The 252801-nt window shown below is 45.4% G+C and overlaps 3 protein-coding genes and 1 long non-coding RNA gene across 19 annotated transcripts; 2 read left to right on the forward strand and 2 right to left on the reverse strand.

The window, feature by feature from the left end:
* Positions 1–14321: 14321 nt before the first annotated feature.
* WDR59 (WD repeat domain 59) lies at positions 14322–120988 on the reverse strand. Of its 10 annotated transcripts, XR_009730677.1 has the most exons (28): positions 120809–120986; positions 109101–109150; positions 102927–103062; positions 99427–99512; positions 98255–98335; positions 96008–96045; positions 91945–92033; positions 87892–88008; positions 84605–84682; positions 81998–82154; positions 78524–78603; positions 77385–77517; positions 77127–77251; positions 75070–75234; positions 72052–72147; positions 71740–71896; positions 71013–71082; positions 65350–65503; positions 61245–61301; positions 55812–55945; positions 54481–54562; positions 50971–51083; positions 49299–49449; positions 49131–49203; positions 47767–47893; positions 47241–47383; positions 39379–39504; positions 14322–14337 (listed from the first exon to the last, which is right to left on the reverse strand). XR_009730677.1 is itself a non-coding variant. In XM_061386733.1 (27 exons), the coding sequence occupies exons 1-27, from the start codon at positions 120860–120862 to the stop codon at positions 39494–39496; spliced, it is 2757 nt and encodes a 918-aa protein (XP_061242717.1). In that variant the 5' UTR covers positions 120863–120986; the 3' UTR covers positions 38996–39493. The 10 variants fall into 10 exon arrangements, 9 of the variants coding, with proteins under 9 accessions (XP_061242717.1, XP_061242711.1, XP_061242712.1 ...); XM_061386733.1 differs by lacking the exon at positions 14322–14337 and having other exon boundaries at positions 38996–39504; XM_061386727.1 differs by lacking the exons at positions 14322–14337; positions 39379–39504 and adding an exon at positions 40523–41315.
* Positions 68274–74414, forward strand: LOC133229955 (uncharacterized). The gene is made up of 2 exons (XR_009730678.1): positions 68274–68401; positions 73227–74414. It is a non-coding gene; the product is annotated as an uncharacterized LOC133229955 (long non-coding RNA).
* Positions 120989–143528: 22540 nt separating the features above from the next.
* Positions 143529–231269, forward strand: ZNRF1 (zinc and ring finger 1). Of its 4 annotated transcripts, none has more exons than XM_061386745.1 (5): positions 143529–144465; positions 220498–220593; positions 227615–227720; positions 229046–229137; positions 230588–231269. In XM_061386745.1, the coding sequence occupies exons 1-4, from the start codon at positions 144042–144044 to the stop codon at positions 229101–229103; spliced, it is 684 nt and encodes a 227-aa protein (XP_061242729.1). In that variant the 5' UTR covers positions 143529–144041; the 3' UTR covers positions 229104–229137; positions 230588–231269. The 4 variants fall into 4 exon arrangements, with proteins under 4 accessions (XP_061242729.1, XP_061242728.1, XP_061242730.1 ...); XM_061386744.1 differs by lacking the exon at positions 230588–231269 and adding an exon at positions 229968–230242; XM_061386746.1 differs by lacking the exon at positions 230588–231269 and adding an exon at positions 230027–230242.
* Positions 231270–233236: 1967 nt separating this feature from the next.
* LDHD (lactate dehydrogenase D) lies at positions 233237–238892 on the reverse strand. Of its 4 annotated transcripts, XR_009730679.1 has the most exons (13): positions 238788–238892; positions 238199–238311; positions 237842–237983; positions 237494–237635; positions 237228–237387; positions 236580–236779; positions 236369–236497; positions 236161–236288; positions 235585–235675; positions 235395–235506; positions 235151–235307; positions 234300–234553; positions 233237–233608 (listed from the first exon to the last, which is right to left on the reverse strand). XR_009730679.1 is itself a non-coding variant. In XM_061386739.1 (12 exons), the coding sequence occupies exons 1-12, from the start codon at positions 238857–238859 to the stop codon at positions 234470–234472; spliced, it is 1530 nt and encodes a 509-aa protein (XP_061242723.1). In that variant the 5' UTR covers positions 238860–238892; the 3' UTR covers positions 233651–234469. The 4 variants fall into 4 exon arrangements, 3 of the variants coding, with proteins under 3 accessions (XP_061242723.1, XP_061242726.1, XP_061242725.1); XM_061386739.1 differs by lacking the exon at positions 233237–233608 and having other exon boundaries at positions 233651–234553; XM_061386741.1 differs by lacking the exons at positions 233237–233608; positions 234300–234553 and having other exon boundaries at positions 234946–235307.
* Between the last annotated feature and the right edge of the window lie 13909 nt (positions 238893–252801).

Below are 252801 nucleotides of genomic sequence, written 5' to 3' on the forward strand. Positions count from 1 at the left end.
AGGACTTATTTATCTTATAATTTGAAATTTGAACCTTTTGACCACCCTTACCTACATCACACTCTCCCCCACTCCTATTGGTTGTCTCTGCAACCACTCAATTGTTCTCTGTATCTATGAGTTTCTTTTGGTTTGTTTTAGATTCCACATATAAATGAGGTCATACAATATTTGTCTTTCTATGTCTTTTTCACTTAGCACAATGCCTTCTAGGTCCATCCATATGGTCACAAATGATAAGATTTCCTTCCTTTTATGACTGAATAATATTCCATTATTATTATGTATTATATATAATAATATCTGTTGTAATGTATTTATATTATAGTGTAATATATTATACATATTAATATGTATGTATATAATATATATATATTTCATCCATTTGCCATGATGGACACTAGGTTGTTTCTGTATCTGTACTTTTCTTTTTCTACTTAACAATATAGCTTAGATGACTCCGTATCAATTCATAGAGATATTCCTTATTTTCTTATACAGCTTCATAGGGTTCCACTGTGGGGATATAACATAGGTTACTGGATCAGTATCCTTCCTGTTTAGATTATTTCCTATAATCCTTCCTATTTAGAGTATTATCAGTATTTTGCAATTAGAAATTGTTTCATAATGTTCTCAGGCAGACATTTTTTCGAAGGCAGGGAGAGGAGGTATATTGAGGTCATCCTATGACATGGCCTTATGCTGCTAGAAGCCTTGCTCAAGCTTGGGCAAAGCCCTATGTGCCGAGAGTCCTGCAGTTCTCAACACCCACATCGTGTATACCCACCCGTCACCCCACACACTCATTCTCATTCAGTGCCTTAGTCTACCCTAGTTCCATCAGATCCATATTCAAACTCTTCTTCTCCTTTGGAAATCTTGTGGGTAAGTCTTGAATGGGGCAATGTGTAGCCCTGAGGGCCAAATCCTGGCACAAAACCCAGGGCAGGGGCCTGCTAAGGAGGATATTGGCCACATGGTGAACTTGTGGGAATGAGGCCCAGCAAAGCCCCTCTTGTCTGTGACCACACCCTTCTTTGTAGTTTCCCAGGCCAACGACACATCTAGGAACACACCAAGTGGCTTCCCAGTGTCAGCCCACAAGACAGACTTGAGGTCTAAATGGGGTAAAAGAGAAGCCCTGCAAACTGTTCATCTGTAAATAACCCATCCCGCCAGCACCACGAGCATTCACCCTGGATCTGTACTGCAGAGCTCTCTCCAGGTGCTGACATGCCACCAGCCGCTGTGTCTTGCCTCTCTCCACGTTCCCCAAAAGGGGGGATGATCTTCCCATAATAATACTGAATGCCACGTAAGAAAATCATCCCCTTGTCAATTTTTCCTCCAGTCCTTCTGGTTATGTCAAAGAGAACACTTCTGTTTGATGCTGCTGTTGCTGCTAAGTCGCTTCAGTCGTGTCCGACTCTTAGCGACCTAGACATACACGGCAGCCCACCAGGCTCCCCGTCCCTGGGATTCTCCAGGCAAGAACACTGGAGTGGGTTGCCATTTCCTTCTCCAATGCAGGAAAGTGAAAAGGGAAAGGGAAGTCGCTCAGTCGTGTCTGACTCTTCACGACCCCAAGGACTGCAGCCCACCAGGCTCCCCCATCCCTGGGATTCTCCAGGCAAGAACACTGGAGCGGGTTGCCATTTCCTTCTCCAATGCAGGAAAGTGAAAAGGGAAAGTGAAGTCGCTCAGTCGCGTCCGACTCTTCGCGACCCCATAGATGGAAGCCCACCAGGCTCCGCCATCCCTGGGATTCTCCAGGCAAGAACACTGGAGTGGGTTGCCATTTCCTTCTCCAATGCAGGAAAGTGAAAAGGGAAAGTGACGTCACTCAGTCGTGTCCGACTCTTCACGACCCCATGGACTGCAGCCTACCAGGCTCCTCCGTCCATGGGAGTTTCCAGGCAAGAGTACTGGAGTGGGGTGCCATTGCCTTCTCCTTGTTTGATGCTATTAAATACTAACAACTTGCTGAAGCTTAGAGTCTTTGGATCAACCAAAGCCTGGCTAGTATTTATTAACAATCATGTCATTCATTTGCTTTTGTTGTGTTTGTCTTTATAGTTACCTTATATTTTTGGCAAGGTATATTGCCTTTTCCATTTGTGACAGTGGTATAAAGCTTTCTTTTTATATGTATTTATTTCAGTAAAAAAAAAAAAAAGTGAGTCCTTTAATGGCTATATATCACAGCAAGAGGAAGCAAAAAGAAAAATAAAGGAACAGAGTGAACCGGTGAATACATCTCACAGAACAGCCTTTGCCTTCTCTCCAGCTATGGAGCCAAGGAAGCAACTTCTGCTTCCAACATTGCAAAGAATTTTCATATATTCTTTGCTCAGATTCACCAATTATTATTTGTTTCATTATTTTCTTTCTCTCTTTTTATATGTATGCACAATTGTATTATATATGGAATACAAAAATGCACATATCTGTATCTATGTCCATGTATACACACATACTTTTGCAAAACCATATGAAAGTATATTAGACACATTATATTCCTTTATCCCTAAACACTTCAGTGTTTCTTTCCTAAAAGGAAGGACATCTTATATAGTACCACTATCAGGATCAAGAAATTTAACACTAATATAACTCTATTGTTTGGATATTCAATTCCATAGCCAGCCATTCAAATCCATATTCAAATTTCACCTATTTCTAATAAAGTCCTATAAAGCAAATTTTTTTTCCTGGCCCAGGATCCAAGCCAGCTCATCACATTGCATTTAAGTTTCTATGTCATCTCTCCTTCCATCTGCAGCTATCTTTCATGACCTTGACATTTTTGAAGAATTCATACCATTTATTTTGAGACTATCCCTGGATTTGGGTTTTGATTTCCAACATTGTTGACCCTCTCGTGGAGAATGACATCAACTGCAAATCCCACAAATGGACCTAAACTTATAAGTTCAGAAAAGAAGTAGATGGGAATTCGCTGGTGGTCCAGTGGTTAGGACTCCAAGCTTCCACTGTAGGGGGCATGGGTTCAATCCCTGGTTGGGGAACTAAGATCTCACAAGCCCCTCAGCACAGACAGAATAAAAAAGTGGAGGAAAGGAGGAAGTCCTGTGGGGATGCAGAAGAGGAAGAATACGATGAGAAGCGCCCCCCAAGCATGGGAAAGCGAGCCCTGCAGCTCTGTGCTGGGAGACTTGCACTTTACGGCTAAGCTCTTATGGCTTTGGGCTGCTGCTTTGGGCCTGTGAGAAATGGTTGCACAAGGCAAAGATTTTGACAGGAGGAAACATTCTGGCTGGGGGTCAGGCCCTAGGTCCATTCCCAGGGGTTCCCCTCAACCAGGTCTGTAGAAAAGGGGGAAGCTGGTCCTCTTCCAGCAGCACCGCAGGCTGAGCAGTCACACATCTGCAGGTGGAGTACCTGGGCTCAGACCTCCAGGAGTCTGACCATCGCCACTGGTCCCGGGGAGTGGCACTGCCTAGGTCAGGGGACCCGTGGGAAGATGCTGTCTCATTCCTTTTCTATTTCTCGGGGTCACCTTGGTGAATGGAAGGTAACTTTGAAGATCCATTAATATTTGGGGCTCCCGTAGGGCACTTGATCACTGCGCCTCTGTGTCCAGGGTCCTTTGCCGCAGGTGGACACAGTGGTGCTGGTTCGCTGGCTCTGTACCCCGCCCTGCAGAATGCACCTACTCTAGGAATGCCAGGGTGGCCACATCCTCACCCGCCCAGCTTGCCCACCTGGGCTCCCCAACCCCTCCCCTGCCAGCCCCAGAGCTTTCACCTGAGCTCTGAAGCAGCTCTGGGCTTCCCCCGAGGGCCTGGAGCTGACGGTACAGGGGATCGTCATCAACTCGTTTAGGGGAGGCAGAGCCATGAGGGACAATGGCCATTGTCTGGCACTCTCCTGGAGGACGGCTGGACAAGGGCTAAGTATTAAAAACTGGCAACTCTTCCTTGATCTGGATGCCTTCCCCCGCTCAAGCTGACTCTGCATCCTCTTGCCCTCTCTGCCGGCTGGAGCCACATCAGCAGCAGCACCCCCATCACACCACCCCGAGAAGACCAAATGGTCCTGCTCCCCTGCTTACCTAGGTGTGAGCTCCCAGCTCCCCCAGCTCCTGCGCTGCTCCTAAAGGGAACTGTGGGGCACTGAGAACTTTTCCACCTCCCCATCCGCTCCTTCACAAACCAAGGAAGTCCGTGTTTGGGGCTGAAAGTGCATTTCCCTGAGAAACCTCTTCTACTCTATATACACAGGCACACAGGTGAGAACCATTTGTCCTGATGGTGTAGTCTAGCAACTTCCAGATGAAATTTTCCCTCCATCTGATAAGTCCTCTTTATCTCAGAGATGGTGACGGTGCAGAATAGGGACAGCTGGGCGAACAATGGCAGGTGCTCCAAAGAGCAGCCTGATTCTTGTACGGCTGTGCAAGACACCACAGGCAGGACTGTGCAGCCTAGGGTTTCTCCCAAAGTGTGACTGTGGCAGAATTGTCGGAGTCCAGCCCAGATCCCCGAGCTGGGGTGTGCACTTGTCCTCCAGCCTTAGGGTGTTGGCTATTGAATGCTCACCCCTACATCCTTCTCCTGGCCTTGGGCAGCCACTATTGCTTTATCTGGAGATGCCTGGAAGGGTTGGCACCAGCCCCAGAGGCCGTCCGCGGCCAATGACTGCTCAGCTCTGTGGGAGTGTAACAGCCTGGCTCCCTTGTGTCTGGGTGCGTGTGGGAGGACACCTCTGTGACACATTTCACAGTCTAGAGCTCCCCTGGGCCCAGGCTGAGGCGATGCTCCATCAGAGCCTGTGTCTCTCCTTGGCTAACCCCCTGCCCTAGCCGCCATCCCTCATCACCTTATGAATTTCTTCTGAGACCTTTCTCTGCGTAAATCTCCTGCACAACAATCACCCTTTCAAATCCTGCTTCTGGAAAGCTTATCCAATAATACTGTCCTGCCCCATACCAGTCTTAGAGACAGATATGTAAGAAATAAGTTCCACAGTCAAATAAGTGGAAGTAACCCTGCAAATTCTGTTCCCTTTCTAAAGGACTAAAATGCATATTAAAGGTTCAGAGAGATCTTGCAATAAAGAAACCTGCTTAATTCTGTTAGTACTTACTTTCGCACATCCAAGCCAGTCAGATTAAGACTAAGTAGATTGGGAGTGAGAAGGGGATATTAGGAAGAATCATTTGATCAAGAATATTCTAAGACTAAGTCTATTCTGAGGCTGGCTTTGGGGTTTGGGTTCAGTTCAGTTGGAGATTAGAGGGAGGATTTGTTCTGTGTAACCATGGGGAAGCTCCCAGAGCAGTAGTCACCCAAGCCCAAGCTTAGACACAAATGATAAGACTAGGGCCAGCTCGAATCCCAGGGCCTGGGTGTAGAAGCGTCATCCCTCTTGCCCGGCTGGCTTGACTGCTGACTCCGAGCCGTGACTCCCGTCCCTTGCTCTATACAAGGACCGCTTGGGATGACCACCTCCCCTCCTTTCACTGCCAACTGGGAAGAGTACTGTTTGACGAAGGAGAACGTCTGGCTTTTTATCTTAACTGAAGATGTTCCAAAGCCAAATTGTGTCTAGGAGATTGGTTTGCCAGAGTTCATCTTTTCTCTTCTCCAAGAGGGTGTGAGGGAAATTATTCTCTATCAACAACAACGTGTTGGCAGGTCCACAGTGATGGGGAAAACATGAGATCAACGTGAGCACGGCAGAACTGGAAGATCAGACGATCACAAAAGGCACGGGGGAGGCCAGATGGAACCGGTCTCCTCTCCACTGACTGTCCCTGTTCCTGCCTCAGGCAATGCCAGGATGTGCTGCAGCCAGTGCGTGATCCTGAGCCGTCACAGTCCCCTTTCAAGGCCCTTCGTGTCCTTTCCACTCTGGATGCTTCCATCTGATTGGACGAAGTGTACTGCCTGGAGAATGTAGGGTCCAGCTGGGTGAGTGGTGAACCCAAGTGCCAAAGGCCCTCCTTCCAAGGGGTTCAAGGCTTCCCAGAGCGTCTGAGTGAGGTAGCTGGCTTTTCCGCCCAACCTCTAAGGCTACCATGAAAACGTCTAACCACTGAACCTCCAAATTGCTAACAAAAAGCCAAAGCACATTGAAAAGAGGAATCTGAAATGCCCGATTATCTGAGTATATAATTCCACTTAAGATGACAAAGTCAAAGATGAAACCTGCTTGAACAAGCCAGTTTAAATTTAACCAATAGTTGAAATGTCTCCAGATATTAAAAAGCCACAGAAACCAGTGGCTTGGATATAGGTCTGGAAAGAAATAAAATAGGGATTTCCATGGTTGTTCAGTGTCTAAGACTCCACTTTCCAATGCAGGGGACTTGGGTTTGATCCCTGGTTGGGGAACTAAGATCTCATATGCCTACTGAGCCCACACATTCTGGAGCCTGTGTGCCACAACTAGAGAGCCCATGCACTGCAACAAAGACCCAGCGTAGCCAAAATTAAAAAAAAAAAAAAAAGAAAGAAAGAAAATAGAAATAAACTTGATTGGAATACCAGCCTGTGGTGACTGGTGTACTAGCATAGCGAGCTTGAGTAGAACCAGAGCCTGAGTTTTGTAGATACTGAGTGATTAACTGCCTACAGTAGTCCTTGCAAAAGCCTAAGACCAAGAAGGTGGGAGTATGGGAGGAAGCCTGTGGTGTGTTCGTGGAAGGCTGTGTGCTTCTGAGTGGACTCGCGGTACAGACACAAGGCTGTGTGCACTTGAGGGGACTAAGGTGTGACCAGAGTGCCGCAGCGAAGACCTGATGCAACCAAATAAATAAAGCCATGTGAGCGCGAAGGCACATCCAGTGTGGCCCCCGAGTCTGTGCAGGTGTCTGAGGAAAGCGGTGATGTGGACAAGGAAGGCTCCAAGAGGACTTGTGTGGTGCATACGAGGGTGTGTGTGCTCAAGACAACAGGTGGCATGGAAGCAGAAAGCCGTTTGTTACGAGGACTTCCCTGGCGGTCTAATCTTTGACTCTGCACTTCAACTGCAGGGGGCATGGGAGTTCAATCTTTGGCTGGGAAACCAAGATCCCACATGCCTGGAGGTACAAAGAAAGCTGTTTGTTCCCAAGACGATATGTGGTGTAGACAGAGATGTGCCAACATGCGTCCCTGTGTGATGTGGGCATAAAAGTCCCTGAGGAGACTTTCTGTGTGGAGACTTGTGATGTGGACACAGAGGCTGTGTGTGTCTGAGGAAACTTGTAGTGAGACAAGAAAAAGGCTGTGTGTATGAGAGTACTAGCGATGCAGACACAGTAGAACACAGAAGGTGGTGTGCACCCAGCTGGAATTGCAGCGTGCGTACAGGAGACTCTGAGTGCCTGAGGAGACCTCTGGTGTGGTCACAGAAAGCTGTTTGCATCCAGCAGACTTTAGGTTTGGGCAAAGAAGCCTGGCATACCGCATTCCATAGGGTTGCAAAGAGTCAGACACAACTGAGCAACTGAAATGAACTGAAAGTAGGCTGTGTGTAACCCAGAAGACATGTAATGGAGACACAGAAGACTTGTGTACCTCAGAATTGCATGAACACAGCAAGCTGTCTGTACCCAAAACAATTTCTGCGTTGGACAAGAAGGCTGTGTGTATAGGAGGCAAGGAGGTAGAGTTTCTAAGCATCTGAGGTGACTTGTGGGGTCAACAAAGAAGGTTCTGGATACCTGAGACTGTGATATCCAGGCTGTGTAACACAGTAAGCTGTGTTACCCCCAGGGGACTCACACGCCAGGCAAGGCTGTGTGTGCCCAAAGGGGACAAGCGGTGAGGAGGCCAGAGCCGTGAGGGGCTTGTGGTGCTGACGCAGCAGGCTGTGTATGCCCAGGGGTCTAGTGGTATGGATTCAGGTCTAACAAAAGTAATACAGATAATAACAAACGTTGGTGAGAAGGTGAAGACCCATCATCTGCTGGCAGGAAAGTAAACCAGTATAGCCACTTTGGAAAACAGTCTGACAGTTCTTCACAATGTTAAACATGAAGTCACCAGATGACTCACATACTCAGGGAAAATGAAAATATATGTCCACAGAAAAACATCCACCTAAAGGAGATCAGTCCTGAATACTCACTGGAAGGACTGATGCTGAAGCTGAAGCTCCAATACTTTGGCCACCTGATGAGAAGAACTGACTCACTGGAAAAGACCCTGATGCTGGGAAAGACTGAAGGCAGGAGCAGAAGGGTCAACAGAGGATGAGATGGTTGGATGGCATCACCGACTCAGTGGACATGAGTTTGAGCAAGCTCCAGGAGTTGGTGATGGACAGGGAAGCCTGGCGTGCTGCAGTCCATGGGGTCGTAAAGAGTCAGACACGACTGAGTGACTAAACTGAAATGAAATATTCACAGAAGCATCATTCATAATAACCCCAAAGTAGAAACAACCCAATGTCCATCAGCTGATGAATGGATGAATGAAATGTGGTGCACCCATATTTGAAACATTATTCAGCCATAAAAAGAAATGGGATTCAGATATGTCCTACAAGAGATAAACCTTGAAAATGTCACGTTAAGTGAAAGAAGCCAATCACAAAAGACCACATGGAGCCTATTATACAGAGTGAAGTAAGTCAGAAAGGGAAACACCAATACAGTATATTAACGCATATATATGGAATTTAGAAAGACAGTAACAACAACCCTATATGCAAGACAGTAAAAGAGACACAGATGTAAAGAACAGACTTTTGGACTCTGTGGGAGAAACTGAGGGTGGGGTGACTTGAGATAATAGCATTGAAGCATGTATATTACCATATGTAAAATAGATGATCAGTGCAAGTTTGATGCATGAAGCAGGGCACTCAAAACCAGTGCTGTGGGACAACCCAGAGGGATGGGGTGGGGAGGGAGGTGGGAAGGGGGTTCAGGATGGGGGGAACACAGTTATACCCCTGGCTGATTCATGTGCATGTATGGCAAAACCCACAACAGTGAAGTAATTAGCCTCCAAGTAAAATTAATTTAGGAAAAAAAAAAACCCACGACTACATGAAATATATATGAAATGCTCACAATGGGTTAATCTATAAAGACAGAAGGGCTTCACTGATACTTCAGCTGGTAAAGAATCCACCTGCAGTGTGGGAGACCTGGGTTTGATCCCTGGGTTGGGAAGATCCCCTGGAGAAGAGAAATGCTACCCATCCCAGTATTCTAGCCTGGAGAATTCCATAAACTATACAGTCCATGGGGTCACAAAGACTTGGACATGACTGAGTGACTTTCACTTACCTACTTAACTTATAAAGACAGAGAGTAAACTGGTGGTTACCAGAAGCGGGGGAAACTGGGGGGTATCTGGAGTCTATTTGTTTCCGAGGGCTGCCATGATAATTACCGCAAACCTGAAGGCTTAAAACAACAGAAATGTACTTTCTTCCGGTTCAGGAGGCCAGAAGTCCAAAACCAAGTGTCGGCAAGTTCAGTCCCCTGTGGGGACTCTGAAGGAAAATCCTTCCACGCTGCTCTCCTGGCTTCTGGCCGCTGCTGGTGGCACAGGCGCTCCCGGCTGGCGGGGCTCTGTGCCTCAGCCCCACCCCCAGCTTCACACTGCGGCCTCTCTGTGTCTCTGCGTGGTCCTTTCCTCTCTCTTTTTTTTGTTTGTTTGTTTGTTAATTTAATTTTATTTTTAAACTTTACAATATTGTATTGGTTTTGCCAAATATTGAAATGAATCCGCCACAGGTATACACGTGTTCCCCATCCTGAACCCTCCTCCCTCCTCCCTCCCCATACCATCCCTCTGGGTCGTCCCACTGCACCAGCCCCAAGCATCCAGTGTCGTGCATCGAACCTGCACTGGCAACTTGTTCCATATATGATATTATACGTGTTTCAATGCCATTCTCCCAAATCATCCCACCCTCTCCCTCTCCCACAGAGTCCAAAAGACTGTTCTATACATCAGTGTTTCTTTTGCTGTCTCGTATACAGGGTTATTGTTACCATCTTTCTAAATTCCATATATATGCATTAGTATACTGTATTGGGGTTTTTCTTTCTGGCTTACTTCATTCTGTATGATAGGCTCCAGTTTCATCCACCTCATTAGAACTGCTTCAAATGTATTCTTTTTAATGGCTGAGTAATACTCCATTGTGTATATGTACCACTGCTTTCTTATCCATTCATCTGCTGATGGACATCTAGGTTGCTAACCCTAACCCAATGTTCATAGCAGCACTGTTTATAATAGCCTTTCCTCTCTCTTATAAAGACTCATCATTGGCTTTAAAAACCCTCATCCAGAATGATCGTATCTCATAATCCTTACTTTAATGACATCCACAAAGACCCTCATTCCAAATAAAGTCACTTTTAGAGATGCTTAATGGACATATCTTTATGGGCCACAATTCAACCCACACCTCGGGTGCTGGCAATGGGGTACAGGGTTCCTTTGGGACATAATAAAAACTAAATGTATGGATGTGACAGTTGGACTATAAAGAAAGCTGAGTGCTAAAAAATTGATGCTTTTGAACTGTGGTGTTGGAGAGGACTCTTGAGAGTCCCTTGGACTGCAAGGAGATCAAACCAGTTAGTCCTAAAGGAGATCAGTCCCGAATATTCACTGGAAGGACTGATACTCAAACTGAAGCTCCAATACTTTGGCCCCAATTTGAAGAACTGACTCACTGGAAAAGACCCTGATGCTGGGAAAGACTGAAGGCACGAGGAGAAGGGGACGACAGAGGATGAGATAGTTGGATGGCATCACCGACTCGATGGACTGGGAAAACTGGCATGCTGCAATCCATGAGGTCACAAAGAGACACAACTGAACGACTGAACTAAAAATCTAAATTCTAAAATTGATTGTGGTGATGGCTGCACGACTTTATGAATATACTGTAAGCCACTGTATACTTTAAATGGGTGAACTGTATGGTGTGTGACTTCTATCTCAGTAAAGTTATTATTTTGAAAAAAGAGTCGCAGGAAACTCCCAAGTGGTTGGGACTCTGCGCTTTCACTGCCAAGGGCCTGAGTTCAACCCCTGGTCAGGGAACTAAGGGCCCACAGTCCTTGCAGAGCAACCAAAAAGAGAGTCAGAGTGTGATAACACACCTGCTATTACTCAACTGTAAGAAATCTGTTTCTTCATAGATCCATGAATGATTCAAACAAATGAAGCATTGCCTCACTCCACACCTGTCTAGCACAGTAAGGCTCCTGAAAAACAGAGCTGAATATCCCACTCAAAAAGGGTTTTTGAAAGAGAAAATTGGTTGGTTAGCAATGTCATTTCAAAGTCCCCTGGAACTCAAAGATTATCACAGTAGCAGCTGAGTATGATTTCCCAAACCAAACTGAGTATTAAATCAGTGTAAATTTGTACTGTATTTTTAGAAAACATTGTTTAGATGTCCTTGAAAGGAGAACAACTTTTCCAGAATGTTTATCTACGACTCACTACATGACATAAATACTACGTACATCAGGCCAGATACTGAGATTAAGGTTCAGATATCAGAATATCCCTTACCTTGATTCAACCCTTTTCTGGAAAGCCAGGACTCGTGTGGCTGTCGGGTTTTCATAGAGCAGAGGTATATGATACTGTCTTCCATGCTTTCAGACTGGAGACGAAAGTTCTGAAGAGAGGAAAGCTCACAGTGAGTCTGTACCCTGGAAGCCCTTGCTGATGTCTGAAGAAACTGAGTACCACCTCAGACGCCACTCCTCCTTGAAAGCCTCCCTGACGCCTTGGGCACAGCTCTCCTCCCAGTGTACTCCAGTGATACCTGATACATTCCTCTCTGCATGGCCTGGTTCAGGATAATCATCAATGAATTGCTTAAGTATAAACCTAATAAAGTATGTTTTACAGAAAATTATGTGGAGGCCACCAAAGAAAACTTAAATTGTATAGTAGTCATACTGAAAAGATAAGGAGAAACAGGTGAAATTAATTTCAACAATATATTTTATTTAACCTAATATGCTTATGAACTGTGGTGTTGGAGAAGACTCTTGAGAGTCCCTTGGACAGCAAGGAGATCAAAGAGTCCATCCTAAAGGAAATCAGTCCTGAATATTCATTGGAAGGACTGTTCCTGAAGCTCCAATACTTTGGCCACCTGATGCAAAGAGCTGACTCATTAGAAAAGACCCTGATGCTGGGAAAGATTGAGGGCAGGAGGAGAAGGGGACGACAGAGGATGAGATGGTTGGATGGCATTACTGATACAATGGACATGAGTATGAGCAGGCTCTGGGAGATGGTGAAGGACAGGGAAGCCTGGTGTGCTACAGTCCATGGGGTTGCAGAGTCGGACACAACTGAGTGACTGAATAACAGCAACAACAGTATATCCCAAATATTATCAAGACAATATGCCATCACCATAGAAAACTTTAATGAGGTTTTCTGTTTGTTTTTTTTTTGGCTAGGCCATTCGGTATGCAGGATTTTAATTCCCTGACCAGGGAGGGGTTGAACCTGCACCTCCCGCAGTGAAACTGCAGAGTCTTTAACCACCTGACTGCCAGGGAGTTCCCCACAACAGCTATTTAACACAAACAAAGGCTGTAAGAAAGGTGTGTTTGAGGAAGAGTTCACCAGACGCAGAAGTTTGGGAAAGAGAACTGTGCAGTGTGAGAAGATAAAATCAGAGATGTGGGTGGGATCCTCGTAATCATGCGAGTCCAATAAATCAGGGCAGGGAGTTTGGAGTCTGTCCAAAGGGCAAAAGCACAGTGGGTTCTGTGACTCTGTCTCTCCCTCTGGCTTTCTTTGTCTCTCTGAAATAGAGAAAGTGAGTAGCACGTAGAGTCCTGAGGGGGCCTCTTGTCTCTTGGGGACCCCTGACTGGCACAGTATAAACAGAGTATAGAAGACAATCCAGCTAGGTTTGGGTTATCAAATAATTAATCAAGGAAAGAACAACTTCTTTGAACGCATACGTTCAGTTCAGTTCAGTTCAGTCTCTCAGTCACGTCCGACTCTTTTTGACCCCATGAACCATAGCACACCAGGCTTCCCTGTCCATCACCAAATCCCAGAGTCCACCCAAACCCATGCCCATTGAGTTGGTGATGCCATCTAACCGTCTCATCCTCTGTCTTCCCCTTCTCCTGCCTTCAATCTTTCCCAGCATCAGGGTCTTTTCAAATGACTCAGCTCTTCACATCATGTGACCAAAGTATTGGAGTTTCATAAGAGTAATATACAATTAACTGTTTTGATGTGCTGCTATAAAGGTGAACGTTTATACAAAATTTCAACAATTTTCCTGCACTCCAGCTTACACAGCTCATTTATCCAATTGCATTTCATGTGAAGTCTAAAGTCTACTTCGATGCCTTCTGGAGTATTATGGTGCTGATTAATGAGACTTAATTTTATAAAATACCTCTTGATGACAGCCTGAACTAAATCCTTTCAAGTGCTTTCCTAGTGTCTCTTGGCCTCTCATGAAAGGTGAAGAAGCCACACTAATCCTTGCTCTCAGTCGAAGTTGCAGGAAACAGGGACAGGATAATTTCCTGCAAGCGTGTCACCATGTGAGCTGAGTAACTGGTGACCTGGAGGGGCTCAGGGTTACTGTGCTTGAAAAGCAGTTGTTGAAGAGAAGCTTCAGAGGAGGCTGCAGACCTGCACCGCAGATTTAAGCAGAGGAATTTTCTTTTCTGATTATACTTTTAAGAATTTTTAAAATATTTTTTCAATTAAAATTTTTTTAGTTTTCTTTAAAAAATTCAGAATGACAATTAAAATTTAATTTTCAATAATGACAGTTATCCCATGCCTTGTCTTTGTCAGAGATTCCACTTTACAGCAAGTACATCTGGCAAGTTACAAGAAGAATTTAAGTGGAAAACTATTCCGTCCCACCTCCCTTTCTGTGATTCTTATCCTCATTCTTATCCTACTTCCCACTTTTAGTCCATCCTTCTTAAGATATGTTGACAGCTTATGGGATTTCATTTATTCACTCAACAAACAGTTAGTAAAGCACTACCCTTATCTTTGGCTATACAAAGCTGTCTGTGTTAGTCATGATTCTTGGGTATAAGCAGCAGAAACCAACTCAACACACAGGAAAAGAATATTCTGGAAGAAACAGATGGGAGGGAGGAAACCTAGGTATGGGAAATGGACAGGAAATAAGGCAGTGGTGGAGGGCCAGCAAGCAGGAAGACACAATCATTTTCAGCAGAACCACTGCTCAGGTTCCACCACCACAGAAGACCACTATGGCTGTGAACAAGGCCTAACCATCTCACCTTCTTTGTGCTGTTAGTTCGAGACTCTGTGTTGCAGGTGGGAGAAGTGATTGGCCAAGCCAGGTCCCGTGTCCACGCTCTAATATCTGGAGAAAAAGAAAGGGTGTTTCTTTTACGCTTTCACAGGGGAGGTAAACTCTACAAAGGCAACACGAGGGGGAGCTCAAAAATAGGAAGGAATGTGGCAGCCAAAAGCAACTACACACTTCAGTACATAAGGCACTGACTTTGTCCTTAAGAAGCCCTCAGTCTTGAAGGAAAGACACACAATAAACAGATGAAACTCAACACAGAATAATAAACAGAGACATGATCAAGAAAAAGTGCAGTGCCAAGGCTCGGAGCACAGACTGCGGACACGTGGCTACCTCTTGGTTCTGCTGGGTGTAAGCTGCATGACCTTGAAAAGGTGTTTAACCTCCTGTTGCCTCGTCACTTGCAAAGAAAAGTTAATATTAGTAATCTCTTCAGAGGACTGCTATGAAATAAAGCATGCAAAGCAATCAGCATAGCGCCTGGTACACAGTAACACTTCAGTACATGTTAGCAATGATTATTACTATAAAGGGCAACTGGGACTCTATTAGAATTGGCAAAAAGTCCATCATTCACTCATATAAAATGCCGAACTATGGGCTCTATCTGTTCCAGAAAATGGATTCATTTTACTTTTGTCTTTGGGAGCAGATAGCCTAAAACAGGGACATAAATTGTCATCATATCTTTTCATCTTTTCCCCAGTTCCTCATTTAATATATAGAAAAATGCGTTGGGTAGGGTGGAGACAACTCATAATGTTTGCATCAGATTCTTGAAAGGTTTAACACTAGGGGCCTCCACACTACAAGGAAGGTATGCAAAAAGAGCTTTTAAGAATGATTATGCTGAGAGAGGAACTGGAATTGCATACATACACCTGAATATGGAACCAGAGGAACCAGAGATCAAATTGCCAACATCTGTTAGATCATCGAAAAAGCAAGAGAATACCAGAAAAACGCCTACTTCTGCTTTATTGATTATGCCAAAGCCTTTGACTGTGTCAGTCAGTCAGTCAGTTCAGTCGCTCAGTCATGTCCGACTCTTTGCGACCCCATGTGTGGATCACAACAAACTGTGGAAAATTCTTCAAGAGGTAGGAATACCAGAACACCTTACCTACCTCCTGAGAAATATGTATGCAGGTCAAGAAGCAACAGTTAGAATCAGACATGGAACAACAGACTGGTTCCAAATTGGGCAAGGAGTACGTCAAGGCTGTTTATTGTCATCCTGCCTATTTAACTTATATGCAGAGTACATCTTGAGAAACGCTGGGCTGGAAGAAGCACAAGCTGGAATCAAGATTGCCAGGAGAAATATCAATTACCTCAGATATGCAGATGACACCACCCTTATGGCAGAAAGTGAAGAGGAACTGAAGAGTCTCTTGATGAAAGTGAAAGAGGAGAGTGAAAAAGCTGGCTTAAAATTCAACATTCAGAAAACTAAGATCATGGCATCTGATCCCATCATTTCACGGCAAATAGATGGGGAAACAATGGAAACAGTGACAGACTTTATTTTCTTGGGCTCCAAAATCACTGTAGACAGCAACTGCAGCCATGAAATTAAAAAACATTTGCTCCTTGGAAGAAAAGCTATGACCAACTTAGACAGCATATTAAAAAGCAGAGACATTACTTTGACAACAAAGGTCCATCCAGTCAAAGCTATGGTTTTTCCAGTAGTCATGTATGGATGTGAGAGTCGGACTATAAAGAAAGCTGAGCATCGAAGAATTGATGCTTTTGAACTGTGGTGTTGGAGAAGACTCTTGAGAGTCCCTTGGACTGCAAGGAGATCTAACCAGTCCATCCTAAAGGAAATCAGTCCTGAATATTCATTGGAAGGAATGATGCTGAAGCTGAAACTACAATTTTGGGGGCACTTGATGCAAAGAACTGACTCATTGGAAAAGACTCAGATGCTGGGAAAGATTGAAAGCAGGAGAAGGGGATGACAGAGGATATGATTAGATGGCGTCACCGACTTGGTGGACATGAATTTGAGCAAGCTCCGGGAGTTGGTGATGGACATGGAAGCCTGGCATGCTGCAGTCCATGGTGTCGCAAAGAGTTGGACACGACTAAGTGACTGAACTGAACTGATCTGAGCTGAATATGGATGTCCAAAGAGGCTGGCTGAAGTTTCAAAAATATTACCACCTTTCCCTGGCCCTCTACCCATTGTCCTGCCATTAACTAATATTCTGGGATTGTTTAAGCAATGAGTGTTTCTCCTGATGGTTCTGCAGGCTTGTCATTTGATCTCTGCCAAGTCAGAGAAGTTTTGCACCTCTTGGTTTCATTCTCCAAAGCAGTGCTGTCCACTAGAACTTTCTGTGAGGATGGAAATGTTCTATATCTAACATGTGGCCTCTAATTAGTGAGCATTTGAACGATGGCTACTATGACTGAGATACCAAATTTTTAATTTTGATTATTTTTAAAGATATAGACAATGTGGCTAATAGCTACCACATGGTTAATTCCATGTGTTCAACTTGACTGGGTTAAGAGATACCCGAAGAACTGGTAAAGTATGATTTCTGGGTGTGTCTTTATAAGAGGGTTTCTGGATGAGATCAGCATTTGAATCAGCACATTGAGTATAAAAGATCATCCGTACCAACATGCTGCTGCTGCTGCTACCAAGTCGCTTCAGTCACGTCCGACTCTGTGCGACCCCATAGACGGCAGGCTCCTCTGTCCCTGGGATTCTCCAGGCAAGAATACTGGTGTGCGTTGCCATTTCCTTCACCAACATGAGTGATTAGCAAATAGAACAAAACAAGCAGAGCAAGGGTGAGTGACAGCACTGCCTTGAGGGTTTTAGAGCAAGACTCTGACATCCTCCACTTTTAACTACCCTCCTTTAGAGAAAGAGCTCTCGGCTGCTACTGAGACTTAATGCAGACCGAACACTTGACTGTGGGTCACCAAGTTACCACATAACCTGAGTAGTCCATCATAAAATGGAGGTTATTAATATCTGGCCCACCATGCCATGATGATGGGTGTGCATAGCAACACTCCATCATCAAATGTAAGTGATACATAAATGATCTGTCCTAAACAGGCCCTGAAGGCACAAGTAGGTTACATGACAAAGCGGCCCAAATGCCTGTGGTCCCCATCGCTGCGACATTGTCTTGTCTCTCCCAGCCTGTGCTTCATGGTTTCACGGGGAGTTCCATATGATCAATTGGCAGAGAGAGTATAGACTCAGACTTGGCTTACAGATGGTTCTGTAGATATGTCCACCACCTATAAGTGGACAGTTGCAACACTAGAGCCCCTCTGGGGGACATCCCTGAAAGATGGTGGTGAAGGGGAATCCTCCCAGTGGTCAGAACTTCCTGCAGTGTACCTGGCTGGACGTTGAGCTTGGAAGGACAAATGGCCATATTGCAATTCTATACCAATTCATGGACTATAGCCAGCAGTTGGGCTGGATGGTCAAGGACCTAGAAGGAACATGATTGGAAAACTGGTGACAAAGAAATTTGGGGATAGGCCTCTCTGAATGGGCAAAAAGTGTGAAAATATTTGTGTCTCACGTGAATTCTCACCAAAGAATGAACTCAGCCAAGGGGAATTTTAATAATCAAGTGAATGGGTTGACCTTTTCTGTGGATACCAGTCCGTCTCTTTCCCCTGCTACTCTTGTCATCACTCACAGACTCATAAGCAAAGTGGCCAGGGTGGTCGGGATGGAGGCTCACGCATGGGCTTGGAAATATGGACTTGCATTCACTGAGAGTGACCTGGCTATGGCCAATAACTGTCCAGTCTGCCAGAAGCAGAGACTATACTGAGCCCTTGAGATGGAACCATTCTCTGGGGTGCTCAGTCATCTGCTTGGTCGCAGGTTGACTACACTGGACTGTTTCCATCATGGGAGAGGCAGCATTGTGTATTTATCACAATACAGGGAGACCTCAGAGATACTTTGGGTTTGGTTCCAAACCTCTGCAGCAAGGTGAATATCACAAAAAAGTGAGTCACATGAATTTTTTGGTTTTCCAATACAAATAAAAGTATGTCCACACTATATTGTAGTCTTTTAAGTGTGTAACAGCATTATGTTTTTTTTTAAATATACCTGAAATGCCTTAATTTTAAAATTAAATGCCTTAATTTAAAAATACTTTATCGCTAAAAAATGCTATGCATCATCTGACAACACAGGGTTGCTACAATCTTCAATTTGTAAGAAACCAGTATCTGCAAATCACAACCGAGTGAAGTGCAATAAAACGAGGTGTGCTTGTAGATCCTCTAGATACGGATTTGCCTTTCCTGAACCCACTGCTTCTGTCCCTGGACTTACAGGATGTTTTCTCCATCACCACAGTATTCTACACACACTTCTGATCAAGAACCTCACTTTACAATAAAAGAAGTACAGCACTGGGCCCATGCTCATGGAATTTATTAGTCTTATCATGTCTCCACCATCTCGACGCAACTGATTTGACAGAATGGTGGCATGGCCTTTTGAAGAGTTGGTTACAACGCATACCAGGTAGCAATACATTGCAGGACTGGGGCAAGGTTCTCCCTACCCGCCTGGGACTGTGCCAGACCTGAGATGTGGAGGCAGAAAAAAGCAGACCTTTTCCAGGGGGGGGCTTATGGTCTAGGGAGGGAGGCAACCGCAAAATGGGCGGGGCCACAGTGCGAGGGAAGGAAGCACAGGGAGAGGGGTGGGAGGCACCAACCCTGGGGACCCCGGAACACACACCCATCAGGGTCTTTCCTCTCTTGACTTCAGAAAGCCTGTTTTCCCCCCAGAAACCCTTCATTTAAGAACTAAGAAAACTGTCCCCAGGGCTCAGCTTCATTCTTTCATTCTTAGCGTCACCACACATAAGCTAATATATTCTTTTAGAATAAAAACAGAAAAGTGAAAGTGTTAGTCGCTCAGCTATGTCCAACTCTTTGCGACCCTGTGGACTATAGCCCGCTAGGCTTCTCTGTCCATGGAATTCTTTAGGCGAGGAAACTGGAGTGGACTGCTATTTCCATCTCTAGGGGACCTTCACAACTCAGGGATCGAACCTGGGTCTCCTGCATTGCAGGCAAATTCTTTACTGTCTGAGCCACCAGGGAAGCTCCAAAAAAATCTTTGTTAGGTTACTCTTGAAAAATACATTTGGCCACCTCTGCCCATTTCATCCATGCTTCCCATTGAAGGTGGCTAAAAAAAATACAAACTTCCAAAAGTTTATACCTTTTTAAGGTGGTGAGAGGAGCAACCCCATGTCCAAGGAGTGGTGGCTGTGGGGGCACAGGAGGGCCGAGAGGAGTTACTCCACGTTCAAGGTCAGGAGGGGCGGGCTGTGAGGAGATACCCCTCATCCAAGGTAAGAAGCAGCGGCTGCGCTTTGCTGGAGCAGCCCTGAAGAGATGCCCGATGCCCAAGGTAAGAGAAACCCAAGTAAGACGGTAGGTCTTGCGCGAGGAATCAGAGGGCAGACACACAAACCATAATCACAGAAAACTAGTCAATCTAATCACACAGACCACAGACTTGTCTAACTCAATGAAACTAAGCCATGCCATGTGGGGCCACCCAAAATGGGCAGGTCATGGTAGAGAGGTCTGACAGAATGTGGTCCACTGGAGAAGGGAATGGCAAACCACTTCAGTATTCTTGCCTTGGGAACCCCATGAACAGTATGAAAAGGCAAAACGATAGGATACTGAAAGAGGAACTCCCCATGTTGGTAGGTGCTCAATATGCTACTGGAGATCAGTGGAGAAATAACTCCAGAAAGAATGAAGGGATGGAGCCAAAGCAAAAACAATACCCAGTTGTGGATGTGACTGGTGATGGAAGCAAGGTCTGATGCTGTAAAAAGCAATATTGCATAGGAACCTGGAATATTAGGTCCATGAATCAAGGCAAATTGGAAGTGGTCCAACGGGATGGCAAGAGTGAACGTCGACATTCTGGGAATCAGAGAACTAAGATGGACTGGAATGGGTGAATTTAACTCACATGACCATTATATTTACTACTGTGGGCAGGAATCCCTTAGAAGAAATGGAGTAGCCATCATGGTCAACAAAAGAGTTCGAAATGCAGTTCTTGGATGCAGTCTCAAAAATGACAGAATGATCTGTTTGTTTCCAAGACAAACCATTCAATATCACAGTAATCCAAGTCTATGCCCCAACCAGTAATGCTGAAGAAGCTGAAGTTGAACGGTTCTATGAAGACCTACAAGACCTTTTAGAACTAACACCCAAAAAAGATGTCCTTTTCATTATCAGATCAGTCGCTCAGTCGTGCCCAACTCTTTGCGACCCCATGAATCGCAGCACACCAGGCCTCCCTGTCCATCACCAACTCCCGGAGTTCACCCAGACTCACGTCCATCGAGTCGGTGATGCCATCCAGCCATCTCATCCTCTGTCGTCCCCTTCTCCTCTTGCCCCCAATCCCTCCCAGCATCAGAGTCTTCTCCAATGAGTCAACTCTTCGCATGAGGTGGCCAAAGTACTGGAGTTTCAGCTTTAGCATCATTCCTTCCAAAGAAATCCCAGGGCTGATCTCCTTCACAATGGACTGGTTGGATCTCCTTGCAGTCCAAGGGACTCTCAAGAGTCTTCTACAACACCACAGTTCAAAAGCATCAATTCTTTGGCACTCAGCTTTCTTCACAGTCCAACTCACATCCATACATGACCACAGGAAAAACCATAGCCTTGACTAGATGGACCTTTGTTGGCAAAGTAATGTCTCTGCTTTTGAATATGCTGTCTAGGTTGGTCCTAATTTTCCTTCCAAGGAGTAAGCGTCTTTTAATTTCATGGCTGCAGTCACCATGTGCACTGATTTTGGAGCCCAGAAAAATAAAGTCTGACACTGTTTCCACTGTTTACCCATCTATTTCCCATGAAATGATGGGACCAGATGCCATGATCTTAGTTTTCTGAATGTTGAGCTTTAGGCCAACTTTTGCACTCTCTTCTTTCATTTTCATCAAGAGGCTTTTTAGTTCCTCTTCACTTTCTGCCATAAGGGTGGTGTCATCTGCATATCTGAGGTTATTGATATTTCTCCTGGCAATCTTGATTCCAGCTTGTGCTTCATCGAGCTCAGCTTTTCTCATGATGTACTCTGCATATAAGTTAAATAAGTAGGGTGACAATATACGGCCTTGACGTACTCCTTTTCCTATTTGGAACCAGCCTGTTGTTCCATGTCCAGTTCTAACTGTTGCTTCCTGACCTACATACAGGTTTCTCAAGAGGCAGGTCAGGTGGTCTGGTATTCCCATCTCTTTCAGAATTTTCCACAGTTTATTGTGATCCACACAGTCAAAGGCTTTGGCATAGTCAATAAAGCAGAAATAGATGTTTTTCTGGAACTCTCTTGCTCTTTCCATGATCCAGCGGATGTTGGCAATTCGATCTCTGGTTCCTCTGCCTTTTTGAAAACCACCTTGAACATCTGGAAGTTCATGGTTCACGTATTGCTGAAGCCTGGCTTGGACACTGGTTGCTTATGGCCTCTCTGCCCTATGAACTAGCCAAGGTATGGCTGGTTTCATACTCTGGGATATTTCCAACTATACTCTCAAGATTACACAACACTCCTAATGACAAAGTCATTAGGAAAAAAAAAAAAAGAACAGAGTTCATGAGGAAGAGGAAGCTTTTACAATCATAAAGATTTAAAAAACCCTTTTAAAGTCACCCCTATGAAAATAATAAATGCCCAAGCTAAAATGCCTTAATGTAGATTCACTCTCCCATTCTGCCCTTTATTTACCTGTTTATTTTTGGCTGTGTGGCTTGTGAGATCTCAGGTCCCTCACTGGGGATCAAACTGAGGCCCTGGCAGTCCTACCCCTGGATGGCCAGGGAATTCCCTTTCATTCTGCTTTCAAATAACTATATTGAATTTTTAAAGCTAGTTAATACAGAATTAGGTAAGTATATAAAATTATTTTACACTTAGGATTCTCCAGAACAGACTACTACTACTATTGTTTCAAATGCAATAGAAACTGCAAATGTTTCTATAAAACAAGGACAAATCAACAACAGAAATGAGGTAGGTGAGTTGAGAGACAGTAGTAATCTCCATCTTTAGACTGGACATTTGTTGCTTAATAGTGAGGGGAATAATACAGGTTATTTTAAACAATATCTTTACCTGAATGCCTCAAAGCCACCCAATACCCAAGGTCAGTGGATGTCAGCATTTTATATAATTTTATATAAAAGAGATTTTCTGCATTCAAGATATGCAGATGTCACAATCAATCTGTTGTACCACCACTCTTTGTAAATGAGCTCATGTGTTTTCAGTGATCTTTTACCCATGAAGAAGGGAAGAATAAAAGGTGAGATAGGGGGCTAGACAGAGTCTGAGACAATTAAGATGAACAACCAACAGCATCCAGGTCACAGAGTGCCTACGGCTGACCTAGTAATGGTGGAAAAGTAGTCCTGAATTACAGTCCTGTCCTCTCAGCTGAAAACTTGAAACAAGTTTCACAAGAAACACGATGTTTCACAAGAACATCTGCTTAATTCCTCAGTGGTGGCGACATTCCTGGTGGTCCAGCGACTAACACTCCTGCTCCCAACGCAGGGGACCCAGGTTTGACCCCAGTCGGGAAACTCGATCCCTATGTAACTATAACATATAAACTAGATCATATGCTGCAAGTAAGAGTTCACGTGCTACAACTCAAGAACACACTTGTTGCAATGCAGATCAAAGATCCCCAGTGCTGCAACTAAGACTTGACACAGCCAAATAAATTAATTAATTAGTTAAAAGAAATTCCCAGCTGTTATTTCTTTACCTGAAAAATATCAATAAGAATGAGATACTTGACCTCGGGACACTTTTCACATTTCATCTGGAGTTCTAAGGTTGCCTGTTAACAAATAAACCATGAAATCGGTGCTGATGAGTGGATATAGAAGCAAAAAAGTGCAGAATCCAGTGAGTTCTTAACAGGCAGCAGGCAAGTTGTCTACAGCTCACATGGGGAGGATGGGAAGTATTGCCAAATTCCATCTACCTACATCAGAAAGTAAAGATTCGTGAGGGTAAAATTTGATAGATGACCAAGACTGTATGATGCTCTGGACTAACAAATTTATAATTAACTGCAATTTGAAGATGTGGACTTGAGAGCCAGACACAGGCCTGGGCTTGGCCATTTGGGATTTTGTGGATCCAAGTTCCCACTCTTGGAAGTTCTGGCTGCCTTTCCTGGCCGGTTGCCCTGAACCACTCTAAGCTGTGGCAGGAAGCTGGCAATGCTTACTCAGATCCCCTTAAGTGGGAAGTGAGTCTGCAAGTCTAGAAAGCCATAAGTAATAAACATATAGATGGTGAGAAAGAGTTTTCATACAAAGTGTATCAAATCTAGTGTGAAAAGCTATATAACTGTTGTGCTTCTTTTTAGAAGCTTTATTCAGCTTTCAGTGCTTTCAACCATTTCAGATAAACTGATACAGTAGGCAATTTAAAATCTAATTTTAATTGTGATCCTTAGGAAGATTTAACTAATTTAAGTGTGCTGTCAACATTCAAATGCTGAAGAGTTCTGATTTTCTAAAGGTATATGTTTGATTTTTAACATCTAGAAATGCTTTAAAAATGTTACCTTACTGAATATTTTGATTTACTGGATTTGTAAGAGTTATCTAAATCTTTAGCAAGATTTTATTGTTAGATTTATAAAGGTCTCTCGTAGATGCTTGCAAAATTCTGCCTTAAGGAAAAAGCTTAACTTTCCTACATAAACTGTACAGAAGAGTAAGTTCTTTACAGAATAATGCCAGCTTATAAATGCAGAAGAAATGATAGCCCTGGAATAAATATTCTGCAAGCCCTAATAAATTATTCTGGGCAATGATCATTAGTTTCCAAAAATCATCAGGTAAAAAGCTGAGGGGCTGTCTTAACAAGGGATGCATCCAACTGCCTATGGTGAGAAATAGTTTTAATATAAATGGTAACATAAATATGAACCCCTGTGTCATTTCTCACACCACAAAAAAAACAACAACCAGATCTTATGTGTCTCCTGATAGAAGTACCCAACACTAAATTGAATGTATTCTTGCCAAAAACCCAAGATTGTCAAACTTAGCAAATAAAAACACAAGATGATAAAATATTGCACAAGTGAGCACTTTTACACTAAAAAGTATTGTTTAGTTAAGGGTAAAGCGTCCGCCTGAAATGCAGGAGACCCGGGATCGATCCCTGGGTCAGGAAGATCCCTTGGAGAAGGAAATGGCAACCCCCTCCAGTATTCTCGCCTGGAGAATCCCATGGACAGAAGAGCCTGGTAGGCTACAGTTCACAGGGGTGCAAAGAGTTGGACACGACTGAGCGACTTCACTTTCCTGTATTTTATCCGGAAACCCTACTCTAAATCTAACTACCAGCTCACAAGAAATAGAATGAATACAATCAGCAAAATCTAGAATGTAGAAAACTCTCTAGGACATATGTCCTTCTACAGATAATTTGCAAAGAGACAATACTTCATTTGATGATTGGAAGAAAAAACAATTTGTTCTCTGACAGAAAAATTGCAAGCATGAAAAAGGGAGGAAACCTATAGATCCTATCAGATTAAAAGAGACTTAAGAGACATGGCAATAAGTGTTTGGATCCTGATCTGAATAAATATCTGTAACAAAATTTAGGAAATTTGTAAAGTAACTGAATATTTAGGAATCAGTGTTAAAAGTTTTAAGTACCATGCTGGCTTACACAAGAGAATTTTTATCTTTTAAAGATAACATACTGAAGTGTTATTGATGAAACAATATGATATCTGAGATTGATATCAAAACAATCCTGTGGCAAGGTGGGAGGGGTAGGTTGTCAAGAATAGAGATAAAAATGGGATAGGTGGGTGTTGACAATTGTGAAAGCTGGTGAGGAGTATGTGAGAGTTCATTATACTATCCTACCTTTATAAATATTTGAAAAATTTTAAAACGTTTTAGAAGGGAGGTATTTAAGAAAAACTGAGGCATGAACATACAACAAATAGAAGATTAATTATGATCCAATAAAATATAAATTTGCATGCCTTCACAATAACATGTTGTCAGCGTGGGTTCTTTTTTTTTAATAAATGCGTCACTCTGGTGGGGGACGCTGGTAATGGAGGAGACTATACACGTGTGGCAAAGGAGGTATATGAGAATTTTCTGTACGTCCCACTCAACTATGCTGTGAACTGGAGACTACTAATAGTCTCTTTTTAAAAAAGTGAGGCTCCCTTTGATTATCACTGCCAGTCTTGGTCTCCCTGCTGTTTCAAGGTAACCATAGTTATTGGCTTAATGTGTGTCCTTCCAGAAAGTTCTCTATACATTTATAGTTATATACACATAACAGAGAAAATGCATAGCATCATAATGTGTTTTTGTTTGTCTTGTGTTCCTTTCTTGCTGTCATCTGATTATTATATGACCCTTGATTAAAGGTTAAGGGATCATTAAGATACTGACGGAAAACATTTTGCTCTGTGGCCCTTTTATATACCATTAGTTAAAAAAAAAAACTCTTGAGAATAAGAAAAGCTACCAAGTTGCTAAGGATTTGATTAAGTAGATAAGTGGCATTAGGAACTTCCTTGCAAGTCCAGTGGTTCAGAGTCCACGCTTCCAATGCAGGGGACATAGGTTCAACCTCTTGTCAGGGAACTAAGATTCCACATGCGGCACAGCGGACCCAAGACAAGGATGCGGGGGGCGGGGGGGCCGGGGAGGGCGGGGCGGGGGGCGGGCATCAGTCTGACAAAATTGATTGTAATTGTGAGTGACACAGAGGAAAACAGTTCCTTACAGCCAAAGGTTGGTCTGACTCGATCGAGGTCTCGTTGTTCTCTTGGTGAGCACAGACAATGTTGCATTAACACTGGACAGGGCCACTCTGCGACCACGTAGAGGAAGACGAAAACAAGATCACCCAGGAATCGTGTCTGAACACAGATAAAACCTGAACACCATTCAAGCCCCCAAATACCAATCATCACCCTCTCCCAGCCAGTATGAGTGATGGCTGCTTCTTTACCAAGTATAGCCTCACTCTGGCCTCTCCTCCCTCTCGCTAAGTTTTATTAATGTATCAAATCATAGAATTACCCTTGCTTTTGACAGGAACAAAACATCCAACCCAGAGCTAACCTCCACTTCCATGAACTCACATCAAACTCACCTAACACAAGCGCAAATTCTGTAAGAGGGTCCTTGGAGCAGCCTCTCACCAAGACACCCCAGGACCCAGGGTGAGAAGTCTCCCTCTCTGCAACAGAAAATAATCCCAACGTGTTCACCTACAAGTGTGGTTTTGACGATCTTCAGCTGAACGGTATAGATAGGGGTTTTCTTTAAAACTTTAAAACCAGATGTAAGACAAATAAGCTGCTGTTGTTTAGCACTAAGTCATGTCTGACTCTTTGGGACCCCAAGTGACCCCATAGCCCGCCAGGCTCCTCTGTCCATGGGGTTTCCCAGGCAGGAATACTGAAGTAGGTCGCCATGCTCTTCTCTATAGGGTCTTCCCAACCCAAGGACTGAACCTGTGTCCCCTGCACTGGCAGGTGGATTCTTTACCACTGAGCCACCAGGGAAGCCCCAAGACAAATAAATGCCAGGACTGTAATGTACAACATGAAAAAGAGTAGGACCCAACTGAGCAACTGAACTGAACTGAAGGTTATATATGTAAGTCAAGAGAGTAAATCCTGAGTTCTCATTACAAGAAAAGATATTTTTTCCTATTATTTGATTTTGTATCTAAATGAGATGATACTCAACTTACTGTGATGATAATTTCATGATGTATGTAAGTCAAATCATAAGGCTGGTCACCTTAAACATATAAAGTGCTGTATGTCAATTATATCTCAATATAAAACTAGAAGAAGAAAAAACAACTTTTAAAAACAATGGATCCTGGGACTTCCCTGGTGGTCCAGTGGCTAAGAATCCACACTTCCAATGCAGGGGGCATGGGTTCAGTCCCTGGTCAGGGAGCCGAATCCTACATGCCTCAACAAAGAACCTGTATGCTGCAACTAAGGTCTGAAAGAAAGAGTTAGTTGCTCCACTGTGTACGACTCTGCGACCCCATGGACTGTAACCCACCAGGCTCCTCTGTTCATGGGATTCTCCAGGCAAGAATCTTGGAGTAGGTTGCCATTTCCTACTCCAGGGAATCTTCCCAACCCACAGTTTGAACCCAAGTCTCCTGCATGGCAGGCAGATTCTTTACCATCTGAACCACCAAGGAAGACCAACGAAGGCGGTGTAGCCAAATAAACAGATAGAAATAAATATTTTTTTAAAAAGAATCACAACTTAAAGACATTCCGTTATTAAAAAAAAATAAAAACAACGGATCCTGCCCCCAAATACATACTCGTAGGTCAACTCTCATTAATGACTGCTTCCCACGGTGAGTGGATTTAGTGGTTGCTCCTCCAATCTCCATTTCCCCTTGCTTTTGGTAACCACTACTAATCGCTCTTTTAGGTAAATGCCCCCACTCAGCTTAGGTGGTGCAGCAGTAAAGAATCTGCCTGCCAATGCAGGAGGCTCAAGAGATGTGGGTTTGATCCCTGGGTTGGGAAGATGGCGTGCAGGAGGAAATGGCAACCCACTCCAGTATTCTTGCCTAGAGAATCCCATGGACAGAGGAGCCTAATGGCCTACAGTTCATGGGGTCACAAAGAGTCAGGCACAAGTGAGCGAGCACGCACGCCCACCCAGCTTACCTGCTCAAGCCCTATCCCCATCTTCTCTTGGGACCAAGGAGCCTTCGGGGCCGCTGCCAAGCACCTCCCCAAGGCTCGAGACCCGAGTCCTCGCTACACCCCACAGCCCAAAGGCAGAGGGACTGGGGTGGGAAATGGAATTGTAGTCCACGCTTTTAAATGTGTGTATGCGCTTTTTTTGGTTTTACAAAATTAGAATACTGCCATAAATATAAGCTCTTGATCATGTCTTTTATACTTAATATATTATCATTATTGGCTCCATATTGCTGCAAACTTCTTGAATTCAAATTTCAGCTAGCCTGTTTGAGATCAAATCTCTCTTTCCTCTTACTCTTTATGATTGTCTTTCAAGACTATTTGGGAAGAAGAGTCAAGTTTTCTTCTTTTTAAGAATTGTAACATACATGATGCCAAAACTCTCTAGGAAGGACTTTCAAAATCTGACTTTAGTTGTCACTGACTATTAACAAAGTTATTAACCTTCAAGTTAATTACTTCAGGCCAATTACTGAGAACAAACTTGATATTGCATCTGAAACATGAAACACACCCATAGAATTTACCTAGTAATAAATCTGCTCAATAGAACGCTTGCAATGTACACACATATTCTTTGGGTGTGTACCTTTCTGAGCCATGTAAACATTTTCCCCCAGATGTAGCGATTTTGTTTACAACAAAATTGAGGAACTAGAGTCGTTTGCTCCCAGCTGTCTCCAACACACAAAATTCTTCTCAGTCAAGCATGGAGCTGCCAACAAAAACTTCTCTTCTTATATTTAAAAAAGTTGCTTGTTTTGTTTTTGACAGAGAAGCTTTATAATATTTAACTTGCTTTTTGCTACATTAAAAAGTCAAAGTAACATAAAAAAATCAAATAGTCCAAAAAACTAAAAATAAAAAGTAAAATATTTTTCATTCCAAGCCACTCCTGGCCTATTCTCCAGAGAACATTCCTTCTAATAGTGTATCCTTCCAGATAAGAAGAAAGGACAGTTAGTGAGTTTGGGACAGACATATACACACTGCTATATTTAAAATGGATAGCTAATAAGGACCTACTGTATAGCACATGGAACTCTGCCCAATTATGTGGCAGCATGCATTGGGGGAGAATGCTGCTGCTGCTGCTGCTGCTAAGTCACTTCAGTCCTGTCCAATTCTTCCTGACCCTATGGACGGTAGCCCACCAGGATCCTCTGTTCATGGGATTCTCCAGGCAAGAATACTGGAGAGGGTTCCCGTGCCCTCCTCCAGGGGATCTTCCTGGCCCAGGGATTTAACCTGCATCTCTTATGTCGCCTGCATTGCCAGGTGGGTTCTTTACCATTAATGCCACCTAGGAATGGATAAACGTATAAGTATGACAGAGTCCCTTTGCTGTTCACCTGAAACCACAACATTACTAATCCACTATATTCCAATACAAAATAAAAAGTTTAAAAAGAGAGAGAAAGGAGAAATATGGATCTCATAATCTCATAATACAGGTCTCAGTTCAGTTCAGTCGCTCAGTCCTGTCCGACTCTTTGCGACTCCATGAACCGCAGCACGCCAGGCCTACCTGTCCATCACCAACTCCCGGAGTTCACCCAAACTTATGTCCATTGAGTCGGTGATGCCATCCAGCCATCTCATCCTCTGTCTTCCCCTTCTCCTCCTGCCCTCAATCTTTCCCAGCATCAGGGTCTTTTCAAACGAGTCAGCTCTTCACATCAGGTGGCCAAAGTATTGGAGTATCAGCTTCAGCATCAGTCCTTCCAATGAACATCCAGGACTGATCTCCTTTAGGGTGGACTGGTTGGATCTCCTTGCAGTCCAAGGGACTCTCAAGAGTCTTCTCCAACACCACAGTTCAAAAGCATCAATTCTTTGGCACTCAGCTTTCTTTGTAGTCCAACTCTCACATCCATACATGACCACTGTAAAAACCATAGCCTTGACTAGATGGACCTTGGTTGACAAAGTGATGTCTCTGCTTTTTAATATGCTGTCTAGGTTGGTCATAACTTTCCTTCCAAGGAGTAAGCGTCTTTTAATTTCATGGCTGCAGTCACCATCTGCAGTGATTTTGGAGCACAGAAAAATAAAGTCTGTCACTGTTTCCACTGTTTCCCCATCTATATCCCATGAAGTGATGGGACCAGATGCCATGATCTTAGTTTTCTGAATGTTGAGCTTTAGGCCAACTTTTCCACTTTTCACTTTCATCAAGAGGCTCTTTAGTTCTTTTTCAGTTTCTGCCATAAGGGTGGTGTCATCTGCATATCTGAGGTTATTGATATTTCTCCTGGCAATCTTGATTCCAGCTTGTGCTTCATCGAGCTCAGCTTTTCTCATGATGTACTCTGCATATAAGTTAAATAAGCAGGGTGACAATATACAGCCTTGACGTACTCCTTTTACTATTTGGAACCAGCCTGTTGTTCCATGTCCAGTTCTAACTGTTGCTTCCTGACCTACATACAGGTTTCTCAAGAGGCAGGTCAGGTGGTCTGGTATCCCCATCTCTTGAAGAATTTTCCACAGTTTCTCGTGATCCACACAGTCAAAGGCTTTGGCATAGTCAATAAAGCAGAAATAGATGTTTTTCTGGAACTCTCTTGCTTTTTCGATGATCCAGTGGATGTTGGCAATTTGATCTCTGGTTCCTCTGCCTTTTCTAAAACCAGCTTGAACATCTGGAAGTTCACGGTTCATGTATTGCTGAAGCCTGGCTTGGAGAATTTTGAGCATTACTTTACTAGCGTGTGAGATGAGTGCAACTGTGTGGTAGTTTGAGCATTCTTTGGCATTGCCTTTCTTTGGGATTGGAATGAACACTGACCATTTCCAGTCCTGTGGCCACTGTTGAGTTTTCCAAATTTGCTGGCCTATTGAGTGCAGCACTTTTACAGCATCATCTTCCAGGATTTGAAATAGCTCAACTGGAATTTCATCACCTCCACTAGCTTTGTTTGTAGTGATGCTTCCTAAGGCCCACTTGACTTCACACTCCAGGATGTCTGGCTCTAGGTGAGTGATCACACCATCATGATTATCTGGGTTGTGAAGCTCTTTTTTGTACAGTTCTTCTGTGTATTCTTTCAGTAGCCTATCATTTTGCCTTTTCATACTGTTCATGGGGTTCTCAAGACAAGAATACTGAAGTAGTTTGCCATTCCCTTCTCCAGTGGACCACATTCTGTCAGATCTTTCCACCATGACCCGCCCATCTTGGGTTGCCCCAAGGGCATGGCTTAGTTTCTTTGAGTTAGACAATGCTGTGGTCCTAGTGTGATTAGATTGACTAGTTTTCTGTGAGCATGGTTTCCGTGCGGTTTTTCCTGTGGTCATGTATGGATGTGAGAGTTGGACTGTGAAGAAGGCTGAGCGCCGAAGAATTGATGCTTTTGAACTGTGGTGTTGGAGAAGACTCTTGAGAGTCCCTTGGACTGCAAGGAGATCTAACCAGTCCATCCTAAAGGAGATCAGCCCTGGGATTTCTTTGGAAGGAATGATGCTAAAGCTGAAACTCCAGTACTTTGCCCACCTCATTCGAAGAGTTGACTCATTGGAAAAGACTCTGATGCTGGGAGGGATTGGGGGCAGGAGGAGAAGGGGACGACAGAGGATGAGATGGCTGGATGGCATCACTAACTCGATGGACGTGAGTCTGGGTGAACTCCGAGAGTTGGTGATGGACAGCGAGGCCTGGTGTGCTGCAATTCATGGGGTCTCAAAGAGTTGGACATGACTGAGCGACTGATCTGATCTGTGTATTCTTGCCACCTCTTCTTAATATCTTCTGCTTCTGTTAGGTCCATACCATTTCTGTCCTTTATTGAGCCCATCTTTGCATGAAATGTTACCTTAGTAGATCTAATATTCTTGAAGAGATCTCTAGTCTTTCCCATTCTATTGTTTTCCTCTATTTCTTTGCATTGATCACTGAGGAAGGCTTTCTTATCTCTCCTTGCTATTCTTTGGAACTCTGCATTCAAATGGGTATATCTTTCCACAGGAGCGGAGGCTGCAGGAGTGGCCGAGAGGAGCTACTGCACATCCAAGGTCAGGAGCAGTGGCTGTGCTTTGCTGGAGCACCCGTGAAGAGATACCCCACATCCAAGGTAAGAAAAACCCAAGTAAGATGGTAGGTGCTGAGAGAGGGCATCAGACAGCAGACAGATTGAAACCACAATCACAGACAACTAGCCAATCTGATCACACAGACCACAGCCTTGTCTAACTCAGTGAAACTAAGCCATGCCGTGTGGGGCCACTGGTCCACTGGAGAAGGGAATGGCAAACCACTTCAGTATTCTTGCCTTAAGAACCCCATGAACAGTATAAAAAGGCAAAAAGATAGGACACAGGAAGATGAACTCCCCTGGTCAGTAGGTGCCCAATATGCTACTGGAGATCAGTGGAGAAATAACTCCAGAAAGAACCAAGGGATGGAGCCAAAGCGAAAACACCCAGTTGTGGATGTGACTGGTGACAGAAGCAAGGTCCGATGCTGTAAAGAGCAATATTGCATAGGAACCTGGAATGTTAGGTCCATGAATCAAGGCAAATTGGAAGTGGTCAAACAGGAGATGGCAAGAGTGAACATTGACATTCTAGGAATCCCCGAACTAAGATGGACTGGAATGGGTGAATTTAACTCAGATAACCATTATATCTACTACTGTGGGCAGGCATCCCTTAGAAGAAATGGAGTAGCCATCATGGTCAACAAAAGAGTCTGAAATGCAGTACTTGGATGCAATCTCAAAAACGACAGAATGATCTCTATTCATTTCCAAGGCAAACCATTCAATATCACGGTAATCCAAGTCTATGTCCTGACCAGTAACACTGAAGAAGTTGAAGTTGAATGGTTCTATGCAGACCTACAAGACCTTCTCTAACTGACACCCAAAAAAGATGTCCTTTTCATTATAGGGGACTGGAATGCAAAAGTAAGAAGTCAAGAAACACCTGGAGTAACAGGCAAATTTGGCCTTGGAGTACAGAATGAAGCAGGGCAAAGGCTAATAGAGTTTTGCCAAGAGAACACACTGGTCATAGCAAACACCCTCTTCCAACAACACAAGAGAAGACTCTACACATGGACATCACCAGATGGTCAACACCGAAATCAGATCGATTACATTTTTTGCAGCCAAAGATGGAGAAGCTCTATACAGTCAGCAAAAACAAGACTGGGACCTGACTATGGCTCAGATCATGAACTCCTTATTGCCAAATTTAGACTTAAACTGAAGAAAGTGGGGAAAATCACTAGACCATTCAGGTATGACCTAAATCAAATCCCTTATGATTATACAGTGGGAGTGAGGAATAGATTTAAGGGACTAGTTCTAATAGACAGAGTGCCTGAGGAACTATGGACAGAGGTTAGTGACATTGTACAGGAGACAGGGATCAAGACCATCCCCAAGAAAAAGAGATGCAAAAAAGCAAAATAGCTGTCTGAGGAGACCTTACAAATAGCTGTGAAAAGAAGAAAAGCGAAAGGCAAAGGAGAAAAGGAAAGATATACCCATTTTTCCAGTCGTGGCATAACACCATATGAACACATCACAATTTAATCAGTCCCCCATTGATGAGTATTTAGGTTGTCTAATTCCTTTCCACTATAATAAATAATGTGAAAATAAACATTCTCATACAAGCATTTTCGTGCATTTGTGTAACTATCTGTGGAATAAATTCCTAAAAATGAAATTGAGTCTAAGGGTTGGGGAGTGAACAGTTTGAAAGCTACTGACAAATTGTTTTCTAATAAGGTTGCACCAATTACCCATTGGTTGCACCCATTCGTGTTATATAATGCTGCATGTTCTCTCACATAGCCAACATTGGGGGTTTTTTTTCCAACTTTTTTATCTTTGCCAGTCTTATAGGTGGAAAAATATTTTCTGTGTGTTTGTGGGTATGCCCGTCCACCATGAGTGCATGGTTCTGCCATTTCTGAACACAGTGACTCAAGTAAATAAAATCAAGGTAGTAATAGGGATGGATGCTATTTCAAAAATTTATCCTTATTTCTAAGAGTGATTAATTGGCTTTGCAGCCTATACTGGAAAGATTAATTATTAATATATACCGAGACTATATAGTAAACAGTGCTTGGGAGTTCCTTTCTGACTACTCTTTTATTTTTCAACGTGTTTATTTTTTACTTTTTGGCCATGCCACGTAGCTTGCAGGATATTAGTTCCCCAACCAGGGATTGAACCCGCCCCCTCAGCAAGGAGTCCTAACTACTGGACCACTAGAGAATTATCTTCTGATGACTCTTTGATCTTAAAATGTCAAACTAAGAATTGAGGGAATTATCAAGATTACTTAAGAAATTAATTCAATTATTTAGAAATGTCAGCACATGTCATTTGAAATAACGATGACTGAATAATGAATAATGATGAATAATGATCATAATAATGTTGAATAATGTTATAATAATGTTGAATAATAATGTTATATAATAATATATAATAATGTTGAATAATAATAAAATATAATAATGTTGAATAATGATGACAATGTGTATTGTATGTGCATGTATAACAGGCAGTCTTAAGAAGAGGCTTGTAGAAAAGGGAGTACAGTACATCTTCAAACTGTGTCTTAGTCTTATGAATAGTTTTGGAGGAAAGTTATTACTCCCGCTAAGAGAAATTTAAAATTCCTTACTGAAATCATTTAAATAACTTTTATTTTAGATCATAATTTTTTTCCCTTTTTTGTGGCTACAAAGCACGTGGGCTCTTACTTCCCTGACTAGGGATTGAACCCATAGCTCCCGCATTGGAAATGTGGAGTCTTAACCAGCGGATGGCCAGGGAAGTCCCTAAATAACCTCTCTATTTTAGAAGAGACTTAGAGAAAAATTGCAAAGTTACTACAGACGGTTCCCATACACCCCGCAGTTTCCTTATTTGTTAACGCCACACAGTAATACGGTACGTTTGTCACATATGTATTGATTGACACTTATTAACTAAAGTTCATACTTCACTCAGATCGCCCTAGTTTCCCCCAAATGTCCTTTTTCTGCTTCAGGCTCATACCCAGACTCCCAAGTTACAGTTACATTCTGTCATCATATCTCCCTGGGCTTCTCTGGGCTGTGACAGTTTTTCGTTTCCTTGTGTTTGATGAGCTTGACGATTTTGAGGAGTCCTGGCCAGGTATTTCATAGGATGTTCCTCAGCTGGGATCTGTCTGATGTTTTTCTCATAATGAGACTAGGGTTATGGATTAGGGAAAGGATGGACATACAGGTAAAATTCCTTATATTATCATATCACACTGTCAACATGACTCATCACTGTCACTGTTGACCTTAATCATCTGACTGAGTGAAATACATTTATTAACTTTCTGTGTTGGCATAAACAAGGCTACAGAATATAACGAATTGAGTCCTGAGGGTTTCAAAGTAAAGTGTGGTGGGGAGGCTGATTATTAGGGAGCCAGGGGTTCCCTGGTGGCTCAGATAGTAATGAATCTGCCTGCAGCGTGAGAGACCTGGGTTCGATCCCTGGGTTGGGAAGATCTCCTGGAGGAGGGAATGGCTACGCACTCCAGTATTCTCGCCTGTAGAATCCCCATGGAAAGAGAAGCCTGGTGGGCTACAGTCCACAGGGTTCCCGACAGTCCGACACAACTGACTGATGAGGCACACACAGCACAGGAGTCCCCTAACTCCTCAGGAGACCCTGCCAGGAGAGCAGAAAGAACTCTATGCCAGAATGTAATGAACCCTGGAGCAATACTGGAAATTTAGAAACACATTGTTCAAAATAATCCCACTGGGGTAAGTACTGCTACTCATACTTTACGAGGAAGAAACTGAGGCACAGTGCCAAGGATACAGGCAAGCTGAGATGCAATCCATGCAGTCTGGCCACAGGGCCCAGGCTCTTACCACTGTATCATCTCCCCAAATCCATCTTGACTTGGATTTCCCAGATTACTAGTGAGACACTAAGGCATCTTTCCTTTGGTATATTGGCTACTGGACTCCAGGACCTCACTGGGGACAGGTGATACAAAGAAGCAGCCATGAGGAACAGATTTCAGGTAAGACCTCAGAGTCAGAGCTGGTAGAGTTCTGGAAGGACGGCATCCCACGCCCAGAGTGAGGGGCCTGCTGGAGCCAGCAGCTGGGATCATCTCAAGGTGTAATTTAAGCGTGACCCTAGGCAAGGATCACCAGATTCAGCAAACAAAAATATCAGATCCCCACTTAAATTTGAACCTCAGATGAACAATTTTTATGTTCCAAATGAAGTTCAAATTCACCTGGGCATCTGTATTTTAACACTCCCCCTGGCTGCACGGCCCCCAAGCCCAATTTCCAGCCCTCTTAGATTCACTGATCACTTCAGTTGTGGTAGAGTCAGCTGTGACTGAATCAAAACCCCTTACACTGTGGCTCTACTGACATGGGAAGATAAATGGGAGCTCTAGAAGGCTGAGGGGTTCAGGAAAAAATAATTGAGAGAGAAGACAATTCTTTGTGAACAGTCCAATGTGCTTCATATGCAAAATGTCTTTCTAGAGAATTTCACCGAAATTGTCCTCATAAAGCACATCATAACACTCATTTGCTTCACGTATTTCTGTTACGAGCCTCTTCTGTTAAGGAGAGGGTGGGATGAGTTGAGAGAGTAGCATTGAAACATATGTGAAATTAGATAGCCAGTGGAAATTTGCTGTATGACGCAGGGAGCTCAAATAAGGTGCTCTGTGACAATCTAGAGGGGTTGGATGAGGTGGGAAGGAGGTTCAAGAGGGAGGGGACATGGGTATACTTATGGCTGATGCATGTTGAAGTGTGGCAGAAACCAACATAATGTTTTAAAGCAATTATTCTCCAATTAAAAATAAATAATGTTTTTTAAAAGCTGCAGTGGGAACACAGGTCTTGAGATTCACAGCCGCCATTCCCGCCACTCCAAACTTCTACCCCAGGAAACCCTCATTACAGTAAGCATGGTGCACACTACATGTAACAGTAGGAATCATGAAACAGAAGAAATCATGTCTCATGAACAAGTGTGCTTCTACAGAAGGTAGCGGTGTCTGAAACCAAACAGATACTTCTGAAGTGGGTGGATGGAAAAACAGAATCAGTCCTTCAAAACATTTGTTATTTAAGTATTAATGTATTGAGAATGTGTAATAAATGTCTGCCAACCCAAAGTTGATCTTTGAAAGGACATAATGAGGCAGGTAGAGAGACAGCCATGACGTGTGAGAAACAGTCATAGTCGAGGAGGTGATGGGAAGGATTTCAAGGACTTCCAATGGCATAAGTCTGTTCAGTCCCTGGGTTGATGAATCTAGATGAATGGAGCAGATCTTTCTTTCACAACTGGAGAAAGAGGTATAGTCTGGTTTAACCTTTATCCACAAACTCATAGAAAGTCTTAGGAAGCTATCAGTTTCACCAAATATGGGTCTCTGCTGCCACCTAGTGTTAATTTCTTAGTTTTAAAAAGCTAAAAACAGGAAGCTCCATACTCAAAAAATTTCACCTGGAGCTCCTTTGATCATTTCTATTTCAGGATTTCCAACTCTATCAAAGCCTTTTGTGGGTAAAAAAAAGAGAGAGTATATCCTCTATTTGTACTGCAAAAATATTTAAACTGTGTTGCATCTAATGTGTCCAAACTGTTTACAGAAGGAAAACCATTTGATAATGATACAGATTGGCCCAAGCCTCTTAAAGCCAGCAATCTTTTGCTGGGGACTGTTTTTTGGATACCGATGTTAGATACCTTTTCTCCCTTTCTTTCATTTCTGAACTCTATTAGGAAAAGAAGAAAAAAAACAAAAACAAAAAAGACAGTTTTGGGGTGCTCCCATCAACGATTCTCTCTAAATTAAAATAGTGGCAGAAGACAGTGATATCTGGCCCTGGGCTTTTAAACTAGGGCTAGTCTCAGTTTGGACACAGAAGTATTTAGCAGGGAGGGTGAGTTGGTGGCAGCCAAACTTTCAATCTTCTGAAGGCACAGACAGCGTGTGTGCACTTTCCTGCGTGGGAATCCACAGCCAAGAGACCAAAGAGCTGAGCTCATTGAGCAAAGAGACATCATTTCTGTCTAATTGTCTTCTCATCCTTTATACTGTATCTGGGTAGCCAAATAAAGGTAGGGCCAAGAGATTGTTATGTAGGACTTCCCCGGTGGTCCAGTGGCTAAGACTTCCTGCTCCCAATGTAAGGGACTGGGATTTGATCTCTGGTCAGGGAACTAGATCTCACATGTTGCAACTAAGCCCCAGTACAGCCAAACAAATAAATAAGTCTTTTAAAAAAATAATTTAAAAGAGAGATATTGTTAAAAGAGTTACATTAAGGTAGTGTTAGTCGCTCAGTCGTGTCTGACTCTCTGCGACCCCATGGACTATAGCCTGTCAGGTTCCTGGATCAGCAAGAATACTGGAATGGGTTGCCATTTCCTTCTCCCAGGATGTTACTGTAAGAACACACCAGGCACACCCGCACACTAGGCTTCCCTGTCCATCACCAACTCCCGGAGCTCACTCAAACTCACATCCAATGAGTTGGTGATGTCATCCAACCATCTTATCCTCTATCGTCCCCTTCTCCTCCCGCCTTCAATCCTTTAGGATGGGCTGGCTGGATCTCCTTGCAGTCCAAGGGACTCTCAAGAGTCTTCTCCAACACCACAGTTCAAAAGCGTCAATTCTTCCATGCTCAGCTTTCTTTATAGTCCAACTCTCACATCCATACATGACCACTGGAAAAACCATAGCCTTAACGAGACGGACCCTTGTTGGCAAAGCAATGTCTCTGCTTTTTAATATGCTGTCTAGGTTGGTCATAACTTTCCATCCAAGGAGTAAGCATCTTTAGTTGTATTTCAAAGCGATGGTCGACTTCACGTTCATCATCTATTCTTGAAAGTTTTAAGTGCTTTTCAATCACAAGTCTTACTGGAAAATACTGATAACCACCATAAGGGAAAGAGTCAAAGGACCAAAACTGGAATGAGAAACTATATTCTGATATTAGTTTGAGCAGAGGGGGAACAGGAAAAGATTGTTCTCTGCAAATGACATGATTCCACTGAGGAACATGATAGAACTTTTATCTTAATACAAATTAGCCAAATTACTACAAATCCCATGGTGCCATTACAGCAGCATTGATACAAACAAGTGAACAGAAGAGAGTGAACAAGTTCGGATTTTCTTGGCCTCCTCCTTTATCAGCCTCCATGTACCTACTGCACCTTATTCAGCCCACTCTACAGAGTGGCTGACATCTTACCTCGACTCCGAGCCCAGGGTTAAACCTCTGCTTTCATTGCACAGGATCCAGGCTTTTCTTACATCATGGTCTTTCATATCCAGTAACAGAGGGATGACCTTCACATAAGCCTCACCTAAAAGTGTTCTGAAAATGTTTTGAACAAAACCCCCAGTAAGAAATGAATTTATACTGTGATCCTTTATACACATGTGCAAGTGTGTATGTATATACTTGTAAACAAGTTACACAAAACAATGTTTATCCTAACTGGTACATTCTGATGTCTCTTCTACTTTAATTTTTTTTAAACTGTGGTTTTTATCCACTACATTGATTTCACAGTCTATTAATGAGTCCTGAGCTGTAGTTACAGTGATGTACAAGACTGTCATATTTTGAGACATGGAATTGTATTTCTTAAGCTAATCAATCTGGAATTGTAAAATTCTAAAAAATAAATATAAATTTCAGTAGCAATATCGAAAAGCATTTCTCTTTCCTGAAGTGAAAGTCACTCAGTTGTGTCTGACTCTTTGCAACCCCATGGACTATACGGTTAATGGAATTATCCAGGCCAGAAGGAGTGGGTAGCCTTTCCCTTCGCTAGGGGATCTTCCCAACCCAGGAATCAAACCCAGGTCTCCCAAACTTCAGGCGGATTCTTTACCAGCTGAGCCTCAAGGGAAGCCCAAGAATACTGGAGTGGGTAGCCTATCCCTTCTCCAGGGGATCTTCCCCACCCAGGAATCGAACCGGGGTCTCCTTCATTGCAGGCAGTTTCTTTACCAACTGAGCTATCAGCACTGAGAACGTTCTGAAGAACTGGTGGATGCAGATAAACATGGGTGGAAGCCTGTGAAGCAGCCCAAAAGAAGAATGAAAGCATTTATGGAAATTCGGCCAACCTGCATAATGGCAACAGGAGCCTCTCACAGCAATGCTGCCATGTAATCTGAGTTTCCTTTTGCTAGAAGAAATGATTAAAAAAACCCAAACTCTTCAAATTGGGAAGAACCTTAAGGGTCAAGTTCTATTTTCCCCTACTGGATGACAAAAGTAAGTCAGCGTTCCTTTGAAAATCTGAGCACTGACTTTGATCCTATCCCAAAGAGTTAATTTCAATTAGAAGTAGAATTAAAAAAAGATTCACTAAAATATCACCTCTTTTTTCTCCCAGATGATTACTAGAATTTTATTAGCCAAGGGAAAGCAGCTGGAAGAGAAATAGCAAACAAAAAAATACATCTTAAGGATCCTTAAGTACATATTTATAATTTAAGTATCATATCTTAAAAGGCCATAGTCCATCAGTTCATTAAATGCACCAACTTATGTCACAGGTCCATTTGTCAACTGAAGTAATGTCCACTGTCCTTTGGCTCAACAGACTGTCCTTTACATCTGACCTTGATCTCTGTGATTGGCATCAGAAAGGATGCTGTCGATGGTTTGAGGTCAACATCTGAAAGGTAAACACAGCTCTGGAGGCAGGTGTTTCCAGCTGCCGGAGTCCTCTTCCACCGACATCCATGCCAGCAACAAACAGCCAAGAGTTCAGAAGGCAAAGGCTCAGGAACAGCCCACACCGTGTCAGTCTTTGAGGGGAGTGCACCCCAGTCCAGGTGGAGGCGGGCTCTGGAGCCTCGCTCCTGGCAGAGAGCCTATCACCCAGCACTGATGGGCCCCCTAGGACTTCCCACAGCGCCGGGGGCTGTGAGCTCAGAAAGTGCTTTCCAGTAGGCAGTGGCACCCACAGCCGGTGGGACACACCTCCTGAGTCCGAAACCACTCCATCATGTGGCTGGTGTGCCCCCCGTGTCCACAGGCCAGGCAGAAGTTGGACGACCCTCGCACAGCCACGTGGCAGATGGCACACTGGAACGTGAAGCCTTTGCAGATGGCACACTGCGTGCCCCGGACCTCACTCCGGCAGTGGCTGCAGTACACGCCAAACTCTGGAGAAGGGTGGAGGTGGCCAAAAAAGAGACACGGTGAGTTTAGCTCTGCAAACGAGAACTGGGCATTGTGAGCAGTAAAGATGTATTCATTAGGGAGGGCTCTGTAGGATCTTATTAAACCACTGCTGTTCAATTTTTTTAAATGGCAGAACCCCCGATGGCCTCTCTTATTTCCCTTCCCTAAGGAAATAGAAGCCTATCATTGGGGGCTCCTTTCATCTCAACACCCACAGATATTCGTATCTCCCTCTTCTTTCACCCCTTACAGTAGAGGAAGGGTCCTGGGTTCTTCCTTCTATCAGAACCAGCTCCTCTGCTTCAAAACAACAGGCAGTCATAAAAAGGGACCAAGAGAGACATTCCATACACAGTAATTGAGGGAAATATTTCATGGTAGTTCCTAGTTAAGGTAAATCCTGAGATAAACCAGCTTGAAAATCTTGATGAAAAATAGCTATGTTTTCTTAAGCGTGACTTAAAAAAATTTTTTTATTGAAGTATAGTTGTTTTACATGTTGTTAGTTTCAGGTGTACAGCAAAGTGCTTCAGTTACACATATAGTCATACTTTTTCAGACTCTTTTCTCATATGGGTTATCAGAATATTGAGTAGAGTTCCCTGTGCCATACAGTAGGTCACACTTGTTATCTACCTTATATATACTAGTGTATGTATGTTCATCTCAAGCTCCTGATTTATCCCTCCTCCCCATGCTTCCCCTTCGATAACCATAAGTTTGTTTCAATAACTCTGTTTGTTTCTGCTTGGTAAATAAGTTCATTTGCATCATTTTTTAAAAATTATGTTCCACATATGAGTGATATTATATGATATTTGTCTTTCTCTTGTCTGACTTACTTCATTTAAAATGATAATCTCTAGGTCCATCCATGATGATACAAAAGCATGATTTCATTCTTTTTATGGCTGAGTAATATTCCAGTGTGTATACACACACACACATGCACACACACACATCTTCTTTATCCATTCATCTGTCGACGGACACTTAGGTTGCTTCCATGTCCTGGTTACTGTAAACAGCACTGCTATGAACACTGGTGTGTCTGTATCTTTTCAAATTAGGATTTTCTCTAGATACATGCCCAGGAATGGGACTGTTGAATCATACACTAGTTCTATTTTTAGTTTTTTAAGAAACCCCCATATTGTTCTCCACAGCAGCTGCTTCAATTTACTTTCTCACCAGCAGTGTAAGAGGGTTCCCTTTTCTCTACACCCTCTCCAACATTTATTATTTTCATGATGGCCATTCTGACTGATGTGAGGTGATACCTCATTGTGGTTTTGATTTGCATTTCTCTAATAATCAGCAATGTTGAGCATCTTTTCATGTGCTTTCTGGCAATCTGTATGTCTCCTTTGGAGAAATATCTATTTAGATCCTCTGTCCATTTTTTGATTGGGTTATTAGTTCTTTTTTAATATTGAGCTACAGGAACTCTTTGTAGATTTTGGAGGTTAATCCTTTGTTGGTTGCTTTGTTTGCAAATATTTTCTCCCATTCTATGGGCTACTTTTTCATTTTATTTACAGTTTCTTGTGCTGTACAAAAGCTTTTAAGTTTAATTAGGTCCTATTTGCTTATTTTTGTTTTCATTACTCTAGGATGTGGATCCAAAAAGATATTGCTACAATCTATGTCAAGAGTTTATGCCTATGTTTTCCTCTAAAGACTTTTATAGCATCCAGTCTCACATTTAGGTTAAAATCCACTTGAGTTTATTTTTGTGTATACTGTTACAGAATGTTTTAACTTCATTCTTTTACAGGTAGCTGTCCAGTTTACCCAGCACTACTTATTGAAGAGGCTGTCTTTTCTCCACTATATATTCTTGCCTTCTTTGCCATAGATTAATTGGCCATGGGTACATGGGTTTATTGCTGAGCTTTCTAATCTATTACATTGATCTGTATTTCTATTTCTGTGCCAGAATAAAATACCTAGGAATAAACCTACCCAAGGAGACAAAAGACCTGTTCTCTGAAAACTATAAGACACTCATGAAAGAAATCAAAGATCACACAGATGGAAAGATATAGCATATTCTTGGATTGGAAGAATCAGTATTGTCAAAATGACAATATTACCCAAAGCAATCTACACTTTCAATGCAATCCCTATCAAATTACCAATGACATTTTTCACAGAACTAGAACAAAAAATTGTTTAATTTATATGCAAACACAGAAGACCCTGAATAGCCAAAGCAATCCTGAGAAAGAAAAAACGGAACTGAAGGGATCAGACACCCTCATTTGTAATCAAAGGAGTATGGATTAAAGACTTCCTGAACAACTTCAACCCCAAACCAGACTTTAAAGTCCTTTGTCCAGCCCAAGGAACCCAGCACAACCTTTTGAACAGATGTCAAAGGGTCTAGCTGACTGATGGGCTGACAAATCAGTTACATATCTCTGTGATTCATTATTTACCTGGAACTAATTTACAAGACAAATTGCAGGAGGCCATCGCTAATCTTTCCCTGATATACCTGCATGCCTGTAGATGCTCTGAAAAATATTATAGATTACCCAAATAGCATTTTGTGTCTGTACTTCTTCATGTACATGCACCAAGATAATCCATATTAAAATAGTCCTTTTATTCAATATTTAAGTCTATGTATTATTTTGGTTTGTTTGTATTTAACTGAAACTATATTCACACAACTTAAAGAATCAAATTATTCTATACACTGTATTATCAAAACCAGCACTCCCTTCCACTCCCAGACCCATCACTCCCTAGAGGAAATTCTTCCAACCCATTTAACTATTTCTTCTGTTTTTATCTCCCTATCTACACATGTTTATAAAGTTATTTCTTTTAAAAAAAATTATTTATTTTCAATTGAAGGATAATTGCTTTACAGTATTGTATTGGTACAGGTATACATATGTCCCCTCCCTAGTTATTCCTTAATTGTCATATTTAAGCACTGTCTATTGACCTTCCCCAGTGGAAGTTCTTTCACTCCCCAATTTCCCCAACCAGACTCATGGACCACTTGTTCCTCTTCTTCCCCACGCAGCTCTATTATCATTTGGTTGGATTAATGTTGCTTTTACATTGTTTCTCTAGGTAAGTATTCATCAAGCCAAACCACATACCATGATGACTTCCTTTCTTTCTTGCACATTTTGTTTTTCCTAGAGTTAGTCTTGTTTTTTCATTTGCTTATTATGTACTTATTGACAATTTACCTCCAAACACCTGAGTCTTTTAGAAACACACTGAATACTGAAACACGCTAGGTATTTTTTCTCAGGGACAACACTCTGAAGCTCCAGCCTGGACTGCTGTGTCTCCAGGTCTGTCACGCACATCTCCCTTCATCATCGTCCTGACACCCTGGTTTCCTGGCTTCGCATCTATTCCTCCTCCTTAGATAGGCTGAAGGTTTACTCTAACTCTTAAAGGATGACCTGGGTACAGAACTCTAGGTTAGATGCTAAGGGAGTCTAAGAGGATCGTTTCTTCGAGCCCAGGGAAGGCACTGCTGCACTGCTGCTGTCCAGCCCCAGGATCTTCAGCAGCTTCACTGCTCCCAAGAAGTGTGATGCTATTCGTATTCCTATCCTTTGCAGGCGACTCATCTTCTATCTCTGGAAACTTCTAGGATCTTCTCTAGATCCCCGAGTCTTTCTTCATTCATATACTAGCTATGTAGCAGGTCCTTTATCAGGAAATTTGTCCACCTTTTCTAGACAGTGAACTTCCAGTTTTCTGCTGGGGGAGGGGAAGGGTGAAAACTGCTTTGCAAAATAGGAGTGGGGATCTGGGGACCCTATAAAGGCCATCATACAAGGCTCCTACTTCTGACCTCACCTTCCTGCCACTTGCAGCAGTTCTGGGTACTTGTAATTCCTGAACCATCTGGGGGTTCTGCCATGTGTTGGGCTTCCCTGGTGGCTCAGACGGTAAAGAATCTGCCAGCAATGCAGGAGACCTGAGTTGGATCCTTAGGTCAGGAAGATCCCCTAGAGAAGGAAATGGCAACCTATTCCAGTATTCTTGCCTGGAGAATTCCATGGACAGAGGAGCCTGACAAGCTGCAGTCCATGGGATTAGTTACATGGGGTTATCCATGTGTGTTACTGTTTTTCTGCCTGCCAGTTCAGTGTTCAGCTCCCTCTCTGTAAAATCAGCTACCACTAACTATCTGTAACCCAGGTCCCAAATTTTATTGCCAATATTTCTTTTCCTTGCATAGCTGTGTCTTTTCATAAAAGCTCTATGTAGACACTTCAGCAGGGTCTGGGGGAGAAAGGAAATCAGAATGTGTTCAGTCTATTCTTGATGTCTCTCTTTTGTATCATTCTTTAGAAAATATCTCTTAACTTCTTTCATATCATAGTCTTGCTTTTCCTCAAAACACACTAGTATCTCATTCAAAGTCTGTTTCTGGTTCTTTCTCCAAGACTCAAGCTCCAACTACTGGTTTCTCTCAAGGCCCAGAATCAGAGGGCTCTCTTAGTTGAGAGCCCATTCCACCCCACAGTTCCCAGGTAAATGCACTCAATGCTCACAGCATGAATACCATCAATATGCTAAATATTCCCACATTCCTAGTTTCAGCCCTAAACTCTCCTTTAAGTTCCAGACTCATATCCAACTGTCTACATGATTTCTACAGTTTGAACTTCAACATTTCCTACTATTCCAAACTGCGTTTTCAATTTTCTTCCAATCTTTTCTAATCTTAGAATATGGCATCGCCATTTCCAGTTCAAGCTGGAAACTTAGAATCATTTAAGCTTTGTCTCGTCCTCAAGCCCACATCCAACTTGTTAGTAAGACATACTGATATTGAGTCTACCCCTGAAATGCATTTTTCCTTCATCCATCTCTTTCCACTTCCACTGATGACACCTGAGACCAGGCCGTCCTTCTCTCTCTGACCACCTTAACAGTCTTCAAATGCCCTGTCCGCCTCTACTTCTGTCCTCCTCCAATCCTTTCTTCCTATAATAGCCAAAGAAATCCTCTTGCAGTGGAAACCGGAGCATACCACTTCTTCCAGCTGTCTGCTGCCGGGTGGAGCTATGCTCCCTCCCTGTCAGTTTGGCCTCATTCTCCTTTTTTTCGGCCGCACCACACAGCTTGCAAGATTTTAGTTCCCTGATTGAACCCAAACCCACAACAGTGAAAGCAGAGTCCTGACCACTGGACTGTTAGGAGAGTCATGTCACTTACTCCTTAATGTCCTTTGAAACTCATCACTGGACTTAGAATACAGTCCAAGTTCTTACCGTGACTTTCAAGCCCGACTCTCCTGTGGTCTAGTTTTACAGCACTCTTCTCACTCACTGTGTTCTAGCACACTGGTCTTCCTTCGCCTGTTCAAAACAATAGCTATTTCCCCTGTGGGGCTGCTCCTGGGTGGGATGCCCTTCGTGAGACTGTCCTGCTGCACAGGTGGCTCCGTCCTGTCCTGCTGACCTCGGCTCCTCAGACAGCCTTCCCAATGCAGCTCAAAATGTCTGCTAAAATTCTCCCTCCCTGCTCCCCTGACCCAACATCCTTTTTGCTTGCTCATAAGTACTGATCACAGCTTGTAATTATTTTTCTCCCCCACTGGCCTAGGAGTTGCCACAAAGGAGGAGTGTGCCAGCACTGCAACTAAGAGGAGTCTCATAAACATTAGCTGAATAACTGAATAAATGTCCCTGCTGCCAGTCAATATCTGAGGATTGTACAGACAACTTCTTCCTTTACAATGAAAATGTAATTGTCTCATGAAATGCCAGGGTTTTCAATAACTTAAAATAGACTCAAAGTACTTCAGAAATTTCCACTTATAAATGAGACACTGGAACTTCCAAGGATTATGTATGGACACGTTAAATGACAGAACCTTTCAGAGAGTGATGAGAACAGAAAGAAGTCATATTTACCAATGCCTTTGTGAGGATCAGGAGGACAGGAAACAAACTTCAGCACTTCAGCTCGTTTCTCCCTCAGACCCCAACGGTAGAGGATTTCTCCATAGCATTTCTTAAAGTCATCAAATTGCTGGGTATTAGCGGGGTCCAGAAGCCTGGATCAAATTCAAAACATATCTCGTCAGTTCCTTTAAGAGAAACAAGTTTGATGCCAAATGGCACTTAATATACCTCTCTTAGGGTTTCCCTGGCAGCTCAGATGGTAAAGAATCCGCCTGCAGTGCGGGAGACCTGGGTTCGATCCCAGGGTTGGGATTATTCCCTGGAGAAAGGCACGGCAACCCACTCCAGTATTCTTGCCTGCCTGGAAAATCCCCATGGACAGAGGAGTCTGGTGGGCTACTTCCATGGGGTTGCAGAGAGTCGGACATGACTGAATGACTAAGCACAGCATATACTTTTGTTAAAAGCAAGAGTCCCAGTGTGGGAAGAATCTAAGCATCACAGAACTACAGCTCCTGGCTGGGAAGGTCATTACCTTTTATTTTTATCATGCTGATCACGCTCTCGCTCACGAGGATCACTGTAGGTCAGACTCCCAAAGCGGATTTCTTCTGGTGAGGACTCTCCCCAGGGTGAAGATATGTGTTCTGTTTCTCTTCCCACTGAAGAAAATCAAATGGGAAGGGAAGATGGAAATCAGAGGAGGCATGGGAAATAACCTGAAATCTCTCATGATGCACATGTGTCCCATTTACTTCCTGGAAGGAAAATAAGCTAAGCTGAAGATTCTAAGTCCTAGAACTAAACAGAACACTTTCCTATCCTTACCTTTCTGTCTGCTGCTGCTGCTGCTGCCAAGTCACTTTAGTCGTGTCCGACTCTGTGTGACCCTTTCTGTCTAGGTATTTACTATTAACGTAACTTGATAATTAGGTACACACACAATGATAAGCAAATTATAAGAGTGATATAGATTATTAGGCAGGCATTACTTATTTTAGAAAAACTCTTTAAATAGCATGAGAAAATGCTCATGATAAAATAAAAAATAGAACATAAAACCACAAATATAGAAAGATCTGCCCCCCTCCCCCCGCCCCCAACACACACACACACACACACACACACACACAGACTGGACGGAAATGTCCTGGAATGTTAACAGATCTTATTTATTTCTAGGTGGGGAAATCAACCATTAGTATTTTCTCCACCAACATTTGTTTTCTTCAACAGGCAAATAGTACTTCTGTTATCAACAAAATTAAAATCATTTTTAAAAAGAAATTTTAGAACTCCAGAAAACACATATACACCTACTGGTTACATAGACCTTTACGGCCAGGTGGGACTGGGCTCAGCTTCACTTCCCTATCCTGAAGGAGGTTCGAGGTGGAGGGTGTGGGGGGTGGTAACAGGAAGTGGTAGGCGATGGGGAAGGGGCTTGTGCAGCACAAAGGATAAGGGCTGGGGCTGGCGATGGACAATGGGAAGGCCCACTGCCAGTTCCTCAAGGTCACAGGATGGGAAGTAACCAAGCAAGGCAGAGAGACTGCAGAAACCAGCGTGCTCAGACACAAAAGCCCATGTCTCAGCCCTTGCTGACTGGTATCTCCACCGTACTCAGTTTAAAGGTCAATGAGGGGACTTCCCTGGCAGTCCAGGGGTTAGACTTGGCACTTTCACTGCTGGGGCCTGGGTTCAGTCCCTGGTTGGGAGACTGAGACCCTGTAAGGTGCACAGTACAGTCAAAAATTAAAAAGTAAATAAACACATACAAGGCAATGAGAAACAAGGGAAAATATGAAGAATATTCATCAGCTAAAGATCACATATTAAATCACACACCACACTGAAAGTATAAAACCCCAGCATGGGCTAAGGCAGCTCCGTACTGACCTATGTTCCAGCCACCAGTGTTGAACCCCGGGTCGGACAAGCTTGAGCAGGAGCCTGAGGATGTAAAGCTGGGCTGCAATGAAAGCGGGAGCAGTGTGAGGGCGCCACTTCCCACGACGGCTGACCTTTGCAAAAAGCCAGATTCAGGCCAGGAAACCCCCAGCTTACATATCGACTGTGGGACACCACAAGGTTAGCTGAGCGGCTGGGAAAAGGCCCGAAAGGGTTTGGTATCCCCTGCGGTCGAGACTGGGCTTCGAACACGCTGCAGAGCATGGCCAACGTCTGCACGTCCCGGAGCCGGCAGTAATGAGCCAGTCTGGAGAGAAAGGGGCATGGGAGAAGTCGTGAGAAGGCACGGGGGAATGATGACTGTCGCGAATGCGGCAGGTCGTTCCCATTGGGGAAGGAAGGGAGAGCTGATTTAAAAACTAACTTTATTGAAGTGTAGTTGACTTACAACATTGTGTTAATTTCTACTATACTGCAAAGTGCTTCAGTTACACATATATACACATTCTTTTTCATATGCATTTCCATTATAGTTTATATAGAATGGATAAACAACAAGGTCCTTACTGGATAGCACAGTGAACTATATTCAGTATCCTATGATAAACCATAAAAGAAGAGAGAATTCTTGATTTTGCCTCAAAAGCCCCCATCAGGAACAAGAGCTTTCTACAGACCCAGCAGCTTGATCGACTTGTTTTGGAATAACACATATCAGAGTATCACACACGACCTAGAACCCATCTGAAAGCTCCTGGTAGGCATCCAGGCCTGGGCTCAGACTTGATGAAGTTTCTCCAAGAATTAGGGAGACTCAACTCACATCTGAGTGAGGCCTCCCCAACTCCAGGGAGGCATCACACTGCTTTCTAGGGGTTTCCTAGTCCTCCATTCATATAACCTAAGGCTACATGAAAGTGCTCAGAGAAATGGAGAGCAGGTCAGACTCCAGAGGTGGCATTATGAGTCTGAGCTATTAAATAAGAACAACAGGGAACAGTTTTATTACCTCTTAGGTCCTCACTTCCCCTTTGCTCCTTTCAGGACAACTGCCCCAGAAGGTGAGGTACAGATCCCAGGAACTTGGCCTTTGCAATGGAATAGTATCGATACTTTCCTAACAAGCAAAGTCTAATAGTTTTAAGGTGTTTTCACACTTTCTCATGAGCCTCCTAGGAAGTGGGTAGAACAAACATCATTATCCTGTGTTACCACGAGGCACTTGAAGAGTGAGCAAGCATCCCAGATCTCTCCTCAAATAGGTAAAGTGAACCTCCACCTGAAGGAAGGAGAGCTTCTCCATCTCTCTTCAGGACCTGGGCCTCCCTGTCGTGGAGGCTCCAGTGATTTTTCCTGGCTGTAAATAATTTTGCACGTTGTAGTTCCTGTTAGTCATACTTTAGTGCAATAAATCAAACTCAGTATTTTCATAAACCATCTAGTAGGGTGAACACATCGTGGCCTTTGGAAAACACAAATCCAACATACAGTTCTCTAACCTGCTCTCAGGGGCGAGGTTCTACAGCACCTCAACAAACTTTTTACCTCAGGAGCTCTGTGTTCAGACAGATACGATTTCTGGGACAAAGCATAACTCTCTCAAGGATATCTGAGTCTAAAATCGTCATTATAAATGACAAATATTATATAGTTCCTCCTGTTCTAAGGAATCAGTTCTGCACAGAAGTTACTGCAACTTTAAAAGGAAAGGTCTCACTTCCTCTTCTCATGCCTCAAGGCTTTGTACTTTAGACAATAACACTGAAAGCGTTTACAGACCTAAAAGTGACACCATTCATTTTCCTCACTTTTAGCTCTCAAAACCTACAGGGACTCCAGCAGTTGTCGCCCAAATGGATGTCGAGCCCAGGGTGTTTCCAAATCTGGGTCAGACTTCGGACCAAGGCAAAGATCCGTAGCTACTGTGGCCAGCGACCAAACCTGGACAGATCAAAGAGAAACAGCCACACTCAGACTGGGGAGCAGAGGACCAGGAACCAGGAAAGAACCACCCCTCCTCCACCACCTCCATACACAGCCTAATCTGACTCTGTGCGACCCCATAGACGGCAGCCCGCCAGGCTCCCCCGTCCCTGGGATTCTCTAGGCAAGAACACTGGAGTGGGTTGCCATTTCCTTCTCCAATGCATGAAAGTGAAAAGTGAAAGTGAAGTCGCTCAGTTGTGTCCGACTCTTAGCGACCCCATGGACTGCAGCCTACCAGGGTTCTCCATCCATGGGATTTTCCAGGCAGGAGTACTGGAGTGGGGTGCCACTGCCTTCTCCGCCTTGCTACTCTGGGGGTGGCCAAAGCTGGGAGCTTATTGAAATGCAGAGTTTGAGGCTATGCTCCAGACTTATTGAATCAGAATTTGCATTTCTGCAAGATTCTCAGGGGACTTGTACCCCATCTGAAAAAACCTAGCCCTAAAAACTTTTATGAAGCAGACTTCAGAGAAAGACACTATACAGTAACTTCCATCGGTTGCCTATTTAACCAATGACTTGTGTGTCTTTTTCTGCTGCTTCATTAGTGAATTGGCAGGGGAAAAAAAAAATGCATTCAATATCATACTGAAGATCTGTCCTTTCTCCAAATAATGAAAAACTTTTCATTATGAAAATTTTAGTACACTCTCTGAAGCTACAGAAAAATAGGCCAAGACCCAGCTTTCTTTTTGTTGACATCAAATGTGAGGAGTATCTCCAAATTTGAAATCTCACGGGGCTTGGACTCATCAAGCAGAAACTAAAATCCATAAGGTGTCTATTAAATATAAGATTTAGCACACCCAAAATACAAATACATCACACCATCAACAGAGCCCCCATCCCCTCCATACCTATAAAAATGGAATATATTTTTGGAAAATTTTTCTTACTATTATATGCCCACTAACTGGAAAACACTATTAGACTCTGATAGAAACTCGAAAGGAAAAAGACACAGACTTTCAATCAGAAGTTTAAAACAGAACAAAAAAATAAGCAAATAAAAACACTGAAAAACAGGAACAGAAACACATCAGATATGTTAAAAAAAAAAAAAAAATCAACTAAATGGTGTGGCTCCAATAACACCCATGAGTATTGGTTCAAACGAAAAACATTCATTTCTATGATCAATGGCCCAGCTGGATGGCTGCTGGAAGAAGTTCAGAGGTTTCTGGGATAAGAAAGGACTTTTACTATTCTGGCTGACAACTTGGGCCCGTCATTTCCTCATTTATAATACATGTTTCCTAAGTGCCTTCAATGGAAATAGTTGATACTTAGGTTTATTTCTGCAAATCTTTCTTGCAAAGCAGGTGACATATCATCTTCAGCACGTGAATAAAAAATTAAAAAAAACTCTCCAAGCATTAGCATTGATGTCGTTCCCAGCCCATTAAGCAAGACCATACCACAGAGATGACTGGAATTGCAAGAATAGCAGCAATCATTTGCCACATATTGGATACTTACACTTATGAGACACAGGTATGGACACTGTACATATATTACCTTACTGAGTTCTCATAAGGACCTCAGAAGCAGAAGTATTGTTCCTATTTTAGAGTTGAGGAAATGAAGTTCAAAATGATTAGGCAGCTGCCTAGGATCTCACAACATGAAAGGGACAGAGCCCAGATGTAAATCCAGGTGTGTCTGAGCCCCAGGAAAGGGTCTTTCCACTTCACTTCACTTGGACTAGCCTGACCTTCCAAATCAACTCTGCCATAAAAGTACTGAAAATTTCAAAGAAAAAGAGAAAAAAAACAAAACACTGTAGGAAGTAATTTTTCCTCAGAGAATGTCTTTCTAGAATGTAAACCAATCTTCTTATCAACCCTATGAGGTAATTATTCTTCCAGGTCTCATTTTACAAATACACACAGTGGCTTAGAGAATCTGAAATACTTTGCCCAGGGTTACACCACGAGGGAGCAGAGTGGAGCAGAGTTGGGCTGACACTTCCTGTTAGAAATTCCTCACTAGTTCCAGTACTTTGTTTTGCCTTCTCAATGTTTGCAGAATTTTAGGTGGCTCGGTTCTTAAAGAAAAACATTAAATTCATGACTGTAAGTTTTACTTAAAAGGGTCTGAAGCTGAGACTTGATAGTGTTTAGTAGGAGACAAAAGGAAATCTTAGAGATTTTTCAATCAGATAAAAATCAAGGGAAAGGGTCTTCCATGGCAGTTTGGTGGTTAAGACTTTGCCTTTCAATGCAGGGGGTGCTGATTCCATCCTGGTTGTGGAGCTAAGACCCCACATGCCTTGGGACCAAAAAGCAAAACATAAGACAGAAAGAATATTGTAACAAATTCAATGAAGACTTTAAAAATGGTCCACATCAAATAAAAAGAAAAAAATACTGAAAGGAAAAAAAAAACTTAAAAAAAAAGAAAAAAATCAAGGGAAGGCCTTAGTCCTGGGTCATTTGGAAGGTTACAAGGAAAAAACTAAGCAGACAGGACAACAGCTAGTAGTTTCCACGCTCAATCTAATCTGCACACTAAAGAATAAAGAGTGGAATAGAATGCAAACTAGTGGTTGGAAAAGGCTGGATGGAGGAGCGAGCCTTTATAGGGTAATGGAAATGTTCCAAAATTGCTCGTGGTAATGACTGCAAAATGCTGTGAATATACTGAGGCCATGGAATGGTACATCTTAAATGAGTGAACTGCATGGTCTCTGGACTACAATCTCAATAAAACTATTTAAAAAAAATAATGACACTGAGAATTCCCTTATGGTCCAGTGGTTAGGACGCTGTACTTTCTGTGCCGAGGGCCTGGGTTCGATCCCTGGCGGGAAACTAAGATCACAAGTTGTACAATGTGGCCAAAAAGAAAGGAAAACCACCACCAACAAAAAGCCCAGCAATATAGGTGCAACATGCTTAATGCACTCATGTGTTCCTGCAGAAACGAAGGGAATTTAAATTCTGTAATATAACATCATATTTTGGGACTGAACATATCTCCATCTTAAGGACTGCCTTTGTAAACCTTGTATGAAATGATGCACTTTTAAAAGTAAAAACGAAAAAGAACTGAGGGTGCAGATGGCAAAGATTAAGATATCCAAATTTATTAACCATCACCATGCACTAGAAAAGAGTTGTTACAAAAATACTTAGTAAATGCTTTAGGACTTTCTCAACTAAGCACTAATAAGAGAAATATCCAAGGAATTTAGGAAGTTGCAATAGCCCTAGAGTTTGGCAAAGAAAATGGGAAAAAATTTACAAAATAGGAGGCACACTTTAAAATGTCACTAAACCACAACCATAAAGTGAATACAAATTGCTCCAAAAGAAAAATCCAGAATTCCAACAAAAGGGATGGAAAATACCTGGACAAGATCCTTCCGTCCAACAAGTAAGGCAGAAGCGGCATTCTTCTGACACGTTTCTTGAATATCATTCACATTCAGTCTGAAATTTAAAAGGAATTAAAAAGCTGCTTTCTAACTGACTTCTAAATCAACTACTTCCGACTTAACAAATAAACTAAAAACTGCCTCTTTAGGTTGTCACTCAAATGTTTTATTTGTATTGGCCTTAAGCTCCTTTTCTACATAATATGCAGTAAAACCTTACCTTACCCAACATCACAGCTGATGTTACACTGTGAGTTCAGGCCCGGGGAAGGTGAAATTGCTCACCTCTTTGAAGTCAGGAAAAGAGGCCAGACTCAAAGACCAATTTGCCAGCCAGCTTTCCTAGGGAGTTCCCTAGGCTTAAGGGTTGAATAAAACTTGATTTAAATGTGTATAATACCAACTGTAGTTTCTAACACAAGGGATAATGTGCTCTGTACATACAACAAAAGAAATATTTTTTGTTATGCATTCAAGTTCTGGAAGAAGGGGAACCACAGGCCAGCAGCCTCTGTGTGCCTGTCACTCACCTCCCACCTCCCTTCAACCAAAGTGGCTCTGCTATTAAATGTTTTACATACTGAGAACAGGAGGCAGAATTCTAAGACTGTACCCAAGATTGCTGTATGTGCTTGTATAAAGCAGATCTCTCATCTCTTTAAATAGGGGTGAGACCAGTAAATACTGATGTGTTATTACTCCCATAATTTTCAAAAGGGAGATTCTCCTGGATGGGCCTGACCTAAACAGACGAGACCTTAGAAAGAAGCTGAAGCATCAGTGAGAAACTCTTGCTGGTCTCTGAGAAGATGAAATTCCCTGAGTTCTTTGGCTGCAAGGAACTGAATTCTGCTAACAACCTCCACGGGTTTGGAAGAGGACCCTGAGCACTAGCTAAAACTGCCACCCAGCAACTTCGTGACTTTAGTCTGGGGAGATCAGAGCAAGGACCGAGGTAAGCCAAGCCCAGACTCCTGACCCAGGGGAACTGTGAGATAATAAATGAGTGTTATTTAAATACTAGGTCTGTGGTAATTTCGCTATCCAGCAGAAGAAAGCTAATGCACTGGACTTCTCCTAAAACTGCTCTTGAAGAAAAGATTCCAATACCTCAAAAAATAAATAGGGAGCTCCCTGGCAGCCTAATGGTTAGGATTCTGGGCTTTCATGGCGGTGGCCTGGGTTCAATCCCCGGTCAGAGAACCGAGATCCCACAAGCCACAGAGCAGCCAAAAAATAAAATGAACAACTCTGATACTCATGTCTAAGTGAGAAGCACTGCATAGTTGAAATTCTGAACTTACATGTATAGTTCTCCCAATGACTTGTGAACTGGAAGAAGGCAAGCTATATCCTGAATGATCACTTTCCCAGCAGCCTTGATTGGTCGATTGCCAGAGTCCGATCCTTCACGCTTACTTTTCCATCTCCTTGATTTCTGGGGGAGATGACAAGATATAACTAATGGGGACTTTAATGAATGGAAACCTACACTTGCAGAGCACATCATTGTTGGGTCATTGGTAATCTGCAGAGACTTTGCATTACATCATGCCCACAATTAAATGAATCAGCATCTGTAGGAAATAAAAAGGATGACAAAGGGCATTGAGCTCATGGTCCAAAACCCTAACAGTAAAATAAGCACCTACTGCATTGCTATATACATTCTGCAGGTGCTCAAAAATAAATACCTTGAAGCCAAAATTTAAAAAAGAAAGAAAGAACAGCAGGTAAATACGTTAGTATAAGACCACAAAAATGTGGGAGAAGAGCAACTTTTAAGGTTGGGTTCAGTCCTAGGTTCAAAATTCTTGCTTTAAATTAATCAAAGTTTTTTTGTTTTTTTTTTCCTTTTCAGATAGCTTTAATCAAGCTTGTTGAAATTTAATTCAGACACAGTAGTGTAGGATCTGCAAACCTTCGTCTATGGGAGGTAGACACAGAAACTTAGTGTTTCAAGGAGAATTGCCCTGTTTTTCCTAGCAGATCTGAGTTATTTCTAAAAGCGATCATTTAGAATGTCAAAAATACCTGAGCAGAGGGACCTGGGTAATGAACATGGAAGATCAGGAGCAATTATCCTATTTCCCCAGAGCCTTCCCTCCAAAGGCCTGCAGAGAAGTCTGTATGTGGGAAATGAGAGATGTCTTAGAGAATGAGAATTATGAGAGTGTAGCCCCATCTGGTATCTTCAAAATGACGACCAGCCAAGGGAGCAATATTCTATTTTATTTCCAGAAGTTAGAAAGGAGGTCAACTAAGTGATCCAACTCAGGAGGGAAGTGACATATTTATTAACGAAGGAGGCAAAAGGAGCTCAGGAAAGGGCCTGGTTGTATTACCAGGGCAAGGTTTACTGGTCTTATTGCCAATGCCCTGGCTCAGGGTGACCCCTAGCATGTTTCTTTTTTGCGGTAAATGCAGGCTCTGGTCACTCTCTCTTTGCTCACTTGGTAACTTTGACCTCAGGACAAGCTCTGTGTTCCAATCTCACAAGGTTAATCAACAGACAATGAAAAGGTGAGAGTGCAAAGTGTCACCTGGAAAGGTGCAATTTAAAAATCTCTAATTTTTCTAAATGTCCATAAACTCTCGGGCATGTAGGTTAGATAATTACTTAGATGACTCACAGATAAATTCCTTTTCTACCAGTGATTTCGATACAACCACTCTCCCATAAATCAGTCATGGTCTATATTCAGGCATTTCTAACCACTGATGTCCCATCTAACCCCTAAAGTTGTCCAATGCATGTAATTTTCTATAGGATCAGTAAGTGGCATGGAACCTACTAAATCTAGGAAACCTAGAGTCAGTGCATGACAGGTAAAAGCAGACCTTTAGCTGAAGTATCTGAATTCTTCATAGTACTTTGTAAACATATATGCTATCAGTTTGGATACACATCTATAAACATATATGCTATCAACCTCAACCCATTTGGTTTTAGAAGCAGTTCAGTTATTAATACTATGTATCCATACACAAGTCACTATTCTGCAATACAAGAAGCTACAACTATTATTAGCAGGGAGCCCTTCAATTCTTTGTTGGCCCAGCTTATTTTCTAAAGAATCCTGATGTGGGTGCAAATAAGGGGTAATTGTGCTAATGACCAAAGAGCTTGTCAGGATGGGCTGGAGCCAGGGAGCATTCACTGACATAAGCCCATGCAGTCACGAGTGCCCTGAGCACTAGGATTGGTTTTAGGGAGGGATACTCGATGTCCAACCCAGCAGTGACAGGACAGAACAACACGGTTAACTAGAACGGGCAGGGCCTAAGGCCACAAACTCACTTCACTGTGACTTTTATCCAGGTTTCTGGGAGTTTAAAAATCCCAAGAAATGACACACCTGCAAGATCCCACATAATCAGTCATCTCCAGTGAGATTTAGGGTACTGGATTTTTTTTTTTTTTTTTAAGGCAGAAAAAACAACCAAAAACATTTACACTCAACAGTTTCCGTCTGGAGCCAACTAGGATCCATCTAATTGAGTCTTCTGGGTTGGTCAAAAGGCTTCTAACACTGCTTTCCAGGCACTGACTCTAGCTCCTTATTACAAAGAGCAAAGAAGAAGCCCGTCAACAACTGAGAATTTCATGCCAGCTCCGTTTAACTGAACAGTGGAAGTCAATGGAGGATTCATGAGGGATGGGGTCTGCAGCGTTCAGACCACACTGAAACATCCACAATTTCTTGACTTTTTAAGCAAACCTAATGAAAGCATAATAATAATTAAGGTCCATGTGCCCAGAGTGATTCATTTACAAATAGACTAGTTCATATAAGAATGTTTTCTTAGCAAAGAATTAATTTCAGAATGTCAAAAATATTTGAGCAGAGGGACCTGAGTGATGGATGTGGAAGAAGACCACAAGCAACTGTCCTGTTTCCCAGAGGCTTCCCTAAAACGGACACACGGGACCCGGTACCTGGGAAATAAGAGAGTCCCAGACTTAACCAATGAGGACATGAGCTTACTCAAGACTGTACACTCCTAGAGCTGAGATTTGACCACAGGTGTCAGGCTGCTAAGCCCATACTTGTTAACCATTTTTAAAAGTATGATTTTAAAAGGTGGGGGAATTAAGTCCTAAGCTACCTGTTAATACATAAGCAGTTCTGGTCCATATAAAAATAGATCTATTTCTGTATATAAGGAGATCAATAACTGATTCTAGTGAGGCCTGTTCAACACACCGTCTTCTAATTATGCACGTGTAAAGACACTTCTCTGTCAAGCACTGGATTGAGCTCTGCGGAGTCAGAGCAGTGTGCTGGAGACGGTCAGAGGCAAACTGCTCCTGAGGCTATCAGGCTTCACTTATCGGACTCAGACAAAGTTGCTGTGTTCCAGGCTGGGCTCACAAGCCTGTACCTCAAACTGTTTAATTTCCTTTTGGGATTTGTTAGGATTGGACACATTCAGAGAGAAGAAAACTCAGGGTCCAAAGAGATGCTTCAGGGCTCTTCTCCCATTTGCAGTCTTGGATAAAATAGGTAGAAACAGGTCCATGTGAGTCATCAATTAGTCCTTGATGAAAATGCAAAGACAGTGGTCTGGGCAACTTTCTGCAACTACCCATAACTGAATTACAGAAATCACAGTCTGTATTTCCTGGGGCTTTCTTATCAATTTCTTGAGAGGTTTCCAGGTGCTTCTCTGTTTGATCTATACTAATGTACAGGGAATGCTTTACATAAGATGCCTTTGAGCCTATAATAGAAGGAGAGTCCCTAACACAGGATCATCCTAATGACAGTCGCCACCAAGAATCAAACTGCAGAGACAGTAAAGGGACAGCTCTTTTTGTTCATTTAATCCAGCAAGAATAACCAGAAAACATTATTGAAAAATCTTTAAAGGGGAGGTGTCACAAATTTTTTTTGTTTTAATTTTAGGTGGGGTTGATGGTTTTAAAATATGAGCTATCTCCCATTAAGGCTACGAGGCCACTCAGTAATCCTGTCTTGGGCCAGTTATTCTAGGGATTCAAATCCAACAAGGCTGCCTAAAGGAAGATGCAGTAGATCTCAAATCAGGTGTCAGGGCCTAGGTCCCTGTTGCTCCCTAACAAGCACAGACAGTGTTTCAGGGTGTTCCCTCCAGTGCTTTGGCAAGAAAAATGGTTCATATCTTATCCACACCTCCCCATGACTTATTTGCCCTAGTATCTTGCTGGTGATTTTAGGATAATCTATCTGGTCTGAGTCACTATCCGGTGATGACAACCATGATACACTGGGATGAGGTGTGGCTGACCTTTCCAGGTGAGATAAGGGTACTGGGCCCCAAAGCCCCCTAAACCTCCTGCATTGCTCCAGTCCCACTCTGATGGGCTTAAATGTGGATACTTTTCTGTGCAGTAAAATCAGTACCTCTGGGAGGCAAAGGACTCTGCACTTCTCTTAGGTCATCTCAATGCCCCATCAATAGAAAACACCCCTTCCCCACAGATTTCATGAGCAGGGATCAAGGGAGGAGAGACAAAGCAAGACAGACAAGTTATCACACAATGAGACCGGGATGCTCCTCTGAACAGACCAAGAAGGTGTTCATGGAATTAGAGGAAAGAGGACAGCGAGGACTGGGGTGGGGAAGAGAGGGGCGAGGAGGGAGGCACTGGTGCAGAGAGCACTGAATGACAACCAATAGCCAGCTTGCGACTGAACCACCAGTGTTACTGCTACAATCGGAGGCAACATTGATGCCAATAAATGGGTTAAATGTAAAACAGCCCAAGAATAAGCCACCAACTGCTTCGCAGCAACCCCATCAACAATGCATAATAATCAGCAGAGTGGGAAGTGAGTCAAAATGAGTTCCTATTTAAATAGCAGCGGGAGCAGGGACTCCTGGAAAATCAGTGGAAACACAGCAGTTGGGTTGGTAGGACAGGCTCTCTGAGGAAAGGTGGCCAGAGAGGCAGCTCCACCTCCAAGGTATTGGGCAGCAGCGGCACTTGCTAATCAGGGTTCCTGATTTCAACTGGCTTTTAAATGAAAAGGCTACGGGATGATCCCCCTGTAAGGAAATTTACACAAAAGCCTCAAGACTGCTGCCTTGCACAGCCTGAGGTCACTATGGCAGGACTGAAACACGAAGCGGGTGGGAGAGGAAGACAGAAGAGGAGAGAGTCAGCAAGAGAAAAGGAAAAGAAGATGTCCATTGCAGAAGTTCTACTGGCAATGCAAAATATTGATGGCAAGGGAAAAAATTTGTTCCAGGAAATTCCCGAAGGATTAAAATCTCACTTCAGTGTCACGCCAAGGAAGCAGGTGGGCACTTCCCTCTTTGAACTCGATAAGCAAGACGATAAAAACAGAGACAGAATGGCAGAAGCCTCTTACATCTTCCTCTGCTGCCCCGCCATGCCAAACGTGGGCTTTTGCAAGCTCTATGAAATTATACAAATACTCCAAGTGAAATCAGGTGAACTAAAGGCTTATCATCAGGGTTCTTCCCAAGAAATCTAGCATTTAGCTTCATTTTCAAAGAAGTCTATTCACAATCCTTAGTGATATCAGTATTCAACTATTTGAAACTGATAGAACCAGGAGCAGTCCCTGGGGCCTGACTCCTAAGAGTGAGAAATTGATTATGCTGGTCCTAAAGACCAGCCAGCCTGTCATTTCAGGTTCCTCAAAGCCAGGCAGGTGGCATTTTATTCTTGGGCCTTTGGGCAGAGACAAGATTAGTTAAGAAGAGCATTTGACAGCGCACAGTACCGGGAAGTCGTTAATTGCTTGTATGGACCAACGTCGCCGGGCAGAGCGAGGAGACATCTGTGCGTGAAAACGTTACACCCAGGAGGAGGGAAGAAAAACACCGAGAAAATTAAAAGGGAAAAAATATAGAATAAAATGAAAGCTTCCCACACATCTGATGGATTCAAACTACCATAATATACTGCAAACTCTGGCTGGGAACAACTGAAAAACCTGAACCTCAGCACAGCAGTACTTGAAGCCCTCAACCACCCCCCAACCCATCACACTCCACACACAGCTTCAACATCATTGTCCTTTAGTCCGAAACATGTTTCAAGATATTAGGAGGCTGATGTCCATACAACTCTGACAGAGGAACTACAATGGAGACCTGTGGTTCTCCTATAAGAATTAAGATCGTAAGAAACAGGCAGAGAGCTCTGCTTCCCCTTCAAGAGCACATGTATGTGCGAGAAGATTCTCATTCCTAAACAGGAAGAAGTTCCTCAACAGACTCAACACTGAACTGTTTTTGGTGTGGCTGGGGTCCGCTGGGGAGACTGGAGTTTCAATCTTGGGACTCCAGGACCATCCTCAGAGGGGTGCCACGAGGAAGCAAGAGCCTGTGGGAAAGGAAGGCTCTTGCTAACAACTCAAGCATCAGTGTGAAACTGGGAGCACACAACACTGTTTCAGGAAATCAGAAACTGTTCTATTAACCAGGACCTCCTCAGTTGTTTACATTAAAGCTATTTTAGTGACATCAACTGAAGCAAATGTAGGAGGCTGCAAATTTTTTTTAATGTTTACAGGGCCATGCCTAATGTTTATCTTAGGTTCTGGGCCTTCTGATTTACTCTAAGAATAAACAGTAATTCATCAGCCATTAATAGATGGTCCAGTTATCAAATGAAAGTTAGTATCTCTCTGTGCTTTCTAACTTCTTATGAAATTTAATGTGTCCTTTTTTTTAAACTTCTCTTACATTTAAAAAAATTGTAAGAGTGAACATTGGAATTCCATCTGGAGAACCTTTGGGTGATAAAACAAGATGACCTAAGTAGGGAAGGTTAAAAACACACAAAAACAAGTGAAACGAATACCAGTCCCCAACAGCTTGAAGAGATTTTTTTTTTCTTCAATCTCCAAAATACTCTATAATTCCTTCAATGCTATACTTTAATAGAGTTATATTCCTTTCCTTTATTCTTATTCATTTAAAGCTCTCAGGTATAGAGATGTAAATAAGAATAAAAGTATGTATGAGATAAAATTTGGGCTAAAAATGAAGACAAGCACAGAAACATTTAGTAAACTGGGATCATTTCCAGGACTAAAGTAATAAAAGTGATATGATTTGACATTTGAAACTAGACACCGAGAATCAGAAAACACTCCTTGAGGGATACAACCATTATCATTCTCTGTGAGGACAATAAGATGGTCTGTGCATGACACTGCGGCATATTTCATACCTTTAATTCCTCCCCTATGCCCCATGTGAATGGGATGGATGTGAACAAGCTTCAAAGGAGAATTTATGAATTTATTTCAGATTCATCACAAAATAACTGCCTGACCAGTTATTACTAACTGATTTTAACTTACTAACTGGAACCACATGAAACCTTTTCTTAAGGTCAAAAAAGCTTAAATAGCAGCAGTTTCCTAATAATTACTATACGTCATCCACTAAAATGTGCCTTCCTCCCCCAGGGCTTCTAGAGTTCCTAGAATAGTCTATTTCTTGGCCTGTATGATTGTTAATTCACTGAAATATATACCAATGATTTGCAAACTTTTCTGTACATGTTATACATCGATACAAAGGTTTCATATGAAATTATAATAAAATGATTTCTCCCTATTTTATTTGGCCACTGTCTGAAGTATAATTCAGAGACCATTTACTATGTCATCCTGCTGCTGCTGCTGCTGCTGCTGCTGCTAAGTCGCTTCAGTTGTGAGCGACCCCATAGACAGCAGCCACCAGGCTCCCCCGTCCCTGGGATTCTCCAGGCAAGAACACTGGAGTGGGTTGCCATTTGCTTCGCCAATGCATGAAAGTGAAAAGTCAAAGTGAAGTCACTCAGTCGTGTCCGACTCCCAGCGACCCCATGGACTGCAGCCCATCAGGCTCCTCCTTCCATGGGATTTTCCAGGTAAGAATACTGGAATGGGGTGCCATTGCCTTCTCCACTATGTCATCCTGCTGCTGCTAAGTCGCTTCAGTCATGTCCGACTCTGTGCAACCCCATAGATGGCAGCCGTCCCTGGGATTCTCCAGGCAAGAACACTGGAGTGGGTTGCCATTTCCTTCTCCAATGCAGCAAAGTGAAAGTGAAGTCGCTTAGTCGTGTCCGACTCTTAGCGACCCCATAGACTGCAGCCCACCAGGCTCCTCTGCCCATGGGATTTTCCAGGCAGTCATCCTAGAGGACTACAGTGGCCCATTTTCTGGGGAGAAGTAACACACTGGGAATCAACCCAATCTGAAATGTCACAATCCAGATCCTGTCTGATAAGAGGTAATTAGTTATCTACAGGCCTTTATTCCCTCTTCATAATTACGGCTTTTGTCGTAAAAGAGGCCAGACCATCAAAAACATATAGTAGGCTTTACAAATGCTTCTGCATTAGGAGAGGCCCCTTCTTGGAACTGGAGCTACCTTGATGAAACACAACCTTACACACTATCTCAGGTCAAAAGTGCTGGTCCACCTGTGCTGCCCCCTTTGAACCCAAGCATCAGTGGTGCGCGCTGTGATCTGAAAGGGAATTCAGAACTGCCTTTTTGACTAAAAGATCTCCTCAGCCTGGCTCTGACGCTAAAGAAAATCCCCAAACTTATCCAATCGTGAGTTTGTTTGGCTATTACATCAATGATAAAATGCCTTAGTTCCAATCCATTTATTAAAGCATCTCACCAGTTACCTGCTAGCTTGCAGAAAAAGAAAAAAGATTTCTTTGAACGTAAAGCACCCGGGAAGATAAAAGTGTTCTAAGAAGGTCCGTGAACAGTTGTGGGGGTTGGGTTGTGGGGGGAGAGTGGAGAACTCCATCAGTGATGCAAAGAAGGGGACTATGGAGTTGGCCAGAAAGGCAACAAAAAATCATTTTCCCTATTGGACTGAAGGTTTTGCCCAATTCTAGTAATGTCTCAAGGCATCAGTTCCTGCCACTCATTTGTTACATACAACCCTAAGACCTGACCAAATCAGAGACAGCCAACTATCTTGCAAACCAAGAAGGTGAGACACTACACTGCAATTGAAGTGAAGACACCTCTAACACTTGCTGGAAATTGGGGTTTTATTTTAAATAATTCAAAAAACAAAATTTTAATTATAGTCAATCTATCATTTCTCAATTAGCAGGAGAGAACAACAAAGTATTACTAAGGACTGAGTTTGTGAGTAATTCAGTGGTAACCAATTAATACATCATGTCAGCTAAAAGCCGGTTTAAGCCAGACTCAACCTGACAACACAAAAAGTCCTCAGAATCATTCCCACGCTCTGCTGACATTCTCTACACTCTCGTCACCAAAGGTTTCTGACAGCTTAATAGCTACTTTAGGGACAATGAGTTCCTTAAGAAGTCAGGAACAGAAAGAGACAGTTTCAGGTGATTTTTGTATAAAGTGGTCCATTCAAATGGGTACTTCAGTGCAGACTTACTAAAAGTATAAAATCTCTTGGAGGTCAACTTTAAAACTTCCCACAACTATGAAGTTACAAATATATTAGGATACCAAGCCTACTGAAGCATCCTGAAATTTGCTAACAAACATCAGAATACCCAGAAAGACCTGAAGCTGCGAGATTCTGAAAGGATGGGAATCAACTTCATGAACGGGCATCACAAAGACAAGGTTAAAGGGAGGGAAGAGTGTGGATTATACAACCAGTCACCCACTCTCCCACACCCACACAATTTACAGTAGCTAAAACCAACTCAAAGGAAGAAAGCAATGGGCTTTCTCTACCACACCAAGTATGAAAGGGAAAGACCACAGCGGGATCACTAATTTATTAATAGGTGCTGTGTGTGGTAGGTAGGGAGGCCAAGAACAAGAGTCTAGGAAGGAATAAGTATCAAAGGCCATGGCTCAGCCACTTACCCGCTCCTTGTAGTAGAAGGAGCTGATGGAGACCTGCTCCTTCTCACTGCGCGTGGGGCTCCCACTGTACAAACGGAGGTTCCCAGGGGCCTCTGTGCGGATCTTCATGGGTGCAATCAAGCCAGTGTGATAGGCAGACAAGGCCGAGAGAGATCTGTGGTTAAAAGGCAAGGTTATCCATACTGGCTTCTTCAATCTTTTCATGGTTCTAAGTGATGCCATTCTTAGCACTTGATGAAATCAGGAGGAAAAGACGGATATAACAGGGTGGGGATGATGAAAACTCCAAAAAGGAGCCAAATAGCAATTTTAGAACTGAAAACTGCTTTATCTGCAGAAGCAGAGAATGTTTCTATGACTATATACACAGAAAAGTCAAAGAAATGAGTAAACTACTTAAACTAGTAAGTGTATTTAAATACAAGGTCAATCTACAATAATCTATAGTATTTCTTTATATCACATTTGGAAAATAAACATTTTTAAAACTGCATTTACAATAGCATCAAAATACATTAAATGCCTAGGGACACACTTAAAGATGTACATTGAAAATACAAATATTGCTGAGAGAAATTAAAGAAGATTGAAAACAATAGAGAAATACATTGTGTTAACAGACCACAAGATTTCATGTTGTTAAAGTGTTGATTTTCTCCACATTAATCTACAGAATTAATGCAATTTCAAGCAAAACATGAGCAGACTTTTTTTGTAGAAACCAGTAAGCTGATTCCTATTTTTATAGAAATTATACAATCCTATACAAGAATAATAAAGTTAGGGGACTTAACTACCAGATTTGAAGACTTACTATACAAACCTACATTGACACTGTAGTGTTGGCATAAAAGGAGAAAACAACAAATCAAAGAGAAAATACAGTCCAGAAATAGATTCAAAACATATGGTCAATTGATTTTCAACAAAGGTATCAATGCAGATTTGACAAGAGCAAAATGTCTTCCATAAATGGTGCTACATGTATGTGTAAAACAACTATCTATCTCTACTGAAGGCAAAAAACAAACAAAACCTGTGACTCCCCCTCAACCTCACATCATACACAAAAATTAATTCGAGATTAGTTACAGACCTTATATAAGGAATTTAAATCTATAAATTTTTAAGAGGGAATACACAATATTTCTATGACCTTGGGGTAGGCAGACATTTTTTTTTAGACAAGACACAGAAGCACCAACCCTAACACTTAAAAAGTGATAAACAATTGCAGTAAAATTAAACGCTGCTAATAAATGAAAATCATTAAAGAGGGAGAAAGACAAGTCACAGACTAGGAGAAAATCAATATATACACCCAGCAAAGGATATGCAATCAGAATGGATAAAGAACTACCACAAACAGATAATAAGAAACATAATCTAAAAAAACTAGACAAAATACTAGAACAGGCACATCACAAAAGAAGATAACCAAGTGGTCAATTAGCACACGAAAGTTGTTCACCATCATTATGTTGGCTTCCCGGGTGGTTCGGCGGTAAAGAATCCACCCGCCAATGCAGGAGGTATGGGTTTGATTCCTGGGTTGGGAAGATCCCCTGGAGAAGGATATGGCAACCAACTCTAGAATTCTTGCCTAGAAAATCCATGGACAGAGGAGCCGGGTGGGCTACAGTCCATGGGGTCGTAAAGCATCAGACACAACTTGGCAACTAAACATCAACAAACATCAACAATGAACCATTATGTTATTGAAATGCAAGTCCACGTGCCCGGTGCACAGCAAGATCAAGCAATATCAAAATGTCAGAGTTTGAAACAGAGAAAGATTTGCTGAGGGTCCCGCAAGGAGATGGATGGCTCATCCCTTAAAAGCCCCAAATTCCCCGAGAATTCTTAGTAAAACCCTTTTACAGGAAAAGTGAGGGAGAGGAGGGGTCAGTTGCTGCAAACTTCTTGGTGTTAGATCCTGTGTTCTTGAGGTCAGGTAACGACATTCCTGTAAATCTCTACTGCTGCTGCTGCTGCTGCTGCTGCTAAGTCGCTTCAGTCGTGTCCAACTCTGTGAGACCCCATAGACGGCAGCCCACCAGGCTCCCCCGTCCCTGGGATTCTCCAGGCAAGAACACTGGAGTGGGTTGCCATTTCCTTCTCCAATGCATGAAAGTGAAAAGTCAAAGTGAAGTCGCTCAGTCGTGTCCAACTCTTAGCGACCCCATTGCCTGCAGCCTACCACGCTCTTCCGTCCATGGGATTTTCCAGGCAAGAGTTCTGGAGTCGGGTGCCATTGCTCTGTTCTGACAAGAAAGATCACAGTCTCTCAGCAAAACTTTTACTCTCTGAGGCCCAGGTCCTGCCTAAGAGGAGGTATATTCAGTTGGTGGCTCCCTCAGGGCCAGGTCCCCAGCTGTCACTGCTGAGGGAGTCAGATGCCCAGGACCCAACGGGCCCTCAGGCTCCTCAGGCCGCCCAAATGGTCGGGGCCAGGTTACACGGACTGTGGCTGACATTAGGTCCCAGAGGCAGGAATGGCGGAGAGGTTCACTGCCACCTCAAGGCCTGGGCCGGAGGCCAGTGGGTGAGCTGAAGGGCTCCAGGGAGAAGACTGGGATCTGCCTCTTACGTCACTCAGCCTGACGACCACCACTCCGCTGACTGTTGGCTGAATGAACCAACTGACACTCCCTCACTGACAGTTGGTCGCTTGGGGGAGGGGCCCATTGCGCACCAACCAATGGCTGAGCAGGACCACCAACAGTCACTCATTGACAGTTGGTCGCTTGGGGGAGGGGCCCACTGCAACCCCAACCAATGGCTGAGCAGGACCACCAACGGTCACTCACTGACAGTTGGTCGCTTGGGGGAGGGGCCCACTGCGCACCAACCAATGGCTGAGCAGGACCACCAACGGTCACTCACTGACAGTTGGTCGCTTGGGGGAGGGGCCCACTGCGCACCAACCAATGGCTGAGCAGGACCACCAACGGTCACCCACTGACACTTGGTCACTTGGGGGAGCGGCCCAATATGGCACCAACCAACGACTGAGCAGGACCACTAAAGGGCCCACAGGAACCTTCACAAGGTAACCAAGGAGAGGGGTTACAGCTTGCACCAAGGCAGCATATTAAGAGCTGCCACTCTATTACAATTAGTCATTATCATGGAAGCACAAGTTAAAGGTACAATGAAATACTACTACACACCACCACAATGGCTAAAGTTGAAAAGGCTAAAAACACCAAGTTTTCAAGAAGATATGAATAGCCAGAATTCTGAAACACTGCTTGAAGAGTATAAAATGGCACAACCACTAGGAACAGACTTTTTGGCAATTAAACAGGCACGTATCCTATGACCTAGAGATCTCTTGGATAGAGAAATTATTACACATGTACATTAAAAGACTTGTATGTGTAGGTCTACATACAATAAAAATAAAAACTGGAAATAATCCAAATGTCCATCAACAGGAGTATGAATAAACAAATTATATTACTGTCATACAATGGAACTACTGATACACACAATAATGTAGAAATCAATTTTAAAAACATTAAGTTGAGCAAAAGAAGCCAGACATAAAATATTACATGCTGCATGATTCCATATAGATGAAGGTCAAGCACAGGCAAAACTAAACTTCAGTGATGGAAGCAGAAGAGTCGTTTCCTCTAGGTAAAGGGACTAGGGAACTTTTGGGGAGAGGTGAGGGCAATGCTATATATTGATCTGACTGCTGGTCATTAAGGCACAGACTTCACATTTGTGTACCCTAAATTACACCTCAGCAAAAAACTGTTAGGAAAAAACGTTCTAACTGGAACATTTTCCTGCTGACCCAAAGTTCAGATACAGATATTTGTAGTTTCCCTTTAAGGGCAGGTGATTGTTTTCTAGTCCAACCTTTGGAATAACGAACCTGGTGTCATGAAGGGGCTTCTCTGGCATTTAACTCTCAGTTCTTGTGGGGCCAATTTCTCATCTGCCTGAGTTACTGCAGAGACAGGCAAATTCCCAGGATAGCAGTAGCATCTGCTCATGAACTTTCTTGTTAGCTTAGCTATTAATTATTAAGTTTGCTAATTATATCATATACAATATAACCAGGTGTTTGTAGCAAGAGTGTTTCCAAATTATTCTGGCCATCAGACTGCAGAATCAAAAGACTTAGGCATAATATTTAAGTTAAAAAACCACTAGTATGGGGGTGGTTGTAAATGCATGGGGTCAGGGGTATGTGTTCTCTACATTCAACTTTGCTATGAACCTAAAACTGCTCTAAAAGATAAAGTGTATTAATTAAGAAAAAAATTTAAATATGATACAGTCATTCAACTCTGAAGTATATATCTAAGAAAAATGAAAAAATACATATCCACACAAAAATCTCTACAGAATGTTCATAGTAGCATTATCTGTAATGGTCAAACAGTGGAAATAATGCCAATGTCTGCTGACTGGGCTGAGTGAATAAATAAAATATGGTATATACACATGTGATGGAATATTATTTGGCAATAAAAAGAAATAACTGATACAGGCTACAACATGTATGATCCTTAAAAATACACTAAGTGAAAAGAGTCAGTAACAAAGGAACACATATATAATGCCATATATATGAGCCGTCCAGAATTAGGCAAATTTATAGAGAGAAAAGGAGAAGGCAATGGCACCCCACTCCAGTACTCTTGCCTGGAAAATCCCATGGATAGAGGAGCCTGGTGGGCTGCAGTCCATGAGGTCGCTAAGAGTCGGACACGACTGAGCAACTTCACTTTGACTTTTCACTTTCATGCATTGGAGAAGGAAATGGCAACCCACTCCAGTGTTCTTGCCTGGAGAATCCCAGGGACGGCGGGGCCTGGTGGGCTGCCGTCTATGGGGTCGCACAGAGTCGGACACGACTGACGCGAATTAGCAGCAGCATAGAGAGAAAGTAGATAAGTGTTTGCCCAGGGCTAGAGGAATGGGGGACTTGGGAACTAGGGTGACCCCCTAAGGAATTCAAAGTTTCTTTCTGGTATAATGACAAGGTTATAGACTGATTTTAGGGATGGCTGGCTGCACATCCACTACACATGTGTGGTAATGTTAGGAATGATCAATTAGTTTTGAAAGAAAAATGTGAAAGTGTTAGTTGCTCAGTCATGTACAATTCTTTGTGACCCAATGGACTATATCCACCAGGCTCCTCTGTCCACAGAATTCTCCAAGCAAGAATACTGGAGTGAGTAACCATTCATTCCCTTCTTCAGGGGATCTTCCCAACCCAGGGATTGACCCGGGTCTCCTGCATTGCAGGCAGATTCTTTACCATCTGAGCCACCAGACGGTACACTTTACCCTATTAGTGTTATGGGACTATAAATAATCTCTTTTGCTATTTTTGTAGTTTTATTTAACGTTCAGATAATACTTTATCTGATAATACGGGGACAGCACATTAAAACAACATTTGCCTTGTTTTGACAAACACACTTTTATCAGCTTTTATCAACCAATTCCTCCCAGTAGTAACTTAATAGTAGAAATCTCAGCTTAGGTGCATTTTAATGAACCTTAATCTTTTGGGAATAAATTTTATAATGAGCACTTGCTTATAACTAACACAAACTGTCCAAAAGCAAATTCCCACATGTCTGCTCACTTCTGGCCCATGAATGTAGCTTATGCCTGCATCTCCCACTCACCTCGGAGTAGGCTCGGTAGGAGAGACTGCTCGGTGCATCGTCATGGGCCTTGTGAAATACACCAGATACCCTGTCAAAGGAGACATCACAGATGGTCACTGAGCTGCTCATGGGAAATCCTAAGACAGTACTGGTTAATCTTTTTTCTACTTCAACATACTTGAAGGATACGACATAGTATTTTAAGTTGCACGGGCTCATGACTGCAGCCGTACTTAAGACAAAGATCAGGAACTCCAGGATCGGGAGTTTCCTAGTGGTCCAGTAGTTAGAATCTGCCTTCCAATGCAGGGGATGTGGGTGGCTGGGGAACTAAGATCCCACATGCCTTGGGGCAACTAAGCCCAGGCACCACAACCAGAGCACCAGTGTGCTGCAATGAAAACCCAGTGCAGTGCCCCCCACCCCAAAAGAATCTCTAGGATCCAGGAGAGACAAGGATGTATGTGGTTTGGAAAAGTCTTCACAGGTGCTTTATATTTCCTACATACATTCTCAGTATTCTGAGACAAGACTCAAATTCACACTCATCAGAGTGAAAAAAGTTAAGAGCATAATTCTGCTAAACATTCTTAGAACATGTCTGCAAATGCCAATCCAGCTCAGATAACACTATGACGGAAATCTTTTGAGTTCTCAGGAAATTAAGAAAAATTTTCTGATGGAAATTCTTATATAGACATTCTTTCTCTCAAAATCTAGAATCAGAGAAACAAAACAGACCTACCTGCCCCACAGAACCTGGCCCCTGACGTCCTGGGAAAGGGAATATTGGCATCCTGGTAGGACCCATAGGCGGTGGTCACCCGGGCGAACGTTGGTAGGGGCGGCGTAACGGAGTTCGGGAGCGCGAAGGGGTTGCTGGAAGCACTGTCTTCTTGGTTCTGAAATTTTAAAGTCAAAGAGACTAAAACCCATAATCGGTCTTCAAGATGAATTACAAAATAGGATGCATTATTACAAGATCAGGGAGCCCAGGACTTTAGGAAGGAGAAAGGAAACAAAAGCCCCAGGCAGAGGTAGGTAACAAGGATCCCACCACAAAAGACTCCAGGCAGGAGACGAGCTGGCGCAGGCAGGGCTCCAAACAGCTCTGGTTGCGTTTCACTTTTTGCAGGGAAGTGTCTTTCAGGATCTAGAAAAGAAACAAAACACAGTCAAGAAGAGCAACATTCTTCCTCCTGATTTGCTTTTATTGTGAGAAGCACTGGAAGCAGCGACGATGCTCGGTGACCAGAGTGTGGCTGTGTCTGAGGCTGCCAACACAACACGCTGCTTTCCACCTGTCCAAGAGGCTCAGAGAGAAGACTCCTTTGTGAGTGCTCTTCCAGAAGCCCTTTCCTTTGCCAGGGCACGCACACATGCTGGCTTTGAGATGGCACATTTCTTGTATTAGAATGACCATTCTTCCTTAATAGTGAATTCTATTCCTTGGCTCTCCCCCAGTCCCACCCTCCTCCATGAGAAATCTCAGTACCACTTAGAAGTAACATCCTCCAGTCTGAACTGAAAATGGTTCAAAGTGATACATACATGACAGAGGGAATAGATTCCATCTTTTTTGTTTTATTTTGGCTGCGCTTACAGCTTGTGGGATTTAGTTCTCTAAGCAGGGACTGAACCCAAGCCCTTGGCAGTGATAGCATGGAGTCCTAACCATTCGATTGTCAGCGAATTCCCAGATGTCACTTCAGTGAAAATTAGAAAGTACCTTTTTTTTGATCCTTTAAAAATATAAAATCTGACATTTTAAAGTACGTGCTATAGGTATCGGAGAATACAATGGCAACCCACTCCAGTGTTCTTGCCTGGAGACTCCCAGGGATGGGGAAGCCTGGTGGGCTGCTGTCTATGGGGTTGCACAGAATCGGACACGACTGAAGCGACTTAGCAGCAGCAGCAGCTATAGGTATAAATTGACACACACATACTGAAGATAGGCATGTAAATCTGGACCTGGGCTGTCTAACACGATGTCATTACCCACATGGGGCTACTAAGCACACGAAGTGTGCTTGGCCAGTCTGGATCAAGATGTGTCGTAAACACAAAACTTACACCAAAAGTTGCAGACTTAGTATAAGAAAGGAAGAAAAAAAAGAAAGCTATTTCAATAATTCTTATATTGCTTACATGTTGATATGATGACACTTTGGATATACTAGATTAAATAAAAATATTATTGAAATTAATTTACCTATTACTTTTTTTTAGGATGGCTACTAGAAAATTGAAAATTACATGCAGTCTACATTTCATTTCTATTGGATACCACTGGACTAGACCTTTAAAACACTTCCTTATCCTATCATTTTATACCAATAGAAAAATCTCTTTTTTATATGTTCAAATGAGTAACAAACTGTTCAGATTACAAGGACAAGATGTCAAATATCACAAAACCTGACTAATTAGCATTTCAGAGACTCTTGCTGCTGCTGCTGCTGCTAAGTCACTTCAGTCATGTCCGACTCTGTGCGACCCCATAGACGGCAGCCCACCAGGCTCCCCCGTCCCTGGGAGTCTCCAGGCAAGAATACTAGAGTGGGTTGCCATTTCCTTCTCCAGTGCATGGAAGTGAAAAGTGAAAGTGAAGTCGCTCAGTCGTGTCCGACTCTCAGAGACCCCATGGACTGCAGCCTACCAGGCTCCTCCATCCATGGGATTTTCCAGGCAGAAGCACTGGAGTGGGGTGCCATTGCCTTCTCTGTTCAGAGACTCTTACGAAGCTTAAAAAGTTTTCTGGTTACCTATCATACCCCAAGAAGATGGAACAATCAAGTGAGTATAATACAAACCAGGCAAAAAAGGAACAGCAATCAGGTCAAGCTGGTGTCATTAGGACATTTTCACTGATTTCACATATGCTGCTGCTCAGATCGAAGAAGGTATATCATCCTAGCTTGAGGGGCATTTTTATGAGGATTCCACCTGATCAGCTGTGTGTGAACTGACACAGAAGTAATCAAGTTTCCGAACCTATCCGGGTCAAGATGAAACGCCAGGCTGTTAGTGGAATCACATGGACTGAAACTGTCCACCCTGGCCAGGCACCATAGTAACCATCTGCATGAGCTGTTTTATGACAGGAGGTCCTGGTAAGGAACACAGAACTAATAAGCCACCGGCAACCAGAAGAGTGCAGGAAAGGTCAAAAGGAGACACCACGTGTCCGACCACCTCCCAGAATCTTTTTTCACTGCATCCATCTTGGCTAAACAAGGCGTGCACCACCAGGAAGGACTCTGAGTCAGAATGATTGGCTAAAGACAACCCAGAAACGAATCCCATCACCATAAAACCAAGACTACAAGTCATGTGGCAGAGGAGTTCTCCTGGGTTCCCTTACCCTTCTGCTCTCTGCCTGGGCGCGCCTTCCCAATAAAATCTTTTGCTTTGTCAGCACGTGTCTCCTCGGACAATTCATTTCCAAGTGTTAGACAAGAGACCAGTTTCGGGCCCTGGAAGGGGTCCCCCTACTGCAACAAGGCTATTCCCCTTCATTCAGGCACCACAGTCATATCATACACCCCACTTAACTTGTCCCAACTTGTCCAGCAAGCCAGCCTCACTCTAAATGACATCTCCTCTTATGGAACAGATTTTTTTAATGACCTGAAATACTTTTTTTCTGATTAGAAATTATCTTGTAGCTTCAGAATATATTTTGCCTATAGTTTCCAAATAAACAAAGTCGTATTGTATTAAGCTGGGATCTCATAGCTTTAATGAGATCTGTGAGCAGATTATATGCAATTACAAAACTGCCTATTATTTACATGCACTATTTCTAAAGTTACATGCAACATCTGTGCTAGTTTTTCTGCAAAAGGGTCTATGATTTTCATTAGACTTTCAAAGGGGAGGTAGGTCCATGACCCAAAGAGATTAAGAAACAACACTGGGGATTTTCTACACAAAAAGAATACAACTGTTAACACTGACATGAGGAAAGACAGATGACGTCCAAATCTTAACAAAGGTGTTTTCATTCAACTTTACTACTCGACTCAGACCCAGGGGGCATCAAGGAGAACTCGCACACACAGAGGCCCACCTTGAGCAGCTTCGCTTTCATGGTGGACGTGATGGTGGTGGGGTTGATGAACTGGAAGGAGGGGGCCGCGTGGTTTGGGTACTGCGCGGGGAACTTCACCAGCATCTTGACGCGGTGACTGCTGCAGTGCACGGACACTGTGCAGCTCCTGTCTGCTGCGTCCATCTGCGGGCGACAAATCAAGAGCTGCTTTAGAAGGGAACTGCAAAGGGTCTTCAGAGGCAAACAGGTTTAAGTAAAGTAATGGAATGCTCTAGGTTGCTGGTAACAGAGTCAAGGGTGAGAGTCTCCCAAGACAAATAATAGCGAAGATGTGGACAACTCATTTTCAAAATGGATTTTTAATTTTAGCACTGATTTAATAAGCTCAAAGTGTTTTGACTTAGAAAAGCTTTATCTCGAAGCTGTGAGATAGGCTGAAACTTGTTATATTTATTTTGAGATGGGAAAACAAAGCATGTTAAAAACCTGACTCAAGTTAAAAGCACTCCTGGGAAAATCCATAGAGACTGAAAAAAGATGAGTGTCTATCAGGCAGGTGCTGGGGAGAATGGAAACAGGAAGATGCTGCTAAGGGATGTAGGATTTCTTTGGCGATGATGAAAGACGCTCTGAAAGCAGTGGTGATGATTTGTAAATCATGGGTTTGTAAATGTACTAAGAACCACTAAATTACACACTTTAAAAGGGGGGATTGTGTGGTATGTGATTTTATTCTGTTTTATTTTATATTCTTTTATGGCTGTGCGTTGAAGCATGTGGGATCTTCGTTCCCCAACCGGGGATCGAACCTGTGCCCATCACGGCAGAAGCACGGAGTCTTAACCACTGGACCACCAGGGAAGTACCTTCCAGTGATTTTAAAAAAGCAGTCCTGGGAAAGTGATCTTGGACTAGATCACTGGGCAGTCCAACTGTTCTCAGCTGGGACAGAGGGAACAGAAACTGAGCTGACAGAGATAACCAATCCAGAAGAGAGGCCATTATCTCTTTCAATTTCTTGTAGCGCCAACTAGAGACAGCAGCTGGGGGACAGTGAAAAGAGCCACACGTGCGGGGAACCTGGAGACTGGGATTCAAACACCTGCTCACCTCGCACAGGTTACTTCATTTCTTAGTGTCCCTGTTTCCTCGTTCGTAAAGCGGGGATAAGACCACTTACTTCAGAGCTGTTTTAAAGGCCAAAGGAGACAACTAAGCGCGCAGACCCAGGCCTACTGTTAATGGAGTCTGGGCAAAAGCAAAGCCAATCAAGTTTAAACCTCCTTCACAGAGACTCAGTTCTCTGAAGCCAAGTGTTTCAATACCCGCCCTAAAGGAAAAATGTAAATAAACCTCTCCAAGTTAAATGAACAAAGAGGCTGGGTCACCTCCTTACTATGAATCTAAACCACCAAGGAAATAACCACCTGATAAGGCAAGCACAAAGAACCTGGGAGAATAAGGTTGGCTTCCAAACTCAGCCCTGCCATTAACTTCACCAGCAGCCTCCGCCAAAACACCAAACCTTCCCAGATCTGAGCACCTTCACATAGGGTCAAATGAAGTGTCGGAGCATCTAAGGAGATTTTAAGACATATGAGCATCCGTTTATCCCTTAGTTCATCTTATGATAGCGCAATAGCGTGAAGGGGAAAAAAACTTGTATTTGTAAACATTTCTTTCTTTAGAACAGATGGGAATGGCTTCCCTGGTGGAGCAAGCGGTAAAGAATCCACCTGCCAATGCAGCAGACGCAAGAGACAGGGGTTCGATCCCTGGGTTGGGAAGATCCCCTGGACTAGGAAATGGCAACCCACTCCAGTATTCTTGCCTGGAAAATTCCATGGACAGAGAAGTCTGGTGAGCTACAGTCCATGGGGTTGCTAAGAGTCGGACACAACTGAACAACTAACAGTCGTTAGTTAACAGTTAATTATTTCTTTACAAAACCGAAACAAGAAAGCAAGGACAGAGACTGCCCTGTTAAAGCAGAAAAGCAATTTGCTAGCCCAAATCATGGCTGAAATAGTCCCCTTGGCCACCAACCGCAAGCGAGAGACAGAAAACCTGAGCACCTCCACATTCACATTGCGGATCTGCACGTTGATCAGAGAGAACTCCTGCTGCAGAGTCTGAGGCAGGCCCAGCTGCTCTGATTTCTTCTCCTCCAGGAGACTGCTTGGGGGGTCTTCCTTTAAGACTAGCAGGAGAGACAGGGTCACTTGTTGGAAAACATTTCCGAAATGGATTCAGAGAGCAGTTCTGGGGTATCTACCACAACTCAGAGATGCAGAGAGGGGCACCATACCTAGAACATCAGTGTGACCAATTACCTTCTTCCTCCCCATGGCTGGAGTTGTGCTGGTGATCTGTGTCCTGGGTGTGAAGGATCTTCTCTGGTTCCGGGAGAAGGGCAATGCTTTCAATGAACTCATCAACACCATCTAAGATGTCATTTGCACAAAGCTGCAACAGAGGGGAGAGGATCTGGGTCTAGAGAAGTCAGTGGAAAGGATCGTCATGTTTGGCTAAGTTCTGACTCCAGAAATGGAAATCACAAAGGAGAGAAATGTCAGCTCCAAACCAATACAATCAAAATGGGTTTTGCCCATACCCTACTCTCCCTGGTTAAACACACAGGAAAATAGACTATTATTCTACCCCAGAAAATGTTTTATCAGGCTCATAGTTTTTGAAAATCTCAGAAAACCTTTTAAACTTCAAGCCTTGATGGAATTATCGAGCCAGCCAAGAGCAAAAATATAACCTAAAAGCATTTGGAGCATATGGTACTTTCTGGAGGAAAAAAATTTAAACAGCAGTAAGATGATGATGTTTGACCAAAATGCTCAAGAGTGACTTGGTACTAAGCAGTTTAGCAAATCTGTCTCGGCATTTTCTATCCACTGTGTACAGAGCACTGTGTAGGATGCAATATAAGTGAGACATCATTCCCACCTTCAAGGAACTTTGCCACTGGAAGAGAAGACAGAACCCCATAACGGGGCAGAGCAAAGTGAGGGCCACGAAAGCAGTTTACACCTGGGACCATGGTGTTTCATGTAAGCACAGATACAATTTATGGGGCACAAACTGGAAAGGGCTTCACATAACAGGTGTTGCTGATGAATGTGGAGGACTCTGCCCTGTGCCAGGGTAGATTTCCTAGCCCATTTGTGAGAGAAAGAAACAATGCCCCCAAGCCACCTTCTCAGTACTCCAACCCACACTATCTTAGACCAGGCCAAGAGGAAAAAAAGACATTCAGAGGCTTTGCATCCTTGAAGTTCTGATACTGAAGCTGGGTCCTGAAGACCTCAAAGCCTCAGTGTAGCAAACCCAAGCCACTTGGCCAACCAACCAGTACACATTAAACATCTATCCGGTATCCTCTAACTTCTGCAACTACCAAATCTTTTAAGTTTCTGGCATATCCCGTTAACGTTCTTCCACAACAACACTGAATACATACCCTTTGCATCTGGGAATCCACTCGCCACATTCTCAAGGTCTGATCCCGTGACCACGTAACCAGTTGGTAGTCCTTGGACCCTGGAAATCACCAGATAAGAATCCTGATGTTTTCCTGGATTCAACATCAAATTTGTTACAGGTTGAAATGGAGGGAGATTCACTCATTCATTCATTTGTCCATTTAACAAATATTTATGGAACACCTCCTATACGCCAGGCACTGTTCTAAGTACTAGGACTACAATATGAATCAAGAATCTCTGTCTTTACAGATCTCACATTCAAATGGTGGAAACAGACCAATACCGGCCAATAGCGTGGCCGGTAGTGATAGAGTTGTTAAAAAAAACACTGTGGGGTAACTGGATAGAGACTGACGGGGGAGCTATTTTTAGACAGGACTTCTCATAGGAAGTCACATTTGAGCAGAACCTTAAATGAAGTGAAATAAAAGCTGACAAATTAGCAGGTGAAGAGTGATGCTGGAATTTAAGGTCTCACTGAACTTTCACCTCCACAAATGTTCTTCCTTTTCTGTTCCAGAGGAGCTGGGAATGAACAGGCTGTCTGTAAAATGCACTGCTTTAAATGCATCATGGCATCTTACTGTTTAAAAGAATTTTTTGGTAAAGAGACACATCTCGTTATAAAAGGAATAATCAATCTTTAGTAGTCTTAACTGAATTGTATTTCCACACAACAGGGCTAGTCAAAGGGAAACTACTCTAACAAGGTTCAAGGTGGTTTCTGAAAGAGCTTTATGAAAGATCAGGACATTTCAGGGTAATTCTGTAGTATCCAGAATCTTCTTTATGGGTATCTTCAAAGAGTAAACAACCTAGAAATAATTCCATCCGACTCCCTCATTTTATGCGGGAAACAGAGGCAACAGAGAACAGTGAGGGGCAAAAGTTCCTTCTCTGAGATTGGGGGAAGGGGTGGACATGTACACACTGCTGTATTTAAGATGAATGACCAACAAGGACCTGCTGTATAGCACAGGGAACTCTGCTCAGATCCAGCCTGGATGGGAGCGGAGTCTAATGGAGAATAGATACTTGTATATGTGTGGGTGAGTCCCTTTGCTGTCCGCCTGAAACTGTCACAACATTGTCATTCAGGTATACTTCAATACAAAAATAAAAGTTTACCAAAAAAAGTTCCTTCTCTTGGTCACTGCCTTCAGCCAAGCCTTCACTCAATTTTTTAATACATTTCTGTGCACAACAAGCAAGACAGCAAGCATTCTGAGCTACTGCCTGTCGTGAGTCCCACCATCCAGCCCATGTTCATAGCAACAATTTTCTGACTCTACATCCAGCCTCTTTTCTTTTTGGGGGGGCAAGGCACGAGGCATGTGGGGTCTTAGTTCCCTGACCAGGGATTGAATTTGTGCCCCTGCTTTGGAAGCACAGTCTTAACTACTGGAGCACCAGGGAAGTCCCCTCCAGCCTCTTTTCATGTCTCTGATTCTGAAGAAAAGTTGTACCTAATTCCTTTCTAAACCCAATTCCTCTACTTGGGCCTTTGGCCCTATTCCCTCCCATTTTCAAAAGACCTTTGCTTTCCTATATATTCCCTTTTTTCATCTTCTCCTTGCCTTCAAATCGAGAGGGAAGCAGCCTCTGCCAGTGAACTCAATCTACTCCTTGCCTCTGAAGGCAACCTCATTCACAAAACCAGTTCCTGCTGCCTCTGTTTCTGCTGTCTTATAATCAGGCTTCCCTCCTCAATGTGCCTTTGGAACTGTTCTCTTAATGATCATATGGCTTCCTGTTTATACCTACTTACACAATTAAGTGCTTCTCTTATTCTGCATGGAGATCCTTCAGCAAAACCTGAAACCAATGACCTCCGCTTCCTTCATGAAGCATCCTTTTCCGTGGACCACAACATCCTGATTCTCTTCCTACCTCTGAGAGGTCCTTCACCGCAGTGAAAACCAACATCAAAGTCTGAGGTGGGCCAATAAAACATGACTAAGAGGACACGGCAGCAAAAACGAAAGGGAACATCATTAGGTTGAGAAAGAAAGAAAATACAGGAATGTGTGAAGGATGATTATATTTATAAAAGGTTCAAAAACAGATAAACCTAAACTATTTTTAGGGATGCAGAAATGGGTAGTAAAACTATAAACAAGATAACAGAAGTCATACTGTAAATGTTAGGACAGTGTTTACCTCTAGGGAAGGGAAAGAATTGTGATCAGGAAGTTTCTGAGTTCTAGCAATGTTCTCTTTCTTGACCGTGGTGGTAGTTACTCAGATTTTCACTTTATAAACTGTACATATTTTATGTAATTTTGTACATGATGTATCTCACAATAAAAGGAGTTTAAAAAAAAAAAAACACCTATAACTTGTACTCAAAATTTCACTACTGGCTAGAACAGCCCTAATTTATATAATTCACCCTGCCAGCTCACAGATGACACAGACAACTGAAAATGGGCTGTTAAAATACTTCTGATTGTAATCCAAAACTATAGTAGGCCAACCTCTCCCTGTCAGATCATGAAGAAACCCTGTCATCTCTTTTCTATGGCAAAGTGCAAGAGAATGTGTTGAAAGCTGAAGTCAAGCATGGAAATTGATGGGATAGAGACCAAGCAGCCTCACATTTCTAGAAGCAGGTGAGATTATAGAAATGAAGATGGGAAAATCAAGAGGATCATCAAAAGGGTCCTTTCAAAAACAATCCTGGAAGAGGCTCGTGAGGGTCACAAACAAGTTGGGATAAGATGTCTGGTCTAATCCCAGGTCCACTAAAGACCTCTCCTGGACTCTGGACAAGTCACACCACTCCACTGCCTGGAGCTTTCCTTCTGTGACACAGAAAGGCCACGAAATTTACTTGTGGTCTTGAGAACATTTAGAGAGCGTGGCAGTAAGATCTCAGGACAAGGGAGGCTGCAGCTAAAGTCACCAAGTGCCTCAGCAGAGGCAGAAGAGAGTAACTGCTCACTGGCCGCTACCGCTTCTACCCAGAAGAGATTGCATCACTTCTGTCCATGTTTCAGGAGCCAAGCGGGTTACGTGGCCAAACCTGTCTTCAAGGGGATGGGAGGTGAAACAGCCCTCTGCGTTTGTGAAGAGAACTGGGAATATGTGGTGGGTGGTACTGATGATGACTTTGCATCTCCCTCATCAACTCAGGGGGAAGGTGCAAGAGCCAGGGTTTTCAGAGTGTGGTGACCCCGGAGTTTTTCAGCTCTGGAAGTGACCCAACAGCAAAGCTACCAACCTCTTAGAAGCCCCTTCCAGGCAGGAGAGAGACTGCACAGAACACAAGAGAAGAAGATGGGCCTGGAGTAGAACCACAGCCACACACGCTATCACCCATCTACGATTAGAGGCAGGGGAACCCTGACTCCCGCTCCGAAGCTGGCCCTGTTTCTACATCCTCCCCTTTGATCATGCAGCCCACCCTTACAGAGCTGGAGGAAACTGGCCAGCAGTCTCCCACCCACCTTCCTTCTGTTTCCTCCACTGGAACTCCAGCACCACGTCATCGTGGCCCACGAAGGTATGGACTGGGGTGTTCAAGTCAAAGACATTCCACAAGAGCAGGCTGTTCTCCCTGCGCAGCTGGGGAACCATCACCGTCACCAACCCGTTGCTGAAAGGCTGCGGCGAGAAAGGGAAGAGCAGGCATCATTCCAGGGGGGATCCGCTGAGTCTTGAGTTACCCAGCTTGGAGTTCTTGCCTAACTTAAACAAATTAGATGATGGCAGGCCCCAACCCACCTGGGGAACATTTTTCCAAGTACCGTTAAGTTAATGTCTACTTTTTGTTTGCTTTTCTTCTCTTTTCTTTCTTTACTGAAGGAAAGGACCACAGCAAGTAAAAGATTAAGCTAAGCCAAATAATTGGAGAAGAATGTTTTTTAATGTAAAATAAGCAAATGGCTCTGGAGGTTGCACCCTGGAACACAGTTTCATACCCTAGCTCCTCTCACAAGACCCCCTGAGAGTTACTGAGTGCTTTCCTGGAATGAGGGTACAAGGCACACTGCAGGTGACTCAGGACAGCAAACAGCCCTGCCTTGCGGAAATGTACCAGAAGCACTCCGTCCATGTGAAGCAGCACCTTCCCACGGCCCCCGAGACCACAGCTTTTCAAGAGAATTGAGTGTCTATGGCTCGGTCGTGTCCAGCTCTTTGCAACCCCATGGACTGTAGCCCACCAGGCTCCTCTGTCCATGGGATTCTCCAGGCAAGAATACTGGAGTGGGTTGCCATTCCCTTCTCCAGGGGATCTTCCCAACCCAGGAATCGAACCCTGGTCTCCTGCATTGCAGATGGATTCTTTGCCGTCAGAGCCACCCGGGAAACCCATTTCAAAGGAAAACCTTTCAATTTCAGGACTAACACATCCCACTTATCAACACCCAATCTGTGCAGTAGCTAAGAGGCCCATTTAGTTGATATGCAGCTCTGTTCTTTAAGGAATAAACCACAGCCACCTAAGAGCATATTTATCTTCGCCTGCTCTCCTGGCAGCACTCTGAACTTTTCTGTTTATTTTTTAAAGCAAACATATTAATCCAGAGGAGTATTTCAATTCACAAGAACAATGTCTGACTTCTTCCCAAGTGCTCCCAGATGTGAAGGCCAGTTAATATCCCAATTACCTTCTGCACTCCACGACGCCCCAGGGAACAGCCTGATGTATAAAGGAACCTTTACTCACCCCTGGGCTCCCTTTCAAGTTGACACTGAAGGAAATATATCATCTCTGATCAGCAGCAATCAATGTGGCAAAAAAGATGGAAGTTTGATAAGAGCCTACCCTCTATATTTGCACCATTTTATGGTTTATAGTTTTTCATACTTGGATTTTTTTCAAAGAGAGAGCATACTGTACTGGTAGTAAATGCCACTGAACTGGACACTAAAGAATAGAGAAATTTATCACAATTTAAAAAAAAAGAGCAAGGAATATTAAAAACTATTCATATTTGACACAGGAGGAAGTTATTACTCAAAAAACATCAAGTGACTTGTCCAAGGCCACACAAATATTAAACGGCTCATTGCAGCATTATTCACAAAAGCCAAGACATAGAAACAACCTATTGTCCGTCAACGGGTGAAAACACAGAACGTACACAATGGAATATTATTCCGCTGTGAGAAAGAAGGAAATCCTGCCATCTGTCACAGCAGGGGTAGACCTGGAGGGCATTATGCTAAGCTAAACGAGCCAGAAGAAGAAGGACAGATACTACATGGTATTATTTATGTGCAGAATCTAAAAAGCAGAACTCAAGAGAGACGGAGAGTAGAATGGTGGTTACAAGGGGCTGGGAAGCAGAAGAAACGGGGAGATGCTGGTCAAAGGGTACAAATTTCTGGCTGTAAGATGAGTGAGCTCTGGGGATCTAATGTACAGCATGATGATTCTGGTCAGTAATACCACATGATATACTTGAGAGGTGCAAGAGAATATAACCTTAAATGTTCTTATCACAGAAAAGAAGGGGTAATTATGTTAAGTGACGGAAGTGTTAATAAATGTTATAATGGCACAGCATTTATAGGAGTATAAATGCTAAATTGCAGTATATTATATATAGTGGTATTATAGTGATAACTGTTTGGCAATACACAAATGTAAATGTAAATGCAACATGTGGCCTAACTTGAACTTACATCATGTGATATGTCAATTATATCTCAACAAAGCTGGAAAAAAATGAAATGGGATTGCTGGGCCCTAAACCCAGATCTTCTGTATCCAAAGCCAGAGTTCCTTCCAGCACAATTCACTGACCTCCAGCCTCTCAGCCCTCCAGCTCACCCTCCTCTTCGTCCTTACTGACCACCTGTACTCTGCCCAGCACCCAGCCCAGCTAGTCCATCGCCGCTAGTACAGAGTCTCACCCAACGTTCCAAGGCAAAGTTTTAAACAGATAACAGCTTTTATGCCGTCATTACCACCTTTGTCCCACCCCTAAACCAAGACAGAAGGAGAAAACCACCTCATAAAGAAAATAAGAGAAAATGTGGTTGGCCCCCCGCATGCAGAACACCGAGATAATATTTCCAAGCGAGAGGAAGGGCAGCTCACTCACAGTGTATCTGGCCTTCCAGACAGGCACCTGGCAAGGAAGAATGTTGAGGTATTTCCGAGGCTGGCGGTAATCCCAGAACTGGAAAAAAGAAGCAGGATAATTTGTGAAATAAATGCCATTAAAAAAACAAAAACAAACCTCAACTATTGAAGAAGCATAGCCTTTGAACTCCTTGCTTTCTGTCCTCTTAGACAGATTCAGCAGGGCATCTGAGTCAGCCCCCAGGGCCATGCTCCTGTGACAGAGATGCAAAGAAAATGCCCCTTTCACACTTAGAAACATTACAGGTGAAACACAGACTTCATGAGGATCAGTCCTCGAGGCAGATCACTGCGAGTCTGCCTATTAAACCCCCTTCCCAGTCGGAAGGTAAAAGCGACCACTTTTTCATCCTGCATCACTGTATACCACTTACAGGAATTTAACTACTGAGTTGGCAAAAAAAAGTTCATTCAAGTTTTTCTATGACATCTTATGGAAAAACCTGAACAAACTTTTAGGCCAACCCAATACTAATGGGCTTCCCTGGTGGTTCAGACGGTAAAGATTCTGCCTGCAATGCAGGAGACCCAGATTCAATCCCTGGGTTGGGAAGATCCCCTGGAGAAGGGAATGGCAACCCACTCCAGTCTCCTGCCTGGAGAATCCCATGGACAGAGGAGCCTGGCGGGCTGCCATCTCCGGGGTCGCAGAGGGGTGGACACAGCTGAGCGACTACCACGACACTACACTAACAGGAGCGGAAGTGCAGCGGCTGCTGACTGCTTATGGGTTGAGGGAGCAAGTGTAGCTCCCCCGCGGCCATGTGAGAAGCCAAGAACAGTTTAGATAGAAATGACATCTCAACAATATTATTTTGAATATCGAACTTAATTTTGGCAAAAAGGGTTGTCAGAAGAAACAAGAATTACCTCCTACCATCCCTTTCTAATCCCATCCTCTCCAACCCCCTTTTGCCCTTTTTGGCCTAGCTCTAACCCTCAATTCAACAGTTTTACTGCTTACACTCTACAGAGTGAAGTGAAACTCATTCAATGGTATCTTGTTCCAGTAGTCTCCTTAGAATGCACAACAAAAAAAATAGAATAAAAATTCATATAAATTAGAACCTAATAAACTGTCAGGTAAACTAAGTAAATGATTACGTAGGGGAAAAAATGGCATGCATTCAGCCTTAACAAAATACTAAAAACACTGATTGATTATTACAAGCACTTCCAAATTGCTTCACATTTTTATAATTATGTTATTTATACACATTCAGTAAAAACTGTCTTTCTACCAGGATATATGGAAAAAATCAAATAACTATGCCAAAAATCTCATTTAATTCATAAGCTACAGGCAAATAGAAGGGGGAAAAGTTGAAAGTGACAGATTTTATTTCCCTGAGCTCCAAAATCACTGCAGACAGTGACTGCAGTCATGAAATCAAAAGACACTTGCTCCTTGGAAGGAAAGCTACGACAAACCTAGACAGTGTATTAAAAAGCAGAAACATCACAAAAGTCTCTATAATCAAAGCTATGGTTTTTCCAGTAGTTATGTGTTGATGTGAGAGTTGGACTGTAAAGAAAGCTGAGCACCAAAAAATTGATGCTTTCGAACTGTGGTGCTGGAGAAGACTCTTGAGAGTCCCTTGTACTGTACGGAGATCCAACCAGTCCATCCTAAAAGAAATCAACCCTTAATATTCATTGGAAGGATCGATGCTGCAGCTGAAGCTCCAATACTTTGGCCATCTGATGCAAAGAGCCAACTCATTGGTAAAGACCCTGATGCTGGGATGAGATTGAGGGCAGGAGGAGAAGGGGGTGACAGAGGATGAGATGGTTGGATACCATCACTGACTCAATGGACATGAGTTTGAGCAAACTCCAGGAGACAGTGAAGGACAGGGAAGCCTGCTGTGCTATAGTCGATCGCCAAGAGTCAGTCGGACACAACTGAGTGACTGAACAAGCCCACTAGTAAGGAACGACTGTGTTTCACATGTGGAAAGTGGCCTGTTATCTGCTTTATTACCTATGGCATCCCAGCCTCAAGGGTAATAAAGCTGTCAGTGAATACTGACAAATTTGGAGACCTCAAAGTAAGAGGAGGAGTTGAATCAGATGGTTTCTGGTTCCTGAACTTGGGAAACAAGCCGATCAGGTTATGAGGACAAAAACTTAAGCCCAAAACAAACAAAGAGAAAAACTACTCTGGGCACATAAATGTAAATTACAAGTCCAGAGGATTTACAAACCTCCAGACTGAAGTTAACTTTTAAGGCTGAGTATATGATTCTAGCTTTGCTAACCATACCAAAAAAGCTGTACATGCCTGTGTAAATAAAGTGAAAAATTACATTGGTGAAGCGAATCACAAAATTGCTAAGCAAACATCTGCGGTCAAATCTTTGTCCTTCCAGGCAGACCACAAGGAGAAACTCCATGCCCTGCATCCTTTCGAACAAAGGTGCAGATCACATTCCAAAGCCAGAGAACAAATAAGAAACACTGCACTCTGAGAGAAACCAAGAATAATAGGCTTACTGACATACGTTAATCCTTGAGCATTTCTTGCAAGTTAGAGTAGCAGTCCCCAACCTTTTTGGCAACAGGGACCAGTTTCGTGGAAGACAATTTTTCTATGGACCTGGGGGCGGTGGTTTTGGAATGATTCAAATGCATTACATTGCATTCAAATGCACTTTATTATCATTACATCAGCTCCGCCTCAAATCATCAGGCATTTAGATCCCAGAGGCTGGGGACCCCTGAGTTAGAGAATCTCTAATAAAATAACTCCGTCTCTGACTTGTGCAATATGGATGACCAAAAACATCCTAACTTTTGTAGATATGATAATCATGTGTGAAAACTGCTGTTTTTCCACCCAGACTAATGGTCAACTTGTTAACTTTAATGACTGTGTGAGTTTTTCTCCTTTACTTGGGTATCTGTTGTGTTATTTTGATGAGCCAGTCCTTCAGAAATGGGACTTCCTGGCCACATCTTGGAGAGTAAACTTCTAGTCCTTCCTAAATGTTTTTGTCTCTGACTTCCTTTCACAAACAGAAAGAAGACCTCCAAACAAACACAGGCGCCCAGTCCGACACGTGCTGCCACATCCCTCCACTGGTCCACATCACCAGCGGACCCGCCCAGCTCCCCAAGAAGCACACGCGCCCCTGAAACACACGCCATGCTAACCGGCGGCAGCTTTCCTTTTAAAGGAAATGCTCGTGGACCCCTGATGCCCCCCACACACGCTCCCCACCCTGCCCCAGGGGCGCCACTCACCTTGACGGAGTTGTCTTGACTGGAGGTAGCAAGGATGTGCTCACTGTCCGGGTGCCAGTCCAGGCCATGGATCTTAGAGAGGTGGGCCGCGAGATACTCCACTGCTGTGCTGGGTTTCTGCAACAGGACCATCAGCCAGAGCTGGCACTTTACAAAGAGCTCAGCGCATCCACCTGAGCTGGACGCAGCCTATCCCAGTCTGCTGGGTGGGGTTACAAAGACTCCCTGCTGGTCCAGGGGTCAGGGCTCCATGCCTCCACGGCAGGGAGGAGGGGTTCAAACCCTGGCCAGGGAACTAAGATCCCACATGCAGCGCAGCACAGCCAAAAAAAAAAAATTCTCAGAGGCCGTCTCTGTTCTTAAGAAACTCCATTTTGTTTTGTCTAAAACAAACAAAACAAGACTTCGCCAGCTCTCCCTCACTCATGCTCAGAACACCAGCCTGTGAGTCTAATCTGCTCCCGACCCAGGCACGGCCTTAAAGAGGGCAGTGGGTGCGTCTCCCCTCTGGGACCGCGGTCTGCGATTCCGCCTCCTCTTCTCACAATCACCCACAGAGCGGGACTGTGACATTCAAACAGACACACCCCACTCCTGGGGTAAAACCACCAAACTTTTTTTGTTTCATTGAAGTATAGTTGATGTACAATATTATACAAGTTATAGGTATACAATATAGTGATACACAATTTTTAAAGATTATAGTACATTTTCAGCTATTAGAAAATATTGACTATATTTCCCATGTTGTAATAACACAGTATTATAGCTTATTTTATACATAACAGTTGGTCTCTCTTAATTCCTGCCCCTAAATTGCCCCTCCCCTCCTTCCCTCTCCCAGTGGTAACCACTAGCTTGTCATAGAGAATAAACTCTATCTGAAAACCACCAAGCTTAAAGTGATCAAGCCCTAAGACCCCCAAAGAGAATGAGTACACATCACAAAAGAAAACAATACATGATTACCAAGTACATATAAAACAAATTCAGAAGGAAACTTCAGAAATATACATTAAAACATTAAGAGATTTCTTTAAGCAATCAAATTAGGAGATACTTGGAAATGATATTCAACGTAGTGAGGCAGTATTTGTCACTGCTGGTATACATATGAAATAGTACATAATCTTTTCTAGGGAAAAAAAATTTGACAATTTTCATCAAGATGCTTAAATTTTTTCCTTTAAGAGACTATTCTAAATTCACAAAGTTTTAGGTACAAAAGATGTTCAGCTTGGTGCTATGTGGAACACCTAGGAAACCAGGAACATAATGAATGATAAGGGGGGAATTAATTAAACATTAGAATCAATTATTGCACAGCTATCTGATACAACATCAGGCAGCCACTAAAGTTATACTTAGAAAAAGCTTATTATAACAGAGGAAATGAATTTATTTTAATGTTAAATGAAAAAAGTACGCACAACTATGTGTGAGATATGATAAACCATGTTTTTAAAAAAGCATAAGAAAAGAAAAGACCAAAACGTTAGCATGTGACTCTAGGCAATAGGACTACAAATGATTTTTATGTGCTCTTTTGTATTACTTTCTGTCATCAGCAACAGTCTATAAGGTTAAGAGTACAATCTCCAGAACCAGCCTCCCTGAGTTTAAATCTTGGCAACAAACTGTGCCTCAGTTTACTCAGCTGCAGAATGGGGGTAATAACTGTAACCACTGTAAAGGCTATTTATAAAGAGAAAAGAATCAATACACATAAAGTTCTTAGAACAATGCCTGCGCATAACAAACACTAAGAAAGAGCAGTGTTACTAAGCCTTCATGAGTCTGAGTGAAAATCCAACATCACCACTGATACTGCACTTTTTAAAGCCTGTGATGCTTGCTGCCAGCAGTCCTGCTTTGATACTAGAAAAGTGCCAGAGAAGTGAAATTACAATGAACAAGTTTTACAATCCATATGAACAGAAATCCTGAGTATTAATAGACCAAAAAAAAAAAAAAAACTAAATCTCTTAAAACAAAATAGATAACAGACTTGCTGAGGGAAGTCAGGGTTATGAGTGGACCAAAGAGAAGCCTATAAAGGAACAGCTCAGCAGTGTATTTTTACAAGATAAGGAACATAGCCACTGTTTTGGAAAACCAGTCCTAGATTCATGGCCGGAGAAGGCAGTGGCACCCCACTCCAGTACTCTTGCCTGGAAAATCCCATGGACGGAGGAGCCTGGTGGGCTGCAGTCCATGGGGTCGCTAAGAGTCAGACACGACTGAGCGACTTCGCGTTCACTTTTCACTTGCCTGCATTGAAGAAGGAAATGGCAACCCACTCCAGTGTTCTTGCCTGGAGAATCCCAGGGAGGGGGGAGCCTGGTGGGCTGCCGTCTATGGGGTCGCACAGAGTCAGACACGACTGAAGCAACTTAGCAGCAGAAGCAGCAGCAGCAGATTCATGGCTAAATACCACATTGTTTATTTTGCCTGTGGTTCTGTAAACAGTCTAAGGCAAATAAATATACATGTACTACAAATTAATCAAACATTTTATTTAAACCATTTTTTATATACAAATATTACTTTTGTTGTTCAGTCGCTAAGTTGTATCTGACTCTTTGCGACCCCATGGACTGTAGCCAGGCTCCTCTGTCCAGGGGATTTCCCAGGCAAAAATACTGGAGTGGGTTGCCATTTCCTCCTCCAGGGGATCTTCCTGACCCAGGGATTGAACCTGCATCTCCAGCATTACAGGCAGATTCTTTCCCACTGAGCCACCGGGGAAGCCCTTAAATGTTATACCAGCGACATGAATAAAACTAATTGCTAACTGAAGAAATAAAGAGGGACGAAGCATGGCTATTACCAGACTGAAGTAAAGAGACAGATATAAAAGTAACATAAAGAAGATGCACCATCCTTCTTATAAAATCACCTCATCACCGAAGAGCCACCCAAGGCGAGGGCTTTGACCAGCACGCCACCACCTCCCCAGCAAGTCCTAGCACCCAAGCCCGCAGCCTCCCCATCTCTGCTTCACTCCCCTCTCCTCTCCCATGATCTGACTTTATTCCCTGCTGGCAGGGAAAGGGAGCAGGGCAGCAAAAAGCAACACTGAGGCTGGAAGCCCAGCATCCCAGCGGGGACAGCCACAGAACACGTTTCGGGAAAACTGACAGTCGGTCCTCCCCACAAAGGCTGGAGTTCTAGCCTCCCGTTTCACAGAGCAGGAAGCTGAATCTACATCCCAGATCGTAAGTCGACTGCCTTCTGCATTCTAACCCCACCAATGGGAGTTACGCAGGCAAGAGGCCCTCTCCCTGATGCCAGCAAGACAGGCTTGCCATGACAGCAGATGCCCAGGCCCTTCACCTCCTTCATGCCTCTCAGGACTGTGGGCTGCTGCAGGGAGATTATACGACCTGCAGGCTCTCCTTTTAGACTGACAGGACAGCTAGACTTCTTTTTTAATTTTTGGCCACACCACTGTAGCATGTGGGATCTTAGTTCCCTGACCAGAGATTGAACCTGTGTCCCCTGCAGTGGAAGTGCAGAGTCTTAACCACTGGACTGCCAGGGCAGTCCCAACAGCTAGACTTCTAAGGGGAGATCTGAGCATACTGAGTGCCCGGCCCAGTGGTTCAGATTCTGGATGGTGTATGTTCTAAAACAATGGATTTTCCCTCTGCAATCTGGGGCAGGGATAAAAGCCCAATGACCATTCTAGAATGCTGTCTGGTTCCCCAGGCTTGACCTCCTCAGCGATACACCCACTATTACCACCTTTCTTCCGAAGATAAGGAAACTGAGGCTTGGAAAAGTTTGTGGCTCACCTGATATAATCAGGAAGTAGCAAAATGGGACTGTAGCTCAGGTCAGGCCAAGTTCATTTTCTTAACCTGTGATCGTAATGCCTCAATCCCCTATGTTCTTCAACACCAATTTGGTCGGGGAGCAAATGTCATTTGGTGCTAGGATCTTAACATGGCAATTAACTATGCTGCCCAAGGTACCCTGGACTCTCAAGACAAGCCCTGCTGCTCACAACATTCTCTTGATACCCTCCTGGGGGAGAAAGAGGTCACTTACCCGCTTGTCCCATATCCGGACATCCCCATCGTGACTGGTGGCGAGGCAATTAGCGTTTTTCTTATTCCATTTGACCTGTGAGGCACCCGCTGCAAAGCAAAATCAGGGGAAGAAAGCTGTTGCCCTCAACGCCTTCGGAAGAGAGTGGAGCTTATCCAGGGGAGCTGGATAATGAGTTCCGGATGAATAAGAACAGAACTCTTCAAGCTTCTATGACTGCATCAGCTCCACAATGAGAGAGAAAATGAAGCCAAAAAAATAAATGAATTAACACATGGGAACAGGATCAGAGTCACCTAATTGAGGAAATAATCTCATGAGGAAAAAAAAAAAAAAACCTTCAGGCTACCTCTGAGTAGAATCAATAGGGAACTGTAGTTCCTTTTTTTCCACTTACTTTTATATATTCATTTTTAAATTTTATTTATTTTTATTTTTGGCTACGCTGGGGGCTTCCCAGATGTCACTAGTGGTAAAGAACCCACCTCCCAATGCAGGAGACCTAAGAAACGTGGGTTCAATCCCTGGGTCAGGAAGATCCCCTGGAGGAGGCAACAGCAACCCATTCCAATTTTCTTGCCTGGAGAATCCCATAGACAGAAGAGCCTGGAGGGTTATGGTCCATAGGGTCGAAGAGAGTCAGACACAATTGAAGCGACTTAGCACAAGCTGGGCCTCCGCTGCTGCGTGGGCTTATCACGGCAGTGCCTTCTTTTACCACAGAGCACAGGCACTGGGACACCCAGGCTCCAGTAGCTGTAGTACAGGGGCTCAGAAGTCGTGGCTCCTGAGCCCTAGAGCACGGGCTCAGTAGTTGCAGTGCAAAGGCTTAGTTGCTCCATGACATATAGGATCTTCCCAGACCAGGAATCAAACCTGTGTCTCCTGGGTCGGCAGGCAGATTCTTTACCACTGAGCCACCAGAGAAGCCCAGGAAATGGAGCTGCTTAAGCAGTTCAGCCCAGCTCTGCTGGATGGTAACTGACTCATTGCACAACCCACCCTTCATCCTCTCCAACGCCAAGCTTGCGATCACAAGAGCCTCAGATCAAAGCCTGCACCTTCCCACTCTGTTTTTGTTTTGGGAGGAGGGGCAGTCTTGGAAAAACACAGCCTGCAGCTGAAGCTCAGCTGAAGACTGAGTCCCACTGTTACCCAATTCTGCCCTCAGAAAGTTACGTGCTCCCCACCCCTTCTCCTGTCTCCCCATCGCAATTGCACGTGGCCCTGCGTGGGGACAGGAACTAAGTCCTCTGCCAATACACGGAGGGAACGATAATGACAAAAGAGCTACTTAAATGAGGAGCATACTGGTACTGGAAGATGCCAGAAGGGGCTGGGACGGTGGAAAACTGGGACATGGCAGCACTTCTAGTCGACTCCTAAAATAATCACGTTGATTACGTTAAACCAGAACAACATGATGACTCTTTCCACCTCTTCTTGTTGTTGCTCAGACAACACATGACATTTCTGCTTTGACACCCTCTCTCTTCGGGTGGGTGTTTATTACTTGGGGACACCACAGTGGATCCAGGGCTTTAGAGGGCAACCTGACCCAAGAACCTGGAAAGGATGAGAGAGAAAGCAAGGGGTTGGTACCCAACAGGAAATAGAGTAAGGCCCAGACTTGAGCCTTGCTTGGCTTTGGTGAGAATATCTGTTGGTTTGCTTCTTTGTTGTGTTTTTTTCCCTGAGACACAGGGCACCTTAAGTCACCTAAGAATGAATGGTGGACACCCCTGAAGTTGGAGGAAGGTGGTATATTACTCAGGAGACCCAGTTTCTTTGCAAGAAAGCTAGAGGAGGAAGTGTAAGAAAAGACTGCTCCATTTCTGTGTGACAGAGTTACCGAAGAGTTCGAAGACACAAGGAAAAAAATTTTTTTTTCTATTCCTTTAATGTTGTGCCTATATGAGACAATGAATGTTTATTAAATTTATTATGATCATTATTTGGTAAGTCAAATCATTATGCCGGACACCTTAAATTTATACACTGCTGTGTGTCAACCATATCTCAATGAAACTGGAAGAAAAGAAAGTAAGAAAAATTTTTAAAAAGAAGAAAAAATAATAAAAACCAGTTTCAAGAAAATATACCTTTCCCAGTAGGTGGTCTATCAGAACATTAAGCCTCCCAAAGGATTCTGGGAACCTCCTAATTCAACCTGTAGGATCATGACATCAAGATGAAATGAAGGCCCCAGAGTTCTCAGAATCAGAGAAGGCTCTGGAGGACACACAGACGTGCCTTACTGACTTCCTGCCCCATGGTAGAAACAATTCACTCACAGAGAGATGGGGACCACAGACTCTGGGGAACAGCAGCCTCCGCCTCCACCTCTCAGGGAATGTTAGCCAGAGCGGCTTTATGTAAAGGTCCACAAGCTTCGCGTTCACTTCTATCCCCCCAGGGCAGCTCTGCCACCACTGAGAAGCCTCACTGAGGGACAAAAAGGAAAAACATCTCCTACCTCTGCTTCTTAAGAAGCACTTAGAAAAAAAAGCAATTAGAATAACCTTCCTTTTTAGAGGTCCTCTACAATCCAATTAAGTTAGAAACCTGTCAGGAGAACTAACGAATTCAGGGATGAGTGACTGGACAGTCACAGACCCCTGGTACTTTCTTTCAGCTGGATGTCCTCTGCGACCACATCTGTGGGTCATTATACGCCTCAGATCAGAAGTATGTGCATGGGGGCAGGGGCCAGATCAATTAAACTGTTAAGCACAGAGGCACAGGCGCTTGAGTCCTACATCTGTGGAAACAAACCCTCACAGAGCATCTCCTCAGAGCAGGCACTTAGGTTGACCCTGGTCTGCAGCCCTGAACAACGTGGTCCCTAACCTCACAGAGCAAACAAACCAACTGCTTAATCCATTTGTGATGTTTAATGCCTTCAAATGATGAGGTGGGGGGATGCAGGGGGGAAAAAAAGAATCATGCAATCATTTTGGAGCAAACATCAAATGTAAATTGAAATGACCCAAGAAGATTCAAAATAAGGAGGATTTAAGAGACAGATAATATGATCTGTTTTGATCAAGGACGTCAAAATAGAATCCTGATAACTGGGCTTCATCATAGGGGGGAAGGTAAAACATTTCTATGCCCAAGTTCAACCCTCAGGAAGTGGTGAGAATCTTCTGTAACAAGCCCAGTGGAGAAATCCAAGAGCAGTCAACTCCAAAAGGGTGACGGAAACAGGCAGATGAGAAGGCAACTTCAAAGTTTCTGTGTGTCCATATTAAATGATCCCGTCGGGACACAATCAGCATAACGTAGACTGTGCAGAAACCACAGGACAAACTACCTGTTTTCCTCAATAAAGAAACTGCAGGAAAGGAAAAACAAACCAAAAAAGGGGAAGGGAGAAGAAACCTACCAACTGAAAGAGATGAGAAATAGATCAACCACTTTACCAACACCAGCTTTATTTGGATTCTGATTCAAAAATTTTGTAAAAGGAGAAGAAAAAAACCAGACAACATCTACTGAAACTACTGAGAAAATTTGCATATGCTTAAATATTCGAGGAAATTAAAGAACTACTGTTAATATTTTTAGGTATGCTAATGGTATTGTGGTTATGTGTTTTTTTAAAGGGGCCCCCTCTTGTAAAAAACACTTACTGAAAAAAAAAAAAAACACTTACTGAAATATTTGTTGATGAAATGATATGACACCTGGGATTTGCTTCAAAAATAATCCCAAAGGGCATGGGGTGGAGGTGAAAGATGACAGAAGACTGTCTATACATTGACAGTCGTTCAAGCTGGATGACGAGCACAAGGCAATTCATTCTCTTCTTGTTTCACAGTTTTGAAAGTTTCCACAATAAAAAGTCTGAAAAGCAACGTGGCGCCTGCCCTTGAACTCTGACATAAGTTCCTGACTACGTTCTACAGTCCTGACTCTAGCTTCTGAGAGCAGCAGGGTCAAGGTCCACGCAGCTTGCACAGAGGCAGGGCACAGGTGGGAGGGAGCCAGGCCGGTGCAAGCGGGGCGGTGGGAGGGGGGGAGTGAAGGCCGCTGGGGAGGGGGGTGGGCAGTCACTCACCTACAGCAGACAGCGCGACAGTGGGCTTCCGCGTGTCTCTGAAACGCGAGAGTCAGAAGTCAAACGCCTGTCCACCGCCACCACCCGCCTGGGGCCTCTCTCCCTCTGCTTGCCTTTCTTCACTTTCCTTTCAGGGGGTGCTGGGGCTTCACTGGGAATGTGAGCACCTTAATAAGTGGTGTAAAGAAAATCCTGTCTCCCTCCAGGGAGATGAACTTTCTCAACCTCTTCAAATGAGGCAGAATCTGAACTTCAAGTCATATAGCTGTCTCCACAGAGAACAAATTATAGTATTCAATAGTGCGGCCTAAGTGACTAAAGTGAACATACAGTGAGCCAAAAGGCCCCTTCCTGGGTCATTTCTCCTAAAGAACAAGGGGACAGTTGTAGAGATGCAATTGTGCAAGAACCTTCCAACAGCACAGCCAGGATGGCATGAAAAACTACTCTGGATGTTCCCAACAGCCCAGAGGTGGAAGCCACTCAAGTGTCCACTGCTGAACACATAAACCAACTATGGTCTATACAGACAATGGATTGTCACCAGGCCTTAAAAAGGAAGGAAAGGGGGGCTTCTCCAATGGTCCAGTGGTTGAGACTCTGCCTTCCAATGCAGGGGGCGTGGGTTCAATCCCTGGTCAGGGAACTAAGATCCCACATACTACACCGAAGGGATGAAGAAAAAATCAAGAAGAAAATCCTGTCACATGCTACCACACGGCTGCACCTTGAGGACATTATAGTAAGTGAAATAAGTCAGTCACAAAAGGATGGATTCCACTTACACATAGTACCTGGAATAGTCAAATTCACAGCAAGTACAGTGGTAGCTGCCAGGGGCTGAAAGGAGTAGGAACCGGGGGGTTGTTTAATGGGTACAGAGTTTCAGTTTTGCAGGATGAAAAAGTTCTGGACCTTCACTGCAGAACAATGTGAATATACTTGACACAACCGATCTGCACAGTTAAAAACGATTAAGATAGCAAATTTCATCTTGTGGTTTTGTTACTACAGTTTAAAAAAAAAAAAAAAACCTATTCCTGGATACAGTGGGAGACTCAAATGGTCAATGGTTCACTGCAAATGGTCAGTGGGCAGCTGCCTAGGGCTGGGAGGACCAGACGAGGCAAAGCTGCAGCCCTGGCTTATTGAGAAGGCAAACTGGTTCCGTGTCTTTCCATCTCTAAATATGAAATGACTGTTTCATATAAATGAGGGATCCTTGCCCCAGAGCTCCCGGGGGACTGCTTGTTTGCTAAGAGCCGCTCTTGGCCCACTTCCCCTGGATTTTCTGCTCCTTCTCCCTCCTCTGGCGCTGCCTTTACACCCATCACCTCGGAGGTGCGGACCTGCATGGGACACTGGTGCAGTTGCCTGTGCGCACCTTTACCCCTGAGAATCCCTCCGCTGGCCTGTCTGCTCCAGCAAACCTCAACACCTGGCCTGTCCTCTGCCTACAGTTCACCTTTCAGTGTAAAGTGTCACAAAATCACTGTCATTTGGGACAGCAGTGGGGAGAGGGTGTCCTGTCCTGGGAACCCCCAGGCCACGCAGCCCCTAGCTAGGGGTTACGGGGAAGGGAACCTGCTCTTCAAAGAGAACAGGGAACAGCCGTGTACTAAGAACTCAGGATGCGCAGACTCCAAGGCTGGGCGCTCCTCCACGCTTAGCTCCATGGGGAGCTGGCCTACACGCTGGCTCTCGGCCCCCTTTCCAGGGGCGGTGGAGTGGCACCAAGAGCTGGGCAGCTGTCTGGGGGCACTGCCCGCTGCAGACCCACGTGTGTGCCCAGCGAAATGCCCCCACTGTCACCTGCGTTCCCGTTGCCAGAACCTGGGTTTCTTTGCCAACGGGACTTTCCCGGGCTGCTGGAGCCCGTTTTGCAAACCTCTGTGATGGGCCTGAACTGCCAGGGAACCAGGCCCCTGTGGACAGCCTTCACCCAGGGACCGACAGCAGATGGCAGCCCGCTTTCTCAGCCCCAGGTGGGTCACCTCTGGGGAGGGAGTGGGGCGCCTGCACCCAGTGTCCCCCGCAGGACTACGCTCCACTGGCTCACCGCGGTCCCCAGGAGGATGACGAGCCCTCTCGCTCACCTTCCTGAGCCTGTCTGCCCCCGCCCCCCACTGGCAGGGCTGTCCCCTCCTAAACAAGGCTCCTGCAGGGTCTGCCTGTCTCAGGGTCTGCAGCGAGGGGGAACCAAGGTCCCGTAGCAGCTGGGCGGTTATGCCCTTTCACTGTTCTTACTTGATATCCCAAATGTAGATGTAGGTGTCCACAGAGCTGGTGACCAGGAGATCAGGCTCAAACACTGCCCAGTCCAAGTCACTGGAAACACAAGGAAGAAAGAAGGAGAAAGCATTGAGTGAAGTTCCAGAGCACGACCAGATTTCATTTCTGGTGGCTTCAAAAAGTCACCCTGCAGGGGCCCCTCAACATGGTCTAGGCTGGGTATCTGGGTATTTAGGCTGGGTATCTCCCAAGTTCCTTGGGAAAGAAGACTTAACTGAGCTCCGAAGGGAACTTTCAGGTCCTTCCCTGGTTACCATCTGCTCCCCCAAAAGAAACAGAGCACTTCAACTTAAAACACACACACACACAAATGCACAGAGACACACGTGTGTGCATGTAAGACAAAACAAAGGGGGAAAAAAAACATAGAATTTTTGACTTACTGCCTTTTAAGTCAGACTTAACCACAGGTACCCTGAGTAAACCCAACATCTTCAAAGCAGTGGCAAAGTGCCATGTTGCCACACAGCTTCCGAGGAGGGCAAGAGGCCTCTGGTGCTCCCTACCAACACTGTCCTCCTCGAAAGGCACTTACTACATACAGAGTTAACACAGCCTGGGGTCCAGCCTTCCCCACCACCTCCCACACCACCTTCACCACTTCCTGCTGCTGCTTCCTGCAACAAAATGTCCCCACCCAGAGACAGTGACCCAAGGAACATCCCAGAAGCCAGCCAGAAGGCCCTCAGGAAGAAGAAACTGCACATCTGGGTAACGGACTGTGAGACAGGAGCCCCACGAGGTGCCCACGTGGCTGGACACAGGGCTAAGGGCTGGGCCCAGAGGTCTCTGCGCCTGGGCACCACTGACCGTGAGCCCCGGGGAGTTCCTCAGGCATAGCTGCATCTCCTGCAGCAAAGGAGTGCTAACCCTTCACTCTGGAGCAGGCTGTCCTGTCTAGGTATCTCCTGGGATCGGGGTTAATAGCTACAGGGATGCGGGTTCCCAAATTCCAGCTGTTCCTCGCCATGAAAGCCATTACTTCAGGACTGCTAAGGACACAGCAGACACCCAGGGTCAACGCAAACCCAAAGGGTCAAGCCCGGAGCGGGATGGTGTCTTGGCTTCATTTCCCCCGGGATGGGACCAAACGACAGAGGCCCAGAGCAGCAGAGGGCAGTGCCTACCTGATGACGCGTGTGTGGCCTTGTAAGGTCGTGCCAACCTCCCCACTGCCATCTTTCCACTTATAAAGGTCGACCCTTTGGTTGCTCTGGAAAGAAACAAGGTGAACGCCATCTTAAACATCACAGCTGGACTGAAGCTACAGATACGCTCCTGAGCACGAGAGCTATGGGTCACAGAGCCCTCCTCCACTGTCAGAGGAACTACCACCCGCTCCCCCCTCCCCCGGCTCTGAAGGTCACACACCCATCTCCCCAGACGCTGTCACACTCCGGGTTCTGAGACCATCCTTCCTGCCGTCAAACACCCAGAGGCCACCTATCGCACTCTGAAAAAACGTCTGCATAAGAAAGAAAGAAAGAACCACCACCAAAAGGGTGTCCCAGAAGGCAAAACTATACAAGAGTCCTTGACACGTGAACTTCTTTAAGGTTAAGCAGAAAGACACAGGGCAAATGGGCCAGAAGGAACCACAACTACAATAAGAAAAAGGAAGAAAAGAAAAAGCTTCCATCAAACTGCTGCTGCTGCTAAGTCGCTTCAGTCGAGTCCGACTCTGTGCGACCCCATAGACGGCAGCCCACCAGGCTCCCCCGTCCCTGGGATTCTCCAGGCAAGAACACTGGAGTGGGTTGCCATTTCCTTCTCCAATGCGTGAAAGTGAAAAGTGAAAGTGAAGTCGCTCAGTCGTGTCCGACTCTTAGCGACCCCATGGACTGCAGCCTTCCAGGCTCCTCCATCCATGGGATTTTCCAGGCAAGAGTACTGGAGTGGGGTGCCATTGCCTTCTCCGTCCATCAAACTACATTTCACTTAAAAAACAACAGGCCAGCAAATGCTCCCCAAATACCATGAGTTCAAGAAGCACACTGACAGTGGATAAAGATTACTAATACACTAACTACTATTGGTACTGTTAGTAATCTCATCATTTCTGAAGACTGGTTTTCATTTTAGCTCAGAGACACTTGTGCAGAGCTCTGAGCTTTTTACCCAGAAATGCCAGTTTCCAGTTCTAAATAGGTAAGGTTCCTGTCAAAAGGTTAGAATTCAGAATGCTTCCAGTGGGAATAGGAGTGAAAGGAAAGCCCTTCCTGATCTTATAATAACATTCCCTGCCATTTCCAGGGTCTACTAGGGCCAGTTTATGGACCAGGAACTTGAAGAAACCTACCCTCTGCTTTTCCTTATCACATGCGCACTAGATGTCATTACCCACGTCACAGATGAGACAACTAAGACTCCAGAAGTTAGGTGGGTGCTCAAGAAAAAACAGTGAGCATTAAAACTCGGACCTGACCTCAGATTTCCTAACTCCAAAGCGCTTTCTCCTGTAACTGCCTTCCAGCCAAGACCAATGAAGGAAAGAAAAAAAAAAATGAGTAAAATTGAACTTTCATCAAAATGAAATGCCACAAACAACATTATCAAGGATTTAAAAAGACAGTCTACAGAACTGGATCACTGATCCAGTGATCCGATCACTGATAAGGATCTATCTATAGTCTTACAACTAAATAGCAAAGAAAGACAAATAACCCAATGCAAAAACAGGCAAAGGAACTGAACAGACAAATCTCCAAAACATGATATGAAAACGGCCAACCAACACACAAAAACGTGTTCAACGTCACTAGTCATGAGGGAAATGCAAATTAAAACCACGGTAAGGTACCACTGGTGTGACACCTACTAAGAGGACTAGAATTTTTAAATTACAAAAACAAAAACAGGAAATAACAAATTTTGGTGAGGCTCCGGAGAAACTGGAATCCTTGTGCAGTGCTGATGGGACTGCAAAACGATCCAGCCACTGTAACAGATGGATGGTTCCACAAAAAGTAAACAGACTTACCAAGTGGCCCTCCCACCACCCCTAGGGATATACCCCAAAGAAGAGAAAATGGGCACTCAAACAAGTACATGCACACACATGTGCATATCAGCACTCCTCCTTACAGCCAGACCAAATGTCCGCTGGTGGATGAACAGACAACACGTGATGTATCCATACGAAGGATAGTATTCAGCCATAACAAAGGGAAAGGAGTATTGATACATGCTACAACATGGACAAAGAAGCCAAACACAAAAGGTCGTGGATCGTTTGACTGCATTTATATAAAATGTCCAGAAGTGCTAAATCCAGAGACAGAACACAGAGAGGTCACCAGGGGCCGTGGGTGGAAGGAATAACTGCTTAATCGTAGCGGGGTTTCCTGTGGAGCAGTGGAAATGTTTGGGAATTAGATAGAGGTGGTGATCACCTAACACAGTGAATGTAGTAAAGAACACTGAACTGTTCACTTTAAATGACTGCCTGAAAAAAATCAACAAGGCTCTGTCTCGCCCCTCCTAAACACGAGCAGTGTTAGTCCACTTGGGTCAAGTACTAAGGGCTCAGCCTAAACCTGCGGTTCCCAATCAGGGGAGGTTTTGCTTCCCAGGGGACATCTGACAATGTCCAGAGATGTTTGTGGTTGTCGCGATGGGGGTGGGGGGCTGCTACTGAGATCTAGTCGGGGAGGGGCCAGGGGTGCTACTGGTTTCCTGCAAAGCCCAGGACAGACCCTGCCACGAAGAAAGATCCAGTCTGACCCTTCAACAGTCCCAGGAACCAGTGCCAATCTAGTCGCCGTCCCTCGATAAAGGCAGACAATCAGATTCTATTTTGGAAGCGACAGGGAAGAGCTGCTTTTTGTTCCTTCTAAAGCTGACAACACTGCTCTTCTTTCTTTTGTAAGATGCATTCCTCTCACAGACTGTCATTCCTGATAAGAACAGACCCAGACGGCAGAGCGAATGGTCACATTCCCTGGAGGATGAGGACTCCTTCAAATACTGCCCTCCCTGCCCAGTGCAAAAGGAGCCAGAGGTTTAGATCTCTAATTGTCCTAGGAGAACAAATCCTGATAAAAAATCTGGCCAAGGATACTAGAAATGATCTAAGCCCAGGTCTTTTTTGAGTCTGGAATCCCTTGGAAAATCTAATAATTTGTATGCATCTTTTCCCTGGAAGAATTCACATATAAATAGGTACATAAAATTTCAGAGGGTTAAACAAATCTAACAAATCCTAGTCAAGAAAAGGATCCCTTCCTTTGAGTGGAAAGGTGCCTGGAATCTTCCGATCGCTCTGAAAGCAACAACAATACCCTCCCAGACCAGCTCACCAGGTCCCTCCTTAGAAGGTCTTTCTGAGTCCCTGGCTAGTTATACTCCGGAAATGAAAACGGGTTCTTATCATAAACAGACATGGAGGTATCTACCTGCTTCCCCTTCCAAATCTGGATTCAATCCTTAGAAATACTGATGGGCCCCCGGATTCTTTTCATATATAACTTAAATCTGTAATTTGCTTCCATCTTCCTTTAAGAAGCATGCACACGTCTTTCCCATTTGAAAAAGGAGGACTGCATTCTCTTCTCTACATAGAACACAGACCTACCAGCCCAGATCTCACATTTAAAAGCCTTTTCCAGTACTCGTTACATGAGCTCACCGAGGCTGCAAAATAGTGCGCGAAACTGTCATGAGGATTCCACTGCACAGCTCCAATGTCCCACTTGCTCTGGCGTGAGATCTTCCGGTGACCTTCGAAGGGGGCATCTAGATTGACGATGTATAGGAATCGGCGGCTAGGAAAACAACATCAACATTTTAAAAACAGAACAGCATTTGCATGAAGATAGAAAAGCACATTTGGAATGACATACAGTACTCAAAAAAAAATCCCCAGATGCACATGATGTTTATTGACTCTGAAAGGCATACAAGTGACCAGAGTAACTCGCGGCTGCTGTACCCCTGCAAGGTCTGCCTCTAGAGATGGCCCTCCCTCCTGTATCCCCAGAATCCTGACCTCCTGCACCAGATTCAGCTCCTCAGGCTTTCCTATTCCCCCAGCTAGGATCATAGCTGATTCCACAGACCCCCACTACACAGTCTGCATTTCAACTACTGCACCTATCTCCATAGCAGAACTGCTCTTGTAAAGGCTCTTGTCCCAAAGCAGCTGAACGTTTCAGGGTATGGACCACGTCTTGAATATCTTTGTATTCCCTCGTCGTTAGGCAGTGCTTTGCATTCAATAAGTGTGGGTAAAACCAAACACATCACTTATCACTTAGCCAAACATTCTGTAGAAAACCTCAGATTCCCATGCAAGTTGACGACCTGGTGACAGGAACCAAATTAACACTATTGGAAGGGGGAAGAGCAACCAAAAAATAATAATGATGAAAACAATAATCATAGTAAGTGCCAATAATGTTCACAGTGCCAATCAAAAAGAAGGACCTGAAAACGGGGAGGTCTTTTGTTCACCTATTTTCTTTCTAAGGAAAAAATCCTTGGTGGGTGGATCAACCTCTCAGCAGCCATCAGCAGCTCTTTGCTGGGGAGTGCTCTGAGTGCCCAGGGTATCAGCGACGACAGGTGGGCTAGACAACGAAGACAAAGCTGAACTGTCCCTGCTCAGAAGAGACAGGAATTGGAACGTAAAAGTGGCAGATCGAACTCTAGCAGAAGCCCTAGGAGGCACAGGTTAAGAGAGAAGGAAAGCACAGGTTAAGACACAAATTCAGAGAGTCTGTGGGGCTTCTGAGAAAGCTGGTGCAGAACAAAGGCCTAGAACCTCTGACCTCTTCCTAAGGAATCACCTGATCGTACGGCAGGCAGGCCAGCATCTTCTCATTAGAACGAAAACAGGGCAAAGGCCCGACACTATACAAATGACGCGGGTATCAACAGGAGAACCCAGAGACAGCACGGGGAAAATGCAGACTAGCAAAAGGTGGGTACCTCCGGATAAACAGGCCTGACTGGACATACTGGTTGCCTTCATTTCCCCACTGAAGATCACTAGAATAAGGGTGAGATACAAAAGAGAGAAAGCCACAAAGACACAGAAAATGAGAGAGGAAAAGATGGAAAGCAGGCAGAAAAATGGTAACTGATCTAGAGGAAACGCAGCCAGCACCCAAGGGCCTGCAGGGCGCGGTGACTCACACTGCGGAATCCAGGCTGGCAGGGGCTGGAGGGGGAGCGAAGCTACTTCAGAGGAGCCGGGGCTGGGGCCGGAGGGGTGGGCGGGAGGTGCTGCGCCCAGAACAGGGCAGGAAGCGGGGGTGGGACCCTCGGGCCTCCGCCCCTGTGCAGCACTCACCACGAGGGGCTTTCAGTCTCCAGACAGGGATGGTGTCAGCAGGACTCTCCTCAGGGGGAAATGATCAGCCCAAGAAAGAACAAAAGCAAACAAACAAAAAACAAAAGCAAAGCCCTGAAGATGATGTCCAGCTGAGCTATTTAAAATCCTTAAAGATGATGCTGTTAAAGTGCTGCACTCAGTATGCCAGCAAATTTAGAAAACTCAGCAGTGGCCAAAGGACTGGAAAAGGTCAGTTTTCATTCCAATTCCAAAGAAGGGCAATGCCAAAGAATGCTCAAACTACCGCACAACTGTGCTCTTCTCACATGCTAGCAAGGTAATGCTCAAAGCCCTTCAAGCTAGGCTTCAACAGTATGTGAACCGAGAACTTCCAGACACCTCGGCACACTCCAACAAAAGGGCCAGGCTTCCGACTGCTTTCCCTACCGTGAGCTGCACCATCACACACGTAAGCAGAGACTGCACTTACTCTTTTAATATTAACACAGAGCCCGTGAGCGTCAGTCATGGAGGAAACTGGAAAGACAGAGACCAAAACAACCAAAAGGATAGAAAAAAGGAAGCAGGCAGGACAGGAAAGAAGAAAGCCGACACTTAACGGCCTCAGAGACGTAACAGAGGACAAGGCGAAGAACGGAGAACAGGAGCTCTGAGAAACTAAAGGAACAGCTGCTGCTGCTAAGTCGCTTCAGTCGTGTTCGACTCTGAGCGACCCCATAGACGGCAGCCCACCAGGCTCCCCCATCCCTGGGATTCTCCAGGCAAGAACACTGGAGTGGGTTGCCATTTCCTTCTCCAAGGCATGAAAGTGAAAAGTGAAAGTGAAGTCGCTCAGTCCTGTCTGACTCTTAGCGACCCCATGGACTGCAGCCCACCAGGCTCCTCCATCCATGGGATTTTCCAAGCAAGAGTACTGGAGTGGGGTACCATTGCCTTCTCCAAAAGAACAGCTGAAACTTTTAAATCTGATGGAAGGGTTGGAAGTTACAGTTGACGAAAACTCCAAGAATGCAGGACTTCGCTTGCTGTCCAACAGGTAAGACTTTGTACTTCCCATGCAAGGGACAGGGGTTCGAATCCCTGGTTGGGGAACTAAGATCTCACATGCTGTACGGTGTGGCCAAAAAAAATAAACAAATAAACTCTCAAAATGCAAAATCAAAAGACCAAAAGATCAGAAGAGAATGCATACAGGATATCCAACAAGCCCTAAGAGGAGCTACAGAAAGAATGGGGAAAATTATCAAATACAGAATGCAGGAAAATTATCAAAGACAGAATGCAGGAAATTTTCTCCAAACTAAAAGATACAGCAATCCAGACTGAAAGGGCTCTCCTTGTTAATAAAAATTATTCTGTATTTTACTCTGGTGATCACGTGAGTGCTGCTGCTGCTGCTGCTGCTAAGTCGCTTCAGTCGTGTCCGACTCTGTGCGATCCCAGAGACGGCAGCCCACCAGGCTCACAGGGGAGCCTGGGATTCTCCAGGCAAGAACACTGGAGTGGGCTGCCATTTCCTTCTCCACTGCATGAAAGGGAAAAGTGAAAGTGAAGACGCTCGGTCATGCCCAACTCTTGGCGACCCCATGGACTGCAGCCCACCAGGCTCCTCCGTCCATGGGATTTTCCAGCAAGAGTACTGGAGTGGGTGCCATTGCCTTCTCCTCACATGAGTGCATATATTTGTAAATTTAAGGCTATACCTTACTACACATATTTTAAAGCTCAATATAAGAAAATGAAACGGTGAACTTTAAGATCATGTTGAAAAACAGTATGGATGTATACATGTCTAAGAACACACCAAAACAGAAACACCTGCATGATGTCCCATTACATAATCCTGTTTTCTCCTCGAATGCTACAAATGACAATATCCAAAGCAGTCAACACTGAAAAGTCTAACGTTAAGATACAGTTATTCCAGGGCACCTGAAAGTATCTTGTGGGCTGTTAATATGGCTACTGTGCTGTGCTCCGTTGTCAGTCATGTCCGACTCCTTGCTACCCTTTGAACTGTAACCCGCAAGGCTCCTCTGTCCACGGGATTTTCCAGGTAAGAATACTGGAGTGGGTTTCCATTCCCTTCTCCAGTTAATATGGCTACATAATGCCAAGTTGTTTTTCTTTTTGTTTGGATAAAGCAGGTAATAATGTCAGAAAGGGGAGGTGGGTCCCTCTAAGTGCCCAGCAAAATGAATGAAAAAAGACATACCAAATCAGTCATGGTGAAAATTTCACACACCTAAGAGGTAAAGGTAACACTAGGGATAAAGATAGGATTTCTCCAAAGATAAAAAATAGGTCACATACAGAGTCCAGAATCAAAATAGCATAGGACCTCTTGCCAATAACACTGAGAAAAAGAACCCTGAATGGGTTATATGACTATATTGGCAGGAGGGAGAAAGGCAGGTGTTTATATAAGGGACTCACAGACCGAATAAAAATGCTCAATACTCATCTTCTATTGTAAGAAGTCACTTTGAATATTTATGATGGATAAATCAAGATACAGCAGTATATGTAGTATGTGTGTATTAGTCACTTAATTATGTCCAACTCTTTGCGATCCCATGGACTATAACTCGCCAGGCTCCTCCGTCCATGGAGTTCTCCAGGCAAGAATACTGGAGTGGGTTGCCATCTCCTTCTCCAATATGTACTACACCACTTGGAAAACTGGAGGCAATCCAAAAATAACAATAAAAAGAGTCTCAAGTGGACAGAGAAGGACATTATACAGTAGTAAAGGGACCAACCCAACAAGAAGGTGTAACAATTGTTAAATATATATGCACTGAATACAGGAGCACCTAGATACATAAAGGAAATATTAACAGACATAAAAAGAGGGATAAACAGTAATACAATAATAGCAGGGGACATTAACCCTCCACCTGCATCAATGAGCTTGCCAGCATTTACAATTTTCAGACTTTCAAATCTCAGACATTCCAGTGGATGTACAGTGGTATCTCGTTATTCCCAGTGACTAGAGAGATTCATCGTCTTTCATGTACTTGCTGGCCACTGATACTTTTTCTTTCATGAAATGTCTATTTGAATCTTTGGCTATTTTAAAAATTAGGTTGAAACAGAGACATTCGTATATTATCAATACAGTGTCAAATAAATTATTTTTCAAATAAAAAAAAAGTCTCAAGTGGTTGCCTCTGAGGAGAGAGATTGGGGTGGGGAAAGGGTGAGGTGGAATTCTGCTGACGATATAAGCTTTATAATGCTACTTGACCTTTTAAACATGTCTAGGCATTTCCATCATTAAAAAAAAAGAGAGAGATGTTTAAAAACTGATCAGGAGCAATTTCTCTTGTGGTCCTGTGGTTAAGACTCTGTGCTTCCAAAGCTGGGGGTGCAGGTTCAATCCCTGGTCAGGTAACTAAGATCCCACATGCTGCATGGCACAGCCAAAAAATAAAAAATTTAAAATAACTGATTCAGAAATTAATAATATACACCAAAACCACTGAATTGTACATTGAAATGGGTGAACTGTATGGGTATGTGAATTATAGCTCAATAAAGCTCTTTTTTAAAAAAGTGATTGAGGGAGGGGAGAAAGAGACTTAGCAAATTTTCTTCATCTATGCATCCACTGTGGTACAAGAAAGTGGTATCTGGAGAGAGGGGGTCAGAGGGAAAAGGGAAACTTCCTTTCCATTACGCGTCCTTTTGAGTTACTTAATGTTTGCAATGGTCTTATTTAAAAGTAAATTAAAACATGACTTCAAAATTAATGAATAGAAAACAACTTCATTTTATAAATGGGTCCACAAACCACAAAGTTAATGAAAATACAGCTGAATTTGAGAGGTAGCGATCTAGAACAACATCAAAGGGAAAGGGGGACCCTGACCATTAAATGCTATCATACCGGTACAGTGTTAGGGTGATCAGCAAACGCAGGGATGGACTTCGTTTGCCAGAATCTTAATTTTGAACCAGAAGACACTACAGCAATTACGTAATTCAATTTCTTCATGATGAAATCCAATTCCTTTATGAGCAAACTGAAGTCCAAGGAGGCCAACCGAATACACATCGGGGGGCTCATAATCAATGGAACCCAGATCCTCCCAAACCTAGGAACCAACTACCTGTTAGATTGTACCAGACAGCATCCTTCCGAAGAGTCCGCGCATTAAACAGAAAATGGCGATTTCAAGACCACACTGCCAGTGACGAACTAACATCTCAAAGCAATTTTATTGTTCACCTGTTAGAGCAGAGATGCAAATAATCCCCGTGAGGACCTCTGAGGTCACTAGGAGAGTGGAATACCTGTGGTGGATTCATTTTGATATTTCGCAAAACTAATACAATTATGTAAAATTTAAAAATAAAATAAAATTTAAAAACAATAAAAAATAAACCCAGTGACTGTAACCCTTACATTAAAGAGGCGCTCTCCAATTTCCCAGAAGCCTCTGGATCTGCAACTTACTCCCGGAAACCTCGGCAGACGAACTCCGCCAGCTCACTTACCCGGAAAGCACTGCATGCTGCCCCACGCAGTCCACGGACATGGCGGTCGCCTGGGAGAGAGAAGAGGCGTTCAGTCCTGCCAGCGAGACCAGCTCAGGTCGGGGAGGACAGGCAGGTAGGCACCTGCGGGTCTTCCTCTTCCCATGGCCCAGGCAGTTCCCTACAGTGGACTCTTTAACCCCCTTCTAGTTCTCATCCAAATCTCACGTTCATCTTCCACAACAGGGCAGCTGAGATCTATTCCACCAGGGGTACACATCACCAAGCGGGTAGAGTCTAAATGGAGGAAACAAGCCCTGGAATTGTCCGAGAATCCAACTAGTTCACAGCAAACTGAGCTACTAAGAGCTCCTTCCAAACACACACACACACACACACACACACTCCATACCTTTCCAAAGGGTGTGGACTTCTCCTCCAAGCTAAATGGCAATTGAATATTTTCAAACCACTTCTACTGACTCTACAGTCATATTCTTGTGATGCTTAGTTCCTATTTAATCTGAGATTTCCAGCATTTTACTGGTTTCCATTTCCCAGGTCTCCCAACTTCTAGGGAGCACCAGCTTTTCAGGAGCCGATGTCCAATTTCCAAAAGACCACACTGAATCAAGGAGATTTGCACGCAGGCTGGAACATGAGAATAATTTTAATCATGGCAGTTACAGCCCTAAATTCTCTTATTTGGACAAATTCAAGTCATGTTGCATTCCCAGGGCATTATGTGAAACAGTCTGTGCTGTTGTTTGCTTATTAAGTGCTCTAAGCTCTTTCCAAGAGATAGTCCAGAGAGAATGCATTTTGAACATCCTGCTACACTCACAAATCACAAATGGTAAACAGAAATTCTCTTCCTCACTTTCATTGGTCTTCTTAATGGGTTTCTCACTCATATGCCCCCAAGAAACTTGTAATATTAGGGACAAGATGTCAAGAGTGTTTTCATGGAGGCTGAGAAGGGGATTATTACGCATTCTTCATTTCACTGGAGTCGTGAGCAGAGAAATGCCCAGCTGCAAAGACAGGCTCTGAAATGAAATGCCATTTCCAGAACTCTTCTGGACAATTTATACACTAAGGACATGAAAGAGGGCAAGATGGTACCTGCAACCAGGAGCAGTACCATCTTTCTAGAGGGTGTGTGGTAGCAAGAATCCTAGGGTGGCTCCAAGATTCTGGGCCCTTGATATTCACACACATTCTCCCCGTTAGTCTAGGTACTAATCTAGTAAAAGCACTTTGAGGTGTATTAAGGTCCCACATCAGTTCACTCTAAGATAAAAGAGACCTGAAACAACCCCAATAACCCAAATGCCCATCGGCTGATGAATGGACAAACAGAGCATGGTATACACACACAATGGCATACATGTTGCATTGTGAGTGAACCTTGAAAACATTACACTAAGTGAAATAAGTCAGAAAAAAAAGGGTAAATACTGCGTAATTCCACTTATATGAGGTGTCTAGAGAGTACAACAGACGTAGCCAGGGACTAGGGGCCTGGGGGTGAGGTGATTCGGTTTAGTGAGTACATAGTTTCCATCTGGGATGATGAAACAGTTATTGGAGGAGCGGACAGAGCTAGAGAGACCTCCACATCAGCCCTTTAAAGGCAGGTCCAGAGGTCAGAGCCAGAGGAAGTCAGAGATTTGGAGGGTGAGGGATTTAACATGGAGAAGACTCTGCTGCCGGCTGTGAAGATGGGCAGACCACATGGCAGAAGCCCAGAGTGATCCCTTAAATAACAATTGGCAAAAAACAGGGACCTCAGTCCCATAACCCCCAGGAACTGAATTCTTCCAACAACCTGAATGAGCTTGTTAGCAGATTCTTCCCTAAGTCATCTGGGGAGCCCCCAGATGAGGACACAGTAAATGATGGCTGGCTTTCAGCCTATGAGACACCAAACAGAGAAAGCAGCCTGGACTTCTGACCTACAGAGTGTGTGTGTATGTGTGTGCATGCTTGAACACACATGTGAGCTCAGTCATGTCCAACTCTTTGTGACTTACAGTACTGTAAGCTAATAAATGGATGCCACTTCAAGCTGCTAAGTTTGTGGTACAGAGACAATAAAGGATGATTCGGCAATAATACCAAAAAAAAAAAGTCATGTCCTCTGACTCTGTAATTCCACCTCCAGAATTTATTCAAAATACAGCAAAACTTTTATACCCAGAGTTGTTGGATTCATGTTATCTATAAGTAAATTACAGGTATCTACACAATAGAATATTCTAGAAGCATTAAGGGGTGGCACAGAAAAATGCAGGCGCCCAGCCTACAATTAGAATATCATAACTCACCATATCTCCTCATCAGAGTAAGTTATTTTTTAAGAAGTAAAACACAAAAAAACCCACACCTAACTTACACTTCCCTACCCCTACCCACCCCCACAAAAAAGAGGCCAACGTTATATTTGCAGGAGCACATGAAGGAGGGTTATGCTAGGCTGCTCCAAAGGGGGAATGGAGACAGAGAAGTGCTTTAAGACAGGATGTGAAATAAACTGATGAGAGTAAAAGATGGTATTTATCCAGGACAGGAGTCCCCCGCAAGGCCTCAGCACCCTCAGTTTTCTCGATGGGGAATGGCTAAGAGATCCTAAGTCCAGATGTCAGAGGGTGAGGAGCCGTGGGGCTCTTGCACAATGCCACTGCAAAAGAGGAAGGGGGCCCCACAACAAGGAGCGAGAACTCCCACCAGCCTGTGAACAGGGCTTGCTGTAAAGTAAGCCGTGCGAGTAAAGGCTTGCACTTTACTTACAGAGGGAAAGTGATATTCATTCCCTACTATGAACTAAAATTTAAATCGGCTACTCAGCCTGAATAACACTGAAAAAAAGTATATGAAAATGTTTAGATGGTAGACATTTTTATGAGATTTTTATTCCTCTAAATGAGTCTACATTCTTACATTATTTATGTGCAGTATTTTACAATAAAAAGCCCTCCTATCTTTTCAAGGTCCCCTTCCAAGCCTCTTCTCTTTCCACTCCGCTCACAGCCTGGGCATGACATTAAAGGTCACTTCAGACCGCTCTTCTGCTCCTCCTTCGGCCCATCTCACGCCTCTCCCTCCCAACCCCATCCCAACACTCCAGCCATCTGTTCCAGGGAATTCCTGTGTATGAGCTGCTGCTGCTGACAGGAGAACAAAGCGAATTCTTCAGAATTCCAGGTCCTCAAACTCAGGCAAGCAATCTCTCCTCTTTGGCTTCACACCAGCTGCTTCCTCTGCCTTGAAGACCCCTCTCTCCAGTCTTCACCTGGCTCATTCCTTGCTGTTCTGGCTCTTCTAATTTATTCCAAACCCTCTCCGCTTGCACACATTGAGTGCCCTGCCTATGCTCTCACCATACCCAAGGCTCACCTTTATACAGCATTTACTCTTTGTTTTTGCTTTGGGCTGTGTCACGTGTCATGTGGGATCTTAGCTCCCCGACCAGGGATCAAACCCGCGCCCCCTGCAGTGGAAGCACGGAGTCCTAACCACTGGACTGCCGGGAAGTCCCTATACAGCACTTATCATACTTTACAATAAAGTATTTACTTACTGATAGGTCTCTACCACTACACTGCAATTTCTTGAAGGTAAAAATCAATTTGCTAGCACAATGCCTGGTCCATGATATACACTCCATAAATGTTAGCTACTATAGACAATACAGGGCTTATAAAAGCTTATGCTATACAAAAACATGTACAGAAGTGTTCATGGCAGCATTATTCATAATACCCAAAAAGTGGAAACAACCCCAATGTCCAACAATTGATGAATGGATAAATAAAACCTGGTACATCTATACAATGGTATGTCACAAAGGCCATATATTGTATAATTCCATTTGTATGAAATCCTCAGAATAGGCAAATCTATATAAACAGAAATTAGATTAGTCGCTGCTGCCTAGAGCTGGGGTATCAGGGTACTAGGGGGCTGATGGCTAAAGGGTACAGGGTTTCTTCTTGGGGTGACAAAGATGTTCTAAAAATTACTGTGGTCAAAAAAAATTTTTTTTAATTACTGTGGTCAGAGTTACACACTTTGTGAATATACTAGAACCCACTGAATTGTATACATTTTAAACAAGTAAATCGTATGATGTGTGAAAAATATTTCAATAAAACTGTTACCCAAAAAATATTATGGTAAAACACTTTCATCTTTTAAAAAATAACAGGTATAAGACTTTATAACAGTCAAATGACACTGAATTTGGAGATGAATTGCAGTACACATCCACTTTGTGTTTACAGTTAAATCTGGGTACAAACACAAGGTTGTGTTAGAAAGTTGATCTCTGGGAAGAATCTGTAGCACAGATTCATAGGATTATCTTTCTGCCTTGATTGGATGCAAAGGAAAGCCTCCCTAGGGGCCTCTGCTACCTGCAGAACAAAAGCTAGTGTTGGTTTCTTTGAAGGGACTAGGAAAGAAAACAGCTCTTCCTCTTTAGACCCCAGCTGAATTAGAAAGAGCTGTCCAAAAAACAGAAATGTTTTGCCTACCATCCTTCTAAATGATGCAAAGTGGAAACATTCAGTCAATGCAAATCAGAGCTAGATCAGTTCCCCTAAGATCAGGATGTCATGTGCCTGAGCACAGACTGTAATGTATGCGTTACGAGACTCCAAAGAATAATTCCACAAACTGAAACCCACTGATAGAAAAGGATCAGAGCATTTAACATGACAAGATCTGATCGCTTTAAATTAGAGCCGACACTGTTGCCAAGCCTGCTTTCAAACCACCCTTGCCTAAGGCTCATGAGAGGTTATCTATCAGAGGTTTGCTTACACCCTGAGCACAATGAGCCTTTCTTGGGAAAGGCTCTCCCTCTTTATTTATTATTTCTTCAGTTCAGTCGCTCAGTCGTGTCCGACTCTTTGCGACCCCATGAATTGCAGCACGCCAGGCCTCCCTGTCCATCACCAACTCCCAGAGGAACTGAAGTATAATTGCTTCACAATGTTGTGCTGTGTGAGCCGCCATTGCACAACAAAGTGAATCAGCTATTACGTATGTGCGTGTGGGCTAGGTCGCTTCAGTCCTGTCCGACTCTTTGCAACCTTATGGACGGTAGCCCGCCAGGCTCCTCTGTCCATGTAATTCTCCAGGCAAGAATACTGGAGTGGGCTGCCATGCCCTCCTGCAGGGGATCTTCTCAACCCACCGATGGAACTCGAATCTCCTGCACTGCAGGCGGATTCTTTACCCAATGAGACACCTAGGAAGCCCCGGCTATATGTACACATATATATGGGGGAAGAAAATGGCAACCTATTCCAGTATTCTTGCCTGAAGAATTCCTTGGGCAGAGGAGCCTGGTGGGCTGCTGTCCATGGGGTCGCACAGAGTTGGACACAACTGAAGCAACTTAGCAGCAGCAACAGCATACATATATATCTTCTCCATCTTGGACTTCCTCCCACCACCACCCCCATCCCACCCATCTAAGTCATCATAAAGCACTAAGCTGAGCTCCTTGTGCGTTACAGCAGGTCCCACTAGCTATCTATTTTACCCATTAGTGTACATAAGTTAATTTCCAATCTCCCAATTCATCCCACCCTCCCCTTCCCCTGTGTCCCCATGTCCACTCGACATCTGTGTCTCTATTCCTGCCCTCAACACAGATGTATCTGTACCACTTTTCAAGACTCCACATATATGCATTAATGTACAGTGTTTGTTTTTCTCTGCCTTACTTCACTCTGTATGAGACTCTAGGTCCATCCAAGTCTCTACACATGACCCAACTGCATTCCTTTTCATGGCTGAGTAATATTCCATTGTATAGATGTACCACAAATTCTCTACCCCTCCATCTGTTGTTGGACACTTAGGTTGTTGAAGTGAAGTCTCTCCCTTTAAAATGAGAACATCCTCACTTCCCCACAAACTCAAATGGTACAAACTGGTTTCACAAGGAAAGTCACCTAAACTTTCTGAGTCTCAGGCTCCTCATTTGTAAAATAAGAGGAGAGATGAGATGACTCCCAAAGGTCCTCTTAGTTCCATGAGTCAGGCCAAGATTGCTGCTTCCTCAGGCAACTTTTCTAACATCAACATTGTAATGAACATGCATCAAGCATTTAATGGACACTGATCCCTGCTAAGGGCTCTGCATAATTATCTCATTTAATCCACGTGGAACTTGGTAGTTGGAGAAAAGAGTTCCCAGCAGGCATGAGACTGCTAACCTTACAAAGGCTGGCTTACAAGGCTGACTCCTGACTGGTAGCTCGGACCTGAGGCAGCGGGGTTGGGGTGGGGGTGGGAGGGTCCCATATTCCCTAATTGATAAGAAGAGCTTGCTGTGTCTAACTGTACGTACAAACAACATGGTTTATGCAGAGCCACTGTTGAGCCTCAGGGAATGCAGAATTTTGGTCTGTGCTAGCCAGAAGGTTCCTACATGACCAGCGCCAAAGAAAAACCTTGGCCACTGTGTCCCAAGGGAGCTTCCCTGGTAGACATCATTACATGGGTGTCAAAATTCGATGCTAGAGGAGTTAAGCATGTCCTGAGCGACCCCATGGGAAGATGACTCAAAAGCTCACGCCCGGTTTCTTCCAGGCTTCACTCTTCTTCCGAGATGTTGCTTTGTGTCTTTTGCTCCAATAAATCATAACTGCAAATACAAGTGTGAATCCTCCCAGTGGAACTTGAGACTGGTCTGGGGAATTCTGGACACAGGTAGGTACTGTTACCGCAGTTTAGTGAATGAAGAAATTGAAGTCTAGAAATAAGTTGCCTAAGATCACACGACAAATAAGTGGCCTAACCTGGATCCTAATGCCAAACCTCCAGCTCCAAACCCTCTCTGCTCTATGCTCTTCCCTCTTCCCTCACAGCATTTTAAAACTATTTATTTTTGGCTGGGCTAGGTCTTCACTGCTGCATGCGGGCTTTCTCCAGTTGCAGTGAGCGGGGACTCCTCTCAGCTGTGGTGCTCAGTCTTCTCATCGTGGTAGCTTCTCTTGCTGTAGAGCACAGGCTCTAGGGCGGGCTTCAGTAGTCACCGCACACAGGCTCAGCAGTTGTGACTTGCAGGCTCTGGAGCACAGGCTCAATACTTGTTGCACACAGGCTTAGCTGCTCCACATCATGTGGAATCTTCCCAGACCACGGATCGAACCCATGTCCCCTGCACTGGCAGGCAGACTCTTATCCACTGCATTTTTGTATCAAGTTTTCTAGAAAACAACCTGCAGCATTCACATCATAATAGTCACTTCCACCAAAACTAGTCCTACCATTTCCCTCCATCCCTGTAGTTCTCAAAAAGTAAATCTAGAAAGTGAAAGTGAAGTCGCTCAGTCGTGTCCGAATCTTTGTTATCCCACAGACTGAGACTATAGTCTACCAAGTTCCTCCGTCCATGGGATTTTCCAGGCAAGAATACTGGAGTGGGTTGCCATTTCCTTCTCCAGGGGATCTTCCCGACCCAGGGATTGAACCCAGGTCTCCCGCATTGTAGGCAGATGCTTGACCATCTGAGCCACGAGGGAAGTTCCCTAGAATCTAGAAAAGCAGGGATCAAAGCTGGATTGCTCGACATCAGTGTATTGACTATAAATTATTCGTAATTTTCTCCTTAGCTAATGAATTTGCTGAATTCTTTTTTGTTTTTTTAAGAGCAAAAACCAGTCCTCAAGTCTTCAACTGTCTAGAACAGTTTTAATAATGCTGAGACTAATAAGTCATCCACCACCAGGGGCACCAGAGAGCATGCTTTCTCCTGAGATGCCTCCTCAATTTCAAAGTAGCAAGAAAAGAAAAAAATGAAAAATTATGAAGAAAATCTGTATGAACCTAGGATATGGATTTTTCTTAAGAAGACTGAAAAGGTACAATCCATAAATTCAATTGCACTAAGCTTAAACTTCTGTCCATCTAAAAATACCATTAGAATAATGAAAAGGCAGACCACAACCGGGAAGAACATATTTGCAACTTACGTAACTAAATACAGGATTAGAATTCAGAAAAATCTTTACAATCTATGAGAAAGAGACAACTCAATTTTTAAAAAGGGGTATAAGACATAAACAAGCATTTGACAGGAAAAAAAATGTGAAAAGATACTCATCTTCACTGTAATCAGGGAAATATAAATTAAACCCCCAAATAATGGGCCATTTCATATGCACTAGGTAAGTGAAAATCAGATGTAGAGATGAAAGCATGATGTGGGTGGGGATTTTTTGCTTGTTTTGTTCTGATTATCAGTCCATTCAAGCTGCTATAACAAAACACCATAGACAGCAAATTTTTTTTTTTTTTTTTTTAAGATGCTGCTGGGCCTTCGTTGTTTTGCACGGGCTTTCTCTATTTGTGGTGCTAGGGCTTCTCATTGCAGTGGCTTCTCTGGCCCTAGGGCACGCTGGCTTCAATGGCTGTGGTGCACAGGCTTAGTTGCTCCAAGGCACATGGAATCTTCAGGGACCAGCGATTGAATCACATCCCCTGGGCAGGCAGATTCTTATCCACTGCACCACCAGGAAAGTTCAAAAGGGTGAATTTTTATTGAACATTAAGTGTACCTTAATAAACCCGTACTTCTTTTAAATCACTTTGTGTGGAGGGTGGACTGGAAGGGGGCAAGAAGCTGGGGTGCAGGGAAAGTTTGAGCATTTTGCAAATGCCCAAGCAGAGACATTAAGGAGACAGCTGCTATGAGTCTGCCCTTATCTTCATCACAAAAGTCATGCTCTTTGGTATTTTTGTACTTAACTGTTGAATTAAGAGATCCTTACCTGCACAGTCTACCACCTACCCCTCTTTGAGTAGAAACTAATCTCCATCTTCTTAGTTCCCTGAACTGTACCTTCCCATACCAGAGCCACTAGCCACAAGTGGCTATTTAATGGCAATTAATTAAAATCTAATTAAATTTTAAAATATGATATCTCTGTCACACTGCTGCTGCTAAGTCGCTTCAGTTGTGTCCAACTCTGTGCAACCCCATAGACAGCAGCCCACCAGGCTCCCCGGTCCCTGGGATTCTCCAGGCAAGAGCACTGGAGTGGGTTGCCATTTCCTTCTCCAGTGCATGAAAGTGAAAAGTGAAAGTGAAGTCGCTCAGTCGGGTCCGACTCTTAGTGACCCCATGGCCTGCAGCCTACCAGGCTTCTCCGTCCATGGGATTTTCCAAGCAAGCGTACTGGAGTGGGGTGCCACTGCCTTCTAGACCCATTTAAATTGTTGAAAAGCCATATGTCCATCATCTCAGAAAGTTCTAGCGGATAGTGTTGCTCTAGAAAACTATCACCAAGTTTTCTTAGTGTTCATACTCATTGATCTCATTGATTCTAGCGACCACTTCAGAGTGGATGCCAAGCAGCACAGGTTCCTCACTAGTAATCCGTGAAAGTAACATCTGTTTTATAAAGTAAACAACACATATAAAATGTAAAAAGAGTTTCACCTTTCAGACTAGGGTTTTTCTCTGAAAAAATCTAAAAGCTTTCCATTGTTTAAATTAATTATTTCTTTGGCTGCATCCAGTCTCAGTTGCCGCATGCCCACTCTCCAATGGCTTTGGGTTGTGGCATGCAGCTTTAGTTACCCCATGACATGTGGGGTCCCGGTTCCCAGACCAGGGATTGAACCCATGTCCCCTGAATTATAAGGCAGATTCTTAACCAGTGGACCACCAGCAAAGTCCTTAAGAGCTTTAGATCTTTTTAATCATTTTTTAAAGTGGTGGGATGTTTGGAAAAGTTTATTGTTCTGCTCTTCAGAAAAGCTATATGAAGAGTTTTAACTTTTTCTTTTCTACATTAATGAAATAGTTAATAAAATGGGTCCCAGTAGGTCCCTATCCCTCCCAAAGACCACCAAAATCAATCACAAAACCATGCTAACTCACACTAAGACACACCCTTCCAAATGAACAGAAAAATCAAATAGAAAAACAGAAACTCCCACAAGGCAGTTAGATGACTCAATTTACTTTGTTCTCTATGACAACTGCTGTTTAGGTTTAATTATTCGATACAACTTCATAGCATCTTAATATCCGTGTCAGCACCCTCTCTGCAGGTCTTTCCAATTACATCTCTGCAGAGAAGTAGGGGTGAGACTACCTGGGTTTCTGTGAAAATTAAAGGGTTTGGAGATTAGTAGCTTCCAAATTAGCAGGCTCAGAGGTAGGACACATGACTCTGTTCTTAGTCCCCAGCGAAAGCAATTAACAAGAAGGGTAACAGGAATACGGTTCTTTTTCCCTGGGAGTCTGGCACCTTCCTTCCTTCCAGAGACATCATGCTGACAGTGCAAAGTGCTTTTTAGGATCCTTTAATCCAAATTGGTTGCTCAAATGCCCCACGGTTGCTGTGTATCAAGGGCACCACAGAGCAAACTGGTGGGAGGTTCTCCACTCCTTCATCTTCATGGCAAAAGGAGGAGTGGGTTTTAGAAAGAAGGAACCACATCATCCCCTTATCATAAATCCAGATTCCCCTTCAGTAAAGATCACCTCGGCACCAAGACAGTGCCTGGCACAGCATGCACCTGGCAGAAGTTTAGTAAACCTTTATTGAACAAGTGAGTGCATGAAAGCCAGGCACAGAGAAGGTATTCAATAAATATGTGTGCGATGAATGAAGAGAAACACCAAGACAGTGTCCTAGGTGCTGGGGCGGGGGGCATGATATTTCTCGTGGAATGACTGTATGATAGACTCATACAGTATGAAGCAGGGTGGTGTAATGAGCCCAACAAGGCCCTGTGCTCATAATCCCACTTAATGAGAGGCCGTGGCCAAGTCACTTGGAATCAGCCAAATGGGGAACAGCTTCCCCAATGGGAAAAAAAAAAAAAGGAGTAATATCTACTTACCTTGCATGATTTTTCATGCATTATTAAAACAAAATGTAAATAAATCACTTAGCACAAGGCCCAACATATGGAAGGAATGAAACAGAAAGCTGGTAAAAATTTCTAGTAAGTAGGAGCTTTCCTTTAGGTTCACCATGTGTCCAGTACTGTGCCACACATTCTAAATGTATGACCTCATAAAATTCTCAAACCAGCCCTACGAGGTAGGCACGATTCGTACCTCTTACAGGTAAGAAAACATGAGCAGTGGGTGAGGACAGGCTAAGAGCTAAGGCGGGATTCGAACCCAGGTTAATACATGCAGTGCATACTCCTATTCGCTGTACGATATTTTCCACTATTCTAGAATCAGTGAACACTTAGAAGCTTAGACGCTGAAACAGGCACTTTGCATGCAGTTTTGTTGTTGTTGTTTTTAATCGAATCCACTCCAAAGTCCCGTGAGGCTGGGAAATCCATGCATCTGAGGCTCAGAGAAGTTCTGTGACAAGCCCAAAATCACCAGGGGCGGGGACTGCAAACACCCCCTCGCTCACCACCCTGGTCCTGGGAAGCCTCCGCTCAGCGCTCACAAACCCGCAATCTCTGCACTTAGATGTCCCCAGGCAGACCCCACTCCTTTTATCCACGAGGGGAACCCCGAAACCTCGCCAATGGCAGCCCCAACCACCCCCATCGATAATCCAAGCTCCCCTCGCCCGCTCGGGTCTGACAGCTCCTGGCCACCCTCTTGCCTACCTAACCAGCCGGGCTGGGGGTCGCCCCGACGCCCCCGAGACAGACCCGGCCGCGTGGGGGAGGGGAACCAGGAAGGGCGCATGCTCGGAAGGCCCCACTGGCCCCCAGCTCACCTGGGAATCGCGGAATTCCACCACCACGTTCTCGCTGCTCCATCGCGCCGCCATCACCCGCGCCCAGCCGCGGGGGCCGCAGGACAACGCGCTCCCACCCCCTGCACTCGCGTTCCCGGGCTCAGTAAGCTACACGCAGCCTTCAGGTCCGCCCTGCCACGCCCCGCCCGTCTGGCCACACGCCATTGGCTCACACACCACTGGGTACGCCCCCTCTTCTCGGTTCCTCCAATTGCGGTACCGTGCCGGCCCCGAGACGGGCACGCCCCCTCTTCCGTCACTCTGCTCGAGCCACCCTCGCTTCTCCGGGCGGTGAAGACATGCCCCCATGCCGCAAGCTCTGCCGGGAGTTGTAGTCCAAGGTTGAGCCGCAACCAAGGCAGAGCTTGTAGGTTAGGATTTGGCGCAGAGGAGGGAGATATTCCCCTCTGCCCGGGGTCCTTGGCAAGGCCCAGGCCGTGGATAACCAAAGCTGGACATTCAGTTCAGTTCAGTTCAGTCGCTCAGTAGTGTCCGACTCTTTGCGACCCCATGAATCGCAGCACGTCAGGCCTCCCTGTCCATCACCAACTCCCGAAGTTTACCCAAACTTATGTCCATCGAGTCGGTGATGCCGTCCAGCCATTTCATCCTCTGTCGTCCCCTTTTTCTCCTGCCCCCAATCCCTCCCAGCATCAGAGTCTTTTCAAATGAGACAACTCTTCGCATGAGGTGGCCAAAGTATTGGAGTTTCAGCTTCAGCATCAGTCCTTCTGCAGGCAGATTCTTTACCCTTTTAGCCACCAGGGAAGCCCATACAGTACAGCAGTGCCTGCCAAAGTATCCACAGACGGAGGGGGAGTGTGCTTCTGAAGGCAAAACAATTTTCATAGTGATCCTAAGAAGTTACTTGTCTTTTCTACTGTGTTTCACCAGTGTACAGTGGAGTTTTCCAGAGGGTACGTGATACATATTTGTAACACACTGAACGAAGCAGATGTGAAAATACAGAGGTTTTCTATTAAGCCAGCTATTAAGGAAACCTGCCACTCTTCTCACTAAAGCTTTTTTGTTTTGGAAAATAAAGTTATTTTTCACTTATAAAATGTCTTAGTAATGTTAATATTTTATATTAATTGAGCAACTGAACAACAACAATGTTAATATGCATTGATGTTTAAATGAAATAATTTTTTTTAAGTCTTCAGTTTTAATTTCTAATGTACTAAATATAGCCCACATAAAAGTTTGGGGGGATCATTAGTAATTTTTAGGAGTTAAAGGGATCTTGAGATCCAAAAGTTGGAGAACTGCTGTGCTAGCATGGGGAATGGTTATTAAGTTCTCTTTTTCAGCCTCAGCCTTTCAAATCCTGGACTTAACTGGCTTAGCCTCAATCTCTCCATCAGTTCAATTCAGTTCAATTCAGTTGCTCAGTCGTGTCCGAGTCTTTGTGACCCCCACGGACTGCAGCATGCCAGGCCTCCCTGCCCATCACCAACTCCCAGAGTTTACTCAAACTCATGTCCATTGAGTTGGTGATGTCATCCAACAATCTCACCTCTGTCAAGGAGACTCCTGCCTTCAATCTTTCCCAGCATCAGAGTCTTTCAAATGAGTCAGCTCTTTGAATCAGGTGGCCAAAGTATTGGAGTTTCAGCTTCAGCATCAGTCCTTCCAAAGAATATTCAGGACTGATTTCCTTTAGGATGGACTGGTTGGATCTCCTTGCAGTCCAAGGGACTCTCAAGAGTCTTCTCCAACACCACAGTTCAAAAGCATCAATTCTTTGGCACTCAGCTTTCTTTACAGTCCAACTCTCACATCCATATATGACTACTGGAAAAACCATAGCCTTGACTAGACGGATCTTTGTTGACAAATGTCTCTGCTTTTTAACATGCTGTCTAGGTTGGTCATAACTTTCTTTCCAAGGAGTAAGCATCTTTTAATTTCATGGCTGTAGTCACCATCTGCAGTGATTTTGGAGCCCCCAAAATAAAGTCTGACACTGTTTCCACTGTTTCCCCATCTATTTCCCATGAAGTGATGGCACCCGATGCCATGATCATAGCTTTCTGAATGTTGAGCTTTAAGCCAACTTTTTCATTCTCCTCTTTCACTTTCATCAACAGGCTCTTTAGTTCCTCTTCACTTTCTGCCATAAGGGTGGTGTCATCTGCATATCTGAGGTTATTGATATTTCTCCCAGCAATCTTGATTCCAGCTTGTGCTTCCTCCAGCCCAGCATTTCTCATGATGTACTCTGCACATAAGTTAAATAAGCAGGGTGACAATATACAGCCTTGATGAACTCCTTTTCCTATTTGGAACCAGTCTGTTGTTCCATGTCCAGTTCTAACTGTTGCTTCCTGACCTGCATACAGATTTCTCAAGAGGCAGGTCAGGTAGTCTGGTATTCCCATCTCTTTCAGAATTTTCCACAGTTTCTCGTGATCCACACAGTCAAAGGCTTTGGCATAGTCAATAAAGCAGAAATAGATGTTTTTCTGGAACTCTCTTGCTTTTTCGATGATCCAGCGGATGTTGGCAATTTGATCTCTGGTTCCTGTGCCTTTTCTAAAACCAGCTTGAACATCTGGAAGTTCGTGGTTCACATATTGTTGAAGCCTGGCTTGGAGAATTTTGAGCATTACTTTGCTAGCGTGAGATGAGTGCAATTGTGTGGTAGTTTGAGCATTCTTTGGCATTGCCTTTCTTTGGGACAATTTCTCTATAGAAGGAAGAAATTCATTTGGTTGTGGTAAGGAGTTAAGCAAGCACAGGGCCTGGAATGTAGTGAATACTCAAGTGTAAGCTATCATTATTGTTGTTAAAATTATAGCTATTTCTACATGCAAGTTGTGACATGAATAGAGATGAGAAGGCTTCCTTTCCCTCTTGGAGTGTGGATTTAATGGGAAGATGGACTTGTCAGTGCGTTAGGAAGACCAACTCATGCCTGGAAACTGCTTAGTGTGCGCAAACAGGGACACAAGAGTATACACTTAGCAGAACTGTGTTTTATGAAAGCAATGTCCCAGAAGAAAGCAGCTTAAATGGGAGACCTGACATAACATCCCTAAGACAGTAACATTTGAGCTTTACAGTATAATTTTATGATTTTTGATGGAGTCCTCTAGGGAAGGAAAGATGCTAAAGCTGAAACTCCAGTACTTTGGCCACCTCATGGGAAGAGTTGACTCATTGGAAAAGACTCTGATGCTGGGAGGGACTGGGGGCAGGAGGAGAAGGGGACAACAGAGGATGAGATGGCTGGATGGCATCACTGACTCGATGGATGTGAGTCTGAGTGAACTCCGGGAGTTTGTGACGGACAGGGAGGCCTGGCGTGCTGCGATTCATGGGGTCGCAAAGAGTCGGACACAACTGAGCGACTGATCTGATCTGATCTGATCAGTGTTATAAAGTGTGAAGAGCAGGATGTGTTCCAAAGACATAAAAGAGTTCCCCAATTAACACACGATACTGTGGCTTATTCCTTTCTTTCAATATACACATCAATTTGTAACTCAATATTTATTTGTTTACTGAATAGTTTCAAGCTTTCGAAGGACAGGGACCAGGTCTGTTTTGTTCAGCCTTGCATGGTGACAGCAAGTACAGTACTCCATGAATACTGGTCCAATGAATAAAGGCAAGAAGTGTATGTGATGCCCCCCAGTGCTGTCTACATCAAAAGGATGTCTTCTATGAAAGCAAGGTCCTTACTTGTAACTCCTTACACCCAGAAAGTAACACAGAATCACAACAGTGGTCCCTAAAATCCCTTGCTTTCTTTCTCATTCACCCATCAGACATACTCACCCAACCCAGTCCTTAAACATCTCCTCCAGCCCTGGCCTCCAAACTCCTGCACTGGACTTTCTTCCTACCTTACAGTTTGTTCCCAATTCTCCATCAAAAAAGCTAAATACTGCTCTGGAGAGAAGGGTATCAGCTCAAAGAGCCAGGAAGGGGGAAAACTGCAAGCCAGAGTCAAGGGCAGGAGATTGAAAGATAACCCAGGAATGGGTTCCCATTCTCCAGGGAATCTTCCCAACCAGGGATCAAACCCGTATCTCCTGCTTGGCAGGCGGATTCTTTACCACTGAGCCACCATCTGAGAAGCCCTAGGATGTAGTTGCTCGTTACTCAGTCATGTCCCACTCTTTGTGACCCCACGGACTGCAGCATGCCAGGCCTCCCTGTCTTTCACCATCTCCTAGAAGCTGCTCAAACTTAAGTCCATTGAATCAGTGATGCCATCCAACTAAAACCATTTATCAGGGTTTGGGACTCAGACCCATGTGGCCAGGACTCAAAGCCAGCCAAAACCCAATTTGGGACTTAAACCCACATGGTTGGGACTCAAATCCAGCCAAAAGCCACAGTACCTGGTTTCAGGACCTAATGAAGCTCAGGTTCTTGATGTCTCATCACAGAAAGAATTCAGTGAAAGATTTACAAAGTGACAGCTAAGAAGTGGGTTTATTCAGATACAGAGAGAAACACACTCTACAGAGTGTGGGCCATCACAGACAGAGGGTGAGTACCATGAAATGTGATATGGTTAGTTTTTATAGGCTGGGTAATTTCATATGCTAATGAGTGGGAGGATTATTCCAACTATTTTGGGGAATGGGTGGAGATTTCCAGGATTTGGGCCACTCCTTGGTCTTTTAACAGTGCCATGGAACTGTCATGGCACCTCTGGGTGTGTCATTCACTTGCTGATCCAGGATTAAGATCTAGTCTTGTCTGCCATCTTGGTCCCATTTGATTCTAATCTGTTTATGTCCTTGGGCTATGTCTTTCTTTCAAAAGTTATGCCCTGCCCCTTTTCCTCCTGTTACATTCACCCCTCAGAGATTTTACTCCCATAATCTTATGGGAAAAAGAAGGGCAAAGGTCCATCTTCTGTAATTGCCTGGAGGCTGAGTAGGGGCCTTGACCCTGCCTATCAGGGAGTGAAACTCTCTGAATACCTGATCTAGGGGCCCCAGGGGCAGGGCAGCTCCTTGTTTTAGTCTACTTGGGCTGAAATCCCTACAGCCAGCATCTGGATGTACGATTATTGTAACTGGTTCCTTAGTCTTCCTATGTATCTTTTTGAAGATGAAGCATTTTTGTATCAGCACCAGTGTAAAGAAATATCTATAAATGACAAAAAAAACCCTCAAAAGACATGGTCAAACATCTGATTACAGTGTACAATAAACTATGGTTACAATAACCAGAATTAAAATGATCACATTTAACATAACATACCAAATAAGGCTAGTTATTAGTTATGTCACGCGAGTGTATGTTCCTCGGTTCTTTCTCTCGTCACAACAAAGATTTGGAGCAACGGACATTAAAGCCCTCGGCGCGTCACAGCTCTCAGGTCTTGGACAAACCCTGCTACAGCTCTTAGGCAAATCAGTGTTACAGCTCTATTTTATTTAGAAGATAGGAGAGAGAGAGAGAGAGAGAGAGAGAGAGAGAGAGAGAAAGAGCGTATGCACGCGGGAGAGAGAGTCTGAGAGAAAGCACTTTGGCTCCTCCTTTTATATGTTTTTTCCTCCACCTGGGCCTGCCCTATGCAAATTGGGCTTAGCCAGGAGAGTGCTGTTTGTTCTGCCTGACGTTTTCACTCTGGTCCTCGGACCTTCCTTGTCTTTTAGCCACCGCCATTTTGGACTCCTTTTCCCTATTCTACCTACCTAACAGTTAAATACTTCTCTTTGAGATACCTCAAGAGCCCAAAGTTAGTTTTTAGTCAGATAAGATCACAAGTCACTGGAAGACAATACTTATCCTCTAACCTAAAGATTTTTTCCCTAAAGATCTCAAAAGCAAATATAAATCACTTACAGGCTAAGAAACTCATCTCAATTTGTTTGTCAAAAGTAGCATTTGAAGAATACTTCAGAGAAACAAACCAAATCCAGTCTTGTCTTAGCCTATTCCTAACAAAATCCATTTACCCAACTAAATTGAATCCAATCTTAGAAAATCATGATCATGTGTAACTCTTTGCCTATATTCATCACACCAAAATGCTTAAACCACTTTCAATACCAGATATCAGTTTTGTCTTGAATATTTTTCAGATAACATTAGCCTGAAACTCATTCTGGCCAGATTATTTTGTATTTTTGAGTATTTATATGAGTATTTAATTTTCTTTAAGTCGAGCTATTTTACGAATTTTTGGAAATATCACACATCTCTAACACATACAGGCACATCAGATCAGATCAGTTGCTTAGTTGTGTCCGACTCTTTGCAACCCCATGAATTGCAGCACGCCAGGCCTCCCGGTCCGTCACCAACTCCCAGAGTTCACTCAGACTCACGTCCATCGAGTCGGTGATGCCATCCAGCCATCTCATCCTCTGTTGTCCCCTTCTCCTTCTGCCCCCAATGCCTCCCAGCATCAGAGTCTTTTCCAATGAGTCAACTGTTCACATGAGGTGGCCAAACTACTGGAGTTTCAGCTTTAGCATCATTCCTTCCAAAGAAATCCCAGAGCTGATCTCCCTCAGAATGGACTGGTTGGATCTCCTTGCAGTCCAAGGGACTCTCAAGAGTCTTCTCCAACACCACAGTTCAAAAGCATCAATTCTTCGGCGCTCAGCCTTCTTCACAGTCCAACTCTCACATCCATACATTACCACAGGAAAAACCATAGCCTTGACTAGACGAAACTTTGTTGGCAAAGTAATGTCTCTGCTTTTGACTATGCTATCTAGGTTGGTCATAACTTTCCTTCCAAGGAGTAAGCGTCTTTTAATTTCATGGCTGCTGTCACCATCTGCAGTGATTTTGGAGCCCAGAAAAATAAAGTCTGACACTGTTTCCACTGTTTCCCCATCTATTTCCCATGAAGTGATGGGACCAGATGCCATGATCTTCGTCTTCTGAATGTTGAGCTTTAAGCCAACTTTTTCACCCTCCACTTTCACTTTCATCAAGAGGCTTTTGAGTTCCTCTTCACTTTCTGCCATAAGGATGGTGTCATCTGCATATCTGAGGTTATTGATATTTCTCCCGGCAATCTTGATTCCAGCTTGTGTTTCTTCTAGTCCAGCGTTTCTCATGAGGTACTCTGCATATATATAAGTTAAATAAACAGGGTGACAATATACAGCCTTGATGAACTCCTTTTCCTATTTGGAACCAGTCTATTGTTCCATGTCCAGTTCTAACTGTTGCTTCCTGACCTGCATACAAATTTCTCAAGAGGCAGATCAGGTGTTCTGGTATTCCCATCTCTTTCAGAATTTTCCACAGTTTCTCGTGATCCACACAGTCAAAGGCTTTGGCATAGTCAATAAAGCAGAAATAGATGTTTTTCTGGAACTCTCTTGCTTTTTCTATGATCCAGCAGATGTTGGCAATTTGATCTCTGGTTCCTGTGCCTTTTCTAAAACCAGATTGAACATCAGGAAGTTCACAGTTCACATATTGCTGAAGCCTGGCTTGGAGAATTTTGAGCATTACTTTACTAGCGTGTGAGATGAGTGCAATTGTGCGGTAGTTTGAGCATTCTTTGGCACTGCCTTTCTTTGGGATTGGAATGAAAACTGACCTTTTCCAGTCCTGTGGCCACTTCTGAGTTTTCCAAATTTGCTGGCATACTGAGTGCAGCACTTTCACAGCATCATCTTTCAGGATTTGGAATAGCTCAACTGGAATTCCATCACCTGCACTAGCTTTGTTCGTAATGATGCTGTCTAAGGCCCACTTGACTTCACATTCCAGGATGTCTGGCTCTAGGTCAGTGAGCACACCATCGTGATTATCTGGGTCGTGAAGATCTTTTTTGTACAGTTCTTCTGTGTATTCTTGCCATCTCTTCTTAATATCTTCTGTTTCTGTTAGGTCCATACCATTTCTGTCCTTTATCGAGCTCATCTTTGCATGAAATGTTCCTTTGGTGTCTCTGATTTTCTTGAAGAGATCCCTAGTCTTTCCCATTCTGTTATTTTCCTCTATTTCTTTGCATTGATGGCTGAGGAAGGCTTTTTTATCTCTTCTTGCTATTCTTTGGAACTCTGCATTCAGATGCCTATATCTTTCCTTTTCTCCTTTGCTTTTCGCTTCTCTTCTTTTCACAGCTATTTGTAAGGCCTCCCCAGACAGCCATTTTGCTTTTTTGCATTTCTTTTCCATGGGGATGGTCTTGATCCCTGTCTCCTGTACAATGTCATGAACCTCATTCCATAGTTCATCAGGCACTCTATCTATCAGATCTAGGCCCTTAAATCTATTTCTCACTTCCACTGTATAATCATAAGGGATTTGATTTAGGTCATATCTGAATGGTTTAGTGGTTTTCCCTACTTTCTTCAATTTAAGTCTGATTTTGGCAATAAGGAGTTCATGGTCTGAGCCACAGGCAGCTCCTGGTCTTGTTTTTGCTGACTGTTTAGAGCTTCTCCATCTTTGGCTGCAAAGAATATAATCAATCTGATTTCGGTGTTGACCATCTGATGATGTCCATGTATAGAGTCTTCTCTTGTGTTGTTGGAAGAGGGTGTTTGTTATGACCAGTGCATTTTCTTGGCAAAACTCTATTAGTCTTTGCCCTGCTTCATTCTGTATTCCAAGGCCAAATTTGCCTGTTACTCCAGGTGTTTCTTGACTTCCTACTTTTGCATTCCAGTCCCCTATAATGAAAAGGACATCTTTTTTGGGTGTTAGTTCTAAAAGGTCTTGTAGGTCTTCATAGAACCATTCACCTTCAGCTTCTTCAGTGTTACTGGTTGAGACATAGACTTGGATTACTGTGATATTGAATGGTTTGCCTTGGAAACAAACAGAGATCATTCTGTCGTTTTTGAGATTGCATCCAAGTACTGCATTTTGGACTCTTTTGTTGACCATGATGGCTACTCCATTTCTTCTGAGGGATTCCTGCCCGCAGTAGTAGATATAATGGTCATCTAAGTTAAGTTCACCCATTCTAGCCCATTTCAGTTTGCTGATTCCTAGAATGTCGACATTCACTCTTGCCATCTCTTGTTTGACCACTTCCAATTTGCCTTGATTCATGGACCTGACATTCCAGGTTCCTATGCAATATTGTTCTTTATAGCATCGGACCTTGCTTCTATCAGCAGTCACATCCACAGCTGGGTATTGTTTTTGCTTTGGCTCCATCCCTTCATTCTTTCTGGAGTTGGGCACCTACTGACCTGGGGAGTTTCTCTTTCAGTATCCTATCATTTTGCCTTTTCATACTGTTCATGGGGTTCTCAAGGCAAGAATACTGAAGTGGTTTGCCATTCTCTTCTCCAGTGAACCACATTCTGTCAGATCTCTCTACCATGACTCTCCCATCTTGGGTTGCCCCACGGGCATGGCTTAGTTTCATTGAGTTAGACAAGGCTATGGTCCTAGTGTGATTAGATTGACTAGCTTTCTGTGAGTACTTACCCCTAACCTAAAGATTTTTTCCCTAAAGATCTCAAAAGCAAATATAAATCACTTACAGGCTAAGAAACTCATCTCAATTTGTTTGTCAAAAGTAGCATTTGAAGAATACTTCAGAGAAACAAACCAAATCCAGTCTTGTCTTAGCCTATTCCTAACAAAATCCATTTACCCAACTAAATTGAATCCAATCTTAGAAAATCATGATCATGTGTAACTCTTTGCCTATATTCATCACACCAAAATGCTTAAACCACTTTCAATACCAGATATCAGTTTTGTCTTGAATATTTTTCAGATAACATTAGCCTGAAACTCATTCTGGCCAGATTATTTTGTATTTTTGAGTATTTATATGAGTATTTAATTTCTTTAAGTCAAGCTCGTTTACGAATTTTTGGAAATATCACACATCTATAACACATATGGGCACATATGAACACACAAACACAGAGACCTCATAGTACCTGTTCCAGAATTTCAGCCGAGATCTTGAGAACCCAAACAATTTTTCCAAAATAACTCCTAAATCCAGGAGAGGTTCAATATCATTTTGTATATAGTGCTGTAATTTTAAAGATGGGATTATCTTCTTAATTAAGTTCTTTGTTACTCCTTTTCTGTCCATGTGGGAAAAGTCTCTACCCATCCAAAGAATGTGTCTACCTTTACCAATAAATATTTGTATCCTCTGGACTTGGGCATCTGAGTAAAATCAGTTTGCCAGTTTTCCAGGTTTTCTTGGTGTTGAATGGGTCTAAATAATGGAGGAGGGTGTGGCATTGTTCTGGGATTATTTTGTAAACAAGTGTCACATGATTTGGTAATCTAGGCCACCACCATTTTCATTCCTTTACCCACAAACAATCTTTATAGTAAATTCTAAAGAGCTTTCCAAAGAGCTTCATTACATCCATAGCAGGTAGTTTCATATAAAGCCTTGATTACTTTCCATTGGTGAGCTTGTGAAATCATCATCTTTTCACCTAACATATACCATCCCTTTAGACTTATTAACCCCCTATTTTTAGCCCAGTTTTCTTCCTTGGTGCTCAGACAGTGAAGCGTCTACCTGCAATGCAGGAGACCCAGGTTCTATCCCTGGGTTGGGAAGATACCCTGGAGAAGGAAATGGCAACCCATTCTAGTACTCTTGCCTGGATAGAGGAGCCTAGTGGGCTACAGTCCATGGAGTCGAAAGAGTCAGGCGCGACCGAGCAACTTCACTTTCACTTTTCTCCCTTGGCTTAGCAAGGCTGTGGCATTTCCTCTGTCAAGCCTAGGACTTTTAAAACTGCCTGTGTTTTTATCTGTTGGTATATAAGCTGCTTTGTTTGCTTCTTGGACAGCTCGGTGATTTCCTTTTCCAATTTCAGGGAATCTGAGACTGATGTCCTCTCCAGTGAACAGACATTTCTTGAGGATCTTGTGTAGTAACCACTGGCTGGACTCTTTGGCCAGATCTGGAACCTCGATATTCTGCATTCCAGGGCCTATTAAGGCTTCTATCTCAACTTCAGATTCAATCTGTCCCTTTCTGTTTTTTGTTAAAATCATTTGGTGATGAGGGTGGTCCCTTTGCCCCTCCAGAAACAGAGTGGCCCCTAACTTAGTTAATAAATCTCTTCCCATTAAAGGGATGGGGCAATCAGGCACAAACAGAAACAAATGTAAGAACAACTGGCCATTAGCATTTCCCAAAATGAGTTCTAGGAAAGTGTGCCCCTGTTTCTTCTCTAACAACCCCATTACATATTCCTTATGATTGCTAAGGTTTCCAATCCTTTGGGTTAAGACTGAGAAGGTTGCACAAGTGTCTATAAGAAATTCTACCAAGCGGCCAGCCACATCAATGATCACCCGAGGCTGGACACTGGTTATGTAAACAGTGTCTCTAGGCAGAGCCACTTTTGGCCTTGGGCCCCATTGGGTCTTCTGATTGCAAAACCATCAATGGCTGAGGGGCCCTGTCACTTTCTGGCATTTGTGGAATTCCCTCTGCCAACGCCCTGGCTGTTTACAAAGGACACCTTGACCACAGGCCTTCCTCCAGTGCCTTTTGTCCACACAGGGTACACTGGCCTTGTAGGGGTACCCATGGGCCTTGTGGTCTGCTAGAACCAGATTGGCCCAGAAAGGGCAGCCTCCTAATTGGTTGTCTCTGAGCAGACAAAGCCATTGCAATCATTTGGGTCTCTTGCATATTTCTCTGGGTGTGTTCAGCGTTTTTGGCCATATCACTATTGTTGAAAACTGAATAAGCCAATTGGAGCAAATCGTTCACTGGAGTCTGAGGGCCAGCAGTTGCTCTCTGAATTTTGTGCCTATGTCTGGGGCAGACTGGACTATGAAATGTGTAGCCAAGAGGGCCTGTCCCTCAGGGGACAGGAGGAATCTACATTTGTGTACTTGTTAAAAGTGAAAAGAAAGTGAAAGTTAGTCACACAGTCGTGTGCGACTCTTTGCGATCCCATGGACTATAGCCCACCAGGCTTCTCTATCCATAGAATTCTCCAGGGAAGAGTACTGGAGTGGGTTGCCATTTCCTTCTCCAGGGGATCTTCCTGACCCAGGAAGATCAAACTCGGATCTCCTGCATTGCAGGTGGATTCTTTACCATCTGAGCTACTAGGGAAGCCCCATACTGCCTAAAAGCCTCCACTAATCTCCTTTGGAAGACTGCAGGATTTTCATCCTGTCCCTGTTGGAGCTCTTTCACCTTTTCATAATTAACAGGTTTTACTGTAATTTCCTTCATCAGCTCAGTTCAGTTCAGTTCAGTCGCTCAGTCATGTCCGACTCTTTGCGACCCCATGAATCGCAGCACGCCAGGCCTCCCTGTCCATCACCAACTCCCGGAGTTCAGTCAGACTGACGTCCATCGAGTCAGTGATGCCATCCAGCCATCTCATCCTCTGTCGTCCCCTTCTCCTTCTGCCCCCCAATCCCTCCCAGCATCAGAGTCTTCCAATGAGTCAACTCCTTGCATGAGATGGCCAGAGTACTGGAGTTTCAGCTTTAGCAGCATTCCTTCCAAAGAAATCCCAGGGCTGATCTCCTTCAGAATGGACTGGTTAGCTCTCCTTGCAGTCCAAGGGACTCTCAAGAGTCTTCTCCAACACCCAGTTCAAAAGCATCAATTCTTCGGCGCTCAGCCTTCTTCACAGTCCAACTCTCACATCCATACATGACCACAGGAAAAACCATAGCCTTGATTAAATGAACCTTTGTTGGCAAAGTAATGTCTCTGCTTTTGACTATGCTATCTAGGTTGGTCATAACTTTCCTTCCAAGGAGTAAGCGTCTTTTAATTTCATGGCTGCAGTTACCATCTGCAGTGACTTTGGAGCCCAAAAATAAAGTCTGACACTGTTTCCACTGTTTCCCCATCTATTTCCCATGAAGTGATGGGACCAGATGCCATGATCTTCATTTTCTGAATGTTGAGTTTTAAGCCAACTTTTTCACTCTCCTCTTTTTTTCCCTTCATACCATCTCTATCAGTAGAGTTCAGCTGGTGATTCCATTGCCGGTTTGCCTCAGGGACAGCTTCATTTCCTCCAGGTGCACTGCCTCAGGCTGCCAGTATTACACACTGCTTTTTCTTGATGCAGCAATGGGATAGTAAAATCTGTAAGCCCTCCTAGATGAGATTAAAAGATCTCACTAGTCAGGTAAATTGTTTTGTAAAACCTTAAGGATCCTCAGGAAAAACTTCTGGACTTGTTCTCTGTCAAACTTAGATCAGACTTTGAGAAAGGTACAGAGACTCTTATTGTTCCTCAGTTTCCATCAGGAACTTCTCTCAGAGGCAAAACTGTAGGGGCAGTTGGTTGGTAACCTGTATCATTGACTGTGCTAGCCAAGCTAAGGATGGGCCCCTTGGGTAACTCAAGGTACAAAGAAGGGGTTCCTGAATATGAGTGGGGCCTCTTTTCATCCCTAGATGTGTCTTCCCCTGAGTCAGTGGTTCCTCCCAGGAGGCCAGGAGCAGCTCTGGCTCCTCCTTGCAGAGGATTTAACCTTTGGATGGCCCCATAGGGTGGATCAGTGAAAATGTCTTTTGTGTCCTTACTGGAATTATCCCTCTGAGCTACTCACACCTTAAGTCCTTTGTGGGATCTCATTGTCTAAATACAAGGCCTTGAAGATTTGAACATATAGAAGTTCACTCCATTTAAATTTCCTTCTACAGTATAAATCTAGCTGCAATATAGTATCATAACACTGGGACTCACTTAGTGGCCAATTTTCTTGGCTTCCCAGCTCATATTGTGGCCAATCGTGATTACAAAGCCTAACAAGTTTCTTTGGTTTTAATCCCAGTTGTCCAAATATTTCCCAATCCTGGAGGATAAGACCCAGGGGGGTATTGGTTGGGACTAATGCCTCCAGACCCATTTCAGACCCAAACCAGAGATGATGTCTCTAACTCCTGTTCTATTCAAAATTTTACCCTGAAGTCAGAATCCACCACACAATTTGGTCAAGATTTGCACTTAGGATTTTAGATGCTATCCCTTCCAAGGGAGTCTCCCAACCGGTTGTTAGTGCCCAGAAGTTGTCACAAAGAAACGGCACGAAGACTTGCCCAAAGGTGTTGACGATGAGCTGGAGGTTGTTTATAAGTTGGGAATAAAGGGTCAACACTTGTAAGGGTTAGAGGGAGGGAATAAAAGCAATCTTCTGGGGTTAACAGAAAAAACAGAGCAGAAATCAGCAAAAAGAAAAAAATGTAGGAGAAAAACCTCAGAGTCAAAGAAAGCAATTCTGTCTTGGACCTGCTGTTGGACATGTATAAGCATACAGGACTGACCTGCCAGTCACAAATAAGCGGACGACAGCAAAGCGTTTTCCTCAGTATACCTGGCTCACAGTGCCCCAGGGACCTCTTCGGACCAAGACCTAACTCTAAATCTTTTCTTACCTTATCACTGGCCCATCTGGGTTACCAGCTGAAACCGTTTACCTCAGATTGGTACTCAAACCCACATGGCTGGGACTTGAACCCAGCCCAAACCCAGTTTGAGACTTAAACCCATGTGGCTGGGACTCAAACCCAACCAAAACCCACAGTACCTGGTCCTGGTTTCAGGATCTAATGAAGCTCAAGTTGTTATGTCTCATCACAGAAAGAATTCAGTGAGTGACAAAGTGATAGGTAAGAAGTGGATTTATTCAGATACAGAGAGAAGCACACTCCACAGACAGAATGTGGGCCATCGCAGAGGGTGAATGCGGCCATGAAATTTGGTGTGGCTAGTTTTTATAGGCTGGGTAATTTCATATGCTAAATAGTGAGAGGATTATTCCAACTATTTTGGGGAAGGGGTGGAGATTTCCAAAGAAAGGCAATACCAAAGAATGTTCAAACTACCAGCAGATGACACCACCCTTATGGCAGAAAGTGAAGAGCCTCTTGATGAAAGTGAAAGAGGAGAGTGAAAAAGCTGGCTTAAAACTCAACATTCAGAAAACAAAGATCATGGCATCTGGTCCCAGCACTTCATGGCAAATAGATGGGGAGACAATGGAAACAATGACAGACTTTATTTTGGGGGCTCCAAAATCACTGCAGATGATGACTGCAGCCATGAAATTAAAAGACGCTTGCTCCTTGGAAGAAAAGCTATGATCTACCTAGACAGCATATTACAAAGCAGAGACATTACTTTACCAACAAAGGTCATCTAGTCAGAGCTATGGTTTTTCAAGTAGTCACGTAGGATGTGACAGGTGGACTATAGAGAAAGCTGAGCGCCAAAGAATTGATGCTTTTGAACTGTGGTGTTAGAGAAAACTCTTGAGAGTCCCTTGGACTGCAAGGAGATCCAACCAGTCCATCCTAAAGGAAATCAGTCCTGAATATTCTTTGGAAGGACTGATGCTGAAGCTGAAACTCCAATACTTTGGCCACCTGATGAACTGACTCATTTGAAAAGACCCTGATGCTGGGAAATATTGAAGGCGGGAGGAGAAGACAGAGGATGAGATGGTTGGGTAGCATCACCGACACAATGGACATGATTTTGAGTAGGCTCTGGGAGTTGGTGATGGACAGGGAAGCCTGGCATGGTCCATGGGGTTTCAAAGAGTTGGACATGACTGAGCGACTAAACTGACTGAAATGGAGATTTCCAGGATTTGGGCCACTCTTTGGTCTTTAGACAGTGCCATGGAACTGTCATGGCACCTCTGGGTGTGTCATTTCACTTGCTGATTCAGGATTAAGGTCTAGTCTTGTCTGCCATCTTGGTCCCATTTGATTCTAATGGGTTTATGTTGTGTCCTTAGGCTACGTCATCCTTTCAGAAGTTCTGCCCTGTCCCTTTCCCTCCTGATACACAACCATCTAACCCTTTGTTGTCCCTTTCTCCCCCTGTCTTCAATCTTTCCCAGCATCAGTGTCTTTTCTAATTGGTTGGCTCTTCCCATCAGGTAGCCAAAGTATTGAAGCCTTAGTTTCAGCATCAATACTTCCAATGAATATTCAGGGTTGATTTCCTTTAGGATTGACTGGCTTGATCTCCTTACTGTCCAAGGGACTCTCAAGAGTTTTCTCCAACACCACAGTTCAAAAGCATCAATTCTTCCGTGCTCAGCCTTCTTTCTGGTCCAACTTTCACACCCATAACATGACTGCTGGAAAACCAAAGGTTTGACTATACAGACCTTTTTGGCAGTTATGTCTCTAATTTTTAATATATTTTCTAGGTTTGTCATAGCTTTTCTTCCAAGGAGCATGTGTCTTTTAATTTCATGGCTGCAGTCACCATCTGCTGTGATTTTGAAGCCCAAGAAAATAAAATCTGTCACTGCTTCCATTTTTTCCACTTCTCTTTGCCATGAATTGATGCCATGATCTTTGTTTTTTGAATGTTGAGTTTTAAGCTAGCTTTATCACTCTCCTCTTTCACTTTCATCAAGAAGCTCTTTAGTTCCTCTTCGCTTTCTGCCATAAGGGTGGTGTCATCTTACTGATATTTCTCCTAGCAATCTTGATTCCAGCTTGTGCTTCATCCAGCCGGGCATTTCACATGATGTACTGGGCATACAAGTTAAGTAAGCATGGTGACAATATACAGCTTTGATGTACTCCTTTCCCAATTTGGAACTAGTCTGTTGTTCCCTGTCTGGTTCTAACTGTTTTTTCTTGATCTGCATACAGATTTCTCAGGAGGCTGCTAAGGTGGTCTGGTATTCCCACCTCTTTTAGAATTTTCAACAGTTTGTTGTGATCCACAGAGTCAAAAGCTTTAGCATAGTCAATGAAGCAGAAGTAGATGTCCACTGAACAAGTGATTAGCAAATAGTCTAGTATAGCTATAACTTAGGGAAGATGGCAGGGTGTAACAAAAAGTACAGGTAGAAAAGCTGAAAAGGGCTCGTTAGGAAGGGCCCTGTTTAGACTTTGAAGTTTTATTTTGGATAGAAAAAGTGATTCCGAGCCTCTCTGTCTGTCTGTCGACATGTAACTTGGTAATTCCTTTCCCACTAAAACCAGTAAGACTGCCCCTGCCCAAGCATTTCTGAAACCTTTCCCAACTCCCACCTCTTTAGTTTATTTTTGTCTAGTTCTCAAAATCTGCTTGTCATAGGTATTAGGTACAGAAAGTACTTTGGGTTTCAAGTCCTCGGTGCTCTCTGTTTTCCCAATGTTTTCTTTCCTGAACGTGAAAAAGACCAGGGAGAATTTTTAGAGAGGGACCATGAGCCCCTTTCTAGCTACCTCCTCAAGCCTTCTTTCCACCTTCCACCCATGGTGTCACCAGGAAAGAGTCGGGACTCTGGAGAGAAGTTCAGAGCTCTCTGCTTGCTTCTTCACTACTGTGCTCCCCCGAGATCTGCATTTGAAGGTCCGGTCTGTGTTAGAAACCGAAGAGCACTGGGGGTCCCTTGTCAGGCACATTCCAACTTGCTGACCAGGCTGCAGGGCTCTTATCACCAAACAATGTCTTTTCAGAAAGTCACTTGCTAGCCACGCCACAGGAAGGCAGGGTATGATGTAGCCAACCCTGAAATCCAGGACTCTGGCTGGCTCTTATCAGCAACTCGCCTTGCAAGTTTGAGCACAATCCTTTATCTTTCCGGTCCCCTGCTTCCTCTTCTGCAGAATGTGGAGTTAGCTGACCCCTTGAGTCTCTCTATATCTGGGAAGCTTGGAACCCTTCCCTGAAGTCTACCAGTAATTTTCCTCTCTTCATCAATCAACAAATATTTGTGGATGTGCCCACATGCTCTGGCTCTTTGCTACATACATTTGGTTGATCATTAGCCTGGTTTTCTCTCTTTATGTTTTCTCTTTTCAAGTAAAACGATTCAAAAACTAAAGAGCTATGCTGCTGCTGCTAAGTCGCTTCAGTCGTGTCCGACTCTGTGTGACCCCATAGATGGCAGCCCACCAGACTCTGCCATCCCTGGGATTCTCCAGGCAAGAACACTGGAGTGGGTTGCCATTTCCTTCTCCAATGCATGAAAGTGAGAAGAGAACGTGAAGTGGCTCAGTCGTGTCCGACTCTTAGGGACCCCATGGACTGCAGCCCACCAGGCTCCTCCACCCATGGGATTTTCCAGGCAAGAGTACTGGAGTGGGCTGCCACTGCCTTCTCTGGTGGGTTGCCATTGCCTTCTCCAAAGAGCTATGAGAGGGGACTTAACTGGCAGTCCAGTGGTTAGGTCTCCAGGCTTCCACTGCAAGGAATGTGGGTTTCATCCCTGGTTGGGAAACTAAAATCCTGCATGCTGCAGGGTGTGGCCAAAAAAAAACCCCAACAAAATAAAACAAACAATGCCAATAACAAACAAACAAAACCAAGAGCTATGAGAGGGCTGAGAGGACATTTCTTACTTGGAAATAGTTGTCAACTCCTAGAAGCTGCAGTCCATGGGGTCGCGAAGAGTTGGACACAACTGAATGACTTCACTTTCAGTTTTCACTTTCATGCATTGGAGAAGGAAATGGCAACCCACTCCAGTGTTCTTGCCTGGAGAATCCCAGGGATGGTAGAGCCTGGTGGGCTGCCATCTATGGGGTTGCACAGAGTTGGACACAACTGAAGCAACTTAGCAGCAGCAGCAGCAGCAGCAGAAGCCATGGAAGGTCATTCCCAGCCTGGCTACTTCCCAGGAATAGGCCCTAACAAGCCTTTTCCTTCATTTTCTGAACCCTTCAGGTCCAAGACTTACATTCTTCCAGGTGATGTTCCAAACTGGGGTTTTGCATCACTGTCACATACTCACATTGCAAAGGCAAATGGCTTTGGCAATGCTGATTTGTAAAAAAAAAAAATTGAGATACAGTTGATTTACAACATTATAAAAGTTTTAGGTGTACAGCATAGTGATTCACAATTTTTAAAGATTATACTCCATTTATAGTTATTATAAAATATTGATTACAGGCAATGCTGATTTTGTCAGCTCTTTCTCCTGACTATTCCGGTAGGTGGGTCAGTGATTTATTAATCCTGGTTCACAGCTGGCAGAGAACCAGGAAACAGTTCTTCCGTGGTCAGTGAGAGCGTGAAGATAAAAATTAAAATAGAGGGTTCTCGTCTAGCTGGAGCCATTTTTGCATATGATATCCTTGCATCGAGTGTGTCCAGAATGACTTGCCACCTCTCCCCAGATCTGTTAACTTTAAACCAAGAACCCACAGGACAGACTTGGAGCAAAACACACACTGGATTCTTGATGCAACAAATGACAAAATGAAGCTAATCTGAGGCTGCAGGTTTCAGTGGATGCCTGTTGCTATGGCATGAGTCACTCTCTCTAAGATGTAAAGGACAGAATCAAGCTACTGAATGAAGAACTTTCCTAGGTCTATATCTTAATATTATTTCAGGGGGAAATTTGTCATCTGAAGAACTGCGCAAGGAGATAACAAGGGCATTGCCTGAGAAAGACTGCCATTCAAGGTCCCACAGGCCACTTAAGCTCAGTGTCATCACACTGCAGAAAGCAGGGGCTTCACCATTGTAGATTAAACTCTCAGCCATTCAGTGGTGCCAGATGTGAGAGAGACAGGACAACCAGTAGACTGGAATATATTCCTCAAGGGCAAATTATTAATATACAAAAAGAAATAGTTATTAGGCAGATCTAATCTTTTTCACCCCATTGGGAAGCATAGAGAAAAAATGAAATTGTCATCCAAAGAGGCCTTAATGAGCATGTTCACTGTAAAGCTTAGAAGTCGAGCTTTGCTTCTTCCAGTAGTTTACACTTTCCATATGCCCCCCTCTCTCTCTATCTAGGCTCTCTGTTCAAACACTACAATACAAAAAAGTATATAATGAATTGAAACATTTCCCATCCATCACCCCAGCTTTCCAGTTCCTACTTCCCACCCCCCAGAGGATTACATTATGTTGTTTCATGTTTCCATCCAGTCTTCCACTCTTATCTTTATGAATATGTAAGCTAAGAAAAATACAGACAACTTTACGGAGGATAAGTTTCTTAATTTTTCAAGTTGTTATCTTCAGTGCTTGGGGCTTCCCCTACCAGTAAAGAATCTGCCTGCCAATGCAGGAGACCTGGGTTCAATCCCTGGGTCAGGAAGACCTCCTGGAGAAGGAAATGGCAACCTACTCCAGTATTCTTGCCTGGAATATCCCATGGACAAAGGAGCCTGGCGGGCTACAGTCTGTGGGGTTGCAAAGAGTCGGACATGACTTAGGGACTAAACAGCAGCAGCAGCATCTTCAGGGCTCATTAATCATTTGGCCTTATTCATCGTTACTATTTTTAACAATAATGATGTTGATAAATCTTTCCAGAGCTCCTCATCCCCTCAAGATACAGTTCATGGCTACCCTGGACCCTTTCGTCAGCTCTGAGGACCAGCTTCATCTCTGGTTCCCACTTCCTCTCTTTGCAGCTCTACTGCATCTTTCAGTTCCTTTGAACATGCCATTCCTTTTGCTTGGAACATTCTTCTCTTCCTGAAACACAGCTAATTCCCCACCCCCACCCTGCTTTCCCTGGCTAATCTCCAACTCATCTTTTAGGTCTTGGCTTAGAATCACTATGTGCCTGTCTCCTTCCATCAGCACACGGTCTTGAATTCTCACAGCAATTACTCATTCATTCATTTCATAAACATATATTGAGTGTTGCTTACTTGCCAGGCACTGCGCTAGGCTTATCTACCACACTGGAGTGTCACTGCCTGCGTTGATACCTCATATATATGTGTGTGTGTTATTGTACTGTAATTCACATATCATCAAATTTACCCTTTTAAGTGTATAATTCAGTGCTTTTTTTTTTTTTTTTTGTATATGGACAAGGTTGTACAACCATCACCATTATCTAATTCCAGAACATTTTCATCACTCCAAAAATAAACCCAGTAGCAGTCATTCTCCATTCTCCCCTCCCTTCCTTCCCCCACCCCCCTACCTTTCTTTCTGTCAATAAATTTGCCTATTCTGGACATTTTATACTACTTTTACTTAGTGTCTTCAAGATTCATTCATGTGGTAGCATGTATCAGCACTTCGTTCTTTTAATGACTGTCCATTGTATGAATATATCACATTTGCTTTACCCATCCACCAGTTGATGAACATTTAGGTTAGTGTTTCTTCTGAAGCCCTGTGAAAACAAGACTCCATTTGTCTTGCTCACTATCATATCCCAGAACCTAGTGCGATACCTGGCACTTATTAGAAATTCATACTTTGGGAATTCCCTGGCTGTCCAGTGGTTAGGACTCTGTACTTTCACCGTTGGGGGACCAGGTTGGATTCCTGGTCAAGGAACTAAGATTTCACAAGCCTCCCAGTGCAGCAAAAAAAAAAAAAAAAAGGTTCATATTTTGTTCAACATTAAAAAAAAAAAGTGTTGAATGAATAGGTAAATCAAAAGCTAGTTAGAAAAAAAAAAAAAAAGCTAGTTAGATGGTTACAATACTTATAGATTATATATTTATCTCCTCGGTAGAGATCTGTTGAGGGTATCCTCTTTTCTGCACAGTACTGAACTACCCCTCTTCTTTCTTCAGGGAGGAAATTGGGTTAAATTTAACCTTTCTTGTTTTTCTTCAAATCACTCATTTGGATCTTAGCTGTATACAAATTCCCCATTTGGAAACTTACAGATAACGTTTTGGGTATTAAAACATTCTGTTTTTTCCTTCATCATTTCTCATACAGAAATCTCAACTTCCTTTTACAAGGCTTTTTGGTGCTTGCAAAGGCCTCCTATTCTTTCCAAGCTGGTCACACTGGGACAATCAATACCTATGACAGATCAACCTTTCTTTTTTCAGTTTTAATATTTCTTTGCACCCTGTTTTGGCTCCTTGATTTGGAAGTATCTGACATTTAGAACAAGGAAGTCAGTTAGACCAGGGACTGAGTGACAGTCCTAGCCAGCACTCAGCACTTAAAAAAATAGCTGTTGAACAAATGAATGAACAAAAGAATGAATGAGTGAATGAATGTGAATATGTGAGGGAGACACTGCAAAACGCAGGCTCTGTGACCAAATATTGGGTACCTGCTGTGTCCCAGTCCCTGCGATGCATACCTGGATACTTGGTAAACAAAACAGGAGTCCTTCCTTGAACCAGGGAGTTTCTAAAATCACTAGTTCTAGCTGCATTATTAGATTTCCATGTCTGTTTTTTTTTTTTTTATCGTACACCTGATGATTTTCAGAATCGAATTTTATCTAAGGATCTACCCATTTGCTTGAGTCCCAAATAGGAAGTTCTGATCTATTGGCAGCAAAATCTGAAATCACAAGCAACCCCCCCACTCCCCCACCCCTGTTTAATCCCGGAAAAACTGTCGAGTCCCAAAACGCTAAGCCTCCTGGTGTTGGGGATTCCAGGACGTTGAACCTCAGATAGAACGGACAGCAAGTCCACCAGAGGGTGCTGCGGGGGCAAATTCGTGCCGGGAGGGGAGCCTGACCAGTGACCCTCGGGGCTAGGTACGCGTCTGGAGTCCTTTCTCTTCTTCTTCGGGTTTCCTTCCCACCCCTCGGACCACCGCCGCCCCTCTGCCCACGGGGGGATTCCCCCTGAATGACCAGCTGCTCTCGGGGGCTTAAAGGTGCCGCGTCGCCTCTGGTCCTGAGCCCCAGCGGCTCGGGCCACTCCTGCCCCGAGGCCGTCGGACCGGGCCGGGCGGGGCGGGGCGGGGCGGGGCGGGCAGGGCGGGCGAGGCGTCCCCGCCCCGTGTCCCCGCCCGGCGCCGCGCGGGCCGCGAAGGGGTTAACGCGGGGGGCGGGGGGCGGGGGTGCCGTCGCGCCTGCGCGCTGTCGCCCTCCATTGTCTCCGCGGCGGCGAGGAGCGCCGGCGAGCGCAGCCCGGGAGCGAGCGGCGCGGCCGGCGGGGCCCGCGCGGCAGGGCCGAGAGCGCGACGCGAGCGCGGCTTCGCGAGATCCGCGGGCCGCCGGCGCCGCAGCCCGCCCGGGCCTCGGGGGTCCGGGCCGCCGTCCCGGCCGCGGCGTCCTGAGGCGGCACGCGCCGGCGCCCCCGCCCTCCTCCTCCGGCGGCCGCTGCTGGGCGGGCGGCCTCCTCCCCGCGGCGCCCGGCCCTCGGGAGCCCGGGGGCGGCCTGGGGCGCGCCGAGCCCGCGCGCCGCGCCTCTCCGGACCGTGAGGGGAAACATGCGCCGGGCTCAGGACGCCTGCAGCCCGTAGTCTGGGTCCGTCCGGGTCCTCTCTTTTTCCTTCTTTTTCCCTTCCCCTCCGGTCTCCTTTCTGTTCCCCCCCCTCCCCCGTATGCCCGCCCAGCCCTGCCCCCGCCGCTGAGGACAGGGGGAGGGTCTCGGCCTGCAGGCTCCCGCCCCGCCGGGGCCCGGGCGAGCATGGGCGGCAAGCAGAGCACGGCGGCCCGCTCGCGCGGCCCCTTCCCGGGGGTCTCCACCGACGACAGCGCCGTGCCCCCGCCGGGAGGGGCGCCCCACTTCGGGCACTACCGGGCGGGTGGCGGGGCCATGGGGCTCCGCAGCCGCTCGGTCAGCTCCGTGGCGGGCATGGGCATGGACCCCAGCTCGGCCGGCGGGGTGTCCTTTGGCCTCTACACCCCCGCCTCCCGGGGGGCCGGCGACGCCGAGAGGGCGCCCGGCAGCGGAGGGTCGGCGTCCGACTCCACCTATGCCCACGGCAATGGTTACCAGGAGACGGGTGGCGGTCACCATAGAGACGGGATGCTGTACCTGGGCTCCCGAGCCTCGCTGGCGGATGCTCTACCTCTGCACATCGCACCCCGGTGGTTCAGCTCGCACAGTGGTGAGTCCGCGGGCGCCGGAGGCCTCGGAGGGTGGGGTGCCAGGGAGGGCGCGCCGAGGTACCCCGCACCTTCGCACGCGTGCACGCAAAAGGTCTGGAGGTAGAGTGCGCGACCTGGGCTGGCTGTCGTCCCCTTGGTTCCCGAAGCCAAGGGATGAATGGAATACCCACGCTCTAGAGGCTTTCTGAGAGGCCGAGGAGAGCCAGGTGTGTGAGGACTTCAGGCGTTGGTTCACTTGTGGATGCCTGTTGAAGTCTCATTCATTGGCCTCCCCGTCCTCAGAGAAGTCTGGCTGATCGCAAGTCGGCCTCCGTGCTTCGTTTCTGTTACTGCTGCATTGTGCTGGGTGCACCGGTAACACAGAAGGATCCAATTTGACCGAGCATCTCAGACAAAGGATGTGAAAAGAAGATTGGGGCCAAGTGGGGTTTGGATGAGGGCACTTGCTCTTGCTGGAGAAGTGGGTGCCCAGTTTTGCGGCTGTGCTGGAAATCTGAATTGTTTAAAATGGAGCGGCCGACAGGCTGCTGCCATAGACAGGTGTGGCCTGCTGGTCGGAGGGCCCAGCCAGGGAGCCTCCCTGGGAGGCTTTGCGGGACCGGGGCTCTGGTTACCCGTGCTGCATGCAGTAGCAGCCTTGGCTCAGCGACTCTTGGATCCCTCCATCTTTTTTCTTCTCCTCCATGCTAAAGTGCTTGGGTATTCTGCATCTTTTTGTGACCAAGACATGGCAGTTCTCTTGCCCCGCTGTTGGCACATGTCAGGGGGAAAGGAGGAGTCAAAGGACCTGGATGAATTCATTTTGTGAACTTATGGTGACAGGTCAGCAAAAAGCTGGAAGAGGATTTCCTAGACTCTGGCAGGGCAGAAAAGACACTGGCAGGAGCTTCTGGAGGAAAACAGGTCTGTCTGCTTAGCTAACCTGAGAAACCAGGTTAGGCCTCCAGAAAATTGGTCAGAAGGGGTGTGGGGCCGCTATTTACTAATTGGTGAGTTGGAGTAAAGAAGTTAACATATTCAGACTCCTTTGGGTGACTTCAGAAAATTTAGATACTGTGTAGAAGAAAGATTGCTCTATGGAGGATTTATCTGTTGGATCACTGCTTGCTCTTGTGAAATAGGGGAGACACTTTGGATCTCTATTTCTGGAAATAATGTTAATTTTTTTTTTCAATTCTTTAAACTGATTGTGAAATGAGTTTTAGGGAGGAATAGTGACTAATTTAGGGTAATCCTTGAAAGTGGCTTTTAATTGCTAGGATGGAATTTTAATCCGTGAACAGACTTCTAGATATCATGGACTCTGCCCTGAAGAGATGGAGGGTGTGATTACCTCTGGCACTTTCAGACATCATTTGATCAGCTTTAGACGTCTTGAACTTAGTAATCTTCCTTATAAAATTTGGTCCAGAAAGGGTCAGGTGTATTTTTGAGGTGATTGTAGTTAAGTCTTTAAGAGAACTGTCATTAGTGTCTGAGTTTAAACAGAAAAGCACGATAAGACAGTTCTCAAAAGTCACAGGTTGAATTTTGTGTGTAGAAGGAATGTAATCTTAGAGTAGGAGTTCCCTTTTTCTGCTCAAATTTCTTTTCTCTTTTACCAGAAAGTTCTTTTTCCTTATTCTGCTACCAGGTTCCATGCCAGAGTTATGAGCTTGGATTTGGATTCTAAAATTCAGACTCCTCAGCTGTAAAACCTTAATTTTTTTTTTTTTTTTTCTTTTTCCAGCTAGAGGTTAGGAAGAGCTGCTGAACCAGGGACTACAGGAAAAGTTGAAGCATATTAATCCTTTGAGGGATTGACATTGAAGTGTGTGTTATTTAGGGTAGCAGCATGGTCATCATAGGGCCATCCTGGCCTTTGTAGGCATTGAACATGCCTGGCTCTGCCCATTCAGCGCCCCCACAAATTTCAGAGTGCTCTTGGTTGGGGCTTGATTGAGAACCACTGCCTTAGGGATTTGTTGTTTTAGTCAAGTGAAATAATTAGTTTTTCCTGTGCAGCTCATTTGAGAGGAACTTTGATGCTTCTGTTCTTCTGCAGTGGTGGTTCTCTCTCGCCTTCCCTTCCTTCCAGGACATCCCTTTCCTCTCTTGTTCGCTGCTCGCTTGCTGTAAGACGAGGAACTTGTTTCCATCCTGGGGCCTTTGGGTAAGGTCCCAGCAGTTCTCACTCCTGTGTCTGAGGAGCAGAGGAGTAAGGGTTTCAGGGCACGGTTGACGAGGTGTCTGGAAGTTGTTGTGATGTCGTTGTTTGTGTTTCCAAGGTGCTTTTGGATCTCTTCATGGGCACAGAAAACAGTTGTCTGTGGAGTAAGTAGGGGAGTTCAGTGAGCACGAGGCTTCCTCAGAGGGAATGAACTGATGCTGTGTCAAGGGGCAGAATGCTAGGGTCCCAGGAGCTGTGACCTTGGACGAGACACCTCACCTCTTTTGAGTCTTGTCTTTGTTATTTTTAAAATACAGATACAGCCTGTAAAGGTTGTTCCCCAAATCCTGGGAGGATACATGGCAGTCACATTTGCCTCCGCCAGGGTTGTGACCCTAGCTTGCACACTCTGTTCTCTTTGCCTGGAAGGCTTTTCCTTCCATTCCATACAAGGATAACCTTTTATGATCCCTTTAGGCTTAACTTAAATTTCTCCTCAAGGACCACTCTTAAAAATCGCCTCCCTCCTGTCAGTCTCTCCCAGCACTCACCTGTTACCGTAATAGCACTTAACACGCTTTATTTATCCATTTACTGTTTCTGTTTACTTGAACTGAACTTTTACTCCACGGGAGCAAGACTGTGCCTCTTGATCACTGTTCTAACTCCTACACTGCGTGTGCCAGGCACAAATATTTGTTGAGTGAATGAATTGAATGCTGTATGTCCATCATATCATTACTCATTACTGTAACAGTAGGAGGTAACATGGTTTTATTCCCATTTTACAGGTGAGGAAACTGAGGTGTAGAGGGAGGTTTAGGAACCCCCACAAGGCCAGACAGCTAATGGGAGGCAGAGCTGGGATTGCAGTGCAGGCCTGCCAGTGTCGGAATCCATTTGACCTCTTAGCCATTACCCTCTGCTTCCTCTCATCCTGAAACACAAGGAAGCTGGGGAACCTTGTGGAAATCTCACTGGCCTGCTTGTCAGAGGGCTGGGCTCCTCTCCTGCTCGGCTGCTCCTTCACTGCCTGACTTGTGACCTTGTGCAAGCGAGTCATTTCACTTTGAAGTCAATCATTTCTCCACCTGTTAAAATGGAGATAATACCTGCTCTGCCCACCTTACCAGGCCACTGTTGTGGTCTCACGAGAGGGTGTTTACGAAAGCCAAGTAACGTACAATGGGAAGTGGTTATCTTACAGGGGTCACTTCTGTAGTTCTCTGCCTTCTTTCACCTCCTCAGACTCTGCTGGGCAGAGAGACTTAGAATTGTGTGAACTCTTTGTCCAGAATGAAAGCAAGTGCTCTCTGCTGAAATCTGACCTGTATTGAAGGGGCCATCCGTAATAACAAATGCCATTTGAGAAGAGCCGCCTAATAAGAGTCTGAGTTCCTTCTTTTCACATTAAAATGTGTTTTGCTATAAGGCTTTTTACTCCTCTAATGGTTGTCTGGGTGGTATTCTGGAGGTCTGGTCATCCTTTTATAGTCCTGTTTAATTCAGAATGCAGATTGCCAAATGTGGGGGGAAAATACAGAGACCCAGCATGCTGGAAGGAAGAGGTTGCCCGTTTTCCTGGGCTGAGTATGAAATGGCTGGTCATTGAGATCTCCCTCCGCCATCTTAGTCATGTGTGTGTATACATGCATGTTCAGGAAACTAAACTGTTCTCTGTTGTCACCAGGCCATCAAAGGGGCCAGTAGAAGGTGACTTTTGGTAAGTCTTTGAACCTGCTAGCAGGATATCTCATGGGTTCTGTTTTGCTGACACTCTGGGGTTCTCAAGTGATTTGATCTTCTCTATTCTTAATTAGAGTTGCCAATCTCATTGAAGTACATCAGAAAGCCTCTTTGTGCCTCACTCTAGGTGTGTGCTGGATGTAATGGTCCTTTCCATGGATTCTGGAGAAGGAAAACCATTCCGTGGCCTCGAAGTAGCAGGATGAGTCCTTGCCCTGCAAAAGTTCTATCCTTAATGAAGACTAGTTTTTTTTTTGGAAGACTTTTTACAAAGAAGAGTTTTTAGTTCTCTGTTACCATGAGGGCTTGTTTGCTATAAAAGAAAAGTAGGGTTCCCTTGAGGAGAAGATCATTTCTTGAAGGTCACAGTTACTTCTTCCTCATTGGGGTTTGAAAGGTGTTGCAAAAAAACAGTGGTTTCACTCTGTTATGGGATGTGTACATTTTGCCATTAAACAGACACACACCCCCAAACAGGTCACAAGGAATACTCTCTGAGCCAAAGCCACTCTTTACCAGAAATGCAGCTCTAGTTGCTTTTGGGAAAAGGAACATGCTTTGTATTTTACAGATATGATATTCAACCCAAGTTTATTGGGCACTTATATTTTAGCAAACCCAATTTTAAAACTAAACTTCAATTTTGACAGTTTCAAAATTGGGGGAAATGTCATAGGGAAGTGGTGGTAACTTAAATGGGCTCTTGGTCTTGCTCTTACTAACCCTTAAGTAGGGGGTGTTTTTAATGACTGGGTCACTGAGGTTGTGGTACCAAAATCTCGAAGTTAGTCCAAAACTTAAATCCTGTTACTAGTCTTGTAATGAATGCTTACAAATTTTCGTCTGTCTCTTTTCCAAGCTTTGTCATGGCCTGTCTCAATCAGATGGTTCCTAGTGATGACGGTGGGTGTAGGCTTGAGTATGAGACCTGGCAGTTTTCACCTCTGAATCTTTATTTCCTCATAAGGTCACATGCTTATCCTTGAAACCAACAGTTGGGCTCCTGATTTTGATAGGTTGAATGGATGAGGGGTGAGTTGTGGGTGAGAGTGAATAACCTGAAGAGCAACCCTCAAGTGTGAAGCAGATAAAGAACCAAGTTGAATCTTAAAGCAGCAGCTGGGGTACTTATAGACTGGTGAGACTGTTTACCTTGAGATCTCCCTGGAGTTGCTGGAATCGAGAGTACAGCCTTGCTCTGCTGGGAGTAAAGAGGAAGGAGGAGTTGGCTGCGCCCTGTAAAGTTAGAGGAAGCATGGTAAGAATTTATAGTGCACTCCCAAATCTGTAGTGAGAAGGAGGCAGATGCGAACACTGAGCTCTCCTGATTTCTGTGAATGGTTCACAGGGTTTGCAAACTTGACTCTGCCCAGTATTCTCCAGAGCCTCGTTAACAAATGCAGCTCCCAGAGTTCAGTAGAACCTGAATTTGCCACAAATGATCCTAAAAATGTAGTCAGAATACCCTCTATAAATGAAAGGCACCCCTACCATGGATTTAACTTTTCTCTCCCCAGAGAACTCCAAATGCTTTTCTTATGCATTCATCCCTTTCAACATCTCTAAACTAGATTCCCAAGTGGAATCCACACAGATCTTATCTTCTATTGCTCCCAGAGGGTATATCCACCCAGAAAAGCATTGTTCACTCTTTGGCCGTTTTCTTTCATGCGGTACCAAGCGTTTTTCTCCTGGAGGCAGGCCTGAGCTGGTCTGCCCTAGTCCCCAGACGCTCTGAACAGAAGGTGGTTGGGGCAGGGTCCCCTCCTCCGTGCTTCTCCTCCCCTGGTTTTTCTCCTGAGGTGTGTTTGCTGTTAGCTGCCTGTGCTGCAGGAGGGCTTCCTGAGTTATATCCTCTTTCTTCTATCCCCAGCCGGGAAGCTAGACAAGTCAAGATCTTAGGATAAATCCAGACTTTAATGTGGACAAAGCACCTTTTTCATTTTATTTTTTAATTGACAAAGTATGAAACTGTATGTGTAGATCTGTTGAACTAAGACATTGATTTATTCAACTGAGATTGATTGCTTCCAGTATCCTTAGGTGCTGGGCATATATACTTATGGTGAAGGTGATTAGCATTACTTTGTTCTTTCTAAGAATTTTTGCTTCCTCACTCCTCTGAGAGAGAGTCTGAATACTGCAGCCTGTGGAAGATTTGACCTTCTTCTTCGTTCCTCTGTTGAACACACAGACAGATTCATGTGCTTGTCCATGAGGCTGCTACGGGGATGGTCTCCTCCCTACTCTTGGCTCACACTCTCCCTTCTTTCCTCAGTCCTCTGTCTGGGCTGGGGCAGGTCATCTGTTCTTTGTGTTTCCAGGCAAGAGCCTACTAAGAAGAAATTCCTCATATGTGCCAACACGAGCGGTCCTCTTCTCAATGGAAATTGCAAAAGAAAAACATTTTTTTGAAATTATCTTTGCCCTTCAGTATCTTTGTCATCCCTAGAGCCTCTTTTCTTTCTGGTCACTGAACACTGTTTTCTGGAAGCCTTATTCACCACCCTTTTAACCCATGTCTGTGAAATTTATTCTAAGCCAAAATGTACTTAAGGAAATGTAAGTAAGAGTGTTTCCTTCTTGGTGTTGTGTTTGTCTGTGAGCTCCACGACATTGACACTTTAGCGCTGTTTTAAGTAATTTTTGAAGGCAACGCTGGTGACCAAAATGTTATTTCTCCCCCAGAAATTTTAAAATCTGTGTTATATTTGAGGTGTGTGTTTTTTGTTTTTGTTTTTTTTTTACCCAAAGTAAAGAATGTAGAATGTTCCATGCTGAAAGACTTTACGTGGACTTTGGCTGTTGAGGTGATACCTTAGTCTCTGAAGGATAATCTTTGGAGAAACCTCTCCTTGCATTTCCGTGTATGTGGCCTCTTGGTCTTGGTGAGTTACACTCGGCTTACCATGGCCCCAGCTTGCTTATCGATCATACCTTCAGCCCTCTACAAAATGTAATTAAATAAGCCATGCTTCAAAAAGTTATTCTGTAATTAGTCACCTCTGTATTGTACAGTGTCTTTTAAGGTCGAAGTTGATTTTTAGCATGTGGAGAAACTTAAATCTGGAGTCGCCCACACGATCTGAGACAGAGGTAGGAGAATGCAAGACTGAGCCCCCCAAGACCTTAGCCAGCTTGGTCATTTTGCCCACATTTCTCCAGTGTTTGGAGAACACCCCTAATCCCTACCCCTGCTGAGATGGTGCTTTTCCTTAGAGAAAGCTACTAGGATTCTTTATCTTGATTCCCACCTTAGTACTCCAGGAATCCTGCAAGGATTTGAGGGAGCCCTAGGGATTCCAGTCTAGACCGACGGAGCATTTGGTTTACATAAATACAAATGAATTTTCTGTAATACTGTTTTATTCTCTTTAGATCATACACACTTCTAATGCCCTCAGAGGTACAGCACCATCTAAGTCAGCTTTTCAAAGAAACTTTGTGACAACACTGCCCACTACTGTAATAAGCATTACGAAATGTAACGTTAGATTTCCTCAATCCTGGTCAGAAATGGCTGAAAGATTCATACCATTGCAGCCAGTTGCCCTGGCGAACTCTGGTTAAATTCAAGGCCTGTGTTCAGGATTGGCTTGCAGACTAGCTGCCTTCCATCTTAATATCTGAACAAGCCCAGTCATGTTGGCTGTGTTTAATCCGTCCATTTCCTACCTCCTCTCAAATGCAGAGACCAAATGCAATGTGAAAGAATAGTGGATCTAAGCATCTCCAGTATTCTGAGGTATAGGAATCTCCTATGAAGTGGCAGACCTTTGAGAAATAGTATTATGAGCTGTTCTGTTTTTGCTGTGGCTTTGGAAAACCTTTGGATTCTTCTACTGAACATTTGTTTGGAAAAAAAAATCTTTTTAATGAAACAGTGTGAGTCACAAAGCAGCCACTCCTTCTCATAATAGCATTTCTCACCAGGGGAATTTTTGGTAGCTGTTGGGGGAGGATTTGAGTAGGTTGTGGAAGATAAATCCCTCGGTTGAACATAGCCAAAGGGCTGCCATATCAGAACTCTGGTGCTTTCCGTGCTGACAGCAAGCCCTGAATTCAAAGTGCAGGACAGCAGAATAGAATGAGGAAGGCCTGTGCTCAGAGAACTGTCACAGTAACCTGACCAATGAGATTGGCATTTGAGCATTCAGACTCTTCATTAAAACAGCATTGTAGTGTAAAAGGACCATGAAACAGAGTCCTTGGGTTAGAGGGCCTGAGGCTGTGTACTAGAACAGAATTTCTGGATTAAGGGATGACTGTGGTCCTAATGATGAGACTCATAAAAGCCACGAGCATGCCTGCCTCTTCTCCATTGTGAAATGGTGGCATGGCGCCTGGTGCTGACCACCTCACACAGAGAGGATTCGCCCAGGGTCTGTGCTCTTATGACTTCAGGTTTAATAAAGCACTTAGAATAACACTCAGTGAACCCTTGAGACAGTGTCTTTGTGGGATGGTGAAGAGGGGATGCTAGAGACACCAAGACTTAAAACAAGCCAGGGTTATACTACCAACATCCAGAATGCCTGTCTTCAGCCTCTCTGCCCCGCCAGAACCCAAGTTTTCACCGTTTCCAACTTGAGTGACTTAACAGTACTTCTTCGGTCCTCGTGTCTGAACCACGTCTTATGTAAGCTACAGACGAAGGAAAGTCTGAAAGGTTATTACAACTGTTGAGATTTGCTTTCCTTTGGAAAGTCAGAGCTGTCTCCATTCCGTGTTTTCCTGGCTTTGTACTTTTCTTCAAAGCCTTTTACCAGTTCCAAGTCTCCAGAGCTCAGTGAGGGGGAACAGGAAGCCAGCGTTTGATGCCTAAGAGCCAGCAATAACTAAGAGAAAAGGGCAGAAGCAGGGAACTGGGAGGGGGAGTTGTGGGCCTTGAAGGTATCCAGGCCTCTAGGATTATAGATACATCCTGCAGAGATGACTTTAACCAACTTGCTCAAACAAGGAAAAAGCAGTAGGAACCTCTGTTCTGATAATTCAAATTTCTCTTAGATGGTATAGTGGGGCTCAATATTTTTAATTGATGGCATGATTACAAAATACCTTTTCCCTAAGGAGTTCAAAACAATTTCTAAAACATGATTATCACTTATATAAAATAGCGGAATAACTTTGCTCTCTTTTCCCGGAAGGTCCCCAGGGTACATCTTGTCATGGGATCCAGGCTGGAGCCTGCCCCTTCCTTTTCCTGTCCGTTCACATTAGATGAACTCTGTGAAGCCCCAGTCCTGTGACTGCAAGATGGAAGGGTCACAGGGGTTTGTGCTATTTTAGTTTTGGTTTCACTTGCACATTTTAGGAAATCAAACAGTGGTGTGACTCTGAATAGGAATTCTTGTCTCTTGGAATCTTTTCAAAAATGAGCTGTTTGAGGCTTTCAAGAGAGAATGTGCTTACCTACCAAGCAGATAAGTAAATAGAATGTTATAGATGTAATTGTGTGGCCCTCGTGCAGTTCACAGGTTTCTCCTTCCCTTCCCGAAGGTAACCTCTGCCCTGATTCTCCTGTTGATCATCCTGTGTATGTTCCTACTTTTTACTCCCTGTTTTTATCCGAAATAGTATTTACAGTATTCAATTTAAACTTCATAATGTCTCATCTTGTTATATCTCTGTCTATAGATACACCTCAAGATTGGATTTGGGCTCTGTAAATCCACTGTACTATTTGCTGCTCTAACACGTTCGTCTTTGTTGCTCTTCTCTATTGTATGAATATAGCACAAATATCACCATTTATCCATCCATTCTCTTGGATATCAGTGGATATTAAAGTTATTTTCAGTTTGAGAATATTTTGGTGTTTCCTTGCATATTTGAGAGTTTTTCTAGAGTACATTCTTAGTCATGAGATCGCTGGGTCATAGGCTCATCAAGAGGCTCCAACTCTTGATTAAATACTGCCCAGTAGATGACCAGTGTGCTGGTACCAATTTTATACTCCCCAGACAGCATATATTCACTTGTTCCAGGTTCTTGCCAAAACTTGATATTGTTATACTTGAATTTTTGGCAAGCTCTGGTAAGTGCGAGATGGTGTATCATTGTGATTTTTGTTATTTATATACTTGACATAATATTTACATCTAATTAATATGCTAATACGTTTTTAAATGATCATGCTTGTTCGTGTCTTTTATCCATATTGGATGGTTCCTCCTTTGCTTACTGGGCCATATAATATGAATTTGTTTTTGTTTCCTTTGTTTCTAGACACATCTGAAGCATGTTATACAGATGTATATCTCCCAGTTTGTGGGTTATCTCTTTATTCTCTTTGCAATTTCTTTTGGTTAATTTACCTTTAATGTAATATTCCAGTGTTTTCCCTCATGGCTTATGCATTTTGTGTCTTAAGAAAGGTCTTTCCCTGAGGTCAGAGAGATATCTTATATTGTTTTCTGAAAGTTTCTGAATTTTGTCTTTCATATTTCAGTCCTTAAGCTATGGAGAATTAAGTTGTTTGAATGGGATAAGATACGGATTCTTTTCCTTCTTCCATATGAATAGCCAGCTCTCCCAACAGCAAGTGAAGAATGGTAAAGCCTTTTCCTGCTGATTTGCAAAGCTACCTTTATCAAGTTTCCAAATACCTCTATCAAGATAATCAAGTTTTCTTCCAGGCGTAGGTTTGTTCCTGGGCTTTTCGTTCTGTTCCATTGGCCAAGTTGTCTATCCTTGTGCTAATACTTTCTTAATTACTGTAGTTTTGTCTTGCTGTGTGGAAAGGCAAATCCTTTCAACTTGTTATTTATTCTCTTTCAAAGCTGTGTTGTCTAAATAAAGCTTTCTAGGGGACAAAGAGGGGAATCCCGATAGAATCAGCAAAATGAAGTACAGAGTATCAGGAACTGCGCTGTTTATAGCTGTTTTTCTTAGTGACAGGACATCTGGCAAACTGACCCTAGTGGGCAGTTACAAATTTTTTCCCCTACTATATTGCACAAACAATAACATTTCCCTATGTCTTTGTATTGCAAGCAGCAGAATAAACAGTTCTGTATGTTACAGACAACAACAATAAAAACAATACAAACTGGTTAGTTATTTTTGGTGCTTTTTGCTTCCATATAAAATTTAAAATCAGCTTTGACAGCTTCTGTGGGGAAGGAACTGTTAGGATATTTATTGGACTTTTACATTGAGTTTATCAATTGCCGTCTTTATAAAATTGGGTCTACCCATGAATCTGATGGGAATGGACCTAACAGATACAAGAAAAGAATTTTTTTTTTTACTTTTTTTAAACTTTGAAATAATTTCAGACTTACAGAAGAAGAAGGCAATGGTGACCCACTCCAGTACTCTTGCCTGGAAAATCCCGTGGACGGAGGAGCCTGGTAGGCTGCAGTCCGTGGGGTCGCGAAGAGTGGGACACGACTGAGCCACTTCACTTTCACTTTTCACTTTCATGCATTGGAGAAGGAAATGGCAACCCACTCCAGTGTTCTTGCCTGGAGAATCCCAGGGACAGAGGAGCCTGGTAGGCTGCCGCCTATGGGGTCTCACAGAGTCGGACACGACTAAAGCTACTTAGCAGTAGCAACAGCAGCAGACTTATAGAAAAGTTGCAAAGTGCAAAAAAAATATTGCATTTCCATTAGCCAGAATTTTCAAATGTTACTGAAAAGACTTAAGTAATTGAATATCCACCAAGTTCTTGACTTTGCAAAGCAGCTTACAGTCCTAATACATGAAGCATCTCAAGTCTGAGGAATCTACATTGATCTGTTGCTAGAAATGGGAAGACCACATGATGTTAAAGTGACGTGGCTAGGCCTCACATGGAGATCTGCTTGCTTCAGAGCTGGTCTGTGTCCTTACGAGATTGATGTAGATCAGGTCCCAGTCTCTGCGTCCCAGGTGTGTGCTGTGCTGTGATCTCATCTGGTAAAAGAGGACCTTCTTGCTTTCAGTTGAGAGTCTTAGACAGCTAGAGGCTGGGTAATTCCAGTCAAGTCTGCCTCAGTGTCACCTGAGAATGTCTTTTGGAGCCTTGACTTGTCCGAGTCAGAGGTTCCTGTCTGGGGGATGCCTGCAATGAGACACGCCTTCCTGAAGACAACTGTACTTACCAGTGCACACGAGACACCCCTTCTTGGGAGAGGCAGTGTAGGGTGGTGGTTAAGGTTAAGTGAGACATAATAATTCTGTCTTTCGTATGTACTTTGTATCAATTTATTGAGCTTACTGACATATCCACCTCTCTCAAAACAGTGCCCAGCGGATAGTAAGTGATCAGTAAAAGTAATTACTTAATGTCTCTGGGTAAAACTGAGTAATTATCTGAGGATCTCGAATCTTTTTTCATTAGATTTATCCATGGGTACGTTATAGTTTTTGTTATTGCTGTAAGTAGTATTTAAAATGTTTTTATAACTACTTCAGGTTTCTGGTATATTCAGCAGACTTGCTCAACTCGTGTAGGTCTAATTGTTTTAATGGAAAGCATCTACAGAGAAAATCCAAGCGAGTCACATTGGTAAATAATAACTGTTTTGTTTCTTCTTTTCTAATTCTCTTGGGTGTGACTCCTCTTTCCTGCTTTAGGATTGCTGACAACTTCCTGTGTTAGAGTTTATTTGAATCTATATAACCATGGGCATTCTTGTTTTCCTCCTAGTGAAGAAAGTGCTTCTTGCATTAAAAGCATTGTCTGTGTTTTTGTTGGATAGTGTTCATTCCCTCAAAGGTGAATTCCCTTATGTTCTTAATTTGTTAAATTAAATATTACAAATGGCTATTTTATCAGATTTTCCCTTGCATTTATTCAGATTGTTTTTCTTTATTATTTCACATACTTTTTCTTTTGGTCTATTTTGTTTGGTATTAATGTCAGTATTCTTTTTGTAGCTGTTGGCTGGTGTCTTTTCCTGTCTTTTTATTTTCCGTCCCTGTGTCCTAATGTCTTAGATGTATCTTCTGTAGATGACAGACAGTTGGATTTTTTTTCAAGCTAATCCAAGACTTTTAATCGGCAAATTTAATTCATTTAAAAAATACTGTGAATACAACTGTGTTAATTTAATATCTTACTGTATATAGTTATCTTGTGTTATATATCATGTATTTTGTTTGTGTTTTTTTGCTTTCCTTCCTTCTACTGTATAAGTTTTCTTTATCTCCATTTGGGAGCTTTCAATTCTTTTAGAGGCTACTCTTAAATTTTTGGCCTGCATGTTTGAAAATAATCTAATGTGAAATTAATATCACTTCTCTCTTCCCAAATAAAAAAGAACCCACAGTTTGTCTTAAACATTGTTGAGATTGAGTATTCTAATTCCACTTCATTCTGTTTTTATACTCTAGAATTAGCCTCTTATTTGATAATGTCTGCTTGGTTGGAGTCACCCACCTGCTTAGCAGATTTTTTGCCTACTGTTCCTTCTTTCATCATACTTCATCCTTCTGAGTTAATTTCCTTCTTGTAGAGGTAGGCATTAAATTTTTTCAGTGAGAATATGTTAAACATAAACACTTTATACAGTTTTTATGTATTTATTTTTGGCTGTGCTGGGTCCTCGTTGCAGCACATGGGCTTTCTCTAATTGCAGTGAACGTGGGCTGCTCTCTAGTTGGGTGCATGGGCTTCTTGTGGTGGCTTCTTCTGTTGCAGAGCGTGGGCTTCTGGGCGCTGTCTAGCTTCGGTAGTTATGGTGTGCGGGCTCAGTGGGTATGGCTCATGGGCTCCAGAGCGCAGGGTCAGCAGCTGTGGTAAATACCCATAGCATGTGAGGTCTTAGCTCCTGGACCAGGGATCGAACCCATGTCTCCTGCATTACAGGAGGATTCTTTTTTTTTTTTTTCGTCGTTTATTTGACTGTGCCAGGTTTTAGTTTTGGCGTGTAGGATCTTTTCAGTTCTGCTGTGTAGGATCTAGTTTCCTGACCAGGGATTGAACCCAGGCCCCTTGCTTTGGGGCACAGAGTCTTAGCCAGTGGAGTACCAGGAAAGTCCTGGCAGGTGGGTTCTTAACTGCTAGGCCACCAGGGAAGTTCCTAAACACTTTCTTTTTTTTGCTTGCAAATAAAAAAAGTTTTTATTTGCTGTAACTATTGAGTGATAATTTAGCAGAGTATAAAAATCTGCTTTGGCAGTAATTTTTTTCTCAGCGATTGGGCAATGTTATTCCATTTCATTATCTTCTAGCTTTTGATATTGCAGTTGAGAATTCTGATTCTCAGCTCTAAACAGTTAATTTGTGTTTTCTCTTAGTTGCTTTATAATCTTTGTTCCTGGTATTCTGCAAACTTACTGTTATATGTCCAGGGTTTGATCTGTTTCTATATTTCTTGCTTGCTGTTTGTCCTTGAATATGAGAGTTCATGTCTTTCTAAGTGTATCCATGTATCCCTTCATATTTTGCCTTTGTTTGATTGTCTCCCATTTTTCCTTTTGAGAATCTTTGAAGTCATGTATTGGACCTTTTTCTTCTATCCTTCATGTTTCTTAAACAGTTCCATATTTTCCAACTCTTTATTTCTGTATGCTGCACTCTTTCTTATTGCTTCCCTGGTGGCTCAGACAGTAAAGCATCTGCCTGCAATGAGGGACACCTGGGTTTGATCCCTGCATCAGGAAGATCCCCTGGAGGAGGACATGGCAGCCCACTCCAGTATTCTTGCCTGGAGAATTCCCATGGACAGAGGAGCCTGGCAGGCTGCAGTTCATGCTGTCGCAGAGTCAAACATAACTAAGCACTGACTGACTGACCTTTGAGTACAGTCTTTCTTTCTTACCTACTTTTTTTTAACCTGCTCATTGAGTTTTATGTTTCATTGAACATTTTAAATTCCTTGTAGGTTGCTTACTTTTTTGCTTCACTTGTGTAAAAAGACTTTTTCATGAGTAAATCTTTTCTGGTTCTAGTTTTTCTCTTTGGGAAAATCAGTGGGGTTAGCTAGCTGTGTTCTGTTCGCTTCCTGCTCAGAAGTTCCATAAAGCCCTGTCAGTGGCATCATTCTGTTGAGTGAACACTATGGACAGGGAAGCAGGAAACTGGAAGCCCGTCATCATTTTGTTCTCTACGCCCGGAGGAAGAGTACCTGCTGAGTCACATAGGGCCGACTGTCAGCACTGCGCCTCCTGGGGCTCACGGCTGTGGCAGGCTCTGTTTCTATGGCAGTAGAGGACCTAACTCTTCCTCTGTCCTCGGGATATGCAGAGGGAAGTTACAGGGTAAACTTTCAGAGCTTTCCTTTTTTTTTTTTTCCCATGAGGCTGGATATATTCTCTTTCTTCTGTCCAGTATAGTAGCACTGTCCAGTATAGTAGCCTCTAGTCATGTATGGCTATTTAAATTACCGTCAATTAAAGTTTGGAATTTCCTTTGAGTCCCGGGGCGGCGGAGCCTGGTGGGCTGCCGTCTATGGGGTCGCACAGAGTCGGACACGACTGAAGCGACGCAGCAGCAGCAGCAGCAGCCATATTTCAGGTGCCCAGGAGCCACGGATTGCTAGTGAGGACTACAGTTGGACAGCACAGATACAGAACATTTTCATTGTAGCAGAAAGTTGTCTCGGACAGGGCTGTTCTGAACTCTTCCGTAGTATTCTTATGGTAGACAGAATGGGTAAATGTAGTTTCACAAAGTGAACTTGTTGATAACCAGCACCTGGAAGTCTTTCCTTCGAGTTATCCCCATTCTGTCCTGTTAGTATGTGGGAAGAGCACAGGAAGGCTGCTGCACTCTGAGAATGATGCATGGGGAGTGGTAAAGCCCAGCTTACTTGTCTTACCTGTCATTTGATACCTTGGGGAGAGGGTAAGTAGAGAAGTGAATGAAGCTAATGTTGAATAAACTTTGGGGAATGTGGAAAAGGTTTACTGCATGGGTCTATTGATTTTATGCAATTGTGATTAAACTGAGAACAGGGAAGATGGATTGTGAGTGGAGAAAACCAGCCCAAGGTCTTATCACTTGAAGTTTGACTCAGATTGGAAATTCCTTGTAATGAAACCATCTTTCTCCACCCGCTTAAATTGCCATGTCATTTTCCTTTGAGTTGCAATAGAACCTTCAGGATTCTCAAGAAAAGAGGTACCTCCTTTCTCCACCCCCTCTCCCCACCACATACACACACCCACACCTTCTTCAAATTTAGCAACATTTCACAGTGACTGGACTCAAGATAGACCAAAAATAAGAACAATGTGGGTCACACTAGGTGGCCCCAGCAGGTTGTAAAGAGAGGGCAAGAGCCAGTGACCCTCACCTTGTTTTTTGCCTGTGAAAAAGAACTGCTGAAAACATACTTTACGGGTCTTCCTGGGTGGTTCAGTGGCCAAGACTCTGCATTCCCAATGTAGACGGGGTTTGATCCCTGGTCAGGGAACTAGATCCCACGTGCCACAACTAAAGATCCCACATGCTGGTGCAGGCAAATAAATATTTAAAAAATAACCCCAAAACATACTTCAGTCTTTATTATGGAGGCTGCAGGGACTCAGCATCCTCAACAAAGTGCTCAGGTGCCCAATTCAGACTAACTAGCTGGAGTTGGCATGTGAGACTAAGCCCTTTGTTTGTTAGGATTTGAACTTGAAGTTTGTTATTCTGAGAAGGAGCATTGTTCTGGTTGATTGCAGAGTACCTATTATGAGCCAGATATGGTAGTTGAGAAATTTTAAAAGCTCTATCTGGAGTATGCATGGCTCATGCTATAGAGTAGGTACCTAAATAAAAGTTGTTCAGTGAACATACATATGAAAAAAGGATGTTAATTTTAGAGGTGAAGATAGAGGTAATTTTATGGGAAAGAATCCATTATTTATTAGTTCATCCTGGTGGATTTTGTAGGGTTGGCAAAACTAGCTTAGAGGTGACTTTTTGGAAGAAATTAATCTGAAAGAAAAAGATAGCTTGTAAGATGACCGGGAGGGGTTTAGAAAGAATTCAGAGACAGCATTTCTAGAAGAAAAAAGGTTGTAAAAGAGGGAAACGTCCTATAACAGGCTGGAAAGGATAAGGTTTTGGAAGAAGCTGCAAAGGATGAACTAATAGGCGCTTGGCCTATTAGAAAAAGAAGTTAACAGGCCTTTATGGTTTCTAGATTAGCAGTTTTTTGTTTTTCAAGCAAATCTGGAAGCATAGGTTCTTCCTAGGTTTTTTTCCCTGTCACAGAAATAATCAGAATATTCACTGTAAAGATTTCAAACATACAGAAAGTGAAAGTTCTCGATGATCTCTTTGGTATGTGTTTCTCCAGATTTTTGCTTGCCCCTGTGGACTAATACGTTTAAAACGGTAGAAATCACATTCTGCTTACCTCATTTCACAGCCTCTGTCTTTCATTTAATTTTTTATTCATTGTTCCATGTCATTCCTGCTTTTGTTTCGTTTTTGTCTCTGTTGTAATTTCCAGAAACTTGTGCCTGTTGGTGGGGAAGCTATTCAAAGTGGATCTCTTCCCTTCACCTTCCAGCTGTTGTGCCTCTTTGAGTGAACTCACAATGTCACAGGTTGATGCCCAGGAAGTTTGCCCCCAGAGAGCTTTTACCTTTTTACGTCTTTGCTAGAGACCATGCCTCTCATTTGGTCAGACTTCCTTAACTGTAAGTTATTAACAGGATGTCACAGGGAGAGATCACATAGCCCTTCCTGTAAATTTAGTTTGTTCTCGGTAGAGCAATTAAATTATAAACTAGAAAGAACCCAGAGCTCAGCCCCAAACACCAAGAGCGTTTGGTGTGTAGAGAACTCCAGGCAGCAGGCTTCACAGGGCCCCACTCTCTCCCAGCCTTCAATCCTGAAATAATCCGAGTATGTTCACCTTGTTCCCGAGTTTACGGCTTCTTCCCATTTTTAATTCTGATGTGATAACTGGTTCTGCCAGTTAGCTGGACTTAGAGCATAAGAAATTTTTACCTTGGATGCACAATCTGAGCTGCCCTAAAAGAAAGCAACAGGTGGGGCCCAGGGTGGAAACATTTCAAGCCAGGCCTGTGTGAGGCAGCTAATCTCAGGGCTCTGCACTCGGCGGGTGCTTTTGCTTCCTCGGGGTTCTGCAAACAAACTGTCAGACAGGCAGCATGCCAGTGGCGCCTGCAGCAACCCACTGGGACCCGACACTGGTGGGATCCCGCAGAGGAGTCTGTCAGGTGACAGGCAGGAGAACTGATTCTCCTCCTCCTTCCAGGGACCTGTGGAGCAATAGAATGACCAGTAACCAGGCATCTTATTTGAACTGTAGAAGTCTGGTCTCTTTTAAATGGACATGTGAAATGTTCCTAAATTAAAACAACACCCTTTCCTAGGGTGTTGTTTTTTTTAAGGATGTTGCTATTCCATGTGACTATCAAGGCCACCTATGTGGGCAGGAAGCTGGCACAGAACTTAGAAATTGAGTTTCAGTTGAAATGGAACCCATTACCCAACAGCACAGTTCATGTTTATGGAGTTCCTGTGAGCTCACAGCCCTGTTGGATGGCACGTGTTATTTCTCCCATGTTCCCAGGAAGTGGAGAAACAGGAGCAGAGTGGGGAAAGTACTTGGAAGAATTCTGTAATGACTTGAGCCTGAGCCAGGCTTCATATTTGAGTCTTTGAACTCTTCCCTACTGAGTAGACTGTTCCTTTTATAACAGTCTGTTTTTTGTTGGTTATTGCAGTTTTTAAAAATAAGGAATGTGCACAACCTTAAACAGTAGTATGCGAAGCAATGCTGCTAATGGCAGACATTTATTCGTGGCTTACTAAGAGCCAGGCAGAGTTGCATGGGGCACAGATCTCCCCTGGTCCGGGAAGATCCCATGCAGACATGACCAAAAAACAAACAGGGAAAACCTCTCTTTCCTTGATTCTCTGATTTAAAAAACAAACAGGGAAAACCTCTCTTTCCTTGATTCTCTGATTTTTCTCTTTCTGGTCTCCTTGCACCCACTCTAATCAGGTGTGTTTGTCCACACGTCTCTGTCAAAACTGTTCTTGTCAAAGTCACTGAGAACCTTCACGTCTGCTCAGTCAGTGGCTGCGTCTCAGCGCTCAGCTCGGGAAAGCCAGGTGCGTTCGGCGGGTGGATCTTGAGACACGTGGTTCACGTGCTTCCAGGACACCGTGCTCACCTAATTCTCTTGTTGCCGCTCGTTGATCACTCTACCTCTAGTGTTGAAGAAAGGGGGCGTAGTCCTTGGACCACTTCTCATTTTTTTGTATAGCAAAACCCTGGAGAAGTCTTTGAGAATACTGGTTATAAATACTGTGTATATGCTGATAACTCCAAAATTTACCTCTCTAGCTCAGTTTCTCCTTTGACCTATTTTTTTAACTGCTTTATTGACATGTAATTCACATGCCACACCAATTATAGATTTTCAGTGTACAATTCAGTAGTTTTTAATGTATTGAGGGTTCTGCAGTTATCACCACAATAAATTTTAGAACATTTTCATTACCCCAAAAGAATCCCCATAACCATTAGCAGTCACTCAGTTTCTCAGTCTGCCTCAACCGTAGACAGTTAGTAATCTGCTTTCCGGTGTGTGTGTGTGCCTGTTATGGACATGTAATAAAAGTGGAGCTGTGTAACACGTGACTGTGCGTGTCATTCTTTCACTTCGCCTGATGTTTGTACGGAGCAGCCATATTGCGGTGTGTAGCAGCGCTGCGCTCCATTGTATGAGTATATTACATTTCGTCTGTCCGTTCATCTGTTGATGGACGTTTGCATTGTTTCCACTTTGGGGGCATTAAAAACAGTACTACTAAGGACATTCAAGTGCAGGTTTTTGTGTGGATATGTCTTTTCATTTCACCAGTGTATATACCTTGGAGTGAAATGCTGGGTCATATGGTTGCTATGTTTGATGTTTTTGAGAAACTCCAAAATATTTTCCAAAGGAAATATACCATTTTATATTCTCCCCCACAGTATATGAGGGCTCTAATTTCTTTCCATCTTGTCCAGTACTTGTTATTATATGTTTCTTGATAATAGCCATCCTGGTGGTTGTGAAGTGGTATCTCACTGTGGTTTTGATTTGCATTTCCCCAAGGGTGTTGGGGGATGTCCCTGGTGGCTCAGCTGGTAAAGACTCTGTCTGTGGTGCAGGGGACCTGGGTTCGATCCCTGGGTTGGGAAGATCCCCTGGAGAAGGGAACTGGCTACCCACTCCAGTATTCTGTCATGGAGAATTCTGTGGACTGTATAGTCCATGGAGTCACAAAGAGTCTGGCATGACTGCACGACTTTCATTTCCACTTTCACTGCCAAGAATGTTGGGCATCTTTTCTCATTTGTTGCCTCTTCGTATATCTTCTTTGGAGAAATGTCCGTTCACGTCCTTAGACAACTTTTTATTTGGGTTGTTTGCTTTTTGTTGTTGTTGTTGAACTGTAAGTTTTCTGTATGTATTTTGGATCCTAGTCTCTTGTCAGATACATGATTTGCAAAAATTTACCCATTCTGTTGGTTTTTCATTTTCTTGATAGTGTTCTATCAAAATGGTTCTTCATTTTCTTTGAAGCACGCAAGTTTTTTATTTTGATGAAGCCCGATTTGTTTTTTTCATCTGTTTGCTATACTTTAAAAAAATTGTTGCCTAATTTCGGATCAGAAAGATTTACCTGTGTTTACTTCTAAGAGTTTTATAGTTTTAGGTCTTTGATCTCTTGATTTTTATCTGTAGTGTGAGGTGGAGATCCACCTTCATTCTTTTTGCATGGAGATACCCAGTTGTCCCCACATGATTTATTGAAAACACTAATCTTTCCTAGTGGAATGGTCTTAGCACCCTTGACAATTGACCATAGATACGTACATTTATTTCTGTACTCTCTATTCTATTGGTCTGTGTGTTTCTCCTATGCCAATGCTGTTTTGATTACTATAGCTTTGTAGTTAATTTGGAAGTTGGGAAGTATGAGTCCTTCAGCTTTGTTCTTCTTTTTCAAGATTGGGGTTGCTTGCAGTTTCATTTGAATTTTAGGCTCATTTTATCCATTTCTGTGAAAAAGGCAATTGAGATTTTGTTAGGGATTGCATTGAATCTTTAGATCAATTTGGGGAGTATTAACATCTAAATAGTACTAAAGTCTTCTAATGTATGAACCTGAATGGGATGTCTTTCTGTTTTCTAGGTCTTCTTGATTTTTTTCAGCTGTTTTGTAGTTTTCCATGTACGAGCCCTATCTTTGCTTTCATAGTTCATTTTCCATCCTAGTTGTTCAAGCACCAGGTGTTAGAAAGACTATGCTTTCCCCTATTGGATTGTTGATTCTATTTACAGATAAAGAAAATGTGTATATGCGATGGAATACTACTCAGCCATTTGCTACAATATAGATGGACTCTAAAGTATTATGCTAAGTGAAATCAGTCAGAGAAACATAAATGTCATGATTTCACTCATAATGTGGAGTATAAAGAACAAACAGACAAAATGAAGAAACCAGATGAGAATCAGTGCATAGATAGAGAACAGAGTAGTGGTTACCAGAGAAGAGTGGGGGGGGGGGGGGGAACCGGTCAGCGTGATCGACTGCGGAGATGGGTGGAAACCGAAGTTTTGCTGGTGATTTCACTATAGCGCACACAGAAGTAGAAACATAAAGTGGTTCACATGAAGCTTGCAAAATGTTGTAAACCAGTGTTACTGCAAAAAAAGAAAGGAATAAGGGAAAGAAACCGTTCACCATCGTTTGTATGGTGGGTCTACTTCTGGACTGTAAGCTGTTCTGCTCTATATGTCTGTCCTTATGCCAGTTCCACACTCTTTTGATTATTGTGGTGGTATAGTAAGTCTTGAAATCAAAACAGTGTAATTCTTCTAAATTATTTTTTAGACTATTCGCTGTTCTTTGAATTTCTGTGTACATTTTAGAATCAGCTTGTAAGTTTCCAGGAAAAAAGCCTACAGGAATTTTGATTGAGATCAAGTGAAATTTATGAATAAATTTAAATATTGCAACCTCAAATCTGTGAAAATAGTATTTCTCTGCATTTATGTAAGTGATCTTTAATCCCTCTCAGCAGTGTTTTACAGTTTTAGAGTAAAGGTCTTGCACACATTTTTAAACATATATCTCTAAGAATTTCACTCTAAAGTTTAAAAATTGTGGTAAACAGACACATAACATAAAATGTACCATCGTGGTCATTTTTAAGGGTTCAGTTCAGCTGGGTTAAGTGTGTGAGCCAGAACTTTATCACCTTGAGAAACTGAAGCTCTGTGCCCTGTAAACAGCAGCGCCCGTTTTTCCCTCCCCGACCTTTGGCAACCAACATTATGCTTCTGTTGCTGTGAGTTTTGACGACTCTTGCTACCGCACAGAAGTAAAATCATGTTATTTGTCTTTCTGTAACTGGCTTATTTCACCTAACATGGTTTCCTCAAAGTTTATCCATTTAGAGCAAGCACCAGAGTTTGTTTCTATTTAAGGCTGGTTAATTCTCTGTTGCGTATGTATCCCATTTTGTTTAACCATTCATTCATTGATAGACCCTTGGGCTGCTCCACCTACTGACCGCTGTGAATAACGCTGCTGTGGACACGGGTGCACATACACCTCTTTGAGGCCTTGTCTCAGTTCACGTGTACCCGGGAGTGGGGTTGCTGGGCCATGTGGGAACTTGAGTTTTCAGTTTTTTGAGAAACTGCCATACAGTTTCCCGTACTGACTGTACCAGTTTACGTTCCCTGACAGTGTAGAAGGATTCCCTTTTCTCCACAATTACCAGCATTTGTTATTTCTTTTCTTATGGACAGTAGACATCCTGACAGGTATAAGGTGATAACTCGCTGTGGTTTTGATTTGTGTTTCCCTCATGATTAATGACGTTAAGCATCTTTTTGTGTGCTTGTTGACTATTTATATATCTTCTTTGGAGAAATTCTGTTCAAATCTTCTGTCCATTTTAAAATTTGGGCTGTTCGTTTTTTATGGTTGTAGAAGTTCTTTATATATTCTGGCTTTTTAAAAAAATTATTCAATTTTATCTTCACTATGGGCTGTTTGGGATCCCCAGGTGGCTCAGTGGTAAAGAATCTGCCTGCCAATGCGGGAGACATGGGTTCAGTCTCTGGGTCAGGAAGATCCCCTGGATGAGGAAGTGGCAACCAACTCCAGTATTCTTTGCAGGAAAATCCTGTGGACAGAGGACCCTGGTGGGCTGCAGTCCGTGGGATCACAGAGAGTCTGACACGACTGAGTGACTGAGCACAATCATCTTAACACATGGGCTTGTTAGCTTTTTACATATTGGCTTATTTTTTTAGTGGTTAATCTAGGTTTTACATTATACATCTTTAACTTATCATAGTGTACCTTTAATCTCTTTTATACTATTTAATGTATGGGCTTCCCTAGTGGCTCAGATGGTAAAGAATTCGCCTGCAATGCAGGAGACCTGGGTTTGATCCCCTGGAGGAGAGCACAGTAACCCACTCCAGTATTCTTGCCTGGAGAATCGTGTGGACAGAAGAGTTTGGCGGGCCACAGTCTGTGGGATTGCAACGAGTTGGACACAACTGAGTGACTAAGCACAGCACAGCACATTTAATGTACAGGGTAAGAACCTCCCAGCGGTATTCTTCCATTCATTTGCCTCCAGCAGAAGATTTCTAAGTCCTTTACTGCTGCATCAGGGTCTCAAGTTCAACCACTGTACCTGAGAGGAGGAGTGAGTGAGTAGGCCCTAAATAATAAAACTGCGATTTCCCAGTTCATATAGCAGAATTATAAGATTTGAGCAAATCGTAATCAGACCTGAAAAGCACATGTAGTCTTATTTTTCTGGTTCGTGGTTCAAGTGGATAAAAGAGTGAGGGAGATTAGAGTATAAAAGAAACCGGTAAAGATTGGGCTATAATTAGTAGGAGGCTGCTAGTATCAATTTAATGTCAGTGATGAGAAGATTCAACTTACTGTCTTATGTAAGAATCAAGAAGGATCCTACTGGAAATCTTCGGTCTCCTAAACCCTAGCAGAACTAAGCTCTGTACCTGCTGGCATTCTTCTGAATATGAAGACTTTGTCCTGTTTCCACCGCCTTCTCTTAAGACACTACTTCCCAGCACTAAAGTGTTCACTAGCCAGCTTTGAGTCGGGATCATTAAGACTTGCATAGCTGCTTTAGGCTCAGAGCACATCTCTGCACTTCTCCTTTTAAGGATCTCTCTCTGGACAAGCACGGCCTGTTCTCTGGCAGCTAAGTTATCTTCTCTGTTGTCTAAAGAATTTTGGTCAACCTGTTTAGAAATGTAGAAGCAACTTCACTAACTTTCTTTCTCAGATGTTGAAATTATAACCACTTAAAAGGGATGGTAATACCTGTATGGAACTTGGATGAGTAAGATTTATTCAGTGTACTTGGATACTTATGTTTAATCTCCCTGAGCGCTAGGAACTGAGCCGTATGTGATTCAGTTTCTTTATTGTGTTTGCTTAGAGTACCTGCAAGAAAGCCCTTGGGCTGTGCAACTCTTTACAGGTTTAGTTGCATTGATTCGGGAGGGGAGAGAGAAAGTAAACAGGAACCTGGCATTTCCAGGTCCAGTGCACACCTCCCATCTGTCAGTCTGGAGAAGACCACGCCAGACCTTGAACCCACCTGACTCAGCGACGCTTGCGCATCTTAGATACAATCGGGTTTAAACTCTCTTCCCTGTTGTAAGATTGACCGGGGGTTCTGGTATAACGGGGTTTTCCAGGTGGTGCTAGTGGTAAAGGACCTGCCTGCCAGTGCAGGAGATGCCAGAGACGCAGGTTTGATCCCTGGGTCAGGAAGATCCCCTGGAGAAGGGCACAGCAACCCACTGCAGTATTCTTGCCTGGAGAATCCCATGGGCAAAGGAGCCAGGTGGGCTATGGTCCATGGGGTCGCAAAGAGTCGGACACGGCTGAAGTGACAGCACGCACCCCTGCTGGTGTATAGAGGGAAGACATGAACGGATGAGACTGTAGAAGGCTACACCTCTAGGATCTTTTGCTTCTTCTGTTTCAGTAAACTCTGATAAGTGGAATCACATTGATAGGTTGCTGTGTAAAGGCAGTACTGTGCCTGATTTGGCCTTTAGAAAAGCACAAAACTCATGTAACGTGATTCTTCAGTACAAAAATTGGGAAGCAACAAAATCTTTTGCCAACAGATATGGAAAAGTCTTTGAAGCAGATTGAGTCTTGCTTATGATCACTTATTTTCTTTCCCTGGTAACTGGCTTTCAGGCTCTTCCCACTCCTGAGGTGTAGAGACCAAGTCCGTACATGTTGACTAATGTCTGCCCATCATTTACCAAGAACGTTTGAGAGCAAACTTGGAACCTGTTTTGTTTTCTCGTATTAGGTAGCAAGACCTACCCCAGAATGTGATGGCTTAATTAAGACCACAGCCGTTTTCTCTTTGCTCATAATGAATGCCGTGGCGCAGGGACTGAGGCAGGGCTCAGCTGGGAGGTTCTCATCTGCGTGGCCGCGGGCGGGGCGTCTCCTGAGGTGACAGTGACCAGGGTGGGGGTGGAACATGGCATACCTCTACTCAGTCCTCGGGGATGCTGCTTCGCGTGGCTGGGAAACACGGATTTTTCCCTTTCCATGGGGCTTTCTCACTTTTTCTCTAGCTTGGGTTTCATTACATGGCAGCTGGATTCCAAGAGCAAGCCTTCCAGGCAGGGAACACACAGCTGTAGCTCTCTTACGGTTTAGCCTGGGAAGAGACTTGCGTCATTCCCTCCACATTCTGTGGGTCAGTAACAGGAGTCAGGGCTAGGAGAGGGGCCGTTGCAGAGAAGCCTGTGGGATGGACAGCATTGTTGGGACTGCCTTTGGAAACATGGAACCCTTGCCCTGGAGAGCTTGAGCCCCACCCCAGGCCATCTCAGTCAGAACCTGAAACGACAGTGAGGTGAGGCGCTCCGAGGGGGCCCCCTGTGGGCTGTCCTCAGCGCTCAGCCTGGCGGTTCTGGCCTCTGCGACGGGGCATCCCGTGTGCAAGGCCACTCCCACTCTTCGGAGCCATACCAATAAGAGAAGTTGAAAATAATTTAAGTGCTTTTTTGTTTTTTTTCCTAGAACACAGTCCTCTGTAAAAATTTCCCGTTTCTGCACTCACTGATGTTGGGTGCTATTGTTTTTATTTTAAAAAGTATGGTTAATCCCAGTGTGAACCACATCTTCTGTGTCTTCTGCGATAGCTGAGCATCACACTACTTGACTCCACTAGTTACTGAGTTGAACCATTAAAAATGGCACCAGTGCTGTTGAATGTTATTTATCCATGGCAGTCAGAATTGTGATCCTATAGATCAATTACTCATCCTTGTTAAGAATTCAGAAAAACATGTGATCATGCACCTAAACAGATTTAAAACAGATTCAACCCGAAAAGTAGCCTAAACATTTTTAAAGGAGAATATTTTTTAAAATGTGGAGCCATATTTAAAATACCTTGAATGAATACAGTTTACTTCTCTGCAAATAACTTTATTTAGAAAGGCCTAAGGCAGAACCCCATCTGATTTTGAACCATGTAAAAATATAGGACGTTTACTTCGTCATTTTCAAAATAAGAGCACACAGATTTACTCTTGGAACTACTTCAAGTCATTGGAATTAATTGCATATGAGAGTGTTATAGCTCATGAAGTGCTGAACCATGAGACTGAGCAGGAGATTCTCCCATACAGTTGGCTCTCTTTGTCCACAGGTTCCCAATCCATGGATTCAACCAACTGTGGATCGAAAATATCCGGGGAAAAAACTCCAGAAAGTTCCAAAAAGCAAAACTTGAGTTTGGCACTCCCTGGCAACTGTTTGCATAGAGTTCAGATTGTATTAAGTGTTATAAAGAATCTTGAGATGGTTTGAAGTGTATGGGTGAGGCTGTGTTTAGTTTTGTGCATCTTCTGTGAGGGACTGGCGCGTCCTTGGATTTGGGTATCCACGAAGGGGTGCTGTGTCCTGGAACTAGGCCCTGTGGACAGGTACTGAGTGACGGCTGGACCTGTAGGAGGTGGAGATATCCCAGGGCCTCCTTTCCTAAAGATTGTGTAGTAGACCTCTGGTGGGACTTTGGAATCTATTTTTGTTGCATGTTCCAGGAGCTTCTTAGAATTGCACATTCGTGGGTCTCATCCCAGACCTGCTAAATCCATATCTGGGATGGGAGGATATCTGGGTTATCTGGGTTTTAATAGGTTTCCAGATGATTCTTACATGTTTCATGCTAAAGCTTACGAATTTTATGCCATAAAGTTCATCTGTTGTGGTGTACAATTTTGGGATTTTTTTTAGTAAACTGACAGAGTTGTGCAACTATCACTGAAATCCAATTTTATAACATTTCCATCCCCTCAAACATTATATCTGCTTACAGTCAATCCCTGCTCAGTCGCACTGACCTGCTGCCCTGGACTGGTGTTCTCTGGAAATTTCCTGTAAATGAAATCATTCAATATGCAGTCTTTTGCATTTGGCTTCCTTCTTTTAGGTTTATCCATGTTGAGGCTGTTGTTCCTTGTTATTGCTAAGTAGTATTCCATTGTGTGAATTTACCACATTCTGTTGATTCATCGGGTGGTAGACACTTGGACTGTTTTTACTTTAAGGCAATTGTGAATGGTGCCACTGTGACCGTTCATGTATAGGCTCTTGTGTGGACATGTGTTTCCACATGGCAGTTCTTTGTCTAACCTTTTAAGAAACTGACAGACTTTCCCAGAGTGGCTGTACATTCTGGCCAATGGATTGGGGAGGGGGTATGCCAGTTTTGTCACATCCTCAAAACCCCTGGTATCGTCAGTCTTAGAATTTATAGCTATTCTAGTAGATGGATAGTGGCATCTTATTGTGGTTTTAATTTGCAGTTTCCAGTGACCAGTGACGTTGAGCCTCTTCTCATGTGCTTCATATCAGTTCCTATATGTTCTTTGGTGAAATGTCTACTCATATCTTTGCCCATTTGTTTCTCTTTTTTCAGTTGGGTTGCCTATTGTCTTCCTGAGTTGTACACTGAATTCCCTGTGTATTCTGGATGTGTGGTTTGATATTTTCTCCCAATGTGTGAGTTGTCCTTTCATTTTCTTATTGTGTTTTTTAAAGAGCAAGTATTTCAGATTTTGATTGAGTCCAGTTTATCAAGGTTTTTCTTTTATTGATCATGCTTTTGATGTCATATGTAAAAAGATCGTTGCCTAGTTCACGGTCAGCGAGATTTTTCTCCTGTGTTTTCATCTAGAAGTTTTATAGCCTTAGCTCTTACACATGTTTCTGTTCCAGTTTGAGTTAATACTGGGCTATAGTGCAAGGTGCAGGTGCAAGTTCCATGGTTTTTTTTAAAGAACCGCTTGTACATTCAGTTATCTTAGCACCAGTTGTTGAAAAGGCCGTTCTTTCTCCCCACTGAATTCCCTTGGCAAAATCAACTGGCTGTAAATGTAAAGGTTTATTTCTAGATTCAGTTTTGTTCCACTGATTTATATGTCTGTCATTATCCTAGTTACGTACAGCTTTATGGTTAAGTTTTGAAATCTGGTAGTGTATGTTCTTCTAATTTGTTCTTTTTCAAAATCATTTTGGCAATAGCAGGTCCTTGTATTTCCATCCAAATTTTTAGGATCAGCTTGTTGATTTCTGCAAAACAGTTCTCTGTTTTTGAATCCTGATATTTTTCGTTCAGGAGTCTTTGTGACTTCTCAGAGAGAAAGTGAAACTGACTCTGCTCTGTGATAGGTTATAATAAATGATTCCTGAGAGACGCTTGCTGTACTGGCCTCTCTCCAGCTTAGGCGGACGGCAGGTTGAACAGCTAATGAGAACACAAGCCAAGGCCAGCTCCAGAACAGTGAATAGCTGGGGTGTTTCCCTTCACCTGGATGTCTCACCAGTAGCTGGCACTCCATAAATGCTTAATAGGAGTAAGAGAGCATCTGCAATAAAGGACAAGTTGAGGATAATGGCTTTATCTTCTCTGTTCTTTTTGAGCCTTCCTTATTTTAAAGCCATCCTGTGTAGCCATGAGTTGTGAAGTGGCCTGGCCAATTCCGGTTCCCCCTTCATTGAGTTACCAGCAGCTTCATGGTTTTATCAGATTTTTTTTTTTTTTTCACCTGTTCTTGCCTAAGCCTGTAACACATTATCACTCAAAGCAGACATGCTTTTATCTTTTCAGAAGCTTTCCAGAGGAAACTGGTATTTCCCTTCCTCAATTTAACTTAGAGGAACACTTTATCTGTGTCTTGCAGAGGATGGCTGTTCATCTTTTAACATTTTAAATGTGTAGTTCTTTTGAACAGGCTGCCTTCCAGACTATAGTTTTTATCTTCCTTCTCTTTCATCAGGCCTCTTTGGGCCAGATTTGCTTAAACCCAGCTTATGTTTGTCTGAGCATTTGACTGTAGGCCCTAATAGATCTGCACAAATGGATAAAACATGGTTCTGGCCCTCATGGAGTTTATGCTCCACTCAGAGAGACAGTATAGAATGGAGCAGATAGGAGAGAGGAGGATCTCAGGGTCGAATGGAGTACTGGTTTCCAAAGAATCTGCATGAATCAGAAGCGACTGTTGCATATTTAAAAATCCAGATCTTGACTTTCAGAATTTAATCCTTAGAAATCTCTTGCGTGGTTTAACCATCAGCCTTGCTGGGTAAAGAACAGGCCCCTTATCCTGGTGACTCAGTTTGCTGCCATTGATTTTGCAAGGATCAAATTGTTTGATGGACATTCTGTTTTCCCTTGGGAAAAAGGGCTGTACATGTAAGGAATGAACCAAGAGTGACATGGAGCAACGATATTTTAAGGACTTTATCTGTTATTTCATATTTTATTCTTCAGGGGGAGCTTAACATGGTTCTCTGTCACTCACTGGCCTATTGAAAGTGGGATTTTTTTTTTTCCTCCAACATTGTGAGATATTTTTTCTCCAACTTTGCTTAATACTTCCATCCGAAGGAGGCAGTGGCAGAGGATTTGAAAGTGATTCTATTAGCTGTCTCCCTTGTCCCTTTCTGTCTCATGGGAAACCCTTGTCTTTAGCACAATCTCTGGCAGATGCCCTGGTTGGCTCAGTGGGCAGTGCTTGTCTGGTGGCCTCGGGGACTGCATGAGGGGTGTGTAGTTTGAGCGCCTGTTGCCAGACTCTTGTTTATTTCTTTGTTTTTAATCTAACCCGCACGCATGCAAAATAGGTTTCCCCGTGCCAGTACCAGAATAACCCTGGCCAGAGCTCAAGAAAAACCTGGTAACTGACCTAAAATTAAACACATGAACTCTCTCTGCCCTTTGCATTACAGTTTTTTATTAGGTATTCTTGACCCCCCGCCCCTTAGGAAAAGGCTGGGAAGTAGGAACTGAAGTCATTATCCTAGGCATAGAGAGAGGATGGATGAGTGGGGAAAGGTGACTGCTAATAAGCATAGGAGGGGCCCGTACAGGTTTTACTGGATCCAAGATTTCTTTTTTAACCTAGCTATAAAGATTCCTTGACATTATCAGTCCCTGGCTTTATCCAAGGTATCCCAGTTATGGTCCTGATTTGACATGAACCTGATGCCTGTAATCCTTTGACTTGGCTGAAAATCTTCTTTAATGACCTCACTGAGCGCTCCCGAGTGGAGGATGCGGTGTATTTGTATCCCTGGCACCTTTCAGATGATAGGCAATCACACAAGCCATGAGAAGGGTACTACCTAAAGTGGGTTTTTATTCTGACTTAAAAATTAGATGTCTTGAAACCTAAATTGTTTTCTCTGCTAGTTTTATCTTCCTGCTGGGGTAGGAACATTATGGGAGTGAACTTTAATAAGAGTCCCCTAAAAAAGCATATGTGTACAGATAGTAGAGAAGAGTACTGTGGGGCTTTTAAAATCATGAACTCCTTAAATTTTAAGTTTGCATTTATCTGGACCTCAAAGAGTCTTCTGTTTTTATCCAAAAAGTGAAGCCTTTCAAATATATAGAACAGTACAGAAAATGATATGGCAAACATCTGTGTGCCTATCACCAAGATGAAATGTTTAACATAAACACCCTGCCTGTAGGTTTATCTGCACTGGTACTTATGTGCATCTCCATGATTTGTGTGTATTAAAAATGAATAGATAGAATATATCTATTTCTCTGTAACTTGATTTTTGGTTTTTTTTTTTTCGTTTTTAATTCAGAGTTGTGTTTTTGAGATATATCTGTGCAGATCCAGCCTATTTATTTTAGAAATAACTGTTTTGTAGTGTTCCCTTGATCTGTGGATAAATATAGTTCAATTTCTTTACCCATTTGCACAGTGAGGGACAGTTAATTAAGGTACCTGTTTGTTCTCTAATTGTCGTTAGTGTTTTGGGAAGAGTGCTATTGACTTCTTGCATGTAGATCTCACATCTGGCAGTTTTACTGAGCATTTCTTAGACCTAGCAGTTTGTAGATTCTCCTGCCTTAGCTCATGCAGATAATCTTAGCACAGTGGTGTTTCTTCCCTTCTTGTCCTTGTATCTTTTGTCTCTCTTTCTTACTGTGTTAGATTGCTAGGGTTGCCATAGCAAGGTACCACAAACTGAGCAGCTTAGACAGCAGAAACTTATTACAGTTCTAGAGGCTGGAAGTTTACGATCAAGATGTCCACAGGGTTGATTTCTTCTGACCCTCGTTCCTTGGCTTATAGACGGTCTGTGTCTTTACATGGTCTTCCGTGTGTGTGCGCGCTGATCTCCGCTTGGTATGTGGACAGTAGTCATTTTGGACTAGGGCCATCCTAATGACCTGATTTTACCTTGGTGACCTCCTTAACCGCCCTGTCTCCGAATACAGTCATATTAAGGGTTACTGGGCATTAAGACTTCAACATGGGAATCAGGAGGGCCCCGCTCCAGCCTTTAACACTGTGCTGTCTCAGCTGGCTCACACACCACTGAACGGAAGTAGTTACGGCGGGTGTCCTTGATCTGTTCCTGACCACAGAGGGATTTTAAGGGGAATGTTCTTAAACTCCTGCGTCTGAAAGTGCTCATTGCTGTGACTTGTAGAGGCTTTCCCTGGACCTTCTCGAGCCTTCTTTGCTCTCAGGAGTGGAGGCTGGAGACTTTCCAAACCAATGAGGGCCTGCTTTCATCAGTTAGAGCTCAGAAAACTTGAATACCTGGCTCTCCTCACAGCAGGGTCCAGAGAGATGACCTGGGCCCCGTCCAAGGGCTAATTTGGAAAGAGCAACTTGAGGCCATGGAGGCGGTTTATGGACGGGTCAAATTCTAGCATGTAAATGGCATCGGGGTGGGGTGTGGGTGGTGTGATGGTGGTGCTTTTCTCAAGTGTCCCGAGGTGGGAGGCTCCTTGTCGGTCTGCTTGTGGCGTGGTGTGTGTGGCCTTGTGCTCAGAAGCTTAGCTTCTCTCCAAGTTACTTGGCCACCATTAACCTTTTTTCTGCCTGAACACCATGGTTGTTTTCTGCCGAGTGCTTTCCTTTTTTTTTTTTTTGGCTCGTTTGTCCTCCCTTTCCTTCTATTTGGGTTTACTCTATAGTTCTTTCCTAGGTTTTTGAGTTGGACACTCTCACTAACGATTTTCCATTATTTTTGTTTTCTAGTATATGCATTTGCACAACTTTATTGAGATACAATTTATATATAGTTCATCTATTTGAAGTATACAATTCTTTTAGTATTTTCAGAATTGTGCAACCATCATCACCATCAGAAGAAGCTCCACACCCACCCACCGAGCAAGTCCCCCAGCATTAAGCAGTCTGCTTTCTGCATAGATTTGCCTGTTCTAGGCTCTGCTTTGCTGTCCCACAAAAGTCTTTTAATCCATAGAAGAAATTATTTTTTTTTATCCTCTTATATTGTTTCTTTCTAAAAAACCACTTTCACATTCACATAAGAACCTTTTTGCTAATTTAGTATTCGGGATTCATGGCTGTAGAATATCTAGTGAAAACATTATTCTTAGATCTTTTGGAGAAGTTGGCAATTACATTTCCTTAGATGATCCAATACAAATGCATACTATTACCAGCTCTGTTTTAAGTAGTATGGAAATGAGATCTGAAGTAAATGAACTCTCTCTCTCTCAAATGATCTCCTGGGGACTTCTTTTTTTCTATAAGTTAGTTGGATTGAAAGCACATTAAATCTTTCATTAATTGCTTCTAGTTCTTCCATTCTTTTTTAACCCCCACACTCATTACCATATTGAATTACCTTGATACGTACATTTTATAAACATGAAAGTTTATAAATGTATAGGATAATGCTTTTCTTTTCCCCAGCATGTTATTTTGAAAAATTTCAGCCCTACAGAAGACTTAAAGAACAGGACTACCAACACCTCTATTCATTCCCCTCACCTAGATCCAGCCAATTACTGTTTTGTCATATTTGAACTCTTCCTTCTCACTCCCTTACCTCTCTCATGTGTAATTTTTTCTGAGCAATTTAAAAGTTAAGGTGTAGACAGTGTACGTATCTGCAGTGTCTGTCAGATTGTACTGTTTTGGAACCCTGCCCTTGGTGGGTGGTTTTCGCGTGTGTTTTGTAATTTTTGACTGCGAGCTCATGGGCACAGAGTAGGAGGTGCAAGCCTGCAGCTACAGAGCTCAGGAGAGGCCTTTTTTCTCTGTAGCACAAGCAGACCAGCCTCCTCCCCACCTCACTTTCTCTTTTCAGTTCTCTTGGTTTCTGGTGCTTGGGGATTTCCAGGTCTTTCTTTTGTTCTCCAGTAGTATCAGGCACTTGCAGCAATAGGGTTTTCTGGTTTTCTGGGCTATCATATGAGTGTAACTGGAAGTTCCCCTGGTTTTCATGTTCACAGTTGAGGGACTCGGCACTTCAAGTCATTTTTAAGGCTCAGGTTTATTCTGTGAACTTTCAGCAAGTGACTCAAGTTGTTAACCTTTCTCACAATTTAACAAGTCCCGGAATCTTCGCTTCCAGCTTATTGTTAATCCCGATTACAAAAATCTTATGGGTTATTTTTTCTTAATGGTTGGGGGTTGGAGAAAGGGATGGAGTGGTGAAAAGCAGCAGGAAGGACAGTGAAGTTGTTAAGCTGTAGAAGGGCCAAGTGTGCCCTGTTTTGCTTGATCTTCCAGTTCTTAAGGGCATCAGCACATCAGTATTTAAATGTGTCAGAATGGCTTCCTTTTCAGTGCGATCAAGCAGGAGCAAAGTTATCACATTTTAAAAGATGAAAAGAATCATGGTTCACTCCTCTGCTGAGGTTGTAGTTTGAAGGATTTATGACTTTTTTAACATTTTCTTTTTTTAGGCAGGATCTTGTTTTCAACAGATGGAAACAGCTGTGTCTGGAGTATGTTCCCCTCTGCTTCTCATGAAATTTACTAGCAAATAACGGCTTGGGAACTCTGAGAGCTGAGAGAAAGCCCTTTTGACAAACCTTGGCTTGGTTGTGAACGCTCAGCTTTTAAAGCTTGCCTGTACTTTTCAGTCTGCACCTTTGCAGCTGCCCCTTTGTAATGCAGCACCCCTCTTTTTTTCCTCTTCTTTTGGTCCACTTGACCTACCTCTTTCCCCCAGATTACCCGTGTGGATGATCTCAATCCTGTATTTCATGTAATACCAAGAGTGTCTGTCCGAGGGAAGGAAGGGGATGTATTTAGACACTGTTGGCTTAGAAGTATCAACAAACATTTTGGTATCTGATTAAGTTTAGTTTTAGAATTAGAAGGTAAACTCTTTTGTGATTGAGAGAACTCTATAGAATTTTGATTTTTCTTCTCTATAGTCAATGATTAGACTAAATGAGTAGTCCTTCACTAGGGAAATTTGGAATGGTCTGAGGAACTTTTGTTTAGCTTTTTACTTTGAGATAATTATAGATCCACAGGAAGTTGTAAAAATAGTAGTGATCCCATATACCTTCGTACAGTTTGCCGCAGTGGTGTATGTCTTACGTAGCTGTGCATCATACCAACACGAGGGCATTGGCATTGGTACCTTTGGGACGACCCACAGACCTTATGCACGTTTCGCCGTTGGACATGCACCCATGGGTGGGTGTGTGTGGGTGTGTGTCTGGTTTGTCTAGTTACATCACATGTGTCAGCTGGAGCACGCATCACCACAGTCAAGCTATAGGATGTTCCATCACCGCTGAGCTCTCTAATACTCCCCTCTATTGTCATGCTCCACCACCACCCCGCCCCATTCCATAGTGCCTGGCAACTGTGCCGATTTGTTCTCTGTCTCTATAATTTTGTGATTTTGTTAATGCTCTATAAATGAATCACACAGGTATATAACTTTCAGGATTAACTTTTTTCATCTAGCATAATTCCCTTTCCAGCTTCTGTTTATCAATAATTCATTCCTGTTTTTGTTGTTATTGTTGTTATTAAGTAGTATTCCACCGCAATTTGTTTAACCCACTTGAGGAACTTCCAAAAAAATACTTGTTTTGCTGATATAGTTATATCACTCCAACCACCACTACCTACCCGAAATATATCTGTTTTACTCTGCTTGTTTATCACCACATTTCTTTTCTTTTCATCTTGCCACGCAGTCTTATTTTTTGATGCATTTCAAAGTAAATGCAGTTATCTGTATGCTTTCCTCTGAATATTTCAACGTGCATACCATTAACTGGTTTTTAGTGTTTGTTTATACTTTCCCTTGGCATGAAATTTTACGTACAGTGAAATGCACACATTTGAAGTATATGTTCACTGCGTTTTGACAATGTATACACAGGAACAACACAAACCTCCACCAAGATAGAAAAATTATACCCGTCTGCCAGCCTCAGCTTGCAGGTCAGGAGACTTACAGGGGGGCCCAGGCATTAGTCGTTGCAAAGGCCCCCAGCTCTGAGGAGGCTGATTCTGATGTAAGTCCTTGGTGACTTGACAAGCCGCCTTCAGGCCAGCAAGCATGTTTAAGATGAGGCCGGGGCTTCTGATCTCACATAGGTGAGCAATTTCCTCATTCCTGCAAGGCCACCTCCATCCTCAAGCAGACGGACCCACCAGAGGCAGCACAATTGAGAGCACTGTGCAGTGAACATCCATATACCCACCACCCACCACCCAGACTCCATGGTCAGCATTTCCCTACCTTCGCTTTATCATGAGCTCATCAGTGCAGTCCATTCTATTGTTCTGATGCATTTCACCAAATGCAGGTTTTTTGTTTTTATTTTTATTGGAGTATGAAGTGAAAGTGAAGGTGCTCAGTCGTGTCCGACTCTTTGCGACCCCGTGGACTGTAGCCCACCAGGGTCCTCCACCCATGGGATTCTCCAGGCAGGAATACTGGAGTGGGTTGCCATTTCCTTCTCCAGGGGATCTTCCTGATCCAGAGATCGAACCCAGGTCTCCCGCATTGCAGGCAGACGCTTTAACCTCTGAGCCACCAGGGAAGCTCTGGAGTATATTATTGGAGTATAGTTGATTTATAATGTGCTAGTTTTAGGTATACAGGAAAGTGAATCAGTTATACATATACCTATACTTATATACACTGGTGTTTTTTTTTAAGATTTTTTTTCCCCATATAGACCATTACAGGGTATTGCGTGGAGTTCCCTCTGCTACGCAGCAGGTTCTTACTAGTTATCTCTTTTGTGTATAATAGTGTAAATATGTCAGTCCCAATATCCCAATTTATCCCTCCCCTTCCCATCCTGTGGTAACCACAAGTTTGTTTTCTACATCCGGGACTCTGCTTCTATTTTGTAAATAAGGTCAAACGCAGTTTTAATCTCTCTATGATTCTGCTCCTTTATGGCACCAGCTTTTAAAATTAAGGCAGAGTTGGTGACCCATGTGAAAATAAGGAGAATCTGAGCCCGCAGATGGGAAAAGCATTTTCATTTGCTGCCGTCAGGGCTAAGACACATGTGTTCCCAAGGCCAGACATCCCGCCACTGCTCCACGAGGCCTGTGTGCTGGGGATGAAGGAGGAACCTCCCTCCCGAGGAAACGCACTTCTCCCTACAGCCCCGCCCCAGGTCGGCCAGTGGCCTTCCTGAACCTGTGTTCATAGATCCCAGAGGAAATCTCGAGGGTTTTCTGTCACTGCCCATCCCACCTTTTAAAATTAAATTAGTTCAGATGGGTGGATAGAACCTTAACATTAAACACCGATTGTCTAAATATACGTGTAAAATGGGAACCGAGGGTCAGAAAAGAATTATATTCTCCAACTTGAGGACTCCAGCCGGAGAGAGGGAAACTGTAGCCGTCAAGGCCTACCTTTGGGCCTGGACGGCTTCCCCTTCTTTGCATCTGTAATTCCCATCACAGGGGTGCCTCATGCAAAACGCAAGGGACATACTGAATAAGCAGACTTGACTCACAGAAATAGAGGTTTTCCTCATGCCCTCAGATGATATCTTTTCATTTCTTGCATTGAGATGACCCATCACATTTTCAAGGAAATCTGGACTTCAGAGATATTTCTTCTGGGGTTTCCGGATCCGTCTGGGGCTCCTGGGCTCCCTGTTCAGGCCGTAGCCTCTGCTGTAGCATCGTCCACTGGCTTGTCTGGCTCGTCCTGGTAGCTCACATTCTTCTGTTACGTTCCTTTCAGTGGCCAGCATCTTCCCAAGCCTGGGGCAAAACTTTGCTTTACTTGAATTAAGTTTGTGTCTCCTTCCTCTCACAGGTTCGCTCCACTCTGCCCTCCTGGTCGACAGCCCTTTTGTGCTCCGTCTCCACCCAGCGGGACCACCTAGTTCCCTCTGGGTTTGGGGTTCCTGGTGGAGATGGCAGTGCCCACATGGAAAATAATCGGCCTGCTGTGTGTTTTAGAGGCATAGCGTTTTCATGGGCGCGTTTTGCCTTCCAGAGCGTGAAGGGTCTTGTTAACCATATTGATCCAAAAATGTGGTTCCTGGTTTGAGGAAGGAAACGAAAACTCAGCAAGTGTTGTGAGCGGCAGGGGACTTTCAGGGTCCGGTTCTGGACTTCCAGCCCCGGTCCTGCTGGGGAATGAAATTGACTCCCTGTTGCCTTCCTGATGCCCTGGCTGTCCTTCTGCTTTGCTGGCCTCCGTGGGCCTGGGGACAAGCTGGGTGCTGGCCTGGGACCCCTGGTCTCAGATCCTGGGCAGAGACAAAGTGTGGGGAGGGCACAGTGGAGCGGGCACGGAGATCCCTGGGGGCTTCTCGGGTCTTATGCTGGGTTTTCAGCCCTGACTCTGACCTCTGAATCATGCATGTCTAATTAAAGGTCTAGAATCATTGCTTTCTTCTTTAAGCAGTAATTCAGTAATCTACCAGTCAGTTGTAGCAGTCCTGCGCTTGCCCGGCCGTCTCCTCCGTCTGCGCGCTGTGACGGCACTACCGCATCACACGGTGGCTCCTCTCCTGATGAACTCCCCTGGGGGCTGGCCTCACCTCTTCGTGTGGACCGTCATGTCTCCTGGAGCGGGAGACCAGCTCTTGGCGATGCTCCTTGGCTTTCACTGCCCCGTCTGCTGGACGGTCTCAGCCCTCCTGGGCTCTCATATGTGGCCTTTCGTAGTGGTCAAGTCCGAACAAGAGAGTCCGAGTCTCTTCCCGGTCTGTTCTGTGTAGCTCTCTTGTTTTAGAAGGGTAATAAAGGAGCAGGGATGGATGAGCCTGCTCCTTTGATCTTTCCTGCTTCCCAGAGCAAAGGTAGAGAGAAGGCTGTGGAGGCGGCAGGCCGGGGTCCTCGCTCATCTGCGGGGCTGGCGTCACTCTCCCGCGGCAGGGCCAGGATGGGCTCTGCGCTGCGGTGGTGCGAGGAGAGAGTGGACAAGTGTGGGAGCACCGCTTGGGCTTTTCCCCGCTGCTTCCACTTGAGTGTTTTCTAAAGGAACCGTTTCTCTGGTTTGAATAAACGGCAGCGCTGGCTAACTGGAGTGAAGGACCTCGGTGTGTATTCAGTCTGCTTTCCCGGCCCCTCACCTGGGGTTAAGGAGTTTCGCCCTTTGTGTGCAGAACCAGGGTCCTGATTTCAGGCTCTTGGTGTCTCTTGTGGAAGAACTTGGTCCTCACACTTGCCATGCCCTGGGCCCTCTGCAGGCCCACTTTCCTCTCAGAAAGGCTGTGGGCTTCATGACGGCACGGCCACTCTCTCTGCGGGGTGAGCCTGTCCCCTGCCCACAAAGCCCGAGGCTCTGTGGACTCAGCAGCTGCCACGTGGAGCCAGAAAGCCCTTGTTTCTGGTCTGTGGGGAGTCACTTCTACTGGAAAGGCATGGAAATGACGCTCATGACCGCTTCAAGTGAGCTTGGGGACAAAGGACCTTGATTTTACAGAAGAAAAGCAGCATAAACACGTTGTCCGTAGGGGTGATTATTGCCCTTCCTACCAAACTGAGCTTGCCCCAGGAGAGTCAGCCTCGTCTCTTAACTGCACGTGTCCTCGAAGGACCCAGATGGAGTCTCTCGCATCACAAGCTTTGGAGAAAATCAAAAAGACTTTCTGCCCCGGTCTTTCCTCAGTACACATTTTTATTGCCATTGACCCAGAGCCATTCCGGAGCTGCTCAGAATCTAGATCCATCCTTGCTGAGCTGGCAGGTTATATTTATGTGTAATCAGGACTATTTGTTGCTTTAGAAAATTCTGAGGGCTGCAGCCATTTTAGCTACTAATAGCTGGTGGTTATTTTTATAGGTTCCCCTTACCATTTCACTTCAAAAGTTGTTCTTTTTTTTTAATCTGTTTGAAATAGAAGGATCCATAGGACTCTTCATGGCTGTCCAGTGATTAAGACTTTGCACTATCAGTGCAGGGAGCACAGATTCAGCCCCTGGTCAGGGAACTAAGATCCCATGTGCCACATGGCCAGTAACAGAAAGAAAGAGAAGGATCCGTACAGATGAGTCAGAATCTTCCTCTTCAGAGGTCGGCACATTTGGAGGTTGACTGTGAAAGGACGGTCTACTTCTGTAGGTCACAGTGGCTGTAATGTTTGTTCGCGTGTCATTCGGCGGCTCTGGCCAGAGGCCTTGGAGAGGAGATACCGGGCTGAGCAGTCCTTCCTTTCTGAGGACGGACTGCTCATCAGTTCTAGCGATGGTTATGGCCAGAACAGATTTGAAAGTCAGGTAGACAGTTCTTTCCGATGTCGGCGTTAACCTTTCTAGGTTAAAGAATGAAGGCAGCGTGGGCAGTCTAACCCAGAATGGGAACTGTGTCCCTGTACAGACTTAATGGGACGGAGTTCACAAGTAGCGTGTGGGAGTAGGAATCGCCACGTTCTTATCTCATGGAAGAGACCTTTAATACCAGTAAGTTCAACCGTCCACTTTGGGGATTCCCTTGAGAAGCAATTAGAAAACTCAGAGCTCTCTGGCTCTGGCCATTCTGTTGCCAGAAAAAGAAGGCCAGCTTTACTTCCCCAGTGTGTTTATTCAGTCCCATGGCTTCTTCCGGTTCAGTTACTTGCTTGTTGGAACTCAAGACTTAGGGTTCTTGTTAAGATGGCGTTTCTCCTTACAGAGTCAACGCTCCGTATTTTCTTTCAGATTTGTTCAGAGTCTCCTGGTGTTTTCCTTCATTCAGAATCCAATGGCTTCAGGGTCTCTTTGAAAACTTCCATTTTGCAAGCCTCCTCCTCCATCTCCCCACTCCTCTGACTCCTGTGTAACCCAAATGCTTATGTTTTTTTCATGCCAAGCAGATTTCTGATCTAAACAGATTTTAGTGGGTTATTCCAGTGCAAATAGATTTGGCGATAGAGTTTTGTTTGCTCAGCAAGAATCACCAGGTTTGATCAATACCTGGAGATTTTTTAAAAAGGATTTTTGTTGGGGAAGTGTCAATTTTATTTTTTAATTTTTTGACTCTGCCACACAGTTTGTGGGATCTTAGTTCCCCACCCAGGGCTTGAACCTGGGCCTTCAGCAATGAAAGCATGGAGTCCTGACCACTGGACCACCAGAGAAAATCCCCTTTTAAATGATTTAATTTGGTCATTGACTGAGAGGGCCTTGAGACTAGAAACCTTCCCTTAGCCCAGAGGTTGGCTGATTCAGGGCATCGAGGTGGCTTGATTCCTTATCGTTCCTCGGGGTCTCTGTCAGTTTTGAACCTTCTAGTTCAAGTTCCAGAGTCAGAAGTCTAAGGAAGCAGGATAGAGCAAATGAAAACTTCATAAACAAGGGATTCATCACTCCAGGCCTCAGGACGGTCATCCGCAGCTGCTCTGCGAGGAAGGCGGTGCTGTCTGCCTGCCCTGGGGACTGAGGTTTTAGCCTTGTGCTGAGTGTTGGGGTGGGGGCGGGCAGAGCCGCTGTCAGCGCCTCAGCACGTGTGGGGCCCGAGAGGGCAGAGCCTCTGTTCATGTGTCTGGTTCTGTAAGTACTCTGATACTTGACCTGCCCGCTTTCCTTTCCTTTCTCTGCAGGAGTGTATAGACCTGATGGTAGCCTGGGGCCGTCCCGTTAGGTGGGCTGTTCTCATCAGGGGTGGGCAGCTTCTTCCTTTTTTGGCTTCTCAGTGGCCATGTTGCAAGGGGCATTCTGAGAATAACACTGCAGAAACAGTGAAGCCCAGGGATAATTTCTCCACACCTGCTGGCCCAGCAGCGCCGCACGCAGGAGAGCCTACAGGGAAGGAAAGCAGCCAAGGCCTCACGCAAGGGTGAGAGAAGTGGTTACAGTTAGGGCAGTTTGGAGGAGAGTCGGAGCCCTGCTGGACGATGGGGGTCCCAGCCTTTCGTGTTGCCCTTGGGCACAGAACCAGTAGTGCGTCTCGTCATGCTGCTTTGGACAGAAACGCTTAGACTGAGCTTGACAATTTCTAAGACGTTGAAGTGAAAGTGACGGTGCTCAGTGTCCGCCTCTTTGCGACCGATGGGCTGTATGCCATGGGTTCTCCAGGCCAGGGTACTGGAGTGGGTGGCCGTTCCCTTCTCCAGGGTGTCTTTCCAGCCCAAGGATCGAACCCAGGTCTCCCACATTCCAGGCAGATTCTTGAACAGCTGAGCCACGGGAGAAGCCCAAGAATGCTAAGATGTTAGATAGTAGTAACTCTCAGTACTTAGGCTTGCTTTGGGTACAGCTTTTGCTGGTTGGATCCAGAAGTGTTTTCCTTTCCTTTTCTCCTTTAAATAAATCAGATCTCTACTTAGCACTGCCCAGTTGGTTTTCCCCATTTGAGTATAAATAACTGGATCCCGGCTTTGATCTCCAGCTGTCTAGTGTTTGGGATCTGTGAAGGGAGCCCTGGAAACGTCCCCGACCTGGCCCTGCTGGAACAACCTGGCCCTGCTGGAAGGTCCCACTTTCAGCTGTCTTGGGCTCAGACGCTGGACTCATTATAGACCCTTGGCGGTTACCTTCCCTTTTGCAGGCTTGGCGTCAGATATCTGTGGGATTTGAAAAAGAACATCATCATAAATCAAGATGTAGCCCAATAAACCTCTGGTATCAGAGAAAACCAGTTTTTCTGCCATCAAAAGACTCTGGTTCTTGATGTTTGTCCTTAGGTCTTATTTGATCCTCTCAGTTGTGAGCAGAGAAGTATTTGGAGCCCAAAGCTTGAGTTTTTTCACTCTGCCTGTGGTGACTGCTGCTGCTGCTGCTAAGTCGCTTCAGTTGTGTCCGACTGTGCGACCCCATAGACGGCAGCCCACCAGGCTCCCCCGTCCCTGGGATTCTCCAGGCAAGAATACTGGAATAGGTTGCCATTTCCTTCTCCAATGCATGAAAGGGAAAAGTGAAAGTGAAGTCGCTAGTCGTGTCCGACTCTTAGCGACCCCATGGATTGCAGCCCACCAGGCTCCTCCACCTATGGGATTTTCCAGGCAAGAGTACTGGAGTGGGGTGCCATTGCCTTCTCCCCTGTGGTGACTAGAAGTTGCCTAAGTCAGTTTTAAAATGGACTGAAGATCTTAGGCTGGTAGATTTGACAGCTCCCCTCTTCTCCTTCAGGCTGGCTTTGTTTCATCTGACCCTTGACAGTCACGTTGTTTTATCTTCCTTCCTCTCCACACCGCCCCCAACCCCCCACCGTTTCTCCCATCTCTCCTTGGTACTTACAGAGTCCAGCGATGTAGAGAGTTGGGGAAGGTCTATTTGACTAGACAGCTGGGTAAGTTAGGCTGATCCTACCTGGACCAAAACAAGAGGGATAAACTCTCTTAATATCTACTCATTTGAGCACCAGGGCCATGAAATCTGCCCTATCACACCAGCCTCAGAAGAGTTTAGGAGTCCAGACCCCTAAACTTGGCTGCCCTCTTGATCTGGGGGAAGACTTCTGAAGTTCTCTCTCCATTTCTCTGTACTCTGAGGGTGCTGGAGCTTCTTAACTACATGAAGGAGGAGGCTAAGAAAGCGAGGCAAGATCTCAGGAAGACTGCCCAAGGGTGACGACCTTTCAGGGGGACACGGTGAATTCAGACCTGCAGTGATGGTTCTGGTGTTCACACTGAGGGCTTTGTGATGGATTTAGTCAGAAGTAATCGGGGAAGGAGGACATGGAGAATATCCCTGTACCAAGTATAACTTTCACTCCCCCAGCTTTCTTTTACAGAATTAATCATCTTGTCACCAGCTCGGTTTAAAGTACTAATTCAAAAATTTGTTTCGTCACAGCTTATGACCTGGCTGAGGCCTCTTAATGAGAAATTGGCCTAAGTGCAGTATTACCATGAGAGACTGCCCTTCTGAAGAGCCTGGCTGCTGAGACACTGGAAGACACTGGTTTATATCGTATTTCCTCTCAAGTTAATCTGTGAAACATAAATTATACTTTTGACTTGACAGAGTATCAGTGTTCTCACTGCTACCCTGCAGCTTAGATCCTCAGAAGGATCTAAGCAAATGTCTGTTCAGCAGCTTCAAAAGCGTCAAGACAGTTTAAAGAAGCTGCTTTGACAGACTTGTTACATCTCATTTATAATAACACGCTTGGAACCTTGTTTGTTTAAGAGCGTCTCAGAAGAAGGTAATGCCTTGTAGTTGTTCCTAAGCACTTGGGAGGTTAGGGTGACAGGCAGACACCCCATGTCTCTTCAGAAAAATGCATTTCTTAGTCATGTGGGAAATACTGCTCTCGCCTCAGAACCTCTGTTGGCCTCTCCAAAGGCAGCTGGAGAAGTTCCCTCCGACAGCAGCCCAAGGGTAACGCTTTGACCTTCTACTAAAGTTGACAGTTGCCAAGATGAGGTGAATTATTTATCAGAAAGGGTCGATTAAAAGATCTTAAATAGAAGGGAGTGCTAATATGGAATAGTCTTTGCCTTTTCCCAGCAGCTTTGGCCGCGCACCTGAGCTCTTTGTGAGTGTCTCTCCAGGCCACTGTAGGTGTTGGAGGTTTCGTAAGGGAGGGCTGGGGGAGGATGCTGCACGGGGTCCATGGAGGGCTCTCAAAGCAATCTTCTGAGGTTTAGCAGCCAGCATGTGAGGAACTAATATCTCCTTGCCTTTTCTAATAGGGGCTCTCTCTTTTTTTAAACAGGAATATCAATTCTGAAAATATTTTAGAATATTTATCATGTGTGAGGCCTGAGGCTTCCTAACTGTTTCAGCTCACCTGAAAATAGTACTGCTTTTCTTCAGGGGCAGTAGAAACCAAGGGTGTTGGGAAATCCATGGCGGTCCAGCTGTTAGGACTCCGCGCTTTTACTGCCTGGTTGGGGAACTAAGATCTGATCTGCAAGAAAAAGAAAACTGAACTGAAGAGGACCCACGGTCATCACTAATTTCAGATTCGTAAGCCTTAGAATTAGAACGAATCTTAGAGGCATAGGCCAGTCTCCTCACTTCACATGTGAAAAAGTGGGGACTCAGAAACATCATGATTTATAACCTTGATAAGAATGCACATATTTTAGCTTCCTGCTTAGTCCCTTTCCCACTGCAGGGGCTGCAGGCTGGGCCTTTGGAGCCCGGAGATACACAGGCGTGCCTTTAGGGAACGCGGAGGGAGCCTCCAGCCTGGTGGTGCTGAGGTGTGTTCACATTCCTGGAGGCCCGGGATTGGGACAGGCACTGACAGCCAGGCTCCACGTGGATGGTGCTTTTACCTTATCCCCTTCATCTCCAGCTCTCCTCCCACCCCACCCCGCTGGCCTCACCATTTGCCTTGGATAGATGTCCTTGTTCTGTTACTTTAAAAAATATGTATGGTGGAGTCTCGTATGTATATTTTAAATCTCAGCTTAAAGATCTTGATGAGTGACCCCTGAGTGGAGACAACCCGCTGGTGGTCTGAGAGTGGGTCCTGAAGTCTGTGAGGTCCCTTTCTGAGCTCTGAAGTTGGGTGGCTGTCAGCAAGGTGGTCCTCCTGCCACCAGCTCCGCGGATGAGGGAGGGCCCCGTTCCTGAGGAATGAAGATGGGAAACTCTGGGCCCAGAGTCACTGCATTTGTTCTCAGTAGAAAGCTGGGGACAGGCGGGCTGTGACCTGCCTGTGTGTCTGCCTCCCCACTGCCGGGGGAGGGGCTGGAGGAGAAGTGGAGGCTGTCTTCCAGCTCAGGATTCTGCTGAAACGGGTCTGTTCCCATTATCATTATAGCTCTGGAGATCTCTGCATTTCCAGGTCACCCCAGGGAGTGTAGGAGTGTTATTCCTAAAAACTTCTCCCCTGCCTCGTCTCACGTTGGGCAGTCTTTGACAGAAGGCCTGATTTTAATCCCAGACTCAGTTGCTCTTCCTTGATTGACACGGAGGAACCAGCCAGAGCCTTGGTGGGCTCCCCATCCCATTTCTGCGTCCAGTTCTCCATGTGGTTCCGGGGCCAGCCTGCCTGGGCTGGGATTCGACGCCGCTCCATCCTGTCTGGCCTTCACGTCTCGGTGCCTCAGTTTTCTCCCCTGTAAATTAGGAATAATCGCAGTGCCCAGCACAGAGGTCCAAGGGCTTACATGTAGTCCTGCAAATAAAGCGCCCAGCGCTTGTGCCAGGCTCAGCTCCAGGGACGCGTGCCTCTGTTCTCATTTCCCTGTCCTCCTCTCCCCCCTTCCCCTCCTGCCCACCTCCTGGGTGGATGGAGACCCCGTGAGCAGCCGACGCAGAGCTGCTGCGGCAAGAGCACGGAGACCTTTCCAGGCTGCGCTTGGCGCTGGCCTGTCTTGCGTCGGTGAGAGTCAAAGAGGCTCTTTGCAAGGCTGAGCGCTCCACCCTGCCCTCAGCTCGCTGTGCATCCTCCGCGCCCCAAAGAGGACCCCACATAGGGCGCTTGGAGCTCCCGCTGGTGCGCAGAGCTCAGAGCTGGTCGCCCAGGAGTGTGGTATTCGGTGAATTGAGGCGACGCAGCTGGTCTTCCTGGAGACATGGGGTATTTCTCACCTTATCTCATGCGATGGGGGTGGGGTGGGGTCTGGCTCCTGTGGTCCTTGCTCAGTAGCTGTTGTGCCTTCAAATAAGGGAGAAAGGAGTGTGCTTTCATAGAGCTGGGAACTGTACCAGTCCCATTGTAGCCATGCGTTCCGGGAAACAAACTCACTCATAAGGATGGTGCAGATAGTGAAGTGCAGTTTGGTACACCGGTGGGCCCAAGGCAGAGTCTCCTCTTAGCCAAGGACCCTGACCAGTTTTTGTGAAAACCTTATATACCCTAAGCATACGTGCCCAAACCCACCTCCCCAAATTCCCTGAAACTAGTCTGAACAAAGGAAGAGAAAGATACAATCAAAGTTAACCTGTGATTCATGTGCCTTAAGCCTAGGTAGTTAACAGAGGACAATTATCAATAGGCCTTTGGTCATACCCCAATAAGCATAATAGAATTTATGATTCTATTTGGTTACACAGATAATTAGCCTATTCTTTTAGGCATTGGAGAGTCTAGGTATGAGCTGTGGGGTTCTTCCATCTGGGGGGTCTGGTTTTCCAGCTGGTATGTTGCTTCCATAGATACTGGGCATAGAGCTCAAAGTCCACAGTCCAGCCTAAGATGGAGCCTGTTCTGTCTGTCTTCTCCTTCACCATTGCTTTGACGACTACAGTAGAACCCGTGCTGCAGGCAGGCAGGCAGGGCTGAAGGCGGGGTGGGGGGGGTAGGGGGGGTTGGGGGGGGTGGTCCCGAAACGCCAGGAAAGCTGGAGAGGCTCTGCCGCTGCTGCCTGGCCTGGTTGCAGGGCCCCTGGTGCTCCCTTGTACAGACTCACCCTGGGTTTTTCAGTACGAGTCATTCGTCAGGCCTGGACCACTGGTTTTGCCCTATTAATAAGTAGCAGTTTCAATCACTATGATTTTCACCGAGTACCAGGGATAATTGGGGTGGGGATTAGGGAGTGGGATTGAGTTCATTATCACAGGGTCAAATACTGCAGAGGGTTGAAAGTAAAAGCTTGTGTCCCTTCTACCGCGGCAGCCTCTGGTCTGTGGGTGACCGGGTACCCGTCACACACGGGTGTGTTTGCAGATGCACGTCCAAGCTCATGCTGCAAGCAGGTGTGGGTTGCTTTGTTTTCTAAGGGTGTCACACTCTACATATTGTTCGGCAACTTTTTAAAATGTGGACAAATTCTAATATTTAGAAATTTTTGTTTTAAATTTTAGTTGTCCACTAGCCCATCATATGGACGTTCCACAGATTACTCACCAGACTTCTATTAACCTTGAAAATAAGGAGAGAAAGTCTCAATAAGGGCCACATGGCACCTCTTCTCCATCCGGTAGCCCTCCCAGCTCTGCCGCAGTTGGGAGGTACTGTCTCTGGAGAAACTGAGTGGGAGTTTATGGACTTGGGCAGACACCAAAGAAGGGAAGATGGGAGTGAGGTACCAGGCCAGAGGTAGGAGGATCGGATGAGAATGCACACTGTACCCGGAGGCTCCGGATTCAGAATAGAGGCTGCCAGAGCTGAAGTTCCATTCAGAATTAAACTGGGTTTTCAGGGGGACTACTTTTATTCTTAAATGCATTTGAAATAGCAAAGTCAACTTTTACAAAGAAAAAGTGGACTTTTGCTTCAGATACAAGCTAACAAGCCATAGTAATAAAAGAAGTATGGGATCTATGCCAGAACAGGTGATAGACAAAAACGGAATAGAAGACAGGTCTCAGAAACAGACCCGTGTATATGTGGGAACTTAATATACTATAAAAAGGTACCCCAGGGGACTTGTCTGGTGGTCCAGTGGCTAAGACTTGACCCAGTGCAGGGGGCCCGGGTTTGCCCACTGGCCGGGGAACTGGATCCCACATACTGCAACTAAAAATCCTGCATGAGGTGGCTGAAAGGATGAAGATGGGAGGTCCCACATGCTGCACCTAAGACCTGGCACAGCCAAAAGACGTAAGTGAATATTTAAAAAAATAAAAAGGCACCACAGATCAATGAAGAAAGGATGAGTTGCTTAGTAGGTAGTGTTGGGAAAACGGACTCATCAGTTGGAAAACCATAAACCAGTTGACCACATCATATCACATACGATGGTAGATTCTGAGAGAATTAAAGGCCTAAATGAAAGTGGTAACACCACAAAATTAATAGAGGCCCACTCTCCTTTATCCACAAATGTGAAACCCAAGAAGCTCTGAAAACCAAAAGCTCTCTCCTAACCCACAAGGCAGGAAAACTTGAGGTGAATCGTTTTGTACATTTCCTTCTCCTGCTGAATGTGAGTATCACACATTTCACTGCGGTGTTTTATCAAACTTACTGTGAAAACTTACATTCAGAAAAATTAAGAGAGTCATCCATTGGGCACCCGTATATCTACAGCTGAACTCAATACTTATCATTTTGGTCTGTTTGTTTAATCTATATATGTATATTTGTATATTTTTCCCCCTTTTTTAACTGGACCATTTGAAATAAGTTGCAGACATTGTGATACTCTATACGTACTGCTATGTACTGGTATTTCCATAAGGAAAGAGACATTATCCTACAGACTCATGATCAGATCATCAGATCAGTCACTCAGTCGTGTCCGACTCTTTGCAACCCCATGAACTGCAGCACGCCAGGCCTCCCTGTCCATAACCAACTCCCGGAGTTCACTGAGACTCACGTCCATCGAGTCAGTGATGCCATCCAGCCATCTCATCCTCTGTCGTCCCCTTCTCCTCCTCCCCCCAATCCCTCCCAGCATCAGAGTCTTTTCCAACGAGTCAACTTTTCGCATGAGGTGGCCAAAGTACTGGAGTTTCAGCTTTAGCATCATTCCTTCCAAAGAAATCCCAGGGCTGATCTCCTTCACAATGGACTGGTTGGATCTCCTTGCAGTCCAAGGGACTCTCAAGAGTCTTCTCCAACACCACAGTTCAAAAGCATCAATTCTTTGGCACTCAGCCTTCTTCACAGTCCAACTCTCACATCCATACATGACCACAGGAAAAACCATAGCCTTGACTGGACGAACCTTTGTTGGCAAAGTAATGTCTCTGCTTTTGAATATGCCATCTAGGTTGGTCATAACTTTCCTTCCAAGGAGTAAGCGTCTTTTAATTTCATGGCTGCAGTCACCATCTGCAGTGATTTTGGAGCCCAGAAAAATAAAGTCTGACACTGTTTCCACTGTTTTCCCATCTATTTCCCATGAAGTGGTGGGACAGGATGCCACGATCTTGGTTTTCTGAATGTTGAGCTTTAAACCAACTTTTTCACTCTCCACTTTGACTTTCATCAAGAAGCTTTTGAGTTCCTCTTCACTTTCTGCCATAAGGGTGGTGTCATCTGCATATCTGAGGTTATTGATATTTCTCCTGGCAATCTTGATTCCAGCTTGTGCTTCTTCCAGCCCTGCATTTCTCATGATGTACTCTGCATATAAGTTAAACAAACAGGGTGACAATATGCAGCCTTGATGAACTCCTTTTCCTATTTGGAACCAGTCTGTTGTTCCATATCCAGTTCTAACTGTTGCTTCCTGACCTGCATACAAATTATTCAAGAGGCAGATCAGGTGGTCTGGTATTCCCATCTCTTTCTGAATTTTCCACAGTTTATTGTGATCCACACAGTCAAAGGCTTTGGCATAGTCAATAAAGCAGAAACAGATGTTTTTCTGGAACTCTTCTGCTCTTTCCATGATCCAGTGGATGTTGGCAATTTGATCTCTGGTTCCTCTGCCTTTTCTAAAACCAGCTTGAACATCAGGAAGTTCACGGTTCACATGTTGCTAAAGCCTGGCTTGGAGAATTTTGAGCATTACTTTACTAGCGTGTGAGATGAGTGCAATTGTGCGGTAGTTTGAGCATTCTTTGGCATTGCCTTTCTTTGGGATTGGAATGAAAACTGACCTTTTCCAGTCCTGTGGCCACTGCTGAGTTTTCCAAATTTGCTGGCATATTGAGTGCAGCACTTTCACAGCATCATCTTTCAGGATTTGAAATAGCTCAGCTGGAATTCCATCACCTCCACTAGCTTTGTTCGTAGTGATGCTTTCTAAGGCCCACTTGACTTCACATTCCAGGATGTCCGGCTCTAGGTCATTGATCACACCATCGTGATTATCTGGGTCGTGAAGATCTTTTTTGTACAGTTCTTCTGTGTATTCTTGCCATCTCTTCTTAATATCTTCTGCTTCTGTTAGGTCCATACCATATCTGTCCTTTATCGAACCCATCTTTGCATGAAATGTTCCTTTGGTATCTCTGATTTTCTTGAAGAGATCTCTAGTCTTCCCCATTCTGTTGTTTTCCTCTATTTCTTTGCATTGATCGCTGAAGAAGGCTTTCTTATCTCTTCTTGCTATTCTTTGGAACTCTGCATTCAGATGTTTATATCTTCCCTTTTCTCCTTTGCTTTTCGCTTCTCTTCTTTTCACAGCTATTTGTAAGGCCTCCCCAGACAGCCATGTTGCTTTTTTGCATTTCTTTTCCATGGGGATGGTCTTGATCCCTGTCTCCTGTACAATGTCACGAACCTCATTCCATAGTTCATCAGGCACTCTATCTATCAGATCTAGACCCTTAAATCTATTTCTCGCTTCCACTGTATAATCATAAGGGATTTGATTTAGGTCATACCTGAATGGTCTAGTGGTTTTCCCTACTTTCTTCAATTTAAGTCTGAATTTGGCAATAAGGAGTTCATGGTCTGAGCCACAGGCAGCTCCTGGTCTTGTTTTTGCTGACTGTATAGAGCTTCTCCATCTTTGGCTGCAAAGAATATAATCAATCTGATTTCGGTGTTGACCATCTGGTGATGTCCATGTATAGAGTCATCTCTTGTGTTTTTGGAAGAGGGTGTTTGTTATGACCAGTGCATTTTCTTGGCAAAACTCTATTAATCTTTGCCCTGCTTCATTCCATATTCCAAGGCCAAATTTGCCTGTTACTCCAGGTGTTTCTTGACTTCCTACTTTTGCATTCCATTCCCCCATAATGAAAAGAATCATAATCGTCAACATTAAAAAAAATTAACAGTAATTCCATAATATCATCTAGTACCCACATTCACACCTGTCCAGTTATCCCCCACGTTTTTCCCCACTGAACACGTGTTTATTGAGCATTTGAGCATTATTTGTCTCAGTCAGTTCAGTTAAGTCACTCAGTCGTGTATGACTCTTTGCGACCCCATGAATCGCAGCACGCCAGGCCTCCCTGTCCATCACCAACTCCCGGAGTTCACTCAGAGTCACGTCCATCAAGTTGGTGATGCCATCCAGCCATCTCATCCTCTGTCGTCCCCTTCTCCTCCTCCCCCCAATCCCTCCCAGCATCAGTCTTTCCATTGAGTCAGCTCTTCGCATGAGGTGGCCAAAGTACTGGAATTTCAGCTTCAGCATCAGTCCTTCCAAAGAACACCCAGGGCTGATCTCCTTCAGAATGGACTGGTTGGATCTCCTTGCAGTCCAAGGGACTCTCAAGAGTCTTCTCCAACACCACAGTTCAAAAGCATCAATTCTTCGGTGCTCAGCTTTCTTCACAGTCCAACTCTCACATCCATACGTGACCACTGGAAAAACCATAGCCTTGACTAGACGAACCTTTGTTGGCAAAGTAATGTCTCTGCTTTTATGGTATCTAGGTTGGTCATAACTTTCCTTCCAAGGAGTAAGCGTCTTTTAATTTCATGGCTGCAGTCACCATCTGCAGTGACTTTGGAGCCCAAAACAATAAACTCTGACACGGTTTCCACTATTTCCCCATCTGTTTCCCTTGAAGTGATGGGACCAGATGCCATGATCTTCGTTTTCTGAATGTTGAGCTTTAAGCCAACTTTTTCACTCTCCACTTTCACTTTCGTCAAGAGGCTTTTGAGTTCCTCTTCACTTGCTGCCATAAGGGTAGTGTCATCTGCATATCTGAGCTTATTGATATTTCTCCTGGATATCTTGATTCCAGCTTGTGCTTCTTCCAGCCCAGCGTTTCTCATGATGTACTCTGCATATAAGTTAAATAAACAGGATGACAATGTTCAGCCTTGACAAACTCCTTTTCCTATTTGGAACCAGTCTGTTGTTTCATGTCCAGTTCTAACTATTGCTTCCTGACCTGCATGCATATAGGTTTCTCAAGAGGCAGATCAGGTGGTGTGGTATTCCCATCTCTTTCTGAATTTTCCACGGTTCATTGTGATCCACACAGTCAAAGGCTTTGGCATAGTCAATAAAGCAGAAATAGATGTTTTTCTGGAAGTCTCTTGCTTTTTCGATGATCCAGCGGATTATTTGTTTACTGTTCGTTGAATAATGTTTAGTGAAAATTGTTGAACACCTGCTATTGAGGTCACTCCGGAAAATACAGAAATAGAGATGTGTTTGCTGTCCTTGGGAACAGTCTAGTGTGGGAGAAACAGACATACAACAACCATATGCCAAAAAAAAAAAAAAAATGATGCAGGACAGGCTGCAGTAAATGCCATAGTACTGGTAGAAACAAAACTCGGGAAGGACGAAGCAAGGAATCATTGATTTCTTCTGGAGCGGCCTTCCTCCAGCTATAGCTTTTGTTGGGAGAAAACTAACTACTTTTCCTGGTCCTAACTCATTCCCTCTCTGTTCAGACCTTAATGTGATTCTAATTTGAGTGATATTTGGCCTTAAACCAAAAATTTACTTCTTTAGATGGCTTTATTGAACTAAGATCCAGCCAGGATTCTAGCCATTATGTTTGGTTAGTATGTTTCATTCCTCTTGATCCAGAACTGTGTGTGTGTGTGTGTGTGTGTGTGTGTGTGTGTGACATTGACTTCCTGTAAAGACCAAAACCAACTGACTTATAGAATGTCCCTCATTCTGGATTCAGAGAAGGCAATGACACCCCACTCCAGTACTCTTGCCTCGAAAATCCATGGATGGAGGAGCCTGGTAGGTTGCAGTCCATGGGGTTGCGAAGAGTCGGACACGACTGAGTGACTTCACTTTCGCTTTTCACTTTCATGCATCGGAGAAGGAAATGGCAACCCACTCCCGTGTTCTTGCCTGGAGACTCCCAGGGACGGGGGAGCCTGGTGGGCTGCCGTCTATGGAGTGGCACAGAGTCGGACACGACTGAAGCGACTTAGCAGCAGCATTCTGGATTTGTCTGATTTTCTCATGGTATCGTTTAACCTGTTTCTCTAGATACTAACTACCCCTTGCATTTCTTTATAAACTCAAAGGTCTGGAATAATTTCCATCTGAACATTTTTGGCAAGAATGCAGGTGTTGTTGCCGTGCACTTCATATACGTGATGTAAGGACACATGTGACGAAATGTCAGATTTTCCACCCTAGCTCTGTTAAGTTTAATAATTTGGTTGACATGGTGACTACCAGAAATTTCCCTTGTAAAAGCCCTTTTTTTTTTTCTTCCCTCCTTGCAGTTAGCCAGTTACTTACAGGGCAATTCATTGGTGACTTGCAAATATCCTGTTTTCCAATGTCCAAATTTTTAGTGTTCTGATGATAATACCTAATGGCTTTATTATCCATTGGTGATTCTTACCTTAATTATTTCCTTGGTGGGTCACTTCAAAACTATTAATCTGTGTAATATGTGCTGTTTTAGACTTTAATTAGGAGTATCCCATGATAACACCTTTCTTAAGTCTGGAACAGTCTGAATTCCAAAACTCCTTTGGCCCAAGGTTTGCAGATAAGGGATTATAGAAAAGCAGGGAGGAGTATAGAGTACCTCCGCGTCACAGGAGCAAGAGGAGTATTGTAAAGCACAAATACGGCAACAAACACAGATGGCATTTAAAGCCTTGAGACTCAGAAGGGAGAGGATGTAGAAGAGAATAAAAGGGGAGTCTGGACTGAGCCTTGAAGCATAGACTGTTATTATGTCTGTGCTTGTGGTTGGGAGGAAGAAGAGGAAATAGAAAAGTAGATAGCGCAACCAGCAGAGTAAGAGGAAAACCAAGAGAGTCCGGGTTAGGAGCCAAGTGGAGAAAGTGAGTCACAGAGGCGGGAGCGCCGACCTGGCCCTGCTCCCAGGAGAGCTCAGGTAGACAGGACCGAAAGGTGACTGTTAGGTGTGGTGGCCTGCATGCCGTGGTGCCCTTGACAAAGCAGTTTCAGTGCAGTGCTGATGGCAAAAATCTTGTTGGAGTGGGCTTAGGGTGAGAGGGAAGAAAGGCGTTGTCAAATATAGACAACCTTGCAGAAGAGTTTTTGATACAAAACCATGAAAAGAAATGGAGAGAGAGCTGTCAGTTGAAGCGGAATCAAGGCATTTTTCCAAAATTGGAGACATACTGGCCTATTTGTTTGCTGATGAGGATGATAAAGAGAAAAAAAAAATAATAGTCACGTAGCCAAAATATCAATCCACATTTTGCAAGAACACCTATAAACCAGAGGGGGCATGTGAAGTAGATTGAAATGATTGCTCCCAGGGGAAAAGGTCTGCAGCGTGGATAATGGAATGACCCTTGGGAATGAAAGGACACCAGAAAAAGGCCTCGCTCAGACCCAAGTGCGGGGAATCGTGTGATCCAATCAGCGGGTGTGCTGGGAGATTGAAACAGGTCAGGGAAGAGACGTTTGGCGTCTTTAGTGAAACCAGTCAGTCAGCCTCCACTGACAGACATGTGAGGGTAGAATAAAGCCATTCCCCAGGCCTTAAAATGTAATCATCAGTGATTACCTCCGGGGAGTTGAACCTGGGGACTTTTACTTTTTCCCTTGTTCTCTTTTGTAGCTGTGGTTTTTGTGAAGTATCTGTGTCTTAACTAAGCAGTTTCACTTCGTGAAATTTACCCAAGGATGAGACCGGGCAAGTGCTGCCAAGACACCCTAAATCTAGTCTAGCTGTAGGGAGCTGGATACGTAAGTTATGTCCCTAAATCTAGTCTAGCTGTAGGGAGCTGGATACGTAAGTTATGTCTCCATGTAGTAGAATCCTGGGGTTCCCAGTTGGCTCTAGTAGTAAAGAACCCGCCTGTTAGTGCAGGAGATACAGGTTCAGTCCCTGGGTTGGGAAGATCCCCTGGAGGAGGAATACACTCCAAGAATACACTCCAGTATTCTTGCCTGGGAAATTGCATAGACGGAGGAGCCTGGCTGGCAGACTGTAGTCCGTGGGTCTCAAAAGAGTTGGATATGACTTAGCGACTGAGCACGCATGCACAGTAGCATCCCGCATAACCGTTTTTGAAAGAGATGAGATTATATCATTTCCATAGAAGAAAATGTATTTACAAATGAAAAAAGTAGATTTCAGAATAGATACCCAAAAAAAAGTCTCAATATATAATCCAGAAATATATTTTAAAAATAAAACCCTTTTCTTTCACATAAAATTGGCCTCAAAGTTTAGAGCTGAGTCAGCTTTCTCCAGTAGTGCAGTACACTGGGGAAGCCTTGAGCAGGAGGGTGGCACTTAGGACTGGTGAACATTTTGTAACATGCTTAAGTGACTGGGAACAAAAAAAAAATCCTCACACATGACACCATCCCCGGCAATGAAGCAGAAGGAAGCAGCTCGCCAGACCAGGAGGTGTCATTCTGTGCGGAGGGCAGGCAGTGGGGCAGCGGCCCCCGAGACGAATCCTTTCTCAGGAGGCCAAGCTGGGTTCTGATCCATGCCCGCTGTTTCTTTTTTATGGATGATCTGGTTGATTGGTCTTGCCTATTAAAGCCAAACTCAAACACTTCTCTGTCCAAAAAGTTAAAGGCCCAGAGATCTCATTTTGAAGCGTGACCTTTGGAGGAAGGGAGCCCCAGGTGTGTGCGAGGGCCTCCAACACCAGCTGCGGGGGTGAGTGACGCCAAGGGTGGTTTTAGGGTCTGGAGTCTGCACAGCAAGCTCCAGGTCTCCAGCCACTAATCTCACCTCCCTCCAGGGCACGAAATATAATCACCCTAATCCAAGCTTAGGAGTTGGCCCTGGTGACTAGGGCTGTAAGAACACACTTGCCTTTTTACCATGTGTCTATTTCCTTATTTGTCTGGGCCTTTTTCCTCTTTGTGAAATGAACCTGAAGCTCCCTTACCAGTTTATATTGGGTGCACTCAAAAACACGGATGTCCATTCCCTCCTCCCTGGTTTCATTCAGCAAATGGATGGAATCAAGCTGATGCCCGAGGGGGATGATCGGGCCGGGAAAAGAGGGAGTGAAGAGGAGCAAGAAGGAAGGCGGCAGGAAGATTGCTCTGCGGATAGGCATCTACTGTTTGGGAGCTTCATTTGCGTCTTGGCTTTTTGTTCTGGATCCCAGGGATATAAACTATGAATATACTATTCTTACCCGCTCCATTTTACTTCCAGTCTCCCCCACATGTTCATGTGTATTTCAGTGTGGTCCTGTCAATGTTGTTTTCCCTCAAGGCTCTGACTTGAATGTTCACACAGTCTCCTAGACTGGGCGTGTCTGTTCCCGTGGGTTTATTCTCTAACTGTGTCTGCCTTAGTCCGTATCTCCAGGGTAGATCTTCTCTCAGGGCCCCAGTTCCTTACACAAGACACACCATCGGCTCTACTTCCGTCTTGCTCACGTGAGTTCCCCAAACTCACGTCCCAACTGAACTGTCGTCTTCTTTCCTGCCCCCTTTCTGTTGGCCAGTCTCCTAAGGTTTGTATATCCATGAAAACCACGGTCTACATAGTTTCTGAAGCCAGAAACCTGAGCGTCATTTTTTAACTATGAATGCTTTTGCACCCATTCCTCTGACTTCTAAGATTAAAAAATAAAAATCCAGGAGAATGAACATGTTGGAGATCTTTCTTCATCCATATGCTTATACACCAGGATTGGGCATGAAGTGTGAGGAAACACCAAAAAACTCAGTAATCAAGGTAAATAATTGTTCAGAGTTGAGTCAACCAGATGTCCTTTCTGGATTCTAAATCCACCGAATGGCCAATTGGGCAGTGAGTCCAGAGGCCCCCACAGCACAGGGGACCCTAATGTTTCCCCAGGGTTGGCCGGCAGCAGCGCAGCCTGGCCCCCCATCCACAGCATCTTTGGCCTGAAAATCCACAGCAACTGCATAACTGTTGAAAATGGATTCATCTTACAGTGTCTCCCCACTGGAGACTGTGGCTTATGCACAGAACAGTGTAACACACAGGATTAGCAATGTTGTAACACTCACACAGGCACCGAGAATTGGAGTAGGGAGCAGTTTTAGGTTTCGACTGTCCTGTCCGCCCCCTGCTTTTGCAGGTAAAGGTGGTAAAGCGAGCTGTGGCAGGAGTCGTCCAGCTGGAAACTGGAGCCTCTGGGAGCCGCAGCCCCAGGCCTGCAGCAAATGGGCCCCCTGCCCTTGCCTCCCAGCCAGGACCCTGTTGCCTCAGTGATGAGCCTGGGAGCTGCCATCCACACGCCCTCCCCAAGCGCCAGCAGCGAGCAGGAGTGAGGCGCCCTTTCAGCCCCCCTGCTCTCTCCCTGCCCGGTCCTGGACCATGTCAGCCAGGTATCCAGGTAAAGAAGGCACTTCAGAAATGGAGACCAGGCTTCCCTTCTCAGGTTCGTCATTTGCCAGCTTTTGTTAATAATGAGCCTCCCCCACTTTATCCTTAGACCTCCCTCTGGTGCAGAGGGTTGCGTTAACGACGCTGCTCCTCAGTTTGTGGCGTGTTGTCGCTGGTCTGCGTAAGGCTGTCCCTCTGGGCTCTCGTTGACTGTGTCCGTTTTCTTGCTTTTATTCCTGTTCTCCATTCCCCTGCCCCTGTAGCCAACCATGCAAGTGTGCTTCGTATATATTCTCTCCTTGTTGCGTTAGGAATTGTTGCTTTGTGTGCTGTATGGTTTTGTTTTTGGATTTCAGTGACCACATACGTATGTTTTTACCTTAAATGGCTCAGTGCTCCAGATCCTTTTGTATCTTTTGTCCAGTTGGCACTGGGTTCAGATTTCTCCTGTGTGTGTGTTTGGTCCATTGCTGATGCCTGCTGCACACAAACACGCCGTAGTGTCCACACTTGCATGGCACTTTCCTTTCCCGCTCTTCATCCGGGCTGCCTGCAGCTCGTTGCCACCCTGTGGTGGGGAACTTCCCGAACCATCTTCTGATGGTCCTGGAGGAGGATTTCTCAGGGAAACCTACCAGAAATGGGCTCGCTCGGTCATAGAGCAGTGAACTTTATCCTATCATTTCTTCTAAAGATTCAAAAGAAGTGATTGTATCACGCTTTTCTCCATTTTCTCTGCTAAATGTTGAGAAAGTATGTTGCGTAGACTGCCCCAGCTTTTAGCCTGCGTCTGAAACCTTGCCGTGATACCATCCAGAAAACGGAGGCAAAGGTTGGGGCTGTATTCTCTTGTGGATCGATTTGAAGCATGAATTCCTTTACTCTGAGTAGTTGAGACTCACTCTGCTCCTCCTGTGTCCACGTGGAACACGATCCACGGTGCTGGGGGTTGTTCCAGTGTCCCGCTGTCCACGGCTTTTCTCGACCTCTGCCTGGAGGCATGGGAAGGCGGCCATCCAGCAGAGTCGCCAGCTTGAGTCGGTGCACGTTTGGCTTCTCCATGCGCTTGGCTGCCCAGTGCATGAGCTGGAATCGTGTGGTCAGCCCACAAAGTGGGTATGGAGGACCTGAGTGCACAGAGCCTTCAGAGTGGGCAGGTCGATACCTGGAGTGTTGAGCTGTATTAATCTTTGGAACACATGTTGAAATATTTATGAACAGACTTATCTGAAATTGTCTTCAAGGTAAACCAGGTGGGTGGGGTAAAGATCAGGTGACCGTGTAATTTATTGTCCAATCCTAGGCATGTTTTGAGACTGAACAAAGTGAAAGTAAAAGCCACTCAGTTGTGCCAGGCCAGAATCCTGGAGTGGGTGGCCATTCCCTTCTCCAGGGATCTTCCCAACCCAGGGATTGAACCCAAGTCTCCTGCACTGCAGGTGGATACAATGGGGCTAGTAATTCCATTAGGACGCCAAGTTTAAACCGTGATTGTCTCCACACACCAAGACATGGCCACCCCAGGGGAAAAAGAGACTGACTTGATCTGAGTTAATCACTGCTGAAGCTGGGTGATGAGTGCCTGGGAGCTCATTATATCCTGTTTTTTTGTATGTCTGAAATTCTCCAGACAGGCTTTGTAAAAGGAAATGTATCTATCAGACTATTGAAGCATTCAGAAGCTCCCCTGTCCAGGAAATGGCCCCTGGGTTCCTGGTGGCCCTCACCTTGGGGTAGAAGACCCAGGTCACCAGCTGCTGCTCTTCCGCTGCCCCTGGGCACTGCCCCAAGGGGGCGAGGGGTGGGGCTCTGCCCGCCCTTGTTGCTCGAAGCAGTGGGAACTTGAGGGTGTTCTAGCTCAGCGAGGCTTGGTCTGGGGGCAGCATGGGGGCAGGGCTGACCTTTTTCCTGCCCCCAGCGCTTTCAAGGCCTGCCCAGGTGGCAGCCAAAGCCCCACATCCGCTGCACACCGCAGTGCTGGTGGCAGGGCACCTGCAGCCTGTGCACACGCCCGTGTGATTACCACGCGCACCCTCATGGGGACCGCAGGCGTGGGCAGGAAGCAGCGTGACCGCAGTGGGTTCTAACCGACGTTCCGTCTCGCACACTGATCCCACGTGGCGCTCCCATGGTGTGGCAGTTGCTGGAGCCCCAGGTGGCAGCAGGTGAACCTCTGCTGGGAACTGGCTCACAGTCTGACGTAGCCTCCACTTGCTGTCTGTCCCCGGTTATACAGCTGGAGCCTTCTCACCCAGTTCCACAAAGTGCAGAGTTTGTTCACCTGACAGATGTTTTCAGAAGCCCACCCTCTGGGGACACAGCAGTAAAGGGGCCTCCAGGGAGCGTGCGGCGTCGTGGGGGTGATGCAGGCGCAGCAGCCGTGAGCGCTGACAGGGTGCGTCTGGAGAGGGCTGGGTGTTCTAGGAGGGTTGTCGGAGACCGTGTGAGGGAACGGACATCGTCAGGGAGAGGGTCCTTACGGGGACCGGAAAGCCAGTGCAGCCCCGTGGGACAGGAGCAGGAGGGTCGCTTTCTCAGACACCGCTGATGGTTGGAGAAGTGACTTGCAGATACCGCCACCTGGGAGTCACTGGTAACCTTGGTGAGGGCAGTTTGGGGGGAGGGAATGGAAGCAGGGGGAGTGAAGAGGCCCATTGCAGACAGCTCTTTACAGGTGCTTTTCATGGTACGCGGGGCAGCTGCTCATTTACAGTGGTGGAAGTGGAACTGAGAGAGGATCGTGTTAGGGGATGCCTGGCCCACGTGCTGACTCAGTGGAGAGGGAAAGTGCATTTAATGGAACTTGTTGTGAAGACCCTGATCATAAGGAAGAGCCCTGGAGGGCCTGGTTCCATGTGTTTGTAATCTTTCTCTTGCTATCCAAATGGTGCCGAACTTTGGGGTTTTAAACCCAAACCCTTCTGACAATCTAAATCTACAGATTCATACCCAAGAAAAACACTCCGATTATGTTGTTTAGGGAGGTTGATGGATCCTCTGACATCTGTTCCAGGAGCACCCAGGTCAAGAGGCTACATGTCACATACGTTCCCAACGCCGTCAGTCCCTGAAGGCTCTGGAAATGGCAGGGAAAATGAGAGCCATATGGCCTTGCTTCTCTCTTCTTCCCGAGCAGATCGTCAGTTCCTTGAGGGTAAAGACAATGTAATGTTTTGCCTTGTTTCTTACGCTTAGTGACCGGAGTAAGAGCAACAGACTTCCTGCCTCCCTTGGCTGCTCCCCGCGTGAGTGTGGGGAGCGGCTGGCCGTGCAGTCCTCACTGACGCCCGAGACAGGACACCACGCTTCGGTAACTTCCTGTCAAGCTGGCAGCTCCCCTGTAACAAGTTGTTCCTTTTGGGAAATAACCACAGCTCCTGTTACGTTTTGTGTTGGTTTCCTGTTACAGATGTAACAAATGATCACAACACAAATTTATTGTCTTACATTTTTGGAGGTTAAAATTCCTGAAATGCCCAAGGTTTCACCAGGATTGCATTTCTTGTGGCGGTTCCAGAGAAGCCATTTCTTTGCCTTTTGGAGCTTCTGGAGGCCACCTGCTCTCCTTGACTCATGGCGCCTTCCTTTGTCTTCAGAGCCTGCAGCTAGCATTTTCAAACGTCTCTCTGACTTCTGATTCCCTGACTATCTCTTTTACCTTGTAAAGAATCTGTAACCATATTGGCCCCCTGCCCCCACCCCCCCCCCCAGTGATCCAGGATAGTCTTCCATTTTAAAATCCTTAATTTATCACATCTGTAAGGCCCTTTTCTCTATACAAGATAATATTTACATAAAGTAACTGTACTACAATAAAAAATATATTTTTATATAGAAACGGTAACATTTGCAGCTTCCAGAGGTTAGGGTGTGGACGCCTTTTAGGGACTATTATTCTGCCAGCCAAACACTTCTATAGCTATTTACACATATGTTCTCATTCAGAGGCTCAGTTGGTAAAATTATTCCTGGTTTACAGGTGAGAAAATGGAAGCTCAGAGAGGTCAGGTGATTTCACCTTGGCTCCAAAATGCATGACTTGAGTGCTGGAATTCTGAGTCCTAACCACCTTGTTCCATTCTGCTTGGCTGCTCGTGTTTTAATTCTCATATCTTCCATATCTTCCACTGATATTTGTCAGTGTTTATGTTCCTGATACCAATATTTGGGGAAATTGATGTGCTGACTCAATGAAATAAGGAAATGTCAAAACCTATGTAATCATGGTTATCACAGCAAAAGATCAAAGTGAAGAAAGAATTTAATTCCACTTTGCATGGCGTTCCCATTTCTCATCAGCATTCATGGGTAAGGTCCAATACAGGGAATGCTTAGTGGCTTAATATTTTGTTCACTGACATATATTTGATTTTCATGTTGCGGCATGTTACTAATATTTTGCTTGCCAGTCAGCCAGATTATGTATCATTAGGAGATCTGTGACTTTTTTAACCTTGGAACTATTATGAGGCAAGATGAGGCGGTTTTGCCATGTTCCTGCTACTGCAGTGGAGTCTCTTCCTTTACCCTCTTTGCTCCCCCACACCGACCTCTCCCATTTTTGTCTCCTAGACTCCAAGCCATCAGTATAGTAGCACATTTTACACATCTTGATAGGGGTCATTCGCTGTTTCAGGGATCTTAGAGTTGATGGCCCTTCCTGCCTGTGCTTTGTGTCTGGAGGGTCCCTAGGAAATCCTTTTTAACTCACTGGTCAGTACCTCGTAGCTCTTTAGGGTCCCCTCATCTCTTTCTCTGTGGTACTCAAAGCTGTGGATGACAGGAAATCAAGGACTGAAGCATGAAGGTCTTCTCTTGCCCTGACAGTTCTCTTTCACAGGATTGATCACTCCACTGCTCTTGAGCTCTCAAAACAACCTCTTTCTATTCTTTTGGCTTCTTCCTCTTTAGAAGCCATTTCAAAGCACAGTTGTGGCCGGTAGGATCGTGTCCGCTGAGTTCCTGCCTACATCTCCTTCTGTGTTGGAGGTGCAGATGAGCAGCGGATGCCCTGCTGAGAAGGGGCCAGGTCTCTAGGCCCAGGCGAGACGCCAGCCAGCACTCATCCTTGCAGATAACCCAGCTCAGCCTGCCGTGTGGCCGCGTGGCAGGGCCCGACCGGAGCTAATGGTTTCTGTGGAGCGTGTACAGCAGCGTGAGGTCCGCATCCTGAGACGATGCTGGGGGCTGTGGAGGGTCTTCTGGCAGACCTCCAGTGACACGGAGGTCAGGGCTGTCAGCGTGAGTCGGTCGATGCAGGTCCCACAGTGCTAGGCAAATGGCGTTTTTCAGAATGAGCGGTCACCCAGATGAGAGTGTCCTGTCCATTCGCTGGGTGAGTCAGGTGCTGGCTGAACATGATCTAATGGTGTGTTTAAGCGTTTTCTTTCTTGTAAGTGAAAAATCTCTATCAGGCTTATGTGCATCGGGATGGACAGTGCCTTCAGAAACCCAGAAATAAACTCTTGGTCCTGCATGGGTTTTGTGCAAAAATTTTTATCTTTGTCCTTTTCTCTTTGCTAACTCTCCTTCTCTCCTCCAACTCCACCTTCTCTCTCTCTCTCTCTCTCACACACACACCATTTTTTAAAAGTTACTTAAAAGTTGGAAATTTTATCAGTCAGGATCCCAGGACTTGGAAGAGTATGGGCTGACAATAGGGTGATTCCAAGTATAGTCCCATTTCTCTGGGAAAGTCAGCGGAGGGCACCTTTAACGTGTGAGGGTAGGCCTGCATGGCGCATGTCCTGCTCAGACAGCATCCCCCTCAGAATCGGAAGAAGCGAGGCTTGCGTCTGCCGTCACTGTGGAGGCAGTCCCCATATCACTGGGGGTGGTAACTGCCTTTTTTGCCTAAAACCCGGATATTACGTTCCCTTTGTCTCTTCTGAGGGAGGGGGCTCCTTGGCCCTGCTCCATGCAGTTGAGTTTATAAGGAGAAGCCTGAGCAGTCCTGCCTGTTCCACAGGTGCACTGCGGCATTGCCCAGACTCCAGAAAGCCCCCTCTAACCACGGCTGTGGGTGCTGGGTCCGGAGGATGTGGGCCTGTGCTGTGCTGGGGCTTGGAATGGAGGCAAGACCACCATTGAGAGGAAAGCATGGTACTTGGCTGAGTAACTGGGCATTTCCCAGCCAGCCTTGTCTGTCTTATTGCCTAGCTTATAGATAAGCCTAATATCTAAGAATCTGAAGGAATTCTGCCTTGATCCTTTGGGTCCTGGGCCATCTTCCTCTTTGAACAGATGAGCTATCCTTTAATTAAGACATCTCCATACTAAAAGCCAGATGTTCATCTGGAGACCACATCCACTGAGTCATGATTGGCTGCCCCTAAGTTTGGCCCAGCATGCTAGCCACGCGATGAGGGGTTATCATTTGACAGTAACGTTTCCTGGTCAGTGGCTGGGGACTTGATCACTGTCACACGGAGCCTTTCATCCTTTTTGTATTTGTCCTTGCTCAGGCCCAGGTCATCAGACTGTCATGCCCCTTCTTGCTTCCCTCCACGCAGTAATCCTTCCAGGATAGTCCTTCCAGGGCCTCTTTATGGAAGAAATGGGTTAGAGGGTCAAGGGGAACGGGACCAGTTAGCAGCATAGCTCCTGCTCCTGGCAAATGCTTTTCCTGCTTTTCTCTTGGCTGGAGCGCTGGTGTCGGGCCCCACCTGGCAGGAGCGCAGCCGGGACTTGCCGTGGCCGTGGGCGAGTTTGCAGTCAGCAGGCACATGCCCACATGCACAGCCTGCAGCTCTTGCCCTTGTTCCCATGATAGGCACTCCAGTGAGCCTGTTCTCATTTTGCCAATGAATGGGATAGATGTACTGATTGGGATTCAGCCTGTATATTTAAAAAATATTTACGTATGTGTTTTTCATACATCCATTGATTGTAAGGCACATACATTTCACAATTTAACAACTAAACACAATTTAACTCTAAAATCAGAATGTGTCATATACTCACATGCCCAAATTACAACTGACAGCTTTTTTCTCTTTCTTGGAGGTTCATAATGGTGCCTCTTAAAATGATGGCGGGGGGGAGACAAATCGAGAGAGTAGCTGACATATATACATTGCTGTATGTAAAACAGATAATGAGCAGAAGCCTGCTGTGCAGAACAGGGAACAGCTCTGCTCTGTGGCGACCTAGAGAGGTGGGACCTTGGGGGATGGAGGGAGGTTCTAGAGGGAGGAGACATGTGTATCCTAGTAGCTGATTGACGCTGTTGTACAGTAAAAACTGGAACAGCATTGTAAAGCAATTATACTCCAATTAAAATAAATTGATGGCATCTTAGATTCCACAAAAATACATTACATAGGATAAGCTCATTTTTCACTTCTTTGCCCAAAGAATTTGTACATTTCCTCAAATAGGCAGATTTACTAGCAAGTCTCTGGATGTTCAAGTTGCACTAGGTGCAGCCCAGTAAAATGGCCACCTCATATTTCACATGACTGTGCTCTGCACAGAGCACTTGCATATCCACTGTTGGTTGGATTTTAGAACTATATTGGAAAGAAGGCAGGGTGCTATCCTATGCAGATATTACTGAGGAGCTTGTACAAGGCCACCTGGCTAGTGATAGCGAGAGCCTATTTCTTCTGACTCCTAATATAATTTTCTTTCTTCCAGACCAGTCAGCCTAGAATCCAGAAACAGCAAAAATACACTGGTGTCTCTTCCTTGATTAGAGTAGAGAATGGAAGTCACTACTGAGAGAATCTTTATAGTAGGCAACAACTGGGAATCTAAACACCCACAGAAGAAGATAGCCAAGCACAGTATATTATTACTGTAGAATGCAGAGGCATTGAAAATAACACGTATGTGGACTGTTACTGATAAAAGTGAATGTATATTTAAAAGAGGGAAATGTGGATATGTGGGCAGAGAGGCTTCTAATCAGAATGCACTTCTCATTGCTTTGATTCAGCTGCCAACCGTTGACCTCTTCCAGTAAGCAGGGGCAGGCAGGGCCTGGAGGAGTCATAAAGGCTGAACTCCTGAGCAAATGCTAAGACAGAGAAGTTATGGAAAAGGAGACAAGAGACCCACCTGGAAGATGGAACCAAGACACCTGACATACAAGTAGTAGGGGCACTCAAAGGAGAAAAAGGTAAAGGAAGTGGGTATCAGTGAGGACAGGCTAGAAATGGGTTAAAATGTAATAGCAAACAGTCCATATGGTCAGTAGTTTAACTCAGCAAGTTTATTTTCCCCCGTGATGCAGTAGCCAGTGCAGGTGTGGGAGGAGGGGGTTTTGCTTGTTGTTGTTGTTCATGAACGAAAGGTGACAGAGGCTTTGAATCATGAACTATTACTAGCACTTGAAGTGGGCCTGGAAGTGCATATATCACTTCTCCTATTTTATTCACCAAAGCAAATCACAATCCCACTGTCAACTTCAGACGGAGGCACATATGTTCCTACCATACAGCCGGAAGGAGGAAAGCTAGAAATATTTGGTAAACGGCACTCCTGACCTACCATGAACGGAAAAAACTTAAGATACATCTAAGAGTATCCTAGTAATATTGCTTAACTCTTAGGATGGAAAGAAAACTCTTTCAAGGTTTCAGGCCAAAGGAACATACCATTTACAAAGGAAAAAGAGCCACACTGCCATCAGATTTTCTATTTGCAACTCCAGGAAGCTAAAAAATGATAGAATTTTATCTGCAGACCACTGAGGAAGAAAGGAAGGCAACTCAAGAATCGTATACCCATGCAAACTTTTATCTAACATGGTTCAGTTCAGTTCATTTGCTCAGTCATGTCTGACTCTTTGCGACCCCATGGACTGCAGCACGCCAGGCCTCCCTCTCCATCACCAACTCTCAGAGCTTGCTCAAACTCATGTCCATCAAGTCGGTAATGCCATCCAGCCATCTCGTCCTTTGTTGTCCCCTTCTCCTGCCTTCAATCTTTCCCAGCATCAGGGTCTTTTCTTCACATCAAAGTATTGGAGTATTGGCCAAAATATTGGAGTTTTAGCTTTAACATCAGTCCATCCAGTGAACATTCAGGACTGATTTCCTTTAGGATTGACTGGTTGGATCTCCTTGCAGTCCAAAGGACTCTCAAGAGTCTTCTCCAACACCACAGTTTAAAAGCATCAATTCTTCGGCACTCAGCTTTCTCTATAGTTCAACTCTCTCATCCATATGTGACTACTGGAAAAACCATAGTTTTGACTAGACGGACCTTTGTTGGCAAAGTAATGTCTCTACTTTTTAATATGCTGTCTAGGTTGGTCATAGCTTTTCTTCCAAGGACCAAGTGTCTTTTAATTTCATGGCTGCAGTCACCATCTACAGTGATTTTCGAGCCCAAAAAAAGTCTGTCACTGTTTACATTGTTTCCCCATCTATTTGTCATGAAGTGATGAGACTGGATACCATGGTCTTAGTTTTTTGAATGTTAAATTTTAAGCCAGCTTTTTCATTCTCCTCTTTCACTTTCATCAAGAGGCTCTTTAGTTCTTCTCTTTCTGCCATAAGGGTGATGTCATCTGCATATCTGAGGTTATTGATCTTTCTCCCAGCAGTCCTGATTCCAGCTTGTGCTTCATTCAGCCTGGCATTTCACATGATATACTCTGCATATAAGTTGAATAAGCAGGGTGACAGTATACAGCCTTGACGTACTCCTTTTCCAATTTGGAACCAGTCCATTGTTCCATGTCCAGTTTTAACTGTTGCTTCTTGACCTGCATACAGATTTCTCAGGAGACAGGTCAGGTGGTCTGGTATTCCCATCTCTTTCAGAATTTTCCACGGTTTGTTGTGATCTACACAATCAGGTACTGGAAATCTTAGCCATAGCAATTAAGCAAGAAAAGAAATAAAACACATCCAGTCTCAGAAAGGAAAAAGCAAATTATCAAATGACACTTTTTCCAGCATTATATTATGAAAATTTCAAACATACAGAAAATTTGAAAAGTTTGGCTTATATATCTTACTTTTTGATGCATTTTGTTTTAATGTAGACATTAGTACACCTCCCTCTAAATGCTTCGTTCAGCCCGTCATTAACTACAGTTCAGTATTTGCTTACAGTTTTTTCTGATTGAGGTGAAATGTACACCAATGAAATCTCGAATCTTCAGCATACATTCACAGAATTCTGACAGATACGCGCATGTGTGTAACCTAAGCCCTCCCTGTGACACAGCATTTTCATCACCCCAAAAGCTTCTCTGAACCTTTTTCAATTAATCTCTGCCCCAACTGCTACCCCCTAGAGACAGCCACTGTGCTGATTTTTTCCACCGTAGATTAACTTTCCCTGTTCTAGAACTTTGTATAATTCTTATTACAGGTGCTCTTTCATGCACTTCACTCAGCATGTTTTTAATAATCATCTGTGTTCCATGTATCAGTAGTTTATGCTGCTTATTGCTGAGTAGTGTTCTAATTGCATTCCATGATTATATCACAGTTTATCCATTCTATTGATGATCAGTTGGGTTTTTTCAGAGATTTCTTGCTAAGAATAAAGCTTTGATGAATATTCTGAGACATATTCATATAGACATATGTTTTTGTTTCTTTTGGATAAATATTTAGACAGTAATTCTTGTGTTAGGAGGGCTCCAGTGATGAAGAATCCGCCTGCCAACGCAGACAATGCAAGAGACACTTGTTCGATCCCTGGTTCAGGAAGATCCCCTGGCGTAGGAAGTGGCAACCCACGCCAGAATTTATGCCAGGAAAATTCCATGGACAGAGGAACATGGTGGGCTACAGTCCCTGGGGCTACAAAGAGTAGGATGTGATTAAGCAACTGCGCACAACAACCTCTTGGGTTAGGCTAAGTGTGTGTTTTGTCTTACAAAGAACTACCAGACCTTTTCCCAAAATGACTGTCTTCTTATGCTCCCTCCAAGAATATGAGAGTTCCAGTTGTTCCGTATCCTCACCAACATTTGTTGTTGTCAGTCTTTTAAACTTGAACATTTGACATTCTAATAAAGAAATGTATTTGAGTTCTCCAGAGAAACCGAACCAATGGGATATATATATATATATATATATATATATTTCTGTTTCTCTGCCTTTTTATTCTCTGCAGGTCTTCCACAAATTGAATGATTCCAGCCCATACTGGGAAGGGCAATCTGCTTTACTCACTCTTCGAACTCAAATGTTAATCTCATTCAGAAACTCCCAGATATAATGTGTAACCAAATATCTGTGCACCCCATGACCCAGTAAACACAAAGTTAACCAACACAACAGATAGGTTAAGTACATACACAGACAGACGCATTGGGTATTAAATTGATTTTAAGTATCTATCCTTGGGGCTGTCTCCTGATACTTGCTTTGAGAATTCTGTTGACTCCTGGGACAGTAGGTGAGCCCCAGACTCTAGAACAAGAGGCTGAGTCCAGAAGAGGTGTGTCAAAAGAGGCAACAGTCAGAACTGGTGGGCCTTTCCCTAGTCCGGGATGTTCTGCAGGAGAAAATGGCCCAGACATCAACCCCTGATAAACTGTGCGTTGGTTTCCAGGTGTTTGATGGACGGGGAGAGAGAGAATCAGTGTGTGTTAAGAATGTGATACTTACTCATGTGCTCTTGGGGACCCATTTCTTCGGTATAGAAAAATAAGTCATCCAGCGTTACCCTTTGGCCTTTCATTGTAATAAATCCCATTTAATAGAATTCATGTAGTCAAGTCTCACTTAACAGACATTAGGCACCACAAGAATGTGAGAGGGAGAAATCTGTCTGGCAGGACACCAGGCCCTGGCTGGTAGGGACAGAGTGGGGGGTGCTCCCTGCGCCCCTCCGTGGGAGGAATTCCTTCAGCCCCCCACCAGGATGGAGGGCCTGCCTGGCGTGGCTTCCTTTTCCCTGGCTGCTGCTTCTGCGTTTTCTCCCTTTAGGTGATCCCAGAGACAGGCAGAACTGGGGCAGGGCTAAAATAGCGCATCAGCTTAGAGGGAGGGTCTGGAAGGGAACTGGGGCAACGTGAGAGCACGCATTCTGCCTGCCCAAGAAATCAGGTCTTAAAGGAGAAGGTTGCAGTTTTGGAAAATGAGAAAAGCTTTCCTTTGTATTGCAAGATAAATGCTGTAGAGGCACGAGGGAGTTGTAACTTGAGCTGGTTCTCCCCATCTTTCCTCAGTTGCTCTGCCGGTCAGATGGAAGCAGCTGGGTCAAGTCCAAGGGCCCAGTTAACCCTGTCCCAGAAGACGCTGGACGTGCATGACCACGTTTGTGTTCCTGGGTCCCTCTTGGCTCTCTGCCGGGGAGCTCACTGACACCATCTCCGTTTAACCCAGGATAGCAGGGGGACAGCCCCGCACCAGGTGCAGGCTTGTCCTGTCCTGGGAGCTCCGATCTTCGGTCCAGCGAGGATTCCCCCGACTCAGGCCAGACGCTTGTCGAACGACAGGAAGCAGCTGGGCTCTGGCCTTCACCTCTCTATGTAACCCTGGGCTGATCTGATAGCAAGAGGAAGAAGGAAGACGGGGTCTCCGATAGGATCTCCCTCTTGACTGGGGGGTGGAAGGGTCCTGTAGCAGTGTTCACTCGGTGGAGCCCCCCAGCACAGGCCTGGGGTGGAGATGAGTCCCCCGCGGTGCTCTGTCCTGTGCCCCTGCCTCTGCCACAGCCTGGGGGGGCAGACAGGCTTGGGAGCCGCTGGCAGACGTGGCCGGCCAGCCCAAGCTAGCGGCGCCTCCTCCCTCCGGCAGACGAAGACACTATGCGGGCAGGGCCCTCCGAAGAGAGATTAGACAGGGGGAGGCAGCGGGCGCGTGCTGTCTGCTCACCCTGCTTCCAGGGCTCGCTGGGCAGAGTCCTCAAGAGTCCCACCTGGAGCTTGCTTCCTCATGAAGTACAAGAGAGCATCTCTTTCCCGAATTTCCTGAGTGCTGATGAGGTTGCATGAAGCTGACGGAAATCATGTCAGTTGGATGACTTCAGGGACCACTGTTTGATCTTTGTTTGCTGGGCTGATTTTAGTTCAGTTGGGACTTTTTTTTCAAAGTGGTATCAAAATTTCCTAGATTTTTTTTTTAACCGTCAGATGGCTCATAGAGATCATAGTGCAGGGGACAGGAGTTCATTCCCTGGTCAGGGAAGTAAGACCCCACGTGCAGCAGCAGATCTAAGCCCAACTTCGGGGCAACTAGAGAAGCCCTTGCAGCAACAGAGATCCAGGGCAGTCAATAAAAATAAAAGAGGCATTTTAAAATCAGCCATTTCATGTGAAAAAGATCACAGTACTTGTCATCATAGGGCTGTTGGTGCTGAGCCGTGACTGCACAGCTCCAAGCAGTGCCTGGGGCCGCAGAGCGCCGGTGTCCATCCTGATCACGCGGACCTTTCGGGACGGGAGCTGGGATCACTAGTCCCCCCACCCCCCAGGCTCTCTGCATTTTACCTTTTGCTCTTCACTTTCCATTTAAAAGGTAGTTTGCAAACTCAGCATCTTACAACCAATGCTACAGGCTCAGTGCCAAGAGGAAAGCAGAACTCGGTCCTTCCGTATTAATAGAACTTCCAGGGGAAAATAAAGTTATCTCTTGGTACAGTTTGTGGGATTATCCAGGACCGCGGTTGCTTCAGGGGGCATTGCTGGGACGATGTGGAAGCCTTGAGATGAATGTTTGAGGATGCCTTGTGTGTGTGTGTGTGTGTGTGTGTGTGTGTGTGTGTTTGTAGCGTTTCACGTCCCTTTTGCCGTGTGACCCTCCTGCACTGATTGGCGTGTCCCACGGTCCCAGGAACACAGTGCTTGCTGGGAGGCGAGACTCCCTGGCTATTGGGTTCCAGCCCTGACCCTCTGGCTGCGTTACCTTGGGCAGGTGACCTACCCTGGTGTCCTCTTCTACAAAATAGAGTTAACGTTAATGCTGACCCGCCTCATATTCCCAGCAAATGAGAAGACCTGTAAAGCTGCCCAGATCAGCGAAAATGCGGTTGATGATCACCTGCATGAGTGGGTGCCTTAGAGGTTAGGGACCTGGTGGGTACAGTTCCCTGTCGGCTGTACAGGAAGCGCCATTCACAGTGCTCCAGAGTCCTGTGCTCTGAAGAGAGGGGCCCATCAGAGATGGCCATGGTCAGCCCCAGCACACTTTTGCATGACCTGTGGCCAAGGTGCCCCGCTGGTCCGTCTCCCCATCCCTCACCGCCCCCCCGCCCCTTCCCCGTTACGGCCAAGGTGCCCCGCTGGTCTGTCTCCCCATCCCTCACCATACCCCCCCTTCCCCGTTACGCACTGCCTGGCTTGCTGGTGGTATGCCTTTGTTCAGCGCCATTTTAGCCTGCTTCCAGATTTCTTATTTGATCCTCCAAAGGGAAGTAGATGTCTCTCTCTTTCAGATGAGGAACTGAGGTCCAGGGAGAGTAGATAACTTGCCAAGGTCTTGAGGCTGGAAAACCCGGGTCATCTTGGCCTTCCCCACTCACATGACAACAGACCCTGAGGTTTTTTGTTTTGTTTTGTTTTTTTTAGCCTTACACACACACACACACAAACGCAGAGGTAAGTGATGGAAGTGGTACTGACCCTGCTTTCATTAGAATATAGGTCTTTCCTACTATAGTGGCGCTTCCTCCAAGACCTAGTATTTCCCAGCCCACCTCTTTTTGAAAACTCCGTTCTGAGGTGTGTTTCCCAACACCACCAAGCAATTAACTTAATTCTGAGGGTATCTACCTGGAGATGGCATCCGATCCTACAGGCTCAGCCCCCAAGGACGGCCCCCACTTCCAAGGCCAGTCACAAGCCTGGGTTGTCACCTCCTCTTCTGTCCAGCTGCCTGTTAATTGGAGGTTCCCATGCCCCGTTCCTCTCCCAGACCTCAGAAACATTTCACTCACTAGACTAACGGTTTATTATGCAAATGTAACTCAGGAACAGCCCAGGGAGAGAGGTGCACAGGGTCAGGTCGGGGGAAGGAACGCAGAGCCACAGTGGCTCCAGGCACACCGCTCTCCTCAGACCTCCAGCCAGAGAGCTCTCAGACCCTCTCCTTGGGGGTTTAATGGGGATTTCATCACATAGGCATGATCAATTAAATCCCTGGTGACTGATCCAGCCTCTAGGTCAGGGGTGGGGCTGGAAGTTCCAGTCTTCTAATCACATGGTTGGTTCTCTTGGCAACTGGACCCCATCCTTGGGTTATCATCTAGGGACTTTCCAAAAGTCACCTTATGTACATAGACTGTGGTGCAGTTCAAAGGGGATGGCTATGAATAAACAGCCCTTTAACTCTTTCACCTTTGGTTCTGGAGCTGTTTCAGGAAGTGATGACAAAAGACCAGATGCTGTTGGCCTTTCGTTAGTGGATTCCAAGGGTTTTAGTTTAGGTCTGTGCCAGAAACAGGACAAAGGCCAAATGTATACTTCTGATTAGAAATCACAGTATCACACCCACAGTCAACTCTTTCTTCTCCAACGGCGAGGACTTTAGGTTGGGAGCTAAGAAATCTGATTCTGGTCTCAGCTCAGCCCCTCAGTTGTTTGGCTGTTGGCCTCCCAGGGTCTCTTTCTTTATCTGTACGATGAGAGGATCGGCCTAAACGTGTGAATCTCAGCTTGTTTTTTCCTAGGACATAAATGTCTAGTGACGTTTCCTCCTAGACCTTTCTTGCTGGGTATCCCTTTCTCGCAGCATCGTAGCTGTAACTTGACCCTTCTCCTATACTCGGAATCACAGTGGGGTGCAAAGGTTTGAATGATGCCATTGTAACAACTATGACTGTTCTAAGTAATCAGAGATGTGAGTAATGTACAAGGTGAAGGGTTTTTCTTTAGTGAGAAGTCACTTTACCACCTTCCAGTGGCCACATCAGGACGTGGTATCTGAGGACCTGTCAGGTCCATCCTGGGCTCCCCTCAGCCCTGCGACCTCAGCCTGCAGGCAGGGTCCTAAACTTGGCCAGTTTAAAGTGAAAGCATCTTGTAGTCACTTAAAGTGTTGCAAAACCTTGGTCTTTTGAGTGAGAAGGAAGGGTGAACAACTGCTCTCTCAGTGGCTGGTCATTCTGTGGAATGTTATTGAGTATGAGTATTGGTGAATTTGCAGGACACAGGCCTGAGGCAGATTCAGGGAGACAGAAGGACGAGGTTAGAAGAGCATTCTCACTGTGCCAGACTCACCTGTGCTGGGACATGGGGTGGACCCTCCCTGCTCATGTTTCTTTTCTGTGTTCTGGTTTTGTCTTTGATGGATTCACAACCACCCAGAGATCAGAAAATACAGCCCATTCTCAAAGCTCAGCCAGAGTCCTTGAGATGACAGCACTTCAGGACTTTTTAGCCAACGCACATAGACGCTGAGTATCTCTGAGGGAAGGGGCTGGGGGAGTGGGGTCGGTGCCGCAGAGTCTGAGGTCCGCTTTGCCCGGAGCAGGCCGGACTGTGGGTGTTCTGTCTGGTTCTGGAGCTCAGAGCCCTGTCCCTGAAGAGAGGAGGGTTTGGAGAAGACTTCATGCCACGGGTTTGTGCCCTGCCTGGGAGCCGGCCCGCTTCTTGTCTCAGCACCGCCAGCTGTCCAGGTCAGGGGCTGCCCCGCAGAGTGAGCGAGCCCCCTCAGGAAGGACACTGAGGAAGCTGTGAGCTCCTCTTTGCCTTGAACCCTCTCCTCATGGTAGATACTGCTCCTGCGTCCAGTGAAACTGTGTGTGGACATTTAGGCTGAAAATTAACAGAAGGGTCAAATCTTCACAACAGTATTTAGACGTCCTGTATTTGACCTGGAAACTCCAGACTGGGAAAGTAGGGGTTATGGTCGCATAAGGGAGACACTGTGGTGTTTAAAATTTGATGTGGACAAATAAATAGATGACTTCTCAGTCTTTTTAGTAGAATGAAAGTGAAGTAATCTATTTGAAAACAGTAGGGTTTTTTTTTTTTTTTTTGCTCCACTGTGCAGCCTGTGGGATCTTAGTTCCCTGACCAGGGATCAAACCTGGGAAAGCAGAGTCCTAACCACTGGACCACCAGGGAATTTCCCATTTGTTTTGTTTTTAAATATTTGTTCATTTGGCTGCACCAAGTCTTCATTGAGGCATGTGGGATCTTTATTTTCAGCATGCAAGATCTAGTTCCCTGACCCAGAGATGGAATCCAGGCCCCCTGCATTGGGAGCACAAGAAGAGTCTTAGCCACCGGAGCACCAGGGAGGGAGTTCCCCCTTTGAAAAGTAATTTTAATAAAAGTAAAATGGGGAAAATTGGAAAGATTTGTATTTATCTGTAAAAATCTGTACTCATCTGTAGAAATCGGTCAGAAGATAATTTATAAAAAAGCGATCAATGCATAATGGAGTTCAGCTCAAAAGGTTCTCCGCCAAAATATCCAGCGCTGATACAGTTTGATGAAACTCCCCAGGTGTGTAATGAGTAAACTTCCTGGAGAATAAAACAGCCTGCGGTTGTGAAACAGCTGTCACTCCTGGAGGCATGTGGCCAAGGCACGTGCGGCATTCGGGAGTGCTCTGCAGGGCCACCCGGCTGCACGCACACTCTCCAAGGACAGCTGCGGGGGCCGCGGGAGGGAAGGTGCTCCGGCTGAGGGGCGGAGGTGCCCACACCTGTAGGGGTTCCTTCCCCAGGCAATCTAGCTAAGTGGTTTGAGGGCCGGAGGCGGAAGGATGTTAGCTTTTTGTTATTCAAAGACAGACTGTTCTGTCACCTTGATTCGCTCAATGACTCCCTGTCCCCACTGCCCACTAGACCCCCTTGGGAAAGGATCTGAATGCAAAGAAAACTCAAGTCAGGTGCCAGAGATGGCTGGTAGGCTTCGGCAAGGGGCATGACAAGGGTGTTCAGTTTAGTTCAGTCGCTCAGTCGTGTCCAACTCTTTGCAACCCCATGAGCCGCAGCACACCAGGCCTCCCTGTCCATCACCAACTCCCGGAGCCCCCCCAAACCCATGTCCATTGAGTTGGTGATGCCATCCAACCATCTCATCCTCTGTCGTCCCCTTCTACTCCCGCCTTCAATCTTTCCCAGCATCAGGGTCTTTTCAAATGAGTCAGCTCTTCGCATGAGGTAGCCAAAGTATTAGATTTTCAGCTTCAGCATCAGTCCTTCCAACGAACACCTAGGACTGATCTCCTGATGGACTGGTTGGATCTCCTTGCAGTCCAAGGGACTCTCAAGAGTCTTCTCCAACACCACAGTTCAAAAGCATTAATTCTTCAGCGCCCAGCTTTCTTTATGGTCTGACTCTCACATCCATACATGACCACTGGAAAAACCATAGCCTTGACTAGACAGACCTTTGTCGGCAAAGTAATGTCTCTGCTAAGGGTGAGCCTCCATGAAAAAAATGGGAGTTGGAGGCTATAACAAAGAAACGAAATGCTGGTTGCCTTAATGCAGAAGTCAGTTGTGGGATATATCTAGACTGTCATTCTCTGTGTTGATTCTGAGCCCACATGGCCAGAATCACACAAGAGTTTCTACCTTTATTATGGATATGCTTGATTTGGGGAAACAAAACATTTCATTCTGTTCTCTCTTCTTTCAGGTTTCAAGTGCCCCATTTGCTCCAAGTCCGTGGCTTCTGATGAGATGGAAATGCACTTTATAATGTGTCTGAGCAAACCTCGTCTCTCCTACAACGGTGAGGGCTTGGCTGGGGCGGGAGGCAGGGGTGGCCTCTGGGCAGCTTCTGCACCCTGCCTCCGAGCGGGAAGGGCAAGGGGAGTGGGGCAGGGCGGGAGTCCCTCAGGAGGCTAGTGCGCCCCATCCTTCCTGCTACCCGCTTAGCTCCTCTCGCATCTGATCGGGAGACAGGCCTTGGTCACACACAGCTGACAGCTGAGGGTCTGCGGGAGCGCCAGCTCTCTGTGGGGAAGGGGAGTCCCGGCTGAGCTTTGCACGACCGGCTTAAGCCTGACTGTCCAGGGCAGAACAGATGTGATGTGTGGACACCTTTGCGGACTAAGAACTGACCCGCCACCTCGGGGCTGAGCATGAGTACATCAGGGGACTCCATGAAACCCCAGTCCCCCGCCACGACACCCCGTGGACAAAGTGAAAGTGAACACCTGCCTAGCGTGCTGTGCAAAGACGTGCATGCGTGCTCGGTCGCTTCAGTCGTGTCCCACTCTTTGGGACCCCATGGACTGTAGCCCACCAGGCTCTGTCCACGGGCTGCCGTTTCCTCAGGATCAAGCCCCAGTACCTTGCCTTGGCACGGGTGTGCCGTGTTGCCCTCGGTGTCCTCCTGGCCTCACTCAGCCACACTCAGACTGAGTCCCCTCAGAGGGAGCAGAGGTTAGCCAGCCAGCCGGAGGCCTGGCCGTGACTGTTCTTGGTCTGTTCCCATTGTCTGCCTCCTCTAGTTGAAAAGCCTTCCCTGATGGCTCAGACAGACAGTAAAGTAGCCACCTGCGATGTGGCAGACATGGGTTCGATCCCTGGGTTGGGAACATCCCCTGGAGAAAGGGGAACAGTATTCTTTCCTGGAAAATTCTATGGACAGAGGAATCTGGTGGGCTACCACCCATGGGGTTGCAAAGAGTTAGACACGATGGAGTGACTTTCACTTGGGAGCTTCCCTGGTGGCTCAGATGGTAAAGAATCTGCCTGCAATGTGGGAGACCCGGGTTCGATCCCTGCTTTGGGAAGAGGAGGAGGAAATGGCAACCCACTCCAGAATTCTTGCCTGGAGAATCCCATGGACAGCAGAGCCCGGTGGGCTACAGTCCATGGAGTCGCAAAGAGTCAGACACGGTTGAGCGACTGACGTACACACAGTCCAAAAGCCATCTCTTTGGGGGCAGGGGAGGGGAGGGTGTGCATGAGAGAATGGGTGTGTGAATGTGAACAGGAGGACCTCTTCTGTAAAAGCCAGTCCTTAATCACCCAAGGCAAAGAGCAGCATGTTGCTTCTGGTCCCATCAGTGGAATTTGTCTTAAGGCGAAGAAGGTGCCTCGCCCCTCTGCGGCACAGTTAACACAAGCGCTCTTTGTCTAAGGACACCTACACCTTCCAGGTATGAGGAAGGCATTTGCCACTGGGGTCTGTATATGGAGTGCAAGTCTCCAGGGCTGCTCTGGGGCCTGTTCTGAGATACGGCACAGGCCTTTTGGGGCCTTAAACCAAAATCCCAGTTCGGACCTCTAGGCCGTATTTTACTAATGACTTCTTATCATCTTACTCTGTCTTTTCTACCAAAAAAGGAAAAAAAGAGATTTAAGGCATTTGGGAGGTGTAAAACTCTCAATCTTTCTGGGAAGGGGATGATCTGAGACTTTCTTAGTGGGTATGTGCTGTTTCTTATGAAGATTTAATGAAATTCCTGGTCACTCCCGGGAGATTCCCCATCTACACACACACACACACACACACACCCTTTCTGTAGATGCTAGCACCAATTGGGGAAATTTTTAGGAAACTGATAGCAGTTATATAAGGTGAAATTAACCACCAAAGAGTTGGGGGAAAAGAAACCTCCTAAATGAGGCTGATAGAAAGTAGTATTTTTCTTATTATGAGGGTTGGCCTGAGCCGTGGGTTGGAAGGCCTCCAGTAGCCGCCTGCCAGATTTTTTTTTTTTTTTAAAGGTCAGTTTAGGAAGGGCAAGACTAGTTTAACTGGTTCACCCAGTGCTCAGGAGAAGCGTGAAGACCAGGAGCTGGTGCTCCTGCACGGGCACCGGGCCCATGAGTCGGGGTGACGTGATGCAGTGGGGGTGCACCCCAGAGCACAGGCTCTCCTGTCCTCTCTTCTCCTCTGCGGGCAGCTCTGAACCCAGAATGGATGCCTTAAGGGTCAGAATGGAGTTGGGGGACTCATTTGCTTGGATACATGTGGCCAGCTTGACAGGGTCTTGTCATTTCTCTCCCTTTTCAGTGTCTCTCTGTAGTTCTGAGACTGGGGCAACTTGCATCCTCAAGAACATGCACTCAGGTTTTGACCTTCATGTTGGTCAGCTAGTAGAGTGAATCTGGAGGTGAGGGGCCTGGTTCTACCGTGAACAGAAGGGTCACAGTCCTGGGACCGAGGAGGCCCGGATTCCGCGACCAACAGGGCTCCTTGGCTCTGGGAGAGCCTGGCATGTGGCAGGCTCTTTTGCCAGCAATATTCAGCGAGCTTGTTGGCTGTCAGAGCAGCTTTAAAAGCTCCTGTCTGCTTAGCTTTCTTCTGGGGCACAGACCTATGCCCTGCTTCTTAGGTCCTGCCTGCCCACCTCTCCTCTCTGCCAAAGGTCATCGCCTCCAGCTAAATGCTGAATGTCACACAAGGTTTCTTTAAAGGAAAGGGACTCTGGCTCCCCTCAAAGTAGGTGTGCCTCCTGCTCGTTTACCCCCCACCAGCAGACTTATGCCCATGGTGCTTGTTTGGCCTGTGTCTCTGCTCTCAGGGACCCCGTGGTTGTGATGGAAGTGCCTTTTCTTGGGCCTTGGGGAGCCAGGTCCTGGCTGGGGAGTTTGCTCAAGCCAGTCGGGGCACTGCCGGGAGCTATTACTGATGCTAGGAGTGGCTGAGTCTGATGCCCTGAGATCTGTCTAGGGGTGTCTGTGCAGGTGCCCTTCCTGCAGAGGAAGGGCAGGAGCGGGCTCTTGGCTTCCTGTGCATGAGGCGTGGGTGAGAGGGAGCCCTGGGGAGAGGGGACTGAGGGGCCCCCGGGCAGCCTCTATAACAGGAAGCCCCTCGGGCCTGAGGACCCCCCTCTGCTTGTCATGATGGAAGCCCAGCCCACCTGGGCAGCACTGGCAGTCCGGGGGCTGGGGTGGGACACCGCTGCTGGTAGGGGAGCGCTCCACTCAGAGTCTCCCCTTCGCCTGGAGATTCCCCAGGAAGGGAGCTGGCATGGCCTGGTGTGGGTGGCACTGCACCTTCCCGGTCCCCGGTAGGCTGCAGTGCCAGGCTCTTGGGTACCTGGCGTGGAGGTGAGGCCATGTGGAGCCTGTCTGGGGCGTGTGTGGGGCTTCTCCTTCTGGCTCCCACTGTCCTGCTCGCCAGGGCTGTGACCGCCATAGGCCTGGGGACGTGGGTTCAGCCCCCAGTGCCCACACCCACCTCCGTGCCCCTCCAGAGTCCCACTGGGCGACGTCAGACCTGTGCTCTCCACAGCCAGGCTCCTCCCCCTACCCAAAGGGAGGGCCGCAGCCGTCTGTGAGGTGGGTGCTGGTTTCCAGCTCCAGAGGAGAGACTGTCACCTGGTCTCTGAAGGACGGGAGCAGGTTGGCCAAGTGGAAGGAGCAGCGCGGGGGTCCTGGCCGCTACCCTCAGCCTGAGCTGCAGCCCTGACCGTGCAGCGTCTTCGGGGTTCAGTGGGCTGTGTGGACTCTGGTGGCCTGCAGCTGGCCCCAGAGAAGGAGGGCTCCCTCTTCTCTTCCTCCTCAGCCGCTCCTCTTTGATGAACGGCAGCTGTCAGGGACAGGCAGAAGTGCGCCGCCACCTCCCACCCTCGCCCCGGCAGCAGGACGCACTGCCTGCCACCCTGGGGTGTTTCTCTGGTCTGCCTTGGAGCTGAGCGTTGGCCCTGTCAGCACCACCCCTCAGGCCAGTCTCACTTCCATGCTTCCTCCCAAGCCAGAGACCCTGGCTTTGCATGCAGTGTCAGGAAGCTGGGGCTTGTGGGGCTTGAGGAGAAAGAACAGCTTGGTTCTGTGTTCTCATTGACCAGGATCAGTCAAGCCCCCGAGCTCTGGGGACCTCAGGGTGCCCAGCCCAGAGGCATTGGAGTCCATCTGCATAGTAATCTCAGCGTGGTTCGGGGTCCTCTCCTTTGGGCGGCAAGGTCCCCTGGCAGCTGACGGCGGTCTCCCAGCATGAGAGAGCAGAAGTCCTGTAGGATCTGGGTGGTGGCCAGACTTCAGCTTCAGCCATGTTCCTGCCCCTGCTGGGCACCCAGGGACGCCTGGGGGCTCCTGATTCCTAGCGCCCCAGGGATTGGGACAGGAAGTTTTACTCAACCCACTCAGACCTGTTGCCGGATTTGGGCTCCTCCTGCCTTCCGCAGTGGGGAGATGCCGCTTCCTGGGCTCTGTGCTGCGTGTGGGCACTGCCTGCTTCCCTGAGCTCCCAGGGTCCCCAGCCCGCTCTGACTTCAGCAAGGTATCTGGTTCTCTGGCCGCATTGTCTCTGTTTGCCAATCAGGAATAAAACCAGGTGTCCTGCCTGGCTTGTAAGATCCTGAGGCTTATTGAACACACACACATAAAATCTCAGTGTGTATCACTGGCCGTGTCCACAATCAATTAAAATCTTTCAGGAGTGAGGAATTCTCCTGCTTCAGGCTCTGCTGTTTTCACATCCAGAAGCCACCCTCTGGATATTTCTCCTGTGGTTTTGAGAACATCAGGGTAGCCTTTTGCTGACTTTGCCTCTTTTCACCTGCCTTTCAAATACTAGAGTTCACCTGGTTCAGTCATCTGCCCTCTCTGGGTTTGTCTAATCTCTGTATCCCCCACCTCCCGCTGTGGCCCACATCTCTCCTCTAAACCCCAGATCTGGACTTGCATGGATTCTGGGAGGTTTCTGTGGCTGTGTCCCCGGGGAGATTCCTGCTCAGCACCTCCCACCCATCGCTGAGCTCATTGTTCCGTCCCAAGCCGTCCTCCTCCTCCTGGGCTCCCTCCCGTCATGACGAGCGCCCGCCCGCCGCCCCCCCTCCCCAGTTTGCCCAGCTGCCCCAGTTCGTGTCAGCCTCCCACCCCCAGTGCTGGCGCTGGCCTTGAGTTCCCCTCTCCTGCTGTGCTGCGTCAGCCTCCGGAGCGGGCTGCCCACCGAGGGCTCTTCCAGTCACTCTTAGTGGTTTCAGAAGACCAGATGTGATCAGAGCGTGACTCCAGGGCCCCTCAGTGAACCAGAGAAAGCCCAGGCCCCGCAGCAGAATGCAGGTCCCACGCCTGTCCTCAGGAAGTTGGTCTCTCCTCCCCGCATGGCCCCATGACTCTGCAGCAGTGTCCTTCCCCCCAGGTGCGCAGATGCTGTCCCCTTGCCTGGAACACCCCTCCCTGAGCCGTCCCCACCCCGCCCAGACGCCTCCCACACTTCTCACATCTGGATCTGTGTGTGTCCTAAGAGTTCCAGGAATCCCTGTGCTGTTCATTTCCGTCTTGTTCAGCCTCCTCTGCTGGGCTGTGAGTTTCTTGAGTCCTGAGACCATGGCTTATTCACTTGAGTCACCAGTGCCCAGAATGTCACAGGGACGTCCTAGAGGGTGTTGGCTTGGCCCCGGGCTCTGCTCCTACTGTTGTGTTTACGGCTTCACCCGGGGCATCTTCCTCCCATTCATTCTTTTCTGGTGGGAGCATAAGGTGTCTTTTTTTTTTTTTTTCCAGTTCAGTTCAGTTCCGTCGTTCAGTCGTGTCTGACTCTTTGCGACCCCATGAATCACAGCATGCCAGGCCTCCCTGTCCATCACCACCTCCCAGAGTTCACTCAGACTCACGTCCATTGAGTCGGTGATGCCATCCAGCCATCTCATCCTCTGTCGTCCCCTTCTCCTCCTGCCCCCAATCCCTCCCAGCATCAGAGTCTTTTCCAATGAGTCAACTCTTCGCATGAGGTGGCGAAAGATTTTCCCTTATTTAATTGAGTTAAAATGTGTTTAACACACAAGTAACAGTGTTGTAGCATTTAGGACATTCACAACCTTATGCAACCACCGTCTCTGTCTAGTTGCAAACATTTCATCACCCCAGAAGGACCTCGTTGTATGATTCCACTTAAATGAAGGATCTAAAGGAATCAACAGTCAACTCCATAGAACTGGAGAGCAAAGGGTGGATGGCAGAGGAGAGCGAAACAGGCAACTGCTATTCAACAGGTAGAAAATTTCAGTTACCTAAGATGAATAAGTCTCCAGGTCCGCTCTGCAACATGATGCCTATAAGCAGTAGTGTACTGTACTCTTACATTTTTATCAGGAGGGTACATCTCATGTTACCACAAGAAGAAGGAAAATCCTTTACTCATGAAGCACTCACTCTCCAGTGCCCCTTGACCTAACTTTTTGTCTCTAAATTTTCCTCTTCTGGACATTTCGCATGAAGGGAATCGTCCGGCCGGTGGCCTTTTGCGTCTGGCTTCTTTCACTCACACCATGTCGTCGAGGTGCGTCCATGTCACGGCCCCCATCAGCCCTTCACCTTTCCTGGCTCAAGTGATACTCCACTGCGTGGGTCCAACACACGCATGGTTCACTGATGGTTCACTTCTCCATCAGCTAGTGGACGTTTCCCACCCGCTGTTGTGAATAATCCTGCGTGCACTTATATTGGCTAGAGTGCCTGTTTTTCCCTCATTCTTGCCTAGTCCAACTCTCTTCATCACCGTTTTTTTTCCCCGAGCCAGAAATCAGTGTCCTGGCCTGTGTGTGTGTTTAGAGGGAACGTCTGTCCAGGGAGCCAGTTTGCCTCGTGCTGCCTAGCTCCCTGTGTCTCCCTCTCCCGTCCATTTTCATCCTCTGTCTCCTGGGCTGCGTATTTGGTGATTAATCCCATTTTGTCCTCAGATAGTTGGCGTGTGGTTTACATGTCTGGTGTCTGCAGTGAGGACCTTCACGTCAAGGTCCACCTGGGGCTTTCACCCACTCAGGCGGCCCACGCCGTCCCAACCGGCTCTCAGACCCCTGCCAGCTGGTGACTGACCCCCGTCCTCTCCCGCTGTCCCTTCTCTGCAGATGACGTGCTGACTAAAGACGCGGGTGAGTGTGTGATCTGCCTGGAGGAGCTGCTTCAGGGGGACACGATAGCCAGGCTGCCCTGCCTGTGCATTTATCACAAAAGGTATGAGGGAGCTGGTAGGCCCAGCTCTTCCACACTCAGACCCCAGAGGGCTCCTTCCCTGTGGTGGGAGGAAAGAGCCAGCCGTCACAAGGACCCTGAACAGGGTCGAGGCAGAGGCCAGCAGGCGGGGACGTCTGGACGTGCAGGGCGCAGAGCCGGGGAAGCCTGTGGATCCCTGGCCCCCTGGAAGGTTGGGTACCTGTGTGTCTCCTTGAGCCCCCCCTGCTCCGCAGTGTGCAGAGACCGGATCTGCGCGGAGGGAGGTGCTGGCTGCCCCGCCCCGCTCCTCGGCCCCAGGCCCCACCCCATCGGGGCCCTCGAGGCTCCTCCCAGGCCCCGCCCCTCGCCCCCAGAGGCCCCGCGGGCGGTAATATTCACTACCTGTGGGGCTGGCGCCTCCATAATTAACAGGGCCGAGATTCGTCCTCAGGCTCCAGCTCGAGCCTGGGTCTTGTTTCCAATTGGAAAGAAGATGCCTCACTCAGGACGGGAGGCTGCCCCGTGCCACCCGTGGCCACCACTACTCTCTGCCCTTGGGGTCCCAGAGCCGCGTCTTGACGCAGGCTTTCCTGAAGCCTGACTGGGGCCGCCGGCCACAGGCCGCACTCGGATGCGGTTGCTGCTGGGAGGGCGCGAGTGAGGGCCGGGGAGCCGGGCCCGGCGCCAGGCCGGCAGCGTCCCGGCAGGCACTGACCAGAACTGAGGACAGGACTCTCGCTCTGGGGGAGACTTACGCAAATAGCCAGTCTGGTTCCTGTTTCGAAAAGACAGGCTCGGACACCCCTTTCTATGACCCCAGGACTTCACTGCCGGCCTTTGCCTGGCGCTCCTGAGTTCCCCCCCTGGCCACCTTCTCCTGGGAAGGGCTGGCTGCTGGCTGCCCGCCACAGCCGGGCAGAGCAGTGGGGTCTCCTGAGAAGTCACCGCCAGGGAGGGAGCCTCAGGAGACAGCCCGCTTAGGGCGCTGCCCAGCCTTCCTCGCCCTTCAAGCCTTGGAGACGGTCGCCTGGCCGCCCCTCGCAGCCCCCCGCACTCGCCGTCTCTCTGGTAGTTGTGCCGTCTTCCCGGACTCCACGCCCCCGAGGCCTCATCCCTCTCTAGGCCGCTCTCCCCACTTCCTATGGGCCTAGGCCCACGCCACCCCACCTTATGGCACGGGGCCTCCGGCTGAGCCAGCACCCACCTGAGTGCCCTGCTCCTTCCCGCCAGTAGACAGTGGGTGTCGGGTCCTCGCGGGTGAGACGTAGGAATCCTGCTCAGAGACCCGGCCCTGAGGAGCAGCTGCTCAGCCAGTGACGCGCCCCCCTTGCCGTCTCCCCCCTCAGTTGCATAGACTCGTGGTTTGAAGTGAACAGATCTTGTCCAGAACACCCTGCGGACTGACCCTGCTGGGCTCGCTTGCTGACTCCTCTCAATGGTGAGCCAGTGACTGGGGGCCTGGAGTGGGGAGGGCGTTGCTGAGCTGCCCTCACAAACCCCCGCCTCCCCACTGAAAGGGGTCGGGGGAAGAGGGTCTAAGCAGCAGTGCTTCTGTGGGGTGGGAGTGGTTCCTGGGAAGCCTGAGAGTCCACTCTTGCATGGTCGTCCAGAAGAATCTGGACGGGTGGAGGTGGAGTTGGGGAAAGACCAGTGTGATCCAGACGTTGAGAGCAAATCTCCCTGAGAAGGTTCAGCAGGAGCCTCAGAAAGTGCTGGGTGGGGGGAGCCTGTGCCTTGTACTCCCTGGGCTGTGGAGCAGGTCCTCACCCCGGTGGGGGGTCCTGCTTCTTTGGGAATGGGGACATCTCGCTTGCACCCCCATGTGGACATCACGGTCATTGAACAGGACCGCGCACTGTCCCTGCAGCACTTGTCAGCAGTCAGCTGACCAGGTTCTTGCCTCCTCTGGCCACCTCCCTCACCCCACTCCAGATGAGTCGGGGGCCTCCAGGCCAGACTTGGGGCCCCGCCACCACAGCCCAGCCAGCTTCCTCCCCAGAAAGGGGAGTGCCCGTCAGCTGGTGGGCATTTCCCACCCTGTAACCATTGTATAGCCCGTGTCTCCCTTGGGCACCTTGCTTTACTGCTGAATGTCCTCTCCTGTCCTCATCCTACCTGTCCCTTCCGCCAAACAGACAACATCCCCAGAGGAACCAAAACTCACCTCATCTCACACCCAGGGGTTCAGGGGCCTCTTTCCGTTCTTTCTCGTTCTCTCTTCGTCTCCCTCTTTCTCTTGTTTTTTTGTTTTCTTTTGTTCTTTGTTAGGTTTGTTTCATTTATCCCAAGTAAACCCCCAGAACAGCTGACGATGTCAAACTATTCAGGGACACTTGCTCTTTTTACCTTCACCTCAAAAACTGAGGACGTGGGGTGAAGAAAACGCGAGGGGAAGAAAGAGGCAGAGGGCATGGAGCCTGGCACCGGCTGCAAGTCCAGATTCCCAGCATGACTTCCGGTTCGGGGGGCGCCCCAGCCCGGCCTCCGCAGGACGCACACGGCCGGCCTCGGGCCCACCAAGCGCGACTGACACCTTCCGGTCCCCACAGGGACAGCCAGGGCCCCGTTCCTGAGAGGAGGCTTCGGACACTGGGGCAGAGCTGAGCTGGGGACAGCAGTGGGAACAGGGCGCCCTCCTGCACTGACTTCCAGAGAATGGCCCCCCTTTCTCCCTGAGGACACCAGATTGGATGAGAGCCAGTTTGAGAGAAGAAAGAATCACCCGCTATCCTTCCCCTCATCCTCATCCCAGGAGGGAAAGGGCATTTTCTTTTTCACCTTTGAAAGGCATTGTGGGTCTGTCTCTAAAGTGTTTACAAAAAAAAAAAAATTATAAAAAAAGCAAAAAGTCTAGTGTCGACTGGTGTTTTCCCTCGTGATGTTTACAGATCGCTGTCTGCTGCCCGGCCAGAACCCACTCAGTGACAAACGAACAGAGCCGGGTTCTTGCCACTCAAGTCCCAGGGGCGCGGAGAGAGCTTACAGCCCTCCTGTGCCCGGCATCCAGCAGCCTCTCCATCAACCACTCTGCCTTGGTTTTTTTGTTTGTTTGATTTCCCCCCCCCCATTTTTCTGGCTTGATTTTGCACTTTTCTCCCCTGGGGACCCCGATACCTTGACTTTGTTGCCAAAAACAAGCCCATCAGGACCTTCTCCCCCTTCTTCCCATTTCTCCTTCCCACTTCCCTCCTGGTTCTGGTCAGTTCAGAGGATTTAACAATCACAAGTGTCCTGCAAAAATGCCTGAACGTTTTTCCTAGACCCCTGTGTATTTTCTTTTCTTTTTTCCAAAAAACTTAGACAAACAAAAGACTAAAAGGATGTGTACAGCTGCCCCTGTTTTCAGGTATTCTGTTTGAGAACATTTTAGCTGTTGATGTTCACGCGTGACATCAGTTCCGGCAAGATAGGTTTCTGTATTTATATATTAAAATCCAAAACAAAAAAAAAAACCTTATAAAATGTTTAAAAAAATGTTCAAAGCTGGGGGAAAAGGCTTTCTTCATTAGTCAAGGTGTTTTGATATGGTATTAAAATAATGTCTAATAAAAGATGCACTGTGTGACTTCATTTTAATCAAGTATCATTACACAACCAAGAAGTGAGCGTTGAAGGTCTCCGTCCCTGCTCTCTCGCCCACCCGCTTTAGCCTTCCTTCAGGCTAGTGTCGGGGCTACGAGTGTGTGACACAGTTCTCAGCGGGGATTCATGGGTGAGGGAACAGGGCAGGGCAGGCTGGAGTCCCGCAGGTTTACAAACCCCCTCAAGCCCCATGGAATCTATCTGGCGTTACCTGTGGCGTGGTCATGACAGAACTTTTCTGGAAAAATCTGCTGGGCAAGGATCTTGCAGCCCGTGGAGGCTGTGGGGACTCGCGTTCTTCCAGGCATTACCCCACCACCACCATCCTTGGCTCCTCATTCTGCACCCTGCCCTTCCTGTTGCTCCGGCCGAGTCTCCATGCTGACTCACGGGCATGCTTCATTGAGGCCCAGAAAGAGGCCCTGCTTTGGAGCTGAGCCAGCTCAGAGCCCTCAGAGCCCTTGAATTAGAACCAGCCACTCTGGGCTCACCAGAGTTGGCACACCTTGGGCAGGGTGGGAAACGTAGGGCAGCAGGTACCAGTGCCCACCTGGCCTGTGTCTCTGCACCAGACCGGCTCCCAGAGAGGCACTGCAGGGCCTGCAAGGGCAACTCAGGAGGGGGACACATGCTCTGCCGGCCTCCAGCCCCCCGCGGGTGGGCTCTGACCCCACCAAGGCCCTGCAGTCATGTTCTGTCAGACGCTTGCTGAAGCACCTGCTCTGTGCATTGCAGGCTGGTGGGCAGCTGTGAGCCAAGGCCCCAGCATGTCCAGCGTTCCAGAGAAAAACTCGAGAGGAGTTTGGCTCCAAGCTGGTGGGGTGGTGACCCCGGAACCTGCAGTTGCTATGGTGGCAGGAACCTGGGCTCTAAACTGTCTGTATGAGGCTTCTCTGCCTGGCAGAACCATGTTGGGGAAAGGACTCCCATCTAAACCTCAGATGCCCCACATGTGAAGTGGGAACAAAGTCACATCTCAGAGGCCACCGTGAGGGTCAGAGAGTCTGCCCGGAAGCCTTGGCACATGCATAGCAGGCTGTCTCATGGCTTTGTCGCCACAGAGAGCACTGTTCTATTCACAGCGCCTCCTGCTTCTGCCTGGCAACTGTGTCTCCCTGTTCTATATTTAATTCCTCCAGCAAAGGTGGCCGTGAACGTCTCCTTGCCTGACCCCTAGGCCTGCAGGCAGAGGGGACCCATGTGCCCACCTCGGTGGCTTAGACCTGGCAGCCTTGGCGGCACCCTGGGTGAGCCGGGTGAGAGGAGGGCTGGAGCCCACACCCCGGGTGCTATTCCAGGCTCCTGTGCTGGTGTTTATCCCACCCCCAGGGACTTCACTCCCACCTGGCTCACTACAGCCCTCTGCTGGTGTCCGTGGCCTCTGACTTCAGCCCGATTGCCAGCTCCTGGGCGGGGGTGGGATGGGGTTGTCCTGGCTTCCCAGATGGAACTGGTGTCTGTCATCCTCCAGCCAGACGGTTCTCCCGAGCTCTGCCTTTCTGAGGGCAGGGGGGGTTGGCAAGAACTGGGAAGTGGGTTCCACCCACTCCCTCTGCTAGCTCAGGACACTTGGCTGTTTAATCGCTATGTCTGACTCTTTGCGACCCCATGAACTGTACCCTGCCAGGCTTCTCTGTCCATGAGATTTTCCAGGCAGGAATACTGGAGTGGGTTGCTATTGGAGGATTGCCAAGTGGACTGCACACTTGGAGAGGGTGGCTTCCTGCGCAAAGGGCACCTCACTAAAACTAGTCATCTAGTAGTCCCAGGCGGGGCTAGAGGTAAAGAACCCGCCTACTGATGTAGGAGACATAATAACAGACTCAGGTTCAATCCCTGAGTCAGGAAAATCCCCTGGAGGAGGGCATAGCAACCCACTCCAGTATTGCCTGGAGAATCCCATAGAGAAGCCTGGCAGGTTATAGTCCATGGAGTCGCAAAGAGTCAGACGTGACTGAAGCAAGTTAGCACGCACAGTAGCCATTTAATTATGTCAAGGTTTTTAGGTCCTTATTCCTAGGAAACATGCTGAATTGTATAGGTGAATGATGTGAAAAAATTTGTAACTCAATTCCAAATGATTTCCCAACAATACACACACGAAGCAAGCCAGGTAAGAATATTCACTGTTCAATCTTCAGTGAACGGTGTATTTGTTCTTTCAACTCTCCTGCATGTTTGGAGCTTCTCCTTATAAAGAATTGTGGGGAAATGGCCATTCGCTGAGCACCTACTAGTTGCCAGGCGCTGGGGGGTGGGGTGGCACACCAGGGAGGAGCCTTGGCCCTGCAGAATGCCACCCTGGAGGACTGCTGGTGGCAGGCAGCCTGCGTGGAGGGGAGGCACCAGTGAGTTCATGTGGCTGATGGTTAGTGTTCCTGTTTCCTTTATTGGGTGGTGGTGGGGGTGGGGACATGAAACTTGCCCCACACTACCCCTGTTACATCCAAGGGACAGAAATGTCACAGTAGAGCGAACTCAGGGCTCAGCCTGGTGTTAGCAGAGGAGTCTGAACAAAGCTTGTCTCAGAGGGGCTGCCTCTGCTGGGGGCTTGAACAGTTGATGGGTGATGGGGTGGAGTCAGGAAAGGAGCTCAGCGGGGTCTTAGGAGGATGGGAATGAAATGAGTTGGGGGGTGACGCTGGCTCCCTGCACCCCTTGCTCAGCCTCTTTCCTGAGGGCCAAGGCCACCAGGGAGGGAGGTGGGCCTCCACCAGAGGCTCCTGGGACCTGCAGGTGGGTGGGGGCTTGGAGATCTGTTTCCTGGGCTCCAGGCATCTGCTGGACCCTGGGAAACGGGGGGCCCAGAGCTGAGAGCTGTAAGTCCCTGCAAGGGGAGCAGACACCCCAGGCGATACTGGTGTCTGAGCTTTGTGGTGTCAGGCGCCCTCGCGTGGGCTTAGGGGGAACGACTGCCAGGATGAGGAGCTCTGGCTAGAAATTGTGACCAAGCCTGGGGCAGGCCTCGGGGTGACAGAGCCTGACGTGACAGTCAAGAAAGCTGGTAGAGAAACATACCACACCATGGACAGTTGTGGGACCGGGAAAATCACTTCCATTTCCAGTGATTGGTAGCAGCCACTTGAAGGACATGATCAGAATGTTCTAGAGCCCAGTTTGGGGGCTCAGTGGGGGGAGTCTATGGTAAGTGAGGATGGCCATGGTTTAGTCCTCAGGTCCTGGGGTTCTCACGGGCAGAGCAACTGGGACAGGGACCTGGGTCCCCTGAAGTGACCTTCCTCCTGCAGCCTGAGCACCGTCCCCTCCTCAGGCTGCAACAGATCAAAGAGCAGGGGCTGGGTGAGGGATGAGGGCATCACGGGCCGAAGGACAGAGAATCTGGAGGAGGTGGGGTGGGCAGGCACAGGAGGCCATTCACAGGTGCAGCTTGCTCATCTCCAGACAGTTGCAAGTGGGGCTCAGGTTTATTTGGGGGTAGGGGAGGGCGTGGGATTGAGAACGTGGAGCAGAACTTCCCCTCCCCACCAGCAAAGGGCGTTCCCCTCACCAGGCAGATGGGGCTGGGCTATAGGTGCTGCATCCCCAGCTTTTGTTCTGTCCTGGGCTGTGGAGGCCGAGAAGGGGAGTGGACCTAGTCTTTGGGGTGACCCATGGTGCCTCTCCCCTGCCCCAGGCCCAGATGTGTCAGAGCAGAGAGGAAGCCGCTTCACTGGGAATGACCCCCAGCAATTTTATTGAAGCAAAGGCTCCTGAGGACAGCAAGAGAGCTGGGGAGAAGCCGGAGGCCTGTCCAAGCTTCTCTCTCCTCCACCTGGCTTCAGGTTCATTTAAAAAGACACAGGCTCCAGAACGGGAGGTGCCACTCTGGGGGGGCTTGTGGGCTAGGTGCCCAGAGCCCCTCACAGCACCTTGCCTGGGTTCATGAGGCCTTGGGGGTCCAGCGTGGCCTTGATCTGCCGCATGGTCTCCATGCCCACCGCGCCCACTTCCTCGGGCAGCAGCTGCCGCTTGCCCAGCCCGATGCCATGTTCCCCGGTGCATGTGCCGTGGAGTGCTAGTGCACGCCTGGGAGGCAACCGGAAGGGACCCTCAGTGGGAGCCCCCCTAGCCCCTGCCACCACCTTCCTGTCCTGCCTCCCGCTTCGCCCTTACCTGCCCAGCTGCTCTGCAAAGGCCTGGACCCTGAGGAGCTCCTCGGGGTCCTCAGGGTCTACCAGCAGGATGCAGTGGAAATTCCCGTCGCCCACATGCCCGACAATGGTTCCTGGGGGCCCAGAGGACAGAGCTGTGGCCCTGGCCCCGTCCCACCCTGCCCCACGCGCCCGCAGGGGGCTGGCGGAACCTGTGAGTCTCCAGGCCTCCAGGTCCTCTTTGGTCTGCACCAGGATCTCCGGCAGCCGGGAGATGGGCACACACACGTCGGTAGAATAGCCCTGGGTTGGGGCAGCTCCGTGAGCAATAACCCCCTCACCCAGCATGCCCGGGAGGTAAGGGGTCAAGGCTACAGATGGGCTCAGGGAGCTCGGCCTCTCACATGCATGTGTCCGCTCCGTCTCTAAGCCTCAGTTTCCCCTGGGGAACAAGAGAACTGGCCCACATAGGCTTCCAGGGCTCTCAGCCTGCTCCCCACCCCCGATCAGGTCCCCCATTACTGGCTACCTGGGGCCCTGTCTCCCCTTCCCATAGGCTACCATCTCCCCCTTCACCACCTCTTCCTCCAGGAAGGCTGCCTTCTGTGTTGAAACTCCTAAGGGCACCATGCTGCCACTGCTCAGTCCCTGCACCCAGGGCCTGGCTCAAGGAAGGGCCTCCCTCCCAAGGATGTGGCAGTCTTGCCCGCCAGGGCCTTGGCTGGCCACCCTGGACGATAGGGTACCAGGCCGAGGAAAGGCTCCTACCTGCATCCCAGCCCGCTCACCTTGCAGCCCGGCCGCAGGGCCAGGCTTGCATACCAGGCGTTGTGCCGGGCTGCCCAGAGGCGGCTGCGCTCCTCTGCCTCCTTGGCCCAGGAGAAGTGGGAGCCTCCGTTATGACGGATGATCTCCTCTGTAGGAGGCGGGGGGGAGTTACACCAAGCTCTACTCTGGGGGCAGCCTGTGCCCCCTGCCCACAGCACCCCAGCACACCTGTGCGCTGCACCTGCTCTGCCAGCGCCTGCTCGGAGCCATGGAACTCGAGGAAGAGCGTGGGTGCCACGCAGCAGTTCAGCTTGCTGTGCCTGTTGCAGGCATCCATCATGACCTCATCTAGGAACTCTGGGGCCAAGGAGAGGCCAGGTGAAGTGAAGCTTGGCCTTTAAAAGGGGCCTCCCCCGGGGAGCCCACCTGGACTGCTTACCAATGCGGGCCACAGGTACTGCAGCCTGAAGGATGTGTACGGTGCTGTCCACCGCCGCCTGGACAGTGGGGAAGGCACAGGTGGCGGCCACAGTGGCCTCAGGAACAGGGTGCAGGCGCAGAGTGGCGGCTGTGATGAGGCCCAGCGTTCCCTCGGAGCCCACAAAGAGCCCGGTGAGGTTGTAGCCGGCTGCGCTCTTCCTGGGCCCGGGGACACAAGGCAGGTGAGCGTCCAGGCCACATGCCGCCAGATCTCTGGCTAGAGGCCAGCAGGGAGCAGAGCCTGAGGTCTGGGCTGACCGCCCTCGGTGTAGACTACCCCCCAGGCAGCCGCTCCCCTAGGCGTCTGCTAAGTCGCTTCAGTCCTGTCCAGCTTTCTGCGACTCCGTGGACAAGGCTCCTCTGTCCCTGGGATCCTCCAGGCCAGAACCCTGGAAGGGGCTGCCGTGCCCTCCTCTGGGGATCTTCCCCGCCCAGGGATGGAACCTGCGGCTCCCGGGGCTCCTGCCTCGCAGGCGGATTCTCTGAGCTTGAGCCGCCGGGGAAGCTCTGCAGTTCCCCGGCACAACCCCCACCACTGGACTACCAGCTTGGGCCCGCAGGACAGTCTCAGGTCTCCCGGGGGCCGCGGCCGAGAGAGGGCGCTCACCGGAAGCGCCGGCCGGGGCCTGCGGTGTGCAGCCGCTGCCCGCTGGGCAGCACCACCTCCAGGTTCAGCACGTTGTCGCGCATGGTGCCGTAGCGCACAGAGTTGGTGCCCGAGGCTCCAGTGGCCGCCATGCCACAGAGAGAGGCGTCTGCACCTGGGTCTGGAGGGCAGAGGGCAGCTTGGTGCCCGCAGAGGGGTCCCACCGAGCCTCAGAAACACCCCGCCCCCAGAGAGCCCGCCAGGCCCGGGGAAATGCCCCAGCCTACCCACAGGGAACCAGAGGCCGCGGTCCCGCAGGTGAGTGTTGAGAGCTTTGCGGGTGACGCCGGGTTCTACCACGACAGAGAAGTCTTCGGGATTCAGCTCCAAGATTCGGTCCATACGGGTCAGGTTGATACAGACGCCACCCTGGCGGGAGGCATGCAAAGAATGGCTGCCCTAGGTCTTCCTCCAGGAGGACCTCAGCTCGTGGCCAACCTCCCAGCAGGCGGACCAGAGCTCCAGGATGGCTGGTAAGGGGCGCCGAGCGTGAGCGTGGTGGAGGAGGCCGCCGCCCATGTGACAAGTGTGACGGGAGAGCCTGGCCCGAGGAGGAGGCTATCCGCAGCTCATACCTGGACCGCGCAGACTCCACCCTCCAGCCCGGTGCCTGTGCCGAAGGGGATGATGGGCACGCCTTGGCCATAGCACAGGGCTGCCAGCCGGCTGACCTGCTCCACATTCTGGGGCCACACCACAGCGTCCGGAGGTTGGCACCTGCAACCAGACCCTCAGCAGTGTAGGGGTGTGTGGTACCTTCAGGTCCTGCTCATGTTTGTAGGTATTGCAGGGCCTGAGGCTGCGCAGTGGGTAGAGAACACCCTTCTGGGGGCACAGAGGAGAGGTGGAGAATGCCAGAGCGCCCAAAAGGGTGCCGAAGACATCCCAGGACCCTCACTCCCCAGGGGTTCTGATGTGGAGGGGGTACCCACCTGTGCATGGACTCATCGTGCCCGTGCTGCTCTCGGACCACAGCCGCGGTAGACACGTGGGGGCTCCCCACAACTGCCTTCAGAGCCTCCACAAAGCCCGCGCTGAGTCTGCCCTGCAGGGGAGAAACGCACGTTGGCAGGGTCACTCAAAGATATCTGGGGCCACCTGTCTGGTGGGAGGGGAGGGGTGGGGCTTCCACTGCCTGTGAACAGAGGCACCCACAGCCCTGCCCCCACGTTGGCAGGGGCCTCCTAGGGCTCTTGGAGCCCTTCTTGGGTATTTCTTCCCGTTTTACTGACGGGGAAAAGAGGCCATCGAATCCATGACAGGACCTGGCCTAGAACCAGCTTCCTGCCTCCCATGCATTCTTTCAAAATGTGTGTGTGTTCCGGAGCCCCAAAGGGGCACTCTGGAGTTGAAACCCCCCAGCCCCCCTCATGGTAGACACAGGGGCTTCAGCCGCCCTCACTAAACACCCACATCTGACATGGGGTGAGCCCAGCGATCCTCCCCAGGAGATCTCCTGATGCTGGGGCAGCATGGAGCCAGGCCCCCCACCCTCTAAGGGGCTCCTCCCCTCCTACCCACCAGCGTCCCCCTGGAGCAGTAGCCCCTCCAGGAGAACAGTCCCCAGCTTGCAGGCCGGAGCAGGATGGCCATAGCTGTGCAGTTGCCAGTTACCACCCAGGGCTATTGGTTGTGCTGGGGGCGGGGCTGCTTAAGGTGGTGCAGCCTTAAGGTGGCCCTGCCAGACCCTGCTTAGTACTTCTTGAAGGAGAGGTGAGGTTTACTGAACCAAAGGGAGACGGAACAGCAGCCACTACCTAATTTAAGATTATGCAATGACTTCTTGTGGTCCGAGTACCCAGGGCTCCAGCCAGGCTCAGGGGCTTGGCAAATACCCTTGAGCTTTCTCATCCCACAAGACCCAGCTCCAGTGTCACGGAGTAAGCCTTGATGGGGATCTGAGACGGAAAGCGCAGGGAGGCTCTTGGGTGATGGGGTGGGCTATTGCAGAAAGGCAAGCCAGGAAGACATCCTGGAAGAGGAGTGCTAAGGATGAACAGCAATTTACCAGGTAAGTGAAGGAAAAGACAGTTGCATCCCTTTGTCTCCACTCTCCTACTGGGCATATCCCAGGATCTTGGGGAGTGACGTGGCTGCTGCTCTTGAAGGTATTCCAAGCTTGGTTTTCCTTCTACAGAAACTGAAAAAAAACGTGCTGTAACATTACTGAGATAAAGCTATTCTTGTCTTTGTTTTCCTTCCCAGTCAAACCAGGAATACAAACTCCTACTTGGGTCTTTCTCCCCAACCACATTTGAAATGAATCCATGTGTCCACTTTCAATGTGTTGCTTAACTGGCTTATCTGAAAAGTTGTCTCTTTGTAACTTCCCTGGTGATCCAGTGGTTAAGACTCTACGTTTCCAGTGCAGAGGATGCAGGTTCAACCCCTGGTCAGGGAACTAAGATCCCACATGTCACACTGCCAAAAATTTTAAAAAGAAAAATCAAAAAAAGTCTCTTTTACAGTTGGTTAGTTCAAATCAAGATCTAGGGAAAGCCCTCACAGAGCAACTGGTTATTGTGTCTCATAAGCCTCTCTTAATCTACAACAGTTTCCCTCTCCCCCATTTTTCCGTGCCATTTACTTGTTAAAGAAACTAGGGCGTTTGTTCTGTAGAATTTTCCACGTTTGGTTTTTGGATGATTGCATTCTTGTGGGGTCGCTTAATATATTTCTTTAGCCTCTGTACTCTGATAACTTATATGGTGGATACCTGACATTACACGTTTTTCATAGCCTATAAAACTTTACAACACCAAGAGTGAACCGTAGTTGAGGCAGATTTCTAAAAGATCATTTAGGAGGTTGGCAGATCCCAGGCAAGAATGAAGACTGTGACAAGAGAATCTATCTTTCTAAATGTATAAAGCGACCTCTCTGAAGAGGGTGGAGGAAACAGGTGCTGATTTACATGAATGGAGTTTTCAGTTAGACTAAAGGCAAAAGGAATTGCCCATAAGCACTGTCCACAAGTCGGTCAAGTTGTTTCCCACAGGGAGACAAGTTAATACTTCTGAATTGGCTTTACGTGTAACTGGATTGATTGACTAAATTAATAAGTAGGGAAAACAGATAAGTCTCCTGTGCAGAAGAATTGTAAATAAATTATGTGGAACTTTCCCCCTAAAGGGAGGAAGCATAACTTCGCACTTCCTAATTGTGGGCTGCTCCTAGGGACTTCCTTCCGCAGTGACAGTATGGAAAGGGGGAAAGGAGAAGGGTCACGTTATAGTGGAGAGGCCTGGCAAGTGCTACTCCAGTCCGATGATCAAAATCAACACCAGCAGTCAAATCCTGTTGACGGTGCCTGTCCTGTGTTGAATAGAATCCTCTCAAAATTCACGTCCTTCCCAGAACCTCAGAGCGGACTATATTTGAAAAGTGGGTTGTCGCAGATATAATCACTTAAGATGGTGTCCTACTGAGTAGGGTTGGCCTTTAGTCCGGTGTGACTGGTGTCCTTGTAAGAAGGGGAGAAGAGACACTGAGATGAGAGGAGAATGTCACGTGACCATGGAGGCAGCAGAGAAGGGGCTGCATCTGGCATCTCGGAAGCTGGGAAGAAGCAACAAAGGATTCCTTACTGTCGGTTTCAGATGCTACATGGTCTTGCCAACAATTTGATTTCAGAATCAAGAACTCTGAAAGGACAAGTCTGTGTTGTTTTCAGTCACTCACTTTGTGATACTTTTTTTATTTTATAACAGCCTGAGGAAGCTAATATACTGCCCTTGACAGGATAGGATAAAAATGGTTCTTTTTACCTCTAATGCCTTCCTCCCCAAAACCCATAACCCCAGTCTAACCATGACAGAAACATCAGACACTCACCAATAAGGGAATATCAGAATGCCTGACAGTACTCAAAGCTGTCAAAGTAATCAAAAACAAGGAAAGTCTGAAAAAGCCACAACCAAGGGAGTCCATCTTAGTTCATTCGATTTCGTTGCTAAAGTCCATTGCTCAGTAACCCATTAACAGCAACATTTATTGGCTTACATAATATTTAATTCTCACAGTTTTGGAAGCTGGGGTGTCATGGTCAAGGCATGGGCAGATCTAGTGTCTGATAAGAACCACTTCCTGGATCAGACAGCTGTCTTCTTGATGAGTCCTTGCATAGTGAAAGGGGCGAGGGAGCTTTCTAGACTAAGCACACTTATGATGGATTCACCCTCCTGACGTAATCATCCCCGCAAAGACCCTACCTTTAAGTACCATTGTATTGGGGGTTAGTTTTCAACCTATAAATTTTGTGGAGACACAAACATTCAGTCTTTAGCAAAGCCTAAGGAGACGTGAAGGCTAAATGTAGCCTCCTGGATGGAATCTGGTAACAGAAAAAGTAGTCAGTAAAATTAAGGAAGTCTGAAAAACTATGGCTTTTAGTTAATAATATACTATTATTGATTCATTGGGCTTCCCAGGTGGTCCTTGGTAAAAAACCTGCCTGCCATTGCAGGAGACATAAGACATTTGGGTTTGAACCCTGAATCAGGAAGATCCCCTGGAGGAGGGCATGGCAACCCACTCCGTATTCTTGGAGAATCCCATGGACAGAGGAGCCTGGAGGGCTGTAGCCCATTAGGGTCGCAAAGAGTCAAACATGACTGAAGCAACTTAGCACTCACATGCATTGGTTCATTAATTACAGCAAATGAACCATACTAATTAATGTAAGATTAAGTTAATAATAGAGGAAAACTGTGCACTCTTGTTGGGGGGGAGATATGGAGCTCTGCTATCTGCTCAATATTTGGTAAATATAAAACTTTTCTGAAAAAATTGTCAATAAAAATACAAATAGAAAAGGGGATTCATGAGGGGGGATTGGACCCTAGTAATTAAACATACCATAAAACACAATGATAACAAGTGTGATATTGTTGCATGAATAGACAGAAAGACCAGTGGAACAGAAATAGAAAGTTCAGAAGTATAACCAATTACAAATATTTTATGTTTGACAAAGGTGGCACCTAAAGTCAGCGTAGCAAAGATGAACTTATGGTATCAGGGAGAAAAATAAAGTTGAATCCATATCCAATTTAAATACCAAAGAGATAAAATATTTAAATGTAAATAAGTGACATCATGAAAGTATTAGAAGAAAATGGTGTTACTTATTTACTTATTTTTGGCCGGGCTGGGTCTTCGTTGCTGCTCCAGGGCTTTCTCTAGTTGCAGAGAGTGGGAGCTACTATCCGGGTGCGGTGTTCGGGCTTCTCACTGCAGGGGCTTCTGTTGCGGAGCGAGGGTGCTAGGGCGTGAAGGCGCAGTGGTTGCGGTGCGTGGGCTTAGTTGCTCCCCAGCACGTGGGATCTTCCTGGGCCAGGGATCTAACCGGTGTCCCTGCATGGCAAGGGGGATTCCTACTACTGGGCCACCAGGGAAGCCCGAAATGGCATCTTTTAAATGTGTTAATCCCGTAGGTTACTAATTACAGGTTTAAAATTTCTGTTATGCAAAATGAATGAATTCTAGAAATCTACTGTACCACACTGTGCTCATGCAAAACACTACTGCACAGTATACTTAAAAAATCTGCTAAGGAGATACATCTCGAGTGTCCTACATTAAAAAAAATTAATTAATTTGGTTGCACTGGGGCTTAGTTGCGGCACCCACCTTCGTTGCGGCACAAAGTTTCTTTTCTAGCGGCAGCATGTGAACTCTTAGCTGTGGCATGTGGGATCTAGTTCCTCGACCACGTCCCCTGCATTGGGAGCTCCAAGTCTTAGCCACTGGACCACCAGGGGAGTCCCAAGTGTTCTTACACTTAAAACAATATTTGAATTAAAAAATGTTAAAGATCTAGCCGACAAGGAAAATGATGCAAGAACCATTTTTTTTAATTAATTTATTTTTTATTGAAGGATAATTGCTTTACAGAATTTTGCTGTTTTCTGTCAAACCTCAACATGAATCAGCCATAGGTATACTTATATCCCCTAAGAAACACTTTTTAAACTAAAGAAGAAGCATTGCTGACACTTCATTGTCACATTTAGAACCAGAAATGTTTGCATGATAGCAGTGTGTTGAGAAAGTATGTCTTAACAGTTATCTGATTTGTGTCAGTACACTTTAATTTCAAAAAGTACTTTTGTTGCTCTGTTTACTACCCCCACTGAATCAGTTAGCTGTTGCTATAGTATAAGAAACACCTAAAACTCCATGGCATAAAACAATAAACATGTATTCCTTTTTTTGATCCCAGGGTATCAACGTGACATGGGAAGGGGCTGGAGACTAAGGTCAGCCATGTAGGCAGTCAGACATGCCCATATGATCAACCAACCTCCAGTAAAGACCCTGGATACCAAGGTTCAGCTGAGCTTAGGGTTAGCTGTACTCCGCGTATGAGGTCACACACCATTGCTAGGAGGATCAAGTGCTGTGTGCATGACACCGCTGAGAGAGGACAGCTGGAATCTTGTGCCTCGTGTCTTCTGGACCTTGGCCTTTGTGCCGTTTCCGTTTCTGATTTTAATCTGTATCCTTTCACTGCAGTAAAATGTAGCCATGAGTATAACAGCTTGCTGAGTTCTGAGTCCTTCTAAGGAAAAATTGAACCTGAACGTGGCCTGGGGGAGCCCCTAAAACAGTCATATTATCATTTTGAAGCCATAAACAGCTTATCTTTGTCAGAATTAAAACTTGTTGGCTTCTCCAGGCTTTTTCCATTTGTGAACAGGTATTTGGACCACTGGAGTCCTGATCTGTTCTGTTAATATTTATGGATCTGCTCTTAAAATAGAGGAAGCTTTGATTCAGTTGCTTATTTTGTAATAATACTTTGTCCAATGGGGGAAGGAGAGGGTGGGATGAAGTAACACTGAAATATATACATTACCATGTGTGAAACAGAGAGCTAATGGGAAGTTGCTGTGCAGTGCAGGGAGCTCAGCCTGGTGCTCAGTGACAACCTAGAGGGGTGGAATGGGGTGGGAGGTGGGAAGGAGATACAAGAAGGAGGGGACGTGTATACCTGTGGCTGAATGGTGCTGATGTATGGCAGAAACCAACACAACACTGTAAAGCAATTATCCTCCAATTAAAAATAAATATATTATAAAAAAGACTAAGGCAAATAGAAGAAATAAAACAAGTTCAGAATATTTGCTTTTTAAAAGAATAATAGTGTCCAATAATATTCAAGCCTATGTCTTTCTGACTTATATGCAGTTATCTCTAAATTCTCTATAAAAACCAATGTACCCAAAATTAAACCTGATTCAGAATGACTATGATTTTTTTCCCCTAAGGTGGGATAAATAGGATATTCTTTTTTAAAATTTGTTTGATTATTTACTTACTTTGGCTGATTCCTGTCTTCGTTGCAGCACTTGGGATCGTCGTTCCATCATCTGGGACCTCCTAGATGTAGTACACACATCCTAGATGTGACGCGCAGGCTTAGTTGCTCTGCGGCGTGTGGGATATTAGATTCTGAGTTCTCTGAGCAGGGATCCAACCCTGGTCCTCTGCATTGCAAGGCAGATTCTTTACCACTGGGCCACCAGGGAAATCTTTTTTTCTTCTATTTTTAGTGTAGTCTTTAGGTGTCTCTTCACAAAGTGGAGATAGAGCGAGGAAATAGCTGGAGTTCTTTGCAATCCCAAGAACTGGCCAGCCCGAGAGAAGGGCCAGAGGAGCAGCTACCTACCCTGGTGTGTTGCAGAGGCACTGCTGGCCCACTGAGGTGGGCAGCCCTGAAAAGTCAGGTGATGCTGGAAGCTGCCCACTCCAGCAGGATGCACGATGCACAGGTAGCTGTTGGTGCACTCAGGTGGACAGACGTGCACGATACCGGCCGTAGCTGGGTTTCAAGTGTCCTTACTTCCTGCTCCGGTCATTCATTCCTTCCTCATCTACAGCAAGCACAGTGCTGGAAAGGCCGTGACAAATGAGACAGACAGTCCTCGTATGCACAGAGGATCCCTGGATCTCAGCCACTGACCTTGTAAGACCCCTTCGTTCATTGAGGATTAAGATGGCCTTGTCAAGCACTCAAATAAGATAAAAATTTTTTTGAGGCTCAGGTTAGTTCCATTCCCCAGAGTTCATTTATGTTAAAAATAAAGGAAAGAAACTCCCCTGGTGGTCCAGTGGTTAAGAACCCACCTCGCGATCCCTAGTCAGGGAACTAAGACCCCACGTGCATGCACGTGTGTGCTGTCGTGTCTGACTCTACAACCCTGTGAACTGCAGCCCGCCAGGCTCCTCTGTCCATGGGGATTCTCCGGGCAAGAAGAGTGGAGTGGGTTGCCATTTCCTCCTCCAGGGGATCTTCCCCACTCAGGGATTGAACCAGCGTGTCCTGCGTCTCCTGCATTGGCAGGTGGATTCTTTTACCACTGAGCCGCCTGAGAAACTCCTTGCTGCAGAGCAACTAAGCCTGTTGCTACAACTACTGAGGCCGGACGCCACAGCTAGAGGGTCGGTACCTCCAACAAAAGATCCCCCATAACGGAACAAAGATCCCACGTGCTGCAACGAAAACCTGATGCAACCAAATAATTTTTTAAAAAATAAAGGAAAAGATAGCATAATATATTCACTTTGCTACAAATTAGAAGAATTTTTGCAGGGCCCCTACTTTGCAGTTTTGCCTTGAAAAAAGTAAATTGAAGATCACTTCTCAGAGCCCTAAACAAGGAGGGAAAAGCTTGTGATTAGATATCATTCCTTTTCCATCATCTCAGATATAAAAAAGAGGGAGGCTGGTCAACTGGCTGGGAGAAATTGGGGACCAGATGGAGTGGTGTTGTCAGACACTGGAAATAATACAAGGAAGGAATATCCACCGGTAGGGGTCTGATTATGGAGTCTTAGAGTTATGATTATAGGAATTATGGAGTCTAAGAGAGTCTTGGCTCAAACCTAACCTGCTGAGTAAAGCCTTCACTAGCCATTCTGCTCAAAAACACACCCCTCCACAAGCTCCTGATACAACTTTTGTGGGGGGCGTGCCAAGTGGTGTGTAGAATCTTAGCTCCCTGACCAGGGATCAAACCCTTGCCCCTGCAGTGGAATTGCAGAGTCCTAAGCACTGGCCCACCAGGGAAGTTCCTGATATGACCTTCTTAGCAGTAAACGCCATCTGACACGCTCTGTTTTACTTGTTTATTGCCTGTCTTCCCAAGTAGAATGGAAGCTCACAAGGAGAGGGCTCTGGGTCACTCAGAGCAGTGTCCACACACAGTGCCTGCCGCCAGCAGGTGCTTGATAAACGATGGCAGGAATGCTGAATAAAGGAGTAGAAAACAAAGACACTTGGGGGAAAAATTAAACTTATTCAGAAAAAGAATTGTTTCAAGACCTGGAAAGGAGTAAGGAATCACTGGTAATATTTGGCTAAAATTTCTTATTAAACCTTGACCTCAGGTTCAGAGTTCAGATGAAGGAAGAGAAAATTGACAATTAAAATATAAGGTGATCAAGACAGTCCAGACCATGTGGAAGTTCTTCAGATTAGACAATCCAGTGTTTTTAGCATATAAGTAACAAAGGGGAAAAAAAGGTTTGGAGGAAGGACCTATGTATTAAAAGACAATAATCCTGGGCCATGGATTCATTTGGATTTTTTAAAAAATATTTATTTATTTGGCTGTGCCAGGTCTTAGAGTGCACAGGATCTTTAGTTTTGGCATGCACACTCTCAGTTGCATCACGTGGGATCTAGTTCCCTGATTGGGGGTCAAACCTGGGCCCACTGCATTGGGAGTTAGGAGTCTTAGCCACTGGACCAGGGAAGTCCCTGACTGGATCTTGAGTTTGAAAAATTTGAAGAAATGTATGATGCTCATGGAAACAAGTTGGAAATGTGAACACCAACTGGATATTTGAATAGTATTTAGGAAATACTGTGAAATTTTTAGGTGTGATAATAGTGCACAGTGACTGTGCATTAAGTATGACCCACAGACCCCTGAGGTCTCCAAGACCCTTGCTGAGTGTCCAGGAGGTCAAGGTCACTTTTGAAAAATTACATGCTGGGGAGTCTCCTGGGGGTTCCAGACAGTGGCACCAAACTGCACTGGCAGTCACTGCCTTCTTTTAGTGTTTTCGGGCCGTGCTGAGGCATGCAGGGTCACAGTTCCCAGACCAGGGGTGGAACCCATGCCCCGTGCGGTGGAAGCACAGAGTCCTAACCACCAGACCACGAGGGAAGTTCCTGGTGGTCCCTGCTGTCTGCACTCTCACACAATTACAGGAAAGAAGCGCCAGTTTCACTAAAGAATGACTTCAGTGGAGCAGTAAGAATGATTAATTGTGCCTGTCTCAATCTTTCAGCGCTCGCCTTTTTAATATTCTGTCCGATGAAACAGGAAGTACATACAGAGTATAATACTTCTGCTGCACACAGAGATGCAATGTTGTCTCCAGGAAAACCACTTGTGCTCTTGTTTGAGTCATGAGTTGAACTAGCTGCTTTTCTCATGAAATATTTTTACTTGAATGGCTTACAGTCAATCGAAGGCTGGGTGTTTGGCAGACATTTTCTCAAAAATGAATGAAGTGAGCTGTCATTTCAAGAAAAACAAGTGACTACAAGTTGTTCCTCAATGGTAAAATTATCTTTCAAGTGAAAATTTGAATGTTGGCAAAAACCTGATTCTGCTTCCCAAAACTTATGAAAGCTTTTCTGTTGAGACCAGTGGTAATATTATTATGGTCATTTGATACTATGCAGTAAAATGTATCAACATTTTAAAGATCTTTAGGACTCAGTAAGCCAGTATTTTTCAAGTGACCAGGGTATGATATGACAAAATCATGGATTTGAGATAAAGGATCCATTCAAAGTGCAAGAAAGACCAATGAATCTTAATGTAACAGAGTACACAAGTTGTTTGATAAAATTGGATGATCTAGGATCCGTGCCCCATGGGAATGTCATTTGATCAAATGAACAAAAATAAATTTTTTTTGCCAGTATCTAGGAACAAACCCATAGACAGAGGAGCAGAGGAGCCTGGTGGGCTCTGGTCCACAGGGTCACCAAAGAGTAGGACACGACTGAAGCGACTCAGCGCGCATGCATGCAGGAACAAACCACACTTTATTTATGTGCTTTGGAATATTTGCTCCACTCTCAACAGTCACTATCGTAACAAAGTCTTTTTGCATCCGATAACAGCGCCGTCCAAGCCTGTAGTTACTGCGAGGTGCCGATGCTTGTTGGAAAGGAAGTTGATGCTCCAACATGCTGGGAAGATGCAACAGCCACTGGGACACGGTGGGTAGTTGACTGAGAAAGTGTGAAACCTTAGTGGAAGGTCAAAAAAATTAAAGGCAACATTTAAATTAAAATTTGCAATATGTTTTTTTTTAATCCTCCACACTTTCCCTTTATTCCTAAGAGGAAATTAATAAAGAATAATGTGCAAGGTCTTCAGAAACAACCCCACACACAGTACTCTACGTTGTTGCATAAGGCAGTCGGGAATTTAACTCATGTGTGTGGAATTTAACTCATTGGGGGAAGAGTGTGTATTTATTCTTTTTATACATTTAAGTATTTAGTCTTTTTAAAATATGTATAATTTTTTACAAAAATAGGCTCACACTCTACATAATCTGTGTGATCTGCAGTTTTCATTTCTGAATGCATTAGACACCTCCCCCATGGAGTTAGCATGTGTGTGTGTGCTGAATTGCTCAGCCCTGTCCAACTCTTTGCAACCCCGTAGACTGTAGACTGCCAGACTCCTCTGTCAATATGACTTCCCAGGCAAGAATACTGGAGTAGGCTGCCATTTCCTTCTCCAGGGGATCTTCCCGACCCAGAGATTGAACCCAAGTTTCCTGCATTGGCAGGTGGATTCTTCACCACTGAGCTACCAGAGAAGCCGAATGGAGTTAGTATGCATTATCATTTTCAATGTCTCCCCAAATTCCATTTACATATTATGATTATTTTAATTACATCTACTGAAAGATTTTTAGATTTTTCCAGTGTTTCGTAGCAGATATAGGCTGCGATGTGAGAACATTCATGTATATACATCGTAGTACAAGATTAAAATCTATAATTTAAAAATTTTAACTTTTGATACAATAAGGCCTTCAGAAAGATTTTATGTATTATAGTCCTACCAGAATTGCATAAAAATTTTTTTTTCGGGGCTTCCCTGGTGGTCCAGTGGTTAAGAATCTGCCTTTAGTGCAAGGGACACCAGTTCAATCCCTGGTCTGGGAGGATCCCGCATGCCGTGGCGCAGTAACTAAGCCTGTGAGCCGCAACTATTAAGCCTTTGCTCTGGAGCCTGTGAGCCACAACTACTGAGCCCATAAGCCTAGAGCCGGCGCTCTATAACAAGAGAAGCCACCTCGGTGAGGACCCGGCTCACCGCAACTAGAGAAAGCCCATGTGTAGCAATGAAGAACCATCACAGCCAAAAATAAATAATAAAATAAATGAATGAATACACATTAAAAACTTTTTTTCGCCAAGTTGTTCCAACCCTGGGTATCCTTACTCTTTTAAAAATTGTCCAAACTGATAGGTCAAAATGATATTACATATGTTATCATATTGCTTTTCTTTGATTTTGAGTAAAGAGAAAACATTTTAAAAATATTTCTTTAGTTGCATCGGGTCTTTTAATTGCAGCATACGGGGTCTTTGGTCTTGATGCTGGATCTTTCGTTGGGGCAAGCAGATGGGCTCAGGCTTGGTTGCATGTGGGGTCTTAGTTCCCTACCACGGATCGAACCTATATCCCCTGTTTTGCAAGGTGGATTCCTAACATTGGATCATCATGGAAGTCCCCTCTGCCTGCCTCTTGCTTGAAGAAAACTTTTGTCTTGTAGGCCTTCCCCAAGGTTCAAGTAGTAAATTTAATCCAAGAAATACAAACATAAAAACAGAGTCAAGCAAGTCAAAATAGTAATTGTTTAACCATTAGACAAATTCAGGGACCTTTAGTTACTCCTCAAGGGCTGTAGATAATATTGTGAACCATATCCTTGAGCTACTTCTTGAAACCTCCACCAGATAGAAGAAGTTAACTAAATATTGACCACAAACATGTAGACCCCAGACCGGTTGAAACCAGAAGGTTGGTGAGTCAATCAAGGGAGACTCCTGATTACTTCATCACCAGTCAATCATAAAAATGTCCATGAGCTGATTACCCCACAACCTTCTCCTTCACCCTGTCTTTGCTTTTTTAAGATTGATTTGTTTATATATTTTTGGCTGTGGGGGTCTTCATTGCTGCGTGTGGCTTTCTCTAGTTGCTGAGGGCGGGGGCTGCTCTCTAAATGTGTGTGGGCTTCTCATTGTGGTGGCTTCACTAGTTGTGGCGCACAGGCTCTCAGGCGCTTGGGTTTCAGTAGTTGAGGCTAGAGGCTCTAGAGCCCTGGCTCAGTAGCTGTGGTGCATGGCTATAGTTGTTCCACAGCATATGGGATCTTCCCGAACCAGGGGTCAAACCCACGTCCCCTGCATTGGCAGGTGCACTCTCAACCACTAGACCACCAGGGAAGCCCCATCCTGTCTTTAAAAAATTTTCCCTGAAAGACATCAGGGAATTCCATTCTTTGAAGCAGTATCTGACCCTACACCTTGCTTAGCCTTGCCATAAACTCTGCACTTCTGTTTACCACAACCTGGCATCACACATTGGCTTCAGTGTGTGCATACAGACCCAGGTCTGGTTCAATAACAGTAGATTTTGAGACCGTATATTGTTTAATTGAAAACTGGTTGCTCTACTACACACCTATGAGCATGGCCAAAGTCCACAACACTGACAACAGCAAAAGCTGACAGGGATGTGAAGCAACAGGAACTCTCATTCATTGCTGGTGGGGATGCAAAATGGTACAGCCAATCTGGAAGACAGTCTGGCAGTTTTCTACAAGGCTATATTCTCACTATACAACCTAATCATTGTGTTCCTTGACATTTACACAAATGAGAAACATTTTATTTCCGTGCAAAACACTGCACAGGGATGTTTATAGAAGCTTTTATAATTGTCAAAACTTGGAAGCAGCCAAGATGTCTTTCAGTTGCTGAATGGGTAGATAAAATGGTGGTACATGCAGACAATGAAATATTATTCAGTGCTAAAAAGAAATGAGCTGACAAGCCATGAAAAGACATGGAGGAACTTTAAATGCATATTACTAAGTGAAAGAATGGAGAAGGCAATGGCACCCCACTCCAGTACTTCTGCCTGGAAAATCCCATGGACGGAGGAGCCTGGAAGGCTGCAGTCCATGGGGTCGCTGAGGGTCGGACACGACTGAGCGACTTCACTTTCACTTTTCACTTTCATGCATTGAAGGAGGAAATGGCAACCCACTCCAGTGTTCTTGCCTGGAGAATCCCAGGGACAGGGGAGCCTGGTGGGCTGTCGTCTATGGGGTCACACAGAGTCGGACACAACTGAAGTGACTTAGCAGCAGCAGCAGCAAGTGAAAGAAACCAACTTGAAAAGGCTACAAACTGAATGATTCTAACTATATGACATTCTGAAAAAGACAACTGTTAATAGGGAAGAAATTTTGTATTCTATTACAAGTTAATCACTAAAGGGATATTGCCTCAAAGCTTACATTATACATAATCACCCATCTCTGGGAACCCTGCTTCCCAGGTCATGTGCATTAGGCTAAAATACCTTTCTTCAGCTCACTGGAAGCACCTTGACCAGGCCCACCTGTGAATAACTGCACGAAGAAGAAATTAACATATCCCCTCCAGAGGCTGCCGGGAACCAGGAACTGTTTGACTCCACTCCCTCCCCTTTTGTGGGATGTATAAAGGATGCCCGAATCCAAAAGTAGGCAAGATGGTTCTTTGGGACATGAGTTCATCATCTTCCTGGTCTGCTTGCTTTCCCAGTTCAGTGGCTATTCCTTGCCCCAACAACTTATTTGTTGACTTATTGGTCTTCCGTGCAGCTTGGACTCGGTAATAATCCTAGCGGTACAGTACAAAGGTCAGTGACTTTCGGGGACTTAGGGAGAGGGAGGGAAGGAGGAATAGATGGAGCACAGGGGAATTTGTGTGCAGTAAAACTACTGTGTGATACTATGGTGGTAGATACATGTCATTGTATGTTTGTCAAAACCCATAGAACGTTCAACACCCAGCGTGAACCCTAATGTAAACTATGGACTTTGGGTGTCTTGTCAGTGTACATTTAATTGTAACAAATATACCACTCTGGTACTGGGTGTTGATAGTGGGGGAGGCCATTCATGTGTGGGCACACGTGGTACATTGGAACTTTCTCCTCAAATTTTACTGTAAATCCAAAACTTAAAAAAAAAAAAAAATCCTACTGACAGCACATGGTACCTTTATGGCCAGTTTTATTTATTTTTAGTATCAGAAAGGTAACTTAATATGTTATATATAGTTATCTTTGAAAGGTGAGATCATGGGTGATATTTGCTCTATTTTATACATATTTTCTAATTCAAATGCTGTGATCATAGATTACCTGTGTAACCTTTAAAAGCCAGGATTCCTATTTTGGGGGAGGTGGTGATTGTAACTCATACT

The sequence above is a fragment of the Bos javanicus genome, chromosome 18 (assembly GCF_032452875.1).
Source record: "Bos javanicus breed banteng chromosome 18, ARS-OSU_banteng_1.0, whole genome shotgun sequence".
Taxonomy (NCBI): Eukaryota; Metazoa; Chordata; class Mammalia; order Artiodactyla; family Bovidae; genus Bos; species Bos javanicus.

What these genes read in the sequence shown, in the direction of transcription:
- WDR59 (XM_061386727.1), bottom strand. Translation starts at nt 120,862, where the DNA reads ATGGCGGCGCGATGGAGCAGCGAGAACGTGGTGGTGGAATTCCGCGAT. An exon ending in ATCTACATTTGGGATATCAA is followed by an intron (nt 96,046 to 98,254) that starts GTAAGAACAGTG and finishes CTCGCGTTTCAG; the next exon opens with AGACACGCGGAAGCCCACTG. An exon ending in TCTGGAAGGCCAGATACACT is followed by an intron (nt 82,155 to 84,604) that starts GTGAGTGAGCTG and finishes TTCTCGCCGCAG; the next exon opens with CCTTTCAGCAACGGGTTGGT.
- ZNRF1 (XM_061386745.1), top strand. Translation starts at nt 144,042, where the DNA reads ATGGGCGGCAAGCAGAGCACGGCGGCCCGCTCGCGCGGCCCCTTCCCG. An exon ending in ACCTCGTCTCTCCTACAACG is followed by an intron (nt 220,594 to 227,614) that starts GTGAGGGCTTGG and finishes CCTTCTCTGCAG; the next exon opens with ATGACGTGCTGACTAAAGAC. An exon ending in CTGTGCATTTATCACAAAAG is followed by an intron (nt 227,721 to 229,045) that starts GTATGAGGGAGC and finishes CTCCCCCCTCAG; the next exon opens with TTGCATAGACTCGTGGTTTG.
- LDHD (XM_061386739.1), bottom strand. Translation starts at nt 238,859, where the DNA reads ATGGCCATCCTGCTCCGGCCTGCAAGCTGGGGACTGTTCTCCTGGAGG. An exon ending in CCCTGCGGCCGGGCTGCAAG is followed by an intron (nt 235,676 to 236,160) that starts GTGAGCGGGCTG and finishes GCCCCAACCCAG; the next exon opens with GGCTATTCTACCGACGTGTG. An exon ending in TTTGCAGAGCAGCTGGGCAG is followed by an intron (nt 235,308 to 235,394) that starts GTAAGGGCGAAG and finishes GTTGCCTCCCAG; the next exon opens with GCGTGCACTAGCACTCCACG.